General features: G+C 37.1%; 18 protein-coding genes, 1 long non-coding RNA gene, 1 other non-coding gene and 2 pseudogenes across 21 annotated transcripts; 12 read left to right on the top strand and 10 right to left on the bottom strand.

Moving 5' to 3' along the window:
* Positions 1–1,008: 1,008 nt before the first annotated feature.
* Positions 1,009–13,054, bottom strand: LOC146163802 (sodium-dependent glucose transporter 1A-like). Its single transcript, XM_083381826.1, has 9 exons — positions 12,788–13,054; positions 12,398–12,543; positions 10,679–10,821; positions 7,287–7,427; positions 6,647–6,845; positions 5,844–6,058; positions 4,052–4,235; positions 3,021–3,206; positions 1,009–2,203 (listed from the first exon to the last, which is right to left on the bottom strand). The coding sequence occupies exons 1-9, from the start codon at positions 12,956–12,958 to the stop codon at positions 2,131–2,133; spliced, it is 1,458 nt and encodes a 485-aa protein (XP_083237952.1). The 5' UTR covers positions 12,959–13,054; the 3' UTR covers positions 1,009–2,130.
* A 17,925-nt stretch (positions 13,055–30,979) lies between these two features.
* On the top strand, positions 30,980–51,951 carry LOC146163801 (ubiquitin carboxyl-terminal hydrolase 19-like). Of its 2 annotated transcripts, none has more exons than XM_083381438.1 (32): positions 30,980–31,104; positions 31,627–31,758; positions 31,928–32,058; positions 32,140–32,256; positions 32,889–33,090; positions 33,822–33,919; positions 34,109–34,212; positions 34,607–34,675; positions 34,891–35,000; positions 35,157–35,219; positions 36,243–36,359; positions 37,181–37,267; positions 37,550–37,683; positions 37,914–38,042; positions 39,556–39,696; positions 39,821–39,931; positions 40,224–40,310; positions 42,354–42,448; positions 42,594–42,767; positions 43,098–43,241; positions 43,815–43,876; positions 44,170–44,244; positions 44,412–44,512; positions 44,699–44,811; positions 45,684–45,836; positions 46,224–46,378; positions 47,520–47,620; positions 48,987–49,083; positions 49,216–49,305; positions 50,003–50,124; positions 50,364–50,466; positions 50,745–51,951. In XM_083381438.1, exons 1-32 carry the CDS (start codon positions 31,101–31,103, stop codon positions 50,840–50,842), a joined length of 3,519 nt encoding a protein of 1,172 aa, XP_083237564.1. In that variant the 5' UTR covers positions 30,980–31,100; the 3' UTR covers positions 50,843–51,951. The 2 variants fall into 2 exon arrangements, with proteins under 2 accessions (XP_083237564.1, XP_083237563.1); XM_083381437.1 differs by having other exon boundaries at positions 35,157–35,231.
* Positions 51,952–63,630: 11,679 nt separating this feature from the next.
* LOC146163800 (uncharacterized) lies at positions 63,631–68,589 on the bottom strand. Its single transcript, XM_083381296.1, has 3 exons — positions 67,593–68,589; positions 65,222–66,721; positions 63,631–64,998 (listed from the first exon to the last, which is right to left on the bottom strand). The coding sequence occupies exons 1-3, from the start codon at positions 68,383–68,385 to the stop codon at positions 64,634–64,636; spliced, it is 2,658 nt and encodes an 885-aa protein (XP_083237422.1). The 5' UTR covers positions 68,386–68,589; the 3' UTR covers positions 63,631–64,633.
* Positions 68,590–69,183: 594 nt separating this feature from the next.
* On the top strand, positions 69,184–71,779 carry LOC146163799 (protein FAM136A-like). Its single transcript, XM_083382578.1, has 3 exons — positions 69,184–69,605; positions 69,675–69,798; positions 71,408–71,779. The coding sequence occupies exons 1-3, from the start codon at positions 69,510–69,512 to the stop codon at positions 71,602–71,604; spliced, it is 417 nt and encodes a 138-aa protein (XP_083238704.1). The 5' UTR covers positions 69,184–69,509; the 3' UTR covers positions 71,605–71,779.
* Positions 71,780–73,998: 2,219 nt separating this feature from the next.
* Positions 73,999–118,083, bottom strand: LOC146163797 (protein RRP5 homolog). The gene is made up of 38 exons (XM_083380592.1): positions 117,923–118,083; positions 117,328–117,474; positions 116,574–116,732; positions 115,964–116,087; positions 115,332–115,460; positions 115,121–115,236; positions 107,878–107,949; positions 105,704–106,057; positions 105,498–105,572; positions 104,595–104,752; positions 103,575–103,693; positions 103,084–103,202; positions 102,381–102,529; positions 100,194–100,296; positions 99,193–99,321; positions 98,020–98,233; positions 97,248–97,423; positions 92,930–93,027; positions 92,652–92,758; positions 92,265–92,375; positions 91,963–92,084; positions 90,465–90,640; positions 89,802–89,943; positions 89,045–89,193; positions 88,342–88,549; positions 87,828–88,014; positions 87,231–87,435; positions 86,684–86,843; positions 86,237–86,376; positions 85,608–85,757; positions 85,391–85,484; positions 82,511–82,642; positions 81,868–82,020; positions 80,410–80,504; positions 79,692–79,860; positions 79,143–79,296; positions 78,106–78,271; positions 73,999–74,690 (listed from the first exon to the last, which is right to left on the bottom strand). The coding sequence occupies exons 1-38, from the start codon at positions 118,031–118,033 to the stop codon at positions 74,516–74,518; spliced, it is 5,547 nt and encodes a 1,848-aa protein (XP_083236718.1). The 5' UTR covers positions 118,034–118,083; the 3' UTR covers positions 73,999–74,515.
* LOC146163798 (uncharacterized) lies at positions 108,285–113,532 on the top strand. Its single transcript, XM_083382645.1, has 11 exons — positions 108,285–108,439; positions 109,179–109,310; positions 109,921–110,078; positions 110,627–110,884; positions 111,152–111,230; positions 111,576–111,750; positions 111,905–112,001; positions 112,068–112,215; positions 112,403–112,538; positions 112,954–113,123; positions 113,334–113,532. Exons 1-11 carry the CDS (start codon positions 108,285–108,287, stop codon positions 113,530–113,532), a joined length of 1,707 nt encoding a protein of 568 aa, XP_083238771.1.
* A 2,983-nt stretch (positions 118,084–121,066) lies between the features above and the next one.
* LOC146163796 (uncharacterized) lies at positions 121,067–129,591 on the top strand. Its single transcript, XM_083382097.1, has 16 exons — positions 121,067–121,314; positions 121,747–121,970; positions 122,087–122,208; positions 122,325–122,403; positions 122,634–122,691; positions 122,764–122,855; positions 123,125–123,253; positions 123,602–123,635; positions 123,789–123,844; positions 125,008–125,227; positions 125,786–125,926; positions 126,272–126,417; positions 126,738–126,855; positions 127,176–127,349; positions 128,580–128,728; positions 128,949–129,591. Exons 1-16 carry the CDS (start codon positions 121,104–121,106, stop codon positions 128,991–128,993), a joined length of 1,998 nt encoding a protein of 665 aa, XP_083238223.1. The 5' UTR covers positions 121,067–121,103; the 3' UTR covers positions 128,994–129,591.
* Positions 129,592–130,212: 621 nt separating this feature from the next.
* On the top strand, positions 130,213–132,250 carry LOC146163794 (thioredoxin domain-containing protein 12-like). Its single transcript, XM_083380591.1, has 5 exons — positions 130,213–130,309; positions 130,572–130,713; positions 130,796–130,911; positions 131,146–131,235; positions 132,180–132,250. Exons 1-5 carry the CDS (start codon positions 130,213–130,215, stop codon positions 132,248–132,250), a joined length of 516 nt encoding a protein of 171 aa, XP_083236717.1.
* Positions 132,054–132,125, top strand: Trnac-gca (transfer RNA cysteine (anticodon GCA)). The gene has a single exon. It is a non-coding gene; the product is annotated as a tRNA-Cys (tRNA).
* Positions 132,251–132,471: 221 nt separating the features above from the next.
* On the top strand, positions 132,472–135,469 carry LOC146163793 (EF-hand domain-containing family member B pseudogene; annotated as a pseudogene).
* A 345-nt stretch (positions 135,470–135,814) lies between these two features.
* LOC146163792 (uncharacterized) lies at positions 135,815–138,825 on the bottom strand. Its single transcript, XM_083382544.1, has 5 exons — positions 138,709–138,825; positions 138,332–138,475; positions 137,694–137,790; positions 137,057–137,241; positions 135,815–136,792 (listed from the first exon to the last, which is right to left on the bottom strand). The coding sequence occupies exons 2-5, from the start codon at positions 138,467–138,469 to the stop codon at positions 135,974–135,976; spliced, it is 1,239 nt and encodes a 412-aa protein (XP_083238670.1). The 5' UTR covers positions 138,470–138,475; positions 138,709–138,825; the 3' UTR covers positions 135,815–135,973.
* A 471-nt stretch (positions 138,826–139,296) lies between these two features.
* Positions 139,297–143,118, top strand: LOC146163791 (hydroxysteroid dehydrogenase-like protein 2). The gene is made up of 7 exons (XM_083381207.1): positions 139,297–139,398; positions 139,936–140,099; positions 140,472–140,685; positions 141,029–141,246; positions 141,389–141,583; positions 142,077–142,271; positions 142,670–143,118. Exons 1-7 carry the CDS (start codon positions 139,388–139,390, stop codon positions 142,906–142,908), a joined length of 1,236 nt encoding a protein of 411 aa, XP_083237333.1. The 5' UTR covers positions 139,297–139,387; the 3' UTR covers positions 142,909–143,118.
* A 1,121-nt stretch (positions 143,119–144,239) lies between these two features.
* LOC146163790 (large ribosomal subunit protein mL55-like) lies at positions 144,240–145,467 on the bottom strand. Its single transcript, XM_083382715.1, has 3 exons — positions 145,316–145,467; positions 144,851–144,968; positions 144,240–144,508 (listed from the first exon to the last, which is right to left on the bottom strand). Exons 1-3 carry the CDS (start codon positions 145,405–145,407, stop codon positions 144,365–144,367), a joined length of 354 nt encoding a protein of 117 aa, XP_083238841.1. The 5' UTR covers positions 145,408–145,467; the 3' UTR covers positions 144,240–144,364.
* A 2,580-nt stretch (positions 145,468–148,047) lies between these two features.
* LOC146163788 (uncharacterized) lies at positions 148,048–166,984 on the bottom strand. Its single transcript, XM_083381872.1, has 20 exons — positions 166,822–166,984; positions 166,606–166,727; positions 166,009–166,125; positions 165,592–165,720; positions 165,077–165,184; positions 164,817–164,914; positions 163,810–164,006; positions 163,230–163,407; positions 162,624–162,758; positions 162,171–162,302; positions 161,903–161,989; positions 160,905–161,084; positions 159,953–160,201; positions 159,050–159,223; positions 157,841–157,966; positions 157,613–157,714; positions 157,135–157,250; positions 156,035–156,304; positions 149,679–149,873; positions 148,048–148,248 (listed from the first exon to the last, which is right to left on the bottom strand). The coding sequence occupies exons 1-20, from the start codon at positions 166,935–166,937 to the stop codon at positions 148,131–148,133; spliced, it is 2,949 nt and encodes a 982-aa protein (XP_083237998.1). The 5' UTR covers positions 166,938–166,984; the 3' UTR covers positions 148,048–148,130.
* Positions 150,568–151,600, top strand: LOC146163789 (uncharacterized; annotated as a pseudogene).
* A 2,765-nt stretch (positions 166,985–169,749) lies between the features above and the next one.
* Positions 169,750–185,757, top strand: LOC146163787 (uncharacterized). The gene is made up of 17 exons (XM_083381792.1): positions 169,750–169,879; positions 170,285–170,376; positions 171,332–171,449; positions 175,653–175,751; positions 176,353–176,459; positions 176,582–176,665; positions 177,592–177,860; positions 178,105–178,132; positions 178,204–178,299; positions 178,905–179,095; positions 180,557–180,647; positions 180,823–180,927; positions 181,381–181,491; positions 182,386–182,483; positions 183,226–183,403; positions 184,099–184,178; positions 184,492–185,757. Exons 1-17 carry the CDS (start codon positions 169,816–169,818, stop codon positions 184,601–184,603), a joined length of 1,923 nt encoding a protein of 640 aa, XP_083237918.1. The 5' UTR covers positions 169,750–169,815; the 3' UTR covers positions 184,604–185,757.
* A 1,801-nt stretch (positions 185,758–187,558) lies between these two features.
* On the top strand, positions 187,559–191,965 carry LOC146163786 (vesicular integral-membrane protein VIP36-like). The gene is made up of 7 exons (XM_083381596.1): positions 187,559–187,730; positions 188,812–188,927; positions 189,301–189,492; positions 189,662–189,823; positions 190,567–190,681; positions 190,797–190,916; positions 191,117–191,965. The coding sequence occupies exons 1-7, from the start codon at positions 187,607–187,609 to the stop codon at positions 191,281–191,283; spliced, it is 996 nt and encodes a 331-aa protein (XP_083237722.1). The 5' UTR covers positions 187,559–187,606; the 3' UTR covers positions 191,284–191,965.
* Positions 191,966–194,063: 2,098 nt separating this feature from the next.
* On the bottom strand, positions 194,064–224,777 carry LOC146163785 (uncharacterized). The gene is made up of 15 exons (XM_083381317.1): positions 224,698–224,777; positions 224,319–224,445; positions 224,073–224,108; positions 223,651–223,832; positions 223,359–223,433; positions 223,216–223,285; positions 211,006–211,187; positions 209,069–209,131; positions 208,187–208,310; positions 205,330–205,422; positions 204,623–204,803; positions 201,158–201,373; positions 199,585–199,742; positions 198,415–198,694; positions 194,064–197,640 (listed from the first exon to the last, which is right to left on the bottom strand). Exons 1-15 carry the CDS (start codon positions 224,755–224,757, stop codon positions 197,070–197,072), a joined length of 2,418 nt encoding a protein of 805 aa, XP_083237443.1. The 5' UTR covers positions 224,758–224,777; the 3' UTR covers positions 194,064–197,069.
* A 190-nt stretch (positions 224,778–224,967) lies between these two features.
* LOC146163784 (uncharacterized) lies at positions 224,968–225,946 on the bottom strand. The gene is made up of 3 exons (XR_014494506.1): positions 225,419–225,946; positions 225,222–225,315; positions 224,968–225,140 (listed from the first exon to the last, which is right to left on the bottom strand). It is a non-coding gene; the product is annotated as an uncharacterized LOC146163784 (long non-coding RNA).
* A 20,250-nt stretch (positions 225,947–246,196) lies between these two features.
* On the bottom strand, positions 246,197–256,219 carry LOC146163783 (DNA-binding protein P3A2-like). The gene is given in 11 exon segments (XM_083382417.1): positions 246,197–246,879; positions 247,294–247,360; positions 247,937–248,032; positions 251,891–252,007; positions 252,447–252,600; positions 253,246–253,328; positions 253,535–253,693; positions 254,141–254,293; positions 254,774–254,900; positions 255,550–255,698; positions 256,079–256,219. Coding segments are annotated over 11 exon segments (1,452 nt in total). The 5' UTR covers positions 256,217–256,219; the 3' UTR covers positions 246,197–246,670.
* Positions 256,220–258,011: 1,792 nt separating this feature from the next.
* Positions 258,012–261,631, top strand: LOC146163782 (dynein regulatory complex protein 12-like). Its single transcript, XM_083382256.1, has 4 exons — positions 258,012–258,174; positions 259,077–259,264; positions 259,582–259,713; positions 260,196–261,631. The coding sequence occupies exons 1-4, from the start codon at positions 258,048–258,050 to the stop codon at positions 260,346–260,348; spliced, it is 600 nt and encodes a 199-aa protein (XP_083238382.1). The 5' UTR covers positions 258,012–258,047; the 3' UTR covers positions 260,349–261,631.
* A 2,422-nt stretch (positions 261,632–264,053) lies between these two features.
* On the bottom strand, positions 264,054–265,659 carry LOC146163781 (uncharacterized). Its single transcript, XM_083382094.1, has 3 exons — positions 265,574–265,659; positions 265,006–265,389; positions 264,054–264,786 (listed from the first exon to the last, which is right to left on the bottom strand). The coding sequence occupies exons 1-3, from the start codon at positions 265,585–265,587 to the stop codon at positions 264,102–264,104; spliced, it is 1,083 nt and encodes a 360-aa protein (XP_083238220.1). The 5' UTR covers positions 265,588–265,659; the 3' UTR covers positions 264,054–264,101.
* Between the last annotated feature and the right edge of the window lie 7,855 nt (positions 265,660–273,514).

Genomic DNA, 273,514 nt, shown 5'->3' with positions numbered 1-273,514 from the left:
GTGGTTTGCCCTGATTAAAGAAAATTGCGCTAACGTCAGGCCAAGTTGTTAGGTATACTAAACAATAACAAAAAATAACATCTTAAATACCACAACTGAGCCCAAATACGCCGTACATACCACGCCATGTTCGTCCGTGTGAACTCTACAAAGTGAAATTTAAGTCAAATTAATCTACAAATTTCAATATATCGAGCAATAAGAAAACTATTTTTTGTGCCCACCCAATACATCCCTATTTTCAATTAAAACCAATAAAATACAATATTTTTTCGCGCTTTCGCAAAAATGTTGCGCTTATTTGGTTAAAATTGTGAATATTTTAAATTTAAAGCGATGCCTAACGCATTAAGCTCGTAAAAAAGATACGCACACTGTCTAAATAACGGCACATTTATGGTTAATAGCAGAATTTGCATTTTGTAAAGTTTGTGGTTTTAGGGCGAAATAAATTTACTGACAAAAAAAACAATAGATACGTTTAGATATTTGCGCGAATTTATCGGGGGGCATGGCCTGAACCTCCTTCCTCTCAGCCCTGTTCACTGACCTATTTACTCACTGTTCAGCTTCAATACAAATAGGTGACCAACTAAACTTGACTTGTAAACTTATACGTGATTTATTGAAAAAAGGGAATACCGCCCGAGCCGCCCATGATGCAATAATTCAGTTTAACAAGATGGACCCAACTAAATACATATGATGCAATAATTCACCCTACGTTGGATTAAAACGAACTTCGATGGAAGGATACTTTTTGGAAGATTTAAATCGTCTCTGTTATTTATTGAAAATACCTTGTTTACAACACTGCTGAAAGATATGTTAACTGAAGGTGTCCAACTGTATAATATGGATCTATGCGCACTCTTGATTGCCAGTGCTGCTGTAAACAAAACCACTTTTGCTTTTCTAAAATATTATCGTTTTTTATAGCTGTCTGTTATAGTGTACAGTAGACGTTTCTTTCATTTAATGTAATAAACCAATATAGGGACTGGGGGTTGTTAAAAATAACGTTTAATATGTTCGATCACTGAAGTTCTGTATATAGTTTTGAATCAGCATGGCAAACGGTTGAGAAAACAATTCATGATTACAAAAATGATTATGGCGTCGCGGCGTGAAAACGTAATTCCACGTGAAAGGTCAACACGAAATGTCATAAAATAGTCTATATTAAGTGGTATTACAGAGCGCCCTAAAGTTGTTAGTGGTTTATTCCTGAGCCACTTAATTTGTTGTATGTACGCGAGTGAAGTAAATATTTTGTTGTTTGCTGTTAAGCACTATTTTCTTTATATTTTGCGCCTTTATATATAGTAAAAAATGAGCAACTATTGATACCTTATGCATATAACAGTGGTCGGAAACTTTATTTGTTGCGGCTCAAAATTATTTTTCAAGAGCTATTGAAGGACCACTCGGTACTGGGGCTACACAGAACGACATTCCCAAGCTAGATTATCGAGTGATAATATAACAGACAGTGTTTAAAAATTGTTTTAGTATTTGGAACTTGATTTCGAACTGTTTGAACTAATTACTCAAACAAAAACACAGAAACGAAAAATAAAAATCACACACGTCTGTAAACGAAGTAGAAATACTGCATGGTTTTGGCGTCTTTTTCGGAAACAAAAACAAGTTTACTATATACTTTCCATCAAAATGGTTCTATAATCTATACTTTAACAATATTTAAAGCGATAGCTAGGTAATGCACATTGCACAGCGGTACGTTGCAGTTATGGGGTACGTTTTTTGATATAATTTTGTTGAAAATGCAGCTGGACACTGCTACCTATTAATATCAAAGTTCCGATTGTTTGACCAAATTAATTTTACCTGAAATTTAAAAACATTTCTTAAAGAAAAAAAAAAGAAAAACATTTCGAGGTTTTGAGTGGAAACACTCGAAATGACTTTGGGAAGGCGTTACGTCACCAACAAAGTCAGAAAATAATAAAATGAGGATCCGCGGGTGAGCGATACGCCACACTGAGCGCTGTATCAAACGCCGGGTTTTGTTCAACTCTGCTCCGACCAAACTCACAGATTGTGTTTCGCGTCTTGGCGTCATATCCCGGTTGCAAGCGTCACTTATGGACTTTTTATGCGCTTAAATTACAGCAGTCCGTTTGAAAAGTCACCTTCTTGAACATTCCTCGCTTTACCATTGTTGTCGTCATTCGAAAATCTAAGAACGATAGGTTGCCAAAAATTATAAAATACGCCACAAAGTAAAAGAAGCTGTGTAGGCGATTCCTAATTATCGCAGGTAACAAATATCTTGTCATCAGGGGCAGATCCAGGATTTTTTTTAAATTTTTAAGGCAACGTCACGAGGTTACGTCCAGAAACATTTAATCTTTAAAATACAACAAATTTGCTTTCACGTGGTTTTAATTAGCTTTAAAAAAATAACACGTGACGCATTAAGCATATAAAAAAGATTCGCATATATCGCTCTAAATAACCACAGTTATAGTCTAATTTAACAGAACTTGCATTTTTAAAGATTATGCGCTCGCACGGCGCAATATGCCATAATGTGCATAGCGCTTTTCGGCTGAATATCTTTTTAAAACGTTCAAACGGAAATAATAAAATAAAACAGAATGTATTTATTAGTAAAAGTTGGCAAACATATACAGTTATGTTAGAAGTTGGCATGGCCTGGTGGCCATTCCCTGGGCCTCGGCTCGTAATATATAAACGCAGAACAACTTTTTTTTTAATTTATAATAAAACGCTTAGTGATTTCAGATACCACTTTAAACCATTCCTGTTGTGAATAATAGAATAGCTTTCATATTTAAATATAGGAAATATGGAAGTATTAGTATACTTATTCGATGAACTAATATTGACGTATGTGCCTGTCATTATATTGCAAGGAACTTTACGTGCCTTTTTAATCGAAATGGCATGTGTAGACGCAAGTACTGTTTGCCAAAACTTTTAGATATCGGCATGCGAATCAAACACTATGTCCGGGTGACTCATATGCTTACCGTTTTAAGCGCGTTCCTTTTGATGAAGCGATGTGCACCATGACTACGAATAGGAGGATGAGGACGGCCGCGTACGCCACTTCAAAGTAGAGGAATGTCATCGGAATTTGCTCAATCAAACTCCCCACTGGAAAGGGCAGCATCATTTCACCTAACGACGCTCCCACGATAAAAATGCTCGCGGCCCTATGTTAAAATATAAAGAAAGGCATAACAAAATTGTTGAAAAATGAATCATTTAGGTCGAAGGAACACCGAACCCATTGCAGAATCAATCTGTCGATCAAAGATGAGCCTGTGTAGCTCAGTTGCTAGAGCGACGATCCCGGTATGACCGGAGGTCGTGAGTTCGAACCTCACTGCAGTTTCGAACCTCGCTGTTTTTCTAGCCTTGCATCATTGATCGACAGATTTGATGAGTCTGCAATGGCTTTCGGTGTACTAAATAATACGTAAGCCGTAATCGTTGGTTAAAAGGCAGCTTCAGAAGGGCTAGATCACAGTTGTTAACAAACATACATGTGTATGTACATGTGTTCATTTAGGAAGTGTGTAAATTTAAAAATGTTGCGCATCTAAACAAAATAAACCCAATAAAGACTCTACTGCAAACCTAACTAGCGTAGTATAGCCAATTTTGTTTGTTATTTGGTGGTGCCGACGATTTAAACAGCACGTCGTCTTTAAATTGTTTAAAACAGTGGTTCTCAACCGCCGGTCCGCGTCAACTTTCCTGCCGGTCCGCCAAATAAATTACAATCTTAAATCTCAACTACAAAATGCAAGATGCTGAATGCTTGTCCATGAGATTTGGAACTTCGCCAGCTTCGTAATTTGCAATATTGTGAGGTAACATAGAGTTAATGATCTACTTTGGACTTTATCGTACAACACAATGCAAGGGTTGTGCCCAACTGTTTAAAATTAGGCCATTAATCTTTTAAGTCTTAAATTTTAGGACCAGTTGTATGTGAAAAACTTTAATATAATCAAATATAACACGTATGATATCAAAAATGCGCGATCCTTACTTTCCGTTCACGGTGATGTAGCGTTCGGCCCAGAGGAACATTGAACCATAAACGCTGGCCCCAGACAGACCAGCCAGGGACAGTACAACCCAGAAAAGCCTCGGGGCGACTTGTGCGTACAAGGGAAGACAGGCCATTGCTACAGTGGACAGCAGGAGGGCAAGCAAATCGACAAAAACAATCGCTGCAATGAAAAATGATTTGATTTTTGCTTGGTTAAATTCAGTTGACTTTGTCGAACAGCGATTTTGCTGGCAATCGCAACTTAAACTTTACTGTAAAAACTTAAATCGACGTGTCATGGATTGATCATAAACCACCAACCCTTTCTGTCAAACTAATGTTAGTAAAAGCGTAAATATTAAAACGCGCATCACGCATCGATTTGACATAAGTGGTTGGTTCCAGAGAAATGAACCAACTTATTTGATAATATATGCCATTTTTTCTGGAAACAAGAGAAATGGATTTTTAAGAAACTAATTTTCATTGACTGATGCGTTCATACGGTTTTGATGATAGGTTACGTTTAGGGTTTTTACGAAATGCACCATAGAATGTTAAAATATACTGGACAACTTTTGCACACATTCTTTAAAGAAGACTTCTTCTAACCAAATGAAACTGTGTAGTGTCAACTGTTTATTTGGTGAGACATCTACGTTTAATTGTGACCAATTTGATAAATGGTTTCTGGCACCCAAGACCAGACGAGTAATAAAAGTAGGCCTACAAAAAACGTTAGCAAAAGTATTTTTGTAATATGTGTCCCACTATTAAGGCCCGTTTACACTACAGCTGCGCTGGGCTAAGCAAAGCCTAATTTACATTTAATTTCGATGTAGCGAACGTTTTACGCTTTGCTAAACTCAAGCCCCATGCAGCTAAGCAAAACGTATCGTTCTGGAGCGATTTTCACGCTTTGCTCGACTGCCATCAAAGTGTGAAAGTGATTTTGCTTAGTATCTTGCGTAGCCATAGTACAAACGCAATTTCACGCCAAGCTCAGCTCAGCTGCAGTGTGAACAGTTTCACGCCCAGCTCAGCGCAGCTGTAGTGTAAACGAGCCTTTAACATGACTAGTGATTTTACCTAACAAAAAAAGAGTAAATATTTGTTTCATTTTTCGTGTAATCGCGATTCATTCATAACGCCCACGGCTAGGTTACCTCACTGGAAAAGAATGTGCGTTAAAAACGTTTTGCCATTTTTTGCCGCATAGCGGGATAGCAATTACTTGTTCACACATCAAGCACAGGAGTTTACTAAACCACTCATATCTTCGAGGAGCTTTTCGTCGTGTTTGTTTAATGAACCTTCCGAATAGGGTCAATGCATCTTAATTATGGCGTGCACTTTAATTATATCAACTGTTGTTGGGGCAAATACATCTATAACTTTTTCATATAACAGGTGGCTTGCAACGTAAAAAGTTAAGAATCACTGATAGATAGATATTTTTGCTACCAGAATGTACCAAAATCATTTTTGCGTAATTTGCTGCCGGAAAATATCAAAATCATTTTTGCGTAATTTGCTACCAGAAAATACCAAAATCATTTTTGCGTAATGCTAGTCGTTATAAATTGTACGGTTAATTATGCACATGTTAACATGAGAACGATATAGCGCGATTAAGCGTTTGTCCTCGCTGACAGAAAACACTTAAACATTTGATCAACCTAATTCGTTCAACCTATCGAAGTAAATCTGTAAATCTAGTTTTATACAGCCAAGAACGTTAAATTCCTAGATAAACAAAGCCCGACTAAAATAAACTCCTCGGTCTTACCGGTCGGCGAGAATTTCCTAGACAAGAAAATGGCGACAAATTGTCCGAAGGTGACGCTAAAGAAGAATAATGCGTTCAGTTTTGACGCCCCGTCTTTGGAGTATCTTAGCCCGTCGCTATCCATCTCACAAAACGAGAAGAGAAATGCAAGGAATGTGGCCTCCATGCCAGCGTAGAAGAAGAAGAACATAAACATGAAAATCAACATCCCTCTTCTAAAGAAAAACAGGTAAAAGCAATCTGTTAGAAACGAATTCTTCGCGATTGCAGAAAAACAGAAGCCTGTTAAACCAACCTACATAATTGAACCTACTTATCGGAAATATGAGGTATTGTTAGCGAACCTAAGCTGACAACTTTACATAGACTTGACAATTACAAACGCTACTAAATATTATTCTTAGTGTTAGTATAATACAAGTTTGCGGCACTTATATATTCAAATATGGCAAACGAAAACATGTCAGGAAACGGGGACGCGACTATTTTTGCACAATGTGCAGAAAATGTGCAAAAAATGTGCGCACATTTTAAAATGTCTTGAAAAATATGCCACTTTTTTCAGAATGTGTGAACATTTTAAATGCCTTCAAAAATGTTCACTTTTAAAGGCATTTTACACTTTTAAAGGCATGTTAAAATGTGCCCACATTTTTTGCACATTTTCGCGTGCACATTTTTGCGCACATTGCGCAAAACAACGCCACGACCCCTGTTGCATGTCAGTGCCCAATCTGGCAATCTCTATTCAGTATTGCCAAATTGCAAAGCGCCTGAATATATTACAATGTAATTATGTCCACCTAAAATGCTTTCCTTCCTGTGCGATCGTGTTCTTTTGTTGCGATTTGGCCTGTCCAGCACTGGGCAGACAACGCAAGGCGACGCCAAGAAGAGCCACCGAGGCGGTCAACGTCACTATGACGAAATAAATGACGCTGACGTAAGGGATGTCCGACCCTCCTATGGTGAGAATTGTAACGTCTCCGTCGAACTCTGGGCCTACAAGAAAATTAATTTCAAATAAGTCTTGCAATCGGCCATTTCACCGTCACCAAATGTTCTCTTAAAAACAAAATATAGTTCTGTTTCACAATATTATAATAACAGTCAACAACCTACAAATTAACTTAAGAACACTTCAGGGCCTGTTTTTAAATGACTTGACTTAGATTGGTTTTCATTCAGTAGTTTTACTATTAAAAAAATTAATAAAAAAAAAACATTTTATTTTAATGTCAATGAATTCTTGCTACCGGCCCCGGAATCGCTAAAATAGCAGATTTAAATCGATTCTAACCCATTGCTCACGTTTAAGTTAATGTCAACTGATAAATACCATGAGGGCCGCTTAAGTTGTGTGACCAGAAACCTAATTTTAGTATCTGACATAGGCTACATACATATTAGTTCCTGGTTGAGTTAATTACGCTTATTATCCACCTGACGCAAGATAGTTTTCGTTGAGGAATGGCATCGCCATGAACGGCATGACAGCGCAGCCGAAGCACACGCAGAACTGAAGGAATTGCAAGTGAGGCTCGACCTTCTTTCCCCAAAGCTGAAGACACCACACGTTTCCAACTATAACGATAACACATACGATAAACAACTATAGGCCTATAATGCATCAAAAAAAATATTTAAAGTGAAAACAAGGCAGTTTAAAACCTAACTATAGTCGACAGTCGTGTTAAAGTAATTTGTAATAGTGACGATAAGCAGGGGTAACACCAAGGAAGACACAACGACCCACAACATGCTTATTGCTTATGCCATTCAACAAAATTTCAAAAAACTAAGCATTTTGTCGTCTTCACGATAACAGATTGCAATGTATAAAATTACACTTGACTGAATTTATCTGGACGGTGATCAAACACGCTTGTTATGTAGTAAAATAACGGTTTGTATACTATGTATGCGTCTATATTAGGGAAAACTGTATTCCATTTTTGTGTTCTTTTATTTTCAAAGTCTTTTTGTTAGAATCTTCAAATTACGATGTTTCTAAAACCGTTAAGGATTTACCTAAATCAGCGGTCGGCAACATATGGTTCGCAACCCATATACAGATCTTTAGTTTGGTATTTAAATTTTTTTGCCCAAAGGTCCAATACGTGCGAATCATGTCATTCTGTAATAAAAGTTCTTCCAACTTAGCAAATTCCTTCCGATTAATATGTTCTACCTTTTGAATATGAACAAAGCTAGGCGGCGCTATTAAATCACATTTTGTTGCCAAATGTTTGAAACGATATTCGGGCGATCAATTACTTTGGCGATAACTTTCGCCTAATCATTAAGTGTCAATCAAGAGTTATTGAGCGAGCAGCTAACGTGCAAGGTCAAGAGCAGCGAAATTGTCAAGTATCAGTAACGCATTGCTGGCAGTAAGTATGGCGTTATTAAAACTTTTCCTGGTGTTGGAACTGTTTAGGTCAGGGTTTCTCAACAGTCGCCTCCCTGCGTATTACAAAACTTCTGCCGTTTATGTCGGGTAATGTGAACCGATATAATTTATTCGTTTATCGGGGAAAATATGGATTAACGCTGCATAATGCTTTAGCGAAACAATTAGCCTTCTGTGCTGCGTTAAATGAAGTCATATATACGGCGTTAGCGTTTGTTCGGCCGACCAATTACTTGGTGATAACCTTCGCTTTATCATAAAGTGTCCGTCAAATGCTGTTCGTCGAGTAACTAGCGTGTAATTCGAGGTACAGAGATTTCCTTTAAAGGGCGTTAAGCTGCAAAACAGACATTCAATCTTAAAACGCACAAAGTGCGCTACGGGGTTGCTCAAGGTCAACTTTAGGCCAATATTTAGCTGGTTTTGTACAACGTAATTATGAAGTAATAATAACGCATCAATGGCAGTAATTACGTTGTATTCTTTGCAACAGATTATTTAACTGCCTAATCATATCACATTTCTAATGAAGTGTAAGTAAAACACAACATTGTTTTCATTGCACTCATCAAAAAAATAGGTATTGGCAACAAGTGGGTGTTCTATCCAGACTTGTACGACTAGAATTATTTTAGGTTTTTAAAATTAGATTAGAATTAAAATTAGAACATTTCAGTTTTTCCAAATTAGAATAGAATTAGAATTAGATAATTTTGAGTTTTCTCAAATTATATTAGAATTAAAATCACCGAATTGTCAAAAAAAAACGAATTTGAACTAGAATTACATTTAATTATTCACAATCAATTTCATTTAAATTGCGAATTATCCAATAAGAATGTAAATGGTGAATAAGGGTGTGTTAAGTTTTATGCCTTTTAGCATATCATATTCTTTTTAGACGGTAAACATCACCTACAAGTCGCGTCCCATCATAAGAGTTTTATTTCAAATTCTTTGTTTTGACTAAGAGACTAAAAATGCCGTTGGACAAAGAAGCATTTTTGGTAAAATTTTAATTAGATTAGAACTAGAATTACAGCCCACAAGCAATTCAAAAATTAGATTAGAATTAGAATTAGCCGCATTTTGCTTTAATTTATTGAATTAGAAAACTAGAGCTAGTTGTCCAATTCTGGTTCCATCCTGTTTTAATGTTCTTGTGTAGTTTTTTCGTGTTGTTATCAGTTATGCACTCTAATTTAAACAACTTCTTTAAGTGGCAGTTATTCAGAAAGTTAATCTTTTGTAATTGAATTTGTCGATTACAACATACATAATTATGTTGGTAATTAGATTAATTATTATTTACTGTTTTTAACCTCCTAGAATCATTGCTAGGAGTATTCTGGGTAGCTTACCGCGGTAAACTACAAACCTTGATCGGCGTGAAAACGTCACGCGTTATAAAGCACAGACTCTCACTTTTACGACTGCAATGGAGCTGCCATTTAATAACAAAAATGATGATTCCAGTTTTTGTCTATTCGAGATTCGTAGTCACTCAGCAAGAAGGTCGTCATAATGTGCGTTTAATTCGCAACTATAACTATCTTTGCGAAGCTGGATTTTCTGATCTTGCGTGCATAAAACGAAATCCAGAAATCGTCTCGACGTATGTTAATGACATTCGCTTGGCTCAATATATAACTAAGCCAAATTAAAAAAGACTACTGAGTAGGCCTACAACAACAAGCTTTGCAATGACTACCAACTAAGTTAATTTAAAGTAAAATGACAGATCTGTTAAACTATTTGAAAGCAAGTGCATTTATTCGTTGGACTTCGTATGAAGGCTGTATTAGTTACTAACTTGGAGAGGTAAAACAACTGAAAACACGTAAATAGAATGCTAGGGATTTTGTTATAAGCAGAGTGGAACGGGGGTTGAGAGCCTATCAAAGGGGGCCAGGAAGCATAAAAGGTAGAGAATCACTGGTTTAGGTCGTATGGAAATACTTGTTTCAGCAGAATGTGCATATGTAGAAAAACGATTATTATTTTCCGGGATTACATTATGGTGTAATTTAACGTGGTGATTCACAAAAATCCGGTGCCAAAACAGCGGGGCCCCAAGAGCGTTATTTAAATTAGGGCGCACAAACGACGACACCAAAACGCGGCTAAAGCCAGATAGAAGTTCCGCAATCGTCCCATACTTTCCACTACAGTTTTATAGGCGCTGTTTTGTCCATTTATGCCTTATTACGAAAAGGTTTAGGTTCTCTTCAGATGATTTTTTTATCCTAATCCGTCGTACATATTACTGGGTATTTGGCTCTATTATATCGCTGGTCCTAATACTTTGGTATTATAGATCATTCTGCCTTAGATTGTTGAAAGGGTCTTATTGCGTGTTGCCGCAACCAACTTTTTTTTTAACCAACTTTTTTGTGACGTTTTTAAATTGTATTCAACTGACCGGTTTCCAAGGCTCCGAGTCCGACCGAGGTGAATGTGGAAGAAACGAAAAGTGCTGCCTTATTCAAGATCAGTGGAGTCAAGGTTTGGCCGACACAAACAACCAGCAAGGAAGAAAGCAAGATGTGGCCGATGTTCACCTTCCTGCAATGCATAAGGATAAAGTGTGACGTGATAGTTTAACAGTTTTCTTACCAAAGTCAACCTGCAAACATGCAAGACTTCGTACTTTTTTATGGAAAAGAGAACTCGAAATATTTCGTTTAACTTGCGTTACAAGCATTCAAAGAGGTGTGTACGGAACAATCTCCTTAAATGCAATAAAAAGTCAGTCCACGTTAGGCTTAATGACATATCGCTAAGTGCTGACTATAGGGTGTTCGATACCTGATATTTATGATATTGATACCCGATATTTTGGACAAAGTATCTTTCGATACCAAGTAGCGTCGTGATTATGCTAAAACAAGCCACAGTATTGGAACGTTCAGAGTTTTTCCAGGTAAATTAGGCCAAAAGTTTCTTAAGTGTTAAGTTATTTCCTACTATTGTTTGATAAGTATGCGTTTGAAAGTTTTCTACTACCACTTGGCATAGAGTATCGGCTCTGATCTGATATTATCGGAAATCCCTGGTGTTGACAAAAAAATAGTACATAACAGTTAAATTTTCGGCACATTATGTTTCCGACATTTTATTGTAAGACGTAGATTCTACGTCTTTCTACGTCGTAGAAATAACATTGTTTGATTTTCTGAATTAACGTTGGTCGTTGCCTCGTTGGTCTCGCCCGAAAACACCCCTGCAAAGCATCTCTTCATTCAGGAGTGTGCAACCTGCGGTTTTCGATACGTGGCCCGCGGCGGGCTCTAGTTTTAGGTACGCTAAACTGTGACAGTATATTAGGCTCCATTTAAATAAAAAGTCTTATATACACAATTGGTTTGTTAATTACCGCGCGGCCTAGGCGAGTTTCAAGTTACCCAGTCTGCCATTCTATAAATACAAACGTTTTATGGTGTAAGATGAAATACAGCTACCAATAAATAAGTTGAAGCAGTCTTAAAATTTTTATTTCTGGCCCAAACATACAACTCTATTTATTAAACATACTACTATGTTCGACTTTCTTATTTAAGCATAACATACAATAAGAATATATATTCGAAAAAGTTTTTTAACCTACATAACATAGACAATTATAAAGTCGCGCAACAAAGTAGAGTCCAATATTAACTTAAAAAAGAGACAGTGTTGACGGATAAGCAAACGGATGACTAGTAGTTATTTTTCACCGGTCACACACCAGCGCGGTTGTTTGGCGGAATTCCTGAACGTTCATTCCCACACAGGGGTGTTTGTTTTGGGACGGAGGGGAAGTTTGCCCCAATTCGGGGCCCTGTCACTCAAACTTCGGTATTTTAAGAAGCAAAGCGTACAGCTGTTACTCGTCATGTCGTTGCCTAAAAATTATGCCAGTTTGATTACAAGGGATTCAATGGTTCTTAACCTTTTTTACCCCATGACCCATTTAACGTTTAACCGATACACACAAGAAAAAAAACACCTGCAAATATATTTATAAAACAAGTCAATCCCCCAGCCGGCTGAGAAGCCCTGATTTAAACAGAACTCTTGCATGCCTGCGTTGTAACTGTGAAGCCAACTAAGACGCCTACTAAAATAACTGAATGTTTTTAAGAACAAAAATAAAATTTACCCCTCTAGGCCTCCGCACAGTGCCGACCCAACAAGATATCCTCCGCCTCTTAACATGACCAGCGCTGGGCCGAGACTTTTAATGGTATCGTTCATGTTTTCAGCCAAAGAAGGAAGTGTCAGTCCGAAAATCGTCAGATTAAGGCCCTGAAAATAAGACAAAAAATAACTTCTCAAAAACCTAATTCCACGATTGATTTTCGTAGACAGTTGTTCGTTTGTGACAGTTGTTCGATAGTTTTAGTGCTATTGGTGCCAAATTAAATAACGACTGTTTTGGATAATTTGCTTATGGTTAAAAAAATTGTACGTTTGTAAAATGTGGTCCTAACAGAAAAGAAATACTTTTCTATATTGTAAAGCAATACCGTTTCTGCGGCTTGGTTCTTACCATGGTGAAGTAGGCACTTGCTAACACCGCCATGGTAAAGCATCTTACTGAGCAGTGAAAACGGCCACCGCGGTGGACTTCTTCGATTTCCTGCACTTTGCAGAGGCCGGCTTCTTGATTTGCCACAGTTGGTGTCACCATGGTTTTTTCAGCTGGACTGTTGGATGTCATCACATTTTCACAGTGTTAGTGCAATTTATTTTCATACAAACTTAACGTGTATGTCATGCATCTACTTTGGCTCTAAAACAACAAAAATAAAAGAACTTAAATGACCTGAAAAACATAAGACCTTAATTAACAAGATTATCCGACAGTGTCAATTTTTACGCATAAGTATATGGAAAAATCGTATTTGGGATCAATTTTCCAACTGATTCTACAGTGTTTTCTATAATTTTTCAGTTACTCAAACGAAAAGGTCTATGCTGTAAAGTTGCGTGAGGGAAACATTTTGTGTGTTAAATAAACAGCTATAAATCAGTGAAGTGCTTTCCATTTGAGGACCTGTCTAATAAAAGCTTTTAATGGAGTGCTTTCCATTTGAGGACCTGTCTAATAAAAGCAATTAAGAATGAATAGTAATGTCGTCAGGCTTTATGTGAAGCTTAACATCAATATTTTGATGTGCTTCGCTTCCTGGAAAAACAAGTGCTGTTCCGTCAAGGTCAACAATGTCCACAGCAATGTGTGCAAGACCATATCAAAGTCAGTAACCTCTTAATATCCTTCCCGGTTTTGTACCTTTCCCACACTTCAGTACAATGCTTTTCAAGAGTAATCAACTGCTGCTGTACAAGCTAACCCAGCTCTTGAAAGTATTTCAGAAATGCGCGTTAATACTTGTCTCATGTTTGCAATTCCCTGGTTTGACCCAGCAGATACTACGCTCGAACTGCCGTAAGTAAAACAATACCTCCCCATAAGTGGCGCATCAGCTGTTCAGAGACAACACGAGCTCTTTTTTGCACGTTTTGTGTCGGCTGTAGAGAACTGGGCTTAGCGGGGTGATTGATGTCGCCATTGGGTCATTAGTTGCGGGACACACTTTCAAGGGGGTGGAAAAACGACCTTTCGAAGTCAGTCAATGAAATTTTAGCAACCAGGCAGAATGTTCGGATTATCGTATAGACACGCTTAATGAGTTTTCCGGGTACTCCTGGAAAGAAAAAGTAAAACAACCAAATTTCTACCCCATTGAACGGTGCAAATAAGCCGCGAAACTCGGCTTTGACATTTCTTTCAAGAATTTGCATAAAAGTTCACAGTGGTATATTTTAGTAAATATGCAGGCCTGGAAGCCAACTTTGTATGATCTACAAACACTAGTGATTACATGTAGGACTAATACCGTTCAAAGTCATTTTTATTTGCACCTTTCGACTGACAACATTGAAATAGCTGCAACTTACGTCTGACAACATTGAAATAGTTGCAACTTACGTCTGACAACACTTAAAACTAATTTGTCAGCGTCCGTTCCTATATTTAAGAAATTTGTTTGCTTTTTTTTTTAGAAAGTCGGGCATTACCTAAACGGCACAAAAATAAGGCGCATCGCGCTGAGTGACAGCAGCGAAGAATTCCTACCCTCATTTAAACTTGTTTCTGTGACCCGAATAACGGCCCAACTTTCTTGAAAGCAATGCTTTCATGGCAAAGTGTATTGAATTCGACTCACACGACACAAAACGCAGTGAAACGACCTCGAACTTTTGGCAAAGTTGTAATTTTTAATTACAACCTTTGACTTACACGTTTTCCGGTTTTACATAAAAGACCGAAAAAAAGGTTCACATAAGTTGCCGCCTGTCTATCGCCGACCAAGTTTACCGGGTTTAAAGTGTTCAAATATCCGATAAAATGCGCGTTTTAGAAAGCCTCGTGTCAGCTCGGCATTACCACCAACCACAGATTTAATCGCAGACATAAGAGGTATTCGTTTGCGCAACCCAAACGCTATTTTCGGTTTTCCTGACTTTGAGTCTCAGTTTATCGATAATGCGTTTTACTCATCTGCAGACTGCTTAATTAATGCTAAGGCCTATACTTGGTAACTGAGCACGGAATCTTACTTTATACGCACAATAACTATTATCGCACGTTATTTTTGTTACCAATATTCACCTCCACCCGGTATACTTACTTTCTGTTTTTTTAGTACACAAAAAATACGTTCCAAGATTGGTAGAATGTATATCGTTCGCCGCACAATGCTCCTGTGTTTGCTGTCACAGTTGACTGGAAATTCACTGGACACAAATATTAACCCGGCGTGCTAAAACTCGTCATGCGTAGCCGAAGCCAGGGCTGTGCAGTCTCGCCGGATATACGTTGTTGATTTCTGTGGCTATATCCTGCAAAATGAACCAATTGGTCCTACTTAAACAGTGGCCAGTTCACAGCCTTCTTCGAAGTGTTTTTGTTTCGGTTTGGCCTAAGATTATTTTTATGCGATAACCGAAATGTCGGGGAACCTGTGCGTTCAGCTACGTCGCCGTAAAATTATTTTATGCTACTTTAACAGTTAAGTGACCAGGGGCAGTAAGCAAGAAATTTTATCTGGCACAGAATCGCAACGTGATTAACCATAACTAAATTCGGATGAGAAATGTGCATTCCAGTAGGAGGCCGAAATTGCAGTTATTGAAAAAACTGATTAAATACTGTTAATCTTCTGGGTCGAATAGCTCATGAACTTAGCCGTGACCTCGGTAGGATTGAGAGCGGAACTAATTTGCAATTTTTGATTCGAGAATCTTGGACACACTGTTACTGTCCTTATCCATAGTTCAAAAACGGAACATGAGCTTAATTAGGGATGTCCTACATCGAAATACATCTGTGGAGATTACCGACAACCAACTACCGCCATGCCCAGTAATAAATTTGCGCAGAATAGTGAAAAGAAGTCGTCGTGGGTGGTTGGCCCATACTTTCTTGTTACATTTCTTTGCCAAGTTAAAGCGGCTTTTGCTAGAACGTGCGTCTTGCGCGCACTACACAGTCCTGCTGTTTCGAACTAGGCAGTCGGCATACAGCATTGTCACATATGTTTTGACGAGCATCGTTCATATTTATCGTGACTTTTATAGGGCGCTGTTTGGATAAAAAAACAATTAGCCTATGTGAATAACTGTTGTGTCTGAGTTATTTTATCTTATTTAAATTAAATATAACAACTTCTTGCAAATAGGTTTTTCGATTATTAGGAGGGACAACCTACTGTTGTGATTTAACTTCAATCAGATCACAGTACTTTCCGCGGTGGGTTAAACCGAACAACATTTATATCAAAAAGAGATGACCATTCATTAAACTTTAAATTTAATATTTGCTGAAACAACATTGGTTCACGATTTAGATGACTTTCTTAATAAATCTTAGTAGGGCGGTATTTTTATGAAAATTGTTTAGACTACTTGAGTGTCAAAAAACCTCTTAACGAATCAAGGATCTTCCAAGGTAGACATAAATTATTGTTAATCGAAAAGCCGAACAAAAACGTATAGCCTAACTTAACGGTATCTACTATACATTTTTCTATCACTAAATGTTCTTCAATTGGCAATAAACTTCGGTAAATAATACGACAACACACGCTAAAATTTAACTTTTTATGAAGCTACGACTTGCTATACAACCCAAGTTTTTTTTACCTTAAAATACGAACAATACAAGTCTTACAGCCCTAATTATTAGAGCTTACAGCCCTAATTATGTCCTAGCCCTCGACGGCATGAAGGTACATTTTGACGACAACAAATACCAGTACCAATAAAAGGATAAATAACTGTTTGTTTTTAAGGAATCAAATGGGATCTGGCGAATAAATCTACACTTGTTGTCAACCTAAGCTTGGTAGGGCGACTATGATAAAAACATTACACACAGTAAGTCTGGGCCCCTTAACGTCCGTCGTTATTTTAATGTTTTAATAAAATAATTTTATCGATTTCCAACAGGCGTGAATCTGACTGTTTTCTAACTCTCCGACATTTTTGTAATTACTGAGCCAAAAAGTGCCCGTCCCATAATTCGCCCAGGCAATAACTTCACACATATATTTAATTCTAAATCGACTGCAGCTGTGCCGCAGGGCAAGTCAATAACTGAAGCTCACACAATTCTATCACATGATTGGTTTCGATATGTGCTAATCAGTTTTATTGTCATTCAAAAAAATCTATTTTAATTTCCTCGCAAAATCACGGATCTTATTAAGTTTACAAATATAACCAAATAGTAAAGTGCGCCAATGTTCAACCAAAAAACGAACTATTTAACTCATACTGCTTTAATGTCGTGCTGCCCAACATCCGGTAATGAGCGATCATAAAGGCAACTGTAGTTATATAAGTTTGATAGACATTTTTGCATGCCGATGTAAGATTTGAACTTTACGCAAGGCATTGCATGAACCCCGAGGCACATCCATTTAAAAAAAATCCGTATAAATCTAATTTAACTAACGATGTTCGCAGTATCCGTTTATTTGAAATTTGAAAACGAGTACAAACGCAATTAAAAAGTTACTGTTGTTTCGTATAAAATTATCGAGTACAAATGTTAAGGTGTTTTTATTTCAGTAATTTTTATTCAGTAATTTTTGTTTAAGAGAAATGTAGCCTAAATATAGCAACATTTGTAATAACTTACAACCGGAAAACGGGAAATGTTAACAACATGTTAAGATGTATTGTAAACATTGATATCTACCAGATGTTAATTAACAGTTAAACTACTCGAATTGCTTCTCAAAATAGATTTCATTCTTCGTTGAAACACAGGTCGCTGTGACATTTTAAAATTTGTAAGCTGTCTTTGAAAATCCTTTATTACATAGCCCGCAAATTTAAGCCGCCAAAATACGCGAAATATGTAAGCTGCACTCCAAGACGTAATTTTCAGAAAGTGACAAAGCAGTTTAATGTTCGCAAAAATAGGAAACCAATCGGACCGCAAAAGCAAATCACTACTTCCGAGATAAGTTGATATGGCACGTGAGTGGTCCTTCCAGCGTTCTATGCCAGTAAACAAATAGGTTTTATAGGTTCGTAGGTTGCCTAACTGTCATACAAATCTTGTCGTGTCGTCAAGCAATATCGCAGTACAGCTATTAAAGCGGCTGGCAATAATCTTGTAGATGGAACAACTCAGCTGAATAAATATACCTTTCTTTAGAACATTATTCGTTGAGCCAGTCTGTCTTATCAGTAATAGTCACTTTGCAACTTCAGTGTATTCTACAATAAACACAATCTAAGCTATCGGGCCTATCGCTTTTATTGCAATTAGCTGTTTTTGCATGAAGTTTATCGAACATATAATGTACAATGAGCACTTTTAGTGTAACTGCGAGTTCTTCAAATTCCAAACAAAGCGAAACGCAGTGACAGCTGAATTTATGAATGTCACAATCGCTTTCGAGTAACCTGCTGCTTTGTGTCACATATTTGAGAAAAAGGCACATGTTTTGAAAAACAGTGGGTCTCTCGAAGGAATACTCGCACAAAGTATAAGAAAATTCATGGTCATTCGAACGATGGTAAACTTTTAAAAACTATACGCTCCAATGCGCCTAATTAAACAAGGAGTCCCTATCGATGAATGGAGGCGGTGTTGCGTGAAGAAAACGATGACATTGGGCGCATTCAGATGAGTGGAATTGATGTGAAGAACTAGGATTGCGGTTTGCGTAAAACGTTGTTTGTCGATCCTTCGACAAAAGGCAAACGTACAATGCGAAAAAAGGGTGTCAATCAATAGCTTTTACCAAACGTCAAAATGTGTTTCGTTAAAACTCGATGTCGGTTTGTATGCCATATGTAAAGACAGCTTGAAAAAAATATTTCCTAATCGTACCATGGCCGGAATGAGGTGCTCGTTGAAAAAAAACAAAGTTTTGAAAACCTAAACGCTTTGCGCGGATCGATAGCATCTTATAATGGCTTTTGTGCTAACAGCAACACCTCTCTAACCTAAAACTTCGAACTATGTAGCCTTCTGAACGCTACTTATTTATAGCGTCACATTTAGATGTAATTTCATGACAGTACGATTTCACATAACTCTTCGACGTCAGGTTATGACATAACTTTTTGACGTCATATCTCCCACTCTACATAACGTCAAGTCATAATTAGAGCAAGTCAATTTCAAGTCAAGTTCATGTTATAAAGTGGTCAGTGAAGACCACTGTCAGGTAACAAGTGATTGAAGCAAGCCATTACTACACTGCTAACAGAGTTAAAAACGTTTCGCAACACACCAACAAAAATATGTAAATCGACAATAGGTACATGCGAATATCCAAAGCACCCGAAAGCAAAGAAAGATGTTATATGATTGAATTCGTCAAATGTGCCGCGAATTAGTGTATTACATACTTTGATAATTTAATTTTTTGGTATACGGCCCTCTAAATTACCTTAAGCCGCTCTTAAATATTCTACTTGGGATAGAGGGCCGTAGAAGACATTAAGGGATACCGAATATATTCGATAAACTAAGCCTAAAGATTGCGCTTTGTACTTTTATTGCCAATTTTTTCTCGGGGATATCAGCCTACATTAATTATAATTTACACAATGCGAACCTAGGCGATAACAAAAAAATGACATAAATGCCAATAGTTGTACAATTGTGTTTCATATCTTTCGAGCGTGTGGATAACTTTCCTTTTCGCCTTAATATAAATATACCAAACTATTGATGTACAGTTTAGACGGAATAATCACTTGGTAGTTGAGTTCGTAAACAAAGTATTTCGAAATATGACTCTCGGCCTACGGCCTAGCCCTAGCCTAGGCGATTAAAAGTAATATCTAGGTTTAAAAAAGTTTTAAACAATAATTACAGTTAATAAAGTTTATCATTCCACATGATCAAAACGTCTGCTTTTGTGTACGTTCTATGGTAATTCTTCTAAATATTAAAATCTGTAGCTTTAAAAAATTACAAGTTACAAAATCGTGTGGAAAACCGCGGCACGCCTGGCATGATCTGGCGGTACACGCGCTGCGGAGCACTGGCTATATCGCAGATTAGTTATACCGCTTTAAATTATGGGTCAAAAGTAGTTAATATTACAAATCATGACAAAATCGTTAAGCTAACAAAAAATGAACAGATTTGTATCTTAAAATACATTTTGTGACAAGCAGGTCAATTGCAATTGCTTAAAAAATCGATTTTTTAAACATTTCAAAATGGCGGCAATAACCTGTTTTTGAGCTTACACTAATAGGCATCTTGCACTGCACTCAACACACTTAAGTTGACTGTGTTATACTATTTGATTATCGACTTTGAAAATACCTAATTCATAATTATACTTTTTTTTTGTCCTGCTGCTTCCATTGAACTGCTGTAAGTATTGAACGCAAATCGCGTTAAAATCGTATATATAGCAATAATATTCAAGGGTCAACCATATTTATTCTAACCCAATCACAATAAACAATTCCTAGAAATAGTTTTGCCATGCCCAGGTCGTTTTGCAAACAGGACATAAAAAGGAAAAAAACGAACTCGAAAACAATCAAGTTTGCGTAGGCGAGTAGGACGTTTACAAAGTTTAGTGACGTTGGCTAGAACTGTTTCAATAAAAAGCGCTGAAAGCGTGGTGATTGGGTAAGAGCGGCGCACAACACCCGCCATAATAGTGCCGTGCGCTTATGTTGTTTGAATAAACTTGATATTTGAATAGCGCTATAGGCCGGTACGACGAACTGCGTAAGAGGAGAAACGCGCACAGACAGGCCTTTGACCGTATAGTGCTTTGACCGTATAGTAGTAACCTGTAACGCGTTGCTGGCGGGGTTTGCTGAAGGACGAAAATACAAAGTAGCACGAACATCGGCTTTTCTCTGCCATTGCTGGATTTTAATTGCCTTTACATTGGTCTCACAGCTAAAAAAAAACGTGTCTTAACATGTCCTGTAAATAAGTCATTTTGAAGTTAGTTTTCCAGATAGTGTCCTATAACTACCACCGGTGCAGTCGGTGTATTGCAAAACAAAAAGGTCCCGCATTCGTAGATTGTGGGGGAAAGTGTTTACGATATAAAATATAAAGTAAACTAGTTATATGGGCCGAAAATTTATTTTCGGGACATATCTTGTTTTTGCCGTTATTATATGGGCCGAAAATTTATTTTCGGGACATATCTTGTTTTTGCCGTTATTCTTTTTTGGTTTCCTATGGTTTCCTATGGTTTCCTATGGTTTGTTTCAGACCGAGTTTTGTCCGAAGCTTTATAGAAAAAGTAGACATCGTAGAACCTTCAAATTTTCAGACATGGCGTAGAGTGGTATGTAGGTGCTTTGTAAAAGTTTATGAGGCTGCACTCCCAGGGGCCTTTGCTTGGGGGGTAAAAACCTGAAATATTGCGTTTTGGCACTTTGTAGCTAACGACAGCCATCTAGCAGCAGAAAAACTTTCATACAGAATTCGTTCATATTCGCTTGCTTTGTCCAGCTTGTGAAGTGACGAAGCGTCTGCTGGCATCCCTGCTGCGCCCTATTGTCCCGCGCTTGCAACATTTGTGTTGGAAGTGGCTTGCCTAGTAAAACTATGCACATGCGACTTGCCTTTCATAAAGAGGCCTCTCTAAGTAAAAAAACCTATTGCTCTTACAACACAAAATATTTTACCACCGCAAATTTAAATGCGAATCCTACAGGCAGTGTACACATCTCTGTTAGCACATGTTGTAATTGTTGCACCATTCAAACATATCAACACCAGGTCTAAGCAAATATAATTATACAAGGGCCGCAACAACAAAAAGCTTAAGTTTAACGCATTCTTAACGACGACGTTACAAAGCTACGTCATAACATGGCGTCATAAATAAATAAATCTTGCGTTTATTGGATTTAAATTGGCAAAACTTTCAATATAAAACGTGGCTTATTAGGCACATAAACGTGTTTGCATATTGCTCAAAACTACAGATTTAAACTCTGTTTCAACAGTGATTGCTCAGACCAAGGCATGGTAAAAATTTACACAGTAAAAGTTGGAAAAAGTATAGCAAACCATAGACGTTAAATCATTTAGAGAGAATGAAAATATTGACTTTTTAAACATGCTAGCTGACCAAAATGTAATAACATGGCCGTAAGCATTATCTACGTAAATTTTTATTGATCAAATGTATGTTTCGATCATTTGCCAAAATCTACGCCATATTTGAACCCCCTTCGCTTCAAAGCCATAAGTTATTATATTATTATACACAACTCATAATTGTGTGTAGATATGTTGGATTGGAGTAACATACAGAACAGGTGCAAATAGCAAATATTCTCCAAATACGATGTTTCCAATATTCTCCAAATCGTATTTCATCGTATTGTCGCGGTAATACACAAAGAGGTAAGGCCGTGAATAAAGTTTCACCCACCGTACAATTAACGGAGGGAAGCATTTCGAGTAGGGATGTTCAAGGCAGAATATCGGCGACACATTTATAATGCTTGCTTTAAATGCGGCGTCAGCATTTTTTGGGGCGACCAATTACTTCGCGATAAGCTTCGCGTAATAATTAAGTGTCAATAGGGTGTATTTACCGCCGCAAGTTTAAATGCGAAATCTTAAGGCAGTCTACGCCTCTCTGTTAGCACCTGTTGTGCATCTTGCTCCAACCAGCATACCAACATCAGACCTAAACTTATCTAGCAAAACTTTCGATTTAATAGTTTGCGTATTAGGCACGTAATAGTGTTTTTCATATTGTTTGAAACGACAGATTTAAAGCCTGTTTTAACAGTGATTGCTCGGACCAAGCTATGGTAAAAAATTACCTAGTGAAAGTTTGCAAAAGTATAGCAAACCATAGGCGTTAAACCATTTTTAGTCTTTAAGAGAATGATAATATTTGATTTTCAAACACGTAAGCTGGTCAAAATTTAATAAAATAGCCATATGCATTATCTAAGTAAATTCTATTTATCAAATATATGTTTCGATCATTCCCCAAATTCTACGCCATATTTGAACCCCCTTCGCTTCAAAGCCATAATTTATTATATTATTATACACAACTTATAATTGTGTGTAGATATGTTGGATTGGAGTAACATACAGAACAGGTGCAAATAGCAAATATTCTCCAAATACGATGTTTCCAATATTCTCCAAATCGTATTTCATCGTATTGTCGCGGTAATACACAAAGAGGTAAGGCCGTGAATAAAGTTTCACCCAGCGTACAATTAACGGAGGGAAGCATTGCGAGTAGAGATGTTCAAAGCAGAATATCGGCGACACATTTATAATGCTTGCTTTAAATGCAGCGTCAGCATTTTTTCGGGCGACCAATTACTTTGCGATAAGCTTCGCCTAATAATCAAGTGTCCGCTGCAAATTTAAATGCGAAATCTTAAGGCAGTGTACGCCTCTCTGTTAGCACCTGTTGTGCATGTTGCTCCAACCAACCTACCAACATCAGGCCTAAACAACTAGCAAAACTTTCGATTTAATAGTTTGCGTATTGAGAACATAATAGTGTGTTTCATATTGTTTAAAACTACAGATTTAAAGTCTGTTTTAACAGTGATTGCTCGGACCAAGCCATGGTAAAAATTTACCGAGTAAAAGTTTGCAAAAGTATAGCAAACCATAGGCGTTAAACCATTTTAAGTCTTTGGGAGAATGATAATATTTGTTTTTCAAACACGTAAGCTGGCCAAAATGAAATATAATGGCCATACACACTATCTACGTAAATTCTATTTATCAAATATATGTTTCGATCATTTCCCAAAATCTACGCCATATTTGAATCCCTTTCGCATCAAAGGCTTAAGTGGGGAATTTTTCGGCCCATATCTGTTTTTGCTTGCAGAAACAAGTTAAAGAAAATGAAAAACAAAATATATAATATAAAATACACAATACAAAATATTAAAAAATAAAAAGTATTAAATAAAAAAAAAAATGAAAATAAAAATAAAACATGAAAAATTAAAAATTAAAACAAAAATAAAAAAAAACTAAATAAAAAAACTAAATAATAAAAATAAAAACATTAAAAAATAAAAATATTGAAAAATAAAAATAAATAATTAAGTCAATCAAAAATATTAAAAAAAAAATTGAAAAAAAAAAAAAATTAAAAAAAAATAACACTAAACCTTGAAAGTATACCCCCTGACAAAATAAACAACAACCGCACCCCCGTCTAGTTCTTTTTTGGTTTCCTATGGTTTCCTATGGTTTCCTATGGTTTCCTATGGTTTGTTTCAGACCGACTTTTGTCCGAAGCTTTATAGAAAAAGTAGACATCGTAGAACCTTCAAATTTTCAGACATGGCGTAGAGTGGTATGTAGGTGCTTTGTAAAAGTTTATGAGGCTGCACTCCCAGGGGCCTTTGCTTGGGGGGTAAAAACCTGAAATATTGCGTTTTAGCACTTTGTAGCTAACGACAGCCCTCTAGCAGCAGAAAAACTTTCATACAGAATTCGTTCATATTCGCTTGCTTTGTCCAGCTCGCGTCGCGACGAGGCGGCTGCTGGCATCCCTGCTGCGCCCTATTGTCCCGCGCGAGCAACATTTGTGTTGGAAGTGGCTTGCCTAGTAAAACTATGCACATGCGACTTGCCTTTCATAAAGAGGCCTCTCTAAGTAAAAAAACCTATTGCTCTTACAACACAAAATATTTTACCACCGCAAATTTAAATGCGAATCCTACAGGCAGTGTACACATCTCTGTTAGCACATGTTGTAATTGTTGCACCATTCAAACATATCAACACCAGGTCTAAGCAGATATAATTATACAAGGGCCGCAACAACAAAAAGCTTAAGTTTAACGCATTCTTAACGACGACGTTACAAAGCTACGTCATAACATGGCGTCATAAATAAATAAATCTTACGTTTATTGGATTTAAATTGGCAAAACTTTCAATATAAAACGTGGCTTATTAGGCACATAAACGTGTTTGCATATTGCTCAAAACTACAGATTTAAACTCTGTTTCAACAGTGATTGCTCAGACCAAGGCATGGTAAAAATTTACACAGTAAAAGTTGGAAAAAGTATAGCAAACCATAGACGTTAAATCATTTAGAGAGAATGAAAATATTGACTTTTTAAACATGCTAGCTGACCAAAATGTGATAACATGGCCGTAAGCATTATCTACGTAAATTTTTATTGATCAAATGTATGTTTCGATCATTTGCCAAAATCTACGCCATATTTGAACCCCCTTCGCTTCAAAGCCATAAGTTATTATATTATTATACACAACTTATAATTGTGTGTAGATATGTTGGATTGGAGTAACATACAGAACAGGTGCAAATAGCAAATATTCTCCAAATACGATGTTTCCAATATTCTCCAAATCGTATTTCATCGTATTGTCGCGGTAATACACAAAGAGGTAAGGCCGTGAATAAAGTTTCACCCACCGTACAATTAACGGAGGGAAGCATTTCGAGTAAGGATGTTCAAGGCAGAATATCGGCGACACATTTATAATGCTTGCTTTAAATGCGGCGTCAGCATTTTTTGGGGCGACCAATTACTTCGCGATAAGCTTCGCCTAATAATTAAGTGTCAATAGGGTGTATTTCCGCCGCAAGTTTAAATGCGAAATCTTAAGGCAGTCTACGCCTCTCTGTTAGCACCTGTTGTGCATCTTGCTCCAACCAGCATACCAACATCAGGCCTAAACTTATCTAGCAAAACTTTCGATTTAATAGTTTGCGTATTAGGCACGTAATAGTGTTTTTCATATTGTTTGAAACGACAGATTTAAAGCCTGTTTTAACAGTGATTGCTCGGACCAAGCTATGGTAAAAAATTACCTAGTGAAAGTTTGCAAAAGTATAGCAAACCATAGGCGTTAAACCATTTTTAGTCTTTAAGAGAATGATAATATTTGATTTTCAAACACGTAAGCTGGTCAAAATTTAATAAAATAGCCATATGCATTATCTAAGTAAATTCTATTTATCAAATATATGTTTCGATCATTCCCCAAATTCTACGCCATATTTGAACCCCTTTCGCATCAAAGGCGCCGCAAATTTAAATGCGAAATCTGGTGGCAACTCTAATCCAACATATCAACACCAGGCCTACACAACTTAAAATTGTGTGTTGATATGTTGGATTGGAGTAACATACTATACAGGTGCAAATAGCAAATATTCTCCAAATACGATTTTTCCAATATTCTCCAAATCGTATTTCATCGTATTGTTGCGGTAATACACAAAAAGGTAAGGCCGTGAATAAAGTTTCACCCACCGTACAATTAACGGAGGGAAGCATTGCGAGTAGAGATGTTCAAAGCAGAATATCGGCGACTCATTTATAATGCTTGCTTTAAATGCGGCGTCAGCATTTTTTGGGGCGACCAATTACTTTGCGATAAGCTTCGCCTAATAATCAAGTGTCAATAGGGTGTATTTACCGCCGCAAATTTAAATGCGAAATCTTAAGGCAGTGTACGCCTCTCTGTTAGCAGCTGTTGTGCATGTTGCTCCAACCAACATACCAATATCAGGCCTAAACAACTAGCAAAACTTTCGATTTAATAGTTTGCGTATTAGGCACATAATAGTGTGTTTCATATTGTTTGAAACGACAGATTTAAAGTCTGTTTTAACAGTGATTGCTCGGACCAAGCCATGGTAAAAATTTACCGAGTAAAAGTTTGCAAAAGTATTGCAAACCATAGGCGTTAAACCATTTTAAGTCTTGAGGAGAATGATAATATTTGGTTTTCAAACACGTAAGCTCTGGCCAAAATGTAATAAAATGGCCATGTACATTATCTACGCAAATTCGATTTATCAAATATATGTTTCGATCATTCCCCAAATACTACGCCATATTTGAATCCCTTTCGCATCAAAGTGGGGAAGTTTTCGGCCCATATCTGTTTTTGCTTGCAGAAACAAGTTAAGGAAAATGAAAAACAAAATATGAAATATATAATATAAAATACACAATACAAAATACAAAATATTAAAAAATAAAAAGTGTAAAATAAAAAAAATATTAAATAAAAAAAAAAAAAAAAAAAATAAAAATAAAAAACACACACAAAAAAAAAAAAAATAAAAATTAAAAAATGAATATGAAAAATAAAATTGAAAAAAAATAAATAAATAAATAAAATCAATTTCAAAAAAAAATTAAAACTAAATAAAAATAAACACTAAGCCCTGACAATATACCCCCTGACAAAATATACAACAACCGCACCCCCGTCTAGTTATAATTGTTATTATAATCTTCACGTATAATATAATCTTTGTGTGCAGCATTTTTGCCCATTACGTGACTTTGTTAGTGGCGTTTCGCGCGATAGGATAAACTTTAATACAGTATCAATATGTGGCTTTATACTGACGTGTAATCGACTGACTCCAAATTGCTTTTGGTATAATACCTATTTCTAGACTTGCCACTTTGTAGAAATGCACATCGGGGACGCATATTGAAAACTGCAACTAAACGTAATGTAAAAAATGTAATGCAACTAATCAACTATAGACGGTGTTGCGGGTGTTTGATATTTTGTCAGGGGCTATTTTTTAGTGCTTTTTTTTCATTGGTAGTTTTTTTAAATAATTGCGTCAGTATTTTTTACACTTTGGTTTGTTGGTTTTTGGGGTACCAGTATGTAGTTTCCCTTAACCTGTTTCTGCAAGCAAAAACAAATGGGCCGAAAATTTGCCTTCTTCACCTACGACTTTACAGATGGATGCAATTGCAAAGGGTATTTAGCTAAAGATTATGCAAAAAATCGTTTGTATCAGTGTTACCAACCACGCCTCCTAAAACGCTCTTTTAATAGACAGATGCATTTGTACCCCAAAACTTTTCCTTTTGACTTGTTTCTGCTAGCAAAAACAGATATGGCCGAAAATTCCCAGTCTTTTAACATGACTTTACTGATACAAAGGGGAGCAGTATACTAACGGTAACAATTTAGGTAAAAACTTTAAGCCGTCTTTTAAAAATTATTCGATCTGCCAGCACCCGCCGGATTCTAAGTATTTAAATTGTTTAACCCATCACACACAAAGAAACTAATCCCAGCAACCACACCCCGTAGATTCCGTAGAAAAATATCTCATTTAATCTATGTTAAAAATCTTAACAGCCCTACCAACCAAAAATGAAAAGTAAAAAGTATAACTTATAAAACTAACTCAAGAGTTCTAATTTTTCTCAAAAATTTTCCAATTGAAAATTCCGGGACATATTGGTAAACCCGGCGGGAAGCCGGGACAAGGTCCGATCAAAATCGGGACCGTCCGGCTAAACCGGGACATATGGCAAGCCTGCCTATTTCATATCTAAGAGGTAAAGGCGCAAGAAAATTAGAAAATGGGGCGTGATAAAAAAAAGTAAAGAATCACTGTGGTCTATGCACTTATAATAGTATTTTTGTTTCTAAATACCAAGTCAGTTAAATATTTCTATGTTGTTCTTCTTATAAAAAAGTTTGAACAAAAAAATTCTGCCGAGTCTCCCAAATGTACCCTACCTTCGTTGCCATGACGTTTAAATATTGAAATATTGGCCATTTAAATTCTGCTAAAAATACATTTTTGATTGTAAAAATGTGCCGTGGCTCACAAACTTAGCATCCGACAGTAGATATTTCTGACAGACGTCGACCTTTTTTTTCCGAACTCTATCAGAAGATAAACTTTCAACAAAGTTCCATGTCCTAAGATAACAGCTTGTCACTGCAAATCACTAAAAGTTAAGGCCACTATAATTGAGAATGTTTGAAAACATCAGTAGGGGAGGTGCGGGACCCATGGAACGGATTTGTTTTTTCGATAATATCTTTCGAATTACAACTCAAAAACACTCGCGGTTATTTTCTTTGGAAAGCTTACAGCTATGGGTACCTGCATGAAAAAAATAATTGAAATCTGACATATCCTTCTAAGTTTTTTTTTAATATAAAAAACGTAACTTTTTGTTCCATCAGTCCCACACCACAGGACCCATGGAACACCCCATGGGACCTATGAAACAGAGCGAGACTGCATCTAAAAACACTGTGCTAAGTATTCCTGATGTGCATAACTACTCAGTTATTGGTGTAGACAGGACCGGATTACGGTTTTATGGACCTGGGGCTGCAGGGCATTCAGAGGCCTATTGGTTTTTATTATGTTTATTGTTCCAACCAGAATTGACATAAAATAGGATTTTTGTTCACTTATCAAACAGATTCATTTAACATGTGTTCTAGTTTCAGATAAAGCAAAGCTGTTAAAAACTTTATAGCTGTTTTTATGCCAAAAATCTTGAGTAGAGGAATGCAACCTATATTTGGTCCATAGGCTGAGCGGCCATGGCCCCCCCAAAAATTTATAAATATTTTACACTTAATAATTTGTTTTGTAGCATTTATGAGCAGTACCACAACATTTGATCAGAGGCATGCCACGCTGTAATTGTCATGCATTGTTACGTCACAAACGATGTAGTTAATATAACATTTACTATACATTAATGTACTTTTACTACTTTTAGATAGTTTTTCCTCTTTGACTATTTTTTGAGTATTGCGTTAACACTAAGTCAGTTGCTGCTCGAAACGGTCTGCTAGCATTGTTATTTGTGTTCGTTACGGCAGTTAATACAATGACAAAAGCTAAAAAAAAAATTCCAACTTTTTGGCCCCCCCCCCAAAAATTTTCGGCTGGCTACGCCACTGTCCGCAGCCCTGACCATCAGTGAACAACCCCTTATTAGATGTTCTTGTCTTAAAAGTTGGCATACTAATATCCTTAAAATATAAGAATATGATCACAAAGTGATCGAGAGACCAATGGAACAGACTGTTCCAAAGGTCCTCTAATCGCCATTTTTAATAAAAACACTCATGGCTAGCCAGTACTCTGAACCAAATTAAACAAACTAACTTTCAACATCTACCTAGATATCCTATCTCTTCACAAAAAAAGTATTCACTGCCTTACAATTACCTAAAGTCTATCAAAACACCTTACGAATATCCAGCCAAAAAGTAGCCTACATTTTTCACCTAGGAAAGTGAAAAATTGAAATAAATCAATCATTTCCAAAAGCACGCTGTAGAACTTTTTGGCCAAAGTTCTGTTTACAAAATCTCATTCCCGCAACCAAAATTTTATTTAGTTCCGCCAACAGGGAGCGCAATATGCCAGCGTTCCATGGGTCCCGCACTTCCCCTAGTTTGTTAAAATTATATTGTCGTTGCATTTTAATAATTTGTGCATTTAGGGTTGAATTAAACAGTCCAAAGCCAACATTGTTACGAAATCCCAGCTGACGAAGTTAATTACTGCCCTTTCAGGTCAAGCTGAGACAACTTACAACTCGTTGATTGTGTATATTTCAACAGGGAAGACATGACCACCGTACTATCTGAACTCCACTAAATCGAAACTAAACAAACTGTCGTAGCATTTCAAAGTGCATACTGTCAGGTCGCTTATAGATTTATTGTACATTCACTTAATTCAGCATAGTTCGCTTTCAATAAAATGGCTTACAGTGCAGTAAAAACACGTGTTGCCAGTAAGGAGTGCATCGTTGACTGTTTTGCAGTAGAAAGGATACGAGTAACATTGCAGTTAAAGCGAATGCGTTGAGGATTAAAACTGATCAGTTAACGAACAGGATGCAGGGATAAGGAAATACGCCAGAACGACTTTAGCAGGGCTTAAAAAAAACGAACACACAGTAAATCACAAATACAGACGCTGGGTCCTCTACAATTGCATAGGCAATTAAGTCAAAGGAATTACAAGCTCAGTATTTGGTATCAAAATATAAACTGGCCATTTAGGCCTTGTTCGGATAAATTTAGGACCAATTCCTGCAGATTTAGGCTTTATTTAGGCGCTTTCAATCTTATTCTGTTGGCCACTGGATATTACTGCGTATTTGGCTTTATTATGTCGTTGGTCCTATACTACGGTTTTATAGATTTTTCTGCTTAGGTATTGTTACTTTTTAGGTCTTATTGTGTGTTCCTTCCGAAATGCCGTGGCAGTTTTGCTCAGTTTCGATTTATCGGAGTCAGGAAAAATGTTCAAATCGGTAATAGAGATCAATAATAATAATCCACATAAACTTCATAGAGCAACGTAGACACAAAATGGCTAACATGCTGTATCACATGTGACTTCTATAGTGCCATCATAACAAAGTCTGACGAAGTGTTTTATGATTAGTTACCCGTTAATAATACTTTGAATTGTAAACAAATTTGTTCTTCTTTTCCAAAAATAAATGTGATTATTACATATAGATAAATCTTCGTAATGGGTAAGTAAGAATTATTTAGAATTTCAAAAACTTTGTCCCAGAAATATATGCTAAAACATTATGTAAAAAATAGTTAACGCTTGTTAAATTAATTAATTAAATACGATTTTTAAAGCAATTAGCTGGATTTTTTATTAAATATTAGTGCATTATGTTGTCCCAGTATGTATTCTGCCACAACCTAATATGTTTTTAATTTGTTTGCAAAAATAAATATTTAAAAAAGGAGTTTTTTCAAAAACTGGTTTGCATAAATCCGGATTGCACACCTAAAGAGTTGGGGCTGCAAACACAAAAATTTGGTATAAGGTATTGAAAAGTGCAGACTGACTGTAGCCGAGTAGTCCTATTTTTTTTTAAATCTCTCATTAACAGAATGGTGATTCCCGCATCAATAGCCAGACAAAAAGTTTTTGTTTTGATCTGCCACACTTCAAGCAGGCTATGTAGCTCATGAATGCATTCAATAATTTGTGAATGCCATAGATTCCATCTAATGTTAAAGCTTATAATTTCTTACAGCTTTATTTACCACAAGTTGGTCTCAAAAGGGTTCCAATGTTTATGTTGTGTTCAAACGTACCAACCCTTCATTCAATTTCAACCATGTCTCAGTACAACTAACCCACAGCACTTGCCAACTAACATTTCCAGGTACCGGTAGTTGTACGCTTCTCACATGTTTTTTGTTTAAAATAAATAAGTCCATATAATTTATAAAATAACTTTGTTTGCATCCGATGTGCTTCAGAAAAACCGAAAAGGTTTATCTCTTGTTGTAAATATCTATAGCTCTGTACATTACATGTTTATTTGTGTTTAGGTACTAAACCAAAAGGCTGGATATGTTTTGCCGAAATCAATCCAGATTCCTGCAACAAGCAACAAAGCGAAAACCAGCTTGTTTTAATTTTGAATAAAAAAGATCCAACAATTCACTGGACTGCCTTGAAGGTGTGTGTCACTATGCTAGTGATATTTTCATATATACATGCTTTTAGTCAACATATTTTATTGTTGTATATATGCATCTAGAAAGATGATGTCAAAAAACAACATATCACAGCAAATCGAAAGAAACAATATAAACACAATATTAACCACGATCCCTCACTAGAGAAGGATTTGAAAACAAATGGATTAAATGACAAGGTAGGAAAAATTCATGTAGCTTTGTTCTTCGTTTTTGGACATCAGATTGTGGGGGAACTAAACTGTCCAGTTAATTTTATTTAAACAAGATGTCTTTACTGTATCGTCCATCCTGTAGTTCAATTTCCATGAAAGATGAATAGTTAGATTTATTACCTATTTCACTATGTCATTTACTAAATTTCAAAAATCGCATTAAAATAATTTCTTTAAATACAAATTGAGCACAAATTGAAGAAATTGTTTTTCGTTTATCAGAGTTTAATAGTACACAAACAATTTTATTGACAATCTACCAATAGAGCAACAATTAGAAACTTATTTGGCTTGGCATAAACACTATAAGCTGCAGCATGCTGTGGTACTCCTTGGAAACCACTGGTATTATCTGACTAAGCTAATTTATTGCATGCAATTATGTAAGGGGATAAAGTAGCATGAAATTTGTTTGTGATCTTTTTTACATTTTCGTACCTGATGCACATTCTTTTTAGTATGTTTGGTTGACAATCCCTTGCTCGATTGAGAAAAATAATATCTCATTGAAATATTTTTTTAAATTTTTTTTTAAATCAACTGGGTAAAATTGTTCTACCAAGATAATCAACATTATGCATTTGTAATCCTTTTAGTCTTGTGGTGACGAAAATTCTCAGGAAGATCCAAGTGGTGACAGTCTGTCCCCCAAAGCAGTTGACAGTGTCACATCCTCAGGTGACAAGGTTGCCAGTGTGACAGTTTCAAGTGGCACGCTTGTTACTAATGGTATTCTTAAAGGTGGGAATCGGCCATTAAATGGCGTTGCTACATCTTCAAACAAACCTTCCAGTTCAGGTTTATTGAAATTGTTTGTGTTGTATGCCATAGTTCCTGAACACTTGATTTGTCCTTTTCTTAGATGCTAGGAATTGACATGCATGCTAGGAAATTGTTTGTGTTGTATGCCATAGTTCCTAAATACTTGATTTATCCCTTTCTTAGATGCTAGGAATTGACATGTAGGCATGTTCCAGAACTAAAGTATGGTTGTTTTGTACTAATTTTGGCAGGTTTTTACCTAAAAATTGTGATGTTTCTTTAAATCGTGGGTCCTCAAACTAGGACCCACAGTCTACCTGGGTTATTGGCAAGTTTTTAGTAACTGTGTATATATTTTTAAATGATTAAACGTAATAACAATTTATTTCATTCAGGTATATGGACACTGATTAAAGTTTTATACTAACTATTTTAAAGTTGCTTTATATTAAATTTTCCAAAAAGGTTGAGTAGATCGACATCATCTTGATTAAGACGTTTCGATACGAGCTTGTATCATCTTCAGTTAATGTATTTTAAAGTTATTTTCTAAATTTTTCCTGTTTTAAATATATATTAAAAGACAGCCCCCAACAAAAGGTGTGAACGAAAAGAAAGCAAAAAAAAGCAACATGGGTTGACCAAACTATAACTTTGAGAACCACTACCGTAAATGATATACCAAGTCCCCAATATGCATTGTATTTTTTTTTCACCACATAAACAATTATTAAAAAAATAAAGGATAAAATAGCTTTTTTTTCTAGCTCATGAAAGAATCAATCAGGAATACAGCCAAAACAACTGTGAAGAAGTGGACCCTTGCTACAATTTGACTACTATTAAACATGATTGGTATGAAACGGTATGTACTTCAATTCTTTTGAAGTAGATGTTTTAGTCCTGTTTTAATAAATGTATCATTACTGTTTTAACTTTTAATGGACTTTTTTATTTAAAAAAAAACTTGGTAAAGCATTAATTAGGAAAGGTATTTAGTTTGATATAAACTATGCACCAGTTTAATAAAAAAAAACTATTCCTCTACTTTCAGAATGGTACTCGTCTTGTTTTAACAATTTATGTTGCACAATTGGATCCTTGGAAGGTAACAGTTATATACAGAGATACGGGAATGGAAATCAAGTTCAAAACATGGTAAGAACACTATGGCTGACAGCAGGCCCAGCTTCTGTTTGTCCAGCATTACATTTTAAGAAATAAAATAATATATATATTTTCAAAACAAAGCTTAAACAAGATTGGCGATAAAATAGCAAGCATAATTATTAGATATGAATCAGTAGATTATCTAAGTTGTTGTGCGAACGTGGGTCAGTTGAGGTATGTCTCTGCATATGTACTTGTGCAAAATCTGGTATTTTGCTTGACATTACTTATTTATAAATATGCGAAGTGGCTTAATTTTGTGTTGTTTTGTTTCCCTTTGTATACATTAGATACTTTAAAACAGCTTTCTGTCACATAAAAAAAACAAAAAAACACTTTGGTGCTGCATCAAAACTGGTTTAAATTTTCACTTATTTTCTAGCCAGGAAAGCTTTAATCGAAAATATGGAACAACATCAGAAACAATGTTTCATTGGAATATTGATTTATTGTGAGTTGAATTCCATTTTTTTTTTTGAGATTTTAACTAAGCTACTTACCTTTTTGTGCAATGTTTTATGTTGAAATAGTATTTTTTGTAAATCTTTACAAAAATGTTTTGTAAATTTTGTATTAGAAGTGTGTTTTTATCAGCAGTTAAATGCAGGTGTTTTTGTTTGTGTTGACACAAAACATTTAACGAAATATCCCTTAAATTTTGTTTAGTGACGTCATAGTACCACAAAAGTGTTCACATCATACTACAGCGAAAACTTTGGTAATTAATATTACAAAGGTCAAACCTATTAAGTGGAAAACTCTGTTTCAGCAAAAAGGTAATTTTGTTATGCCTATATTTCACACTATATATGTACTGCCTATCCTTTACTTTCTTTAAATTTATGCTTATAGGAAACTTATTATGACTGTTCGTTTGGGCCTTAAACAATATTTTTTCTATATTCATTGTTTCCTTTATGATTTCTTACTAGAATGTGCAAATTCGTCTGCAAATAATGATTCCATATGGAAGAAAGTTTTGCCCTGCCCTCCAGGTAAAGTTTCAGGTATTATTGCTGTGGCAGTTTATCACAATAATTCATGTTACTAGGTTTTTATCAGGTCCTAATATACTACCACACCCATTTGTTTTCTAGCCCTGTGCCCTTTTTTACGAATGAATCGTGAGTACCACTAGAAGTCTAGCTCCAACATCTATGGGTTCTTATATAAAACAAAATTTTTAGAAAAATATTTGAATGACACAACCAAAATCAGCTTGACCATTTCTTGCCAATTTGTGTGTAATTGTGGTTACTTGTCATTCATACACCCAAACTAAAACATGAGACAATCCATGCTTTTTTAACCAATATTCTTAAAACGCTTTTATGTGTTTTTAAAATCGTAAATTTTTATTTAGCAGATTTAGTTTTAAATTATACTGAACGACATTTTAACTGTATTATGTCTTTATTGTCCGAGCAATATTCAGTATACGCGAACTTGCAGAATTAACCACCCAGGCCTAGTTTATCGCATAAGGCTCCACCCAAATTTCGTTTTTGCTTTATATAGTTGTTTATCTCTGATTTGGACAAATGAATATTTGCTGTCTTCGCATATGATTTGCAATTTTACCATTTTTCGATAATGTGCTCAGTCTTTGTTAATTTCTGCAATTATTTTTACCTAGTATTTCAACTGTTTTACACAACATTTTTCTAAAATAACCAGCGTCTTGTTTTGCATAAACCCCCTAAAAACTAATTTGTGTTCAACCTGTAGCCAGTAAAACATCAAAAACGTGTGGTTGACGACGCCAATACACTAATGCAGTACTTCAAACAACAATATGGTGTATAAATCAATGTATTTTTTTTAGGTCAAAAATTTGTCAATGAAAAAATATATTTTTAGGTCAAAATTTCAATTTTTTAGGTCAAAATTTCTCATTTTTTGGTAAAAAAATAATCGCCCTACTTGAGCATTCAATTTACCCGAGTTTATTGTGCTCAAGTGGTTCAACTAGAATAGAACATTGTTGCGATAATTAAAATATTCTATTTTCCTCATAGAAAAAGACGTAAATGTAAGCAGCGATGATGAGAATGACATCCCGAGCACTTCAACTAAGTGTCTCCGCAGTAGGTCACCTGTCATAGGGATTTCAACACACAGTGTGGGCTATACAGGTTTGATACTTATCTTCTCAGACCAGCACTACTTAACTGGAAGACTGCTGTTTGCATTTATAACTTTGAAGTGTTGAACTTAAACATACCTATGGTTTCTCACTAATGGAAAATCGCATTTTCTACGCCCACTCACTAAGTAATGATTAAAAATCCACATTTTTAAGCAAGTACATCAGTGCGTAGCAGGTTTTTGTGTGAAGTTATGACAAAAGAACTGGCCAACAATAGTAAACCCAAACTGCTTTACAATTTGATAGCTATCGCTAAATGTCTAATATAAAATTAAATCTGTCTTATATTTATTAAAATACAGTTGCAAGTTCAGAGTATTAGAATATTAATTTTACGTTTAAACTTTCCTAACTAACTTATGTCTGAAACAGATTGATTGTGTACAATATGATTCACCCAAAAAAACACAGATAAAACATTACTAATAGCACCAAAAACTTATGGTAAAACCCATTTCTTTAAATATCGATTTTCTTTAAATATCAAATATCATGTTATTTTGAAAAAAGAATGAGGTTAATGTTTTCTAATAGATATTTTCATGGTTAGCCAAAAATTTATCAAAACAATAGTTGAATCCTATTTTGCTGCCAGATTATTGAAAGGTGTATGGTTTGCTTGGTTACATGAAAAACATTGGGTTTAATTTTTTTGGTTTAATATTTTATAGAACTCATCATCCGTTAAAGCCAATTTATTGTGAAACATGAACAACGACTAACTAATATTATTTTACCGGATATTCCAGTACCAGTACTTTTCTAGTACCAGTACTTTTATATGTCACCAATCTATCTGATTTTCAGGTTTGAATAACATGGGCAACACGTGTTTTATGAACAGTGTTCTACAAGCACTTGCGAATACAAGGGAACTAAGGAAATATTTTCTCGGTAATTCTGACAGTTAATCTAGTTTAACATTTTCGAAAAACTGTTTTGTAACAAAGAGCTGCTACCTAATAAATGATTCTAGTTTGGATGTTACATACATTGGGCATTGGCAATGCAAAATTAATATTTAAGTAGATATGACTGTAAATGAAATAAATGTAAGATAAGCAAGTATTTGTTTTGCAATTTAACTGCAGTTTTTTTAACTTAATGACCTTTAGTACTAAAAATCCTAATTGACATTTCTGTTTCCTAATTATGGTGGATATTTTCTCTTAACAGAGGGTTTTTATGAAAAAGACATCAACACTGGTAATCCATTGGGAATGAAAGGAGAAATGGCTGAAGCATTTTATCATCTTTTAAAGGAACTTTGGTCTGGTACAAGGACCTCCTACTCTCCTAAACATTTTTTGGTAAAACGAATATGTGCTGTTTAAATAGGCAAAACAATCATATTATTTAAAATATCATTTTAAGGTTTTGTTTTTAACATAATTTTAAGTTCTTAAAGATAAATTTTGATTTGAATGTATTATTAGAAATGGCAATGTTTGTGTACAAAGACTTTCATATTTTCTTCTCTCTTATGATTTTTTTTTATATTTCATGTGCAATGAGTTTACAATGTCGGTATGTTTTACAGCAAACTGTTGGCCACAAAGAACCTAGGTTCACAGATTGTATGCAACACGATGCTCAAGAATTCATGGCATTTTTGTTGGATATTCTCCATGAGGATGTGAACAGAGTAAAGAATAAACCCTGCTTTGAGGTTATTTTAAAAGCTTGAGAAAATATTTATTATAGTTTTCTTGTAAAACTTTGATTTCCATCTATTATTGATTATGGTATTTTTAAAAATATTACACTTCAGTTTAAAATATGTCAAATGTCCTAAATTTACATTGTACAATTGTATGGTTACGTGAGGACTGAATGTAGATTAAGACATATGATTGTTATAACATTGGCTTTATAAGGGACAATCAAATTTAAAGGAAACCTAAGGCATTTGTTTGGTATAATGGTTATATGACTAATCAATATATTTGGTAAACAATTTGTGAGGGCCATTAATCCCAGAACTGTATAGTTGCACAGAAACCACGTAAAACATCAGATTAAGTACAAATTGTTCGTCTACTTATTATTAACATTATACTGAACATATTTTAGAGCAGTGGTTTTCATCTTTCTACAACGGCGCAGACAAACATATTTGAATCGTAAAATCACGTAAAAATGTCTCCCTAAGTGTAAAAATTAAACATTGCGTTAGTCGTGTTTTTGAAAAGGTGTGACGACACACAATACAACCGCTATTTGAAAAAACAAACAAACAAACATGAATTCGCGCAAAAACTAAGTGTGAGTCCCCTATTGCTAGCCTGTGTCGTCTATATAGCATATGTATAAAAAATTGTGGGGATAACTTTTTATCGTTCAAGTTAGCAAAACTGTAATTTAATAGGGCCGTTTTATACTTTCGATCAGGGCTGCGCAGTCGGAGTCAGACTCGGGACTCGATGGAGTCGGTTGGTTTTGCAGGAGGGCTGCGCAGTCGGAGTCAGACTCGGGACTCGATTGAGTCAGTTGGTTTTGCAGGAGGGCTGCGCAGTCGGATCAGACTCGGGACTAGATGGAGTCGGTTGGTTTTGCAGGAGTCGGACTCACTACGTGAAACTTCCCGAGTCCCGAGTCCGACGTTCGTATGCGCATTACCAAATTTCAAAACTAATAAGGCAGTAAACTGTAAATTGTAAAAAGGCAATAGCAAATGATGGCAATTTTTCTCCAACATTTATTTTGGGAGGGTGAATTGTATGACACCCCTATGAGTGAATTACTTAGTATTCAACTTATTTTAGTTTTGTAAGGGCGTAAAATACAGGCTGTAGAGTCGGATTTTTATCGGTCATGCTCATGCGAAATAATAATTAATCTTGAGTCGTTGAAGTTGAGCATAATTTGTCAGGGATCAACTAATAAAGACCTCCAATAGGTCTGAAAACAGCAACAACAACAAAAAACTTTTTTTTTCTGACTTGTCTAATTGGTGTTAAATCACACTCGCTGCAGTCATATTGGCGAGCGGACGAGTGAAAAATCCCAACCCTGAATGTAGAAACTTCCAAAATTCTTAATGGCTAACCAAACCTTTTCAATACCGGACTGGTAAGTCCTTATCGCACACGATTTTGGCAAATTTGACCTAACGTGTTAGTTTTGCTCAAAACTTGACTGTTTTTGGATAAGTCGAGAAATTGACCAGCGATGTATTGTAGGTAAATGATGATGACAGTCGTCCTGAGCCAGAGGTTGCTGCAGAGAGCTGGAGTTTGCACAAATCACGGAACGACTCGTTCATTGTCGATTTGTTACACGGAATGTTCAAGTCCAAGCTGGATTGTCCAACCTGTGGCAAGGTATCCTTACACAAATCTTGTAAAGCAAATAAAGAACACCATAAAACACGTTTCCTTTTGTAAACAGAGATTCTTGTGTTTTGTTTTGTTTTGTATTTTGATTTAATGAAATTTTTGTTGCCAGAGTTCAACCAAGTTTGATCCATTTTTGTTTCTTCCTGTCCCGTTGCCGAAAGAAAAACGTCGACTCCATGTTTATTTTCACTCTAAAGACATTGAAAAGCCTCCAGTCAAGGTAATTGTTTCAATTAATTTTAATTAACTGTGCTGCTGGCTGTAGCAGAATAAACTACATAGCATAACAGGCCTAACTTCCATTGGTAAAGTTCTTAGAAAATTACTGCCGATTTGAAAAAAGAATAAAAAGAAAATGGTTGTGTTTTTGGATTTTTTGCACGAGAAAATCTCTTCATAAAAATGCCTTAACAGTTTTTCTTGTAATGAATGGAGGCTGCCAAATAGGTTGTTTTATGTTTTAAGTTTTTCGTGTGGTACTTGAATAATAGGTATTTGTTTTACTTTTAAAGGTTCCTGTTGCAGTCTCAAAGGAAAACGGAAGGGTAATTGAAATCTTACAAATTGTTGCCGAGCAAATGGACACCTCAGCAGACAGAGTAAGTGTGTTATCTGCAAAATTTGCCGAGATTTTTAGGAAGAATGTAACGCAAGATGCAAAAAAATGGTGTTGCGAGCCAAAGACAAGCGGGTGAAAGCTCTGATATGGGATCATTTTTGTTAGTATGTGTAAAGGCCCGTTTACACTACAGCTGCACTGAGCGGAGCTGAGCTGCACTGGGCGTGGAATTGTTTTCACTACAGCTGCAGTGAGCTGCGCTGGGCGTAAAAATCGCGACAAAACGTAATGTTTTTCTATAGCTGCACTGGGCTTGAGTTTAGCAAAGCGTGGAAATCGCTCCAAAGCGTATTTTTAAGCTAGCTGCACGGGGCTTGAGTTTAGCAAAGCGTGAAACGCTCGCCACAATAGAATTTAAATGTAAATTACGCCCAGCGCAGCCCAGTGCAGCTGTAGTGTAAACGGGCCTTAATGTTGTTAGCAAAGTGTATCGCAGTTATCCGAGTATAGTGTTTAGTCGAGTCATTTCATAGATATAATACTTGCTTTTTGGTTGCATGTTAAATTTCCACCATACTTTTTTTGTCATCGGCCATAACACCCGGTTTGAGCAAACCCAATCTGACATGCTGCAACATAATATGCAGTAGGGAATAAAGACCTCGGCTTGATTGCTTAGATTAAAATTAATGCGTTTTGAATAAAATTGACACGTGCACGGAATTCGAATTAAAATTCCTTGAATTCAAATTAAAAAAGATTTATTTTTCTGTGACAGTTCAAATCATAGAGCTGCGGTAATACCATGAATAAACATTCTAAAAGAGTGCCTTTTTTATTAGTCGTTTAATTATTTGTTCCGAAAAAATAAGAATTGTTCTCTTATAACCGCATAAAGTAAGCAAATCATAATCTTATTTTTAAAATGAAAAGATATATCAATGGACAGAAAGCAATGTAGCCAGCAAGAAGTAAGCTATATTGACTTGATCTTGGCATATTGCTGGTAGGTTTTTTATCCATACTTTGATCGGTTATTATTATTCAGTGAGTTTTTATTATGTACAGCCCAAAATATCCTCAAGAAAAATGTAATTGATAATACAAATCAGGTGCTCAGTAAAACAACTACTTCCCACTCCACAAGACCGTTTTTGTGTGCATCTAAATATCGAATACGTAGTACGTTTTACAACGTTCGATGCGTTTGGCCAACTTCTCATTGGAATTCGCAAGAGTGTTTTGTAAGCTATTAAACGAAATGATTGACCGGCCTTCAGTCGTTGAAGTTAAACATAAATTGTTGCGGAATAATTAATTAGGACCTTTAGTAGGTCAGGAAAACTAGTTTTGGCTTGAGATCACTCCCCAGGTAACAGTCGGCCTAATCAAGATTTTTATGCAAGCAAGCTCAGGCTAGAAAAACTTTCCTGTGGTGAGGTTCGAACTGATGACCTCCGGTGACACCGGGACCGTCGCTCTACCAACTGAGCTACGCAGGCTCAAAAGGGAGCGAGTCGAGTAACAACCGTAATAGCACCATTTCCTGCTGCACCCTGTTCGTGCATACAACCGTATTTAAAGGAGATGAACAGCCCGTATCAGCAACTAAAACATTCGTATACACAATGTTTCCTGTGATCAAGCCTTTCTAAATTCATACTGACTGCAACGATAACGGCACACATAGAATACTACACATGGTGCCTCCAGTAAGGCTTACCGAAATCAGTCGGCCTGATCGGGTTTGTAGTGCAAGCAAGACTAGTCTAGAAAAAACAACTAGCCCGCGGCGATGTTCGAACTCACGACCTTCGGCCGAACCCGGACCGTCACTCTTATTGCAACTGGTATTACTTCGCCAGTGGTCCAAGTATTTTTTCATCATTCTAAGTTTAAGGCCTTCTGATATATTGACCTAAAAAATTTTGCCTAACTAATAAAACACAGATTTTCAAAACAAAGGTGTAAATTAGTATAATTTCGGATTTTTTAACCAGTTTAATTTTTGTACCTATCATCTGCTCGGCAAATAAGAGGTTGTTTTGTGTCATTTACATTAAAACTTTTTACTGTTATTTAGCTACAAATGTTTGAAGTTTTCAAGAACCGGATTCATCGCTTTTACATTCCAAGTTCTCCCCTTCGTGAAATTCAATCAAATGATATTATTTTTATGTGAGTAAGATTTTATTTAACTGTTCCCACGAATCAAAAAATATCTTGCAGTTTGTTGTACGTTAACGTGGATCATTGCAATCTATCTTTACTCAACAATTTCAGCTGTTAAACAAATTTAAAGATTCAACTCTGTTTGTTTAAGACAAGAGCAGTTTAAAAGTAAGGAAACGAATGGTGAACCGGTGTTCGAGATTGCTGTAATGCAGCGAAAGACGGTGCCAAGTCTAGCAATCAGCTGTTCGTACTGCAAAAGGTCGCCCACGGATAGGAAGCTAAAGCGATGCCTGAAGTGCTTGGCAGTTGGATATTGCGACCAGTAAGTTCAACAACCAACCTTACATCATTGCTACCAAATGCTTAAATGGGCTTTGCAAACAATTTAGTTATTTGTTCAACAAGGTTTACGCATATAACTGTAAAAGCCGGTTGTGCTTTTGTTTTTATGTAAATTACATGGTGTTTTTGTTAACTAGAAGAAAAATCCTCAAGACTTTTCGCAACTTAAAGTTGAACCAACCAATAGTGTCTTGATACATATGTTATTTACCTTTTTACTTTAAACATGCGCGTTTGGTGCTTAAAGCGTTGGATACCCTTTCTACTGTCAAATGAGTCAAACCTATTATGTTTTTCTATTGATTTGCAGAGATTGTCAGAAAGCCGACTGGCCTGACCACCGCAAATCTTGCTGCACAAGATCAGAGCTGGTTGGTTTACCGTTCATCTTGTCAATACCCAAGTCACAGGCGACCTACCAGAATCTTTTCCAACAACTCAAGACTCTTGCCAAGTTAGTTGTCTGGTTGCTTTAGTGTTTTAATCCCGTAAAGCTCCAAAACGCTTCCTAAACGATCACAAGTAGCTACAAATTTAGTTTGTTACATAGAAAAAGAAATCTAACATTAAATGGTTTGGTTTTTATTAAATGGTTTCGTAATTGATAGATGTATGATAATTTTGAATCAGAGCCCTAAGTTGTATCTTGGTTACTTTCAAAATACTTTAGGCTAGTGTCCGTTCCGCTGTGATATTAAACAGATATAGCTATTTGGGCTATGATTTGCGATCGAATGCAGCGTTTCTATCTGAAAGGTGAATTTCGCAGGAAATACAATTCCTAACATCGCGGAATCAAATTTTGTCCTGATTACATAAAAAAACGTACTTAAAACGTTTTGGTTAATTATATTTGCTTTTTTGTTGATAATAATGACGTCATGTGGTATTGTTTCGAATCGCCCAATTTTTGAATAAAATGGGTTATCGCTATCGAAATAATACACGTACCGGACACCCCTTAAAGTTCAGTTAGTATTCTTTAAAATATGTAGTTAAACATTTTCCTAATTTGCCTTGCTTTCAGGCGATCCGTCCAGCTAAGTTATTTCAACAACAGTGAATTGGAAGAGAATCTATCTGTTACTGGTAAGGGATATGTGTTTAACTAATTCGGTTTAGGCTATCTTTGGTAGCACTTAAGTATGGATTTAAAAATACAGCATAAGTGTGTTGCTTTCACCTATAGCTATAGCTACTTTTTTCGAGTTGCTGTTTGACCTTTATTATAATGTTGCTGTCCGTTATAACGCTGTCCGTTATAACATCCTGCAATCTTAAGTGGAACAACAAAGAAATATTATAGGAGGGTTGAAAAATGTAACATTTGTATACATTGTTTTTTACTTTCATTGGTTTCTTAAAAAAAAATTATATTGCAGATCAATGTATGTCCTTATCGGCTATTGACTGGAAAGGTCAAGACCTAACATCCGTTGAACCCTTAAAAAATCAAGGTAATTTGTTTATCATAATTACAAGTAAAAAGGTTTGTGCAACAAGATAAACTTAATAGGATATTAAAATAACTTTTTTGTCTTGCTCATTTTTACTTGCCCAATATTTTGTGACAACAACCTTGATCTTAGAATACTTGACAAATATATATATTTAACTTACTCAGGTGATGAAGCGTTGGATTTGACTGACTACAAGTTGGCCGCCCTTACATGGGACACTAACAACAGACAGACTTCATTCGTAAAAGTTGAAAATAAGGAAACGGTAAGGAACATATTTTTACAGCTTTGTCAGTTTCTATTTACCCTTCTAAAAGTGGAAATAATGAAGAAAGTGCAATTCATTCCTATTGCGCGTGATTTCATATTTATTCGTCAAGGCTTTCAAGTCAAAATGAAAAGACGCATTTTAATTATTTTGACTTTTTAAAAATTGTTACTTTAATTGTAGTATGTTGTGGATTCACCTGCTGAAAGTGACGCAATCACGTCGAAAGCCGCTGACCTGGAATCGTGTTTGCATCTTTTCACCGAACCTGAAGTTCTGTCAGCTCAGGAAGCATGGTAAAGTGATCTTGAACATTTTTACGAAAATGTTCACTTACTTCTGTGGAAGAACAAACTTAACCGAAGTAATTTTGGAAAAATGACTTAACTTGACTTAAGTCTTTCGTACAATTACTTGACGTTGACTTGTTTTGATGAAATGTTTTTTGGTAAAATTTGGTTAGTTTTACCCCCACAATCTTTTCAAATTGTTTTTAAAGTTGTAGAATTTATTTTGATGCAAACGACTTGACTTGGCCGTGTCTTGTTACAAAACTGACTTTTGTAAGTGTAGCAATTTTGAAATGACTTGTTTAGAGCACTGGTGTTATACCACATATTGAGTTTGCGACCGCTCATAGACATACACCGCTTAGACCAGGGGTGTCCAACTCAAACATGCCGGCGTGCCAATTTTTATCTTATAACTTCTTCCTGTGCTTAAGTTTAGCAACTATTTTTTTCTAATATTAAAAGCGCTTTTATACAAAAAATTAAAACAGTATAATGTTATAATATCAGAAGTAATTGTTTGATGTCGTAATTTCTGTGATTTTTTTTATTGTGAATAAACAATGACAATTTGCTGTATAACAAATTTAGCTTTTTGACAATTAGCTGTATTTTGGGGGGGATTGCGTGCCATTTTTTAAAAGGTCGCGTGCCACATTTGGCACGCGTGCCTCATGTTGGACACCCCTGGCTTAGACGCCCCATAAAATCATCTAGTTTTCATTTAATTGGTGCATTTGGAAGGCTTCGTTATTCCTTACACAATACACAACTGTGTCACGTCTCGTTAACACATGCCTACAATATTTAGTGCCAGGCAATGGCCACAAGTATTAGTACGTGATTTAAGATCCACAAAAATCCGTTTTATTACGCAGGTACTGTCCACGCTGCAAGGAACACCGGGAGGCGACGAAAAAAATGTCGATCTGGCAACTTCCCGACGTTCTCATTCTTCAGTTCAAGCGATTCTCGTTTAAAAACATGTTCTGGAGAGACAAGATCGATACCTTTATTGATTTTCCCATCGAGTAAGAGCTAATTTAATGTCGGCAATAGCTTTTTTGGTAATGTTTAAGACGTAGTTAAGGATACCTTGATACTGTGACGTTAAGAAAAGAATGTAGTATATATATATATATATATCCTGCTTTCTTTTTGGCAAACATTTGCTCTTAAAAAAAAGTGAACCCAAATAAAGGTGATTACACTTTCTTGTAAAGACAATTCCTATTAAGTTCTGCAATAAACACAAAATTGGCTTATTTTGTATTTAGAACTTTTTCAATTTAAACGATTGAGTTATTTATACCATTAGCGCGATTGCTTGATTTGCATTTCAGTCAAAAATAGGCTGCATATAGTTTTGCGTAAACCTATGTAGTATACGTCCTTGTCACCATACAATCGTGTTACAGCGGCTTGGACATGACCAAGTTTTGCCTGAACAACGACCAACAGCAGCTGTACGACCTTTACGCTGTCGTCAACCACCACGGCGGCATATTCGGCGGCCACTACACCGCCTTCGTGCGGCTTCCAGCGGAACTTGACTCAATCGAAAGCGAAGTCGGTAAGGGAAGCGTCTCTTTTCAAAGCTCGATGGCCGCCCTACACGATACCCTCCGCTAGGGATGTCCGATAATATCGAATCGACGCCGGTACCTGATGGTCGTTATATCTGTACTTGACGATAAACGTTATATCTGTACTTGACGATAAACGTTATATCTGTACTTGACGATAAACGTTATATCTGTACTTGACGATAAACGTTATATCTGTACTTGACGATAAACGTTATATCTGTACTTGACGATAAACGTTATATCTGTACTTGACGATAAACGTTATATCTGTACTTGACGATAAACGTTATATCTGTACTTGACGAGTATTGTGTCCAATCCGATTCCTAATTAATATATAAATTTTAGTCATGATTTGCGTTCCAATGTAACGATTTCTACCTTGAAATGTTAATTTAATTTCTAAACTTCTTTGGTAAAGCAAATTTTAGCCTATTAAAAAGTGCCTTTAACGTTTCAGTTATATTTATATTTGCTTATTATTCAGAGTAACAAAGTCTTTTGTCGTTGGATAATTGCAAAACTTTACGTTTAAATATCGGGTATCGGCATCGAAATAGAATGTTGTTGTGTACCGGATATTCCTACCTCCGCCGTCAATCTTAAAAAAATTGTGGCCGGCATCCAATAACATGGCTTTTCCAAGCTCGCTTTCTGATGTACGTAGAAACATAAAAGTAACAGCCAGAAGAAGTTAACTTAGCTGTACAAAAGGTAGGCCGTCATTTTACCATTTAAATCTAAGTACATTTCACACTAATTGTTGGATCTAATACGGGAAGTCCTGTATTCGTGACCTGGTGTCCTCTTAGTGCCAAAAACGTGACCGAAGTTCCGATTTATCACTATTACAGGTTCGACTTTGATAAATTTACCTGGGGTTATTTTGACACACATAACGAAAATTTATTTTTTTAAATGTGTAAAGTGTAAACGATTGGAAATTTTGTGAAATCTCTGTTACCATAACCAACTTTACACAAATTCATAAAGAATTTCAAATCAACCGTTAAAAATCAGCTTTAAATTTATATTGCCCAAACAGGTTTTGTACCAAATGCTTCAAGCAACAAGTACATGAATTGTTCAGGTTAACGCTTTAGTGGAGTCAAATACTTTGTTTAGGTTGGAGGTTGTTTGACGACAGCCACGTGCGGCAGCTCTCTTCGGTCAAGCAAGTGGTCAGCGACGCCGCTTACGTGTTGATGTACAAAAGGCGTGCACAGGTGGCTATGTTTTAACACTTCAAGCTCTTACTTTCTGTACTTTACTTTTAGAAATATGCCACATAACCATGGGCGCCCGCACGCCCCCCCCCCCCCCCCTGGAATTTCTAAATGCGATTATTAGTATTATTTATAAGTGTAATATGTATTACTTATGAAGGTTAAATATATTATACATTATCCATTGCCCCCAGTGGCGTATCCAGGGGGCGGGAGTTCTTACCCCCTTTTTGTAAGTGATATTATTGTTTTTTGTTCGTTTTTGTCATGGTCTAGCAAACTGTTCGAAGCGGCGTGCTTTTTAAGTAATTGGGTCACGCGTCTTAATCTAATACAAAACCAAAATGGAGTGCAAAACGCCGTTTTTCGTCTTTTGTTGGTCGACCGTAAACGCTGGAAGTTTTTCACTTTCGTTATTTGTTTAGGTTGACTGATTAGTGTGTATTCGACAATTGACAACGCTAAGTCAAACCTTCTTTCTTTTTTTCTCGCTGAAAAACGTCGAGTTGTACGCAGTATGTTCCTCGCTGTTCGGTCTCTGCGTTAATATCCGATGTTGTTGTAACATCGACATTTGTAGATTTTTAAAAGGATGTATAATGGTGACTGTCGTGTGCGTTTCAAAGTCTCCTTTTTTAAGTAATGATGGTTAACGGAAAATTATGCTCTTTAAGCATACTCTAAGACCACGTTCTAAGTGTGCAATGGACACAACTTATTTCCCCTCAACCGCAGCTTGTAATTTAGCTGACTTGGCACACAGCTCGGCGCAGATGTTGCGCTAATCGTGGCATAATAACACCCGGAAAAAACGATCTTCGTTTAGTATTGCAGGTGGTAAAAGACGTGCTTGTAATTTGACGCTCGTTCTGTTCATGGAACTTGAAAACTGCGCTGCTGATAGTTGAATTATGTGTGATTCTACCACAATTTTTCACACACATTTCACGTTCTTTTTTGTTTGTTTTTTTGCCTGAAGTTAACGATTGCACACCGTGATTTCGCAGCTGGCGCCTGACAGGATTGTCGACGACGCACGTGGTCGCTTTTGCTGGACATATTTGGCTGTTTCTGATTATTTTTTTTATCACGTCTTGCAATAACCATTCTATGACGTCATACTGTCACTGTTTTATGACGTAATTATTCATTAACGTCAGACGAAAAATAGGGGAATTCCCTAAGTTGAAAATTCAGGACCCCCCTTTTTGATTTTCTGGTTACGCCCCTGGTTGCCCCCCCCTGGAAAATTTTCTGCGGGCGCCCCTGCACATAACAAAAACTTTCGATCGTGTTTGCTGATCACAGCCCGTCGACTAAGGTTAACTCGCCGCTAACAACCGGACTGTTAATTTGTATGTTGTAGATCGGTGTATCACCTGCCACTCAATGTCCCTCGAAAAAAGTTGACGATTCTGACGGAGAAGCCATAGAAGCAAAACCAACAGGAAGCAATGCAAAAGGTCAAGAAGTAACACCATTACAGAATGAACCAGCTTGGCATCTCTGGATTGTTATTCACATTAAACTAATTTAACTGTGAAGATAAGATTACTAGGTATACCAAACTAAAATGCTGTTATAAACCTACGCAGAGCTTCCTTACATTTCACAAGAAGCGCCTACTTTACCAAATCCCAGCATCAGTATAGCTGAGCCACATGAAGAAATGGAAGTTGTGCCGGGTAACATAAAACGCGTATTACTGTTCTGTTTTTTCGAGTTTTTGCGATGAATTTGCTTTGCGTACACATTGCGTAGTTTGCTCATACTATAACAGTGGTTCTCAAACGTTTTAAAAAAATCAATTTTTTTTAATTGTTCACGATCCCTTAAAAAGATACCCAATAAACACAAAACAACCCGTTGTTTTAATGGTATCAATGGGACGGGTGCACTTGCTTCTTTGCTATATGCTTGGTTAATAACGGTTATGTTAACCTCTAACGAATCACTTTATTTGAGTAAAGCAATCACGAACAGTTTTTAAACCGTGGCCCTACAGCCCACAGTGCAGCTAGCTGTAAAAACGTAATTCTCATTAGCACAACGCTACACTGTGACGTTATAACAATGGACAATTCAACTTAAAGCGTGCAATAACGTGATGAACAACTAGCGATAATAATCAGCTTTGTTTCGTAAAGTAAGTTGCCTGAAAATTTTATTGCACAAAAAATTTTTTCTTCAGGAGCGTCGTGTTGATTTTTTGTTAGGTGCTTCGCGGTCCCAGAAAATTGTCTCGCGGAACCCAGTTTGAGAACCACTGTACTATACAAAGCGTTTATAACTATGAAAAATAACCAAAATGTTACTATCTTTTTGTAGTCTTTGTGTTGTTGTTTTTCGTTAGGTGGTTTTACGCTTTTTTTGTTTTATCAGCGGAAAGTCTAAAGTTCGACTTGGAACCTTACATGCTGGCTGCCAGCTTTTGTAGAAGAAACACAGACCCCAGTCCGGACGCCAAGGATGACGTCACCGGAGTTCCAATTGTTCGGTACAATGTAAGTATACCGTCCGGAGGCCCTTGGAAACGTTTAAAAACACTATTACATATGATTATTGGTTAATGTATTTGGCAAGAAGGCATATGGGATAACATTTTATATTGATTAACGATTATGTCTATCGAATTATTACACCGGTTCGCCGAAAAGTTTTCTTTCGGATTTCTATGAGTCGGAGTTTAGCGTTTATCTTGCTCAGTTACATAATAACAGTGGTTGTATGTTGCCACCAAAAGGAAATATTTGACGAACGTGGCAATGTCCTGGGCGAGCAACACACCGGCGATCCCGTAAGTTCCGAACAAAGCGCAGTGGCAGAGAGGCAAAGTTGTTTCGAAGGTAACATCTGAATCTTTAATCTTTATCCTTAATAAAGGCTTTCATTCTCAAAGGCCTTTTTTCTTTGATTATTATTTCGTAGTTTTCAAAGCGATTTTAACCTAATTTATTAGCTGTGTTTCTTAGATTCAATTTAACCTGTTTGTAATTCGAAAAAACTTAACATCAATTGGCATTTTTTCAATTGTCAGTTTTTTTTTTATTTTACACTGTGTGACGTTGTTTTTAGGTTCTTTTTGGGCATGGTAAGTAAATTGCTTATATTTTTTCTATTGTAGAAGACCAACCGATAAGGGCAGAAGAAAGAAGCGAGGTCTCAAATGTGGAAACCACGCCACTACCTACCTGTTATACGGACATGGACGCCATAGATTAGCTTCTATAATAAATTGTCAGTTTTATTTTGGCATAATTGAGGTATAGGACATCATAAGTTACACTAAAATATGTTCAACCTTGAAATTAAAAGTACTTTTTGTAGTATAAACTACTCTTGTTTTTTTATTAAGCCAAACGGAATATTTTCGAAAGCATGTTTAAGTGTACGACATATTTTCTACATTAAAATTAATAATACTTTATTTTTAAGTTTACCACGTCGCCGTAGTCAGTTTAAAACAAACAAATGTTTGTCATATTTACCGTACGACGCACTACACGGGCTAATAACTGAAACACATCCGGAACAAAAAAAACAAACCTTATGCCTGTTAAAAAACGGAATAAATAATAATCAATATAGAATATCCGGTACATCAGCTGAAATCAAGTAATTTTTTAGCCTAATTTTTTCTTTAGTTTTATTTACTGAAAGTAGACTGAAACAGCGTACTGTATTAAAAAACGTCTGTCTCTGCTTAAGCTCTGTCGTATATGTTGCCATTTGCCTTACGCCATTCTTTTACTGTACTCAAAGATAACCGCCGATATTTTTTTCATTTCGTCGTTGTCCATTGATTTCGTTAAAATCAGCTTACGCTTAATATCTTTGTGCTGTTTTTTGTTTAAATTATTTTGTCGCTTTATTCTGGCAGCCACCCGAATTTGCCTTTTTTAATGGTCTTGTTTCTTTGAATACATGTTTTGCTGTCGAGACATCAAGGTATTTTATGTTTTACAGCCCGCGGGTTGCATTACTTTTGTTTTCTTTTGTCCGTCTGTCCTGTCGAGAATTAACGGACTACGTTTGTTTATCCTAAATAAAATGGGTACTTAAATATAAAGCAGTACTCACTGAATAGCATTTCCGTACCTACTAAAATAGTCTACCTACAAAATGTGTTCTGTCATCGGATGCTTTTTTCTGCTGGCGTGGCCATATCTTTCACAGCAGATCATTTGTCACTGTGTGTTAGCTTGAGATCATTTTGCCTCAAGTGTTCGTTTGTATTTTAAAATACAGTGATGTGGTTTTCTACTGGTATTCTTTAAAATACACTGTACGGGTTCTGAAGCACAATAAAACGTCCTAAAAAGGATAAACTGTTTCGATTCACTCTGAGTAGTGTCTTCGGTTAGCACCATAAAACACATTAAAATGTTGAAAAAGACGTTAAAGCTGCTGAATGAGAAAAATTTACGATGCATTTCCTACAGTGGCAACCAGACTTGGACAACTAGATAATTCTAGTTTTCTAATTCAACGAATTAGAGCAGTGCTTCTCAACCTTTTTTCGCGGCGACCCAAATGTCATGCGCAAGTATGACGACTAAGCCTTGGCGACCCAATTTTTTTTTTTTTTTCTGTAAGCGAAATAAAAACTAGCTTCTTGTAAGCGAACAAAAAATAGGCGTTAGTATAAAGAATTTTGAATTTTAATAAATAATTATAGGACATTACTTGTATTGCTTCCTTAAGTTTTCTTAATTGAGAAATATTCCTCAGAACCAATCTCAATAAACATATGAACTACTGCCGTCGGTGACCCAACCAAATCAAAGAGCGACCCATAGGTTGAGAAGCACTGAATTTGAGCAAAAAGCGGCCAAATCTAATCTAATTGGTGAATTGTTTGTGAGCTCTTATTTTAATCTAATTCGGATTTTACCAAAAATCTTTTTTTTGGTACTTTTAGTCAAAACAAAAAAAATTATTTCAAACTCTGGTTGGAACGTAATTTTCACAGTCTGCAAAGCATATGCTATGATAAAAAGGCATCAAAATTAGCACACATATATTTACCATTCACATTCATAATAGAATACTTTTCGATGTACTGACATTGAGTGAGAATATTCAAATGTAATTCAAGTTCAAATTCGTTTTTTTACGAATTCGGTAATTCTAATCTAATTTAAGAAAACTCAAATTGATCTAATTCTAATCTAATTTGAAAAAAATGAAATGCTCTAATTTTAATTCTAATCACAAATCTAGTTTGTCCAAGTCTAGTATCTAGTTGTCCAAGTCAACCATTTTTAAAGCAGTTTATCACCATTTTTAGAAAACCTGTTTTACAACACGATTTTTAAAAATCGTTTAGTATGGTATCAGTTTAGAAAATATTTAAATTCAGTATCTTACCAAAATACCAATTATTAAACCTAAAAAATAACACTTAGAATATCATCTTAGCTTAGTTTACGAACCACATTAATCTTGTACCCATTCTTTTGAAGGCAAAGCAGCGGATAATATTTGATTGTTTTACGAAAAATAAACACCGTTAGGTGGAGACAAATATCAATGGTTTTAAAAATTACTATTTCCAATATTGACAAACAAAATCAAAGGGCTTTACCAATTCGTTTCCGCGCAAAATAAATATCTATTGTATTTTTGTGTGTGTGTGTTTGATTTAGCTGAGTGGTGGGCACTGGGCAACCATTTTCCTAGTCAAAAACAACCCAGAAAAGAATATGTCGGCCTTTAAATTTTAAATCTCAATTTGTTGTTAAAATTTGTAAACTGCTTCAAATATTTTATTATAAAAACTGTAACGACTATTAATTAAGGACGAACCTAGGTGTTTGCAGTTGAAAATGGGTCTAAATATCCTTAAGAATAAGGCAGTAAAGCGTTCGCGCGAGGCGTAAACCAAATGTTTGCATTTGGTTAAATTTTAGTCCACACGGTGTCAACTATGACCACAATAAAAGGAAGAATGAAAATAAATAAGAAAAACGCGATCAATGCCATTGGTAATCTAGTTGATGGTGTAATTTGAGGAGGGCCGTTAGACTCTTGATGTCATGTTCAAATTAAAAAGACACAATGTAGCCTATTCCTGAGAAGCTCAATAAAATGCATCCAAATTAATATATAGGCCTAGTTAGCGAATCTTCCATTGTTAACGGTTCGAATCCAGAGTAGGCATGACAGCTTTCTTTTCGAAACACACTGATGTGCCGTGGCACAGTAACAATACACTCTCATTTTCTTGGAAAAGCCAACTGGAGTATACGAAAGTGTAAACATTTTGTTAAAAGTTGACTTGTAGACAAACACTTGCTTCACCGTTTGAAAATCTCCCACTATATTGTTTAATTCATTCAGGACTCAATCAGTGTGTGTATTCTGTCGCGCGACAATTAACAACCTCGTCAAAAATTTATATGTTTTTAATTTTTTATCTTTTGATATAGTGAGAGTCATTTGTTAAACAAAAATGAATTGATTCTGGCATGTAATGATATAACAACAAATAAAGTATTCACTATTACTGAATTCCATTCGAAACAATCCAAATGTAGCTATACCAATACCGTGCTGACTATAGCGTTAAGCTGGCGAAATAACTGAAAATGTTGTTAGAATATGGATTAGTTATATGCACATAACGATGATTTTTTATTGTCAGAGAATTGAATTTTTTTTAGAATCTCGAAGGATTTTATCCTCACCAACAAAGTTCCTAAGACAGGCAAAATCGCTCGGCATTGTTTATTTGTGATAATTTCCAAGAAAAACACATGGAAGCACATTTGGCCGCATTTTGCATTCGGCAGAATTCCCTTTCTCACCATCCGCCACTCCAAAGTCAACACGCCAATTCGCAGCCGCAACAATCAAACCGGATAACTTGCATAATCCGGAGCGGCAGAATCACCGGCCCTGCCGCGCTTCGCTCTTGTGAAAACACAAAAGCGTCGACCGGCGCATTCGGAACCAATTCTCCCTGGCCCGGCAAAAACTCAAATCTTCCGGCCGGCCGAACAAAACGCCGCCCCATGTCAACACGATCGGCTGGCGCCGGAATCCAAGAGCCGACAAAGAAAACATCAAGTTTATTTTGACAACTTTCGTCGCCCGAGTTCGTGTGTGCGCTTTCGCTGCACAGGGGCGCCGGTCAAGGTTTTGTCGCTGTTTGATTACGATGACATCGGAAAAACTGCGGCGGTTTTGCATGGGTTTTCCTACGCTTTCGAAGGTATTGAATCTGGCGCCGCCATTGCGACGATTCCCACAACTCATCTTGACTCTTCAATTGCTATCTAAATCATTGCACGTTAAATAATAACTTTCTTTTTTTGGCAAATCCTAATTTACATTTTGTTAAGTTCCCGAAATAAATATTTGTGAGTTACAGAATTCCTAATAATACCCAACCAAATAAACTAGATATAAAAACGCGAGGTATAAAACACGGTTTTTAGTTGTCTAACTTAAATGGCGCCTTGACTATTTCATATTTGCAACCCAAATGACGCAAATTTATCGTATATTATGGAACCTTGCGTGAATACAGCTAGTTGAAGAGTAATTTCGTTGTCACGGAAAATAATTACATGCATAACACAACACGTCTATAAAACGTTAAATGACCAGGTACTTAAAAAAATGTATTGACACAAACTGAAAATGTGTGCTTCGTTAAAAAAGCTACTGTTTCCTGTGAATTGTATTTTCAGTTGACTTTCTATATATTAGCTTTGATCGACCTAGTTGCTTTGTTCCCAACCTTACAGCGTTTAAGGTTCAACTCTACCATCGCCCCTCGCGGGTCAAACCGGCGAACCAATTAGGCCCTCAGCGTCAACAGGTTCTGTTGGGATAATCGCCGGCAAGAGAAAGGCATCGTGTCTTTTCTGCCGGTTGCCTAATGCAAGCAATTTAGCCGGCAAAATGCCTGCGTTTGATTTTAAGTGTTTGTATGCAGAGTGGCCGGTAATTGTGCATACTTGGCCACTGTTTCCGTTACCTTGTTTATCAAGGCGATATACAAACAATTCTCCATCGGGCCCTTTCAGTGGGCCGCCGTAAACGCTTATCAAAATAAAAGCTGACCATATAAGTAGGTGTATATGTTTATATAATATTATTTTTAATTTATAGACATACATAAATACTTTTATCTATTTCTGACCAGGGTCAAAAGTTTTAGTCGCAGGTTACATAACCTGGTTATCCTATTTAATAGGACTTAACAAAGAAACTACCGCCGCACAAGGGCGATATAGAGTAATTGCAAGTCACAGCGTGTATTTGGCAGTGACGTTAAACTAATGCGTTTTGTATTGCTACCATTGCGAAGTTCTGCATTTTTGCCTATTCGTACAGCTTTTAGTATTTACATTAGGTTGGCTAAACAACTCATGTTGTTTACATATTTGATGTGTTTAAGCTTTGTTCTTCGTGAAACTGCATCTATAAGCTCTATTTATGTTCAACAACATGTTACTACGCATTTGGCCTGACGTGTTTACACTTCAGGTGTGGCTGAAAATCTATTTTTAGGCAATTGGTATCCCTCTTTGGAAGTTTTGCACACACATTATTAAATTAGTAAAAAGGAAATAAATTAGACATAAACAGTGCTACTTTAGATTCCATAAGGCGAAAGGATTAGTTTATTGCCGCTTCTGGTAGGATGTGTCAAGTTAGCAGGGACGCCATTCTCAGGATCATGCGATTTTTTTCCCTATGGCATTTAAAAATTAGAATAAAATATTATTTCATGTTTTCTTTCTATACAAGACCCTATAGATTCGTGTCATTACCCTTCATCTTGAAAAATACCTAATTGCTGAGTTGAGATAAGCGCTTGACAAAATTTCACTCCACACGTGATAAACGCTCATTCGCTACAACAGAATTCACGTGGACATCATCAAAGCGCAATATCGAAAGGTTCCTTGGATTATGATTTTGTCCATGCGTATGATTCATGTCGGAATTAATTCGAGCAAAACGCCGTAAAAAGGGGCGCGCGAAATTTCGGGTTGTTCACACACGGTGGCGCGGTGAAAGTCGCTTGACAAGCAAAAGAACCGCATAAAACCCTGAAGAGAATTGCCCGGCGACGTCGTAAACGCTCTCAGCGTGGCCGGCCTGTGTAGTTTCGCTGTGCGTTTCTCCTGAAAGCCTGAACGCCGGGCGGCGGTTGTACGCCGGGCTGCCGCAGCTGAAAAGAGGGAACGCCGGAATGCTGGCAAAATTTCGCCTTTTGAAAGTCTCTCAAACGAACTCAAGGGCATTCCTTCAACGTTAAAGCTTTGCTGCAGTCTGCGCGAGCCATGACTGAATTCACTGCAGTCGGCAAGCATTTCATACGTCGACCTGTTGGGGTTATGTCGAGGGCTGTCAATCACCGTCACGTGGAAAGGTTACACATGTGTGCCATTGTGCGCGATCCGTCGAAATTGGTTCAGCCTAAATGCGGCCATTACAACGCTTCGCTTTGGTCAATCTATTTTTGCAAAGCACAAAGGAATGAAGGAAACAGGGTTTTTCTTATTATAGTGCTTGTGAATTGTTGTGGTCTGAACCCAAAAAGGACCCAATTACTTTTGCTGCGACGCACAAAAATTTGGCAATCAATCGTTATAAAAGTATTTTTTAAATATTAGGAATTTGGTCGTAAACTTGGAAGAGACCTAATATTTGAATTACCTTGACTAATAAACGGAGATCAAAAGCTATAATCATTACTACATGACTAAAAGAAAAGTAAAATATGATAAAACCCGGTAGTTTATAAGATAGAACTTTTACCAAACTACAAACTTTTGACGAACATCAGGTATAAAATGTTTTATTTTATATTTTAAAAGCTCCGCGATTTGGATGAGGTTTGTAACGCAGTACTTTGCAGATAATACCGAATTTTAACCTGGCGAACTTTAATTATTTATTTTATAAATTACACGTGTAATCATTTTTCAGTTTAAACATTTCAGGATTTCCTAGTAACTTAGCCTAATCTTTCTTTTGCAATTCTTTTAAAATTTTCGATACGATACAAGACAATCCAAATACTGAAAGAAAAATAGGCATATAGCTGTTCTCTGATAACACTTGCTGATCATAAAAAAGTTTAACAACTCAGTAACAAACGAACTTAAAAATTGAAATGGTTTTAAATAAGAAGGTATAGGAACCGTACGACTCCGCGGCACTCCCACGCAAACGAAAAAGTAAAAACGCTTGGATTTAAAGGCTAAACGCTGTTAAGCGACAAGCATGAGCAAGGCGCGAAAATAACCTCCCGATCGACGCAAAACAAACAGCCACCAGGATTCGGGGCCTTGGCCGCTCAACGGACAGCGAACGCCGAAACGGCGAGAGACCGCATCAAGCGTCTCACTGCTATATTTAAGCCCGGGCGGGCGAACCGGTCCGTCTGTTCGACGTAGCGGCCTGGGGGCACACGTGCAGGAGATTTGCGTAACCGCGACGGCGGCGTCTTTATTCTGGCGCTGCATCGAAACCGCGCCTGAGTTTTAGGGCGACGAAGCGGTAACTCTGCGGCGTGCTGCTGCTGTTGTTGGCGCGATGGCCATCTTCCAGTGGCGCCATTGTTTTGTGCCAATTTGGGCGGCGGAGGCCGAATCGTCTGCACCCGGGTCCAGGCTACTGGCTTTCGTTGCTGCAACCCGCCTTCCGGCTGTATCGGTTTGGAAGAGCTTGGCCGACCGCGCGTAACCTTTTCTAATTCTCCTCCTGCGAACAATAAGTTTTCGATATCCAAATAGTGAAGACCATTAGTTGTAAAAACGTTAAACTCGGCGCACATTGGCGCTTGTTGCCAGATTTTTACCGACTTTCACAAAACAAGGTGATACAGTGTTTTTTCTTAAATCTTTAATAATACCTACTGTGGCAAGTGTGGCATATTTGATGTTCTGGGTCGTGAAAAATACGAAAAATGTTGCGAGAAAGGGCTTAACGTTACTTCGCATGCCGCTGCACACCAGAGTGCCACAAGAAATTCTCAAGTTTGCCGGAAAAGTTTTTCAATTTTGAAAAACAAACAATTATCGTTAGTTTGCATTTACAAATTACCACTTTTGTTTTCATATTGCTACAAAGCCAAGTGTCTGTCTTTAGTTTTATCCTTTCTATAGCGTATTATAGATGATAACAGCAAGTCTTTAAAACAACATAAGTTTGCGGGAGATTTATTTAATACAAAATGGAAAAGTAATTGTTGTTTTTTACCGAGATATATTAACCAAGCCCGCCGAAAACTTTACAATTTAATATAGCCAGAAAGCAAAATGGTCGAAATCGTGATCTTCAATTAAAAGTGAGATGCTCGTTATTATAAAAAAGCATATTCACAGCAAGTGGTTAGCTTCAATTGCTTCGCGATTTATTTATACTTGTGCGTCTTTATATATAGCTGCACATGTTCGCGATCAACCGCAGCGCACCGCGTCCGGAAACCGCCGTAATCGCGAATCCTTGAGAGACAAACGCGACGTCGCCGGCGGCGGAGTCACGCAGCGGCGGCGTAATTTGCGTGACCGCCATCGATCTATGCGTGAGGAGAACGTAACGCCAAACGAGGCCAAAGTGGCAGATTCGCATTTAGCCTTGGCCAAGTCGAACGGACGCAAGGCTCTGTTTTGCGCACGACGCCCAAGCGCAACTACCGGTTGGGCCGAATTTTTTTCAGGTCACCTGTAAGTGATTTCCTTTGTAATCATCGTGTCATGTGCCAAAGATCAGAAACTCCCGGTTAATCCACGTTACTAGCGGCTCCTGGCTGCCACGCGGCCAGTTGTAACAGTTGGGTTTATCGGCTCTCGATAAGAGGCAGAGGCGGTTTGGTTTTGGTTCCGCGAATGAAACTGTGTAACATGGTTATTAGCCAAAAAATAGCATGGCTTAAATTCTACCGGTGCTCACCACATGACATCTGCGGAAAGTAAATAACTGGAACGTATCACCGGTTTTACCATTTTTTTTTACCTGACTCGGAAGGAAAAATAACTTGGGTTAGAGTAAAATTAAACTTTATAAATTGTTTATTTGGATCTTACTTTTTATTGTCTTAGTCTAAAAGAAGCAAAAGTAAGATTTACATTAAGAAAAAAATATAAATGAAGTTTTGATTTTATAGCTTACCTTTCTTGTCCAATTAATTCTGGAAAAGCCCGCCATTAAAGAACCTTGTCCTAGACGACATGGCAGACAAGTCGTCACCGCCTTTACCAAAATACATTTTAATTGCCAGGCACTTATTGGAATATAATTAGAAGAGTTGATTATTTTGCATCTTTTGCAAAGACACGACAATTTGCTTTAAAATCGACAAAAAATTATTTTGTCTTTAAAGTATTCGTACAATACATTATGCGACCAAAAATCGACAGGATGGCCTATATAGGATGAATCCACTGCAGCAATCTAACATTCGCTCCACGAAACTGCCAACGCACTGATTGTTTTGTTTTGGTGACGCAAAATGGGGAAAACTACCAGCAAGTGGTCACTGCGTTTTGTCCGTTTGCACAAGTGCGCAAAAGCTAAACGGCACTGAAAGTCGCTTGACAGACACCAATCTGTAGAGGAGTCGCTCCACAACCAGCAATTTTGTTGAAGTGGGACACTTGTTCGAATGTCTGAAAGCGGCCGGTCGAATTTCGGGAAGTATTTCCAAATTAAGGCAGAGCGACGGCACATATCGTTTGGATACGATGGATGTTTGGTAAAATATTTCCATGTATTTTTGGCATAGTTACGCAAATATATTGTCGATTGTAATTTACTAAATCAAAAAACCAACATGCATGAAGCGCATATGACAAACAGTATTCGAAATATCAAATGGTCAAATGTCATATTTTTATCTGTCTTACATGGCTGTAAGTCAAAAGGCATTTGGAGAACCTATATTTATTAAACCCTCGTTGTGGACAAAGTGACGAAAGAATAAAAAAATTAATAAAATTTGCTATAACAAACTATGACCAATTGCCATACTCAAGCCCTGTCCAAACCACGAACTTCCCCGAATGACTGGTATCAAATTGTTGCGGTAGGAAAGCTTTGGCGTCAGCACACCAGCAATTATAATCCTACCCTGACTGAATGGCCCAAAGAAACACGAAATCTTTGTCATCGGATTCACAACAAGAATTCTGAAAACATAACTTTTTTGGTGTTTTTTTTTGTTTTTTGGTCATTTTTTGTAGTGTATATTCTTGTCACTATATGAGTTGGCTTTTTACACCAACTTTTTTCTCGATTTTAATTAAGATAATACTTCACTCGATGTATATTTAAAAGGTGTTGGTCAAGATTAGATATTTTAAACAATAGCGAAGCGTGATTCACCGAAATCTATAAAATCATGATTACAGATTTCATGATTTTCTTTTGCGAATATGTTGGCGAAACAAACAAATTTCCCGTAGCGGATTGGAAATAACATAGATATAAAAAGCATACGTTAGTTATTCAGGCATGTTAATCCCGAGAAAACAATGGAAGCCGTTAAGATTAAGTGAATCAACTGTTTACATTCAATCCAAGCGGCCTAACGATTCGACGACTTATTTATTATGTGTAAAAATCACACAAAGGCATCAGAACCAAGGCGGGCTACATGAAATAGGTAGGTTGCACGCTATGACATATTTTTCGTAAGATTCACGCGCCTGGTTTAGTCAGGTTCTTTTTTGTAGACGACCGACGAAAACAGGATCGGTGCCCCTGCAACAATTTTATCTACTCGCGTACCGGTTCGCCCACGTAATTGCGTGCAGTTTGCCAGTACGTTTTTCAGGTGTCGCCTGCATGAAACGGAAAGGGCTCGCGGCAAAACGGTTCGCGCAGTAATTTCCGTAATGTTTCGTACGCATTTGACACAGATCGAAATTGGGTTATTTTACTGTGAAAGTGTTGCAGTTACGTGTAGGGCCTACTCGTTCCGTAGAGAAAAGCAAAAAATATCCACAATGGCTTAAATAAGTTTTTAGTTATTGTATAGCGCTACTTGAACCCATAGGTAAACCTCCAATTTAAGTTTATGCTTGAATTTGCTGCAACCGAAAGCTTACTTGTCAAACAGAGCTTCCCCTAATCTGTGTTAATCTACCTCTTTCGATTTTAATAAAACTTTCAGGTACCCTGGGGTTTTACAATGATAAAACAAAGTATTAATCATTGTTAACTTCTGTAAAAGTATGGTGGAGTGTTGTTTTGAGAGGATTGTGTCTTGCATTAGTTTTAACCTTTTAATATCGAAAGTCGGAAAATGAATTTTCAAAAGGAATTTTCAAAGTTAATCACTTTGTGCAAATTGACCTTGAGCAATTGCAACTCTTAATAAAACCCGTCGCGACTTACAATTTGGAAAGATCTTCTTTACAAAAACGCTTTTCAAATGTTTCGGTTTACTTAAAAACAATTAGGCAAAAGTGGTTTCTGCACGTCGACCATGGACGCCGCTTTGAATCGTGACGTAATGATGTCAATCAAGCTGGTCATTACATATCTCGAGAGTGTTTAGTCGGAACAAGGATAATTGCAGTCTGCGGCCCAATTGGCAATAGCCTCTCGGTAGAGTCGAGAACAACACGCGACTGAAATCGTTCGACGGACAAAGTGTTTACAAACAAGCCTGTCACCGCGCCAAATATTATTCCGTAATTTCGTTATTAAAGACGTAGGTTACTTGACGCACTGCTAAACGATTACGACATCGTTTGGTATTACACCGACTGATGAATGTGAAAACGTGATATAAAGAGTGTTTCCAGAATGACTTTCTCAATATTAATCTTCAAACAAAATTGTACTTCGAACGTTTCGCTGTCCACATTTTCTCTGTGTCATTTTTAACAGTACGAAATATTACTGTTCTTTTAATTTCAAATGCGAATTAACAATGTTTTATATATGACAAATGTTTTAGTCATATAACGATAACCACTTTCCTACTTGGAGATTGAAACAGAAATTTATTGTTTTGCTAAATCGTAGCCTATGTTATATACATATTGATAAATAGTAAAATTTTGAAATAGGAACTTCTAATACTTTAACCCGTATAGCAATAGCGCGGTATCATCTACAGAAAGGAGCATAAACTTTTCGACTATAAGCACATTATTTTTGTGTTAATTCATTAAAGCCCTCTTAAACGGTTGCTTCGAAACCTTTTTCAGACAACGCGAAATGTCGACACATCTCAGTGGATTCAAACGAAATATTTTTTTGTGATTATTCAATCAGTTTTATATTTATTTGACTACATAATACATAGATCGCTTGTCTGCAACGTAGTACTTGTCCAAGGTGATTAATACTCCCAGTTGAGTTTGAAATAACATTTAAACGTCTGACTTCAGATATAAAATGGCGGCCATTTGATATTTCAAAGAGTATTACTGGGGAAGACCGCAGTGTTAAACAGGCAAACTTGTTTGTCCTAATGAGGGTTATAGAGATGATAAACAATTTATCGTAGTCAAATACGCCTTGTCCAGTCACTAGAAGTTGTTGTGGTGAACGGTCCTGTAGAGAGGGCGGTTTCCGTTACAAAAGAAAATCGTCACTTACATGTCGCTCAAAAGATTTGTCACTTTGCGTATATTCCGAAGAAACCCTACGGCCCAGTCGGTCCACCTACTCAACACTTTCCGGTGATGTAATGTTTTATTTTCGGGGGAAAGCCTGTTGTTGATTCTTTTGTCTAATTGCAAAGATGACATTTTAGCAGCACTGCTTCTTTTGGGAAAGTCCAACAGTCAAATGACTAAATCGTCTCAAGTCTACCTGAATTTTACCAAACGTCTGAACAACAGTTCCGGTGTCCTGCACAAACACCCACCCACTCCGTCTGACTGTTGTCTCGAAAAAAAAAACGTTGGAAACTACTGAACGTCGTTATCTAACGTATTTATAAACTTATTTTTCTATTGCAATTTCCCACGCCTTCGCATTAGATATATTGCAAGATATACCTGCAAAATGCAGCAACAAACTTACGTCTGTGTCTCTTTTTATTTTTGTTGACAAGTCAAAAAGCGACAAAAGCGACAAAAAACAACAATAACACCGATCAACGGCGCAGAGAAAACACAATTTCATGTAACCCAGACGGGCAATAATAGGAAGCAGCCTGCTAAATAATGACGAAAAACGAAATAGTCTAGATATCACAGCAAAGCTTGGAACAATAAAAAATACAATGCTCATACCATACACCTTCTCAGGGGCATAACAAGGTGTTGTTTCGCATTTGCTAATGCTGATCATTGAAAATAATGAATATAGTTGCAAACAAATGCTTCTTTGGAGCATTCACATAATATTGCATTGTGATGTAAAGGCAAAAGGAACACAAAACAGGAACATTGGTTCTGAACTTACGAATAAACATGTAGTTCAACAAAATTTGGTGCAAACATTTATTGGTAACTTATTGGAAGGAACTTTAGCGTCTTGCAAGGCATGTAAAAGCACGAATCAACGTCAAGTTTTACTTGCTTTTTTACACCTATAGAAATCTGCCACGTTGGAATTTTGAAGAACTTGTTGCGTAATAAAATAAGCTTACGATTACTGCTGACATTACACCTGAACGATATATCTTTCAAGCTCATGTAAAAAAGCAAACAAAACGCAATATATCTATGAAGCAAAAATGGACCACGAAAACCTTTAATAATAAAATGGGTAAGCTTCTTAGTTTGTGGCCAGTCGGTAGGTTTTTCGGCAAGAACTTGCCTGTAACACTCTGAAGGTTACCCACGTTATTATGCAATTGCCACGAATTGGCAGCTCTTAATAGGTTTAAAAGATAGAGATAAACACGGTAACAGAACGCTCCCGTCGCGGTAACGGCACGAAGTTTTTAGCTTAATAACAGTTACATCCACCGCCACCACAAAACCGTCTTTTGGTCTGAGAAATTTATGTTTAGCATCCGCCAAAACATCGCGGCTTACAGCGTCGGGTTCGTTCTGTTGTCAAGCGCCAGGCGAAATAAGCCTAATAGGGATAGCAATGCGACGAGAGGCCGCTGCTGTCGACTGGCAGGAACACTTGCTGTTGGCCGGAAATGTGCTCTGACATCGGGTACGGCGAGAGGGCGACCGCCGCCGGGGCGGAGACGGCGTTTTGTCCTGCCGAAACCCGGCTCCGTGCTTGCTTGCTGCCGCCGGCGGTCACCTTCTTGGTCTTGACCTTGTCGTGGATCTTCTTGTGGCGTTTGCACTCGTCGCTTCGCGCGAACCGCTTCGGGCAGATGGTGCAGTGGTAGGGCTTCTCGCCGGTGTGTGTGCGCATGTGCGTGCGCAGGTGGTCGCTGCGCGAGAAGCGCCGGTTGCACTCGGTGCAGAGGAAGGGCTTGTCGCCTAAAAACGAGAAAAAAAACCTTGTTTTTGACTTGACCAGTAAAACAGCACACAAAAATGTTTGTCTTTCATATTATCGAAAATTAATCAAAAAACTTTGAAAAAATGTATTCACTTATATTTAATACAATTTGGAATAATTGTCAATCACTAAAATGTAGTGCTTTTAAAATAACCAAAAAATAAAAATAAAATTTATTTTAATTAGGAATCTTTAAATTACCTGTGTGAATTCGTACGTGGCGGTTGAGTTCGTCGGTGCGCGAGAACTTCTTTTCGCAGCCGTGCATCGGGCAGGCGTAGGGCTTGTCGTACGGGGACTTGCCCGACTTGCCGCGGCCCTTGGGCGTCTTCTTTGGATGCTCGAGGACCGATCGTACGTGGAAGTCGGAAATCCGCGTGTCGGGGTAGGAAGGCACTGCGAAGCTGGCCGCGTGGCAGTTGCCCCTGTACGCGTGCGCCGGGTGCCCGAACTCGACATTGTCACTGAGGTTTATTTCGGGCGATAGGTAGGCGTAAGGCGGCGGCGGCGCCTTGACCCCGGCCGGCGAGCCTAGCTCCATCTCGAAGCCGACGGCACTAAAGGAGGACGACTGCAAAGGCTGGAAGACGCGCTTTTGGAGATCGTGCGATCCGTAAACGTCCGCGGGAAAAACGTCGCCGCAACCCGGCGTGCGCGAGGAAAATGGCCGGGAATCGAAGAGCGGTGGCGGCGGCACGTTACTGTGGCACTGGTAAAGGGGATCGACTTCTGAGCTCCTCTCGAAGCTGGTGCAAGGGTAAGGCACTTGGTCGCCGCTCGTGAGCACGATGTTCCCGTTGTAGATCTTTTCGTCTTGGGAATTGCTCGGCATTGTCGGGTTGAAGATATCGACGCGCTCGAAGGTGTTGCAGACCTCGTTGACTGGGTGAAACTTCGAGGCGAACTTATGGTATTCCAGTTCAGCCTGTGTGATTTGTCCGGCCCGATGCTGCTCGGTCAAGTCACAGGTCTGCAGCTGTTGGTCACTCAAAGGCTCGTAGACCTGCTGTTGTCCAGGCGAATAGGGCTCACGCTTAATTGCCGACGACTGGATGTTGACTTGGGGGCTGGACTGGATCACCGAAAACAATTCCTGGTGGTCTGAGCTGCTGGTCGGCGCGTACAAGGTGTCGAGCCCGTCGATCTTGCTCGGAATGCTGCCGGCAAAAGCGGCCGGCGCAATTTCGCTGCCGCTTGCCTCGCACTCGCCCCTAGCAGGAGAATCGGGCGCGGCAACGTGGCTTGACGCTTGGGAGAAAGTCACAAACGGCCGCGGCTCAGAGACCGGTGCGCCCGGGTATTGTGTGGTGGAATAAGCGCGCGATATTACCGAGGCGTGCCTTGCCACGGTTGGGGGACTTGTGGTGCGCGACGCTTCGCTGCTGGGCGGGGACGAGTACATCATTTGTAATCCACTACTACGGGAATAGATTTGCGGTTGCTGTTCCCGCGTTTGAAAGCTGGAATCAGGGCTTGGCGCTGAGCACATCGAAGACGCTGAAGGGGAAGGCTGGTATCCATTGACTGAGTAGGCTCCCTGCATGGCGCTGTCCAGTGCTGATTGGTTGGAGTGCATCAGGGCTGACATTGGTCCGTTTGTGTCGGCGGCCAGCATTTCTGAAGTTCCCAATACGCTGGGAGTGGACATAACGTGGCCAAAAGGCTCTTGTGGAGTCAAATACACAGATTGCATTGTTGTATCTAGAAACAAAATCAATTTGCTAGTTTAAAATATTTACTTACTAAACTATTTCCACTGTGCCACACTAACAAAATACTACACTGCTGACATAATAACGGTAATGCTGACTGGCATAACACAATATTTATTTACTTATGCGACGCTATTTTCTTTTTGGACTAAGTTCCCTGTTGACTGCATTTCGCGTTTGACCGAGTTTTCAGCCTTGTTTTGGCAGATAAATACCAGGCAGAAAAAAAGATTTAATTGAATAATTATTTTCCACTTGAAGGTATAGACAGCCAATACGCGTTGTGTTGAACCGAACGTCATAATTGCCATGTTTTACCCTTTAATGGCGGCCTTATACATCAATTCGTTGACGTATAAGGCAATAAGGCTAATCGGGGCAAACAAAAAATTACTGGAAAATAATATGCGACAGCGCCTCGACAAGCCTTAAGCCAATGGCGACGCTCGCTAATTCGAACTTATTACCGTTAATTGCTTTAAAATGGCGGCCTCAAGCAAGTTAAATCTCAAGTGGGCGGCTATTATCGCGACATTGTAGTTTGTAAACTAACTTTTTGCAAACAAATAATTTGAAGTTGCCTAGCATCCGTAAACTTATGATGTCAACGCGACTAGAATGTTTTTTCGAAGAAGATAGTGTAAGAATATTGCCGGGGGCTACGAGAAAAAATGTGCAAACAGTTTAACCGCGCTTTTAGAGCTTACGTTTTTCGTTAGTGGAAAAGTATGTGTTATGCGCAGAGGAAAGTCTACTATAGCTTAATAATGGTAATCACTAACTTTAACTAATACAACATAAATTTAGGGTTAATCAAATGATTCGATCCCATATGGTTTTAATTGGAAACACGTATTCACCTTGTCCTTCGGTGGAGAGCGACGGAGCCTGTGAGTAGGTGGACAGCTCGCTGCAAGACACCACCCTTGAGCGCGAACCAAAATGGCGTTGGTTCGAACCGAAACTGTCGCTGTCGTAGCTGGTCGAGTAGGACGAAATGTCACTTGTGCTGCCCACTGACAGCCTTGGGTCCCTTGTGAAGGGCGCACTGTTATCCAGTGTGCCTGTTGCAGGTTGAGTGTCGGTGAATAAATCGTCCAATGGCGAACTGTTGTCCCGGCTGTTGAGCCGCTGGCTTTCAGCAGTCGCTGTTGATTCAGCTTGCAGTAAGTTGCGACCGTCCTGAGCGCTGGCAAAACTGACAGTGCCAGCAGTAGTTGGTTTCAGAGTGGTGGTAGCAGCAGCAGATAAAAAATCTAAGCCACCCACGCTACTCTGTGAGGATGCAGCGGCGGTTCTGTCTTCCGTGTTTGTACTGCTTTGCGTATGTATATCTGATGACGCCGAAGTGTTACTAACTTCTGTCGTCGACGACGACGTTGCGTTTGGACAAACGTGGTTGGTGGCTGGCACAAGAAACTGATTGCTGTTGTTGTCGTTGTCCTGGTTTAAATTAAAGACGTCAAAATCGCTTTCGGGCCACAATAGGTCGTAGCCGTCTCCAATCATCAACTTATGATTTGTTTTCAGTGATAGGTTAATCTGTAACTCGCTGTCTTCTCCGATTGAACACGGCGAACTGGGTGCACCGTATTCCAAAAATTTCCAAGCTTGATTATCCACTGCCAACGATTCACCCATCTGAGCCAACATTCGGGTTGTTTCAGTGATATCGGTCGGCAAAGCGCAATAGATGTTCCAACTGAAAGAATCACCTGACTTTGAGTCATATAAATGTGTGATGACTCACTAAACTCTCTGAATTGCAATTGAAATCCAATCTTGACTTGTCGCGAAAAAGCGCTGCACTCAAGGTTGCATGCTACGATAGGAGTCTGCTGTACCTGACTTAGCCAAGCGCGTATTGAGAATGAATGCCTGTGCGCTTGCCCGCGACGGTTTTATCAGAGTCTACCAGCCATCGGGGTTACGCTGCCTGACGTCACGTCTCACGCACAATGTGGAATTTCGCGATTTTGTGCCGTTTAATCCTACAAAAACGCGTTGATTTTACTACCAATGTGTCGAAAACAATCTTTCTAATACATTCAGGGTAATAACTTTTCGAAAATTCCTAAAACCAAGGCGTAATTTCGAGTTATGTACTTCGGCGCTCGTGTTTCTCCTTTACGGGCTTTTTCTCCGTATTCCAAATATGGAAAACCTTCGCGCCGAATCGCCGTTTTCTCCCAGCGGCGTCGGCACCTTTCGCACACGATCGCTTTACCTTATACGGAAATCCGAACGGACTCTTGTTTGATTTTCTTTTTTACGTTCGGAAATTTTCGGAGACTTTCGGTACCTCGTGAACTTCAATAGAGGCAGGACAATCGGTGGATCCCCTACCAAGTGACAGTAGCTTTCCATAACCTTTCTCAAACGCACGTGTTTTATGAGTTGCGGCTTGCTGAATAGGCTTGCTTTCCGTATGCAGCACAGCAATTCGAAACGGAAAGCGGAAGTATAAGCTTTCTTACGTGATTAGCTCATTCCTGCAAATATATATTGGGGATTCACATGTTTAATGACGAATGCATAGGGTTTTTCAGCTTGCATATTCATTTAAATGATTTTTTATGTTGTCAATTTAATTAGTTATTTTGTCAAAGTATTATTAAGTTTATTAAAATAACTGTTCTTTTTTTAAATAAAATATATAATTAACGAACTAGACATGTACAATTATTCCAGAGGTGTTCAGAATTTCACCATTTTAACAAACCTTAGTTTTTATTACATTTTAAATTATTTCTATTAATTAATTACTGGGTTATAAAATGGAGCAAAAAGTCCAAGACTCCCTAAAGAAAATTGATGATGCTGCTAGTCAAATGCAAAGGGACTTGGAAAAGAATCATATAAGAGACCTACAGGTTCTTAAATGACTAGAACTATAAAAAAATGCATTTTTTAAATTTAACAAGATTATATATATTTTATAGCGAAAAGTTCTCTTGCAAAGTGCCAAATGCTGTGAAAGCAAAACTTACTCTGCTGAAGAGGTTCAGGAATGTATACGTAATAGCCAACAGCCTGTTTCTAAAGTACAATCAATGATAAAACAAGGTTAGTAAATTACTTTATATTTCTTGTATCTGTTCAGCCCAGTCTACATACTGTACAATATCACAATCAATTGTACAGTTGGGCATGTCATTTTATGTGGTAGAAAACTTCTAAACTATATTTTATTCTTCGCTAAAATATAAACGGCTGAACTATTTTTGAACATAGGGGTAGTAGGTTTAAAAACATATAGCTTTTGTTTTCGTAACAAATGATTTGGCGCTGGTCTAGAATCCTACCATAAGAAACATTATTTGGGTTAGGGTTAGCGTTTGGGTAAGGGTGGGTCAAGTGTTATTATTAAATGAAAAATATAATAATACTTATCCCACCCAAACGCTAACTCGCACAGTGTTATTGCCCAAAAGCAATGTTGTGTTTGTGATAGCATATTTCACAACAGATCCATATTGTAATTGTACCAAACTGTGCTTGCTTGGTGGAGTCTAAAAATCTCAGACACTGATCAAAATATGTGGGTGGTGTAAATACACAACAGTTCTATTCCTGTTACAATTTGCCTTCATAGCGCAGCATCATTTTGATGTGCTGCAGTGTAACCGTATGTTGCAATGTACAGAAGTCAGTTGATGCTTTGACTCACATGCTGGCAATGTTTTTACTAGGATGCAGGCAGGGCCCCAATTACCCGTGGCAGGTAATGTGGGTGTATTGCTGTGAATTGGCACCATTTACTTGGTGGCACATTTACTATTATTACATAAATTCAGCTATGCCACTTTAAGTTGTATACTTTTTTGCAATGAAAATGCCTGTATTTTTTGTTGTTATTATCAACAATAGCTGTAAAGTGGTTTGAACAAACCAAACAAATATTTACCTACTTGGCTTTTGCAAATGTCTGACACAATATAATGTATGGACCCATTCTTCTAATTGACAATGATGCGCAGTATTGTAATGACTTGTTTTGTGAATTGGCTTATTGTTTTTGGACAAATTACTTGACTTGAACTAATGTCATTGAGTCAAATGACTAGGGAACAATATAGTTGAAAAGTCAATTGTTCAAAATGGTCTATGATAATGATCATCAATTACTATATCAAGGTTATATATCCCTTAGCTCAACATTGTGATTATTTTTTATTTTTTGTACTTCAACTATGTAGGCTCTTATTCTACCCAAAAGTCTTCATACCAATGATAATTTGGTCCAGAAGGTGTGCACAACCGGTACAATGGTTCACCATAGAAAAATCCATGTGAATTCTTCGCTTTATAGAGTCTACACAGTTATCCCTGTTTTGTTTGACATGCTTCAAGTGTAACAACATGGTTTTACAGTGTACAGACAACAGCATTTTTGATTTGGCTTTTAAGGTTTGGGCAACCTATCTTTTGATGGTAGTTTTTCTTCTTTGTTGTAGGGCTTCAAACAAAAAAAAAAAACGATTTTAAACTAATGCTATGTCCGGGTAAAAACATCAACCTCACTAACGATATCCACCTGAAAATATGCATCCACTTTTTCTATTGGTAGATGTACTGTGTATGCTTTTTCACCCAGATAGTGACACCACAAAGCGTTTAAAAACCAATAAAATATAATTAGAACAACCTCAACTAAAATCTATTTGCAATACAGAGCTAGACGACTTCCAGAAGCGGCTGCAGCGCTGCATGTTGACCTGCCAGGACAGTGCCAAGGACATGATGGCCAGCGCCGGCCAAACTGAGGTTGAGTCCAAGTTCGGCGATTGCATGTGCCAGTGCGCCGATGACCACCTAAAGCTCGTGCCCCTCATGAAGATGAGACTCGAATCCGCGATGCCCAAAGTGTGACGTTTTTTGTGCGTAAGAGCATTGTTGTTGTTTTTTTAGTCCGCCAGCGTAACAACGTCTTCGTGTTATCTGGCCCCTCTTTTAAGACCTTGTGTAGGGAATTTCGCAGGTTACATTTTGTATACCAAGCTGTTGTGCTGCTATGTTTTTGTATGATTTGACAATAAACGATTCATATTAATTCGTTTTTTTTGTCAGAGACGCCTGTACCTTTTTTTCCAGACGTTATTTTATGTATCGAGTTCAGAAAAGATCAACTTCTTCAAGTTACTACACTCGTTTCTTAACCCGTCTTAGGGAATGCCAAATGTACATTGTATTGGTAATCCATTTTAGCAAACAACCTAGGTAGTAGGATTCGATAACAATTCTTAAAGTACAAGTTTAAAAAAGTAAAAATATTTTTCAAATCGGTTAAGACCATTACGATACTAATTAGAGATAGACCGATATATCGGGTTTACCGATAATATCGGCCGATATTTGGCTTCTACCGAAATATCGCCATCGGTAAACGTGGGCCGATACTTTGGCCAATATTTTAGTATGAAAATTTGATATAACGTTTCCTGTACAGTGTACAACAAATAACTTAACCATTTTTTGATAAAAAAAAATTGGTTTTAGCATCACACCAAGTTAATATGCAAAATAATAGTTCAATTATTAATGAAGGTATATAATCTAAAACGATATTTGAATTTTATTTTCCAATTAATTCAAGTTTAGAACATTTCCCAGGTATATAAAAAAAATCGGGTATCGGTCGATCTACAATACTAGTGAGTATCTGGCATCGGCCGTATATCGGACATATTGCCGGAAATTAGGCATTTTTAGCCTCAGTTATTTGGTCAATAAAAAGGTTCAGTGTCTACGAAATCAAAATGGAACAACACATTTATATATATATATATATATATTATAAAAGCAATCTAAACATGGTGTTTAAAGAAGAACTAATATAATAACAGTGTGGGCAAGAAAAAGTAGGACAACTCGTGGGTCAAATAATTTCTTTGCACAAACAGTAGGTGAAATGTAACGACAATAAACATAACGCCAGCGCAGTCGGAGAAAGAATGTGGTATCAAAAACAGACTCCGGTATAACTGTAGTCTTTTTAAGGAACAATTGTGGTTTCCTTAAAAGCCGAATCGGCCTACACAAAATTAGCAAGACATTGTTCGCCATACAAATGTAGTTGAAGCATTGTTTATACTAAAAGCGGTAAACTAACAGAGGCATCCCGCTCAACGATGTTTTCTTTTGGGACGACTTATTTCCTGTGTAGTCTTTCTCAACAGTTAACTTGGATTTACTGAATGCTGTGAAACAAAGGCAATCCTTAAATGTTGCTGCTAATCATTAGAATTATTATGAAAACTTTGACGACTTAAAATATGCACCTCAGTTCTCATTTTTGTACAAATCATGGAAGTGTTATGTAGCATTACACCAGTGCTTCTCAACCGGGGTACCGCGGCGCCCTGGTGTGCGATTTGTAATGCTCAAGGGTGCCGATAGGTATTTTGCGAATCTAATTTTTGCTCAATTGGTAAGATTCTTGATACAACTATTTCTAACGATCAGAGACCATTATATGAAATGACATTTTCCTACATGTTTAAAGTTGATTGCATTGTTCCAGTTCCATTTATAGTAAAAAATTCAGTAACATACTCTTAACGAAAACTTCAGTCGGGGTGCCGAACATCTATTTAATATTTTCGAGGGTGCCGTTAGCCATACAGAGTTGAGAATCAGTGCATTACCAGACAATAATGTGACCACAAAAAATATAGCACTGATAGATTTCCACGATTTGAGAATATATATTGGATAAAAGCCCCATTAGGCTACAAAAAAATCCTATACCTGCGTTATCCTTGAAAAATAACTTTTCGGTTCTACATTGGCAGGCCATTTAATTAGTGGCACTGTAATACCAAATAAAATGATGCATTTTAACCAACAGAAGCAATTTTTTACCTACATAAGAAGTCAGCATCTGACGATATTGCAGTTCCTTAACGCTAAACAAATTTATGTCGAACGGCATAGTTAGCATAATAAATTGCAAGTAATGTAATTAATTACATCAATTACAATTTCTATTGCTGCTAAAATATGGAAAACAGTTATGTCTCATCGCTTTCCAAATAAAATAAACAACGTGGAACATTATCGAAACCACAATTTTCTCAATATCAGTGTATTGAGCTAAAAGTTTAGCAAATTATAATTACCATTAGAATAGCACGAAATTAAACTGTTTTAATTACATTACAATTACATTGAAAACTGTACTTAATTACATCAATTTCAATTACAATTGATCCAACTCTGCTCTACATAAACTATTAAAACTGAAGACGCAACTGATTGGGCAGTTCGGATTTATTTCATGAAATACGGCGGGAACGACACTTTTCTTCGTTACTCGAGCAGCACCAAATAATTTTACCACGCTAGCCGACGAAAGCAGGGACGATGAATTTTACACCAACAGTTTTATAGTCGATGGCCTGTTTACACTGCTATCTAGCCTCCCAGGTTAAAAAAACACTAAATGCAATTAGTTTAGTCAACTAATGTAGCAGGTGAAACCAACACGATTAAAAGTAATGTATATACTGTATGCAATTCAAACTTTGTGTTTTAATTTTACAGTTTTTTCGAATTGAATCTAAACCGGGAGACAGCTGATTCGATTACGGTCTTTCGCGGTCTCCTGGGAATGTCAAATATTGCTAAACGTTTTGATTTCGACCATTTTTTGTTTTTGACGTTCCAAATAAAATCATATATCTATCTAACAAGAAGCGGACGCGTAACATGTCAAGGTGTAACTTCATCCCATATATCTTAGCCAGAGAGAAGTAACGGCAAAAGATAACGAGAGTCGTTGTTAGTCTTCCATCACGCGAGCGGTCTCCGAGTTGATGTAGTCGAGTGCCTTCTGCCGCACTTGGGCCACTGAACTGTCGCTGCCGTGACGCGTCTCGAACTCGACGTAACGCTTGAAGAAGGCGCGCATACTTTTGCTCGAGATCGGGAGGGAAATCACCCGGTCGAATACTCGCCTGCACATAAAAGCGAAAGTGTTTGTTGGGGTCAGAAAAAATAAAACTCGTGATGGTAATTAGAGCGGATAAAACGGTCTATTACGGTGAAAACAAATGTCTGTGCCACTTGAAAACAGGTGAAATTGCAAAAACTTGCACTTGTGTTCAGGGCTGCGGAATCGGTTAAAAATAACCCGAGTCCGACTCCGGCCAAAGAACTAAACCCGAGTCCGACTCCTCGAGTCCCGAGTCCGACTCCGCAGCCCTGCTTGTGTTTACTGTTGAAATATTGAAAAACGGTGTAACTATATGAAATCTCGTTAAAAAAAACACCAAAATCATAGATTTTTTAGCTTCTATAAAGGGACATTAACAGACAAGCACACTTCAGAAAAGCAGTAGACGCCGAGATTGAGTTTATTTTTAACTGCAAAAATACGCCCGCTCGGTATTAGCGTTTGAACAATAACCAACGGATAACTACAAAGAAAACTCGAATTGGATTTGCACCGAGCAAAATTTCGCCATCACAATAGGACTGTGTAGGTTAATTTTTAACTAACAGACGATGTTTCTCCATGCTAACTGGGTCGTTTTATTGCGTCAACAGTGACTAGGCAAGGGTCGGCTTTGACCTTTTGAAATTGCCTTGGAATACAAAGATAACTCAATACTATACGAGAAACCCGCAATCGTAAAAATGTTTTGAATCCAGCTAGCACATCAAAACATTCAAATCTATGGGGTCATAAGCAAATTCCGACACGACACACAATTGTTACACAACCACCCTTAAATTATTACTCTTGTTGTTTTGCTAGACTTTTAAGAAACCGGATAAATACGCGCAAAAACCTACGAAGTATATTGCCCAAAAATACTCGATTGTGAACCCATACAGGCTCTAGTTTTTTTTACATACCCGTGCTTAACTTATTAGAAATAATTTGGTGTCATTCCGATTGTAAATGACGATGTGAAGTAGTTGTGCGGCAGTTAGAAGGCAAAAATACATTTTAGTATTTTGGGGAATCTTCCAAGTGCAATAAAGAAAAGGTAGCTATTAACTTTGCAAACGGTGTTTATTTTTTACAGTTGAAAAATCTACATACAAAGCCGAAGTTGGTGAAAAAATATTTTCTTTTGACGACATATGTTGGGCAAGAAAAGAGCAGCAATATGCAATCAGCAAATGCCCTTCTCCATTGTTTTGAGGTGAGCTAAACGTGCGACCCAGGCCCTTGTACATTGGTAAACCCGGTCGTATACACACTTAACGTGGGCCACGGCAGTCGTGGCGTAACTTGCCTCGCAAGCAGACAAAAAACAAACACCGTACGATTTTATGTTTGCCCTACGCCTGATTGCATTGACCTTCGAGTCCGCCCTCCTTCAGCCATATTTTTTAATTCAGCGTTTTACTAACTGGGGGAGAAAGAAACCTGCGTTTCAGAGTTCGAGGAAATATGCTATGAGCGACAAAAAACAACAAGGCGCTTTTGTAACTTTGCGTATAGGAGAAACGTCAAGTTTCCGGAAATGCTTTCGCCAACGACTTGCAAAAAATATTTGCCAGCCGGTTGCGCGGCAGCCATAAAAGGCCCATGGTGTATATGCGGTCGTATTTTGTTGCAAGGGAAGAATGGCAAACAATGAACCTAAAAAAATCTTGTTAACAAAATCCCAAAATCCCACATTGTTGCGTTAAAAGTAGAATAAAGTTGCTTCCATGACTGAATGTTTTATTACTTCATGCCCCCCAGAGTTTTTTTTAATATTTTATTAAACTATCTGGTGTTAAATATTTCACTGGAACACAACTCCCCAAAAACGAGAAAATAAAAATTCACTAGAAATCAGGCGTTAATAATTTAAGTATTTGCGTTGGGAGATGTGGAAACAAATTAAGCCTTCTTACGAATTGTTCTGATGTGTAAACAGATCAGTAAGTAGGACACATGATTCTCCATTGTAAGACCATAGAGCGAAAATAGTGAAGAACGCAAAAATTAAATTCGAAGTATTAGGAATCAAATATCGAACAACCGTCAGCAATCCAAGGTCACTGAACTTCAAAGGCGCGCGACAACGGGTAAGTGGGGAAAAAATGGAGAAAGGTTAAACCTTGAATCTGACCATTTGTAACCTTATTGTACGTCACAAATCACACACACACACACACTATAGGGTCATGATTAAAATTTAAACGGTTGACATTGTACTTCTACAATTAGTGCGAGCTTCTTGCAATATTTACCTCGCCAAATTTATCAAAACGGTAATCCCCAAGGTTTTGTTATTATACAAACGATTTGATTTTGATTACTTAAAAGAACACGTTGACTGCCCCATCTATCAAAAATGTTTGAAAAAAAACAACAACATAAAACTATAATTTTTCAAAAAATAAAACCTTATTTGCTTTGATTGTAAAAGAGGACAAAAAGAGCAACTGCTAAAAAGCATGCCAATGTCACCGAGCATATTTCACTTCAAAGCAAATGGCAAGAAGAGAACGCTAACAACTTAGGCCGAAAAACTTTTGCCGTGAATTGGACGAGGTCGCCGTTAAACAAACGCACTCGCAGAGCCTGATCAACAATGGACGACGAGCGATGGAATCTACACACGCTCATCAAACAAGCGGTTCGCCGAATCACGGCTGCGTGAACGTATACCTATGGACGCGCTGACGTCAAAACGCGGACGTTACGCAATACGTAAGGGCAGCGGCACTCGGGGCGCGCGACGTCGCATTTTTTTTCGAATTCCAAAACGCTGACGTCATCGCGTGCGTGGCGCTTTTTGGTCGTTGTGTAATTTACCAGATTCACGGTGAATCATCGACGGCTTGCACGATATAGGTTTAGCCAGAATTTTTGGCGAAACTATTTCTCTTATACAGTCTCTATTGTTGGTTGACAGAAGCTGTGTTAAATGAGCGTGTCAGGTAGATCAATATCACCCACGTAGTTCGGGTTATCTTAGATTACAGGAATTTAGGATTACGCCTTGCTGTTTGGCTTATTACAAGAAAAAGTAAAAAAAAAAGCTTATCATTTTTATAATAGTTTCCATCACAATTACCTAACAGGATATTTACCATTACTAATTGTTATCTAAAAAAATGTGTCATCTTTGCAAACAAATGACGACATGACTTCGATAGAAAGCAAGTTCTACTTTAAGTGAGGTTTTGTTTGCGCTGTTATTATGGCTGACGATGCAATTTTATGACAAAATTTATTTCAATCTGAATGACTTATAGAACGACCGACCTTGAATCAGTTTAATGTTTCACTGTAGTCTCAAGATTACCTGCTTCAATAATTATTATATGTCTAGAAAAAAATTGAGAAATACCGCTAGACAGCATTCTAAAAACAACACAAGGCAACTATAGCCGAAGAGCGTGAATGTCGTAATCAGTTACCTGGCTTCGTCGATCAACTTGGCTTTGGTTAGGGCGTCGACGTACAACGACCACATGTCAGTTCGCTTCGGGTAGTTGCTCAGCGCGTTCTCGAAGATGGTACGTCCTCTCTCGGAATCGCCAAGTGAGAACTCCATTCGACCGAACTTGGAAATCATCTCGAGGTCTGTCGATAGGATTATAAAGGGCGTAAGATTCTTTCTCTTAAATATCATAAATATGCTTAACACGCTGTAAACATGTCATTTTTGAAATGCCTTAAGTCTCTCAGGGTCGCCCAGTGAGAACTCCATTCGACCGAACTTGAAAATCATATCGACACGAATAAAGGGTGTGTAAGGCTCCCTCTTAAACATCAAAATTATGCTTAACACGCTATAAAACTTAAATGGTCTTTATTAGAGTCATACGACGACAACATATACAACGAATTATTTAGTAGCTGTATGAGTAAACCTGGAAAGTTCGAAAAAATGGCAACAGAACACACCTTAAACCAGTTGGTATTGTTTGCATATACTTTGGACCTTTATGAAGCAGAATTTGGTTGTGTTGGTAATTTTATTATATTGTTGTTATTAAACTACGAGTTTTTTCAGTTGGCCTAGTTTTCGAAACTATACGTAATACGTATAGCAGATTGCGGCACTAGATGATCTCGAAATGCCTTCTGATTGTGTTTTAACGGATAAAATAAAAGGTACTGGACATATTTAGCTTAATAATTAGAATCCCAGTTACGTTCAAATATCAAGTAATGTTGTCCAAATCAAAACTTATTCTTATTGAAATGTAAATGGCAGTAATTCGTTGACAGTGACCATTACGCTTTTTTCTTGAGGCGCATTTTAATCACTCTGCTAAAAATCGCTTTTGGCTAAAATAGCATTTCGGTAAAGATTAAAATATAATAACAAAAATAAACAAATAAATTTATAACGCACAAAATATTAAAAAACTAAAACTAGAATTATCAGCGTTTATTTAAGTTTACACCAAAAAACCAAAAAAACAACATGACTAGATTTTTGGCTTACGGTTCTTCTTCTCGAGAGCTTGAAGGGACTTCTTGAAGGCCTCCTGGGCGTCCTCGTGTCTTCCCTCCTCCATCAGGTATCGGAGGTAGGAGCTCCACACTTCCTTGTTCCGTCGATACTTTCGAGTCATCTTCGCGAAGACCTCGTCCGCTTTCTGAAGTAAATTCGAATCATTGCATAAAAATTGAAATTGCGGTCGTTACCGAAAACAACGTTTAACATTCGGCTTTATGGAGTTAACAAATTGCTTCAAAATTATAAAAATATATTTTTGAAAATAGCAAAAAAATGGAATTAGACGGCAACATTTTTAAGATAAGCACAATTTTTGTTTAGAAAAAAAATCTATCCAACAAATAATAATAATAATCGGTTATTTACATTGTGGGACGAAATAGGCAGTCGGCTCGAGAAACAATGGTGCGTTTGTTACGCAAACTTCCAAAGAAAGGAAAAAAATGCACAAATATTTTCCGGAAAAATTTTGCCAAGCAAAACGACTTTAAAGCAGAAGTGTGGCGTTTGTTCCCTTATTGCAAGAACACTTGCCTCCAGTTTGCCCGACTTGACGTAGATGTCGCTGAGGTGCGTGAGAAGCTTGAGCTGGTCGTTGTGTTGCATAGCGCGCCCTAGTGTCTCCTCCAGCTGCGCGTCGGAGCCGTACAGGTTCTCGAGGTTGAGAAGCGACACCCAGATGTTCAGCTTCTCATTCTCTTCCCTGCGCGAGAAGCAACGAAATAAAAAAATGTTATAACCCCGTACAGGTAAGAACGAGCTATATTTCTTTCAGGTGAAGATTGAACAAAAAGTCGGAAACGTTTTAGGGGTTAAACAAAGAAAAAGTCTCCGGAAAGTGAGGTACTGCTTCGCAGCCTTTCGGAAAACAATAACGCACTAAATAAAGTTAATTTAAACGTTTTATTATTATATAGTCATAATTCTAATTAACAAAATCTGTGCCATGAATCATTTAAACCACTTTTGAGGAGGTACTTCAGCATTACGAGCGGCCGAAAAGTAAAATATATTACGTACGTCGATAAACTATTTAAACACAATGTGCCGTTATGTCAAAGTGTTAATGAAAAAAAAAATAGCGCTCACAAAGGTTTTTATCAAATCATTTCAATTGTAATGAGAATAAACACACTCGTTTAATCTGATACCATTTTGCAGATAATTTTGATGCTGACAGCGAAAAACCGCTAGCTCCTTCTGTAGCTTAAGCAGCACTTACTAAAAAAATCGTACTGCCTGTTTTACTCACCGGAACGAAATGGTCTTAAGCGCTTTTTCGCCGACCGCCCTCGCCTTGTCGATCTCAGTGGCGTGCAGGTGGAAGGCCATGAAGCGAACCCACATCTGCAAAGAGAGGGAAACAGTGTTGTAAACAAGTGTTTCGAAATGCCACTCAAGTTAATTCTAAAATAACTTAAGTCCTAGTTAAGTAATTTTCAATAAATAACCAGGCCTATTCCAAGTCATTTTTAGAGCAAGTCTGCTTTGAATCAAGTTTTAATAAAAGGTTAAAATATTAATATTGCTAAAGCCGTCCTATTATTGTAGGCAATATCTCAATTAAAAATAACAAAAACGCAACCCATAGTTAACAGACTGCTTTACGTGGAAATTTAGATGAGTTGCCCAATTCTAAAAACAATTGCATTATGAAAACACTTCCTTTCAACCAAGTAATTTGACACAAATTCAAGTCATTTGTACGAAAGACTTAAGTGCACTTAATTCAAGTCATTGACTAAAATCATTATCTAAGTCATTACAACACTGGGGGAAATACAGGAAAACTTTAAGTTCACGTAAAAGGGATTTTTCTCTTAAAAAAATTCCCATGTTACTGTTACTTTTAATTCAAAGGAGTTTGTTTTTTGTTTTGTGCTCATTTGGTTTGTGCTTTTGTCTTAGATTTATCCTTTACTATGCATTAGTACGACAATAATCAGAACTAGACTTTTTACAATTGTTGCTGGTAATTAACTTAGTTGCCTGCACAATAATACACATACTAATCTGTTTATAAGGTATATGCATTTCCCATAACATTCTTGTTTTATATTTAATTTGAAATGAGTATAAGGTAGTATTAGTTGCTGTATTTAACATACAACGATTTCTGCCTGTTTTATGTTTCGAATTTAGCGTTTTAATTTTACAGTTTTCTCGAACTGAATCTAAACCAGGAGACAGCTGATTAGATGAACCTTACGGTCTTTCGCTGTCTCCTGGGAATGCCAAATATTGCCAAACAATTTAATTTCGTCGATTTTTTAATATGTTCTAAATTAAATCATATCCTATCCTATGATTAAACTGGTTTAATGCCCACTGTTAACATTAACAGTGAGTTTGCTAATGCGCATTTCGATGTGCTTTATGACCTCTTTAAATGTGTAAGCATTCTATTATTTGCGGTCATACGGTCAAAGGTTACTGAGCACATGGTGCCTTGACATTGTAGTTGTCCTTTCGGCAGTTGGTGTTACCACCTTGTCGCGGTAGGAGTTCACATTGTTATAGTTATTTTGTAAGTGTTTGGCGATGATGTTTTTAACTTACACTGATGCTGTTTCTGTTTTAATAACCTTGTTTTGTATTCTATTTGAATAAGATATGAATCCACTTATGTAAGCCTTTGTGTGTTATTAATGAATTCCTGTACAATGATAAAGACTTCAGTATCGGATCGGATCCATTAGTTTTCACGCACCATCGAGTTCTGCGGGTTGGACACCATTATCCTTTCCCATTCAGCTGCGCTCTGAGGAGTCCTGTCGTCGTCCATTAGCTCCTCCTCCTTTCTCCTGATCTCACTCTCCTCTTTCTCCTGTGCCTCTTGGATTTGCTTCTTCGATGTTTTCGCCTGGAGAAGGACCGAAGCGTTATGACGTCGTACGTCGTTGGACGTTCGCATTATGTACAGTTGGCAATGTTAGGTTGAATTTATTGAACGAACTATATCGGCATGAAACGTTCGGATTCCCGTTGCCTTTATTAAAATTAATTTAATATTGTTGAAACGGCAATTTTTTTTGTAAAAAAGGGGTTTCCAGTATTGCGTAATTCTCTTTTACTCGAAAAAGAAAATTCACGTTATTTTATCTGGCGAAAAAAACATGTATTATCTTTAGAATTGGGTACATTAGGCACGAATATGTAATGTAGATTGATAATAAACTGCAAAGCCAAAAAGGTCGAGTACATCGAAATCATCTAGATTAGGACGTTTTGATACGAACTTGTATCATCTTCAGTTAACATTAATCTAAAAGTACACAAGCTCGAATCGATCCACTCGACCATTTTGGCTTTGCAATTCATTATCTTGAGAATCAATCTTTTGAACTTCATACCGGCTTGTTGTCTTCGATTCCGCTGTCACCTTCCTCATCGCTATCACGTGATACTTTGACGTCATCCTCCCAAACGAACCCCGGGTCCATGACGTCATCGTTGGTATATTCCACGGTTTTAGGTCCTTTAATCTGTACACGGAGTATCTTAACAATTAAAGAGCGAAATACAAATGTGAATAACGTAAAAATAGAATTGTGGGAAAAATTGGCTCAACAATCTACAGCAGTTATTCTTAAAGAGCGGTCTACACTTTAGGGTCCATAGAGAACTTTAAAACGATTCAAAATAAAACTTTTGTCTTAATTACTTCAAACCTAAAATATAGTGTTGTATTGATTGACAAAGTTTTGTTCTTGTTTGTCAAAACTGGGCCACAGTTCACTTAAAAATTGCGAAAAAAAAAACAAAGTTCACAAAAAAATAGGGATCTGTGCCATAGAGCAGTGGTTCCCAACGCATGGGTTAAGACCCAAAGTTGGGTCGCCTGATTATTTTTGGGGGTCGCTTGTTTTTCAGGCATATTGTATCTTTTCACAAGACTGGAAATCATAATCACAAAATATGAAAACTAAACAGCGAAACCGGCTGAAAGTTAAAGCTGACATGCGTGAAAATTTCAAAAACTAACTGAGAGCAAGCGAGCACAACTATCTCATTAGTGATTTAATAAACATATTATTTTCGGAAAAAGTAACTGCTTTTGTAGTGCAGTTTGTTTGCAACGTAATCTTGTATTTGCTTGGATAGCAAGATTATACAAAATTATTTTTTTTTCAAAATGGTTCGCCTTAAAAACGTGTTGGGAACCACTGCCATAGAGCATAGACAATAGACATATAATGTAGGAAATTACTCCATTGCCGTATTTCAACAGGATGGAAATACGTTTAGCGCGATATTTTAAGATCGATGTTTTGACGGACAGTGCTAAGAGCAGAAGCGCGACTTAAAGTACAAAGGAAAAAACACAGGAAAACAGCCGTGCGGAAATTACGGGCTACAGAGAGAAAGAGAGAGTGACGTCACACACAAAGGTTTCTAGGTTTCGGTTCGTTCGCAGGGCTCGATCCGTGAGAAAAATACTTTAGCGCAGGGCAAACCTGCCTGAACGACAGAAGGCTCGAGGGTGATTGGCAAAAGTGCCAAAACGCGGAAACACCCTTTCGGCGCGATTGTCTCGCCTGCGATTCCCCCTTTCCAGGCGACCAGAGTTGATTGGCACACTCGTCGCCAACTTCCATCGCCTGTCAGCCACCGGCGACGTCACAATGCGCCCGTCTGTGACGCGACAATGCCCTTGCATCGTTTGAAACTTCTCGAGAGCGTTCGCTCTTCTACTTTCGTCACGTACCAATCGCACCGCCTTTGTTTTTAGGTCGGGGAAAAATCGAAATCGGACTCTTTCGGGGCGGAAAAGAAAGGCGAGAGTTTGATTGTTTTCTCATTGGAGTTTTATTATTATTGTAATAATATAATCATTTGGAGCGGGCGGCAAATATGAGAGCTCGGTAAAATTGCAAGCCGTGCGAGAAACGTTCACGCATTTATGGGAACAATTTTTTTTCCCGTGGAAAAACAAACACTTTAAACCTTGGAAGGATTGGGTGTCGGTTTTATCCCACGTTATCACACAAGTTGGTCAATTTAGTTCAGATTTTTTTCTTTTTTTGTTGTATCAGCCCTCTTATAGTGCTTATACAAATTTACATGGGCTATTACGTGAGTTAGTTAAAATAGGTGTGTCGGTTAATAATCACCCTTACAACTTTTCTTATGAGTGTTTTGAATTTTGATCTTTAGTTTTGCGCAGTATCATTTGTAACCAGTGGGCGAATACGGTGCGCCAACAAAGTGATTGTTAGAGAAAAAATAAATAAATACAACCTGCAAAATGCTAGTTAAAAAGCAATACAAAACCCTACACATCTACGACAGAGTTGTAATGCATTTTTATGAAATAAATTCCAAGACTTTTCAAATGTATATATATTTCCATAAACCTAAAGTAGTAACACTTTTACGTATTCTGAATATAATTTGAAAACAAAACTGTATAAATGCGATGGTAAACAAAATAACATATGGTATAAAAAATTATTTTACTGCGGTACTTTTTAAAAACATAACTCAAGGTGCAAATAAAGTAAATTCTAACTTTAAAAACTTTTGGAAAAAAAGGACTTTTTAATAGGTAAATGTATTTAAAGGCATTCAAAGATTCATACACCCTGTGGCAAGCAAGTACGATTATTTAGACACCTGTATTGTTGTCAATGCTTTTTGGCTCAACGCGACACAATCGAAACCGTTCTGCATTAACTTTGTTTAAATTCATTGAATTGTAATCCAATCCTTGGCCAACTGCCAGGATATGCAGGAAGCAATCGCGGGCTATTTATACGCGAGCCCGTCGGGGTAAACGCAGCCGACTTATCATTGGGTGCCAATTTTAATCGTACAATCGCTCGTATTTTGCAGCGACGCTCTTAGAGTCGCTTCTTTTCGCGCGCGTAGGTGTACCGTATAGCGCAAAGGATACGGTAACGGGATATTGGGAGCACAGAAATATCTTCTGCCGGCAGTTTAGGGGCATTGTCTCCCGCCATTGCACGCTCGGATCTTTGGGAACAGGAAATCCAATATGGCGCCGTATGGAGCGAAAAGATAACTAAGCCGCCACCCCCCGTTCCAAAGGGATTCGGAGTTTGTTTTGATCCCAAAATAAACTTCAAAAGAAAACGTTTGTTTTGAGAGCTCTTCGGTTTTTAAATAACTGCAGTGGTTATTGTTGCGGTGGGCATTCCGGGGTTTGAATATAAAGCAGACGACTGCTGTTAGAAAAATAGTATGGGGCAAAACTATTCGATTTCACATACCTTGACTTTTTTGGTTTCTTTAACGGGATTTTTTATCATTTCCTCGACGATCACTTTCGATTCAATCTTTGGCTTTATCTCCGTCTTGCGTTTTCTAAAAATAAACCAGAAAACTCACAAAATGGTAAATGATCGCAAAAACCTTTAATAGAAATAAAAAATTAATCTTATAAAAAAAAAAGATTCAACTTGAATTTTTTTTTAAAATTGATCTTACTTAGACGCCGTTTCTCCGTGGTCGTTCTTTCCTGCAGTTCTCTTATTTGCTCCACGAAGAGGAAGTTTGAGTGACTCCGGAAGAGGATCCGGATGACCAGTGTCCTCCTCCAACAATGAAAGCTCAACCTTGCCGTCTTTGGGCGAAACACTGTTTGCGAAACAAAAAGTTGAATGATCGGTTACAAATGTGGTTCTCAACCTTTTATGGCTTACGGCACACCGACTGGAATTTTCGTGTTTTAGTACAATGTCACTATAAATGAAACTGGAACAACACAAACAACTTAAAACATGTAGGAAAATGTCACTTAATATAATGGTCTCTAATCGTGCACAAATTGTTGTATCAATAAGTTCACCAATGTGAGCCAAAAATTCTTAAAAATTCTCAAATAACCTATCGGCACCCTTGAGCATTAGAAATCGCACAACACAACACACTTTATCTTAAAGACCGTTACAGTTACAGCCGTATATGATTTTTCACAACAATATCGTATAAGATCCTTAACACACTCGCACGCACACACACACACACACACACACACACACACACATACACACACACACACACACATACACAGTTGAACTTCACTTTTCACGCACAATGAAGTTGGAAATGCATACCTGACTACGGAGCAGTGAACCAGTTTGCCGGCGGGAAAGTACTCGGCCATTTTGTCTTGTTTCGCCACGTAGTATTTGCTTGCTCGCTTGAAAGTCACTCGACCGTGACAAACGCGCGACAGAGTGACGAAAATTCCAGCCTAGATAAAACAAAGAAGTTACAACCTTTTGAGTAGCGCTTCTTAACCAGTGGGAGACTGTTTCAGGTTGGCCGAGCCTTTTTTCAATGAAATTATATTGACGCAAATTTCTGCATACCAACCACACTGTTGGTTTTGAGCTGGTTTCGCATACATTAAGTTAATTTTTTCGCCACGCCGTTTTGTCGGCAGTTCAATAAATTCTCGGTATAAGGCACACACGAGGAAAATTGTTAAAAAAACATGCAAATAATATAGTAAAATGTATCAAATCAACGAAAAACTTTAAAATTAAATCGTCTCTTGCCTGGGACGAAGACTTGATGTAACCACGAATCCGTTGTTTTGGCGATAAGTCGGTGGCGGTGACGTCAGGATCCACAACGTCAGTGGTGACGTCACCCACATTTGAGTGACGCGCGGAGAAAACGAGTTGATCGGAATTGTGGCAGTCGACAACAGCGCACCTGTCAGTTAAATCTTAAGATAGCTAAGTTCCATTGACATTGGGACAACCATAACGAATATTATTTGAAAACTATTTGAAAACTGGAAAGTTACAATAATTTAAGAAATGACAGGGACTTAAAAAGAGTGAATATTACGTCTTTTAATTGCTACCACCTAGTTTACGTGTTTAAATTATTTTGTGTTTGTTTTTTCAGAGATTGATGATGCCGGATTGGCGAAATAGATTTCTCTATAAATAAAACCTATAAATGACTGATTTTGACTCAGACAAGAAAGTCTAAAGTATATCGTTGCCATTTGTAGTCATTGTCGCCATTAACGTGTATTAGGGAGAGGAGATATCTTCTTTTTATATTCAGTTTGCATTGGGTATCACGTTTTACCTGACAACACTCCCGACTTTGAAATCTTCAAGTGGCTGTTCGTGAAATTCATCTCTGAGGTCCGTAATGAAGATCTTGCCGTGACTTTTGGGTTCGGTGTGAACCAGCAGCCCGTCGGGAACCACTTTGCGGACTTCCCCGTTGGTGACACAACCCTTGGCAAGAACCTGAACGTCTTCTTTAGTGCTGAGGTCAATCAACGCACCTAAAGCAGGGTTGATGTTGAATTAAAATTGACACTTGCCATTGTCCGGCGAGTGTCTGACAATCAGCAATTGACCGGACAAAACAACATTCGCCAAAATATCACGTTGTTATCACATTTTCGTCTTACCTAATTGCTTTTTTAATTATTAGACCTGCTTTCTATTTCGGTGGGTTTAAAATAATAGTACTTAAATGGGCGGCCGTGATTTGTTTTTAAATGTGAATCCACAAAAAAGTGGGTAGAATAAGATATTTAAACAAAAATAACATGCCAAAAAATAATAGCTTTAAATATTAGTTAACTATTTTGAAAAATAACCATCCAATTTTCACAAAATTTTCACTTTACTTAAACAAAATCTCTGCTTTGTGTAGAGCTCAAAATGTTACCTCTTCTGCTCAAAATTAGGTGTTTTCCATCGTTCCGCACCACTGCGCAATGGAACCCGCGGCCCGGTCGAAACCGGGTCTCGGCCTTTCGGGCCGTCAAAGGCTGCTGCGAGGCTAGTAGGCGGGGAAGAAAGGCGTTAACCCCTGGTTCCACCTCGACACGAACGCCGTTGCTTTTTTTGTCATACTAAAAATGAAAATAGTTCGCTTATGCTAAAGATTTTTTAAAACTTTATTTTTACTTCGTTGTGTAAGCTGAAGTATACAGTATACACATTTTTTTTAGTATTTTCCTAATGATAAGTTACGCGATAATGTAAAAAACGCCTGTTTTCCCTTCGTATTACAGGTATAGAGATGTCAGATGTTCATAAATTAAATTCCACGTTTTACCTAAAAAAAAAAGGCAAACTAACAAACGGAGGTCACCGCAACTAATCCCACAAAAAAACACAACATCGAATACGAAGTGCGATGAAAAATACACCCGAAATACACCGATTGGAACACTTACATGTTTGACGTAGGCGGTCACGTGCGTGCCGGGCGGGAAGCGCTCGGTCAACGAGAGGTCACCGAGCTGCGCAGTGGCCCGAGTGCGCATCATGCTCAGCTCCGGCACGCCCCTGGTGGCGGATCGGTTGGTGATTTCGAGGAACTGGTGAGTGCGGACGCTGCGGCAGCCGATCACGTGACATTTCACCGCTTGACCTACTCGCAACCTGTAAAAAAGAAAAACGCACTGAAGTTTTTAAAAACACCCAGTTTTAAGGGTGACGTATACAACGAAAGTGTTTGAAATATGTAAGTTTTATGTAATAAAAATATCAAAGCCCATACAAAAGTACGTATCATTTTGAACGTTTTTAAACTTTGATATTCTTATTACGTCTTACTACGACTCAAAGAATTATACTATAAAGTTTTATCTGTTTAGTAAGTCATTTCGCATGATCACCGCAAAAAAATGGTATGACGTTAACAACATGTATCTACTAACTGCGGAAAGCACAGTTACAAAAATGCAGAGATTAGATTAAGGGGTTTGTCCAAACTGTATACAGAGGAAAGGTATCAATGGTCAATTTAATAATGAAAATTTAGCCACAACGACCGATAGAAGTTAGCAGGACTTCTTAATGTAACAGAACACGGTTAAAATTCGCGCACGGCAAAGTTAAATAAATATGCTACTCGCTTAATAGTGCTCAGTTTACCTGGAAAGCGGCATGACGTCATCTGCCAAATCTTTCTCGACTTCGGAAGCGTGCAGCCTTCCCACTAGGGGGCGCCCGTCAGTCCTTGGCAGCGAATCAATCAAGACGAGCGCGCAAGTGGCTCGTATCGATTTAACAGTGCCCGACACCTGGAAACATCACATGCAAAATAAAACATAGATTCTTAAACGATGGGATAAAACATAGATTCTCAACAATAGGACGGGGTGGCCGTGTAATTCAATTTTGAGCGGTTTTAATTTTGTCAAGGGAAAATACTACTAGAACACGCTCGATCGTATACAATCTAATTTTTCGGTTTCGTACAACTATTTCTAACCTGGAGGGCGTTATTCGTTAATATGATGTACCGGTTGTCCCCCACCCAAAATAAATGCATTATTCCTTTGTGTTAATTTATTTGCCGCCAAATTTTTGTAAGGACGAAAATTCGCATACAAACCAGGCCAAACAAGTGTGGTGTTGGTCCCACCTAATTTGAATAGAACGTCAGACTACAATCAAGGAAAGGCTTTGGAAAAGCAATTGTTTACTAAATGGACATGCTTAACTAAATAAAACTTTAAATGGTTTAGGTTAGGAGCCGTATTATATATATTAAACAATTAATTGAATATAGTGCTTAATTCCATTAAAGACCGGTGTTCTGCTAAAGAAGTAAGATTGCAACTAAACACGAAAAAATATCAAGAACGGTATCAGAACACGGAATCGAAGGTGTGTTTGGGAGGGTTACCTCTTCGCCGATCCGAATGTTGCCGAAGTTTTGCGAAAAGTCGCCGAGCGACGCTTCGGACAGTTCCGAGTCCTGACGAACCCTCTTGTTACCAACTCCCACCTTCAGCTTCAGCTCGCCGTACAACAGGCCCGCGTCAGAACTGAAGAGAAAAATCACTTGTATGGTCGCTTAATGCCGTGTGTGTGTGTCTGAACATTATAGAACGTTCAATGTTGTGGGTATGTTAACATTATAGAGCGTTGAAACAATCGTGCAACATACTTGTTAAACCGTTTGTTATATTGTCGTTTCAAAAAGGGCACACAATCACTTGATATGTGAAATACTGAATATTTTACTTTTTACCTAAATTAAAAAATGATTACCTAAAGTAAAAAATGATTACCCAGATTACTTAAAAGTAAAAAATGCTATTAAAAATGCTGGATCACCTATAAAACTGGTATCAAGAATATAATATTGTGTTGCAGGTGGAATTTTAAACGCTTTGTTTTGTGGGTAGATCATTTATTTGTATACTTGTTTTGTCTCAGACGTAGATAATTACAACGACAGCTACGCCTACTTATAGGGAGGTGTCAGACACGCAAGAAGTTAAAAAGTATTTAAAGTTCCCAAGGAAAGATTTAGAGTTTTCTGTCGGACTAAAGTCCTTACCACGTCTTAATGCTGACTTGTACGACCTGGTTGACCTTGAATAACCTTTGCTCGGGCTCGCAACTATCGTTCCAGTGCATTCTAGTGCCCACAACCACGATTCGTCCGTCGCTTTTGCTGTAGCCAAATGCAACGTCATCGTTGACATGCATGACGTAACAGTGAACGGACGCCGGGGTCTGAAAAGTTGGTTTTATTTCTTTAAAGCTGGGGTTATTAAACTAGGGTCCATGGATCCCTTGGTGGTCCGTGAACTAGTTTTAGGGGGTCCGTGAACTCCTAATTGAAATATTAGTGTAGATTTAGGAAGTAATCAATATATCAAAGAAAACAGTATAATTAAAAATAAAACGGTTTTGCACTGAATGTGTATTAGGACTCCATTTTACTTTCACATTTTTGGACAGAAATCAGCAGATTTATGAAGTCTATTTGTATTGCGACCAGTGTTCCCTCTAAGGTGCGCAACTGCGCAGCCACACCAGGCAAATTGCGCAGTAAAATTTGCTTTTGCGCACTTACATCATTGTCAAATTAAAACTAAAATATCTTCACTTTTTGCCACAACAGTTTGAGCATTTCGCATTGGTCATTTTTCATTGATGTTTGTAGCGAAAGCAAATCAAATCCTCATTGACGATTGTGACGTAATAAATTACTTTATCTAATCGGCTGTGTGTGTTTTTTTATCTCAAGTAGAATTAAATGTCTACTCAGCAAATTAAAGACAAAATAGGTTTAGAACAGTGCCGAATACAGCAGTGGAGTGTTTCACAATAATTCGGGATCATGAAACCGAAGTGCATCTTTTAGGACGAAAATATTTAACACAATTGCAGTTTTTAAACGATTTCTGTGCAGATAAAGCTGTGGGGTCAATAATGGCCCTCACAAGTTGACAAAGTCATCTTGACAAATAAAAATGAGTAAATTGTTCGTAATTCTTGATTGTGCGATAAAGGCAGCAGCAGCACGCATCCTATTTTTGAAAATGAGACACTTTGTTAAATTAACCCAAATATTCGGATATTTTTTCGCGCTACCGCTTTGTTGCCATATCCTTGAACATTGTTAAGTTTATTGAAAATGTTTGTTTCATGAAATTACGCTTTGTGACGTCATCTTTAAATTTTTCACGCCTGGCCTCAATACAAAAAAACAACGATTTGGCGCGGATTCCAGCCAGCGCAGCCTGAAAATATTCTTGCGCACTACAAAAAATATTTGCGCAGTAGAAAATTTTCTTAGAGGGAACACTGATTGCGACGTATATTTATGACGTCATTTTTGACATTTTTTTGCCTACCGTGGTTCATGCGAGCCAAAAAATTTTTTTCGGGACCCGCGGTAAAAAAAGTTTAAGAACCCCTGCTTTAAAGGATACAAATTACCAAAGAAAATCATGAAAATTTTGAACGGTAAATGTGTTTTAAATCGAATTTTTATTGAGGGCTGTTTTACAACTATCGAATAAACATATATTCGTAAAACCTCAACTGACCTGTTCAGTTTTTTTATCCGACTTGTATCGTTTCAGCACGGACGATATGTTGGTCAGATAAACAGTATTTGAGGAGTTGTCCGAGTGCATTACAACAGCTTTTGCGCTGTCACAATGTTCGTCTGCAAAACACACACTTTGTGTGAAAATGAATTTTGCTGTAATATCAAGACAAGCCCTTTTTAGTCAGGGTTACACATATGATAAAGTATAAACGCCTATTGTTTATATTTACTCAAATATGTGATAAGTTGTTTGTGAATGAAGAACGAAAAAATCACACAGATTTGAAACCAATTTACCAGGTTTGTTAAGTAGAACGACTTTGGAGTCGTTTTGGGCACTCTCAAATGTACAGCTTCCATCTTCTTCAATCTTAATTTTAACGATTTGTCCGACGTTAAAGCCTTTATCTGTAAAAATGGCAAAACATTTTTTTTAACATGGCAATAGGAAGGATTTTTTATCAATATTCTTTCTGAATGACCGAGAAAATGAGGACAATACTAGTTCCCAAAAATTAATCTTGGTATAAATGATTTCTAGTTACGCTAACTGCTTTTCAATATTTAAATCTGTAGCTTATACTAAAAGTTAGGTTTTACACTAGTAATATTCTTTGCGAGTATTTCATTACATATGTTATCATCAAGGGTTAGTTTGGGTTACATACAGATAACTTAGGCAACCTGTTTTTAAATCAGATATCCAGTTGCTTTGGCGACAGTACATTTCAATTCGTGGCTGGCTTTGTCGCTCGAAAATGCATTCTGATGGGCGCAAAGATACCAGGAACCTGTTAAAAGAAAACACGCGTTTCACTTGGTTTCTTGTAAACAGGTAATTCCGATGAATCAACAATATTCAAATTTGCGTACACAACGAGTTTAACTTTATCTCTGGGTTTTACTAACACACGCTAAATGTGGCTAAACGATATTGGCCCAAATGACAAGGTGCAACGTACCTTCGCTTTTCCTGTTCAACACTTGTAACCATGGCAACGACGGACTGTCCAGCAAACAGCTGACCGCTGGTTGAAGCCAAGTATTGATCGCACATCGCCTGGAAGAAATTTGAACAACGGTTTTAAAATATAAAAAACATGTTCGCTAGGCTAGGTATGTGCATTGTCATTTATGAGGTCACTTATACTACCATGATCTCTCTAAACTACTTGTTTAATAAAAAAGCTCCTCTACTAATTGTGTTTGTTGTCCAAGGTTTCGACAATTTATGCAAGTGTCCTTGATTATTTATTTTTTATTACCATTACACCAGGTAGCAATAGTTTATTTTCCATTCATTTAAGTACAAATGCTAAAATTGCAGAGGGTTACGCAAAAGCGAATTTAAGTGATCCATAGTCCATACACGTTTCACATATTTTCGATTTAATACCGGACCTCAATAACGAAAGGACCAATCGTTAAAATCATTAACAGAATATTTCAATCTTCACTATTACGTATAGTACATCGAGAGCGGTGTAACCTCTGACACCCACAGTGATTCATAGGGTGCCCCGTATAGATTGACGTCACCAATAGTCTATCGCACGTGAAATGTCAGTCAAAAGAGGAGATGAATCACCAAACACTTCATAAGTAAGAATGTACAGCCGGTTTAGTGCGCAAGAACCAACGGCCATTGTACACTTAATTGCAGCGAAGGACAGGTGCATTTAATTTCTTCTTTAATTAAACACTTTGCCGTTGGTAATAAAAAAAGGGATAGTGAAGGCAAACTGACTGCTATATAATTTGAACAATGCTTTAAAAAAAATTACATTTTGAAAACTGACCTGCCAGTTAGACAGAGTTTACTTTTCTAAAGGATATAGCGATATAACTTTTGAGGTTTGGTACAGTTTTGCATGATATACGTCACTTCGTCTGTTTTTTAAACCTTATATTTTAAATAGCCTCGTATTCTTACGTTTCTCTAAGAAGGCTAAGTGAAAGCTCGCAAGACGGATCAAAACAATTCCCTGGAAAAGCAAATAGAAAATGGTTTAAAACAAGAATGAATGTAACCGATGTGATACGTAAATTTGTTTGTTCCCTATTTTTTTCAAAACATATATTTTAAAAAGCCTTGTAATCATTTCTCTAAGAAGGTTAAGTTAAAATCTCCCAAGAAAGAAAATCGGATCAAAACAACTTCCCCGGAAAAGCCAATTGAAAAATAGAAAAGTTTACAACAAGAATGAATGTAACCGATGCGAACGATGCTTGGTCCAGGGCACGCGACATTGATCAAGGCCCACGTATTGCCCTGTCGTTTCTGGGGGGTTTTCTGGCCGGTGGTATTCTCGCCACAATTCTGACCTTTTGGTTCTTTTCGCGAAAGGAGCGCAAAACGAACCAAGACTTAGGTGATACGACGACGAATCGCGAGCGCCGAGGCTCGTTTCCCGCTACGCCACGCGTCATAAGAGGCTCCAAACGAAATACCGTAAGTGCTTTTGTGTACAGTATTGTTTCTTAAAAGTTATTTTCGATAGTATAAGCGTATATGTACTAGATTTTGTGCCAACATTCACTATAGAAGTGCGTATTTTTCGCGACTTAGCAAAAGTTCTTTCTGTGGAGGCTGTGCACGCTGCAGTAAGTTGTCAAACACTTGTATTCACTAAAACGCTTCTTTTCTTGCCAATTAAACCCAAAATACCATTATATCGAGCAATATTCGAATTTCTTTTATGTTCCCAATGCGTCAGGTAAACTTTAAAATGAGGGTTTTGCCAATTTAAACCAAATGTAAGTGTGTACGTAAAAAACTCGTTCAAAAAAAGGAAATAAGGCCTTTTTTTAACTTTATCTTGATGCTAAGGATGACGCAAAACTTTGTGACATAAAATCGTTGTTAAACCAGGTTAAATCGTATTGCATTACTCAATTATATCTTACTACTAGATGAAACAACCTCCGTTGCCCAGGTTTATTTTTGCTTCATAGTTTAATATTATGTCGCCTTAAACTTGGAATGATAAAAATTCTTGAAATACTGTCGTTGTCCCGGCGATGTAAAGTATTTACCTCGTTGCACTGAACGCGCATTTTGCACGGTTAAACGAAATATAAGGCATGAAATTTTGGCCATATAATCACTATAACGTATTATGCTTTGCCATGTTCGTGTAAGTTTGCTCAAGCGACGTTGCAAAGCCAAAGATTAAAAAAATAAATGTGACAATTTAACATGTAAAGAAAAAGTAATGTTACGAATAGCTTAGCACCTTCGTTAGAGTTATAGATTTCCTATTAAGTGCCAATCGTTCTTTGGCAACAATATGACTTCGCTAACCGGGGTGACATTAGCAGTAATTTTGTAGGTCTGTCGATCGACACGTCTAGCATGGAGTGATGGTGGCTATTTTTGTAAACAAGGTTTGCTTTGGCGTTTGACGCTGTTTTGTCAAGCTTACAAACATTCAAGACTTTGCGAAGTTACGACTTTTAAACTAACTGTTTTTGTAAAAACTGAAAATATAGGTTTGGCGTTGTGTCATAAATAGATCGACTCTTTGACACTGTTTTTTGAAAACAGTGTGCAATGGGCAAGGGTGTAACTTTTAAGCAAGCGGTTCAAATAAAACAGTGTTACCATAAAACCAAAAAAGCAAAGTAGTGTAGTGGGTTAAAAACAGATTAAACAAATAGTCGCCAATAAGGATATAAGTAAGAATTGATGAAAATCGGTTTAATTTTGTTTTAGGTAACTTTCAATGACCGAGGGGGAACCGTGAAGCAGCAGCTACCCGCCAAAACTGCAAAGGTCAAAACGGCCAAAATCGTCACAATCAACAGTTTCGGAAGCACAACAACTGAACCGGAACTTAGCAGTCTAAGCAAAGCCTGGGAAAGCAGCCAAGTCGCATCCAACGGAGGTATTTACCAAAACGAAGTACAGCGTAAAAACTTAGGCCCGTATCTTTCCATGAAGAGTGCGAAACCGACCAGCGGCGAAGACGAGAGAAAAACGAAAACGCTACCGGTTTTCAGCCGAGCCAGGGCGTTCAGCGACGTTCCGCTGAGCTCGGTGATTTCTTCAGTTGAGGTCGACCTTGCTCCGCTTGGCAAGCAGGGACAAGTTAGTGAGGCATCGGCGGGTCTTTCGGATACTGGGAGTGAGAAAGGCAGCGGCGCCCAAGATGCGATGTACAGCGAGATCGAGGAAGGAATTAAGGGCGACGCGGCGAGCGGGGAAATTTACACAGAACGAGTCGGCAGTCCTTTACCGGCCGACGAATCGCTTATCGAAGAAGACACAAACCCTCCGTACATAATCCAGGAAGAAAGCAACGATAACAGCGTCGAACGAGTGTGCTCACAAGGAGACCTTTACGAAAGCTTGCTGGAACCCGACGAGGAAGTCTACACCGACCGGGTCAGCTGCGTGCTCGTGATCGAGAATTGAATGTAGCACTGGATTGAGAGTGCCAGGCCGAAACTCAAAAGTGATGTAAATGTCGTGGCGTGTATTATAGTGCAAGTGTTGTCAGCGGACTTACATCGGGAACATGTAATGAACTCTAGTATCCGTTAGTGCTTTGTCCATTTGTGTCGTAGGTTTTAGCAGTAGCTGGGATATCACCAAAGTGTCAAAACATTTGCGCCTAGTTTTAAATTAAAAATTATGGTTTTATCAGAATATTTGTACTCTACGAGCTTGCTAAGTCAAAAATCTGAAACTTTTTCCAACCTTAATATGCATCAACTTTGGTTATTCATAACTGCGGTAAAAAATTTCCAGGAGAAATTTGAGTTGGGTTGCAGTAATCGTTTGATTTAAAAATAAATAAATAAACTATAAGGGAAATTTGTCGCAATGGATAATTTCTATAATATATTTTTGTTCTATATTGGCTGCGATTAAAATCGGGATCACAAACAGTGCTTTTGATAAAGGTGTTTTAACTTAATTAAAACGGTCTCTTTTAATTTCTTTAAAGGTCATTCAAAATACAGCCAACTTCTGTTACTTCGTCAAAAGTTGAATTTAGATTTTTTTTTCTTTCTTTTAAATGTTAACAGCTCAACGATTCTATCTTAGTAAATAGGTTGATCATTGACGTAAAAAATTTTCACATGTAAGTTTTTTCACAAAAATAAAAATAAACGGAAGGTAACTAAATGGACGCGACTTAGACATTAGTCGGGTTAAAATATTAAAAAAAACATTATAACTAAATAAGAAAATTTGTTGTAATTAACATCTTAAAATAATTTGAGCGCAACAATAAAAAATATAAACTATTAAACACTTTCTTGTCATCTCACCGATTTTGGACACAGGCCGACAAGTCCGTTTGGCACCTCCACGAAAGCACCGTATTCTGCCACGTGACGCACAAATCCGGGTAAGATGACGTCACCCTGAAGGTCCCCAAAGGTCAACTTTGCGTCATCATCCTGCCTTTCTCTGGCAAATTCGACCAGCATTTGCTTCCTAGATACTGAAATGCATAAAGAAAAAAAACGGATAAATAGGGAAAAATATAACTTTATTTAGTGATTTAGTCGATTAGTATGTTGCCACCTCTATACTACAGCAGTTCTTGTCAACCTTTTTTGTAACAGTACACACTTAACAGTATCACACTATACGTTTACTTAGGAACTTGTACGCAATGCACTAAACCTATAGAAACATATACCCTGTTGTGAAGAACTATTAACCGTTATGAAGAACTAGTTAGAACCTCACAATAATGAATATCAAGAGAAATATTTGGTTGTGATGTAACAAATACAATATAGTATCTTACAAGCTACGTACGCTTAAATACATGTTGTGCCATATATTGTACCGTCCAGTCAGTCTGGTATTAAATGCGTTTATTTAGTTATGATACCTGATCACAGGCTTATTGTAATGCGGTATCTTGTATACCTCAGTACACCCCATCAATGTGGTACACCCTTTTACAATTCTGGTATACCCTGGGGTGTACAATACACCCGGTTAAAAAGCACTGGTCTGCAGTTAATACATTTGCCGAATTTAGTAGAGAAATATGTAAATTTTCAAATGAAGTTAAAAATGCGTTACCTGTGACTGGAGGCTTTAGAGAAGTGATAACACAGTCTTTAAGAACAGTCCCTTCGGCCAAACAGACTCCGGCAGCCTGAGCCACGGTGCTAAAGTCGGATAGGTGCATTGTAGGTAAGGTGGCATTAAGCGTTCTGCGCTGCGATTGGTCGGCGCTGACGACTTGGACGCTGAAACCGGTTTCTACCTGTTTTTTCACTTCCACATCGACAATCTGTGAAGTGACGAGAAATATTAACTTGGATATTATATAAGGAAAACATTATTGTGTATTTCAAAAAAAATATCCTCATTCCGGAATTTGATGAAAGTTTTTAGTATGCTGTCTGATTGGCAATGCCTGGAACTGTTTTTGTCTTCCCATATCTACAAATCTGGTAATAAAAAGAGGCACAGTGACGTAAAATACCAATGCTTATGCCATCATTGCCAAGATTGAGTCATGAGTGACACAGTGCGTCAATGCCGTTTCGACAAGAACCGGCTAGAATTTTTTCTCAACTTAAAAAAAACTGTTTTATGAAACATAGGAAGTCAGTCGGAGTGGATTTCCAGGCTCAAAACAGTTAACAAAACGATGCACACAAGGTGGAAGTGATTCGAGAACTGTTTGCCAGATGCGGCAGGTGGGCAGAGCTTTCACCCACATATAATAACTACCGCTAACTGAAGCGCGCTCACAAAGATTGACAGACTGCGTGGGAACTTTGTTGCTAAGAGCTGTCGGTCACACAGTTGTAGTTTGGATAAACTTTCGTTGGACACCCCTGCTCTATAACAAAAAAATTATCGGGTATGTTTAACTGTCAACCATGAGCACCCACAATAGTTGAAACATCAGTTTAGAGCAGTGGTTCTCAACCTTTTATGGCTTATGGCACCCCTCAATAATAATAAATAGATTTTCGGCACCCCGACTGGAATTTTCGTTGAGTATTTTACTGAAATGTCGCTATAAATGGAACTGGGGCAACACATTCAACTTAAAACATCTAGGAAAATGTCATTTTGACATAATGATCTCCAATACTACACAAATAAGTGTACCAAGAAGCTTACCAATTAAGCAAAAATTTAATTCTTAAATACCTATTGACAACCTTGAACATTATAAAAAGGACGCCACGGCACCCCGGTTGAGAAACACGGTTTTAAAGCATATACACAAATTACCTGGCCGACAGAAAAACCACGTCCTTGTAGATTGGCAGAATTTTCCTTGTGCTGCTTTGGTTTGAGGCAAAACGAGAGAAGCAATCGCTCGGCCTCGACTTCGCACGAGAGAACGCGGCATTTCATCACCTGGGAAAGAAAGTTTGTTGCATATTTTGAACTAACAACCCGAGTCACATGAATTTCACCAGGACTGCTTTTACCTGATCGTCCATTTTTTCAACAAAACATGTATAAAAGAGATTTTTAACTGGCGACATTCAACACCTTTGTTTTCTAATTCAATATCTATTCGCAATCTGTCTGGCCAGTGGCCAAAATGACTGCAAATCCCCAAATCAAATGCGATAATATTAGCCAAATGCCAGTGTTTAGTTCAGGGGTTCTTAAACTTTTTTACCACGGACTACATAAAGTTGCTGATTTTGGTCCAAACAAGTAAAATTGAGTTTAAATATACATTCAGTAAAAAAACGTTTTATTTTTAATTAAACTGTTTTCTTTGAAAAATTGATAACTTCTTAAGTATACACTAGTTATTTAATTAGGCCTTCATGGACCCCTAAAACTTGTTCACGGACCCCAAAGGGTCCATTGAACCCAGTTTAGGAACCCCTGGTTTAGCTAATCGATAAAAATATACAAACTAAAAATGATTCTACATTTTGACGTGGAGTACTAGATTACAAATATCAGTCTGGGTTTCTATATAAGTATCTAAAACAAAAACGCGGTAATCAAAAGAGCGGGAAATATAATATGTTTCTTCTTTGAAGAAGTAAAACGCGCATCATAACGACCAAGATTATTTTTTTCTTCTTGTGGCATTTTTAGCGTCACTGCTAAGTAGTAAATATTTAAAAAAATGGTATTTTTTTAAACATTTTAGCAGTAGCACCAAACATATTTAGGCACGTTTGATAAAAATATGTGCGTAGAAGTCCAGGAAAACAAAGTACATCTGGCATCCCTAACAAGTTACACACAAACAGTTCAATCACCTGACCAACGAAGAAAATCTTTTCGGGCGATTCAACATCTTCTGCTGAAAGTTCGTGACGCGGGACCAAACCAGTGACGTTGTTGTACATCTTTACAACGCACCTGGACAAAATACAGCGATTCTGAGTTAATAAAGCCGATTAAGTCGCACCTATCAGAAGGGTAGCAAATTTTCGCACAAAATAGCCGAAAAACATTGAAATGATCGTGACATAAGGGTTCTTATACTGGGGTCCATGTCTATTAGTATTGTGTCGTAAACTTGTGATGCCATCTCTAAAATTTTGTTGCCGATCCTGGTCCATACTAAGCTAAAATATTCTTTAGGGGTCCGCGGTAAAAAAGTTTAAGAACCCCTGTCCTGATAGGATCACGCATAGTAACCTTTACTATAGGTGGTTTTAAGCGGTTTGCCCAAAATCTTTTGCGTTTTGTCAGAAAAAATAGAGCGCTTTCGGAAGTACTGTGCCATCATAGTGATACTATGGTGTAAATAGCATGCTTCACGGCGTATAACAGCTGTAATGCGTCGCCATGCAAAATAAACGATCTCAGCCTGGAGGTGATTTAAATATAGACAGCTCTATTAACTACCCGGAGCCACATGGAAACCAATGAGAAGAATAACGTTTAACAAAGGCGGAGACGCCTTCCCACGGTATGGTAAACAGGAAGAAAGTTTTTCTTGGAATGGCGGATAAGCCACTGTAAACAATTTAAGGTGGAGCGGCGCTGGTGGGCAAGAACGAGCCGCTTGAGCGAAGTGGGCAGGGCGAGTTGCCAGTAAAACGTTGTGGGATGCGATTAAAAACAATTTTTACCGGTTTGGAGGAAGAGGATCGATTGGACGTGGAACATTGCGGCAATTTAAAAATGTCAGTAGTTGTTTAAAATATTGAGTGGTCTAAACCAGTGCTCCGCAACCGGTGTGCGACGTTCCAGGAGGTGTTTCACATGCGATTTTAGAGGTACATTTTAATCAGTCAAATTAAACTTATCATCGATGTGTAATGTTATGAACTTTTCATAATATTTAAACATTTTTTTTAAACCTATGTAACATTTTATCGCCGGAAATATTTTTTTTTCTTTTTTAACTGATTGAACTAAAAAGTATAAATTAACAACAATTGTTTTTAAATTTTCCCACAAAGTGAAAAGTTGAAACCCTACGCTCGATACCGAATAAAAATCATTGTAAATGCGTTATTGGAACTTTGTGATTGTATCAACTAACTTGGCTGCTCTTTTGAAAAATAAATTGGTCAGAAAAGTACAAAGCACCAATGTCAGGTTTCCTTTTGTGATTATGCTATTAAAAGTTCTTAATGGTCTCTAATCCGCTATTGCGAGGGGTTGGAATATTTACTTTACCCGACATAAGAAAATTTAGGAAGACTTCAAAACAGTAAACAGTTGGAAGATAAAGGAATACAATGCGTAATTTGTTGCCACCTTCGGCGCGTGCAATCATACATCGCTCCACCTACTGTGGTCTGCCTTGGATATTTGCTAAAGGGGTCTTCATTCGATCGAAATATATTTCGCAAGTGCGTCTAACTGTTTCCGTTCTGATGGTGTGCCGCAAGTGAAAAAAGTCTACGGAGCAATGGTTTAAACTATAAACTGGTTTACTGCGAGCTGTCAACGTTTTTTTATGTTTCGACTGTAAATTTGTTGACTGTAAACTGGCGCCTGCCACTCAGTGTCGATGTGGTGGCACTTGGCACAGGTCACCAGTGGTTTGGGTTCACTTTAGCGCGACTGGTTCAACGTTAAAAGCAACGAGAAATGCTAAAAACTTGATCAAGTCCGCAAATAAGTTTTGAATATGTATAAAAGTCGTCGATAAACAAATCTTGGTTTATGTTTTTAAAAAAGAGGGTATTTAAGCCCGTCCGACAAACATAAATACGTTTAATCAAGTTTGTTTGGGCGTTTTATACATACAAACATTCTCAACCAGAGAGTTGTTTGCAATGCTTAAGCTTATAGTTCATGTACATTGGTATAATTTCTTAAATGTGGCAATACCGTAAGTAAAAAGTTAGCAAGGCTGCCCAATTTAAGTAAAAAGCTACCAAGGCTACCGCAATCTAATTATTTTTAGGGCGCTGTAGGCTATAAAGTTTTACGTAACGTAACCATTCTATTACTAGCGACGTCTTGATATAAAGCGCGCTCACCCGACTGTCTTGACTGAGACTATAAACACGGGTACCACATCTCCTTCGCTCAACTGGTCGTAACCGGTTATAGGCGGTATTTTGGACTTGACCAGTGTTGGTTTGTGGGTCAGGTGCAGGTGGCGACGCACAGCGTCAACTGTAAGGACCTAAATATAGAAACAAAAAGGGGTTACCCAACGCTTGGCCACTCCTTAAATGAATTGCATCACGAAAAAGTAAAGCTAAAAATACTGTCACACTGCTACCTAGCGGTTAATCCTTGAATGGTGGTTTTTAAAGTGAGTATTGTTAAACAACAGTTATTTTTTAAACTTAGTTATTGGGCTTAGTTAGTTGTACATTTTTAATACAAGTTTTTTTGTCTAGGATTTTTTGACATTGTGTTTTACTTTGTCATTAAAAAAAAAATGGTGTGCCATGTCAATTTATTTTAAAAAGTTGGGAAACCGCCGTCCATAACAAATGGAAGATGTAGTGTCAAGATCAGTTACCAAAAAATAAACTACAAGAAAAAAAAATAGCTAACAGCTTTATCGAACGCTTAAAAGCTCTAAATTATATCCCAGAATGTTTTGAAAATTTTACGGTTTGTAAAAATTTGTCCATTGTTTACGACAATTTTTATGTTAGTTGTTATGCCCTATTGTGTCGTGTAATAGCGTTTGGCGGTATATCGCCAAGTTGACGCCAGAAGACTTACTCGACATGTGATGACGTCACCCTCGTTGAACTGTCGCTCAGGATGCTTGAGCAGAATGTCAGAGAGGTGAATTGACGACACGAAGCCCCGCAGGTTGCCGCTGGCCTTGAACGATTTACCTGGAGGTACGGCAAAATTTTGTGTTTACTTTAGAAGAAACTAATCAAAACTTTAAAATATGCTGTACATTGTACAGGATTTAAAAAAAACATTTTTTTTTATTTTAATCGGAAATTACTTTGTTTTTTAAGTTTTATTTATAATAATGTTTGTAGAGTAGTTTTAGCTCACACTATCAGGTATCGGAATAAAATACGACCTATCTAACAACAATAATTAGTACCGACAGATTCCAAACAGAGGTGTTCATGTAAATATTCAAACCCTACCAGTCTTACGGGGATAATATTCTCTCTGACTTGCGGTCATAATTCATATCCACACAATCGAACAGAGCTCACACACCTAAAAAACACGAATTAGCAAAATACCTTGTCCTGACCCCAGCTGAACTTGGAGGCCTTTAGGCTGAACGGCGAGCACTTTTGTTTGAACCATGGCTCCCGGTGTAATATCCTCGTAGCGAAAGAATTCGGCATCCATTATGCTCCTGTGTTCAATGAGTTCAATACATTTCATTTGTTTATATCAGGTGGATATAAAGGATATAAACGAAAAAAGTTCCGAAATAGTTTGTTGCATAACAAAAAAATGAGTTGCGTAGTTTCGGTGGATACTGTCAACCGACGCCTGCCACTTGGTGTCGTTGTTATGACATTCGTCACAAGCGCCGGTGGTTGGAATTCACTTTAGCGCGACTGGTTCGAAGTTAAAAGCAACGAGAAAATGCTGGTAACCTGATCAAAGTCCGCATAATTAGAGCAAATATTTCAAATACCCACGGTAAAGTTCTTCGCAGATAGCAGAATTTGTGGAAGCACAATTTAATATGTTTGATTAATAAACCTGCTTTTTAGAAAAACAATGATCCTGTAGCAGCGGAGAAACGACTTCGTATCAAAAAAGTTCAGAGATTAAGATTGCAATCCAAAAATGCCAATTTCAAAACAAGGTTGCTAATGTTAACAAAAAAGATACTAATTTAAAATTTTGCGAGCAACAACATCAAAATAGTTGGGCTTGGTATCGTGCAAGACTTGAAAGGGTGTCGGTGTTGCAATGAGATTCGACACATGTGAAATCGAATACAAACCTCATTGGATGAGGAATAATAAAGGTAAACATATGCAAGTAAATTAAGTTAGATAAATCAAATTTATGTACCGTAGCTCCCGATTTTTAAAACACTAATAGGTTAAATAATATTTCTGACATTTAATGTACTGTGGAAACCGCATTGCTGCCAGCGTTGCTTTACAATTCATTTTTAGGCTTTTCCAAAGCCACGACTGCCGTATTTGTACGCCAGCTGACAAACACTCGGAATCATCCGGATGTTCTTGGCAACAAGAATGGTGCGAAAGCCGGGACCAATACGAAGCAACACTCACTGCTTCATGCTCACTTCGAGCACTGCGTCCAGCATGACGTTGTCAATCACGCGCACCTTGAGCATCTTGTTGTCGAGCAGGGCGGACAGGTCGTCGGAAGTTGGCTCGTCCGACAGGTTGCGCATGTACATCACGCAATGCGGCCCGTTCTTCTCAACCTGACAAAAATCAAGAGGCAAAAACAGAACTTGAGATTTCTATGGGTACCATGACAATTTTTTACTGTTATACAGAAATTGCGATTTTTAAATAACCTCTTATTACTGAAGCTGACACTATGTGTCACATTTTAAATTGATAAATTTGCCCACCCAGAACGCAACATTAAGTTACTTTGAGTGATGTCAGTCAGGTAATAATTAGCTTAATGGCAAATATCTTGGACACATTGGATAGCACAAAATAATTAACACTTGGTTAGATTAGGCCAATAGTGTAACCCTGGACAAGCGGTCCTATATTACTGAAATTCTTATAGTTTCTGCAAAGGTGTGTGTATATTAGACAACGAATTTGTCAGCGGGCGCCTGCCACTTGGTGACGATGTTGTAGCACTTGGAACAGGCTCCCGCATATTTGTTATTTCGCGCGACTGGTTCGAAGTTAAAAGCAAAGGGAGAATGCTGATAACCTGATCAAAGTCCGCATTCCAATGTGGTAATAGTACTGCTTTTGTCGTATTGCATATTGCTTAAAAAATAATAACCTCATTGCGGTGGACCTAGACACTCAAAAGCCAAATGCTATTTAAAATAAACGCATAGTATAAAACTAGGCTTCCCAAAATCAAATCGATTTGGCTCGCAATTCCATTTTGGAAAGGCTTGGTATTAGAAACAGAAATTAATAATAACCTGGTGTTTAGCTCTTATTGCTTTTTATTTTTACTCGATTTGTACAAACCTGGCACAAAACGCACATCCCTTTGATGACACTGGCCACTTTGACCTTGCACTTGCGACCAATCGGGTACTTTTCCTGCAAAACATTACGCCCAGGGGTAAAAGTTTAAGAGCGGATTTATAAAAAAAAATACACACCAAAAATGCTTAGTTTATTATTATACCATTTTTTATCTTTGCAAAAAAGTATCTCACTATGTCACATACCAGTTGTGTCGCTATAGTTTCGTTCCTCAGGTCTTGGCGCCAAACTTTCGGATTCGTCGTCAAAACTACGTGCTTGCCAGCTGTGACGTAGAGCACGCAGGCTGTCACCGACTTTTCCGTGACGTCATCCTGAAAGCTGCGACGTTTCGGCTCCGCTCCGTTTTCGGTTGCATTTTCTCTTTCTTTCTTTTTGCGTCTTTTCTTCTTCGGCTGGTTATCGCCGGGTTGCGGTTCGGGGGATTCTTCGGGGCCGTCTTGGGGATTACCCTTGGGACTCGTTTCAGTTTTGGCATTTAGGATTGAAACGCTGCCTTGGAAGTTCAGAAAGTTGCCGATTGTACCTTCATTAATCGTCTGGAGAAGAAAAATGAAATATTAATCAACAACGGCAGAATCGTTAATATCGGTTCACGTACAATTAAAAAATGTATTTAACGACATACAGACCCTTTAGAGAGAAAAAGAACAAATAAAACTCAACGTTTAAATACCTGAGTGAAACCAGGATCAGACATTTTGTTAAAGGAATATATATTTCGCCTATACTGGTGGCATCGTCAGTTACTATAAGTCAGTACCTTTAGTTTAGAGAGAAGAAACTAACTATACGCATGGAAGCCATACTTCATCTAAAAAAAATATTTAAAAAGTCCTAACAAAAATTGACGATCCATAATGGGCGCTTAAATTGTTACACACCGAAAGTTTGGATGTTTTAATAGACAGATTACAGTTGACAAATGTAACCTTTAGATCAACAGTCGTGTAAATAAATGTTCAGAGAGACATGTTTATGTCAACTGGTACCTGCCACAGCGTATCGATTTGTGCAACTAAACACTGACACGGGCGGTTGCCGTTGGTTAATTTAGCGAGACGGGTTCGAAGTTTAAAGCAACGTTTAAATGCAATAAACCTGATCAAAGTCCGCAAAACGTTACAATATTATGGCCTGGTCACAACGTTTACATCATTAAGTAAAATAGTTTAATCGAATGGAAAAGCCGACGCTTCATGCGTTTAAGTCAGTGTTTCTCAGCCTTTTATGGCTAACGGAACCACTCAGAAATAAAAAAATAGATTGCGGCACCCCTATCAGATTTTTCCGCGGGCATTTCCCAAGAATGTCACCATAAACGGAACTGGAACAACAAACATCAACTCTACACAACGTGAGAAATTATAAATGGATTTATTTCACTCTAATCTTGCACAAAAAGTTGTAAAAGTTTAGCAAAAAATCAGATATCAAAGATTCCCAAATGTGTCGCGGCACCCTTGAGGATTAGAAATGTCACCCAAGGGTGCCGCGGCACTCCGGTTGAGAACCACTGGTTTAAGTTAGGGTAAGCGTCAGTAAATTAGGTGTGCGAAAACTAAAGCTTTCGGTTACCTTGGGGACGAGAACAAAATATGAAGAAGGGTGAAATGTTTTCTTCGGACAATCGGCTTTTGTCTATTTGTATTGTTTATTAATGATATTACCAAGAAGCACTCGAGCGACCGCGTGAGTGCCCTTAAGCATTGACCATATTCAAATCACAAAGGAAAAGTGGCAGATGACCAATTTACACAATAACGAAGCACGTCGGGCGTTTAACTTAGACATTCTTGATGGAGAAACATACATTTATTGTAGGGGGGTTTGGACAGTTTCAGAGCGGTGCTCGAGTCGCAGAAACAAATAACTCGCAAAGGACAAGGACGCCTTGTTAAGTGCGCTTGGCTCGCCAGCTCTAAGCTGTATGGCGTGGCTTTGTGTATTGGCGCAAAGGCAAGTAGTTGTAGACCGGTTTGACTTGTTACGATAAAAGGAATGGTAGATTGAGTTTGATTTATGAATAATGTCGGGAATTTTGAGGACGTGGTTCGTAAAACTCAGTGAAGACGTGGTTTATAAAAATCGGTGCCTTTAAATGAATGCTACATTTTCGACGTTACGAGTTTGGTTTAGTAAATGTAAACGCTTCCTGGTGTGTTTATAATCAAAGGAAAATTTACGTTTTTTGAAGAAGCCTTTAGTTAAGTATAGTTATTTGTATCAGTGCAGCTTTAGTAAAAGTGAACGTCAAAACAGTTGTAATCCGGTTTTACCATATGACTGACCGTTGGACTTTAAAAATACAAGTGAAAGCAAAAACGTAACACAAATCACATTTGCTTGGCATACATACCTTAGTAGGTGTGAAGCTGACCAGGGTACCAGGAAAAATCGAATCCAGCGTTATCCCGTGTTCCGTTTTCGCCTGTAAAACATATAAAAACACGAGCTATTTAATGTACAACTTTGCAAGCTTAGAAACTAGAACGAAAATAGACCTTGCATATTTTAGAACTGTGTATGGTGAGAACTAGTATACCCAAGTTGCCACAAAAAGTGTCGCTTGTCTTGTGTACCATATCCGATGTGGGATATAATTAGCCAGCGATACTCTATGATTAAAAGTGTAACCCAGCTTTATTTAAATAACACACTTGCAGAAAAGGCGAAAATGCCATAAACGTCTAACATCTGTAACATGCTTTCGAGTATGACGGCGCTCAGGTAAGAAAAATAGCACAGCGCTTCGGTTCTGTTGACATGGGAAGTGGAGCGAGCTCGCAAAAGAAGGAGCAGCCTTCGTCGGAGAAAGCGCTCAAACAGTTGCTCTTGCAACGCAAGGTCACCATCGACATCCTGGAGAAGCTGGCCAGGGGTTTGCCCAAAGTCAACAACCCGCTTTCCAAAACGCTCAAGTAAATGCCATAAGGGAAATTTTGTATAATGAGAAAGCCCTTCGCTAAAGCGTCTGGTGTTAATACAAGTGCTACAAGGTCAGGAAACATTGTAAAAACAAAAGTTTAAAGCAACGAATATAGCTGCACGGGAAAAAGCGATTTAAGCAAAAAGTAGCGAGGTCAAATAATATAGCCTTTACATGACATGACTGCGATATCATACAAGACATGGGCAAAGATTTCGATATTAATTGTTTTCCAGGCTATAAATTGCACATTTCTCAATCCAACCCAACAGTATACTTACTCCTTGTCAACCGCTAATAAAAACTGAAAGCAACGTTTTCCGCATGTGTAAAACACTGCATATAAGACTAGCAGCAACGACGCTGAAAATTCTGGTAATTAAAGCGTTCGTTTAACGAAGGCACAAGCAACGAATATAGCTGCTCCCAGTGCTCGGGTACAAAGTGATTTAAGCAAAAATCAGACGAGGCAAATAATAGCCTTTACATCACTGCGATATCAAACAAGACATTGGTTAACATTTTAAATTAAATGATTTCCAGCCACCAAATTGCCCCATTATGAACCAACTTGATAGCTACTAACAATATACTTGCTCCTAGCAAGTTTGCAACCGAAAATAAAAACAAAAAGCAACGTTTTCTGCGTCTTTAAAACACTGCATATAAGACTATCAGAAAACACGCCAAAAATCCTCGTAATTAAAGCGAAACATTTTTTGCCGGCTTAGACTGGAAAAGGGTCATCAGACCGAGCTTGAGTGGAAGTGCAACCTCGCGTACCTGGAGGAATGGAAGAACTGGAAACGGGATGACGCAACCATAGGAAACCTCATACAACTGCTCAAAGCGGCGGGACACAAGTAAGTGTAACGTGAAAAGCCAGGATTGCGCTAGATAAGTGATTTCCAACCTGTGGGGCGCCGTGCAGTATTTGATGAAGAAGAACTTTTAAAGAAATAAGCAAAATAAACTTAAAGTGAAGCATTAAAAAGAAGCAAATGCAACCGCCAGTAGTCTAACAATTGTGTTTATGTGGCTTTTGCTGCAGTGAACCACTCGTGTCCATGACGTCGCCATTACACTTTTCAATTAATGAATCAAGCGTAGCTTCAGTCAAACAATGTCCAGTAAAAATAAATGGATGCTCAAACCCTAACTTTAGCTTGTTGTGCATTTTCAGACATTTGTTTCCAAATTTTGATATGTTTTTTTATTGATTCTGGTTTATGTATCATACACCATAAAAAAGCACGTTTCGTTCTTTTTTTTCAAAACGACAATCTAATCGCTGACAGAAGTTAGTCACATTCTTCGCATCAAGCTGATTGCATTGTATGAAGCTATTCTTATAACCCACCACGTTTAACAAGTGTAACTTGAAAATTACTCAAAGATAATTGTACAATTTTTTGGCATGATTCCACTACTACAATTTTTTTGATTCCGATTTGACGAAAATCAAATTTGCAGACCGGATGTGTACGAGAGTTTGTTCAACATCAGTCGGGAGCCGAAGAACGCGTCAACTGCCACCGACAAGATCCAGGTGTCGCCTCCAGCCACACCACCCCCGCCCACCTCAAGATCGAACACTTCTAAGTCGAACAGGGAGAGAACGCAATCGAAAAGTAAGGGCTGAAAGGCAGACGGCCGCTATAGGGCGGTACAAAAACGAATACGATAACGCCAATCACACTACATCTTGTTCGAGTTCTGCATCAAACTAAATAAAAAGCGGTTCTCTAAAAAACTATGACCTCATTTCTTCAAAATGATTGGTAAGCATCTGCAAAATGACGCTTTCAATGACATAAAAATGTAAGAACAACTAAAAATATATATTTTAACCATTCACCAACGCTATAACGCTTTTATATTCGCGAGAACGCTTTTGTATTTGCGTCTTTTTGGCTCAATACTCCAACAAAGTAAAACTCGAAATCCAGAAGTTTTTGCTCTAATAGAACACTGATCTCTTGTTCCTGTGAATCGTTACAGTGCCACACTTTTACGAAAATAACGGCCGGATCACACACCTCATGGTTGGCCCACCTCCCTAAAACGAGTGGACAAGCGTCGCGCAGGACAGAAGGTCAGTGTACTTCGTTAAAAGTTCCATAATAACCTAGAAAGAAAACTGCGCCATAAAGTTTTAGCAACTTATTTTTTCTTGCAGTCCAAGGATCGCAGCAAGGGTTGGACGAAGAAACGAAAAAGCCAAGAGCAAAAGAAAAACTATCTAGGCCATCCTCAATCAAACCAAACCGTACACCAGCGCAAGTACCAGTTAAAATACCCGTCGATACAATCGTTCTACCTCACGACCACAAACCAATTGAAGAGGAATGGTCTCCATCTGTTATATGCGCAAAAGCAAGCACAAAACTGCAGCTCAACGAACACATGAATTTAGAGGATACGTTTAACGAAGCAGGTAACTACCAACAAGTCCAATATATCCCCCGCGCAGTTCTTATTCAAAGTAGCCGCGCATTTCGAGTAACAACGCCGTGATATGATTAAAGAGCAAAATTTCAGTTGCGTACACCGTTATTTAAGCCGGGCAATTCTAGCAGAACTTGATTACAAAGGGGCAATTTTAAGCCGCATAAACATCTTTCCGGCACAATAACCAAAGTTTCCAATATTTGGTCCATTAAATGTGTGTGGCAAGGTTTAACAAAAGTGCTTCTATTGGCAGGTGAAACGCTACAAGCATTGGGTTACAGTAGCAACGTTTATACGCCCAAGTTATCACCTCGCAATGCCAACCAAGAAAGGTACACGTTTTAGTTACATTTATTTGTATAGCAAACTTGTGAAATAACTCAGTACACAGATATGACAGCACGAATAGCTTTATGACCAGAAAAACAAACCTAAAAACAAATTAATTAAATTTGTATTTCAAAGATTACCTGAACCCCTATTAAAAAAATGCAAATCATAAGAAGTGTCACGCGTATATGCAAATTAAAACTATAAAAGCTTCTAATTCGTTTATGCATCAAGGCTATGCTCTAGCAATTCTAATCCTAAACCTAACAATGGCAAAAAAGTATCAAAATTATGGTAGCAAAATATATTCAAGTACTGATTGATCCACAACTGCATGTTACTGTTAGGTCAATTGAAGAACTAAAGAAACAAATGCGGTATGAAGCCATCCATCCCTGGACGGACTTCAGAGATTGGGGAGATGTATCTGTAAGTTGGACATTTGGAAATGATGAAGCGTTGGAGAGGGATGGCAAGTCAGTTGTGGGCGAATACATGCCTGGCATTGCTGTTGCACACGAGGTTTGACATTGTAGGCAATATATATATATTACTTGTCAGTCATTTTATTTCAAAAAAGATCCTTAAAACATAGATTAAGCAGTTTTACAATGCGGATGTTTAAATCATAGTAAGTATAGAAAACCTATAAAAATGATTCATTTAATTTTCACAGAAAATCGTTGTAACAGATACAAAGGAGAAAATGCTACATTTTTTTAATACATCAGGCCAACTTACTAAGTCAATCAGCACAGGAAACTTAACTCCAGGTAAAATGGAAAATACAATGAATGCTTAGAAGTTCACAAAAATGTTATTCTTAATTGACTTTTCAGGAGGAGTGTGCTACACTGGCCATGACACAATAGCAGTTAGCTGCGGGTCAATGGTGGGGCTGTGGAGTCCAGAGGGTGAGTATATGGGTGAATTTGGGCGTGGAATGTTCGGATGGTGCAGAGGAATCTGGACTGATCACACCAATAGGTAAATACTTAGTTACAAATATGCTATAAATGTTTCTGACTAATTAGCAATACAAATACATGGATAAGAAACAGTAGTCTCAAAGCCAAAGTAAAATAAATACACACAAATAAAACTATAAGGTCATTTATCAGGGTTAATAGTACATCTGGAAGATTTGCACAGCAGCATATTGCTTTTTTTATAGGTTCATAATATCAGACATGGAGTCAAACACAGTAACAGTGCACTCAATGGATGGGCATCTCATAACAACACTACAAGCAGTTGGAACAAACCAATTCAACAAACCCTATTATGTGACTGTTAACCATAGAAACCAGGTAAAAAGAACTTGGCTATAAAACATCAGCTATACCTAGCTAGATATTTTAACTCCGGGCTGGGCAGCCTTTTTCTAGTCGCAGGCTAAAAGCAAACTCAGAAAGGTCTCTACGGGCCATTAAATTTTAACTGTGTAGACTTTTCAACTTATTATACCAACTGCAACGACTGTTATTCAAGGATAAAACTAGGCGTTCTAACTACGTGTTACACTCAATGCAGGAAAGCGCAAAAAATGTCTTTAGACAGTTGAAATAGCCAAAAAATATAAAGAATGGCCTTGTGTCCCATTTGTAAAATAGGTTGCGGGCCGTATGACTTGCGTTGTGGGCCAGATCTGGCCCGTGGGCTGTAGGTTGCCGTATTTTTACTTAAACAAGTTTGTAACATGATGTACCTACACTTGTTTTACAGATTCTGGTTTGTGATAGCAGAAATCATTGCATAAAGGTATTTGACAAAAATGGACAATACTTAAGCAAGTTTGGTACATTTGGACATGCAAGTGGTCAACTGCGAGTACCACTTGGCATTACCACCGATTGTTGTGGAAATGTGCTTGTTTGTGATTATGGAAATCACAGGTGATTACTGAAACCACAAAAATGACTTTATGTCAATAGCTTAAAATCTGTGTGTGACAAATTGTAGATGAAACCTATTACTCTGCATAGACCATTGAATACCTAAGATTCATAGACTTTGCCTAAATTTCAAAGAATACAATAGTTCTAATTAAATGACTGGCTATGTATTTTTGTAATCTCTAAAATTATAAATCATGCTGCTTTCAGGGTAAGCATGTTTAGTTCTGGTGGGTGGTTTATGAAGAATTTTTTGACAAGATCAAACAACATTGGTCAACCCATTGCCATAACAACCTTTGGAAAAAGAAAGGCAGTCGTAAGCACAATGGGTCGCAACTATCTTAATGCGTTTGAGTATGCTAGGATGGGAGAAAGGGAATCACCCCTCATTGACTTTATGCAATGAGAGGGGGCTTGAAGTGTAAGAGTCCAACATACAAGTTTTACGACTGCAAAAAAATGATGTGCAATCATGTTTTACAAAAGGAATCCAGGCACTGTGAGGGTGACAGTCATAAAACAGCAAAAAATGATGAAAATGCAGCCTACAAAGGCATGAGTCGGAATGTAAGCAGGTGGGTGCATGGGATCAAGGGTCCACAGCCTATGATACAAACCGATGAGAGGTGCATAATTTCCAAGCTCATTGACTCAAAGTACTAATGTCTGTTGTGTATTATGTATTGTGTTGATTCCAACCTGCTTAACGGACTGTGAGTAATAATAAAAACACCAATACACAAAGTCTGATAAATACACCTGCTGAGTCTTGCCTTGAGTCTCACTTTTCCACAGAGGCCTAAAGATTTGTAATGTTTTGTTTCTATGCTAAAAATACAAAAAAAAAGCTTTTCCCAAATAAAAAAAAAGCCTTTCCCAATAGTATGTTTAAACTTGCTTTAGGTTAGGGCTTCTTAACTTTTAATCCATGGAACACTTGGTGTCTATGGTGACTTTTTTAATGGGTCAACAAGATTTTTTTATAAAGCTATATTTACTTATGCAGCAGTGACAAAGTTCATCTTTATTTACACAGTTTATATAAACAGTAACTACCCAATTCACTGGTAAATGAACAAATCAGCAGTCAGGAATAGTTCAAAGATAGACCGGTATATCGGTTTAATAATATCGGCCGATATGTGGCTTCTACCGATATACCGGTATCGGTAAATGTGGGCCGATACTTTGGCCAATATTTTAGTACAAAAATATCATATAGTTTTTACTGTACAACAAACAACTTACCCATTTTTTGATAAAAAAGTTGGGTTTTAGCATTACACCATGTTAATATACAAAATTATAGGTTAATAATTAATAAAAGTATATAAACTAAAACCTTGTTTGGATTTTATTTTCAATTTATTCAAGTTTTGAACATTTCGAGGGTATATTTGTGTTAAGTGTTTTTGGCTTCTAAGTAGGGCGATTATTTTTTGACTTGTCAAAAGAAGTCAAAATTTACAAGTTAGGTCAAAATTTTTCCAAATTTACACGTTAGGTCAAAATTTTTTCAAGTCAAAATCGAATAAAAATGCACATAAATCGCTTAAAAAATAGAAAAAAAACTAAAGTCAGCTTTTTGAAATTGGTCGTTCAGTTATTTTGAAATTTATCATTCATTTTAACCGTATTATATCTTTATTAGAGCAATATACGGTATAAAAAACGCGTGATTAACAACGCCTAGGTTATTTAAATCAACGTATTTTTAACAGGTCAAAATTTTGTCAAAATAAATTATTTTTAGGTCAAAATTTTAATTTTTCAGGTAAAAATTTCATATTTTTTAGGTCAAAAAATAATTGCCCTACTTATAAGTTATTATTGAAGAAATCGAAGAAATTTGAGAAATGTATGGAAATACAGAGTATGTTTTGCTATTTATCTTGAAATTACTTGTTTGATTAAAACCCAACTGGTCAAAAAGATAACAGTTGTAACTTCTAGAAACGATAAAGGGTGGACATTTTTATAATACTAGTACTTACCAGCATTCTGGACAACTTTTGAGGGTCATTCGATAAGGTAAGAATTGTGCCTCCACCACGCGCTGTTATAACGGTACATCGAATAACACTTCCAGGTTGAACTTTCGTATTTTTATCTAAAAACAGAAAAATATGCATTTTATGTTTGCATCTGGTTTATACCTTAAAAGTGTACTTAACTTAAAAAATTTTTTTTTGCTTAAACATTAACCTGCAAGATTGCGAGCCATGAACGCTTTTATGCCGCCTTTGCCAACATCTATAGTATAGCCATGATCTTCAATTGATTTAATGCAGCCACTCAACATCATTCCAGGTTTGATTGTTGAAAATATTAAATCTGTTAACAAACAATTAAGAAAATATTTCAGGTAGTGTCAAAGAATAAACAGCTATAAGCAGTGACTACAACTATTTTAAGCCGGATATCAGGTTTGAAACTTTAAACCCAAATTTTACAATTGGAAGTATTGTCCTGTTTGTGTATTGTTCTCTTTAATCTTACAAAAAGTTCAGTGAAAAGAACTGGGTCACCAAAGCTATATTTTTAGCTTAATATTTGGTTCGCCAAAAAAAGGTTACGAAATACTAATTTAATTGTTTGAAAATTCAGACATTTGTAAAAAAATTGCTTAACAAGCCCAATAACCTATTTGGTGCCAAAAGACTTGCAGTGTTATTTCTCCCTTTCACCTAGTTGCCTCTGGGTTTTGTGACACATTTTAAGAAAACATTTGCTTGAAGCCCAAGTTTGGAATTTTAAACCAAAGTTTTACTATTTTAACTTTTTAAGACTTGGGTTTACTTAAATTAGTAAAATGTACTATTAAGATTTAGGTTTACTTGAATTAGTAACACTTGGATCAATGGAAAGTTGTATGCTTTTCCTTTCAGGGTTGAAGTCACACACAGAACACACAAGCAGTTGACCAACATGAAACATGTCACACAGCGATTGTTCCTCAGTCTGGAAACAACAATGTTTTTACAAAATCCAGTTAATAGTGGCAAATTATAATCCAGTTAATAGTGGCAAATTATCGCAGTAATCTTTGTTTAAATTGTATACATTTTGGCAAATAAAGCAATGTCAATAAGCTTTAACAATAAACCAGAAGTGGCAACCCAGTCAGAAACCAGGAGTCCTGTTTTTTAGTTTGTTAATAGCAAAGAGTCATATGTCACACATATGGTCAGAACTCTGAAATGAATATCACCAACATTTTTCTCAGCTGGATTAATTGTAATTGTTTCATGCTAAAACAAAAGGGGATGCTAAATTGGGACGAATTGTTTTAGACAATTATGGATTTGTTAAATAAATGTGCCCTGCTGTGGCAGCTTCTAATGGTTTGGTCATCTTTGATTTAAACATTTTAGCAATACTGACAGAAAATTCAAGTTTCCGCAACAATAATCAGTAAATGTAAGCAGTTACAAAAAACATACTTACATTGCTTTTCTGCAATTGTGCCTGAAGCAACTCAGTGTATAAGGACGAAACTCTGTTGACCTTGACATAGCCGGTCTGACAATTCGGCAAACTAATGACAAGTTCAAGTTCATGAATAGCCTTTACACAGCCAAGGATCAGCATACCATCATGAAGTTTCTGAAAAGATACAAGTTTTGTGAAACAAAAGCAATATTGTGTCACATCACAAACTGAATTTTTTGGCATGTGTCAAGTAGCACATAATGGGAGCATAGGTGCCGAACTTTCGGAATTCCAGGGCAATTTTTCTATAAGCAGTGCAAAAATGAATAGTTGTTAGATAACAGCTTTTATGACTGAAACATATTATTTAGCATAGTGACTTACAGCGCCTTTAGGCTAAAAAGTTTGTAAATTGGCCAAACATAACATTAAATCGAAAAATCTTACATTTATGCAAATTTAAAAAGATATAGTTTTGGGGTTTATGGGCTCGTGCCTACGTTGTAGTTCACGAAAAGTTTCAATCTTTTAGTGTTCTAAAACTAAGCAATAGGAAATAATTTTGCACACTAATTGTGCACGTAGCTTGGTCAAGTTCCAGGGTGCTTTAATGCCCTATTATAACTTCAGAGCGTCTAAAAACACTCTGCACACCCATGTTCGGCGCCTATGAATGGGACAGAGGATATAACTTACCAACATCACTACACAGTTAATGATTACTATTTAATACATATAATCCTAATTGCTTTAACAAAATTATATTTACTTTATATTGTAGAAACTCCACAGTTTTGATCTTTAAGCTGTCCTCCTCTTCGATTTCCTTTTGTTCGACTTTCGACCACCCAGCTTCTTCAATCTCGTTCTTCCATCGCTTTCCTTTACTCTTCTTTTCTTCAACTACTTTTGGGGACTAGAATATAACATTTGACAAATTTATTTAATACAAAAATCTTGAAAATTGTAGATAACTTTCTTCATTGAGAAGCAAGATGAAATATGTTGCTAGAAAAAGTTAACATTGAATCGGGTTTTTTTTCAAGAGAATGGATAAAAACTAAAACCCTTAACAAAATTTATCCAAATTGGTGTTTATCATGACTTATGAAACAGGCCTTAATTAGTGATTTTTTTTTAAGAAAAGAGGATTTCTACTTATAGCCAACCATGGGTAAAATCTAAATTCATGCCTTTTATAAATTAAATTAGGTTTTGCTATGTAATATTTACATGTTAATATTTAAAAAAAAGTGTGTGCCTACTGCCTACCCACTTAACTAATAATGAAGCATGATTTAGGTGTTTGTTTTGCATAAAAAGAAGAGATAAGAATTTTTTTATTTTAGGTTATTTTAAATCACCTCTCTAAATAGGCTTTCTGGGCGATCGATTTGCAGTTTGCGCTTCTTCTCACTTGCAGAAACAGTCTGAGTTGGTTTGCGGCCTCTTGGAAAGCATTCTTCGTCACTCATATTGTCTTTGTAAATATTTCTATTACTTAACTATATCATTATTCACACTAAACCAAGAATGAAGTCCTGGATAAAAACAAAATAATATTACTCATTATTGTAGCAAAATAACCAGACAGACCTTATCAATTGTTTTTTGAACAATTTCTGCTAAACCTGTTAATATAAAAAACTTTAAATCATTAATACATATCAAACTCTGCCTATGATTTGCATGGGTGAACACTATGAAAAGCAATAGGGTATAAGCCAAGCATGTTTAAAACTGGAAATTGCTATGACCATTTTACTTTTATGAGTATATATTGCAGCGACACTTGCTTTAGACATTTGCTCATTGGCGTGTCCCTGACATAGAAAAAGACCAACAAGGCGTTGCATGTTCATTCCCCTCTCCCCTGTGCGGATTGTAATTTAGTTTACATATATTGAGAGACCAAAACTCGCCAAAAAACACACAAAAATTATGTTGCAAACAACTATGTGAAAAAGTCTGCACTTACAAACCACACAATATCCGAAAGCCATCAAATTAATTTTAGTGTCATGTCTGTAATAGCAGACTACAGGAAAATATTATTTTTTTAATCATGGAATATTCACAAGAAGGGTAACACCATGAGCATTAAACCAACATGATGCTCTTAGCATGCTACACTATTCATTATCAAAAATTGCTTTTTATTGTGTTGTTGCTGGCATTTTTTTTTCATTGCATCTTTTCCATTCAGTGTATTTGCACTAAGTGTTCGGTGTCAATCACCCTAAAGTAGGCAATTTGATAGGTTGCGGCAATGTTGGTTAACAATTATCAGAGGAGTAGTTTTTCATTAACATTTGTACCATTTGGCACGAATATTTGGCCGCCATAAAATAAAAATGCAGTCAGGAGGCCTAGAGCCATATGTTGTCTTATATAAAGGCTCGACTTTATAACAGAAGTAAAACCTATATTGATGTTCGTCACATGGTGTAAGTTGCATATAAAATTACACACAAACGGTATGTTAAATACAATTAGCCAGGCATCTAAGAGATTTAAGAGGTTGCAAAAAAACATGTGTGATTGTTTATAAACACATGAGCAGAGCGTAAGTATACGACTTTCAGGGGAAAATAAGTCATGAAATGATGTTTTAAACTGTAATATTGTTTGATATATTCACAAAAAATAAAAATTTTTAAATATCATACATTTAAAAACTTAGAAGGTCACAAACAGTATCTATAAACAGCTATATTTCATTTTCAATCAACGACATAGAAACATTTGGCTAACGATGCGCATGGGTAGTTGAATTAGCTATTGATGCGTGAGAAAAACACCAAGACGAAAAGAGCGGTTTGCAACTTTTGATTCAGCACGAAAAAACTTAACCCTAGGTATTATCAAGTCTTTTCGTTTTTAGCTCGTAATAACAAGTAAATCGCCATAAGACGGCTATTAACTAAACCTGTAGGGCGCCGGTCTAGAATCCTACCACAACGAAACACCATTTGGGTTAGGGTACAGGTTAGCGTTTGGGTTAAGGTGGTTCAAGTATTATTATTAAATTAGGAATATAATAATACTTGACCCACCCACACCCAAATACTAACCCGCATCCTAACTCAAATTTTGTGCGTTGATTTTAGAACTGTGGTAGGGTTCTAGACCAGCGCCACCTGTAGTTTTTACGGAGAAAGTATTTTTGTATTTCAATTTTACTGAGGTCCAGGTTTGAAAGAATGGCCTTTTGCACACTCTGTGACTTTAAGCTTCGCATTTCGTAAACATTGCCGTTATATATGGTTAGCCTCGCAAATATAATCTAGCAAACGCGAAAACTTAAGCCGTAGGCACAGTTTTTGGTAGTAATTGATCACCTGTCATCCATACAAGTTTAGAATTAACGTTATTTCAGTTGCGCGATTTTTATTTGCAACTTAATTACCTAAACATTTAAAAATTATGCAATTAAACATCAAAAATAAAAAGTTCTAAAATATGCCTACGTGTTTAAAGTTTTTTAAATGTTGTGTTATTATTTCTAATTCTATATTTTCTTGTTGTTATTGTATTTCTATTGACAGTAAAGCGGTTGGTGCTTTATTGCATATATCTGCGACATTGTTAAGTTAAGTCATACCACACCACAAACTAGCATTTATAAATGTACAATTGCAAAATAGAAAAAAGCCGATCTGCACGCTTCAATGAATGTGGATGCACATCGGTACATCGGTAGGTTCGCTACAGAAAAGACACAGAAAAGGATACAACATTCAGTTTTATAGTTTCCACAAGTGTATTGTTTATTCAATCACAATTGCCTTTACATAACACAACCTTGATTTAATATTTTTGGGTTGGTTGGTTTTCACTTTGGCATTACTTACGAACAACATTAAATCTAAATTTTGCTATAAATGTCTAGCGTTATAACCACTATATACACCAAATGGGGTTATGCCATCTTTATAAACATTTGTTTTGAGAGGCGATTTTCCAGTCTAAGAATATTACTACTTTATGGCAAAAAAATGACCTTGCTTAAAATGTTGAACCTAACCCGACTTAATATCATAAACATTACATTTTTGAATATATGCAAGTCAAATTTATTAAGTTTTAAAGTTTAACATTATTTGCAGCAGGTACCCCAATATATATATGAAAAAACAGTTTGTGCTTTTTGTGAATGTTTTCTTGTTATTGTAGTCTGTTTTAGGGGTAAAATTTGACTAAATCGTTATTATGTTTGTTTGTCAGAGATTGGGATTTTTTTCCTGTCAAGTTTTGAGGCAAGCAGTCAAGTTTTCTTGTACGCCTAACGTTTGGAATCCTACTAAAACTTCGCTTTTATAAAATTAGAGTGTGCATGTGATTATCTTTTTAGAAATGAATCGGGTGTGCACCTGCAACAAAATTCAGACTGGTCTCTGAATATGTTGCAACAGAAAAGCTGTCCTATAAAATAATGGTTCTAATCTCAATTAAACGCATTAACTTCCATGCACTATTTACTATTGTTTAGGCTGAAAACTAATAAATTTATCTGTTAGTCATTGCATATTTCTGTAAAGTACAATGAGGCCACCTAGTCTCCTGAACATGACTGCACAAATTCGTGCCAAGGAATTGCCTGATGAGTTTGTTGTGCGGAGCAAAAACCTTTTTTGCAAATGGTGCAACAAAGTTATGTATTCACTGCGCAAGGACAACATTATACAGCACCTTCACTCAAAAACCCATCAGGACAACAGAATGGAACAGGGGGCACCAATGTCGTTTGATCCAGGTATAGTGTTTCAAATGGCTGTGCCGTTTAATTGTACATACATAAGTGTACCCAGTCTGCATTTGTCACTTTCTCATGTATGAAGGTATTTTCTTGTGTGTGGCAGGTATGCAATCAGATTTAGTTTAACCAGGGCTGCGGATTCGGTTAAAAATAACCAGAGTCTGAATCCGGTCAAAAAAATAAACCAGGGTCCGACTCCAGTCAAATGTGCGATTTTGTCGAGTCCCGAGTCCAGCCCGGACTCTACAGCCTGTATTTCACCAATTTACGTAACTAAAATAACGTGGATATTATAGAGGTGTCGTATAATTCATTCACTCACAATACATGGTTGGAAACCAGCCTGCTTAAATGTTCTAAATTTGTGCTAACAATCAACATTAAGACTTCTTTAGGTTTACAATAAGCAATTTTGGTTTTGATTTGTAGATTCACCAAAAATACAGTATTTGAGAGACAAAAGAAAAATGGCTCGCCAGAAAAGGAGGGCATCAGCTAAATCAGGTAAAAGTCAAGTAAAGTCCAGTTCTGTGTCCGATGAAGAAGAAACTGATGATGGAAGATCAAATGATGACGACGATGATGAAGATGAGGAAGAAGAACTTAAGCAAATATTTGACAAATCAGATTCTGAAGATTCAGATTCCTTTGAGGTTACTTTTACAAATAAAAAAAATATTTTTTTATTAGAAAAGTAAGTTGCTTAAAATCCTTAGTGTTTTAAAAAACTACATTTGTAATGAATTTCGGTCATTTTATCTGTTTTAAGGGTTTTGATGAATCAGCAGTATTTGAAGTTTCAAAGAAGTTAAACAGACCTAGAAAACGACCAGGAAGATTAAATGAAGCTTCAAGTTCACCTCAATTAACCTCGCCACCAGCAAAAAGAAGGTAAATTTGTCTGAAATGATATCATTAGGACTATTATAGTAGTATTTTTTATCAAATTATTTATGTTGCGCTCAGGAGAAATAAAAACTTGTCTTTAATACATGCATTTTATACAGAAAGGGCCAATCATCCTCTGAGAGTGGCATGTCACCTGGTTCACCATTTTCCATTCGCTCACTTCCACTTAAAAAACAAGTAAAACAAAATATTGATCATCATTTTAATTGTAAAACTTTAGATTAGTTTGATTTGTCAAATGTTAGCTAGCATTAATATGCTATTTTCTATATAATATAATTTATAATGACATTTATGTATACCTAGTTACTCAGTTTGTTCTAACAAAGCTATGGTTTGCTCATGTGTGGGATAGACTTATGACAAGGACAAATCCTTATCTGAAATCAGTGCAATTTTTTCTTTAGATGAGTTACAGTGCAAGGGTGTCAAATGCTCTTTCCACTGCAAAGACTGCTAAGAAAGGTAAAACATAATTTCATTTTAAACTGGCCGTAGGAAATTAGTTATTCTTTTTAAGACTTATATTTTGCACAGGAACTTTAAAGATTAAGATAAGTCGCAAATCAAAGGAGAAACCAAAATCATTTCATGTGGAATCAAGTGAAACAGAATCTTCTGAGCAGCCTGTGAGTGTTTTTGCAAGTTGTAGGCATTGTTTTGTTCATTCATAAAAATAAGTAATGTTCTGTGGTGAATTTTGTCAAGCATAAAACAACATGAACAATTGAGTTTGTTTTGTATGATCAACAGAAACATGATGTAGACCGTTATAATGACACTGGCCTGACAAACAATGGTTTTGTTTCGAAGGTTGCAACATATGACAATTTTGTTTTCAACAATTCGAAAATACATATTTGAGGCTAAATTAATAAATATTTCTTGGAATATTTAGGAGGCCAAGCCCATGAAAACCCAAGCACCACATAAAGGTCTTAAAATGAAGTTTGTCATAAAAAAACTGGATGAAAGTGATTCGGAGGAGCCCAGTCTAAACTCTCCAAATGCAAGAATGAAAACAAAGGTTGGGTTGAGAACAGCGTGGTCCAACTACATTTAGTTGCAGGCCATCGGAAACAATTTTATTCTTAAAGCAGGCCAATTGTTGAAAAGGCGGATCTGGGGTTTTAGTTTGAAGGAAGGGGCATAGAAAGTCATAAATATGTCATCACAAATTATGTCATATGTTAGTAATAGTAAGAAACATTTTGTTCTTAAAAGAACGGGTGTGCATTATGCAACTCAGGCTAAATCAAGTGTCCAAAGCGTAGAGAAAATTGAATCTATTTGGTTTTAGTTGGTAAAGCATTAAAATCTTATTTTTAAAGCATAGGGTATTTAATAATTTTTCTTAAAAATATTTTGTTAACAGAAACCAAGGCAGAAAAAAACTTCATCAGGAAGAGGTATGGTAATAATACAAGGCCAAACAAACTTTGTTAAAATGTAACTAAATCTTGTTGTTGAATGTGACGAATTGAACTAATAAATGTGTGATCTATTTGTATTAATCATGGTTTATTTTAGTTTTATTTTAATCTGTTCAATTTGTTAAAAAGGCCGAGGACGTCCCCCAAAATCACACTATCAGAAAAGCCCACATTCAGTTAAATCGGTAAGTGTTTTTACCTTTGCTAAAGCATCACCGTACAGACAGGGGTAGCCAAGTCGGAAAAAAAAAAAAAAAAAAAAAAAACTACATATGTTAATAAAATTCTACCGCCATCACCAATTCAGTGATAATTTGTTTTAATTCAATGAATTCCTTTCATATTTAGGCCTGTATGTCATCCGAGGGGAGGGAGGTCTTTGAAGTTTGCACCCCTCAAATTTTTCATTATGAAATAAACAGTTCAATTACACATGATAGAATATCTCACCATAACAATAAAACACAAAGTTTAAAAACCAGAGTAAAACCAGGACCAGACACAGGCAGAACCTGCTGCCAATGGTTTTGGATTCCATAAAAACACGCCTACGCTTGCTTACCATACCTGCAAACTTTTTAAAAGTAGTTTCGGTCGCTTTACTTAACACTACTTGAAAACCCTGAGATAAATAAGTTATTAAGCTCTCTTGGAATATTTCAACCAACACAGACTGAATTAATGCGACACTGCCATCGCCCAAAAAAGGCGAGTGCGTGATTTTCCACAATTTTGATTTTGTCGCCATTAAAAGACGCAATAAAATTTTTGATCGATGAGTTGTGGATATTGGCGATGTAAGTACCGCATATAATATTCCACAAGTAAAATTACCGAATTTCTCTTTTAAGCCGCCGCAACAATAAAACTCAAAGTTTAAAAACCAGTAAAACCAGGATCAGACTAAAGCAGAAACTTCTGGTTGCTGCCAATGGTTTTGGATTCCATAAAGACACGCCCTTTTATACACTATAATAGAATATCTCACCAGTAAAATTACCGAATTTCTCTATTAAGCCGCCACAACTATAAAACTCAAAAGTTAAAAACCCGAGTAAAACCAAGATAAGACACAAGCATAAACCTGCTGGCTGCTGCAATGGTTTTGGATTCCATAAAAATATATACTCTTTTATACACTATAATAGAATAATCCTTCCAGAAAAATGACCGACATTTACTTTTAGGCCGCCACAACAATAAAACTCAAAGTTTAAAAAACAGTAAAACCAGGATCAGACACAAGCAGAAACCTGCTGCCAATGGTTTTGGATTCCATAAAGACACGCCCTTTTATACATTATAATATAATATTCTTCCAGTAAAATTACTGACTTTCCATGTTAAGCCTCCACCCCAACCCCCTTCTCCCTACGCTCCTCCTGTTGATGAGATAATCCCCGACGAAGAAGAGGTTGTTGAGGAGGAAGTTCAGCCACTGGATGGCGAGGTGATTGAGGAGGAGATTGTCGAGGTGGATGAGGGAGAGGTCGTCTCTTGGGAGGATGTCGCTGCGGATGAAGAGCCCGAAGTGCTGGAAGAGGAGGAACAATCTAATGTTGAAGAAGGTAAACTGCTGCCGTTTTGAAATAAACAGTTGTTGAGTTTTGTTACATATGCTGGATATTGCCTTTGCTGAAAACTGATTTTTTTTGTCGTATGGTTTTATGAAAACGTAGTTTCACATTTAGCCCTGCATATATACATGATGTAAACCGGGCAAAAGATAGTTTAAATGAAACGAGAAAATTTATATACCAAATAGGAAATTTTAGTATATTTATTTGGACTCTATAACAGTATAATTTTTCACTAGTGTATATATAATTTTAAATCAGGGGTGCACACACGCCAAATGTGGCACGCGACTGAATAAAAAGTGTCACGCAAGCCGCTTTGGTCAATTATGTATGGTTTGCTTGATTAAATAAAAAAAAATGTTTTTTATTTTATTTTGTTGGCTCGTCTGCATAATTGAGTTGGACACCCCTGCTTTAAAGGGTCGTTTCGTAAGATCTGTAATACTTTAAGAAGAAAAATGTAGCCACTGATGATTTATCAATACGCTTTCAACATTAAGTTTATATACAATAGGCGAGATAGAGCCAAATCCTTGTTTTGTGCAGAAATAACAGCCGAAGAAAATCTGGCGCGAAAGGCCAACCACGCCCGGAAGATGGCAAAGCACGTCAACTCTGCTCAGTTCAAAAAGAAGCGCCTCACAGCCCAGAAGAAAAAGCAGCTGGCGAAGCAGGAAGAAAAGGCAATACTTTTTTGTAATATATCACTTAACGAAGCCCTCAGTAACTGGCGTGAAAAGGAATTTTATTAAAATTAAGGAACCACAAATGATTTGAAAATGTATAGACTAATTTGAAAAATCGTTCTACGACTACACTTTGATACTTGAGCATTCTTCAGACTATGCCACTGTTTGCTACCAGTCATATAGTATATACTGAAAATAAGTTATTTTGGTATTTATTTGTGACAAATAAATAGAAGAACATATTTTTAGTATATGCCAGCTTTTTTTGTTTTCGGTGGCTCGTTTCCACGTATAACACTCCTACTAGGCTACTCTCGCTAATATCTCGTTATTATCGGCATTTAGAAACAGCGCCAGACGACGGGGTACAACTTGTGGTCGAGCAGAATGCGCAAGCAAGTTGCCACCCAATACCCGGGACTGCAGTTCGGCGATGTCAGCAAGAAGTTGGGCGATTTGTGGAAGAGAATACCGGAAAAAGAAAAACAGGTTCTTTAAGCTAGTAAATTCCGAATTTAGCTTCGTTTTTCGTAATAAGAATTGTACTACAACAAAAGATGCTATGAATTACGCTTTGTTGCGCGTAGAACTATAAAATTGAAAACTTGGACGCACAACGCTGCGAATGCATTTCCAGTTGACCCAAGTTATAATTCTTTGATTGCTTATTGTTCTTTAATTCATTTCTAAAACAGAAATGGTTTAATCGTTTAAATACTATGTCCACTGGAAAACCGTCGTAAGCCATTAAAATTAACTGCTCAGTTGTAAACAATCCTAAAGTAGCGTGACCTTGCCTTAAAATACAGATGTGGAAGTATCGGAGCGAAAAGATGGTGGTAAAAATGCAGAACGTGCAAACTCCAAACAAACGAAAGCAGGGAAGCAAAATGATCGAGACCGGGCCAAGAAAAAGGCAACCGAAAGGCAAGTAGAGCATTGATATTAAACAAAAAAATATCAAGTGATACTAAACAAAATTCAATCAAAACAATAATATGCAAAACAAATTCAATTTTAGGACTAGATTATGATGATTTCGAAGCACAATTGTTTTTGCGCTGATTTATGCCATTTTTGAGCAGTTTATCGTGGTACAGGATTTACTTGCTTAGCTGTTTTATTAGGTGTTAGCACATAGGGTTACCTGTCTTATTAAGAAGTAGAAGAAATGAACGCGAAACTTGATATTCACCGTCAGCAAACATGGCTTTGTTCACTTTCTATATTCTTCTTTAACTCTACAGCTTCGACGCCGCGACAGACGCAGTTGAGGAACGCCTCGTTGGCGCCCTATCCTCCTCACAAGAACCCAGAGCAGATTATGCGTCGCGAGCTGAAGAAGCTGCCCCCGCCCGCTACCGACCCCATCGACGCCGCCGCACATTTCCACCTGCTCGGGGAATCTCTGCTTAACATAGGTAGGCTTACCCTGGGCCTGTGAGCGATGGCCGTTGGTGTACGTGTCGTCATTTGACAGTGTAGAACAGGGATGTCCAACCTGCGGCCCGCGGGCCGCATTGCTCCTGATGTTTAAGTGCGGCCCACCACTTATTGTCACTTTCAGTAGCCTTTATTAAAAACAATTGTTTCGACTATTATCAAAACGTGTAAAACTCGCATTGTTAGATGTAGGCCTAATCTTATGTTTTTTTTCTGAGACTATAATCGAGTCAAATGACGCATTTCAACATCCATCGAACACTTTGTGCACACACCATTGCTAAGCAAGATGCGTGTTTTTCTAGATGTGTATTTTTTCGGACCGTTTTAAGGAAATGTATCAGCCCAAACATGTAAACACATAAATTTACGCGCTTTGCCATAATAAAAATAATAAATGAGGTCCAGATTACTTGCATATTTGCGCATGAGTTCACTCTGGAAGAGCGGGTGTTTATAAGATAAGTTATTTTTGACGTCACGATATGACGTAACTTATGACGTCACCCCTTTAATTTGAGAGGTTTTGCGGCCCATAGAAATTTTGAAAGTGGCAATGCGGCCCATTCTGCTAAAAGGTTGGACATCCCTGGTGTAGAAGAATCCACGACAAATGTTATATCAGTGGGCGGTATTGGGAAACATATGTCTTGGGAGCCACGTTTTTGTTCGTAAACTGTAATCATTAGAGATTACTGAAGTGATCGAAGGCATGCCAAACAGTACTCCATTTTTTTTACTATTGCTGTTAATTTTTATTACTTAACCATTCATGGGCTCTCAACATTTTTTCCCATTGCTCACGTTTAAAAAATGCAGAACGGTACAATATAGCTCCACAAAATCGTAATGAACACCACAACACGAACAATTAAAATATATTATGCTCGTGCCCCTTTAAATATCGCATGATCAAAGGGGAAGAATGTTCCCGATAGAGAAATCCTGCTTTATCCTAATTTATTGTTAATGCGACGTTGAGCGTGTTCACATATAAGGCATATTTTTTGTCAAGTTAAGACCAATGTTAGACGAAATGAAACGTATCAAGCGTACATTGTGTAACATATTGCATTGTTTGATCCTAGAGTCTTAATCACTGATCAAGCCAATGTAAGACAATTTAGTGATCGTCTCAATTCGCATTTAAACAAACCGTTGTCGTTCGGCTTTTCAACAATATAAGCAAGCTGTTGTGTATTTCCCAGGCAAGAAAGTGCGAGGTTCGGCCAGCCCTTCGTCGATGAGCGGCGTTTTGCCCACGCTACTTGACAGCTTGTTGTGTGCCATGGCGCCGCTCATGTCGCTCACTAACCAAATACCTCAGCTGGAAGGAGCCATTCCCGAAGCCACAATGGTAAGCCGAAAGAAAAAACAATTTCGTTATATTGTTTTTTTTCATTTTTTAACGATTAGACTTGATTGCGCTCGTACGAAAATTGTTTTTGATAAATATGTTTTACGGATCGAAAGAATAACAATTTCTGTTTGTCCATTAAGCACTTTTGTTTCAAAGGGCTACAATGACATTTATGATTGTTTTATCTAATTTGAGCTGTTCTGTTTATTTATTCTAGTCGGACACCCTTGCTAACATTGCCTACTACATCCCTGGTGTTTAAAACTGTTAAGGAAAAATGCGCAAATGGAAAAGAGTCCGAGCCGTGGAACTGATGTGGAAGCTCTTCTTGTTCCTCGCTGTATCATTACAGCGTTAAATTCAAAACGTGCCAGAGGTTAAAACTCGTATTAAAAGTCCTATATCTGGCTTATTCGCGAACTTTTAAAATACAGAAAACAGAATAGAGAAATTATCGATAATCATGGTAAATCTGAGTGTATTTTGCATGGATTTTAGTTTGAAATTATATTATACAGTCCTATTAGTTGTCGAGCATTCTTTTCAGAGCTGTTTTCTATGTACTAGAAACGCGAAACTATTTTGTCTTTTTCGCCAAGCTTCGTGTTGCATTTTTTCTTTGTTGCCTTGTGTTTGATGGCTCTATACGTAAACGTTGTTGTACGGGCTGCAAAAGTAGTGTAATATAAGACTTTCTTATATTTGGGATTTTACCTTAATTCACAGAACTAAATCTAATCATAATTTTTTAAAAATGGGTAATAAATGGATTCTTATCGTCGGTTTATGTTGTTACCAAAAATAGTACAGTTTTGTCGGTGTAAAAATTATGTTAAAAGTTGTCTGTTTACCAGGTTATTGCTGCCTAACAAACGTGTGTTTTATCACATACTTTTTTCAACTCGCCTTTTGTGCGCAAAACTATTTCCAGTCGCAGATTATTTTAATAAAGCCTTTTTACAGTGAGTCGTTGTGCGGACCAAGGTATTACTTATTATTGCATAGCAAAACAACCAATATCTATATAGGTATTCCGCTTTCAGGAGAAAAAATGTGTGCGAGAATTTCAATGGTTCCACAGACAGTGTCCGTTACGTAAAAAATTCTGCCGTAATAACTCTTACTATTCTTGGACTTGTAACAAATTGCACCAAAGCACATACAAGCGATTTCAATATATATAACGTCAACAAATTTGTAATTGGCGACATAAAAAGTCCCTCCGTAATCCTATCATAAGAACACTTTCAATTTTTTACGGTCGGTCATAGGTTCCAGTTTTTTTAAAGTGCTTTTAAAATCGATACTTTGGATTCAAGAGCTTTTCAACTGGTGCGTATGGAAAGTGATTTGGTTATTGCTACGTATCTCTTTTTGATTTGTAGTGCAAGTGAGTTGCACAACTGTGAGAAAGGCCAAGTGATATATTGCATTCTGTTGCAGTGCGGTCAACTGAGTTTTCATTGTGACGGATAATTATTATGAAGGGTAGCATGTTGTTCCTGCTTTTCGTTGTTTTACTGGAATTCCGGGCTTCGGCTTGTGTTCCGCCGCCACTCAGCAAAGATCTTCACAGAGGCAAGAAAACATGTTTCAAAATTTCGCCTGTATTTTATTTATTTTCGTTTGGGTTTTCCACTTATTAGAGTTAAGTGAACTATGCCTTTGATGTTAAACATGGTCTGTAGTAAACATTGACATGTTCAGTTTTGTATAGGCCTACTCATTAATAATAAAAAATTGCCATAATTACGCCTACGCATTTTGTGTCTGACGATTATACTGGCAAAATTGTTAATTTGTCAAAGTTTTTGTTTTAGTTTATTGCTTTATCTCATAGGTTTCGGCGAACACATTCAGTGGAAGACTTACCCTGAAGCCTGTCGAGATTCAGTTGCTACTGGGAAGCCCATGATGATTATTTTTCATCAAAGGTGGTGTAAGGCTTGTCGGGAGCTTATGCCAAAATTTAGGAGCAATAAGTAAGTAGGCTAAAACATACAAAAATATTTTAGATTGAAATTAAAATAATAACGAAATAGTAATCTCTGTGGCTTGATAAAGGTTCATCGCCAAAATGGCATCTCTGTTTGAAATGGTCAATCTAATGGACGAAGAAATACCGCACGATTCAAAATTCAAACTCGACGGAGAGTATTACCCGAAAATAGTCTTTATGGGTAAGGCATCTTTAAGTTACGTGTTTTTAACCTCACGCTATGTCGTATTTTTGTGACGTCATACTTAAATGACAAAAATGCTGGATTGGTGGCAGGAAGCGTTCCGATTTTTAGCCAAACAAATTTAGTAACCCTTTACATTTAAAAGTTAAGCTAACATTTATCAACATTAGGGAGGCTGTATTTATAGGCTAAGCACCGTTAAGGCATATTAAATGACCTATTTTTACTCAGATTCTGCTGGATTTGTTCATGCTGAAATATGTAATCCGGATTTAGCCCCAGATGCTCCCTTCCAGTATTATTACTACAACGATAATCTAGGTATGTTTACGTTACGGCCTATAGCGATATGTATTTTCTGAAATACACCTATGGTAGGTAACTATAGTTCATTGAAATGCGGTCAAAGAAGGAGATAAATGACCGACTTGCTGTAAAAAAAATGACAGCGGCATAATGGGAAATAAATTATGCCATTTTATAACATCATATTTAATCCAGGTAAATAAACTCTATGATTTGATAGCGTTTTGGTTTTGGTTATGTTTTTGTGTGTTGTGAATAACTTCTTTCCAGCCTAAAGTTTTACCAAAATAAACGCACTCTGTGTTTTTTGCGCTTAAAACTTTTACATGTTTTTTGAATAGCTATTCAGCTTTCGGATTGACAGCCCTAGCTTACAACATCACCTGCATGCTTAAATGTTCTTAAAAATACCGTCACGGCCCCAAAATTAAAAGTTTGCCCATTAAATCAAATGTGCCTTTTTGACGAATTTTTGTCAGTCCATTAGAATGTAATTTTTCTTATTTAAATGATATCGTTTGTTGTTTGGATTTTAAGTACATTTAGAAATCTGTGATATTTTCAAAAAATAAAACTAAATTGCTAATGGTTTTGTCGCGGATTAGTGCCACTATTTTGCATCTCTCCTATAAATTTCTCAGAGTCAGAGGGCCTTACTTGATTAATTTACTTCCACAAATAAGGTCCTGTTGAATGAGGAGTATTGATTGAACTCAGGCGTTACACATCAAAGGCAAGCGTTACATTTTACGCAAGCCAGTCTACCCAACAATAAGATACGTCATAACGCGTTTAACGTTCGTAACGTAACTTTTCGCTCTATTCACCGTGGCGGGGGTATAGCTCAGTGGTAGAGCATTCGACTGCAGATCGAGAGGTCCCCGGTTCAAATCCGGGTGCCCCCTCTTTTTATTAAACACTCTTATTGCCCTTACTTATTAATACTTTATTTTTTACAGTTGCACGATCGATGCTTAAAGCAGTCAGCATGTTTTATAACTTGGACAAAGAAAATGGAACCGAATTGTAAATACAAATGTTTTCAAGTCAAATTTAAACCATGTTTATTTTAAAGCATGTAATATTTTAAGACCATCTTTTATTGTTACGTGTTCAATCAATTTATTCGCTCACAATAGTTGCGTGGGTTACAATAACAAAAATATATTCGTTTACTTTATTACGGTGTTTCTATCAATTAAGGGCATATTTTGTTTTTGGTTTGCTGCTGAAATTACGTAAACAATAAACATGTTGGCTTCTACGAAAATCAAGACTCCGGAAAGAATAGCTGGTAAGCTTTTTAAACAGGGAGGTTCAGCTAAGGAGTGTCTTCGATACTACTCACAGGTAGAAAAGCAGAATGATGCCAAAGATTTTCAAAATGATATTGTTAATGAAATAACCCATGGAATGAGCACCCAGCCGTCTATAGCCGCAGCAGAGCTAGTAAACCCGTCACCAAAAACATTTTTTCAGCAGAAACTTTTGGACAAAAAAGAGCAACTGTACGCCAGCAAATGCACACCCTTAGGCCAGTGTCGCAAAATAAAATTAACTCAAAATAATAGATGTGATACTGTTCCTGATCAGACACAATGCTACGGGAATCCTACAGAGTTGGACGTAGAAGCTGGTGAAATAATAAACCCGAGAAAAACTAGAAAAGAGGTTTTAGAAGAAATAAAAGAAGGGCATAGCAATTATGTCGTCACACATCATGACTATGACGTTGGAGAAATGTACGACCGGAAGTACGACTGGGGAAAAAACAATCCCAGAACCATCCGTTTCGGAGTGGAAACTCCGCACTACAACGACGGCAGGACAATGGCAGAAACTTTGACTTGGATGCATAAAACACCAGTCGAAAGAACTACCTTAATCGTGTCGAAACGAGTTGATGATTTTCGCAATCGAACTCAGCCTCGGTTAGGTCAGGCACATGATCCAATCGCTGATACGAAGAACACTGAACCGGACCACACTTTTGGTATTCTCATTGCTCCAGACAAATATGGCGTCGGGGACCTTTTGCACATGCGTTCGCCTCGTAACTATTTGTTGGGCAAAGATAGAAAGAGGGGTGTTCTCTCAATTGTAAGGCAGCACTTGAAAAAAGCCAATTACCACAATTTCAGCGATTTAAAATCCGCATTTAAGCACTACGATCATGACAATAAGGGTTATCTCGAGGCCCAAAATATTCGTGATGCCTGCTGGAAATTCAATTTACCGATAGACAACCAGTTGTTATCCTCTCTGATGCACTACTGCACCGTGGACGAAGGTTCCGACCAAAATGTTGGAGATTGTAAACTGGATTACGTAAAGTTTGTAAACTTCTTGAACTGGAAAGACAAATTTGCAGACGACTCATCAACACTTGCTCCAGAAGACAACAAAGAAGAAATCCCGTTGCTACGTAAGCAGATTGACTCAGCACTTACCAATCACATGACAACGTCTTCCGCAATAAGTGCCACTGTTGGTAAGTAGCAAAAAAAGTATATTTGATATTTTAGTGTTAAGGTTAGTTCCAATTAGACGCGTTTGGCTATAAAAAACGTGGACGCTTAAAGCGTAAAAAAGCGCTTATAGTTGCGGAAAGGTAAAATATTTCAACTTTGACGTTTTCGGTTAGGTTTAGGAGTGAGGAAATGTACCGTAAACGCTGGCAACGCGTTATGTGGGAACTGGACAACGCTAGTGTTTTGCGCCAGAAGCAAAACGCGCCAAGTGTGAACCAACCTTAACAATTCAAAGTAACATTTTTACCATAACCGATCACACCTTGTGTTTCTCAACCTTTGCCCTGTGTTTCTCAACCATGGGTTGCGACTGTTGCGAGCCAAAATTGTGCAGCCGTTTGATTTGTTGGGTCGCCTTCTGCAGTACGGTAGTTCTATACTCGTTAGGTTTATTAGTATTTTATTTGTACGTAAAAAAAGAGGTAGACGAAGACTTGGTTCATATTATTTAAATTTGAGTTTAATATTGCTATTGCCTTATTTGTGTTAATCTTACAAAAAGTTTGTTATATCGAGAATTGGGTCGCCAAAGCTTCGGTGTTATACGATGTAGTATTTGGGTCGCTGCGAAAAAAAGATTGAGAAACAAGTGCGTCATTATAAATAAAGCATATATAGTTGAGCATGTTATTTAGGTAATTTTCCTTTTCCTTTGTTCTGTTGTTTTACAATTACATACATTAATTATCAAAATAGAAAGGCAACAGATTCGAAAATAAGTTAGCTATTGAAGCACTTCTAGTGCGCCACATCAAGATACCATCCATTTCCAACACGTCAAAAAATCATTTTTTTCCTCCTTAAATCCATATCGAGATTGGCGTAAACATGAGTAGTGCTAAACCCCGAGTTTTTTTTATTGCGCAACAGGCAACGCCATCCAGTCAGCCAAGGAGAAACGGACCTTTGGTGTTCCCACGGTGCGTTCGGACGTCCCGGCGCCGCGGGTCCGCCGGATCAGCGACCACACCAACTACGGGGACGAGTACGACGCCTACGGCCTGGTCAACCCTTCCACTTACACCAAGCGCGGGCTTTTCGAACGCGATTTCTTCGAGCCGCGGTCCCGGGACGAGATTCGGAAGATTTTCGACGGAATCGGTCGGTATGAGTAGCCTAGGCGTATGGCTCAGTGTTTTTTTTTCAATTTATCTAGTTGCACTGTGCAGCTGTCACAGAATGTTGGCTTAAAGTAGGTTTGGCAGCAGTCCGTTTAAAGCCGCTTAGTTTTACTTGTGTAGCTTTATTGCTCGAATAACCAACACGATGCGAATTAATTGTAGAAAAACTAAAATTCCCACCACGAAAACTAGAAACTCAAAATAAAATATAACTTTGTGACCCTATTTTTGTCCCCTAAGTGTTTAATGCTGATTCGATCGATTAAATAGCCGAAGACACCCGTGGACTTTTTAAGAAAAAAATTATTGGTATATTCAGCCTTGTTTAACCAGTTTTTGTTGTAATAGCCTATAAATATTGGACCTAATTTGGATCCTAATACCCAAAATGTACATATCAGCGGGCACAAATTCAAATACTTTTCCAAATATATACGACGTTTTGTAGGTGTAAAAATGACAGACGAGGGTTTTGAAAAAATCTGGAAATTGGCAGTTAAGTGGGACTCGTCGGATGAGGGTGACGACCTGGCGTCCGTGGAAGCATTTCGTGTGATGTTGGACAAGACCCAGGGGTTATCACTTTCACAACAGTAATGTACTGGTGTGCAATAAACTTTGATGCCATAGCAATAAACGTTTAACGTTTTCAAAACGTTGTCTCTGTATTTTTTGTTTGGCTCGTCCAATCAAATACAAGGAAAACACAACAATTGTCCGTTATTCAATCTATTTAAAGCATGTAAGACAAAAATACAATCTAATATAAAAAACACAGTAAGACGGGCGTTTCACAGTGCAACATAAAAGGCAGGTGGAAGCGTTGTAAATGCAGAACACTGCAAGAGTTTGCTTCGAACAAGAAAAGCTATGCAATTTAACGTGTATCATACTGTTAATTGCATAAAGTGATAAACAGCTGTAAGTTCAAAATTTTAAGCATTAAAATTGACACAACTTTATTTATTTATAAACAGCTTGCTATAGTTTCAAAGCATCGCATTTCTGGAATCTCAGTAACGGAAAGTGAGATGTCAGGTTCTGGTTGATGACTTAATCATTCGCCCTTAACTTTACGCTTTATTTCGACAAAGTTAAAGATCACGATATTGGGGTTTTCGGCAATTTTCGTGCAAACCGACCATGAGTAATTCCCTGTCTAATGTTTTGAGTTCTGATGGAACTACTTTTTGCTGGCGGTCGCGGCATAATCCTTGGTTTAGTTGGCGGGGCGGGTTTGATCGGTTTAATATGATTTAAAGGTACTTTGGAATCGCTACGGGGCCCTTTTGGCCGATATTCATCACGTATACAGTCGATTGAATCGGAGGTGGTATAGCCAAGTGAAGATGTCGTACGATCCGAGTTGATATCTGTTCTTGTGGTGACCTCTAAATTCTGCAAGGTAGATTGTATCGAGGCCAAGTCCCGAGTTGGAGGTCGTGACGAAACACCACTATCGGGACTCCCTGGAGCCGAGAACGACATACTTTTAGTCCAAGACGGCTCCACCCAGCACTCGATAGGAATAGCGTTTTCGTGTGATTGAAAATCAACGTTGTTTGATCGAGTTTGGCTCATTGGACGGTTATTGAAACCTCTCGATTGAGTTGGGCTGCTCGGAAGGGAATGCAAACCTGGCACTCGGCCCATTGTTGAGTTCGAACGTGTAGCATCGCCGCTTAACGGTTTGAGTTTAGGTTTGTTTGGCGACGGTGGCGTTGACTGCTTTAGTTTGTTCGGAAAATTTCCATGCAAAGACGAGTCTTTTGGAATAGCCAGCGGGTGGTCTACATCGGCTTTCGTTAAGGTTTTCGTTTCTAGTGCTTTTCGCACTTCTCGCAGTTTGGACAGCGGTGGTTCTGCTATTGGACTGGAAGGACGGTCCCTTGCCAAGTCGTGCTCATCTTCAATACATTTCTAAACATAGCAAAAAATGAACCATAAGAATACACTAGCTTAGATGATTGACGATCAAAAAAATGTATATTCACCAGTCACCACAAACAAACAACACTTTATGAAAGAAGCCTGATAGCGGTTTTACTAAGAGATTGCAATTAATATACATTGACCGATTCAAAAATACGATTCAAATGCTGTGTGCTATTATATAGAATAGTTTATTTACAATTTTTGGCTAAATCAAAAAACAAATCAAAGCATTTTTGGATAATTTCGCACCTGCATGAATGCTATGTCATATTCGAGTGCTTTGCATTCGTTCTGCAATGCATCCCTTATTAAATCCGCCACTTTATCGATGTCTTTGGCATTTATGCTCTTCTGGACTTGTTTCAGTTTTACTGGAGAAGTATTGTATGCAAACTCGTGATTGTTTCTTCTTAGTGGAGTGGATGGCCGACTCTCTTAGCAATAACAATACAACTAAGGTTAACAAAAATGAACCAAATGAAGTTTGTTGTCCATAGTGCTTGTATAGTTTGTAGTTTATTTCCTAATCCAAGATATTTATAACTCTAACCACCACTTCCAATGACTGACCAGGAGATTAAATAAAAAAACATCAAAATCACCAAGTACTGATGCAAAAGGTTGGATATGTTGTAATGCACTACATTATGACATTTAAAATTAATTTAATATGTTAAGTTGTTTGAATTCCTTGTGTACTACAATGAATATACATCTACAAACTGTGAAAAAAGTGAAAAACAATTTCATAATTTTGACTCTTACTGAGTACGGTAGTCTTGTTTTTGAGCAAGTTTAATATCAAAAGACATCTGTGATAAAGCTAATGCAATAAGAATTCACAAGCTATTTCATTAGGATAAAAATTTCTATACAATTGATTTACCAGTGCTTGTTTGCGAAATAAGTGCATATTGTATAACTTTCTCTTCCTGACCAGAAAAACTTCCCTTCCTTTGCATTCCATTTTTTTCTTGTATACCCTAAATATATTTAAAAACAAATGAGAGTAAAATCCTCTTCCCATTCATGGTTATGTGTTACACCATATTACTAAGCATTGTTACACTTTTTAATAATTTATTCTAAAAGTCTACCCATTTGAGTAACTAGCTTAAAGATGTTGTCATATTGAGCAAGTGCAAAGTGATATGAACATGTACGGCATATCTTGAAAGGTGATTGCCGACAAATAGTGTAGTGTTAGCTTGCTTAGTTTATTCCATCACAGAAGGTCGACTAGAGGGAAAGCAAGGGAGACCAGAGAAATTATTCTTGCCTTAGCGAGAGGCGATCTCTCGCGAAGACAGTAGATACACAAGCATGTAAGCAGAAGAAGGCGGTGGAATATGATGTCTGCCGTTGTAAACAAACCTACAGAGTCACTACCAGTACAAATATACCAACAGTGACTTAAGAACATTGTGTGACAATACAATTTTAAGTTTTAAAATTATTTTTAAATATGTTTATGATAGTAAAAAATATTCAAAATTTTCCAATTAAGTCAAAGGCTAAAATTACCTGGGCGAGCAATTTGATTTGCATTGTCAGCATTTCTCTAGCATTAGGTGGGTCAAACATTGTTATGTTATCAATTGATTTGGTGACAGTAGGTGGTTCGGTTTGCTCCCCAATCTCTTTCCATATTTCAAGAAGCATTTCCAACTAAAACATAAAATAACAACATCGTTCAATAAAAGGTACCAAATTATGTTGGGGGGTAAATCAAAATTTATTAAAGTATTTTCACAATAGATTATAAAGCTATTACAAAACAGCATAAATTAAATTTACGTAGAAAAAGGAATGGTTAAATTCCAAAAAAATTGAAGTTGGGTAATTTCAATAATAGCAAATACACCATCAATACATAACGGCAATTTTTAGAATTTACTAACCTCACTGCGTAAATCACGACAATATTCAATCGAAGATTCACCAAGATATGACCTAACGAGCTGTAATTCTTCGCGAGATACGATTGATTCAATTAAAGAAATTACAGAAAAAGGCGCTTTATAGGGTTCGAGCTTTTCGGCATTAAATTCCCTAGACATTTTGTTCTTTCCAATAATTATTTTTCTCGTCGCTATGTGTAGAAATGGACGCTTATTTTATTTTAGTCCGTAGCACCAGGATGACTATCAATAAATTAAACTTGCCACTGATCAGTGAAATCTTTTAGGTGAAATTTATTAAATGTTGAAAAAGTGGATTTTATCGTTGTGTTATGAAAACATTAAATGTATAACTATAAAAAAATTTCTAATCAATGTCTAAAATAACTTTAATGAATATGTATCGCAATACATTTAAAGAAAAAAATAGTTACTGCTCTGCAAATATTTTTAGTAAAATAGAAAAAAGACAAATATATACATTTATTTAATTAATATTTAAGTTCGATAAGCTGCATTTACGTTTTTTTTTACTTATACATTTCTATTTTTGTCTATATTTGAGCGTTATTATTTTGTAGGGAAACACTACTCATGTACCCTAATTGGACTTTGTACTGCCGGTTCTACCCCCAAAATATTATTGCTTAATCACGCACATCTGACCTTGGAAACAACTATGAATACTGGGTAATGCAAACTATTTTACGCTGTTTAGTTTATATTTCTATAAATTGTTGTTTAACACTTTACATGCATTGAAATAAAAGCGGTACATATGTGTAGTTTTAAATAATTGTTACTTAATCCTTTAACTAATGTCTAATTTCGGTGCTGGTCTAGAATCATACCACTTTTTTACAGTAACCAAACAAGTATTTTAAACAATTATGAAATATGGAAAACCAGGGTGCACATTCTTTTTTTTCTAGGGGTTCCGGTTAGAGATCGACCGATATGCATTTTTTGGACCGATACCGATACCCGATTTTTTACAATTTTTGAACCGACACCAGAAACCGATACCGATTTTTTAATATACCTGGAAAATGTGTTTAACTTAAATTAATTCAAAATACTAATTTATCCTCTGTTTCCATCTTTAAAACATTCTATGGCCAACACTGTTAAATAAAATAAGGTGCAATAACCCTTGTCGCTGCTCTTTTAAAGGGTCATTTTATCTATATACTTCTTTTTTCAACAAGGCTTCCTTTTTTGTTTTAGAAAGCTTGCCGGTTATACTCTGTTCATCACTGGAGCAAGTCGTGGAATTGGTAAAGCTATTGGCCTAAAGGCAGCAAAAGATGGGGCTAATGTTGTGATAGCTGCAAAAACAGCCCAAGCTCATCCGAAACTACCAGGAACTATATACACAGCAGCCAAAGAAAGTATGTTTGCAAGAAAATTGTAATTTAAGCCTTCTTGAAATTGATATGGTCTGCATTTCATGGCACTTCCCGTCAAGATCTTGGGTGTGCAGCGCCAAATTTTACAGTGTGCAATAACGTTTTTTGAACAACTATGGTTCGAAATCCTACCACATTTCAGCCATTTTCAAAATTTAGGTGTGTAATATATTAATTTTGGTGTTTTTAATTCTTATATCGGGTATGGGTCTTGCATATAGTTTCCATATTAAAAATTTATTATGTCCACTGTCTCAGGGATAATGTTTTGTTCACATTTCAATTTTACTCATTATTATCAATTGATGCACTTTATATAATGTGTGTAAAAATATTATCAAACTCTTTTTTCAGTTGAAGATGCTGGTGGCAAATGTCTTCCTTGTATTGTTGACGTCAGGGATGAAAGCACAGTTGAGGCTGCTGTTAATGAAGCTATCAAGACCTTCGGAGGAATTGACATTGTTGTAAACAACGCCAGCGCCATCAGTCTGACTGGAACCCTTGATACACCAATGAAGAAATATGACCTCATGAACCAAATTAATGCAAGGGGAACCTACCTTTGGTATGGTAAAAACCTATATATTTATATTGGCTTGCAAAATTGGTTAAAATTGTGGAGCTCTAATTTTTTTGTTTGTATGTAACAAGGGGTATGCAATATGCATTTGCAGTTTGCACCAGTTGTTAGCCAGGTCAATAAAGTACTTTTTTGTTTACACTTTAGAGATGACTGTGTAGACCAGTTAAAGAATTAAAAAAAAATATTGTTTATTTAAAAACATACTGATATGAAGTACTACAGCTAAGCTGTTACAAGAATAACTAGATAATTAGGCCGCTTCTTCTATGTAAAGGTTTTGTAACTGATCCTATATCTAAAAAAAAGTTAATCATACGTAACACAGCTCTAGAGTATGTCTGCCACATCTTCTTGAAGCAAAAGAAAAAGGAAAGCAGCCACATATTTTAAATATCAGTCCACCCCTATCCATGAAACCAATCTGGTTCAAAAACCACACAGCATACAGTATGGCAAAGTTTGGAATGTCTATGTGTGTTCTTGGGATGGCTGCAGAGTTTCAAGAAAAGGGAATTGCTGTTAATGCACTTTGGCCTAAAACAGGTATAATTGTACAAAGATTATTTGATTCAAAGAATATTTATTAACTTAAAATACAACAGTTGAGTATGTTTTAAATAAAGTACTAGAAGAAAAACTTTAATCAGTTCAAATGCACCGCTCAGTAACTGCTTTTCTATTTTAGCTATCTTGACCGCAGCCATGGAGATGCTAGGCGGTAAAGATGTTTCATCACAGTGCAGAAAGCCAGAGATTATGGCAGATGCTGCCTATGCCATCTTGACCAAGAACGCAGAATTCACAGGGAACTTTGCGATTGATGATGAGCTTTTAATAAAGGAAGGAATCACAGACATGGACCAATATGCTGTGGAACCAGGTACCAAAAAAGAAGAAATGGTTGACATTGTAGATATTGGTGATGATTGGTTCAAGCTTTGCAAAGCGTTTCCAAAGTAAATGTTTTCAGTCTCTGTTTATTTTTATGTTTTGTTACTTTTACTATCAGAACAGTTTTGGCTTTAATTTGATTCATTTATAATGATTTGTACCCGCCTTCAACACTTTGTAAAACTTGTTTGTATGGCTGCTTTTCCCCATTAACTTAGTGTTAAGTTTAATAAACCTGATTGAAGTCCTAATCTAGAACTATCAATTATGTTATGCTTATCATGAAAATTCCATCATTGTATTACTTTTTGCATCACTTTTTAATACAATAAATCCTAAGCTATCAAAGATACCAATATTCAAAATTTTATTTAGTTCACTTATACCTGTGCTATGTGATTTCGATTTTGCAATATGTACCAACACTGCAGTAATAAGTAATAAAATTGTAATCAAGAAAAAAATGTGTTTGTCATTTTCAGGAAAGTCACTGATACTTGATTTCTTTTTGGAGGATTCAACCGCAGACTTTGCGACTGAGCTTAACAAAGCAAAAGAGAATGCAGCGGCAAACAGTGGGTCTGGTGCAGTTGATCAGGTGTTTAAAAGCATTGAGGCATCATTGAGTACAGAGGTGGTAGCAGCAACAAATGGCATCTATAAATTTGTGCTATCAGGTATTATGTTCACTGACTACCGTCACATGCTAGGCTTGTATAAATTTAATTGGCTTAGTTTATTTTAGGACAAAATATTTTTAATTCTAAAAATATTATAGTGTTATACATTTCTAAGGAAAACAAGACTATGAACCACATGTAGAGCACTGTTTTTTAAATACCGGTCAACAAGTTTGAGTAAACATTCTCAGTATTTTCTAAACCAGGCCTTGTAGGTAACATCAACATTTTGACAATTTGCTTTTTACCTTATTTATATGACTGTAAGATTCTTTAGTGAGATTCACAGAGTGAAATTAGTGGTTCCATATTTCCAAAAAGTTGAATAAAATTGATAGTCGGTCTGCTATCTGTGGTTTCTGTTGCGTTATTTGTCCGACTCTTGTTCACAACAGGTGACACTCCACAATCCTGGATTGTGGACCTTAAAAATGGAAGTGGCAGTGTTGCTCAGGGTGACGGCGATTCTGATTGCATCATGACAATGAGCCCCGATGATTTTGTCGCCATGTTTCAAGGCAAGTTGAATGCAACGGCTGCCTTCATGGGAGGAAAACTGAAGATAGATGGCAACATGATGATGGCAATGAAGTTGGAGAAGCTGATGAATACCATGCAAAAGGCCAAGTTGTGATCTTAGTTGCAAATAATTTTTTTGTCTATGCACAATGCACAAAAGAGAGTGCTGCTTTTGTAGAGCAAGTAATTGTGGTGACATAATTTCACTTATGAAGAATTCTAAAGAAGTACCACCCCTTTTCCTAAATGTTTTATTTAAGTTCAAGTATGTTTGATTAACTGTTACGTTTGTTGTCTAATGATCAATAAAAATAAGTCTATTCTGGGTTTATTTGTGGTTCTGTATAGAACAGCAGTGTTGCAATGACTTGACTTTAGACGCTGTTTTCAAATGACTTGTCTTAAGTCCTTTGTGCAAATGGCTTGACTTTAATCATTTGGACAAATTACTTAGGTTAAAACAAATTGTTTTCATTAAGCAATTATTTAAAAAAAAATAGGTTATATTTGCACGTAAAACAATTTACATGCTATATGTTGTGTTTATGTTATTTTTACTTATTGCTTATAATCAGAGGAATTTGGCAGTTTTTTTTTGTGATTTGACTTGATCTTACTATGACTGGGACTTTACTTGGGCAGCCGATGACTGGAACTGGTTATTTATTTTGAAAAAACGCAAGTCATTTCAAAATGACTTTTATATATCACTGTAGAACAGTCTTAACAAATAAGTATTGTCTATGGCAAGGTTTGTAACGCAGCAGGTAAACACCTAGCATATAATATTTAAAATATTTATCCATTACACTATTTGTGGTTTTGATTACGACTTAGAGGCCTTCCTTGTGATGTTCAGTGACATATTTTTTGAAACCAGAGCCAGAGGCCACAAATTGAAAGCCTATGAAATAATAGACCACACCACTGTTCAAAGACTTTAGTTAACCATGATATTTATTTTTTGTTTTCGACTTTTAGCCAGTACTATCTACTTAAATTATTATAGCCACTCAGCTGGGAACTACCTTTTTTGTATGCTCAACAGCAGTGTTGTAATGCAATAAGTCAATCACTTGACTGAAGTCACTGTTTTCAAATGACTGGACTAACGTCTTTGGGACAAAATGACTTGACTTCAGTCTTTTGGACAAATGATTTTTTTAGAGATAAACTGTTTTCATTTAGCATTTTTTTTAAATGGGTAGTTTATCTTGATATTTCAACATAAAACAGTTTGCTACTATATGATGCATTTTTGTTATTTTTGATATAAATTTAATGATTGCTCATCATTTGATGAGTTTAACAAATTTATTAAGTTTAACTTTCAAATTTATATAACAAGGACTTGACTTAGAATTGGCTTGCTCTAATTATCACTTGACTTGTTCTTAGTCAACTAATTGCAAAATGACTTTTTTACAACAATGATCAACAGACAAGTATAGCTTTTATTGTGTAGCGGAATACAAATTGTTTTATTGTCTTGGAGCATGAGTTCGCCGGTATTTCCTGCCAAGGAATGGCATACCAAGAATATGAGAATTTCCAAGGGAATAAAATCACATTCACTTTGTCCAATATTTTGAATAATCTTGTACATCAAAATTTGTTTCTACGGCCATTTCTTCAACACCCTGCTTGCTTCCTTTCCGGCTTAACCAAACCTCGGTCTTTTGCGCCTGAGACATTTGTGTGACATCAACTGGAAACTAATAACAAATAATAAGAGAAAAGTTTGTGTGTTAAGTAGGAAATTTGTAAGCAAACAGTGATCAGTCAAATGTACATAAAATCTTTATTGATATTGTTTTGTGTACTGTGCTATTTTGATAGCAAAAGCTTGGTTCTTTGAAGCATTTAAACTGCAAAATTGTTTCACAGTGGATATATTTTGTCACAATAAAATACTGATTGGACAACAATGCAATACAATGTTAAATAAGATATCAAAAGGGAAACTTTATATTGTCTTTTAGCTACAAGGCCAAAAAAATCATAACTGAGAGCCACATGCTGCTTGTTATCACAGTTTGCACACCCATGGTATATACCTTTAAAACTTTTTTGGGTTCTCTGCACCTTATCGTTACAATCGAGCCATCACTTTGAACAACTTTAGTTTTGTACATCCTGGGATAGTTTATTCGACGCTGTACAGCAAATGTTAATCTGTCAGAGGAATTGCAAAACATTTAACATAAGAGTAAACATTTTGATTGGTAAGTATTGTGTTCCCAAAAGGTTTTCATTAGTCATTTGCATGATAAAGAGCAAAACATTTTAATTTAGATAAATGCAACATTTTGTATACGGTACACATGAAGTAACCCTACTCAAGATCTCTATAACTTGTATGTGCCTTGGCCGTAATCATAACCCCCATTAGGAGAGCTTTAGGTTAAGCTATTGGCATTCCAAAAATAATATTAAATATTGTATTACCACCAATATATAAAACATAAACAGAGGTGTAGTACATTTATATACTTCCTATATGAGGTTTAGTAATAACTTACTTTAATGAACTATTCCATCTTGTTGGATTAGTAACAGTTTGTCTTGCTGTTTTGGCACAAACTCTGGTAATGGCACTTAGCACACCAGACATTGTCAGCTAATATTCATACATATATATACTTAATACTTATAAGAGTACTTGCAAAATAAAAAAAAGACTAAAACTATTATTGGACTAGTTAATGTATTCAATTTTCATTTTTTTTTAATTTAAAATGTCAGACGTACTGTTTACTCAGTTATGTAAACTTTTGATGATTAAAGATTATTCCCCAAAAAAATTTTAAAACAAAATGTTATAATTCTACAAGCTAAATGTTTTTCATATAATAAATTGTGATATACTGCCTGCTGGCGGGTAACACTAATTTACGGAATGATGAATGGTCGGAATAGTCGGAACGCTCACTAATTCACGGAATGGTCGGAATTGTCGGAATGGAATGAATAGGGCCGAAACTAAATTGATGAATGGTCGGAACGGAATGAACTGTCGGAATAGAATAAACTGTCGGAATAGAATGTATGACGCTGTAGTAGCAGAATGAACTTTTGGAATGAAATGAACGTAGCTGTAGGAACAGAATGAACTGTCGGAATAGAATGAACTGACGGTATGGAATGAACGAAACTGTAGGAACAGAATGAACTGTCGGAATAGAATGAACTGTCGGAATGAGATGAACGAAGCTTTCCGACAGTTCATTCTGTTCCTACGGCTTCGTTCATTTCATTCCGAAAGTTCAACCCTAACCCTAACCCTAACCCTAACCCTAACCTAACCCCAACCCCAACCCCAACCCCAACCCTAACCCTAACAGCTTCGTTCATCTCATTCCGACAGTTCATTCTGTTCCTACAGCTTCGTTCATTTCATTCCAACAGTTCATTCTGTTCCTACAGCTTCGTTCATTTCATTCCGACAGTTAATTCCGTTCCGACCATTCATCAAATTAGTTTCGGCCCTATTCATTCCATTCCGACAATTCCGACCATTCCGTAAATTAGTGAGCGTTCCGACCATTCCGACCATTCATCATTCCGTAAATTAGTATTACCCCCTGCTGGCTTCTACATGTCAAGTGAAACTGTACTTTTGAAACGCAGTTTAGATTGTCTAAAATTCCCTAAATCACGAATGTGATTATACGTTTATCCAACGACATATAAAGAATTTTTCTATGTCGTTGGTTTATCAGAAAACAATCTTTGGCGCTGGTCTAGAATCCTACCACACTTATTTTAACACTAATGAAACGAGTTGTCAAAGTTGAAATTGCAAGGAAGGCATAAATATGTAAAAATAAATGTATGAAAGATGCAGTTTATCACGTCTTTGGGAATCTCGTGATTTTCCGTGGTCGGTGGTCCCCTCGTTCACCAGATTTAACACCTCCAGACTTTTTTTTCAATCTTGGGGCTAATTGAAAGGGTCTGTGTATGCAGACAATCCCAAGACCACATGGAAATTAAAAGGACAAAATAGCAAGAGTTATCCAAATAATTTAACCTGATGAACTTTAACGGATGTTTGACAATATGCAGAAACGCTCCAATTAGTGTCAGCAAATTAACGGCACACAGTTTCTACAGTTATTGTAACATGTGTATGATATTCAAACTAATTATTTCACAATTCATAAGAGTAGGCCTGTCTGTGATTTGCAATAAGTAATATGTTTCTGGGATAGTTTTTTCTTTACTAATTCTGTATGAGTTTACTGCAGTAATTCTTTTGGAACACCCTGTATAACCTAGGTAAAAATGACAAAAAATGAACACAAAATTATAAATCCTAAATGTTAAGCCTTTTTTAGATAACCCGTAATTCGGGTTTTTAAGTCTCATTACACAATAGTTACTGGTGGTCCTTAACATGCTACACAACTGATATTCATTTAGTTTGGAGTGTCGCGAGCGGCGGTCGTGGTTTCGATTCTCACTGCAGGCTTAAACTGTTATAGCTTTGCTGTGTTGCGCTGAAAAATCTTGATAGAACGACTAAATTTGGTTAGCTACACCAATTGTTGCACGATTATAGGGCAAATGTGCTTTTAATATGGGTAACTCGATAGTATTTTATAGCCTAACCCTATATGACGTGGATTTGATTACAACTCAGTCAAAATGTATAATAGCTAGAACTATACTCTACTTACATGAATAAGACAACTACTGACAACGTGGCAAAAAATGCCAAAAACATGCTAATATTGAAGTTTTATTGCTATGACGGTACGCTATTGCATAATACTACGCCAGGCAACGATGAAAAAGGTAAGCGACGTGAAAAAACGACCAGGATGGAATGAACTGTGATTGGAAAGGAGGCAGGCAGCTACCTTAGGAACGTAATGTAGTGGTGTAAAAAAGCGTGGATGTGTTTGCGATATAAAAGTAAAAGTTTTCAACATGAGGTCAGACCAACGATCTTTCAAGATCTTTCTTTAGTGATAGCAAATTTACGTTTACTGCATAGCTACCAGTTTTAAACAATTAAACTAAATGCAATGGATTTACAATAAAACAATATAAGTTTAAGGCGACTGTACAACTTATTTACAAGCGTAAAACAAAACAATTAAATTTTACAAAATAATAACAAGAGATAATTTTTTGCCAAATAAAAACTGCAATATTTTCTTCCTAAAAGTGCAGTTCGAATTAATATGAAAAGTATAGATGTAACAGTAAAGGTAAACATACTTCTAGATAACTGCTTTTAAAAAATAAAAAAAAGTAAAAAAACAAGTGCTTGGAAAAAATGAAATTCGATGAAAATGTACTTACAAACTTAAACTAAATTCTGCACGTTTAAAAGCCGTAGGTGCTCGGACCGAAATTTCGCCTCGGACTTAAATCGGACCCGCCGCCAACGGAAATCCCCTTATCCGAGAGCAACCGACGAAGCCTAACAATTTCTTGTCTGTACCTGCAAAAGTTAGAAAATAAATTAACGGTAAAATATTAAAAAAAAACAGATAAATGAAACGATAATGTTGTATATCAAACATAATGAAATTACCGATTAAAAGGAAAAACATACTTTTCAGAGCCGAAACTTTCCATGAAAATTTTGGGAATTAACGGGAATTTTAGGAAACTTCACGAATGATCTTCATACATCCGGTTGATTACGTTTTGTAATGTATTTTCAAAAGATTGGTGCTTCTTTACTGCCATAGGCCATGTATAATTTGCCAGCAACAAGTCTAAGAATTGCTATTTAAAAACATTCGCCCGCAAGATAAAAAAAAATTTTTTTTGGCCCGCTATGAAAAGAAATTGGGCCGCTGAATTAGATTAACCAATAAAGTTATCGCGTTTCTTCAAAGTAGTTTCATTACACTTTTTATTAGTAATATGGATGACGACGTGTGGACTCGAATTTTACACCAATCAACTGCTTTTTTCGCGGTTTGCGCGAACACTTTACTGCCTCATTAAATGTAATTAAACACGTTTATAAGTGCGAAAAAAACGATACCCGCCTGATTTACAGTTGTTCTAACATTTCAATACCACAATTCTTAGTTAACTTATTGTGCGGCCTCAGAGCGTTTGGTTTAGGCCCGCTAATAGAAAACGGTTGCCGAGCCTGTACTAGTTGCTTCCGGTTAGCATCTCCTCCTGCTCGTCGAGAAATGCTCAAGATAGGTTTTTAATATTTTCTCTGGTTGATGAAATATTTAACAAATGTTTTAAACATAATAAATGCCAAATTTGAAAATTCCCAATATTCCCATTATTCCCGGGTCCTTCAAAATTCCCGGAAACTTTCCACCCCTTTACAACCCTACGTATAACCATATTTAAGCTAAATGTATTATATTTTTTATAATTTCTACAGACTCGGAATTACACGGACAGTGAGTTCGTGAAGGTTGAAGCAGAACAGAAAAAGAACGTTCATAAAAAAGGGACCAAAATAAACCTTTAGTCACGGTTGCTCAACGTTTTTAAAGTTAACCTTAGTTTCCCTTGACAGGCAAATGCGGTCAATTTAATCTTACAAAATTAAAAACTCTACAATGGCAGGAAACGAGCGCCATTTTGATAGTGGCAGTTTGCCGTAAAGTTCCGATACGATCACAAGTAAACATGTACAGAAAAACGGTAGAAAGCTGGCAAACTAACAAGCCTGTAGTTATCTAACAATTATGTGCTAATAACCTGAGACTTCTACCAGGGCTGTCACAGCCAACGCCGTACCGGAAAAAAAATCGCCGCAAGCTGTAAAAGCTCGACAACCCTTGATGTAAACCTCGAAAACCAGGTCAATCTTAAATAAGGATAATATGGTATCCATGCCGATAACAAAGCGGCGACGGAAAAAGTGGCGCTGCGTCAAGTTCCACCAACCTTGTAAGATGCGTGTCGATGTACTCCTGCTGCTCTTTGGCTTGTTGCTCGGCAACCGTCGCACGCGTCATCAGTTCAGCGCGCTCCCGTTCGAGCTGTGACGCAACCTGCTTGTCGCGCATGCGCACCTGCATGTTGTCGAACGTGTTTTGGCGGGAACGCGGGTAGCTGTGTCCAAGCGGGCGCAGCGGAGCCCTGCAGAGAACAACGTTTTAACGTAATCGTGCACTTTCTTGGCAACATACTATGTTAGTTTATCTCCTTAACTTGTGGCTAAACTTTAAGAAGATCTATAAACATGAACGATGAATCGTGTATGAAGGACAACTCAAATGCACTTTAACAAACAACTGAAATGCACTTTAATATACCGATAAACGAGGAATGCGACTTTCGTTTTCACGGTTTTAGGGTCAGAAGACACCAAATAGCAGTATTTTGGTGTTTTTAATCAAAATAAATGTCGGTTTTATGCAGAATGTAGTGTGGCGACACCTGATGAGGTTTAGCTAACGTCATAGTTAATCTAATGTAACTGATACCTTAACCCAGGGTTTCCCAAACAATGGTCCGCGGACCATTGGTGGTCCGCGACGACTGCACAGGTGGTCCGCGGCGATATGACAAGAAGAAATTGGTTAACCGTCAATGGTTGACGAAGTGTTTGCAACCAGCACTACTATGAACCTTGTAAAAAAACAATTAGCACCTCTAGGCTTACTAACCGAAAACTTCCCATCAAATAACGTAGCAGTCACTTTATAGTTTATACTATGTAACAAACAAAGTCTTCGCCTTTACCGGCAACCAAACCCGATAACACAAACAAATTGGTCGATAAAAAACGACGCAGACTTGGACAACTAGATAATTCTAGTTTTCTAATTCAATGAATTTCATTCCAAGTCTGGCGCTCGTGGAGTGCGGAGCGAAAAATGGCAAGTATAGAGCAAGTTACGCTCAGGCAGTGAATAAAAATGCGGCCAGCTTTAAGAGGCCGAATTGCTTAGGTATGAGGACAGTTAATTTATTAAAAAGAGACGAAATTCTGAATCTTATAAAAAGTATCGATTATCCGCTGAAGAAATTAGTTGGGATTGCAGAAATGCGAGGCCAAAACGTCGACATAACTTGCAGCAATAGACAAAATGTTTTGGAACTTTACACAAAGCTATGCGCAGCAGAATCAGTAAAATTTGTTAAACTATACAAAAATGACAAGATTAACATCACAGTTGGCTGGGTGCCTATCCCTTTCCCAAGTGAACTCATAGCAGAGGAAATATCGGCAAAATATGGAAAAGGTGACACACAGGAAGGACAAGGTTGGGTTGCTAACCGGAATGAGAATCTTGACAATGAATTCAACGGACGTGGAAGAAAACCCTTTACCAAGTTATATTAGGATGGCGGACTGTGAATTTTACGTAACATATCATGGGCAAGTGTTCACTTGCAAGTATTGTGACGAAAAAGGTCACAAACAAGCAAACTATCCCAAACGTCAAAAAGATTTTCCTCGGCTGGTAAAAAGACAAGAAGAGCACAAGCAAGCCAAAGCACACGGAGAGACAAACGATAACGCAGTTGCCCCCCAATCTAGCGCTGGCGTCAACAACGCTGATAACAATCCACACTTTACAACAGCCGTAAGTAGCATTCTAAACGATGCTGATAAGAACTCCCCGGACTTCAACTCTGAAAACAACGCCAACATCAAGTCAAGCACACCGAAGCCTACCAACAACTGGTCAAGGAAAAGGCTGCAACGAAGCCCAGACGAGCTTCCTAACAGCAAATCTATTAGCCTATGTGCGACCAGAATTTCGCTGACATGCCCTGGCTGCCAAGCTGAAGCTGTGTTTTCCAGTCGAAAACTTTCGTTTGCTGGAGTTGCTCCAACAAGTATTCCGCTGCAATGAAGTGCTGCACGGACGAGTTATTTCTGGTCGAAGAGGGTAAAGAAACATGTCAATGTCCTTCATGCGAAGGGACATTGAGACGTATGCCGTGCTGCGATGAGCTCCAGCCAGAATACAAGACGAAGGAAGATGTGCTTGAGTGCATACAGTGCGAAAGGTACTCTGTTGTCTGTAATTGTTTTACTGTTAACTCGCTACCTAAGGTTACCATGTGTAAAGCGTGTAGTAATACCCATTGCAAGTATAAAATAGTCAACTGTAGTTGCGGGAAAAAGCATTCCTGTCTTATGGGTCCCAATAAAGCGTTTAGATGTGATTGTGGCATGGAGTACGAGTGGGACATTGATATTGGTGTCAACGCGTTTAAATACTATTTTTATGTCTTTAAATATTATTTCACACAACGTTCGAGGTTTAAACATTGCTATGAAAAGAAAATCGATTTTTAATTTTTTACGTCGTAAAAAGTGTCACGTTGCCCTTTTGCAGGAAACCCATGGTAGTGCTAAGCACGAAAAGTTATGGGGTATGGAATTGGGAGGGGAAGCGTTTTGGGCGCACGGCACCTCAAGCAGTAGAGGGGTGGCAATACTAATCGACAAAAACTTATCCTATTCCGTCTCAGGCACACGGGTAGACCAAGAAGGTCGATACTTAATGGTTGAAATTACAATAAATGCAACCCCAATAGTAATTGTTAATGTTTACGCGCCGAATAAGGACGATCCAGAATTTTTCATCAATTTATTCGCCGTACTTGACAGCTTTTCCGATGCCCCAATAATCATGGGAGGGGACTTTAATCTAGTTCTGGACAATGTCCTAGATCAAAATGGAAGTAAAAAACATCGTAACCGAAAAGCAAGAGAAAGTCTTTTGCAATATATGACACATTACAAACTAACAGATATTTTTCGCCATAAATTTCCAACCGTTAAAAAGTTCTCAAGGCTTCAGAAACTAACAGCGGCATCATCGCGTTTAGATTTCTTTTTAATTGACGGATCTCTCGTCGAAAACGTTAAAAATGTAGACATAGTCCCCGGTATAATGTCCGACCATAATATAGCAACTATAGGGGCTGACATTAACCCAGCACCACGCGGTAGAGGCTACTGGAAATTTAATACATCACTATTAAATGACCAGCGTTACAAGGATAAAATAAAAAAGGTAATCACTTATTATAAAGCAGAAAACCATATAGGCGAAACCGACCCACATGTAAGATGGGACGCCTTGAAAGCAGTTGTTCGGGGAGAAACTATTAGATATGCTGCCGAACTAAAACGAAGGCTAAATATTAAGCAAATCGATTAGGAAAAACTGATTGGCGAGACGCAAGACGCTATTTTAAAGAACTCTGAAACAGAATTAGGCCCCTTGCACGAAAAATTGTCCAAACTTAAATCGGAACTCGACCAACTAATGCTGCGCCTAACTAAAAGCGCCATAACGCGAAGTAGGGCTCGCTGGGCAGAGGAGGGCGAGAAAAATACAAAATACTTTTTAAATTTGGAAAAAAGACATTGCGAAAAAAAGGGTATTAACAGACTTTTTGTTGATGATAAAATAATAACTGACCAAAACAACATTTTGGACGGTCTAGTTGACTTTTACAAGCAGCTCTACAAACAAAACGGAGATCTATTGAACAAAACCTTAATCGCCTCAAAATTAAAAACACTAAATCTCCCAAAAATTAAGGCAGAACAATCAAAACTATTAGAAGCGGAAACAACAGAAGCGGAATTCTTCACTGCTCTCTGCAACATGGGTAAAAATAAATCCCCTGGGCTAGACGGTTTTCCAGCAGAGTTTTATATCACCTTTTGGGACAATATCAAATGCGTCTATAGGGCAGCTTGGCGACATACAGTAAATACAGGTAGGCTACCAGCTTCTCAGTCAGAAGCAGTGGTAACTCTACCAAAAGCTTATAAAGACCATCTTCAACCGGGAAATTTTAGACCGATAACGCTTTTGAATGTAGACTACAAAATTGCTTCAAAAGTAGTTAACACCAGGATCCGAGGGGTACTAAACGACATTATCTCGCCTGCGCAAAATGGTTTTATTCCAAAACGATACATAGGCACTAATATTCGTCTTTTGTTCGATATCATTGACTGCGTCGACTATTACGATATACCTGGCGCGATACTGTCTTTAGACATGTTCAAGGCCTTTGACACGGTAAACTGGGACTTCATATATACAGCCTTAGCTGCTTTCGGGTTCGGGGACAAGATTAGTAAATTGATCGAATGTTTTTACCAAAATCCTTCGTGCGTAATTGTTAACAACAACTTTTTATCAAAATCGTTTAACGTTGAACGTGGCGTACGCCAGGGAGACCCTCTCTCTCCAACTTTATTTGTCCTGTGCATTGAATGCCTTGCCGCTGCGTTAAAACAGGGTCGCCAAAACGGCATCACAATAAATGGCAAAGAATTTACCCTATTTGCTGACGACACTACAATATTTCTATCGGGTAGTGATCAGGATTTTACAGAAGTCTTTCGGATTATCGACGACTTCGGCGAAATGTCAGGCTGCAAGGTCAACATGTCCAAATCAAACGCCTTTTTTATCGGAACAAATCGTGAAAACTGTCACAAACCCATGGAACAAAGTGGTCTTCTATGGCCATCAGGCACTATTAAATACTTAGGCGTTGAAATTCCCACTAGCTCGAGTAACGACACCGATCTAATTGAAAAAAACGGGGGGCCGGAATGATCAATATAGATAATTACTTGTTAGCCTTACATACGAAATGGATCTCTAAACTACTTGACGAAAACGCGGAAGCTGATTGGAAACAAATCGAAGGCCCTTTTATCCAAGGTATCAGATTAGAAACGCTTCTTAATGGGAACATAGGAACAAACAATGCAATCACAAGGCGTATACTTCCTATGCGAACGTTACGTTGCGCAATAACGGCGTGCAAACAACTCTTGGAAATTATAGATCCAAAGTCAAACAGCCGTCCGCTTTGGCTAAACAAAAAAGTAAAATTCCGCTCAAATGTTTTTTTTTATGCCATCACTTATAGATTCCAATATAATTTTTCACCAGGATTTATTGAATAGAAACGGCGAGTATCTACAATATGACACATTAGTAAATAAATTTAACTTTACACCTAACAACACAGATTTTGTCCAATTCATAAAATTAATATCGAGTCTCCCAGAAGAATGGGATTCGGGTAGCGCAACAACGTCCCGATCGTATAGAACCCAAACATTAAAATTATTTATCCAGCAGTATAACTCCACCAAATCGGTTTACGAAAAAATACAAAAAACAATTCTCTTTCCTCCAAAAGCTCAATTAAAATGGCACTGGACCTTAAATTGCGGGAGTGCACGTCTGCCATGGGAGAAAATTTACCGCAACCTCTACAATTCAACAATCGAAAACAAACTAAGAAGCTTTCAGATCAAGTTTAACTTGGGCGCAATTGTTACAAATGACTCCCTTTATTCGTTCGGTAAAACCGAATCTAACCAATGTACTTTTTGCAAAAAAGGCCACGGAAAACCCTGTACCACTTGTTTTATTTGTGTCCTGTTACGTGTCTATACTGGGAAAACGTGAGTGCTTGGTAAAGTACTAAACTACGAATATCGTGTGTTTTTTCCCGCGAGCAATTACTCTTTGGAGTGCACAAAAACGAACCGTGCAAAACATTTGTGAATTGTGTCCTTTTATGCGCGCGATATGTTATTTATCAATGTAAATATGCCGACACTGTCCCGACTATGTTACGCTTTTTACTGTTGCTATCTTCTGTGCGAACTTCCGAGCGATATTCGGCTTTAAAAAGAGGAAGTATGACAAAACACAAAAGTAGATGGTCGTTAGTTGCTTGAGAGCTTCACTATTTTGATTTTCTTGTTCGTTTTTTTTCGCTATCTATTTTATTAAAAAAGAGTTAATAAAAAAAAAATAAAAAATAAAAAATCAAATAATTCAATGAATTAGAGCCAAATGCGGCTAATTCTTTCCAATCTAATTTAAAAATTTCTTGTTGGCTCTACTTATAATCTTATTTGGATTTTACTAAAAATGCTATATTGTCCAACGGCATTTTCAGTCTCTTAGCCAAAACAAGCAATTTGAATTGAAACGCTGGTTGGAAGTTACTTCTGCAATTTTCCCAGTCTAAAAAGCATATGCAATGCTAAAAGGGTAAAAAAATACCATACAGATATTTACAATTTACACGGTTATTATAATAATTCACGATTTAAATGAAATTGATTGCGAATAATTGAATGTAGCCTAATTGTAGTTTTAAAATCGTTTTTTTTTAAATTCGATTATTCTAATTCTCTTTTAACTTGGAAAAACTGAAATGCTCTAATTTCAATTCTAATCTAATTTTAAAAGCTAAAATAAATCTAGTTGAAGTCTGCTTACAGGGTCTTGTCTTTCTGCTTCTGTCGGGCCAGCTCGGCTTTAGTTCCGGCCAATTCAGCCTTGGTGCGGGCCAGGATTGATCGCAACTTGTTGAGCTCCAGCGTGTTCTCCGATATCAGCTCGTTCTCGCTCACCACAAGTTCTGAGGGGTCTGGTCCGGTGTCGACGGGCGGAAAGGCGCCGTTCGTTGGATCCTCGCGCTCCGGATCCGCGCCGCTCTTCTGGCTCGTCGACACCGCGTCGAGAAACTCGAGCTGGTCGCGCAGGATTCTGCGTTAAGATGACAACGCATGAGTAAACATAGCAAACGCCATGATATGGTACTGTAAATCCCCATGAAGTTGCTTGAACTAACATAAATGTAGCAAGCATTGGCGTATGGTTGTTTCTCGACTTGCTCCTCTCTGAGCCTGTGGTGTATATCTCAGTTGGTAGAGCGACGGTCCCGGCTTGGCCGGAGGTCGTGAGTTCGAACCTCACTGCAGGTTAGTTTTTTCTAGCCTGCCTTGCATGCATCATTGATCGACAGATTCGGTAAGTCTGGGATGGCGTTCGGTGTACTAATGATACGTAAGCCATAATCGTTGGTCAAAAAGCAGCTTTAAAAGGGCTAGATCACAGTTGTTAACACACATATTGTGTGCATGTTTCATTTAACACTAGCTTTCTATTTATAAATATCTGCAGTTAGAAATGGTAAGACGCTGCTAAAATTTTAAAAGTACTAGTTGGAGCAGACTTGCCCATCGTTTAATGTTAAAACTACCTATTGCAATTTTGTGTATATTAAAAGCCGTGCCTGACCGACCATTGTATACTAAACCAGTAAACTGTAGTTTTACCACAAAGTACTGGTTAATTTTTTTGAAGGTTAATTTTATTGTATTTTATTTTTTATTTTTTGTCATTTAAATGATTACATTTTATATAACGGATTTTTTAATGCAGAAAATTTTATGGGTTGTATCCCTAAACGTCAAGTATTACTGTATTACAACCTGTGATGACAACTATACAGTACACAGTAAAAATGCTAATAGGATGCATTTTTATTAAACCAAGTAAAAAACATACGACTAGTGGTTTCGTATTCTTCCAACCTGTAGTGGATGAGGAGTTTTTCGTGTCTTTGCGCGACCCGCTTAGACTGCTTCTTGTAGTTGCGAGCGGCGTTGCTCAGCTGCTCTTCACGTGACCTGAACGCCGACTTCATTTCCTGTAACATCACAAAAGGATGATATTTAAACAAAAACACAACCTGCGCTTAGAATAAGTACTGTTAACAAACTAGTGATGTTTACAATTGTCAAATTGCACCTATTTGTTTATTTAAAGTTAAAAATGATGCAATTGGCATCAGAGTGTTTGCTTGGCTATTAGTATCAGAACAAAATGTGAATTGACACATATTTTCGGTTACTACGTTTATCACTGTTTTAATTGATTCTATTCATGTTTAGGACCAACATCTGCGAACTTTCATCAAGAACTTGCAGCGGATCTCTGAATACTCCTCAACACGCACTTTATTTGAGAAATCGCAAAAAACTAAGTATTTAGTAAAAACTCAAAGGTCACCTTAAACATTCCATCGACGTAGTTGTGCATTGCATCGTTGGCGAGTTTCGAACTCTTTTGCTGTTTGTCCGTTGCATTCGGTGGGCCGTTGTCGACAAAATCCTTAAAAGATAAAAACATCAAACACATGTTGATTTCGAACATAATTCTTTAGTGACAAACGACCTTCTGTAGGTTGCGTTTTATCAGTTATCAATTATCAATTATTATCATACAGCCTTAACCCACAGCGATGTCCTGAATGTACTTCCAAAGTCGTCTCCTGTAATCCTCGTTGGCTTCTTTTACTTGCTGCTGGAGTTTTGAGTTTTCTTCGGCGACGAAATCGTGCTTCTCCTTCAAGGCCAACATCGACTGAAACATATAAAATCACACTGTTTAACATTTCACTTTAGTAGTTGTTGTTAGTCGGTTATTTTAACTAACGGTTTTTATCTGTGAATGTGTTTGAACTTTAAGACACCAAACAAACTTCAAACACTTGTGTGTGTTTTTCGAAAACCAATTTGTATAAACATATTGTGACCACCATAGAAATAATATGCATAAGTTTGACTAACTTGATACCCTTCAATAGGCCATCAACCAATAGGCCACTTCCTAGAAGCCTTCTTGACCCAAAATGACTAAGTCTAAGGTTCTCAACCTTTTATGAGTGGGCGGTAACCTTCAAAGCGTATATTTTTGTTTCACACAAGATAAATATGAATTTCTAAATATAATATTCGACTCGTGCTTAAATCCGGCATATCGAGTTTCACGCCAAAAATGTAATGATTTTATGGCCAGGACGACGATATGTACAGTAAGCAAGCACAGCACCTCATGCCATACTGCTGTGGGTTTTCACATGTCACTTATACATCTGGGATGTAACACCTATCGTGTAAACCACTCAGTGTGTTGAGCTACGTTGGGAATTTAAGCAGGACAGGGCAAAAGACGTTAAGAGCTATAAGGGAAAGCACCAGGGGAATATCAGGGGCCTTCTGGACCCGGTGGTTAAGGTACAAAGGACGGTTTTGCCCCCCCCCCTTAAGATGGAACCTTAAGAAGGGCTACCGTTTAGCGTCTTATAACTATTTGGGACTTTTTACTGTACCAGGGAGTGAAGTCGGATACGGGACTCGCGACTTGAGTAAGACTACACGAGTCCGACGTGCGCATGGGTATGCGCAGTACTAAATTTGACTGGACTAAGTCATGCCACTTTATACTTTGGAAAGAATTTAAATTAGTATAGTTACATTCCATTCCATTATATACTTTAACAAGCGATGTTTATCTTCAAAACTTAACAAATTATCCCTTGAAAGAAATCAAATCAAGATACTTTAAAACTAGATTGGACTGATGTAAAGCGATCGTATAAGCGATTGACAAATAAATCATTCACTACAGATGCATATTTGCAAAAAAGCATCAATAGTCTTATACCGTTGTCTGTTCTGCGGCTTTTTTGTTGGTAGCTTGTATGCCGAGGTAGGCGGCGGCCAGCTGTGCCTTGAGCTCCTGCAGCCTGCTTTCCAGCTTTTGCGTCTGCTCGTCATAAGTGCGTCGCATGCGACCGAGAACTTCGTTCTTGCCGCCACGCGGTGTTCCGTCCAACAGCTGAAACATAAAGGACGCGATTAACATAACATAGTGGACAGTAGAAATGATTTGCAGAACTGTTTTATGATTTGTGCCCCTTTTTGAATTTTGCGTTGTAAATACGCCAAGATGTTCTCTTCTCTAAAGGCGTTTAAGAAATACAAAGGCAAGTAGAAATATGAATACCTTATTGTGCTGAAAAATAACTATCCCTCAGTTAATTTAGGGATTGGGCCATTATTTATATCTATCGCTTATTATTAGGTGATCTCTATATTGTTTTGCTTGTGAGTATGATGGTTCACCTGCCGTGTAATTTTAATATCGTGCGAAAAAACAAACATGGTGGTCGATTGCCATTTTATATGATAAATCAAAGTAGCATCCCACTTTTTTTTTATGAAAGTATGGTCAACACGCTAATTTTTTTTAATTAATGTAAAAGTTTTTCCTCATATGCCTCAAGGTTGAATTACTGATTAGTTTAAATAGATCAACATAAGCTGTTAATAAACTACAACAAAGTCAGACGTACACATAGTTAGTAAATTTAAGTTAGTATGTTGCTATGTTTGGTAAAGCTCCCATTGATAACGTGTGAGCAATACTCTTGTAAATCTTAAACTAAGTCAGCAGAGATTGCCTGAAAAGGTGCATTAGAAATATCCACACAAAGTACTTTAAGCTATTTGCGTTTACGTACGATTGCATTTAAACCTTATTCAACCAAAGAACATCTGCACCCACCGACTTATCGAGCGCGTCTCTCTGCAGCTGCGCCCGCCGGGCTTTGAGCGCCTCAAGCGGATCTTCGTTGCTAGCAGCGCTGGCCTGCAAGTTGGCCTCTCTCAGGACGCCACGGGCGCGTTCCAGTTCCTGCGTGGCGTCGTCGTGGGCTTGGCGCCGACGTTCCACGTTGTCTCGCAGATCAAGTAGGGCAGCCTCGGTTTCGATCAAGCGCGCCAGCTCGGCTCGCATCTCGTCGTTTTTGCGGATCTGTTTCGTTTTTTGTTTTGTTTAAAGATAAATTTGGTTTTGGTTTGAAATTTGGTCACGCCTAGTCGTGTTAGAGTGTATTTTTGCGATAACCCTATGCGCATGATCATCAGTTAGATCTTTTCAACTCCTTGTGGCTTCTTTTTAATGGATGCCACCATTGGTTTGATACATTTTACTGGGAGACTTGTTTATATCTCGCAATGTTTATCTATTTTTAATCATTTGAAACACAATTCTATTGAGTTAGTGGCAGACCGTTAAGTTTTGCGTAATTGTAAAACGCGGAAGGAAACAGAATAAGCAATTTTCTTGACACCACAATCACCCGAAAAATAATCTAGCACCGTCGTCACAGCTATTTTAGAAACTAGGGATATAAGGTAAAATAGGTTCATAGCCGATACCCGATGCAAAGTATAGTACAATCAGTGTGATTCCATACCAATTGTGCACTTCAGACAAGGCTTGCGTCTCAGCGTTTCTTACCTTACATTTTATGTTATTAGAAAATAACAAATTAAAAATCATTACCATTACATTTGCACTTCAATTCTACCACATTACTTATCTGACCAAACTATAATCACGTAATTTCATATAAAATCGGACTGCCGTAGTTCCTGTCTAAACTACAGGGAGTCGGTATCGGATTAAAACACAAAGTATCAGACAAGTAATTCTCCATAACTAGGGTCCACACCTGATCGTTGAGCTGTTTTTCCTGGTCGAGCGCCTTCTTCTTGAGCGCCACGAATTCATCGGCGATATGTCTCCGGTTTTCCTCTAAGCTCTTTGTGTGCTCGGCGCTTAGGTCGTGGCTGCGCGCGAACTTGTTCTTCTCTAGCTCGAACTCGACCAGCTGGTTCTCCAGCGTCAGGATCTGACGGAGTTTGAGAGATTTTATCACTAAAAGCGGGTCGTGCGATGCGTTCGGGCCATAAGGGCAGGTTACTGGGACAACTGGTTCATAAGGTTGCCGCAGATTATTATGTAATAAATTTAACAATTTTAAATATATTTCGAAGAAAAATTATAGTTTTTTTTTAATCTCAAACAGGATCACTCAAAGTGTTTTAAAAACAATTCGAAAACAAAACAGCATAAATGGCAGTTTAGAAACTTGCTTAAGTGTGGCATTTTCTAAACACATAACTTTAGCTGCACATAAAATAAATTGAAAGATTATTTAAAGACATTTTGCAAAACTATAGGGTTGTTCAAAGATTGGAAAAAACATTGCAAAGACAATCAAAGACATATTGTGACAACACTGAAAAGCTAATATTTTTAGCTATACGGCAGAATTTTTAACAAAAACATAAAGTTTAGAGATGGAACAAATTGATGAATGGGAAAAACAAAGTTTATTTAAATAGCTGTTTATTAGACAAGCATACATCAGAACGGTTAGCCCTTTTCATAAAAGTGAATAACTTTGAAAGGATTACTTATATAACGTTTGCAACTTTATAAGCTTAAGGTTGTTCCATAGTTCTCCTATCCGTTTATCAGTGATAAACCACAGCCCAGATTGTTTAATTAATAATATCTATAAAAAGATTCCATTAAAGACAAAAAACGAATGTACCTTGTTTTTGGAGCATAATGGTTGGAGGTTGTAGTAAGACGTAATAAATACGTTTCGAAACGTTCAAAATGATACCTACTTCTGTATGGGCTTTGATATTCTTATTATACCTTGTTTTTGAGTTCAAAATTTTCCGACTCGTATTCCTCCGTTAATCGGTTGTTTTCCAACTGGAGCTCAACAAGTCCTTTAGACACCTGGAAACGTTAGAAAAAATAAATATATATAAGTAATCTGTTACGAATACGTTACTTGCCGTTTGAAGCCTACAAACATCAGGCATCTGTCAAATTAAATGTCATTCCGCATTTTTTCACACAAAAAACACGCAAAACAGGTTTTAATTGCAAAAAATTCAAAACTTAAGAAAAAACGTACCTTGAGCTTCTCTTCTTCGCTGGCCACTAATTTCGACGAGAGTTCTGACTTCGATTTAGCGATCTCTGTCATTTTGTCCTGGATCTGCTCTAAACGCTGAAAGAGGCGATCATTCCTCTCCCGCAGTTGGGTCTAAAAAGTAAAATTTTATTTACTTTAAACACACATGTAAAGATTTAGGTCTATTCTTGACATCCTTTCAAAAATTCAAGTTTCTGCAACATGTTTATTTATGTAAAAAAGCAAAAATTTTATTTACTTTAAACACTCATGTAAAGATTTAGGTCTATTCTTGATATCCTTTCAAAAATTCAAGTTTCTGCAATATGTTTATTTATGTAAAAAAGCAATAGTTGGAATAAGAGCACTAAGTTTATCAGATAAGATCTCTAAGTTTGTCATCAAGGATACATCGGGCACTATTTCGTTGCATTACTAAAGATGTAGCCTTACGTTGTCGCTCGTTATCTTCATTAGTTGATCCTGGAGGTCAGGACGGGACATAAGTCCAGCCCCGGCTCCCTGGTCGCTAATACCGCCAAGTTGCAGGGAGTTGTTGGTCTTGGTGCGGTACTGCGTCACCAGGTTCTGAAAGAAAAGCAATAAAAAACACTGTTGTTACAAATGAGATATTTTAATCCTCTTAGTTAGAATAATTAATCTGATTCAGAGGTGGATGTGATTTGAGTGATTCTCAACCGGGGTGCCGCGGCGTCCTAATGTGCCATTTCTAATGCTCGAGGATGCCGATAGGTATTTTTTGGAATCTGATTTTTGCTAATTTGTTAAGCTTCTTGATACAGCTATTTGTGTAGATCATTATATCAAATAACATTTTCCTATGTATTAAGTTGATTTGTTGTTCCACTTATAGTGACATTTCAGTAAAATCCTCAACGAAAATTCCAGTCGGGGTGCCGAAAATCTATTTATTATTTTTAAGGGGTGCCGTTGGCCATAAAAGGTTGAGACTAACTGAGTTAGACCTTTTTGGAGAATATGTCGTTGGCATTTTAATTCGATCGTTGTCGGAATCGGTTTACCCCCGTAACGCGTTACCTGCGCCAGGCAATCGTTGATGATGGGGTAGTTCTTGATTTGCGAAAACAGTCCACACCCGTTGAGTACAGCAGAAAGCACGTCAGGCCTGCTGTTGCTCGGCGAGAGGCAGCAGATGACTCGGGTCTTGCAGTTTCCACCCAGAATGTCCTCAAGCAAGGAAGTCAACTTGGAGTCGCTGGGCGAAAACAGCATGCTCGGTATTATAAAGTGAAGTGATTAAAAGGTAGCGCCCAATAAAGTAGAGTGCGTCTTTAAGTCTAAAATGCTTGCGTGTACGGTTGTTGGTAATAAAATAACGTATTTTTCCAAAATTACAAAAAGTTTTGTGGCACACTTGACAATCTCTCGAGGCACACTGTTGTGCCGCGACACACAGTTTGGTAATCACTGAATTAGACATTAGTCCAGCGAACACAAAAATATTATTTTGTCATATATATACCCTTTTAAAACAGTCATAAAGGACAATATGCCAACGATATCAATGTACGTAAGCAGGTAAACTTATGGAAGATCTATTTATTTTCTAGCGGGAGTCATCTGGCTGGCCAATTCGAGGCACAAAGACCCAACCTACCTGTAATTGACGACCCTCTCGGCATCTTGCTGTCTCGCCAGGTCCGAGGCCAGTTTGTTAAGCGCAACAATCGACTTGGACAGCATTGGGCCTTCGCGCACGCGAGTCCTTGATAGGTCCTCGGCCAGTTTTTCCGCCCCGGGGAGTCTTATCACTGTGAATGTGGACCGGTTCGGGAGCGGGTTTTCGTCGGTCATCTAAAGCGTTGCGACAGTTGAAGGTAACCCGCAAGACATGGACGCCTTACGCCAGCCTGTCCTACATTTTTTTGCGGGCCACAAATGCGTTATGGAAGACTAGAGACATCCAAAGTCCGATTTGTTATTTTAATGTGATAAAATTGCCTAACTAACGGAAGTAATTGCCGGTGGTTCGGAGATCGGTATTGATATGCTAATGTAGGCTGTTTGGTTAAAAATTTAACCAAAGTAAGATGGCGACTTATATAAAAAAATGGATGAGGCTAAACTATTTTCAATACTCATCCGCGAGCCACTTTATAGGTCTTCGCAGGCCTGAGGTTGGGCATTATGCACTCCCTTGGCTTACACATTGTAATCAGTTTACTATAAAATGACACGGTTTAGGAATGCCGTATGATAGTCGTTTAAAGAAAACTAAATTAAAAAACACGCTGATGGGGCTCATTGATGTTATAGACAATTATGTTTAACAAAGTGGAAATGAGATGTAATATGAAATACATTGCTGTGAAACATAAAATTTCAATTAATGTTCACACAGAATTATACTCAATTCATATTAATTTATATTTTACGTTATGCAAGGTTTTTAGGAATTCTAAATAAAAGGTTTTCAGGAATTCTAAACTAATAATGAATGAAGCTATATATGTTGCATATACTGAAATAAAACTTCTTATTTGTAGGTTGCGACATAAAGATTATAAACTTGTACTGTTAAAAATATTTTAAAGTTCAGCCTAGTTTTTATTGCAAAACTAAGTTGCGTTATTTGCCCCTACACTGGCCTTGCTGTATTTTTACCATGTATAATTCAAGCTGAAAGATGTAGTTTGCAAAGTGATTGGCTGGTCCAAAGTCTGTGGTTAACGTTGTTCTTGACAACCAGGCTTGCCAAAATCCTGTGGAAGGAAAATATATTCGGAAAATTTATTCATTGTCTAACGCAAATATATTTCATGCACCAAATTTTTTTTAACGGGAGTGGTAGTATTAGAAAACACTAAACAAGTTTCTTGAAGTTCTTTTATGTTAGTTACTAAATAACTGGGGAATATACGTACCAGCAACAGCTTCACTTGGATTTCTGCAAACTTCAAACTGAAGATTTTTTACATGCATCCCTTGGTCAGCTGAGTACTGGATTTCCATAGGCATTACCCCAGTTCGGCCTTTAAAAAACATATATCGTAAGATTTAGTTAAAATTGAAAATTTTGGATGCGGCTTCAGAGATGTATACCATTTATAATCAATTTAGTGTAACTAATGATTTTTGATGAAATATTATTAATACTTTTTAAATCTTTCAAGCAAATTCAATTCTATTGTTAGAAACAAAAAGCTCATCAGCAATTTATTATTGCCTTTGTTTTGCAGCTCATAAATATTAAAAAATGCCTCAATTCTAATTTTTTGAATTTTTTATATTTTATTTCAAAACGGCCAAGCTAAAAAGTGTTTACCTTTTCACATAATCAATTACATAAATACTGTTTAGTTAAAATACATAGCTCGACCATAATTTTACTATGTAATACATGTTATATCAAGTATATTTACTGCGAAAATATGTTCACCTGAAAGTGACCCTCTTGCGGCAAACAGATCCTTGATTATTTCGTTGTATATCTCATAATGGTACATTAGCAGCCGACCACGCTCCCTGGATGATAATTGAGTCCCTTCAGACGCTGCAAATGATGGTTCTGCAATGCAAATGCTTTGTAGTGTATCACAATTTATTATGAAATGAAAAGGATTGCATATAGACTAGGAAGCCTTTTTATCACAATTTTGATATCAACTTTACATTCCACAACTATAGTTACTGTAACTAATAACAATACTATTAACCATTTCTAATTCTCTAATTTTAAGCCTTTGGGAATTTTCGTTTAACAAATATACTCTTGTGTTTTATGTAAAGTTCATGTTGACCTTAATTGACGAAATTTTTTAATAACTTGTTATAATTTATTAAAACATCATATTACCAGGATGTTGAGCATTTTGCTCAAGAATGTTGGAAGTGGCATAAGTGATTGCTTGTTGGATGATCCCTGGCTGAGAATTTCCCTGTTCACCAACTGATGTAAAAGACTTTCCACTTCCTGGAAAATAAAAGATATACTTTAAAGATAAGATAAAGGTCATTATATGTGGTCAAATCAAGTGAATTACACAAAAAATTAGAAAGTAGCTCAAAACATAAAAAATTCAAGTTACTTAATTTCACCTTATTTCAATTTTGTAAACATTGTTACATAATTACACAATATCAAAGTAAAAAATTAACCATGTGATTTTTTTACCTTGAATTTAGAATGTTATACTTGATAAATTACACTTGTAAGGATATTACACCTTTTACTACTGCTAGCAGCTTGTCAAAAGAATATTATACTTTTTTGGAAAAAAGAATCACAGATTCTTATTCGCAGATTATTTTTTCGAGAAAAGATTTTGTGAGTCTTTAATGATCTAGAAACAATATTTTCTGTTTCTCATGCTGCCACCAGTCAAAACGAATTTCCCAACCCCTGCTTTAGACAATTTTTGCAAACTAAAACCAATTAAACATGTTGTCTTACCACTTTCACCATAAACAAGCATACATGTGTTAAATCCAGCAATGAAAAGGTCAAGTAAAGGCTGAACAGTTTTTGTGAACAGCTCCTGGTTTGTTGCATCTGGCTGGTACAAAATCTGAAAGCTGTAACACAAAAAAACACCACAGAGCATTTTATCGCAGAAGTGAAATAAAACCATTCATTACGGTATACTTTTATTCAAAAAATAAATAAAACCTGTGTGAAGTGCCCGCCTGTTGAACACTGACTCGTTTTCCATCAGATATGTTCAAATTCACTGGAGATTCTCCTGGCATGGGTGGGCGAATTCGCCCAACGATGTCGATATTCATTTTGGAAAAGTGTGGTTATACAGTAGATTTACAATAAGAACACCAGTTAGCGACTGCAAATATGTTAAAAAAAGGAATATGTAAACGTAGATCTACACAACTTTCGTTTTAATAATATTTGTTATTTTAAAACCGGAAACTCACTTGTATTGCAATTTTACGAAAAAAACGGTCTTCTTATAAAAATATAATAGAAATCTCCGAGGCAACAGAACTTGTTATCAAAATATCCCATGCGTTTGATAAAGATAATATCTTTTAGGAATATGTATTTTACTACTATACGAAAATAAAACAACGATGTTAAAAAGTACAATTTTTTTGCGAAATTTATTATACTTAAAAACGATAACCTATTATAATCTCTTGAAAATAAAAATACCAAAGATGTCAACAAAAGAGATTGGTATCAACTTTCAACTCTTTGCTTATGAACGGTGAACGTGTTTTTTCCCGTTTTTTTTTGCGTTGGATCACTAACTTTATAATGTTTCCTAACTTTAAAGCAGGTCTGCAGAGTCGGAGCTGGGCCAAAACAGCGGCGCCCAATTGTCGACAGCCAGATTGGAACCTTGGATTTTGCGCGGGGAAGACGATTTTGCAGCTTGAAATTGCGCGGCTGTAATAACATTTTCTCTCAAATTTGCCCGCCTATAATAACGTTGTTTGTAAAATTGACACGGCAGAAACTGGAGTACTATACTAAAAACCGTTAGCGTGACGTAAGTTTTTCGCGTATGAGCGATTTTTCGCAGCTGACCGCCTTTTACGTTGGTTTTACATGAAATGCGCGGCTATGATCGCGGATAAGCGGGAAGGCCTTAATTTCCAACCTGAGACTCGACAGCAAACGTCCAATGCCAGACAAGTGCGTACCCCATTCATCCCATACCCTTTCCCTACAATTTGGGCGTTATTGTGTTGATAAGTCTTGTTCCGATTAATTTTGGACTTATTTAGACATGTTTATGTCTTATCTAGACTATTTTAGATCTTACTTTGTCGTTGGTCTTAACACTATTTTATTATAGATTAGGGTGGTCCAACTTCTTTTCATCGCGGGACAAAAACAAGGTTTATTTTATCTTGCGGGTCAATGTTTTAAATTGCGATTCTTATTGCTGGCAAATTATACATAGGCCTAGTCTATGGCATGTATACTAAATTTATGAAATGTACACCTTTGTTCAGTTGCGGTATAGTTATGAAATAATTTCAACAACAAAAAATTAAAAACAAAAATTAAAGTGATATTGCCAGATTAAAGCAAAGCTGACTATCAGTTCGCGGGCCAACGTTGGCCTGCGGGCCTGCAGTTGGACCACGCTGTTATAGATTATCTGATTTAGATATTGTTTCCTTGTAGCTTATTGTGTTTTCTACCAGAAAGTACTGTGAATTCATTGAGCTAAGCTTAATAGGTGATAAAACATATATGGCCTACCTGTATTTTAGATAAATTATTTTTTCCTTTTGCTCGCGGCGCACCTGGTAGCCTTTCATGGCTCACCAGTGCGCAGCGGCGCACCAGTTGAGAAGCGCTGGACTAGAGCATGAGCCAGTGCTCCGCAACCTTTTTTCACTTGCTGCACACCAACAAAGCTATAATAATTGGGCGGCACACATACGAAATATATGTCGATCGACACTAGACAACAAAAGCAATATCCCGGCTGCCCAGACAACAATGTCCGATTTAGGCTTAAACGCGTCAAAGGTGCCGAAAATTTGACGTTATACATTCTTTGATCTTCTGATTTTACGGTCTGACTAAAATATCTTAAGACGGCCAAAGGGACTTAGGGAAAGGGAAGACCGAAATTGGAAAACATTAACGTTGGAATAAAACACAGTTCGGAATAAAATCAAAATAGGACTATTACCTATAGTCGTATAATAACCCCAACCTTTAGCCACCACTAACCCCAAACAAGGAAAACAGCCCAATGCTAAAACAATGGCGTTCAAGGCGCCGCAATCGCCAATCCAACTAAAATGCGTAACTTCAACACCAAAACATCCAATGTCAGATAACTCCTGATCATCACTTACCCTCTCTTTACTTGGTAGTATATTTGGGTGATTGGGCGACGTAGGCCTACATGCCACTCATATGCGTGAAATACAGAGCTTTGAAGCAGTGGTGAAAAGAAAATAATTTCCTTACAGGAACGCATGAAAATATTCAGAGATGACGTCACAAAGTTACGTGATAACAGGACGTCCGAAACAAGCAACCTTATGGGAAACCCAAGGTGATCGCTCGATGTATTGCATACATATGCAACTAAAAATGTAGTTTAAATACATTTTAGGAGACTGCGGTTTGAAGAAAAAAGGACATGGCCTGTGTAAAAATAGAACATTTTTACCGATATGAAGTAGGTACCTAAAATAAATTACTTTACAGGAACGCCATTCCGGCTTCCTTTTACCTTAATTGTTTTAGTGAACATTAGTATTTCAAGACTGAGTTAGCAGAATCGTGATTACAAACTTTGCTGATAAAAGTAAGAAATTTCACCAAACTACAAAACAAAAAAACACGTTTATTTTACTTCGCCTTGTAAATTGTAATATTCTGATGACTACACTTGAAACGATCCTATTAAAAGGAAAAAAAAACAACTAATCAAAAAACTTTTTAACGCTACTGCCAAAATAAAAAAATAAAAAGTTCTTTATCGATAAACCCTCCTAAATACATAATAAAAATATGTATTTTTCACCCCAATATTTATTTATGTATACAAATTTATTAAGTGGTTTTACAAGTGGTGTTTCCCCGAAGGTTATTATTTAAGATTTTTTATTTTCTGAACTCTCCGTTGTTTTTAAGTAGCATCAGACTGTGTTAAATGCAGGAACATTCGACGCAATGAGTGGTGCACCGGAGGAAATAACAAGGGAAAAGGCACTTGCTGTTTTAAAGGTTGAAGATGGTAAGTCGTCTGTTCCCAAACAAAAAAAAAGATCTCATTTCAAGGGACTTAGGCTCTTTTTGAAGTATTTTTCGGCAAGTCGTTTAAACAGTGAAAAAATTAGGCGCTCTTTCACTATTGTACGTAAAAATTAATAAAAAAAAAATTCTTCAAATGCCGCTTACCACAACGCATATTGTTTGGGTTAGGGTGCGGGTTAGCGTTTGGTTGAGGGTGGGTCAAGTTATTATATTAATAATACACATAATATTACTTGACCAACCCTCACCCAAACGCTAACCCGCACCCTAACCCAAACAATATGCGTTGTGGTAAGCGGTATTAATATATTTTTTTTTTGCATAACTTTTCATGTACAATAGTGAAAAAGCGCCAAAAATTACAATTGAATATGTTTTTTTAAAGGTGCTAAGTTTGAAGAACTGAAGCATGCATATCACAAACAGCTTTTGAAGTGGTCACCCAAGCGACATAATCATTCAGCTACATCCTATTTGGTAAGATCTTACAGACAATTGCACTCTACAAGTACAACTGTTATCTGAACCTTGTCTTGCTTTTATAACAAAAATCCAACTATGGCTGTAATGTTTGTGTTAACCATTTAGAGCATGGATGGCCAATCTCTTAGCAGAATCAGCCGCATTGCCACTTTAAAAATTTTGATGGGCCGCAAAACATTTTAAATAAGAGGTATCACAACATATATTACGTCATAAAACTACTTAACATATAAACACCCGCTCTTAGAAACTGAACTCGTGCGATGATACAACACCTTTGTGCTGATATATTTTCTTAAAACAGTCCACAAAAACACACATCTTGCTTAACAAGGATGGGTGTACAGGTGTTTGATGGATGTTGAAATGCGACATGACATTAGACTCGAATATAGTATAAAATATAAGATTAGGCCTACATCAAATACAGCGCGTTATGCACGTTTTGTTAATAGTCCTCACAAATGTTTTAAATAGGGCTGCTGAACAGGAGAATAAGTGGTGGGCCGCGGGTTGGACATCCCTGATTTAGAGTAATTCACCATTTCATACTGGATGTTTACTTTTCGTTGTTTTTCTTTTTTCAAGATTTTTTTGCTTCTTGAGTTAGTAGTTGAAAAGTATTAAGGGTCTCCCGCTATTCCTAACATAAATAGCTTTAACTAAGTGACCTTCCTTCTTTAACAAAGATAAATATTCCAAAATTTATTCAAAACAACAAACCAACTAACACATTATTTTGGGTTTTGGTCTTTGTTAAACTCAAGTTGTTATTGTTTTATCTTATTATTTGTCATTTATACATAATAGGGAAATATAATACTGACTATGTTACAGTTTAAATCAATTGTTTACTGTAAACCACTACCCTTGATATTTTTTCTGTTTGATTTAAGATAAAGTATCCCCGTTTTTATTTTGTAATGTATACATGCATATTGTTGTTCAGAAATGCTTTGATATTCGTGAAGCATTCCGGTTCCTTGGTGGTTATGAGAGTGATGATGATGATATTGATACAATGTGGGCAAACCAGATGACAACTCATCAAGATTCACTTTATAGAGGTTTGTATCTTGGTTAAGAACACCTAGTTCTAAAATTGTTGATATGTTTAAATTCCCATGTTACACCACTTACATGTTTTTGTTGTACTATTTATATGGTTTATCTTTTTAAAGTGTTGCAAACTTAGGTAGTTTTTTTAAACCAAACTGAATGAAATGACCTCAAGTGATATTACCACCAAACTATTTCAGTAATGGGCCATTCCGTGTCAATTCACACAGTCAAGAAATGCAACCTCTCCGATTTTCCTTAAATTTTACACACCTTTTCACTAACCTATATAATGAACACCTGCAAAATTTGAGCATAATTTGTTGAGAAATGCGAGAGTTATGAAGCTTTTAGTTTGGGGGGGTCTGCCAAGGGGGCGCAATTTTTCTAATTTGGACCATGTTTGACGCCCTATTACTGCTAAACTAAATAAGGTAACAACCCAATTTTTATACAGGTGATAGTACTTCTACCAAATATTAAAAAAACAACATAATTTACATTGTCACTCTAAAAGGTCAAAGGTCATAGACATCCAAAGTTAGCCTTTCCGAGCACTCGGCTAAAATTTTCCCTAATTTTAAAACCTTGCCAAGACCCCATTTTTGATTGGATTTGGCTAAAAATGGGTTGAAATGTTGTTTATAGAATTCTCTCTGAACTGCCAAAATTTCAGTGCAAAATATTTAAGCGGTTGGGAGATATTTATTGTGAAACATGGGTTAAAATGTAAAAAAGCAAAAAGTGGGGTCCTTTTAATATCCCGGTTACCCATGACCCCAGTGAAAATTTGCACTGAAATTTTGTTCACATATTTACTAAGATATGACAAGTCTACCATGCAAAATTAATTCATGGTTCTCAATGTTTTCTCATAGAAATTCTGTGTCAAATTTGGACAAAAACGCGAAAAATTACAAATAAAAAAAAATTAAAATGTATTTGTATTTGTGTTTTTAACATTTGTTACCTCACAAAACACAAGTGTTATACTTGCGACTGTAATGTACAACTTGATAACTGAGTATTTTTCTATTTTTTGGCCAGATTACTGTATAATTTACAAAAAGTCATGCATTTCTTGCCATGCACACTGCCCCATTTGTTGTGCTATGTAAAACCTGAAATGGCAATGAATTTATACCTAGTAGCAAACTATTACTCAATTTTATACAATTCAAAATTGTGAAATAATAACTTGATTGTGACATAGATGCTGACATAATTACATTTGGCAAGAGTTTCGCCAAATTAAGCCAATGGGGTTGCGGACCAAAAGTTTGAGAACAACTAAAATAGAGGTGGTAAATTTTTTAGTTTAAATACAATATATTGTTAAATGTTATAAACAGTTAGACGAACACACCAGTTTTTCATCTTTTATAATAAGTTTAAGCAATAGGCTCATATTAATAGAACAAAATTAACTGAGCATCTAAAAGCCTGGATGACTTTATTAAATCAGTGTGTGACCCCTTTCTTGCTTTGAAGACCCATTGCTTCATTAGCAATTCATAAAAAATGTACTCGAAACAAAATAAACAGAATTTAGTTGATGATGAAGTTGTAATATTACTTGATTTTTTTGAGTTGTCCAAGATGCCGTGTAGGGGTTCCATTTGTACATCAGTAAATGTGATGGGATTGGTGGAAATACTAAAAGATTTTTTTGCATGTGCAAGTCTTCAAGCAGCAACCAACAACCAAATTTTTACACCACAAGATCTTTTCCAATGGGCACAAGATCTCAGTTCTGGGATTTAATATATTTTGGCTTTTCCTCAACTATTAAAGACCTCAACACAAAATTTGAATTGGAAAAGATATGCATGGTGTAAAACAACAACAGGCAAAAGATCACATCATAGCTTCATTGCACAATCATGTCAGTCTTTAAAAATGCGTTGACTGTCAGATGATAATTTATTTGCCCTTGTGGATGTGAAACGAGGTCAATTACAACTGCCGAAAAAAATACAAATGTAGGCCAATATATGGCTTGCAGATTTGATTCTGATTGGTACAATTTGGTTGTTGGTTGCTGCTTGAATGCTTACACATGCAGCTAATCTTTCGGTGGTTCCACCAATTCTATTACATGAACTTTTGCCATGAGAATTAGCAAAGAAATGCCACTCAGTTTCAGTTCCAAAATCCATTGAATGATTGCAAAAATACTTTTTTGTGGGTTTTGTATGTAAAGCAGCACCATCATTGAAAAAGATCTTTTTTTTTGGAGAACCAAGTGATTTGATAATAATTGGAATTATTTGGTCAATGAATGCATGCACTGTGCTTGTTAAATGTTCCAAATAATCTGATATTGCAAGCGCAAGCTTTTTGACGTTAAAGCTCCATATTTTTTGTAGTATATTACAAAAGGGCAAAGGATTGTTGAGTGATTTCTATTGAACCGCTCCACGACATCTTGGACAATAAATGAGTAGTTCTCAGCAAAATCGAGTAATATTACGACTTCATCAACAGCTAAATTACGTTTAATTTGTTTCAAGTAACTTGATTGTGATTAACTAATGAAGTGATGAGTCTTCGAAGAAAAAGGTGTCACACAATGATTCAATAAAGTCATCTAGGCTTTTCAGATGCTCAGTTAAGTTTGTTCGATCACTATGAGGCTATTGCTTGAACCTTATTATGAAAGGTATAACTCTGATGTCTTCATCTAACTGTTTATAACATTAAACAATATATTGTATTTAAACTAAAAATTTGATAACCTCTATTTAGGGGTTCTCAAACTTTTTGTGCCGCACCCCCATTAGCTTAATTTTTCAAAACTCTTGCCCCTCCGTTTTTGGCAATGTAATTATGTCAGCATTGCCATTACAGAAAATAAGGTTTTACATAGCACAACAAATGTGGCAGCGTGCCTGGCGAGAAATGCAATTTTTTTTTTAAATTATACAGTAATATGGCAAAAAATAGAAAAATATTCCAGTTATTAAGTTGTACACTTGTACATTACAGTTATCAAGTATAACACTTGTGTTTTATGAGGTAACAATTGTTAAAAACAAAATTACAAATACATTTTAATTTTTTTCATTTGTAATTTTTCGCGTTTTTGTCCAAATTTGACACAGAATTTCTATCAAATAACATTGAGAACCAATTAATTTTGCATGGTAGACTTCATATCTTAGTAAATATGTGGACAAAATTTCAGTGCAAATTTTCACTGGGGTTATGGGTAACCGGGATATTAAAAGGACCCCACTTTTTGCTTTTTTACATTTTAACCCATGTTTCACAATAAATATCTCCCAACCCCTTTAATATTTTGCACTGAAATTTTGGCAGTTCAGAGAGAATTCTATAAACAACATTTCAACCCATTTTTAGCCAATTGCAATCAAAAATGGGGTCTTGGCGAGGTTTCAAAATTAGGGAAAATTTTAGCCGAATGCTCAGAATGGCCAACTTTGGATGTCTATGACCTTTGAACTTTTAGAGTGACAATGTAAACTATGTTGTTTTTTTAATATTTGGTAGAAGTACTATCATCTGTAAAAAAATTGGGTTGTTACCTTATTTAATTTAGCAGTAATAGGGCGTCAAACATGGTCCAAAATAGAAAAATTGCACCCCCTCGGCAGACCCCCCCCCCAAACTAAAAGCTTCATAACTCTGGCGTTTGTCGACAAATTACGCTCAAATTTTGCAGGTGTTCATTATATAGGATAGTGAAAAGGTGTGTAAAATTTAAGGGAAATCGGAGAGGTTGAATTTCTTGACTGTGTGAATTGACACGGAATGGCCCTAATGTCAAAAAGGCAAATGCTTGTATTTTAATGGGATTTAAATATGAGCACATACAACCTTGATTAGTCAAATGGAGTAAAACCTTGTGTAAAAATTTTTGCATAAGTTTGATAATATTTGTTTAAAAGTTGTGATTTAGCATCTAACATACAAGTATACTATTAAAGATTTTTGTAGATGTATGGTATATTAGAATCATGTTTTCATAAGAATGTAACAAAACAGAACTAAAATATTGTTCTGTTATAGTTTTCCTCTAGCGAATAGATGCTTATTTTTTAACCTTAATTTCATGAAATCTGTTGTAAATTTAGTTGCATTTAATTTATTTCAGTTGTTTGATTCCTGGCTAAGTTTAATTGAACTAACTTTTAGCCTGTGTTTCTTTAAATCTCCTTGTGACAATGTTAATGTTCAACTATTTTTAGTGAGGGCTGGAAATGGTTACTTATATTTTACGACAAATGATGACCAAAAAAGTGGAACGGAGTTAAATTCAAAACATCGACCAAGGCAAAAGAGTCCAGGTAACAGCCTAGATTTTTGATACAGCCATCAATGTGTTTTAAAAATCTTGTTTGGCAAGATAATGACTTTTTTTTTCTTTAGTTATATATATTTTCAAATGACAATTTGAAAAAATTATATTATATATATACCAGGGTTTGGCAACCTACAGCCCCACCTATCACATTCATCAGTCCCATGATCTTTTAGCAAATTGTGCATGTGGCCAAGCCCTATATGTTGTTATTATTTTAAGTCTATATACTTAAGTGCAAAAAATAATAAAAGTTTCACAATATTTTTTACCTGAGTGTTATTATGCCATGATTAACGCAACATCTACCAGGCAGCTCTGTCCCCCCCCCCCCATCTTAAATTCAAACTGTGTTTTGAGGAAAAACGAGTTTGATCATTTGAACACCAATCACATGGTATTAGAATATGCTTGTAGAGGTTAATTTTTATGGTTATGATCGAGAAAAAGAGAAGAAGGTTTGATTTAGCCTTGTTTCAGCACTGAGCACAATATATATAATTATAGTTATGGGTATAAACATATTATAAACCAATTGACAATGTTTTAGTTTCGTTCAGATTGATAACAATATTTTCAACTTTAAGGACGAATTGTTGAACTTGATGACAATGAAGATATACCTGATGATTCAATTAAACAACATGATGATTCAATTAAAACACCTGATGATTCAATTAAACAACAAACAGCTGTAAGTCATGCCATAAATGTTTTTACTTTTCTTTTTTGTCTAGTCCCAAAGCTCTATGTGACACCATTAGACTGTTTGCTAAATGATTTAAGTATTTGTCAACTTTGTTAAATTTAAAACAGAAAGCAGAAAAATTGGCTAATGAGCTTATTAATGAAGAAGACAAAGCTAAAAAGAAAGCTGAAAAGAGAAGAAGAAAAAAACAGGTGGGTTTTCTAGGTCTTTTTTATTGTTTTATGGATGTTTGGTTTCAAATGCTGCACATGATCAAATACTTTACTTAGTTCTAACAATAGCCAATAGTAATTTTCTTAGGTGCTGTTTAGCCTGCTTGTACTTCAATCAAATTTCTAAACTGTTGTAGAGCATTTATTTCTAAACTTAGATTTATTTTAATGATAAAGCTGTTGAATTTAAGCTACATTAAAGCCCAATATATTAATGTAAAATAATAAAACTAATTGTGTTCGATTTTCCCTGGCAATTGTCCTCTGTAAGATATATATTTGTAAATATGCTTTTGATCAGTATTGCTTATGTGTGTCCTTTACTTGATATTTTATTCTGATACTGATACCTGATTTATTGAGCATAACACATCAATCAAAACCAAATGACATCATTACTCAGTTTAAATAAGAAAAACTTTTCAAATTGAAAGTTTTAATCTAACAATTTTGGGGTAGTTCAAGTGTAATTATTCTTTTTTTTTTACTGAAATTTGCTTTTGCATTAGGAATCCTATTCATCTTTTTAAATCTATAACTTCATCAAAAAAATACCTTTTGGTGTAGGGAACTCATGCTGTATCACGAAACTGAAAACAAATTAGTTTGGTATGGAATCAGCACCTTAGACACCTGGGTATAGAACGAGTACCAATATTCTGATACTATGACTTGAGATATGTATTGGCTCTGCTCCGATATTATCATACATCTTTATTAAAACTATGGTTTAGGAACCATTAATGTGATTTTGGCAAACAAAATAAAGTACAACTTCTAATTAAAAAGTTATAAACAGCCTTTTTTACCACAGTAACATATTGTGTACATCTTTTTCACTTTTGTTTTTTGACTTATCTTTAAAGCCAATATGTACTTTACTATTTTGTGTTTAATTTGTGTAGAAACAAAAAATGAAAAAAGTGTTGCAATCCAAAGAAGCAGTAAACGGACACATAAGTTCTAAAGAAGATTCAGGTGATGAAGAATATCACAGCTTTGAAGACAATGTAACCATAAAAACTTATGACGAGCAAAATCACATAGAAAAAACGACAAATGCACAAAGACAAAATGGGACGAAAGAGCCTCCTTCCACAAGTTCATCAAACGAAAGTAGAACACAAATTAAAGAAAAAGAAAAAAGGAAAAACAGCAATCCTTTAAATTCTAAGTAAGTATAGGTGATGTCTTCTTTTACCATAAAGGTTTGTTTCATAAATCAATCAATACTATAAATACTATAGAACTGAAATATAAAAAATGGGTCATTTTTTTGTTATATTATAAAGCTTTTCTCCAAAATATATTATGTAATATTTTTTTTCATTTTTGGTAATAAAAATTTTCCATACCTTCTATACTTTGTATGTTGTCAAAATTTTTTATAATAATAATATGTAAGTTTTTTTTTTCAGGTCAAATCTGGTTGACACAACTGCAGATGTGGGTATCCTCTTCGATTAGTAAACCAAATATTTTTGTTTTTTTATGGGCATTTTTATATATATGTTTAGGAACCAGGGTGGGACAAAGACAGTGCGTTTTTTGCGAAAGTTGCATCTAACACAAGGATGAAGACAAAAACAGGCTCTAAACTGCAAAAGGAACAGGCATGTAAAATATAACGTTTAGAACTTATCAAACAACTTTTTTGATATTACATGTTATCAACCTGGTCATTTTGCACTGGTGCCGACTCCCTTAGTCCTTTAATATCTGACATGTGCGCACTTCGCAGTGCTATTTTTGATAATTCAGTTTTTAGAAACTCCGAAATCCTAATAAATATCTGGGGTCGCTAACATGCTTGTAAGGTAAGCTCGACTTGGCTTTTTGACGATACAATTACTTTTAGGCGTTCTTTAATAAGTCCTCTCGTTTTACTTACGCAACCTTATGGCCACCAGTAGCTCTAAAAAAATTTGGTAACTTTTTATTCACATGTAACTAAAATATAACATATAAAAAAAATATTTCATTCCTATTGTCTTGTGAAACAATAGCCAGTAATCATTTGTTTTTAATTAATATAATCTGGTAGATTTACTCACATTCTGCTGGTTTAAGTTTAAAGCTACCTTTGTTTAAATGGTGCAAAAAAGTATTATTACTTTAATAAATTTTTGCCGGAAGAACAATGGCACCACGAAACAATGCCTGGCAGCAACAGCAGCAGCATATTCATCTTTGTTTAAATTTTAATTTGTCGATTTAGGTTGACGTGTCTGTTTCTCGAAACCTTATAAAATCACGAGAATTTGCCATAGAAGGAAACAAACTAGCGGCCAGGGAAGAATACCTGGAAGCCATTAAAGCGTACACAAAAGCCATAAACTTACATAATCACGACTGCAAGTATTTTGGCAATCGCTCGTTATGTTTTGAAAGACTCGAAATATACGACAGGTAAGTTGAAGTTTGATTTACAATTAGAAAAAAAAAACTGTATTTTTTATAGATGTTTGGTTTCAAATATTGTATTTGATCAAATTTTTACTTAGTTCTAACAATTGCCTATAATTTTGTTAGGTGGTGTTTATCTTGTAGTGTGATCAAACTTTTCTTAGTTTTATTTAAATGATATTTTGATTTACAATTGGAAAAAACAAAACTATATTTTTTATGGATATTTGGGTTTTAAAACGATACCTTGTATGTTGTTTAAAATGATTTGCATTATAAAACTGGCAGCAGTGATTAGAGATGTTCGTATGGGAGCCGATACCCTATGGCAGGGTGGTCCAAACCCGCGACATCATTATTCGTGGCACGTGAACAGTGTTCCCTCCAAGAAAATTTTCTACTGCGCAAGTATTTTTTGTAGTGCGCAACAATATTTGTTGTGGTGCGCAAGATTATTTTAAGGCTGCGTTGGCAGGGGTCCGCGGCAGATCAATGTTTTTGTATTGGGGCGAGGCGTGAAAATTAAAAAAATGGCATCACAAAACGTGACGTCATGAAACAACTCTTTTTAATAAACTTCTATGTGCAACTGCAAATCGTGTAAAATCGTAGAGTTGATCTACCTGGATAAAAAACATACACAGCATGGATGATACAATAAACCGATTAGACAAAGTAAGTTATTACGTCACAATCGTCAATGCGTATTTGATTCGTTTTCGTGGATTTTTAGCTACAAACATCAACGAAAAAATGACCAATGCGAAATACTTAAACAGTTGTGGCAAAAACGTGAAGATATTTTAGTTTTTCAATTTGAGAATGTAAGTGCGCAAAAGCCACTTTTACTGCGCAATTTGTCTGGTGTAGCTGCGCAATTGCGCAGTTGCGCACCTTAGAGGGAACACTGCCCGTGAACCACTATTGTAATGCCCAATGCGTACTGTTGAAGGTTTAATATTTAATCAAACAAATATAAGTGATCAACGAACAACGAGCATGATCAAATTATTTTATTATAATTACATTTTTCGGGTTACACTATTAAATAAACCTTTTTGCTGTCGTTTATCAAGTTCGGTTCCAGGGGGCGACAAGACGCCTAATTTCTGCACTCTATTGTACCGGTTTGAGGAAAGGCGCGGTGCGTCTTTTTAATACGAACATAACAGAGAAAGTACGACTTAATACTTAAATTACTATTTTTGCCACTTCAAAATAAATAAACGAAAAATATATCGGCCTTCTGAACAATATTTTTCGAGTTTTCTCTGTGACTGTTGGCTATAATGTCCTGATTCTTTCCAAGATGCAATTTCAGCCAAATTGATCTATAGATCTTTATATATTTTACTTGTATGAACATAGCAATGACCGTATTTAGTATCGGATTGAATCAGTTTTGTCCAAAATATCGACTATCGGTATTGGAATGAATGATAACTGTTGGTCTAATTTTTTAAGAGCTTTGGATGATGCTAATACTGCGATATTACTTTCTCCTGAATGGCCGAAAGGTTATTTTCGACAAGGCAAAGCGTTTGTAGGAATGAAGGTAATAGGCAATTATGTTCATCGGTCTTTAATCCATATATCTTAGAAGCCTTGGCTGGTATCTAACTGTTCATTATGCACAGCATGTTTGTCCTATTATTATAGTCAGTATAAATTTAAATGCAGTTTTTGTGCGCAGCGATGTGACACAATAAAATACGGTTTTATTTTTTTAGGATTTGCAACAGGCGGAAAAATCATACGAGCAAGTTTTACGACTGGAAAGCACAAACAAAGACGCGGCGAAAGAACTTCACAAAATACAAATTGACCAACTAATAGTAAAAGAGCCACATATGTTTTTTAGGGTTTTTATAAACGTTTCCCGGACCAGGTACCCGCTGTCATGAAATTGCCCGTTATGCATTACATTTATGTAGGTATTTTTAAGTAAAACAAAAAGTTTAGGGTTCACTCTGGTCTACGTGCTTTAAGTTCTGCTGTTAAGCAATAGATTAACTTCAGTCAAGGGAAAGTAAACTTTATAAAAAACAAAATGTAAGTTTAATGTTTTTCCCGTTTCCATGAATTGCCCGTTATACATTGTGTTTTATGTGGTTTTTTAATAATGTAGAAATTTTAGGGTTCACTATAGTTTACTTGCATTAAGTTCGGCTGTTTGGAAATGGATTTACTAGAGTTACTGTTTTCCTAATTCTCTGTGTCGAATTATACTGACTTTTCTTACCTTTGGCTCATTATGCGTTTTATTCACACCTCATCCACTTTGGCAGGCGATGGGATTTGCTCGAAATATCTGTGAACTTGCGTTACGAAGAAAGGGGACTGTACAACTGGCGCTCGACGAACTTTTGTCTGGTGCTCTTTCGGACACCGTGTTGGAAGTAAGTGTACAACTAATTCTAAGTTATATTTTTTTTTGTAATAAGGAAAACGTTTGTAAGGCATCAAGGTAGTCGAAAAAACCTTAAGGTAACAAGATCGAATTGTTTGTTGAAACGCTGTCCTTTATTACATATTTAAGCAAACCAAAGACATCGTTGCAAAACGTACATCTAGTGTTTTGTTTTGGGGCGTTCTAAGTTTTAAGAAGCGACCAAAGGAAAACAACACAACAAGCTGTATTTAAAGCGCGGCTGCGCGTTGAACTGCCTGAAAAAAGCCCAGCAAGCGAATATACTCTTGGATGACAAGAGGGTGGTAGCGTTAGTTTACCGTTTGAATAATAGGATATGATAACTTCCAAAACGTTATACCATGTCGTCGATTGTTTTTTCTGGCATTGTGTAAACTTAAAAATCGCTTTATCTTGCTAAGACGTATCGAATTTATTGCGACAGTCAACAAGCGTGCTTTCTCGCACTGGATACATGTTACACTTATTTGTTGAATTTTGCGCAGACACTGGTACAGTTTTGTTAAAAGTTAAAAGGCTTCCTCATTCCATAAATGTTTCGATTATAAAGCTGTTCTGCCAAAAGCCTTCATACCTACAGTTTCATGTGGATATGTTGGTAAGACTTGTTTGGAATTTGCAAATTTATAACCGATGCCTTATTGATTACGTTCTTTTATAAATGTTTCGCAAATGAATAATAAATGTTTCGCAAAAATGCATTTTTTCGTAACATACAATTAATTAACTACATCAAATAACTCCAGGATAGCTTTTAAAAACGTTAAAGTTTACTAAAAAGAGAACGCAGTTAACATAAAATAGTGTCATTGTAGTTAACATAAAATAGTGTCATATGAAAGGTTGATTTTTTTGCTATTAGGACGTTTATGTTTCCGACGAAGACGAAGATGCTTTATTTGAAGAAGAGTTGAGAAAGGCGGAGGCAGGTGATCAACAAAGCGAAGTTTGTAGCGAAGTGTAAGTATTTTTCATTAAAATTGTATAAGCTTATTTGAAACCTCATTTTGCAGGACAAATAATTAAACTAATCAAAGTTTAATTTCATTGTCCCGACTGCTGTTTTTGTAAAACTTTAACTTTTTAAAAAGCTAGTTTTTTGACTGTTTAACTCGACAGTTCCCAAAGTATAGGCAAAAAAAGGTAAAAAAAAAATAGGTCGCGTAGGCACGATTCAAATCTGCCCAAAATCAAAATGTTGAAAGTTCATCTACGATTTTTTTTATTTCTATTAAAGTCTATCTCATCATAGAATGAAATATTGCATTAAACGCATATCTTTTGTTTAGTCTTATTGTACTCAATTATTTTATTACAATAGTTTTGACGGTATTTAAGTCACTTTCTTGAATAAATCATATATGAGTTCAAAATAAGTTTAGTTCATTACGAAACAATATTGGAGCTGAATAGTCTGGTAAATAGGTCAGCGGAGTAAAACACCATTAAATCATTTTAAACTGTTAAACTAAGGATTGGAAATTCACATATTTCATACTAGTTTTCTGTGTCGTGGGCCACGACCTGTTAACAAATCTCAAAATTTAAGTCGCCATGAAAGAAGTTTGGAAACCACTGGTTATCTTGCATTTATAGAAAAGAGCGCATATCGGGTAGCATTTCACTTAGTTAACGTCTGGCCAAAATGTATCTGTTTTTGTTTTTACGTTTTTACTCACTACTTTTTATATTTTTAACACAGGGAATACAATTCACTGTGGGTGGGCAATATAACGCCCGACATCACTGAGAAAGAAATGATGGAGTACTTCGGCCAGTTCGGCGAAATAAACAACATCAACACCATGTATCAGAAGAGATGCGCCTTCATCAACTACCGCTATTCGGATGCCGCCAAACACGCGCTGTTGGCGGGAGATGTAAGTAGCTTTCCTGAATGACTCGCCCTTCCTGATTATACGGAGAGAATGTAGAATCGTTTGCACGATTTCAAGTCCGAGCATATGTCAGCTGTGCATGGGATGTTGGTGGCTGACTATCCGAATGGATCTACAGGGCTGATAAATGGCTGCTTGGCCTATATTTGTAAGGAAGTGTAATGCAATGCCAGGCTTTAAAAAGGGTAGGCTACATTATTCCAGGACGAAACGTCACACTCGCGCGTTGTTATTTTACTAATTTTAACTCCTATGGATTTTAAACGTAGATTCCGTATTTGGGTGGAAAACATATTTTTGGATTAAAATTTGGAACGCTGTTCTGTTAAATGATAATATCCGTTATTTTGCCAAACAATTACTAAATCCAGAATATATTAATAAAATAAAATAAGACACAATTTATTTCAATTTTTCGCACATTGACATACGACCAGGAATAAATCAAAACAAGCAACATGCAAGCCCATTACCTCACTTTTTGTTATAGTATATTTCTAAAACGAAAATCAAAATATGGTTGTATTAAAGTTTTATACTTGGCTACAAACATGCTCTGTCAATCAAGGGTAATTCCGCGGATATATTACATTGTTTTTATCGCACGTTGCGTGTTTTAATTGAAACTCCGTGCTTATAATTTGTATAAACGGCATACACCTGTTTTATTTTTTTAGACGATAGACGTCAAAAACACTACGTTAGTAATACGATATCCTGATCGAGCGTTTCAGAAGACCAAGCCCATCACTGCTACGTAAGTTCCGTACTATTTTGTATTTATTTTTAACCAACCGCTAACGTTAATACGTAAACTGACACGGTAACGAACTCTTACTAAATGTGGTAAAAAATTACACTTGCTTTAGTTTTTATTTTCAGTCTATAAAATTGTAAAAGTTTGATTCGTGCGTACATAATGACAAAAAGATATAACTTTACCTCCGGTGTGCTTAATAAATAAAACGTTTAAGTGATACTGAAAACAGTTGTGTGCATTTTTGTGTTTTATTTAACGATTCGGTTTGATACCCATCTTTCATTAATGTTGTTTACCATCACTGTTTCAGCATCAACAATGGCGAATGTTTTTACTGGAGGAGAAAAGGATGTCAGTTTGGAGACAAGTGTAGATTCGCGCATTACCCTTCCAGCAAGGGGGCAGACCTGAACAAAATTTAGCAATACTGGATATAAGCAGCGCCCTTCAATTTAATGCAAAGACTTTCCATTGCTTTAAGTAACCGATAGTCGTCAAATTAACCTTGCACTTCAAATACAAGATAACTTTTTCGGTTACGTTTTGCTTTTTTCTAAAAATATTTCGCTGTATAGTCTGGGTCTTGGGATGAATTTTAGTCGAGCTTTTGTTTGGTGATGTTTTACAAGGTTTGCTTCTATACCTATGGCCAAATATCGTTTCTTAATACATCGCGACCTTGTTTTTTATCGTAACATACCGACAAACACTGTACCGCTGACAATCTGTACGATATTAGTCGAGAAGCTTTTTTACCATTTTTATTGGTACTAAGTTTCTTTAAATTTCTCAATTTTGTGTGTAAAATAAAATGTACATTGGTGCCAGATAATTATATCATTTGACAGTCAACTTCACAAAATGTTTTATCAAATATTATTATTGTTTTGCTTTTTCGTGTTTAAAAATCATCAAAATACATGCAACATTTGTTTTTACTTGCGGCTTAGCTTGCTTATGTATTTGTACTGTTCCCGCAATGTTCTTTATATCCTATTAACTCGTAAAATCATTTACGTGACATTCGCTACTTATTCGCCAATCAACAGTTATAATAAGCTGTAAAAGCCTTTATGTATTTTGTAAGTATGACCACCACTTTGTTTTTATTCCGATATTTATTCTCTAAAATTGTTGGCAAAAACTACAAAATAAGCAAATTGCTGATGAGCAATAATTCGGTTTTGTTGGCTATTACTTGCTTTTTCTTTTTTCGTTTAAAATTGAGTTTTTAATGTGCGTTTGTCGACACGATAAGGGTAAAATGCCATCAAAGTATCGGGTGATTTGTTAATATCTTGCTTTCCTATACAGCGTACCCATATCAAATCCTATTTTGGTCGAAAACAGTTAAATGTTATTGTTCCAGTGTGCCTCTGTATTTGCATTTGTTTCTGAGATTTTACATTACAAGGGAAGTTAAATAAATGTTTCTCCAGGAACTATAAGCAACGCCAAAACACTGATTTAATTTTAGTTTTCTGCTTACTATTTCTAGTTTATGTACATTCCGCCAGACGTAACATGAGCTCTTACAAAGGGTACTACCATCTCAAGGAAGCCGTTAAAAAAGAGATGTCTGTCAAACTGGTTGCTGAGCAACAGACATTGTAGTAGTTTTGCTACCACGTTAGTACTACGTGTCCAACATTTTCGCCTGGGGCGCGGATACAGTCGCAACTCATCTTGAATACACTTCCTCAATAACTGATTGTGCTCTGTGGCTATCGATAACAAACTACCCGAGAGTTAAGAATTATTTACCAAAACAAAATCTAAGGTTAAAAGCTAGATTAAATTGTAGCATTATTTGCAAAAAATGTTGTTTTATGCCTGAGTAGTTTCGTTGTCGTGGCGTGACGCATGACTTGTCCGACTAGTTTGTTTCCTCACAAATTTTGGATATTTTTGGTAACTTCCAGATAATTAGGATGTTTAAATGCAAAGCTATTAGTTCATGAATGAGCTGTATTCGTTTTTTTCTAATTAGAGATCATTTGACTGGATATGAAAATATTGATTGCAGAGCTCGGCGCTGGTCTAGAATCCTACCAAAGCGTTGAAACAATTATTGTAACGACACAAATTATTTTGGTTAGGGTGTCGGTTTGTGTGAGGGTGTGTAAAGTATTATTATTTAATAATATTGCTTAACCTACCCAGACGCTAACCCGCACCCTAACCTAAATAATGTCCATTGTGGTAGAATCCAGACCGGCGCCCAGATTTCTTTTAACAGAAGAAGCAGCAATCTTTTTACTTGTAATGCAGCATTTAGCTTGTGATACCTACGTCGCCATCGGAAAATCTTACATATTATGTATATTATACACTTTTAGTAATGAATAGGGAAACAAATTTATTAATTTAAGCATACAGCAGGAATTTTGGCGCTCGTCTAGAATCCTACCACAACGAACATTATTTGGGTTAGGGTGCCGGTTAGCGTTTGGGTTTGGGTGAGTCCAGTAATAGTGTTAAACAATATTACTTGACCTACCCACACCCAAACACTAACCGACACCCTAACCCACATATTATGCATTGCTTAATATTTATTTCAACGTTGTGGTAGGATTCTAGACCAGCGCCGGAATTTTATATAATAGTCTAAGTTACCATATACCGGAATCAATTGCATTCTATTTGCAAGTAAGCACTACTTTTTAGTCCTTGCATTTTTTCAGGCCTGATAAATATCAATAAGGAGGTCGCTGAACCAATCATTATTTGGATTCATAACCAATAAGTTGACCAATAATAACAATTGCAATTGACTGCATAGATTGAGTAGAAAACCAAATTGTCGAAAGGGTAAAAACTTTTAGGCCCGATTGCATTCCATTGCCTTCCCGCCAGAGATCTTTGGCGTGGATTGCTTGCCCAAAATCAGGCTAGTGACGTCATTTGGCGTGAAGAATCGCTGGTCCATCGCATTTGCCAAAACTAAATTGTCGTTTTGGCGTATATATTGTCCTATTTTGGCGTAGGATTTCAGCCGAAAAAAAAAAATGGGCGTGAATCTTTGGCAGCCACAAATTATGGAATGCAGTCGGGCTTTTAAGCATCTAAAGCAGACAACAAATAAATTAGCGTTGAAGTCTAATGATTTACCCAATAAACACTTCATACTGATCAGTAGTATTCTTTGTACTCTTTTCTAATTGTCTTTGAACAATTGAAAAGTATTCAAAAGTGTTCTTTCTCAAAACTGGTGTTCTTTGTATTTTATAACAGTACTCAACTGACCTTCTTTTTTTATTATGATCTATCTGATTTTATAAGATTGTGCATGGTGAAATTAATACCCACCATGTAATTAACCTTGGCTATTATGGTATTGTTTCGAGCTCTAAAATTGCTTATCTTTTAGGATTTTTTAGTATGGTGTTAGAATTTTCTTGATACAACTTGTAAATTTAGTCATGTTGACTGACAGTCCTCTATTTATTGTTGTTCTAATTATTGGATCATTACATGTCCAAGCTATAGATGACCCAGAAAATGGATATGCCAAAAGAGAATACAGCTTAACAAAACCTTTTTCAGGTATGTATATATATATATATTTATTGTTTTAATACAAACAAAAAACAAAAACTGCTCACAATTTTAAAGTGAGTAGCACCAATTTGGTAAATGTAAAACACCACTGGTATTATGTTGATGCCTCAGTGGTGCCAATATTTTGGTATTTTTGTGGTTTGATTATTGTTGATATTTCATGAATAAACTTATAAATAAATAAAACATGTAAGCGTTACCAGTAGGAGTGTTCAAAAGAGAATCCAAGAAATTCTAAAATGATAGGTTTCAAATCTAGAATAACAAATTGAGAATATCGCATCTTAGTGCATTTTTATTAATTATTTCTATTTGACTTATAATTTGTTTGTTTTTTGGGAGGGTGACTAATCATAATATACCTTATAGTGACAGCAATTAATTGCAAAGCATTTTGCTGCCATATGGAAATTGTAATAAAAAGTAATTATTTGGATGTTTAGCATTCTAAACAACTACCACTTGAAGCGTTAACTGTAATGTATAACCAAAAAAACTGACAAAAACATGAAAAAATATCAGGTTGCTGTCAAAACTTTGACCATATAGTGGGTACAGTCCATTGCAAAAGAAATATTCAGCCATTTTGGCCATTTAGAAAACACTTTTGTGTGTCAGGTCTACTTTACTATAAACAACTTTTGTGCTACAAAGAATGCATGGTTACTACTTCCAGCAATTCATAACCAATACTTTACAATTACGGGGGTAAGCTCGCCGAATATTGGCGATGGAATCTTACTTGAACCATGCAACTTGATCTAATGAAATGGCGAACTCTGCACCTTACACGCTAGTCTCTCGCCCATTACAGTTGAAAAAAATGCTGACGATCCACTACATGGATATATTTATAGGGACCCCTATAAATGTGTTACCACCGCTAAAGGTTTTATCCATACTTGCAACTCTTGTATAGTACAATTAGGTGCAACCGTGCGCAGTACAACAAATGAATTAAATTGGTTTCAATTACCAATATAAATGACAAAATTGGACAAGAATTTGAGTCTAAGGATTTGATATTCTACTAACATCACTAGTGATAACAGCATACTTTTTACAGGAAATGGAATGACTATACCCTACTGGGATTTCCGGGATAACGCAATGATGACCAACAACTACATTCGACTAACAACCAACCACCAGGGTCAACATGGTTCACTCTGGAGCAAAGTGGTGAGAATAGCCTTCATCTTATTGTTTCCCAATCTTTTTAGGCATAGGCCCTTATCATAAAATACCAAGCTCACTTTAATTTTGTAAAATTATTTGTTTGAGCTAGAGCTTTTATAATTGTTTTAGTATGCCATGCTAACTACTCAGTAAACAGAAATTGCATGTCAAACTCCATTTTTTAAATTAATAAAAAATTAAGTGTCTTTGACTAATTGCCTCCGTAAACTTAGTATTTTTTCTTACTTTGCCCATGAATCCATTCATTCAGTTCTAGATATAGAGGCAATGGTTGTTTCTATGCATATGATTTGTTATATTAGAGTTTGTTTAAGTTAAATGTAGCCATTTAAATTTAAATCTTTTGATTTTATAGCCGTGTTATATGAGAGATTGGGAAATTCAAATTCAGTTCAAAGTACATGGTGGAGGTCGAACACTTGGTGCTGACGGTATGGCGTTTTGGTACACACGCGAAAGACTCACCCCAGGGTCAGTTTTTGGTAGCCAGGATGAGTTCAATGGACTTGGTGTATTTCTGGACACTTACAAAAATGGACAACAAGCTGTAAGCATACAATTTTGTTTAATAATTAACTTTTGTAATTCACATTCGCTATCTTCAAAAAATTTTCATTTTTTAATAATTTAGTTGTTCATTTAATAATTTGGTTTATAAATATTTTTTGTGTCAAAAATAAGCAACTAAACCTAATATCAATCCCTTTTCGTTTTAGGTAACATTTCCACAAATTTCAGCTATGGTTGGAAATGGTTCAATAAAATATGACCACATGACTGATGGAAAGACGCACGCTTTTGGTTCGTGCCTTGCATCTTTCCGTAACAAGGATTATGACACATATATGGCAGTGCGATATGTAAAACAACGACTTACTGTAAGTTATGTATTGTAAATTGATTTAGGCAATCCACATTACACATACTTCGCTACAATTGTCACTCAACACTAAAGATAGACCGATATCCATTTTTTGGACCGATACCGATACCCGATTTTTTACAATTTTTCAACCGATATCCGATACCGATACCGATTTTTTTATATACCTGGGAAATGTTCAAAACTTGAATAAATTGAAAATGAAATCCTAATAATGTTTTAGTTTATACACCTTTATAAATTATTAAACTATTTTTTTGCATATTAACTTGGCGTGATGCTAAAACCAAAATGTTTTTCATAAAAAAATTGATAAGTTGTTTGTTGTACAGAAAAAATTATATCATATTTTTGTACTAAAATATCGGCAAAAGTATCGGCCTACATTTACCGATACCGATATATCGGTCTATCTCTACTCAACACCCTCCTCTCCAAAAACATAATACAAACTGCTAATGTCATCATACATTTTTTTAGATTTATCTATATTTCTAAAAAAATCTGACATAAGACTAAATAACAAAATCTCTGAATTTAACCCATGCACTAAACTTGTGAACTTCAGTTCTTAAATTTTCTCCCTTATGGTACCTAAATAAATGGGTTTGTAAATTTTACTCATAAAACAACCTGTGTAACGCTTTCATAAAACCTTATAAAACTATTGACTTTAATTAATTGTATAGGATACAAATTTGACCATTCTTTCGATTTCGCATTCGATTTCGCACGTAGATTCGCATTAATGTGGACAACCAAGAGAGGTGGCGAGATTGTCTTGACGTACAAGGAGTTATGTTACCCACTGGATATTTCTTTGGACTGTCTGCTGCCACTGGTGACCTTGCCGGTGTGTAAATATATTTTCTATCAAATGATTGTTTTTTTGTACAATTTATTGTTATTAGTTTTAAAAAGGCGGTATTTATCTTTTTGGTTCCTTAAATCAAAATTTGTTTCTTTAGACAACCACGATATTATGAGCGTCAAAGTCTTTCAGCTTGACATTCAACGAAGTCCTGAGGAAGAGGCTGAAGACTGGGCGACCATTTTGCCAGGCATCAAGTTTCCAAAATCACCTATTGGTAGGGAATTTCATAAACCCTTGGTGGTATTACTGTGCCATTAAAATATTGTTTATTTAGTTTTAATAGTAGAAAAATTAATTTTTCTTTGAATGTTACTTATTTCATCACCAGTGTCGAAAATTTCAGGCGTTAAAAGGATTGTTGTGTGAACTTTTTAACTTTTCCCTTATCTTTAAATATGTTTTTCACCCTTCCAGATAATGTGGACGACGATGGCAAGGGAGATTACCGGAACTCGTCGATTTCCGGTTCCAAGATGTTCCTTATTATCGTTTGCGGCCTCTTGGGCGCCGCAATTTGCGTCGTGGTCGGATTCGTCGTCTTCCAAAAACGCCAGGAACAGAACAGAAAACGATTCTACTAAAAAAACTCGTCTAATGGTCTTAAGCCTGACCAGGCGACCGGGCCAAAAGACAAAAAAACACGCAATTGGAATTCGCGCTAAACCAATCTCAATATTATTTTTTTACCTTTCTTTACCCGCAACATTGCAGTACTATTGTAGAATTGGCATTTGTTTAAGTCGTTTTGTTTTTTGTTAGGCTCGCGATGAATTTCTAGCTTGTTTTCGGCCAGATTATCATTTTTTCGCCACACTACACACCCGTCGCTAAGATTTGTTATTTGTTTTTTAAACCGTGATTTCAATTTTTTAATCAAAACAAGGCGCAAAATTCTATGAAGGAAATTCCAATTGCCTCCTATGCAAACCCAAAAGGTGGCCAAAATAAAAGTCCGTATTGGTTGAAACTTAAAACGCTGTTTGATCAACAGAGTCAAATCTGGTTTGATAAATTATAAAGCAAGTTTTTGTTTACGGTAACGTAGTGCTTACTCTGGTCTATATCAGGCCGTGTATTTTGCTGCGTCAATTACACACTTCCGCTTCCGCCACAATCAGTGCGCATCATTCGAACTAATTTAAAATCGGAAGCCTAAATCCCTTAACTGGCTACAGCGCGTCTAATTCATAGTGTTTTGCGTATCTTAACAAAGAGGAAAAATGCCATTCGCCTACCGGCCTATTGGATTTTTATCTTGGTTCCGACGTTTGGCTTAATCTTGGGCAAGCCAAATGGTTGATTATAAACTTTTAAACGAATCTGAGTTATTGTCAAAAGTGGTAAGATGAACCACTCACTTCCATTTATGTCTTGCCATAAGACTTCGCCTTACATCCAAACGATCCAATAAAATTCCTGTTTTCTCTAACGGGGCCATATGAATGTGTGTGTTTTCAGTTACCGGCGGCACCACGACAATTTTAACTGAGCTTGAAATGAACATTATTCAAGTTTAATGTTTTCAACATATATGTGCTTTGTGAGTAAGACCAAAAAAAATACATAATTTATCGAATTTCTGATATAGTCGAATATTTTATCACAAATATATAATGTTGCATTAAATTGCCTGAAAATTACATAACACCTGTATATTTTTTATATTAGGTTTCAATTGTAAAATTCTTCTTCAGGCAATTTGAACGTTTCGATAACCTACAGTATTCAGGATATCTTCATCAGGGACGTCGAAACTTTGGTACATTTAATAATAAAAAAAATATTTGCCGGAAGAACAATTTTACAATTTGACAGTAGTATCTTCATATATTAGAGGTTTGTTACCTCGTACACTAATTAGCTATTCGCAATATTAAGCTGTTATTACCAAAATGAAAAAAATCTACAGCTCTTTTAAACCCTAACACAGTGTTTCTTAAAGTGGTGAATGGTTCACCCCAGGGTGAATAATTTTTTTACAAAAGGGGTGAATAAGGGTGAACGAAAGTTCAGGAGCATCCTATAGTCACTAGTAAACAACTTTCTGAAGTAAATCGACTAAAACCTGTTGTTTTTTGGTGTTTTTTTGCTTATTGTACTAGTTAAGTTGGTTTGCACTGAGTGTATGAGTTAGGCCTACCATATGTCGTCTCTTTTAGAAGGGTTTGTCCCCTTTTCTTGAGAAAACTGAATGGTCCTCCGATGACGCTCAAAAATGCCCAAATGTCCTGTTTTTTTCGCATTTCGAGTTAGTTGCTTATACTTTTAACAAGACTTTTAGGCGAGAGGTTGTATTTATTTCCAAAAAATACTTAAGCCATAAAAGATGCTGAATTGCTGGTTTAAAAAGGGTTTCAAGCAATTCGTAGGGGGGGAGGCGAGCTCTAAGTTAATATTTAAATTTTATGCTATGATTCTAATGGTATCGTTTTCGTTTTGGTTGTGCACCACTCATACAGCGCTGTACAAACTCTCTTTGTGTCAACTATAACATCAAAACTGCCAAAAAAATCTTCTGTTATCTAATTTTGTTTACTTTGTTGAGCACAAAGTCTCCTTGAGTACCATTCCATGTTTTCAAATCATCGAAGGTATAACGGCCTATTTAATTATAATTTTTTAACTTATAGCTAAACGATAAAAGTCATCCACAGTTCGAACTATTTTTTATCCATATTTTATATAATTGGATAACAGGCTAGCAACAGGATGACGAAAATGTTTTGCGAGAAGCCTCCTGGTTTTACAGTTTAGCGCCAATTCATCCAATTAAATCCAATTTTTTCCCGCGTCGCGCGACTGACAACAAACTATACTATTTGTTTAAGTTGTCCCAGTGATATTTAATTAAAAATTCTTTTTTTTGTAGGGGTGCAAGTCATAGGAAAATTATAAAGGGTGCCGTTGCTGAAAAAAGTTGAGGATATGGCACGTATTTCTCAAGCGTAACAATTCTATTTTCGTTTTACTTGTAGGCAAAAAAATGTCCTCTTTTGGGTGCTAAAAATATGGTAGCCCTAGTATAAGTACAACAATTTGGTGACTTTGTTTTGTGCTTTTTTAGCTTTATATTGCTGGACTCGATAAATTGTAGATTTACAATGGTAAAACTTAGCTTGAGTTGATTTTAACAAAAATCGAAACAACCGAAGTAATTTAGTGCTGTTATAGACGTGGTAGTTTTATCATATCATGAGACAAGGGTGAATGAAATCTAGAAATAGATGCTAGGGGTGAACGAAACTAAAAAAGTTTAAGAAGCACTGCCCTAACATTTATAATGTGTTAAACTTTTCCAAATTAAAAAAACTGTACCTGATAATGTTAAAATCTCCTACGTAAACATGTAAAAATGTAAACAGTATCTCATGTAATCTCGGTGAAAAGCAACACGAAGGGTTAGCGCAGGAAATGCGACGACAAAGCAAGTCGAACGAAATATAATAAAACGCAAGTATTTATACGGAAAGTGTCGATTCGTTCGTTTGACCAAACAAATGCGATATACTGTACAAAGATATTGCTGTTAGAAATCATGTCGCCGAGTTAGTCCGACGTTGCTGAAGTGAGCGCGAAATAACCAACAGCGTATAGTTTATATGGTGTTTATAGCTTCTACTGTACTAAGAGGCAAAAAACAACAGGAAAACTGTAAACCAAAAGTATGTGTATAAGTAGTTGTTGAAGGTAATACGTTGTACTGCATAACAATGGTACACTGTACTGGGAAAAGAAGGGTGGACAGAGAAACAAGAACGTAAGAACATAAGATATTTGTGTCTTTGCGGTATAGTCTTGCACGAACAGGCTGGAAAATGTATCGAAAGCAAACAATGGCGAATCAAATAAACATCGAAATTATTTTGAATTTGTTATCACTTGAGAATAATGTGCTGTGTGGAACTTGTTCGATAGGGTCATATGGCCTTCTGTACCGGCAAGAGTAACGCAAACTTTAAAAAAGGGTCGAGTTTTAATTCTCGGACGGAGAAAGGGGATTGCGCATGTGTCACATAACAGTTTTGTTCAATTGTTAGACGCGTGGTTTACGATTTTTATAAACGTAAAGAGAATGGTTGGTTGGCAGTCGTGGAGGGTATGGCTTTCATTGTGTTAACAGTGATCTTGGAAATTAGTGTAGCTTTGTCCACAATATGTAAATGCCGGAGATGTAGCGAAATACACGTACTGGTGCGCTGTGTGTACTAGATTAGATAGTATCATTTCGCAAATGAATAATTGTAACTGCGATAAAAGGAGCGAAGCACTTCTATTTGAAATAAATTTGCTCGTAAAAGGTGAATGTAAATCACTACAAAGGAAATAAAAGCATGCATGTACTTTGTACAATGTTGTTGATTTTGTTGCCGCGAAATTTATGTCGGCTATTCTGTTAACCAAGGCAGAGCTTCCCAAACTGGGGGTGGTAAACCTAAAGGTTCAAGCACAATTTTTCACGGCTCGTTGGTCAAACATCTACTTCACACAACGGTTACATACTGTATATAGAAGTTGTACATTCCTCGAATTTTAACATGAAAAAGTCGAAACTTATGACCAATAAACCCAGGTACGAATCACTTAAATGCTCGGAAAAGGAGACAAAGACAAATGTTCTTTGCTAACAGCTGCCGTAGGTCAAACACGTAAAAGTTTGGGTGGCCCTGCACAAGGTATTTCAACAAAAACATCGGCAAATTTTATAGCAATAAATCACAACTGTTGTCTGAAAAGTAATCAACATATTACGTGTCTAAAATATTAGGAGGACGTACCTATGTTGATTTTGTATTGCAGGAAAACGCGTATGGAATATTATAGATACAATTGAAAGAAACGGTATGTCGATTATTCGTATGAATAAATAACGTGATCGCTATTAGTTATAAAAGAAATGGCAAGTATATCAACACTAGCAGGAATATTTGGGTTATAATAAATAAACTTAAAAAAAGTGTTTTGCAATCGGTAAATTAATCATTACTCAAAATGTTAAAAATTGGGCAGTAAATACTAAGGGAGGTTGAACAGTAAGGCGAGATTTGTAAATATTTTTGCTGAAAAATAATGATTGTTAGTTAAAGAAGCACAAAAAACAAAAAAATATTTGCAAAATGGTGATAAAATCTTATCCAAATACAATCAATGGTGTCCGAACATGAAAAAGGCAGAATCTCTAAAATACTAACAGACATATTTAGTACTCGTAACATTAGCAGTAAAATACTTCGAGCCCAAACCGCGTTTTAAAATTCACAGTAAGGTTATACCGTTAAGGCAGTTTGAACAAATGAATAAAATATGTTAAGGGCAAGTTTACGAGTTAATGCGCCGGAACGCTAACTCTGACACCCAACACTACTACAACTTACATTGCTTTACCCCACAAATCTCAATAAAGCGAACAAACAACATCACAAAAACGAGAAGCATTGCAAAGGAGGCTTGCAAGAGCTGGAAATACTAAATACAAGTTTTTTTCACATACAAGGCAACAAGAACATTATGGTTAGAAGTAGAAACTTGGACGATAGTATGAAAACGTGCTAACCTCTCATGACAGTCACTTTTATCAAAAATTACGGTGCAAGTAATTTTTTTTTCACGTTTTAAGTAAAGATTTGTATACAAGGGAAAAAAGCTATTCACAAAACATAAATACCAGGTATTTGGGTACAGCTGGAACCATTTTGAACCCTATGTCCTGTTGCATTCCACCTCACTAATTTATGTACATTTATATGGTGTGTAGAGACTTGCAGACTACTAACGTTTAAGTCCATTTACAAGGGCAACAGCTGGCAAGGCACACCTGTAACCGCAACCGACACCTAAAAGATAGTGTTGGTTTAACACAAAAACACAAAATTCGCCGCCAATATTCTACTATAGCAGATGTTGGACACTGTACAGGTTGGTAGATTGTGACGGGTTTACTATTTACGAATAAAGAATGCGTTGTGTTTTTTGTAGGCATTAAACTAACTACTAGCATAAAAAAATTTTGCAAATGCAGCAGTAATCCAAAGTAAATTCGTCTTTCTCGCGGTGGAACTTAAATATTGTTAAAGGCAGTATTGTTTTACAGAAAAAGCCTTCGCCATACAAAAGGCAATGACGGTTAGTTCGCAAAAACAGGATTGTCTTTGCTCAACTTGATTTACACGGAAGACTATTTATCACCGACCACACAAACGTTTGACAAGAATTTACAGGAACTTTTAGTTTAAAAGAGGGGTGATTACTCCCAGGAACTCAAATCGCGACGCTGACACGCGTAGAACCTTCACCGACAGCGCAAACAAGCCAGGAAAATGTTAGGAAAGACACCTGCGTAGCTAACAGTAATCGAGAGGAGCAGCGTTCTTTACACGGAAGAGTAGCGTTCGTAGGCCGAGTAGTTTGCCAGGTCTGGATCACTGGGCGTCGGGCGGGAGCCGGTGTGCGCCGAAGACGAGAAGTCGCTTACGAGTCCCGAAGAGGAGGATGTTGCGACGGCGGGAAGAGCGTGGATGTCGAGCTGGACGAGATCGCGGCCACCGGTCGGCAGCAGGGAGCGCGCCTGGAGAAAACGCATCACTTCCTCGTCATCCGAGTCCTTCCCGGCTGCTCCCTGATCGTGAAATCTCCCGGAGAGATCGGGGTTCGTAGTGGCCGAGTCGCCGTAGCCATCGTCGGTGAACGACGCCGAAATACGCTTGCCGTGGAAAGGGCAGAACCCATCAGCGTCAGCCTTTGGGATGCGGTTCTCAAACACTCCTCCGGCTTCCACTGCGTCCTTGATGTTGAGAAGTCGGAGCTGCTCCTCAGGGTCGTCGACAAGAGGTGGAGGCGGGTGGATTGGATCCCCAACATGGCGACGACAGAGGCAGCTGACCTTAGCCGGAGGACGGAGCGCCAGCGAGTTGGCGACGAGGACTGGGCCGACGTCGCTGTCTCTGCGCAAAAGTATAGGGTTGCATTTTAAGGCCTGGAAGGCGCAGATTTAAAGTTTTGCAGTTAAAGATACATTAATTGTTAATGTACACAGAAAACCCATCGCACCGAATCTGTCGATCAGTGATGCAACAAGGCAGGCTAGAAAAACAAGTAGCCTGCAGTGAGGTTCGAACTCAAACCGGGACGACGCTCTACCAACTGGGGTATACAGGCTCAGAGAGGAGCAAGTCGAAACGCCAATACTTGCTACATTCTGTTAGTACAAGCAACTTCACATTGAAGGGGATCTACAGTACCATATCATTATGCAATGAAAGAAGCACATACACATGTGTGGTAACAACTGAACTGCTAGATCACAGTTCATAACACACATATGTGTGTGCATCTTTCATTGTTAATAGGAAGTTGCTAATTAGGGTGGAAGATGCCAGCTTTCATAAGAAAGATACGGTCTCGAAAAAAATAGCCTTCTTTAAACACTACAGCAGACAATTAGCAGGTAGCGATGAATTTTTTAAAGTCCGTTAAACTTTACTTTGCAATCATTCTAAATTCTTCGTAGTGGCGACCAAAACCAAACCTTAAAAAAAGATTACTTATATATTTTTGTTAAAATTAATTGCAATGGATATTTAAAATTAATCGTAATGGAAATAAAACACGAAAGTAATAGCCAACAGTATATTGAAACGCTGGGGTTGTTTGCAATAACAATATACCCCAAAGGCCAGGTGTTACTGCATATAGCAGCAACGCGTCCAAATCTTTACCTGGAGGATCTGAGAAAATCCGACGAGCGTCGAGAGTTTGATTCTTCCACAGCCGAGCTTCCGGATCCCTCATACGAGGAGAAGCTGATGGAAGAGGTGGAGGAGTTATTCGTCTTCTTTTTTTTACCGGGCGAGCTCACCGCCGTCACGCTCGACTTGTTGAGCTCGACAAATTTGTCGATGGACGACGAGAGGGCGCCGCCTTGTGGCGTGTTGACGTAATCCTTGCGGTTGATGAATTCGACCGAGTTGCGGCCGATCAGGTTGACCTTGGAGCGCTCTGTAAAACGGTATGGTTAAATAAAAAACGTTACTAAAATGAAGACGCTTCTCTCGTTAAACAACCGCTGCCTAAATAGGGAAATTCAAACTTAAGTCCGTAACGCTTAGATCACATATATTTCTTCCAACACTGCATGAAACTAAGGCCAACCATCACAACGGCACAAGCCTCACACAATAGGGCCTTAGAAACTTCCATGTCATTATGTCTTTCAATAGCTAATTTTCTTAGCTCGTTTTTGTATATACATTAATTAGTTCGAGATCAGTGTACAAAACCTCCACCATATACTCCGCTAATAAAAAAAACGCTGGCATGTTTTATTTAGCTATGTTCCGCGGGCTTTAAAAACTAATGTTTTTGGCTATTTGTCCCAGGGTCTGGGCCGGGACCAGCCTGGTCTAAACGAACATTTGATATACTTTATCCGGAAATGGTAAAAAGTTCTGAAAATGGTCGGATAAAAAACAAAACGGTTTTAATAAGATTTTAACCTGGGTAAAAGTGGTACAACATTCTATGTGATAAATAAGCAAAAGGGGTTAAAATTGGCGTATGTTATCCCAGCTATCTCTATTGTCTTTATTTAATCTAAAACAAGGAATTTTCTTGATCGAAATATAGAACTGAAAATATTTTTATATTTAAATTGCCAGATATACTAATTGGATTGCCAACTGTTTGAGACATACCACCTGGGTTGACAAAGACGGTGCTGTCTTTGTAATAAGGTCTGTTGCACGTCGTTCTAATCAAACTTATCGACGTGCCTTACTGTATTTTAAACTACAAAATGCAATAAAACCATATGTAATGTAATACGAGCAACAGCGATATTTTCAACCGAACTTCGCGAGACAGTTGTGACAAATTAGTGAATCGCTCACCTTGTATGTGGAAGTAGAGGTCCTCGATGTGGTCCATGAGTCGAAAGACCCGGGTGCAGTTTGCCAGCCACTTGCACGCGGTGGATGAGGCCACGTCCGAATAGGGCAGGAGGGCGGTGACAAACTTGCGGCGATTCTTGATGTGCGGCTCCAAGTACCTGTGATGGTTGGGATCGGGTTGAGAAGATGTTTTTATAAATCTGCATACAACACGAGTAAGGACGCGAAAGGCTATAGGCCAGGGATTGGCAATTATTTTTGTAGTCGGGCCGCATGAGAAACGAAAATGTAATTCCTTTTAAAAGCATCTTTAAAAAGCAATAGGTGAGGACGTCTTAACTTTCAAAACCTAAAGCAGCTGTTCAGCTTTACCTTTTTTGTTGCGCAACATATTGATCGAAATTAAACAAAGTTTGTAATTTCAACAGTTAAAATATTAGTTTTTGACACAATGCCTTGACCTCAATTTCATTTATTTTAAAGAGAAACGTTTACGACACAATTCAACGAGTTAAATATCAACATCTTGAGATTTGTACTCAAAGCCCGAAACGCTTAGACTTTTTACGGTGACAAACGAAAGCAAATGCGAAAAAGTTTATTTTTACACAAAAACACGGTACAACGTAACATGGGTTTTCGAAAAAAATATAAGCGTTAGTAGGCTGCTTAGTCAAAAAAAAAAAAGATAAGAAAAAGGGAAACAGCCCAAGCATGTTTCTCTAGTTTTAAGTGTGCCATTTTGGATTTTTCGACGTAATTACGAAATCCGTAAACCAAACCATTACGGCCAAAGTTTTTTGCGGAATTTAAATAAAAAGATGGCATACCTAAAGGGCTGTAATGTGGCGCGACAGGATAGTGGTCGTTTTAAAGAAAACCTTCCTAATTGCTCTCAGTTTCGCGTTGCAAAGCCGACCGGCGAGAAAGAGCGTCTGATAAAAACGACTACAAGCGATGGCAGCTAGGCCGCGAAACTGTCCTGGAGGCAGAAACGTGCGCTGATATAGAGACGGCCTTCGTGAATGGCGCGCCATTGGCCTGAAACCTGTGCACGTTTAAGAGATGAAGCCTTGAGGGCCTTAACCTAGGTGAACCGAGGCGACCGCGTGTCGAAAATTCGTGCGCTGCTGTTTGAGCGAGCGAAATGTTATGATTTAATCGGTTTCAAAACACACTGGCGGTTCGCGTCATTTTCTCCTTTAGTCGATTGGTGCTGCGAGTCGCGCAATACGAGGAATACAGTTTGGGTTGAAAAGGTTAGCATCGCGCCCGCTCAAAAGTCGTGTTTGTCTCGAAAGGTTTTCATATATGCGATAAAAATCAAGATTTAAACAAATCTAAATCACAAGCGTTCCACCAAAAACAAAACGAAGCCCAATAAAGGCCTGAGTAATGTTTAATAATAAAAAAAACTTTTTTCTGCACTGGTTACCAGCCTATTACAAAACAATTGACTAGGACAGAACTCACTAAACAACCCGAAAACAGCTTTTAATGACTTCCAAAAAGGCATGAGGAGGAAAATAAAAACTTAAGGGGTGACGCGAGGGCACGAGATGACGTCACTCACCTAAAGAGGTAGTTGAAGTCGCCGACCAGCGGCCGACAGAGGCCGTCCTCAGGTTCGAGATCGCAGTCGAAGTGCGGGCAAATGAAGACGACGAATTCTGCCTTTTCGTACGAGTCGTGGATCCACTTGGAGAGCGCCACAGAAACCTGGGTCTCCTCGAACATGTCCAAGATCACTTCGAGGCCGCACACCGAACACAGGAAGGACGCCAGGTGCCTGTAGATGGAATAAACACTTGATAAAAAACAGTTTTTCTCGATATCTGCAGACCGAATAATCACTTTAAAAAAAAAATAGTTTTTCTCGATTTGTGGAACAAAGTGGTGGCGCGTTTTCGGCAACGGTTACGTATTTTTGATTTTTGGCATGAGAGATTAAATTACATATTCGCTTTTTCGTCGGGTTTGATGTTATAAATAGCGCTTCGGTCAACTTTTTGGATATGCCTTTGCAGGGGCGGATTAAGGCGGGGGCTGCAGCCCCAGGCCCACCGAAAAAATAGGCCCATACGCAACAACTTATTAAGACCAATCGACGTTATCTCTGTAAAAAATGTTAAGTTATAATCTAGAGCAGCGTGGTCCAATTATATTTTGTCGCTGGCCAACAGAAGCAATTCGTTTTATATGGCGGGCCAAAGATGTAATGGCGTATCCGAATTTTAGTTGGCAGGGGACATATGACGTCAAAATTACGTCATGATTCATAATATCTTTAGAAACGTGCGGTTTTTGAAACGATTGATGTGCAATTGAGCAACCGAAGCAAATTCACCGCGCGAAGCACGAAAAAAATTGTTTTTTTTTCATTTTCCGTTCGCCAAAACGTTTATCATAGAAGTTTACTTGAACACACACAAAAAGATTAGCACTATATTATCTGCACACCTGAAAGGCTAAACCGTATACACGTAAAAAGTTCGCACGAAACGCGGAATACGGTACATCAATTGCGTTTATCTCGTCTAAAAAGTCGAATAGGTGTTACTTATGATACAATATTGCGAAGGTGTAAGAAAGGTGCAGTAACCAGATCATTTGACAGACATTTCAGTTTGTACCGAGTCGAAGGCCATACAGAGTTCGGTGTGGACACATAGAAAATGTAAAAATAGTACAGGCCTTCATGCATTGGCATGGCATAATTCCAAACATACTAAGTTATCGTAAAACATACGCGTGAAGCGAAATAAAATTTGCGTTTATATATTTCAAAACACTTTGTGTGGCCGGCGACTCGACTGAATAAAAAATATTTTTTGATTTCATTACTGGCCCATTGAAATCAGATCACGGGCCAATAAAGAGAGTCCGCGGGCCACTTTTGGCCCGCGCGGGCCTGTAGTTGAACCATGATGATCTAGAGGTAGGCCTACCACCGTTGGTGTCAGATCGTGTTATAGGTTGACGTAAAATATCTATTAAGCAAAAAACTATAAAAAGGCAGAAGAAAAACTAAAAATGTTGCAAAATCGAAAAAGGTGACTGAGATTTTAATGGAAAATAGCCGAAAAACTGAAAAAAGATGATTTATTTTTCTGCAGTGCTAAAAGAAGTACGATTAACTTTGAAAGTAGCAAAGAAGCTCAATGTTTAGCTCTATTAACGAAAATGAATTAACGTATCTGTTGTACTAAGAATGTATAGTTGGATAATGATTGCTAATTGTTCAAACGGTTGCCCATTTTCAGTCCTTAAAGAGTAAAGAATCAAATGTGCTTCTGGCCAAAATAGTTTGCATGCGTCAGCTCTACTCTGCATAAAAAAACTAGATTTTTGGCAAAAAAACAGCGACGAAGCTATCAACAGCTTTGCTTTATCTAAAGCTAGAATACATGGTAATTGAATCTGTTTGATAAGTGAATAAAACAATGCTATTTCATGTTATTTCTGGTTGGACAGAATGAAAATGACCAACAGGCCCCTGGCTTCCATACAGCCCCAGGTCCATGAAAACCTTAATCCGGCCCTGTGCCTTTATGGTCGGCGCGTGTTCGGCAACGCTTTTTTTCGTTTTTTGCATAGGAGATGGGACTTTACAAACCTGTATTTTTTTCAGCGGGTTTAAAACCAGCGTTTCGGACAACTTTGGATTTTGGATCTGACTTTATTTATGATTAGCATATAGCTGGCGTGCAACTTGGGATTTCCTCGCAAAAGAGCTCCAACTACGATTTGAAAAGGTCTCTAGCTAATAAAGTGTGTGACATTTCGAAGAACAAGTTCAAATGGCACAAGAAAGAATTAAACGATCTAACATTTTGGCTTAGGCACGCAAGGGGCAGTTTTTTAAAGACCTCAAAAATAGGATTACTTGACGCGTTTTTAAAATTCGAAAACAAAACGAGCATCGAATTTCATGGTCAACACAATAAAAAAAAATAATTGTCCACTTCGTTGAAAAATAAATACTTGTTAAGATCGACTTAAATGCTTCACTTGAAAGAGTAAACAACAAACAAATCACCGACATGAACTCAATTCGACTTTAAGTTGACCCGAAAACTTAACATTAGTAGTACAAATTAGTATTCTTTTTGTTATTCGCCTGGTGAGGTATTATACATAGCACCCAACAACCACTTGGTTAGAGCGTTAGAAAGGTTAACCACATTCGACATAAACCTGATAAAGTTAACAAACAAAACTCGTTAAAAGCATTTTTCGTCGGAGCGTTGGTCCACGTTATATCGATAATGGTTTTCTGTGGTTTAGCATAGAAATCTAAAAATTTCGGGTCAATGCATCCGTCGATGCTAGGTCGTTCACCGCTATGAATCGTTTGGGCAAGGAAACTTAGCTGTGACATTCAACTAATACATTGCCGGTACGCAGATCTCGTCATTTCTTCAGTAAAGACAGAAGTGGCCAACCTGTGTTGGCCTTGCGGCTTTTTTGTTCATATTGTATATTATTTATGCGTTTTTTAGCATACACTGAACAGTACACTTCGCCTTGGCCCTAGGTCGAATTTAAACGAAATTAACAATAAATCTAGCTGAACAAGGGTATGTTTCTAAGTGGGGAAGACACGCGGAATGAAATTTATTTCTGCCCATGTGGGTGGTGAGGTTTGCGGTTAATATAGATTCTAGAAGGTTTTAGTAAAACTTCGACCTCAGGTAACGACTAGTCGGTTATACCTAGAATAGACAAACGCCCCCTTTTTTACTTAATAGGGCCCTGTTCGTTGTCATGTAAGTAAGCACGAAAAACACCTGCAAGTCGTTTCGACTCAAGTTTTAAATTAAGTTCTTTGGTTTCGACTAAGAGACTAAAAATGCCGTTGGACAAAGTAGAATTTTTGGTAAAATCCGAATTGCATTATAACTTAAAGCATACAGGCAATTCACAATTTAAAATTAGTCGCATTTCTTCTCTAATAATTAAACAAAAAACTATAATTATCTAGATTTCCGAGTCTGTTCGCAGCGGCCATGCAAACTGACAAGCTTAGGTAACTCACCTGACGACATTGGCGTGCTTCTCTCCCAGTTCGACCGACCGGGTGTCGGCCTGCCACACCAGCAGCACTTTGCGGGACTTGAGGCCGCCCTCGCCGGCCGATTTCAGCTCGCTGGATGTCTGCGAGTCGAGCCACTTTGCGACGCCGTCCGGAACGTAGTAGCGGACTCCGGCGCACAGCCCTGTACATGGGGACAAGTGTCGTTAGTTGAGTATATTTTACATTAGGAAAAAGTAGGACGCGGAACGCTAAGTTTGATGCTCGGTCGGTAGAAAGCAAAATATGTCATAGATGAAAGATTAGCGTTTTTACCGAGGAGCACTGTTATAAAGTGTTGTCGGTACACGAGCGAATGAAGGTAAATTAAAGACGGCGTTGTGCGCTAAAAACATTACTATACTTTTATTGAAACATATAGATATAAGCACAATCTCGTGTAGCAGTTAATATGCTTCATGAATCAAAATAGGCTTTATGGGAGAACAGTTGAGTAAAATGACATTACCTTAATGCTTTTACACACTGCAGCGCATAACATTTCAATATCAAGTCGATTTTCAAATCAAATAACGGCTAATTATATACTCTGATGCACCATTACATGTGCAACATTCGTTTTCATCAAAATGTCCTGTTAGTATGAATAGGGCTTAACAGTCAACAAAAAGTATTCAGATTTCTGAAGTTGTTTTAAAAGAAGACGTTACCTTTCTTCCAAGAGTAGAGAAATACAATGGCAACGAGAACCAGAAGCGCAAGCACCACGATGACGGCAATGATGGGAATGAAACTGGAGTTGGCTGCAACAACAATCAGGTGATTATATTTCGGGCATATAGGTAAAAGTAAGCAGTAGTGTACAGTTTAAGCAGTAATTCGTTTCATATGCTGATTAAGAAATATCTATATCCAAGTTTGCTACTTGACACTTATCGTGGGATTAAAAGTAACGAGCGGCCTAAATAACAAACTTGATAAATCTGTGCATACCTCAGCACTTTTCATTAAGTTGTCGATTGCAGATTAAAGCATTTGCACAAGTTAAGTTGAAACAAATTTGGCCGCAAGCCGCCTAACATTTTTTGTCAATGTTTTATTTTTTTATGGTAAACTTTAATGCAGTGTATACTTATTCAGCAGTTCGAGTCACATTATTCAAATCAGCACACAATTACTTTATAAAGAGGCTCCTAAAATAAAAGCTGACGAACTACACAAAACTTTTTTTGATATCTGTGATTCCTTCAGCGTTAGCCTGGTAATGTAATTATGTAGATCAGCATTTCTCGTACAAGTATTTGTAACGACTAACGACACAATTATAAAGAGTATGGAAATTAGTTGCAGACGAAATTAAGATTGAATACAATTTAAATTAAATGTAAAATCCAACGTTTTACCATGTTATTAATTATTTGAAATATTTTGCGCACAGAGAAAAAACTAATGAATCGTCCGCAACGTACGAATGGCGTCGCGGACGCCATAATCAGATTTAGGTTAAAGGCCCCATTCTAGAAAATAGGCGACACATAAAAATTCATTAACAAAGTATTTCTTATATTATCAACACAAATAGTACACATTATTGCAACATTAATGCAAAAAAACAGCACGGCAGTTTGAACTTCGTTACGATGAGGTGTGCCTTATTTAGTGCTCTGGGTGATAGTCTAAAGCAGGGATGTCCAACATTTTATTATAGTGGGCCGCATTGACACTTGAAATAATTTAATGGGCCGCAGAACCTATAACGTTTCAAGATTAAGTATTGCTCTTTAGAGTATAACGAACCTTTAGAGTTATATATATATATTTTTACCAATACTATACGATTAGTGCGCCCCTAAAAGCTGACTGGTACATTTAAATTAGGCTAATATTGAACGTTTAAAATACTACTTGGAAGTCAAAATGACTAGCGGGCCGCACCAAAATTTCAGACGGGCCGCAATGTGGCCCGAGGGCCGCAGGTTGGACATCCCTGGTCTAAAGCAAGTATTGGTCACGGAGGAAAAAATGCAAACAAAAAACGCCATGCAGCTCGCGTGCGTGTTTTTGGACCAAACTTAAAGGTTTTAAGTTTGTCGAACCCAGATTTGTGACATTTACAGCAAGAACAAGATATCAAATTAATTTTAAGAAGGACATGTGTGACAGATTGAGTCCATGGGCCTCTCCCTCCCCTACCACACCACCAACCATTTAACCCCCTCCAGTTAAAGGACAAAACTTTGCTTAAACGAATTAAGGTCCCTAACTATGTCAATTGTTCCCTTCATTTTAGCGCGGGAACGCTATCCGAGGTTTGAAATCCTATGAGCACCGCAACACGTGGTTCGCCACTTCCAGTAGACAGGGAGAAAAGACAAAGACCGGGGTATCGCTTTAGCGGCGATATTACTTCTCCGGGATTCCGCAACAATGCGTGGAAACCGGTCAGACAAGCCGGCACGGGACTTGCCGCGGCCAACACTTTCCGGCCATTGTATGCCGCGGCGCAGGATGCAGTTTCGAGAGGCTACAAGACTCCTTCATCAATAATCATTGCCTTATTAGTTAGACGAGAGTTATCCCAAAGCCTGGCCGGCTCCAATTTTCGTGCGATAAGCTCGCGAAAAAGCATTGCTAAAAAAGACGGATGCGTCTAACGCAGCTATCCAAAAGGTCGACAAAAATGTGTAAGGGTGGCCAAAATTTTGGCTGAAGTTGGAAGCGCTTTAAGGGCTGGCCATGTAAATTAGCCATTTGAGCTCCTAAGACGAACGGCGCAATATTTAAACTGACGCGTCCGTTGCGGACTATATGCAAGATTTTGGATGCAAACTTTGCGCAAGGTAAAATGCTGATCGTTACTTCCGTTCGCGAGACCCGATTTTGAAGCACTATTTTACATCCAAGAACTTTGAAACATCAAGAGAAAGGGAGAGTTTACTGATTTCGCTCGCTGGCCTAGCGATTTTGCGTATTTTAAGTCCTAATACGCACAAAAATACCAATTATGAATGTATTGTCCACAGTCGACACTATTTTTTTGGTTTTACTAAATTGTAAAATCATTTAGCATATTTTAATTCTTGGCGTTTGGATATGTTTAGATGAGCGATTTTATATAAAGTTTGATTTTGTCGTGCTGGGGCTAGTTTTTAAAGGTTAAATAGCAATAAGTCGATACTTTTTTGGCAAACAAAAACCTTTGGTCAGTGGTAAAGACTTTTTTCAAATACATTATTACAAAAAATTGCGAGAATCATTCGTTCAATCCTGTTAAGATCAATGTGAGGAAAATACAGCCGGTTCTAGTGACATTGTTCAGTGAGTTTACATCAATGCTTCTCCACAATGGCATTATTAAGTTCGAATGTAATTATTATTTCGTGTTGCTTCTACAATAAACTAATTTTTTGTATAACATTGCCCATAATACCTAATTTCAATAAATATAAACATAAAATATTGCAGTTACCGACCTTAATCCTGCTGATTTAAAAACAGGTAATAAACTAAAAAATAAATAAATACGACCGATGCTTTCAGCGGTCGCGCCCTGATCCCTGTTCTTACCGTATCTCTGCCACATAGTCAGGATTCGAATTTCGCTCCTTGCACTCCAGTTTGGTTTCTGGTAAGAGCCCGGTCCTATCCTGTGGTACTTGGGCTGACGAACCTCCACGTGAAATTCGCGCACCTGCGAAAAAACGAGGCTGGTTTAGGAGAAAGATTTAAGGCGCAATTGTTACCGAGCTGGAAAGAATACTAAACTGCCGTTTAAACGTTTTACAACAGGGCCGTTAATTTTATGGTAAACTTATTAGATGAAGTTCCTTTTACCATAATGGGAATACAGAAAACTACAAATGCAGAGAACTATATTCCAAATCTGCTACTCAGAACTGTGGAATTGCCAAAATATACACATCTATGTGTAAAAATAGCCCAAGGCAAAATACTCACACCAGTTATACAATGAAAAAGATATTACTATACGAGAACCCAGAACATTAAATGTATTGGATGCAAGTTTTTATTAAACATAGAAACAGCTCAAATGCCTCTCTAAACAAACCTATAGAAATTTTCTGCCACGGTTATATCACAAATTATCTGTTGGAGTGTGTAGTGTATATGTGTTTAAAAAGTATGGACACACAATGAAAAAAAATTTGAAGCGTTTTGTGAGTTTAGTAGTACTGATTTTTGCTTTGTGCCATTGTGCTACTTAATTCTCGCCCAAAACGCAAGATTTTATTTAGTTTTACGATTTCCTAGCATTTCTGGTTACTGGATTACAGTATATACTATATATATTATATATATAACTCCTAGACACCAAAAATTCTAGCTTCCAAATTTCATGTGGCAAATAAGAAAAGCATCGATTTCAGCCAAATTTGACTTTCAATGTGCCGTTGCATGATGCTACACCCTCAGAAAATAAAAACAAACCTGTACACTCCAAAGGCCAGGCTTCAATTTATAGTATTTGGTGGAGATGGTGCCGTTGTCTGCCTGCAAGAAATGAGTCGAAATTACGGTTCATTGTTTTGTTTTTTCAATGTAAATTAAAGCCTATCTAAATTTATTTATCAGTGTCACTACTTAAAAAAACAATTTGGTTTGAATCACGTTTTTAGAACCGACAAGCATTTTAAATGGCTTTATTTTTTTTAAAAAGAACCGGACTGTCAACATTACACGTGAAGAGGAGTGTCTGGTCCAATAATCGAGGAACGTGGTAACGCGAAACGCGTCATGAGAGCTGACACTGTCAGTATACTAGACAACACCAAACAAAGTTATCGGACGCTAAAATCAGAAAACATTCGCCTGAAAGAATAGATGCAAAGTAAGACCGTTATCAGCTGACTCTTGTATCTTCCTTCCCGCTGTTTTAAATGTAAGCTTATTCAAACATAAAATTATGTGCACACCAGGCAAACTTGATATAGTGGAGGTGCATTGATAAACCTCACCTTTACGTATCTATGGGAGCGTTAGGTCCAAAGTAGCTTTTACAAGAGATAGAATCGTTAGTTTTCCTAAATTTAGTTTAGTTTTCCAAATTTGACTTCAACAAAGCCTTGTTAGTCACCAAATTTAAGTTTTCTGCCGCAGTTAGGTTTTACGAAAAAAAACTTTTAACCAATGCTCTCCAGTGAAATAAAAAAAAACAGATACACAAAAACGAAAGGAGCTTGCCTTGGGATAATTTAATTTTCCGTATTGGTACCAAGTAAAGTATACTAAAACCGCTAATTTCAGAGTTAATCATCTTCGCACAAAATATTATTCACTTTAGTTTATTGGTTTAAAGTTTCATTGAAATACCGTTTCCGCAAATAGTTTATTAAATAACTTTTTATTGCTGCTGCGTGTATATTGAAAAACACAGTTGGGAAAGTTGATCGAATTGAAAAAATTGCGCGAGTTATATTTAAGCAAACTTGTCCTATTTTTCCTCTTGTGAGTGGTTGTCCGGTAACGATCTGTATGATCGTTACACAAATGGCGTCTACAGATCCCATGCAGACAACACGTAAGTCGCGGTAGAACAAAAGGTTGATAGTAGGACAAACCCGGCGCGCATGAAGCGCTTAACCAATAACACCAAAACCAAATGCAGAAAGTGAACATTTAGGTTCAGCATGGCGTCGTTGCCACCCTCGGCTCAACCATGTTGCTCGCGCAAACTCGGAATGTCGCGTGGTCGCATCAGCGAAGCGGCGACGACTTTTTCGCGTCTAGCCGAGCGCGATAATTGGGGGGCACAGCGGCGACGCACACGCCCCCGGCTACGCGTTTAAAACAGCATATTGCTTTTAGCGTTTATTTACTGGGCAGGTTTGGCGCGCGACAGAAACGAGAGCCATTGTGATTCGGTCGGTGCTGAAATTTTACATGAATAAAGGAAGCAAGCCCGAATATTTTTGCAAACCAACGTCATACGAAGGGGTAACCAACACGATCAAAATGGTAATAAATTTTTTTGTGATTTTTTTACCGAACAAGTCGATCGAGAGTCTCTAAAAATATTTCAGTCGATCGCAATCAAACATCAGTTGGTTATACCTGTTATACACGAACAAGGTGATTTACAATGCAGGTTTGACATATATCAAGAGTTTTTAATCGATACACTGACAACTTAAAATATTTACTTGCGCATAAACCAGAACCCGTCTAAGCTTGTTATGTCTCGTCGGCCTTGAGAGTATTCATTTAAAATTAAACTCTTCTCCGGATATCATGTTTTTTTGGCACAAAGCCCATGCGCCCTTTTTATTTATATAAATAAATTTACGCTTTATCGGTCTGGCCTAAGCGGCGGGTTCCCCTTTATCAGGACAAAAATCACGAGGTCCATATTAAGTGCAACAACTCACGTCGTCGACCGCGGTAAAATTCCGGATGCTGACGGGCTCGATTTTGCTGTCGTCTCCCTCCGGGTGAAAGTTGAGTCGCACCGAGTACCTCTCGATGCCGTAATCGGCGCCGGCAACTCGGAAACTCGCCCGCACGGCACCCGATGCTTCCAGCTCTTTCATGCGCGGCTCGGCCTCCCAGGCTAAGAGCAAATAAATTCGAGTTTAATACACGAATGACAAAAAAGGCGCTATTGGCATATGCGTCAAGCGGACACGATTACTTGGTGTAACGTTACCGAGATCTGTGTCCTTGTTTTTAGCGAGTTGATTTCGTCGGCAGTGTAATATTTTTCGTGTTGGGTATAATGGTCAATCGGGTAATTATGTCAGACGGCCATTTTGTGGCAAATCCACAGTCTTTTCTTTGTTAATAGAAAAATAACCGAAGTGTTAATTTGGTGAAACATTATACACAGAGAGGACTGTTTTGTTCGATATACCCATTTTTGTTTCATAAAAAAACGACAGATGGTTAAAGTGAATATTTCTATTAAAATTTGTGGGTACACGACGTCACAACACTGCACGAAGGGATGGCAGTAAATTCAAAACTGCACCGACTCTAAATTTCGCAATCCTCATAAACACGAGCTTTGGGGCATGAAGGGAACATTAACGATGTCTTGTAGACATGAATCTTGCACAAACGACGAGGCACCCAACTACAGTATGTAATATAGTTTACAACAAGTAGTAAATAGTATTTATCTCGTCATTTTCAAGATAAATGACCCAATGTCAATACGCCCGTGAAGGGATCAACAAATTACATCATTGTCAAGAGTAGACGTGGAACGAATATCTAAGCCCATACAGAAGTAGGTAGTACATGTTGTCAAGAATGATTTGCTGATATCTGTACGACAGATCACAAAAAGCGACCGTCTGAAAAGCCTAGCACAACTGCAAAAGTAATCAACTAATGCCATTTTGTTATAAAATGATTTAGTCCTTATTTCAAGACCTGTTTTTTTATAGGCAAGTACGTCAATAATTGCATTAATTATTCACAGGATAGCGCGATACGCAAATTGACAACGAACGATGATTATAATTACCTCAAAATCATATTTCAATTAATACTAGGCCAAATTCACGCAGGCGCTCATAACTGCTTCCTAATTATTTATCGTCTACTTCCACTAACCGCCCGAAACAACATATCAGCATTCTAGCAATACTGTGGCTGAATAATGTAAATCGACTAACTTAAACGAGGTAAATCACACTTGAATAAGGTAAATCGATAAAACACTGCAATACAGCGTTGCAAACCAGGGTAACCTGCACTATATGGTGGGTAGAACACTCAAGCTCATGGGCATATACAGGAAGTTACACTCCTCCAAACCATCAAGTATTGTTAAGCGTTGTCAACACTTTTAAATATGATTAAAAAATCGCATTTCGATGTTTTGTGTTAATCTGCTGCTAAAAAACAGGAAAGGACACCAAAATTATAAAAAATATGCGGGGCTACTAACATAAGCAAATTGATTTTATTCGGAACAACATTTCGCTTATGGCTTTTGACCGTATGGCAACCTGTTTTAAGTTGTTAAGATTCATACAATCGGAACGAACTTATATTCATTTATCTTGGTTCACAAATAATGTTTCAAAGTGGTGCCAGTCATCTGCACGAAAGCTTAGTAAAGAACAAGAAAAACATCGACGAGTACATCGACCTAGCGAACTCCAACACTTGTCTAAACTTAAAAAGCCATAACTTTTAACCAAGTACGTACCCGAAAGCCCATTAAAGGCTGCAGTGATTATGGCGCGAGCAAGGGATCAGAAATCAATAATTCCGAAAAGAGCGGGTACGGTGCTACGAAAAGGACGCTTCGCGCAGGTCCACGTGGTGTTAATTTTGTGATGATGTTTACGTGGAGCAACATATGAGATATGCTTAGTTAGGCACAAGATGACTGAACTTTACTTTAAGTGTCTTTCGCACATGTTGTGTTTTTCAAATTCTAAATTGGAATTTCTGAAAAAGAATTCAATCTAGTTCAATTGCATCTTTCTAGTGCTATTTTTTCATAAGTCTAATGCAAGATCATTAAATACAGACTTATGTTTTGTGATGTCGAGACTATGGCAACCAGTTTATACATTTCAAGCAACTCCAAAGAAAAATAGCAACACACAGTTCCGATTGTTGGTAATCTTGACAAATGAACTATACAGTATAAACAACACATTACCAGTGACCCAATTATGCCAAAATCATTATTAGAAGCATAACGAAAAACGCTTTTTACTTTCCATTTTTATATTATATAGGATTTAAGAGCAATGTATTTTTTTTAAGTGATTTGACCCGATTTAAAACGCTTCGCGACTCATGCCGTAGCCCCTGATTACGCATCGCTGTTTACTCGGTAAAGGCAAAACCGCAAGCGGGCTGCGGCCGTGAAAAAACAGCAAGGAACTAGACGGGGGTGCGGTTGTTGTATATTTTGTCAGGGGATATATTTTCAGGGCTTAGTGTTTATTTTCAATTTTTACTTTATTTTAATTTTTTTTTTTTTAATTTTTTTTTTAATATTTCGTATTGTGTACTGTATATTATATATTTTGTTTTTCATTTTCCTTAACTTGTTTCTGCAAGCAAAAACAGATATGGGCCGAAAACTTCCCCACTTAAAATATGCCTTTGATGCGAAAGGGGTTCAAATATGGCGTAGAATTTGGGGAATGATCGAAACATATATTTGATAAATAGAATTTACTTAGATAATGCATATGGCTATTTTATTAAATTTTGACCAGCTTACGTGTTTGAAAATCAAATATTATCATTCTCTTAAAGACTAAAAATGGTTTAACGCCTATGGTTTGCTATACTTTTGCAAACTTTCACTAGGTAATTTTTTACCATAGCTTGGTCCGAGCAATCACTGTTAAAACAGGCTTTAAATCTGTCGTTTCAAACAATATGAAAAACACTATTACGTGCCTAATACGCAAACTATTAAATCGAAAGTTTTGCTAGATAAGTTTAGGCCTGATGTTGGTATGCTGGTTGGAGCAAGATGCACAACAGGTGCTAACAGAGAGGCGTAGACTGCCTTAAGATTTCGCATTTAAACTTGCGGCGGTAAATACACCCTATTGACACTTAATTATTAGGCGAAGCTTATCGCGAAGTAATTGGTCGCCCCAAAAAATGCTGACGCCGCATTTAAAGCAAGCATTATAAATGTGTCGCCGATATTCTGCCTTGAACATCCCTACTCGAAATGCTTCCCTCCGTTAATTGTACGGTGGGTGAAACTTTATTCACGGCCTTACCTCTCTGTGTATTACCGCGACAATACGATGAAATACGATTTGGAGAATATTGGAAACATCGTATTTGGAGAATATTTGCTATTTGCACCTGTTCTGTATGTTACTCCAATCCAGCATATCTACACACAATTATAAGTTGTGTATAATAATATAATAACTTATGGCTTTGAAGCGAAGGGGGTTCAAATATGGCGTAGATTTTGGCAAATGATCGAAACATACATTTGATCAATAAAAATTTACGTAGATAATGCTTACGGCCATGTTATTACATTTTGGTCAGCTAGCATGTTTAAAAAGTCAATATTTTCATTCTCTCTAAATGATTTAACGTCTATGGTTTGCTATACTTTTTCCAACTTTTACTGTGTAAATTTTTACCATGCCTTGGTCTGAGCAATCACTGTTGAAACAGAGTTTAAATCTGTAGTTTTGAGCAATATGCAAACACGTTTATGTGCCTAATAAGCCACGTTTTATATTGAAAGTTTTGCCAATTTAAATCCAATAAACGCAAGATTTATTTATTTATGACGCCATGTTATGACGTAGCTTTGTAACGTCGTCGTTAAGAATGCGTTAAACTTAAGCTTTTTGTTGTTGCGGCCCTTGTATAATTATATTTGCTTAGACCTGGTGTTGATATGTTTGAATGGTGCAACAATTACAACATGTGCTAACAGAGATGTGTACACTGCCTGTAGGATTCGCATTTAAATTTGCGGTGGTAAAATATTTTGTGTTGTAAGAGCAATAGGTTTTTTTACTTAGAGAGGCCTCTTTATGAAAGGCAAGTCGCATGTGCATAGTTTTACTAGGCAAGCCACTTCCAACACAAATGTTGCACGCGCGGGACAATAGGGCGCAGCAGGGATGCCAGCAGCCGCCTCGTCGCGACGCGAGCTGGACAAAGCAAGCGAATGTGAACGAATTCTGTATGAAAGTTTTTCTGCTGCTAGATGGCTGTCGTTAGCTACAAAGTGCTAAAACGCAATATTTCAGGTTTTTACCCCCCAAGCAAAGGCCCCTGGGAGTGCAGCCTCATAAACTTTTACAAAGCACCTACATACCACTCTACGCCATGTCTGAAAATTTGAAGGTTCTACGATGTCTACTTTTTCTATAAAGCTTCGGACAAAAGTCGGTCTGAAACAAACCATAGGAAACCATAGGAAACCATAGGAAACCAAAAAAGAATAACGGCAAAAACAAGATATGTCCCGAAAATAAATTTTCGGCCCATATAATTAGGGCGACAAACAAGTATTACATCAGGTTGCCGACAAAACCGTGGCTCGAAAGCTGTGGGCGTTATTAAACACCCGCCGCCCGTTCTGCTGAATAATTCACGTGCAGGTCAGGGTGAATGTCACGGGCCGCCCGCAATATAGTCAGCAGACCTTCGATTAAACACAGGTAAGCCAAATGAGGTAGTGCAAAAAAGGGGGAACAACCCGTCAGCAGCCACCAGATGGACACTAAGTGGTCCACAGATCAAATAACTCGTGGAAAATGCAGTTTCAAATATACTGTATTTTTTGCCTAAAACGACCAAGTTTAATCTACCCAATACACCTGTGTTTGTTAACTGATTTTAGAAAATACAGCTAGATGCTAGCGCAAAATGTTCTGCACTTTTCGTTCGTTAGCGAATCTGAGAAAGCGCAAAGCACTATCGGAATACTTTTGATAAAATAAATAAAGGTTGCGAATTTGGAATGTGGCACGACGAAGTTGAAAACGCGATCAGGACAAACAGCGTGCGGCGGTTTGTGAAACAATCAAACAAAAAGCGGTGCGGATTTGATGGAAGCATAGCCCGGGGCAAACGTTGACAGCATTCTTCTTACCAGCAGTCTCTAGTGGTCGGCTTGTACATATTTTAGATTACATAAGCACCGCACTTACGTGTTGTCGACCAGACATGTTTGGTCGCAGGCGGCCTCCGTTCAAAACTTTTGGCAAAAGCCCAGAACGTTCGCAATCGGAAATTTTCAATAAATCATCACCGGACGATACCAAAAGCGATTCGTGGTCACGAGCCAAAATCGTTATTCCATTTTTGGACATTTTTGTTCGAGCTTTGGAATGCTTTCAACGACAGACGAACTATACTATTGGAGATTTACAAAAAGTTACATCACATTTGAACACTCTTTGAACCATATATATATATATATATATATGTTTTGCAGCTTGCGGGACACTAGGTAAAGAAAAAACATCTCGGAACACTACCATCACGCAACAGTGCAATACGTTTAAAACTTTGAAATAATGAAAGCGATCGATGATTTGTTGTCACATGCCAAAATCGTTTCTTTTGGAAAAATTTTGTTCATTTTTGGACAATTTTTGTTCGAGCTTTGGAATGCTTTCAACGCAAAGCATCGGTCATGAACGAACTACTTTGGAGAGATACAAGTTACAACACCATTGGAGATTGTTTGAACCATATATTTACATGTTTTGCAGCTTGCGGGCACTAGGTCAACACTATCACTACGTAACAGTGCAATACATTTAAAACTTTGAAATGTTTACTCTACGTCAAGGCAATCAGTAATCAAAAGTATTAACACTCATTCAATGCAGTGCTCAATCAGCGGCATACCTACTTACGGGCTCACGACAATATACACAAGGGCAAATGTACAAGGAAGGGCAAAAAAACGTAGTATGATTTAAAGCGACAAAGCCGCAAAAAATGACGTGAACTACTCAAGGTCCTGGAAAGTCTGGCATCTCAAAATGCTTTCAAAGCACCAGCCAAAAAAAAAATATGCAATGCTAATTGTGGTGATTAGTGATTACATTAAGAATGAAAATGTTAACAATTTTACTATGGTACCCGAGTGCCCATTTCCACTTTGGTTTAAATGTTGAAATCTATGTGTTTACGTTGGAAGCGATAAATCGCCTTGTAGTTGGTAGCAATACCTATTTCGAAATAGGACATTTTATTGTACGTAATATAAAAGCAAGTTCATTTAATTACATCTGGGTTAGTGCACAGTGTTAAAATACAAGTTCGTTGTATTCTGACAATTCAAGGATCTGGGCCGAAAAGAGGGCGACGCAGGATGTGGCGTTATTGAAATAAAGGAAACAGGTAGAAACACGGGCAAAACGAACGGCAAGTCAAACCCAATTTAAAGAAGTTGATTTTACTGACGAGCGCTAGCGCTAGCGCTAACGCAGAGCATTCAAAACATCCAGCGACATGAAAGCGCAAAGTTACGGGGAAAAGTAACCCCTACAACGCGCTTAGACGCTTAAATTCTGGCATTTCAGGGAAAAACAGGCGCGGAGATTCAACGTCAACGCCAATATTTGACTGACCTGACAGCTCAGTTAAGGCCGTCTCGTAAAACTGCCATTTGATTCCCGAAAAATTTCGAGCAAAAAGCCACGAATTGAGACCAGGAAGTTCAATACGAAAGCTTGCAGTAGTAACAGCTTGGTATTATCGCAGAGTCGTCGCATTTTAAGCACTGTTTCGTGCAAAGCCGCCGATACTAAAATAACAATGAATAATTATTATTTATTATAACTTAACGACCGCCCGGATACCGCATCAAACCATCAAGTATAGAAGCCACAGCGACGCTAACTGTTGAGAAATGTATGTTTGAAGCCCTGGGTCCTTATTTAGCAATGCTCCTTTTTATAGCTAGTACAGTACAGTTACTAAACACCAATTACATCAGCAAGCGCAAAATACATTAGTCCGGGAGCGCGTGATGGGGTAACTAAGGACATTTCGTATCTCAAAACGTAGTAGTATGTAAGGCGCAAGATTCTCACTTTTAATGCAATCGTGTTATATTTTTCTAGACGTTCGCAAGATATTTCAATATTTCGTTGTTTGGTAAATTGTTTTTTTCGGTGGTACGGGCACTCAAATAAAATCTGTTCGACAACGATCTTTGGGCAGTGTGGTACCATGACAACTGGAAATTTTACAGTTTTTTTAAATTACATTATGTCGTGCACAAATATGCAACGGAAAATTTAGATTAATCCTTCAAAGGAAAATGGCGGTAGCATTGGTGAAAAATAACATATTACTGCAACGCCGTTCCGGCTTACTTTCATCACTTGTAAAGAACAAATATACGTAATTCTTGAATTAAACTTACTTGGCGACTTTCCTAATTAGATCACAGTGTTATAACTACAAGTAGTTAAACAACCGATCATAGATTTTTGTCGAAAGAGTCAGTAATAAAATAAAACTTTCGTAACATTTATGCAACAAATCTACTAACAAATACTTAACAATTAGATGTGTTGTGTCGCATTGACTATTTTAGTACGTATTGCATGTGTATACATTGTCCTTTTTCTCATTAATTTGTTTTTCATTCGTTTGGTATATCTCATTGTGGGTCGCACAATAAAACTTGCATTAAAAGTGAGTCGCGAACAAAAGGGTTGGGAAGCACTGATCTACAGAGTATATCAGTAAATGTTGAAACGGTGCCCCAATGTGCGTTTTGTCCTATCGACCCCCGGCACGAACTTGGAAGTTCATCGAATCGTAAAGTCTTGCGCGTCGAAGCGAGGCGGCAAACGTGAGCGGAAAAGTATAAGCGGCGAGAAAGTCGTGCTCGAAAGTCGTGAGCGAGCTTCACCCCAGCACCCTGAGTGACGGCACGTTGGAAAACCGCTAAGGGCGATGGACCTGCTCGGAAGTGTTTGGCCGCAGTTGTTTGCAGTTTGGAGCCTCGCACGTGCGGGTTTTGCTCGGGTGTGGCACGAACCTGCGTGCAGGGGCCGTAGGCGATATTATAAATACCGGGAATTCGCAGTGAAGCCACATCTTGCCTTTTCAGATTGAACCGGGTGCAAGTGAAAATTGAAGTAATTTTTTTTATTTTTCAAGACATTTTGATAACAACTTAAAATTATTGCTCTTTTCAGTTTAGATCGGGTTTGAAAACATATAATTTCTTACATTTTAATGCGATTTTACGTATAATTTATAAGTTGATTTCAGTTTAGACTGGTTTAAAGAAAGCATGACATATTTTCACAAAAAACTTGCCAATGACTTTAACTCTGTCTAAAGAGCTTAGAATTAATTGTATTTATGTAAATCACATGGTAAAGCAACGCCACTCGGTGACGCTTTAATTGGGTTGTTCGACATGCTGGTATCGACAATTAAAATTTAACTTACATTTTAAATAAGTCAGGCAATATCGAAAGTAAATGGCAGGGGCAACATTCCGCAAAACAACTCGCATGCAAATAGCTTTTCCCGATATGTGCAAGAACAAATAGCTGTTTGTGACGTCATTAAAACGCGTACATAAAAATTGCTTGAAGCAGACTCAGGCCTTATTTGGGTCAAACAAACAAATCGTTTATTATTTATACATTTATACACAGTAAATCTTCTTCAGGTGGCAGAATGGAACATTCGAAGACCTATTTGGTGTCGTAGATTTGACCTTGTTGTGTTTGAAGTGAATTACAATCTTGTTTACCCTTAAAATTTTAGCAAGTGCAAAACAAGTTACAATGTTTTAGAAAAGAAAAAATACTATGCGTATTTGCATTTATGAACGAAATTACGTTCATGCAAAAAGAATCCGTACCCCATAACAAAAAACTAAAACAACGCAAACCTTGTTCGTATTTAGTAAAAACTGCATGAATTTTTCCATCGTCGGTATCAATTTGCGTTTAGTGATAAAACAGTACTATGCCATATTCTGCGTCAACGGCACTTTTACCACCTATTACTTTAGCTAGTTAAATTCCGAAACTCCATTTGAATACTATCTGTTCTGTGCCAACCGGATATGCTAAGGCACAGCACGAACTCGAAATTGCGGAGTGCTTACGTCATAATTTACACCGAAAAACGTGGATATCGTACGTTTTCGAATTGGGCCTTGTCACGGAATCAAAGTCAGAAAAGCGTGATCTCACCTTCCACCCATTTTTCGGGGTTATGTGAAAAGAAGTGTGCAGCAGCACCATGCAACTTTTTGCGTCCTCGATGCGACAAAAGAGCTACAAGCTAATTTTCGGTTTCATTAAACAAAACTAAAACTCTTCGAAGGTGAAAAGTTACACCGCAAAACACATTATTTTGGATCCTTGAAGCTGGACGTAAAAACCGCATAATATATCAATTTTCGGCCTCAACTTAACAAGACGCGAAAAGTAAAGCAAACTTAACATGACATAAATTTTGTTTTATTTCACAATGAGCACGGCGGACTATAGACTCGAAAAAAAATTAATTTAAACTTTCTTGAAAATGTATAAGTTTAAAAAATTCAAAAAAGGAAAATTTCTATATCGCAGAAGAACAAAACATGTTTCGTTATGGTCGTCACTACCTAGCTATTCAAATCCACGAGTCGACGACACGTACAGGCCGCGACTTGTGATGCCGATATTATCGAATCGGAGCCGATACCTGAGTCATAGTATCGGTAGTCGCTCGATACCAAATTAACATAAGGATTTTAACCACGATTTACAATCCAAGGCGGTGATTCAAATAAGAAAGATAAATTTACCAAAAAACATCAGGTTAACAACAATAGGTAACTAAACTTCTTAAAGCTAAAGCAAAATTACCTAATAACACGATAAAAATAGTTTTAAAGTTACAATTTCATCTATTTTACTTGTTTAAGTAGTAATGACGTTTTGTAACGGATCGGATCGCGATACTTTTGTCCAAAATGTCGGGTATCGGCAACGCAATAAACTGTCAAGTATCGGACGTTTAACACGGGCCACCGCACCTTTCACAGCAGAACAATTCGTGCCCTGCCAAGCATTTGCGACTTGCGGCCTTGTACAAACAAGTGCCAGTTTATCCGGATCCTTGACGCTTTATTTTTCATATTGCCGAATAGTAAAAGCGTCGACTAGGAACCGAAAACCAGCTGTACTTTAGCTTTTGAAAAGCGGCCAGGAACTTGCTCTTTTGGCGATGTACTATACACACCTCAACAACAATCAATCAAATAAATCTCAGACATGTTCTATAATCAGTGCGAACGCCCAATTAAATTGATGATTCACATATAACAATTTTTAAGTTTTATAGATTTACATAGGAAAAATAAATCTTTTTTACATCAAGGGAAATGAGAAGGTCATTTGACGCCCTCGCAGTAAGTGTGTAAAGGTTGCATTAACCAGCACTTACAAGCAGTAATAATGTATGTGATACAACAAGTAACAACATGTTCAAATATGTCACATTATACCTGGTAAATTTACGTCCCTACTAATACTTCTCCTACGTTGGTTTTCTTTAAATTAGTAATCACCGTGCATCTGAATTTCGTGTAGTGATTAGGAAAAAAACAAAATAACAATTTAAAACAATAAACCAGGTCTTTTTTTTTTATTCGGTCTCCAGTTTAAGTCGATTGAAGCGTTTTCTTAAAGAATCGCGGTGCGTAGATTTTCCCTTGTATGGCAGTTTTCCAGCAAATAGAGTATGCTGCACAGGTTGCCAAAATACAATAACAAGCTTCATGCATCAATCTGCACTACTCTTTGCAAAGAAAATTTGACATTTCGGTAAATATTCGTCCAAATGTTTTTGGTATTGAGGCAAGGGTGTTATTGCTCGTTATATGAAGCCAAGGTCAAAAAAACAACTCTCCACAGGGCTGTCTTTGCATCGACAGTAAAGAAACGTAATTTGAGGCCGAAACTTTGTCGCGGGTTTCCTTAATTGAAGGAGGTATTAGCCCGCTGGCGAGGGCTTAAACTACTGCATGGAAAACGCTCTCGGCGCATGTCTAATTTGAAATGTTTTTTTTTTTGGAACTAAACAATTATCACGCAAAAACACTTTAAAATAAAGGCAAATGCAAAATTGTCGATAAAAAGTAAGAAAACTACATCAAATTTAGAATACATGATTATTTTTTTCTATGCCGGCACGTACATCAATTTACTTTTTTGTTATGTCAATACATAATTAACGAGACGATATGCACCCAGTATTCGCATTATTTAATTTTATCACTAGTTAAAAGTTTTCCAACAAACTAGTACATTTACTTTATATACCCTTAATCAGACGTTTTTAGCAACATTAATACTAATATGTTGCAAATTTATACGGTATGAGTTTAAGGCATATCTGAATTTATTCGAAAACAATAAAGTTAGATCGTACAAACTGTTATTATACAACTAATCAAATGTTGGCATATAATTTCGTCTTAGAGAGAAGTCTAGGACAACAAAAAGCTAATATAAAAAAAAGTTCGCTTGGAAAAGTACAAAACTTTGCAAGTTTCATACCCATTCATAAAAATGCTTGAGTATTTTAACCTCAACATTTACTTACTGCAGCAATTGTTGGGCAATTACGTAAACACATACACACAATATTAGTTTCGCACGCATTGTGACGTAACAGGGTAGGTATTGCTGTTCAAATCACGATTTGGCGAGCCTTTGTGTCGCACAACAGCAAATACAAAAAAAAACACTTTACCGTAAGTCTACGAAACATACACACAGGGCACGATTAGTGGCACACCCGCCTCGAATGTATAACTTTGAAGCACTTCATCATCAAATCACTTAATTTACACTCATCGGGTGCTAAATTACTTGTATATTGAGCGGCGCGATGGCAACATTAGTAATCTTCTATAAAACCATTGCAACTAAAACAAAAGCCAACAAAACAGATCAAAATATTCAGCATCTTTTTTAGCATTAATAGAGTAATACTAAAGTTAAAAAGACGCATTTCTGCAGATTGACCAACAAAATATTGCCTGTTTATAGGAGCAATTGCCATACACAGGTTTATCTGTAAACATTACGTTTTATGTTTCAGTTAATCTTTAGAATTTTACTCACCTGTAATGTTAATTCTTTGCTTGGCAAATCGCTGTAAGTTGGGCGCCTGCTTTAACATGTACAGATAGACCTGGTAGAGTACAACATACCCATTTACAACAAGAAAGAAACTATTGTTTTGATGACTAGAATGTTAAACTTACCCCTGCAGTCATATATGATCCAACGGCTCCCGGGTAAATATGGTGGAATGTGGCTGTAACAGCTTTTCCTGAATCCTAAAAGTTTAAACATGAAAGTTTACAGAAATAAACTGAGGGTATCTTTAATAGAATTCGAATGCCGAAACTCGTATCATAAGAGACAATTTTAATATTTTTTTACCGGATGAGCTTGGCATAAAACACCTATATTTGGTTTTACAAACAGGGAAAACTAAGTCAATGCAATATGTATAAATTAAATTTGGTACGCAAATAAAAAAAATCATTTTACAAGATTCTTTCTTGGCAAGTTGTAAAACTGCAGTGGGGCCCCGAATTTCTTGTTTGGAAGTTTTATGCCGACCGACATATGGTACTCCTTCACAGGAAAACAATCCAGCACTGGTTCGACACTAATTGTCACAGTGTAGCCCGATATGGTGATATTAGGTGGTGCTATTCTCATGCTGGATACTGTAAAGTAAGTAAATATACAATTAAACAAACTTAAAATCATATGATATACCAATATTGTCTTAAAAGTTTTATATAATGATCCAGTTGACTAATTGAAACATTTTGTCGCAGGCCAGTTTATGTTATATATATATATATATATATATATATAATTAAAAAAGGGCACAAATGCACATTATTTAAATTATGTATTTCTAAAAACAGTTGGTTTTACTCAATCAAATACCAAACACTTACAGCAGTCGCACACATTCGGAGTTGCAGTTGAACATGCTAAACAACAAAAAATATTTGTTTGGATAATTTCATATAACATGACTATATCAACCAAAACTATTTAAACAATGATTCTATTTTATATTCAAAATAATGGACAACATTAAATAAACACTTATATCTACAAAAAATACAATATTTCTGCTAAATAACCCAATGCAAAGTTACATGTTATTGCAAACAACCATTCAATTGAAGTATACATACCTTTTGAGTTGTAATGATATCTTGCTAATCTGTCAGTATCGCCAACTTTATAAGGAAACGAAGTGATCTCTCCTTGATAAGTAGTGAGGTAGGCAAGCTTTTTCGGGTACAGTGCAGTAAAAGTAATCTGCAATAAATATCACAATTTGTTTTTTACATTTTCAACAACTAAAAACTATTTTTTGCATTGATATATTACAGACAGATTTTAAACGTCATGCTGCTTGGGTTTAAAAATATATATAAAATTGTCCTTATCAAGATGAACCTTATGTTGCTATTATTAGTTGGTAATATAACTATTTATTACTAGTTTGTAATACAACTATCTGATTGTGACAATGCATTTTAAAAATAAACATATTGACCACAATCATACCTCTTCTGTTCTTGCTAAAAACCGGGTTAATTCTAGTCTCCAGCAGAGTGGATACAGCATGTTAGCACCAGCACGCGTGTTGATCTACATATTAAAAGAATATTACATGTTTGATCTAAACATGGATAACAAAATTTAGCAAAATAAATGTTTTTTAGTCATCTGCATAGCCCCTGTCTCACATATTAGCAAAAAGTTTTTAAAAACTACCACAAGGCTGTCATAGTATTGGGGCTCAATTGGTGTTTACATGTAGTTAATTACCTGGTATCCCTTAACTGCATCCCTTCCATATGGGCAAGGTTTCCAGATAAACAACAGATAACCAACTTTTGGTTTTCCTGGTTTAAGTTGAAAATCAAATTCATGTACTTTAATGTCAATTGGTTTGCAGGTTATAGTTTGGTTTCCACTTTCAACAAACTCATCCAAGCAAGTTTTGTCTGTAAAATGCACAGAATCTCACCTTGGAATATAGAGTTCAGAAAAAAAGAATTAAAAATTGAATAAAGTTTAACACTTACTACTTTGAAACAAGATCCAATTTTCAGTAACACATTTCTTCATGCAATCAAAATATGGGTTCATGCTGTCATGATTCTGATGTGTTGTTGCAAACTAAAAATAGCATTTAATTTAAAAACATTGCTTCAATCAACAATATCAAATAACAAAAACGACTTTCGGACAAAAAAACAATCATCTATTGCTACAAACTAACCTTGAATGCACATTTTCTAGAGCAGTTGTAGTTTGGAACTTCACTTGGGTCCACTGATTTTAAGCCTGCACTGTCAACTGAAGTGAAAATTGCACATGCGACAAATGCAGCAAATAAAATACACTTCATGTTAAAAGGCATTACTGAATAAGAAGCAGCAATCTTTTTGAGTCTAAATTTTCATTGTATGAATTGGCAGGTTGACTGCAGATTTTCTCAAGAGTTGCTAGCTTAAAGGTTCAACTTATTACTTATCTTGCCTACAAGCTTTCGTTAGATTGTTTTTGGCAAATTTTTAACGTTGGACACGACAAGACATCTGTGACGAAATCCCGTCATCAACAATAATCTTCTGCTGCCTTGTTCACCGTTTGCAACTTTATTGCAGATTGCAGCGTTAACGTGTAAACTGCAACAGCACGATTAAAAACTAACGTGTGTTTTGATAAGTTATGAAGCAAAACTTGTTGCTGATTGCAAGGTCTGGGCTCTGGAGCACTTTCTTCACAGCTGACTTGCTCAAACAGACGCTAAGCAAACAGTGAGTGTGACTACGATATTAACAACCTAAAGAGCAGCATGAAGTTGTTCAACCGTCACCTCAGTAAAGAGCAGTGTTGCATGACTTCTGCGAGCACCCGCAAAATACATTTTTGAGTAGTTTATCTATATCAGGGGTTCTTAAACTGCAAGGAATTTTAAAGATGACGAGGAATTTTAAAGATCACGTCATAAATTGAATGCAAATAAACTTCAAAAAAAACTGCTGTTTCCGGTCAAAAAATGTGAAAGCGCAATGGGGTCTAAATATACATTCAGTGCAAAATAGTTTTATTTTTTACACCAATATTTTAATTACGGCTTCATGGAGGCCCTAAAACAAGTTCACGTACACCCAGGATGTCCACGAACCCCAGTTTTAGAACCCCTGATCTATATATTGGGTTCTGATAATGCTGCAAGCAAGTTAATTTTGAAATGAATTAAATCCCAATCAAGTCATTCACACTTCGGTAAAATCGCCCAATCATGTGAAATAACTAAACGAAAAAATAATAAAAACTAAGCATAAAACAAGCAAAAATATCAGTGTGCAAAAATTTATCCAATTTTATAGAAAATAATTATTTTAATAAAACAACTAATATCAACTTAAGTTATAAGTCTCAATGACACAAGTTCAAGTACAATTATTTGTCGGAAAGACTTAATTGAAGTGGTATGCTTTCCGTATTTGCTAAAACTAATACCCAAGTTAACAATTTTTAGGCTAATAAAAAATAAGATGTATAATATATTGAAAACATAAAAAATAAGACTGTTATTTAATGGTTTATAAATCTAAGATATATATATGATAATTTTTAATGAGATGAATTTATGAATAAAAATGCAATATTTATTTAGAAGATTGGTTCGAGTAACTTATTTTTATATATGATGGGAAATAGTAATAGGTGGAAGATTGAAATATTTGCAAACCTTTCATTAAAAATTGATGGCTTAATCCAGATAAGTTCATTTTACTAGACCAGTGCTGTATTCCCGTGACCGTGCTATATTGCCGCGATGTATAGCCTAATTGTTTTTTAAATTGGTCATTTTCCAGACTGTTTACGGCAGTTGTTGAGTCAAGTCACTTGAAGAGCAAGTCAATTTTAATCCATGTCATTGGCATAAAAGTAAACTTTTAAACTATTGAAATTGGTAAACTCGTCCGATTATGAGCAAACATTTAACTAAAAGATTAACAAAACCGCAATATAGCCTACAGCACTAAAAGTGTTTCATGTGCAAAACTTAAGAGAAATTTTAATGAAAAACGCTTTCAGTCGATTCATTTTGGTCAAAAGACTTACGTCAAGTCAAGTCAATTGAAAAGAGTTATTTAAGTGCACTTAAGTTAAGTCAATGACTTAAATCATTACAACACTGATAATTTCCAATGTGTCGATTGACAGTGTGTTTTATTGTTTAGAGGTGTCGGCGTATTTTTTTAACTCTGCGGAAGTGTCGCTATTCAAAAGAAGGTTGCGTAGGCTACTGTTTGACATAAATCCATATTTCGTGTATTTCAAGGTGATCTACAAAGCTCGTTTAGGTAATTGTTTATATCACATTTTCAAATCACGAAGCACCACCATTGTATTGCTCGTGTTCAACCCCTCTTTTCGTGGCACAATTACAATCAAGCACTTTGTGGCACAACCCCAATGTGTTTCATTGGCGCAGGTGCGACATCAAGTGTTTTATTCAAATCACTTATAGCTTATTTTAGAATGTAGAATGACCTCCAGTTTGACTATAGCCTAACTGTTTTTTAACTTTAAAGTATAAAATTAGCGTTCGTGATAACAACTTTACCGAAATTTTGCAAAATTAGGTTGTTACTAATTTGCGTGTTTTGCATCAATCGAGAGTGGAACCAAATTCAATTGTCAAAGCCATTTTTGTACGCTCGACTATTCTAGTAATACATAGGCCTATACTTTTCTTACAGTTTAAACTGATGTATAGGTCAATGTAGAAGGGTAATGTAAGAAATTAACTAATGCCAAAAATAACAAGTATATTTTGTTCTTTAGTATCGTATTACTCATTTTTTATGAAACAATTTCACAAAACAGACTGTTTAATTAACACTAAAATTTATGATTTTTACTGCACATAAAAATAAATTGCAGGTTAAGAGAGCGAGCGTACATTAAGACGCTCGGACACCATAGTTGCTCCCAACCTGGAGGTTGTGACTCTCAAGGGGGTAGCGGGGGTTTGCTAAGGGGGTCGCCGTGTGTTATTTGGAAAACAGAAAATTTGACAAGACAAATCAAAATTAAGTTAAACGCATAATACTAGGAGCAGAGCACCCGCAAGTCTAACAATTGTGTTAATTGCATTTGATTCAGTGATTAACATTACGCTTTGTTTCTATTAATAGCCGAAGAACATTTTCTGTTAAATTGTCTCACAGAAATTGGAGTTCCTTTTAATATCGGTTCGCATAGCGAAACTTTTAATCCAAAATGTTGCGCATCGGTATTGGAATAAGCATCGGACATCCATATTACTGACGTCCATAGTGTTTTGCAAAACTCAACAGTTTCTAACTTTCCGTTCACATTTTCAGAGTAGACTTGCTTTGGGCTGGACTGGATCATCTTAAATCGTTTTAGTCAGTTTTGCTTATTGTGAACACTTCGATTTTTTAAGACCTCTCACAATATATGGTCACCCTGAGATGCACTGTTCAAAATATATTACATCTTAAAGATTTTCGCGAGACTTTATTACACTTATATTAAAACTTTAATGTCGATTTTTACAATCAAAGCTGTTTGTACATATGGCCATATATTACGCAACAGGAGATTAAGCTTCCCGGAGAGGCGGTGCATTTAACTGACGGCTACGACTTCCGTTAAAAGATGGTATTTCTGGTTTAAATCTATAAACTAATATGACACTGGATTAAAATGATGAATTTCGCAATTACTCTTTTTTATTAGTTGATCACCAAAAATGGCAAGAATTTCTAAAATAGGGAAATTGAATTAGATTTGAAATATTCACTTGGGCGAATTTTGACACCCTCCCCTAACATATTACCATTCAAATCACGTTTTTTTAACTATAAGTGCCAGCTGGTACTTTAAAAAATGCAAAACTTTTCAAAGTAGATTAAAAAATACCGGCCATTTGTCAACTGTCACGACTGCGAAGCTAATGTACGAACGTATGGGTAAAATGCTTTCCAAATTAGTTGGAGTTCTAAGCAGGAATTCATAAATTAATTTGGGCGTAAATTCCAGAAAGTTAATCGGAAGCCAAACGTAACGCAATTTTCCAAACATTAAACTTCATCGACATATGTTGCTTTGCCGCATGTTAATATAGTTTGTTTTCTAAATATCATCTTCAAAAACAAGAAATAGTGTTTTGTCGCCACGACCCAATAAGGATAAATCATTTTACAGATGGCGCTTTAACGGAAAATAGTAATAGCTAAGCGTGTTAGCAACATAGCCCCAAATCGAAGTTGTTAGGAATAAAAATCGAATTTTCGGTGCGTGTGGCAGTTCGGCGTAATGGCAAGTCAGGCCATCGTCGAAATGACTTAACGGAACTGATGACGGGTTACAGTAGACACAGGCCGCATAGCTCTGTATGGCGTTGTACAATGAGGCTACATTGTCGGCGTACTGAAGCGCCGATGATCCTCTAGCTTCTGGTACATTGTGCTGGAAGTTTAGAATGCAAATACAAGTATTGTGTAATGTCCAGATCGCGCATTGCCACGACGACGAAAATCAGCGGTTGGTGGCCCGAACAGGGCAAAGTTTAGGCAATTCCGTTAGAGGTTATTCTAACGGTGGAGTGTTTTTCATAAATGACTTATACAAGAATCTATGTTATGTCATTCAAACGCTGAAGTGCTACCTTAAAAAACGCTTATTCCGCTTTTAGTACAGTGCAATGCCAGAATTCGCAGAGTCGTGCAAAACCAAGAATGCTATCATTGTGGTTTTTACCAAGGTTCAGGTTTGGTGTAACCTAAACAAAGCAGTTTACCTTAATAATCACCTTTCTAGTTATACATTATGCTTTCTAGAAGCTTACGGACGAAATGCCATTCTTTCTAAAAGAGAGTTAGCAACCATAATGGTAATGTAGCAATGTATTATTATATTATACGGAGAACATTTTAGCCAAGGTGTACGAGTGTACGAGTGTACGTGCTTCTGTAGGATGCGCAGAGACACGGAAATAGCGCTACAAGCAAATCTGTGCTGATGTGTCATCACCAGTCCTTCCTACTCAATATGGCATGATGTAGTTGGCTAAAGTCAGAGCGGTCCCTATCACATGGAATACAAACATCAATAGTTATTACAAAGTTAAGTGTTAATGCTCGCGTTTCAGGTAGTGCTTTGTTACAAAACATGTTCGTTTATTTGTAATATAAATTCTTAATTCTGTCTGTGTTCTCGATGTAGGTTAACTGTTTTTGAACTGTTTTTATTGCTTGTCTTTATCTGTGAGGACGTTTATGCATGAAGTTAACCGAGGTGAGATTCAAATTGATTCATACATTTTGTAATTTTTTCTATTTGTGATTTATTTTTACACTAACCCGCCAACAGCGTTTTAGTTGGGATGTATCCCGGGGCCATGGCTGAGGGCGAGGGGGTTTGATGGATAAGGAAGAAATAAAAATTTTTTTAGCTTTTCTGCCACGGTTAGCTAAACTTTCCTTAAATATTTTGCATTTGTTTGCAGCCAAGGGGAAGGTGTTTGATAAAATACCCTTTAAGTTTTATAATTTGTACATATTGTAAATCTAAATCAACATACAAAGAGGTTCCGTAGAGTACACATTCCTCTGTTTTTGAGGTCTGGCCCACAAAGTAAAATGAACTTATCTCTAGAGTTCTTCAGATTTGAAGCAAAAACTTGCTAAAGCTTATAGTTTTACAACCAACAAGTCACGTGATACATTGTTAATATAACATTATATAATATATATGAAGGCCCGCTAAACTAAAAACACTGACAGCGTTAAACGTGATTACAATGCACCAGTGCTGTAATGACTTAAGTCAATAACTTGACTTGAGTGCACTTAAGTCACTGTTTTTAAAATACTGTACTTAATTAAGTTATTTGGGCGAAATGACATGGGTTGAAATGGTATGTTTCATTAAGCATATCTTTTAAAAAATTAAGCTATTTATCCTAATTTTTACGCATAAAACAATTTATGTTCTTCATGTAGCGTTTTTCTTATTTTTTAGTTTAGTTATTGCTCATAATAGGACGAGCTCACCAATTTTAATAGGTTAACGTTTTATTTTTATGACAAGGCCTTGACATAAAGTTATGACTTTGACTGGGAATTGACTTGTTATTTATTTGAAAAAACGTGGCCGGGACTCATTTTTTTAAATGAGTTGTTTACAACACTTCAATGCACAGCCATGTACATTTCCGTGGCACATTAACCTTTTCCTAAAATCTGTTTTACAAGTTACTAAATAAACCCACGTTAGCCGCTGCGTGGCAGCCAGGTACGGTTCCGGGCGGATTTGTTATTTGATTCACACAGGAGGTTTGCGTGTGGTCGTTCGCCGCATCATCATAGCCGCTGTTTCCCGGCGCGTTATATCAGCGGAAAAGGATGCGAATTAAGCCACTAAAGTCGCCGCGTTTCAGGCGATGTTTTGCACGCTGAATTGTAACTTGTATTGAAGTAACGCTAGAAATCGCGTCAAATATGTATAGATAAATGCAAGTTGTGTTTGATGGCTCGTAAAGTAACGCTTTTGTCAACCGCCATGTCCAAAAAATGAGAGGGCCGGCTAAGCAAGCCCTTTTTTGAGCTGTTTTTGTTATACAAGCACAAAACTCGATTATACTTTCCAAAGTGAACTGTAAATACACGTTTACACGCCTGTTTATCAATTTTACAGATGTGACATCGATTATTTGTTTTATGGCCACATTATGTGCATTGTGCACGTTAGTTAACCTAATCGGTTGAAATCAAAATGGCCACCACATACATTTTAACCTTTGCTAAGGCGAAACGAAGGGTGGTTTTAATGTGATTGTTATAAATTTGAACTCAAACCGAATTTCCAACGGTTCCTGGGAAGCGCTTGATTTCACGACATACACAGACGCTGAGAAACCCTTTCCCGGTCGCATTATTGTGTCACTGTTGTGCCCTATATTTACAGTCGTATCAGCGCCGTTACAACCTGTCCCCACGCTACAGTTAACTCTGTAATTAGGGCTTTAGTCTGGGCGCTCTGCATTGCTGGCATAATATCCCACCCATTCATGCCGAGGCGTCCTTCGGATTTACCGGCGCAATATTGATACGTTACCCGTTGGATACGCTCTTTTTTTCACAGCCCGGCAACAGTTTAAATTGTCGTTACTAGAGCGCTGTTCGTTCAATGCTCGAATTTGCGTTAGTTCAGTTTTAAATATATTTGATATTAAGTAAAATATCTGTGCAGCTTTTTATATTGTTTTTAAATTAAAGAAATAGATAAAAATATTACGCAAGTTATAATAAGCACTAAATATAACTGAAGGACGTTTACATACGCTATTTTATACATAGTGCAGTACATACTGCTTTTGGTATACGTTTAAATATATGGCAGCCTGACTATTTTCATCCTCCACTATAAAGGATACAACTCGTCGGTATGTGGGTTTTATTATAGTTGGGCTTAGACCAGTGGTTTTCATAGTGGGAACAATATGGGTCCGTGAAGCATTTCTTATAAAGGAAGCACAGTTTTTAGTCTTAAATTCAACACAAAATAGAGAAATCTAAAAACGTGAAACAAGTGAACCCATCTTAAAAACTTTTCTGTCTATTAGTTACTAATTTAATAAGTTTGTGTTATCATTTTATGTATAGTGAAATTTTGAGTTTTTTATGATATATCTATTGCAAAGGACCACGATTCAACTAAAAAATAGCAAGCGGTACGCCACGTGAAATTTATCATAAGTTTTGAAGTCACTAGCGCAGACTTTTTTCGGGTTTTTATTTTTTTATTTTTGTCGGGCAAACGGCAAAAGATATACCCTCGACAAAAGCAATATAACTTTTTTGGCACTAGATTTTGCTACATAACCGGTCAAAACTATAAGACAGGCGCAACGTAGCGTTTTAGAGTGGCCCAATCATCAATAATTCACCGAACAGTTAATGTACCACAATCGTACGGATAATTAAAAAAATATGACAGTCATTTCCGCACTAAAATCTACCCTGTAATTGTTGAGTAGCATTAGACTAGTTAAAAAACTGTTTGTTGTTACCAATGGATGCCTTTATGTATTGTTTTGACCCGGTAAGCTTCCGGTGTGCTACGAGTCGATTTGTAATCGCCACATAAGTTGCAAAACTCTACGGTTCACATTTAGTGGACTATGAACACATTTAGTGGACTAAACAAACATCGTTGATATAAACAAAGGGTTAGACGCAATGAGCCCGAAAACCTCAACCGGGGGATAATTCAATGGAAACCTTTGCAGATTACTGTAAGCCCTAACTCGTAATACACTATACGTTGTGATTGTTTTGGAGAAAACCTTTTCGTTTCAGGTCAGAGGGTTGAAGTGAACCTTCGCGTGAAAAGAGGATGCTTCCGCTTTACTTAGGACATGGAGGTCAAACGAAGTGAGTATATACATTGTTTTATACAACTGTGAAAACTCACCAAATATTCAGTGTTGTGCTCAAATGACTTTTTATAATTTATAAACGAATCGCGCCACCATGTGGCCAGACAAGAAATGTTTCCCTAATAAATACGTTATGGTTTTTAGGATGTGTTGCCGTAAATAGTTCACATTATAGGGTTCTATTCTTTTGCACTTTGTTATATTACTTAATAGTTTTGTTGCTTTGTTTTAGAAAAAACGTCGAACTGTCGAAAAGTGACATAAAAATCCTTTACAATAGTGATTTTTTTGCTCACTAGAGGGTTACATGAAGGCCTTCTACTTGATTTGAGGGTGCTATGGGAAACAACTGGGCGGGGAATAAACGTATAACTTGATAAATTGCTATGTGTCTTTTGTTCTTCAGTTTTCTATTGTCGGTATAGGCGACCACAAAAGCCACTAATTGTATATCATTATGATCGCATATAGGAAGCCATATGTTTTCACAACACTGCCGTTACGTCACATTGCGCTCCGCCAACGCCCCACATATAGCGACGTTTGGAATGGCGACCAGAAAAGATGGCAGGCTACCAGATTATTTTGCGTGCCTGAATTTCCGGGTCCGCAGCGTCATAGGTGGTAGAGTTTAAATGCAAACAAAACAAGTGTCGAATTCCCGTTCTTGTCTGAACATATGGTTTTACAGGCTTCGTGTTACAAAGAATGTACGAATATTATTTTACATGTGCGCTCCTAAATGACCGAAAATATATCAATTATCCGCAGCACATGTGCTGGTTCTCTGGATTTCTCCTGCTATGTATTATCAGTTTTGTTCTGGAAAGAAACATGCCAGTGCCGCCTAGCGACCTGCCGGTTTCGCAGAGCTTATGATCGCCGTGTTTTGATGGTAGGAAATTACCAGGTAAACCGACATCAAAATGGCTTCTCAGCGATTGCTGATTGCGCCGGTCTAACAAACTGGACGCCATAACTGCGTTTCGTTTTGCAAACAACCAAACTAAACTGATTTTTTTAAACTGAAAGAGTTTCCTTTGCAGGCAATTTGTTGAAATATTTCGGAAATTGATTTTTTGGCACTCTTCTGGAAACGAAACCAACATTTGTATAACAACACAAATCATTGTACTTTTGATGCTTATGCGTTTTAATGAAAGACAAAGTAAACTTTTACATAAAGCACAAAGCGGCAGTTGTAATGACTTAACTTGACTAGTCTTTTGGGAAAATGACTTGACTTGGACTTTCGTCATTGAGTTTTCATGTAACATTTTATTAAAAAAATCGAACTATTTATCCCAATTTTTGCACGTAAAACTTTTATATTGCTACATGTTGTCTTATTGTTATTTTTTAATGGAGTTGTTGCTCATAGTCGAACGAGTTTAACAATTTTAATGGTTTATTACTTTATTTTTATAACTAGTGATTTAGAATTGACTTATGAAGTTCGCTCTAACAATGACTTGACTGGGACTTGACTTGGAAAACTGATGACTTGAACTGCGAATAACTTGTTTACTTCACTGCAAAGTGGAGAAACAAAATGTCGTTTTAAAAGCTTAGAATGACTTTAACAACCATTTGTTTATAAGCCGAATCAAAACCGTATTTTATATATCATTAAAACGGTAAGATTTTAAACAAAAGCTTTCCAGTATCGTTCTTGACTTTTGCTCGTTCGATTTTGGTAGGGAGCGTTATTCATTTTTTGATCGTTTGGGGTGTACTTAAGTCAATATGATTGGTTCTAACCGAATTGCCATTTATAAAATGCTCTCAAATTTGCATTTATACCCACTGTGTCATATATTGGCAGGAGATAAATCTATCATCAGTTCATATGTCGTTAATCTATCTTTTATCGTTTTCGTTAAACAAACACAATTGAAAATAGAAATTAATTTCGTTGTCAGTATATACGGTCCAAGCTATATAAATATTAAAAGCAAATTATCCCGAAACAATTATTCATTTCACTCTGGGGGCATTTGCAGTTCAATTTTTTTAACCAATGCATTGTGATGTCGGTATAGCGACTACATCAGCGTATAACAGCAACAGTTTAGGCAGGTCGATTGTTGCTAGGATTAGTGCTGCCGCACAGGCCGGCATTTAAGGTAACGGCAAATGACAGTCGACGGCAGGAAATGATGTATATTCATTTCCTTCGCAATTCGAATCGCTAGATACGCCGGCTTGCATTGTCATTGTGTTCAGCCGACATTAGCGGTGCCTGCGTTTTTAATTAACGGGCCAGCCTTAGCTAGGCTGTGCCTCTTGTCGAAACCCACGGCCGGCAGAGGGGCAACGTTTTCCCGTAGGAGGTTGGTGGACCCTGGATCCAAGGCACATCGTTAACGGACGCTCGAAGAGGTTAGTGTTAATTAGAAACGGAATGTTTGCTTTTTGGTTTAGCCAAAGTCCAATTTATAAAACTATTCAGTGTAACCCCACTTGTACAATGAATGGTATACAGAAAGGTGATGCGCTTTTTCAAGATCTTGACCTTCTAGAAGTCCTCAAAATAAACCGATGTGTTTTAAACTTTCTTACATTTGCAGTAGACAATTTCGTTATTAAAGTTTTATAACAGCAAGTGGTATTTTTGTAATAAACAACATATTTGGCGATTTTAAATTGACAAACCAACAAAACAGCGAAATAAAATCAAAAAATATGTTACTATATCAGGTACAGGAATGTGCGAAAATGTATAGATAGATTTTTCTCGCGTGACCATTTTATCACATAAAACCTATTTTATTTAAACATGCTGTATTGATAAAAGTAAAAACTGTAAACAAGGGTGATAGTGTTATTCTTAACATTTGAACGTTTATAAACGCGTGCTTTATCGCGCATACTTAGACTTGTCGGAATAGGCAATATGGGCGTATACTTTTCTAACATAAGGAAATTATTCGTCACGTGATTCGAATTTGTCCAATCGGGCGCCTTTTAGCCGATTGACGTAGTTGCTTGACGACTTGCGCAATTCCGTTATATTTTCGTATAATCGTTACCGTTTTGTTGTTGCTTTTCTGCGGTACTGTTATTATTATTGTTACATAATATAACAAATAGATTATAGTTTTTGTTGTGAGCGCGCGCCCCCGCCTGTTGGCTTATTGACTTAATCAATGCGTCAAACGTTGATTGTTAAAGCTCTTTTGACCTAATAGTTAACAGAATATTTTTTATGATAATTTGACTTCTATAATAATCCGCCGTCTATAGTGCCTAATGTTTAAACTATGTTAGGGGTGACAAAATACTAAATCTCACAACGCCCAAAAACTTGTTTGAAAAAACGACAAAAATGTATTGCCTAAAAATAATGGCAATTCATAAAAAATAAATAAGTTGAAACATTTATCAATACCATGCCGTTGGGCAACGTCCTATCTCAACTACGCCTTGTAGTCAGAAAAATCGTCCGAAAAACAAAACAGAAAAAAATTCTTTCAATAATAGTTTGCTTCGGAAAATCCGCATAAAACATTTAAAGGCAAATTCGATTATTGTTTTTGCACCAAAAAAATCGCCATCACAGCCAATCTTGCTGTCAAAGTCTTTTTGCTGATTTAAAAAGTAAATCGCGTCGACCGTACCCGTGCGACCGTTGCACCTTCCGACCGGCTTTACTCTTCCAAAATGGCGGTTCGGATCGGAAATCTCTCGGCGCGAGCGTCCTTCTATGACGACATAATAGCCGATGCAGCGCGGAAGCGCGTGGTCGGCGGCCGGGGGCGACACGCGACACGAAAAGCCCGTAGCAACAGCGCAACTGAGCCGACCTGGATGCTTTTCTTGGCAAAAGCAATATTATTGCAAGCTGATACGTGTCGAGACACTCTATAATCGAGTCGTACTAATGACTGCAAGCGATCGTCGCATTAACGAACGACTAATGGAGGAACTCTTACCGATTATGAGTTTCGTAATTATCTCGCTCGGCGGCAATAACCAATCGTCCGACCCTTTTAATTGATGGATAATAATGCCTATTAATTATCTATCGACGTTTATTTTTAAAGGTTACTGATTGGGTCGCGTAAAATTGTTAGCGCGTGCCGTATTTGTGTCCCAACCCCCTAAAGCGCAGCAAAACTATAGCTATACAGTACGCTAGATACTAAGGTAACACGCCAACACCCATTCCACCCGCGCCTTCCAAATATTAGTTTTGTGTGGTAGCTGTGACGTCATGTCCGTGTGGGGGCAGTGCATTGCGAGGACAACTTATCAACAAGCCACGGATGTTTTAAAATATCACGAAATACATTGAATCAAACTTTAAGCAGTTAACAAATGTGAAACAGCAAACCCGCAATTTATTTACGGTGCTTATAGGAAAACCACTTATTTAAAGTAGAAAATGTCGATATGATGATCACTGGGCCATAGCGCGTTTGTCGTGAGTTATGAGCGTATGTCACACATACGCCATTAATGAAGGCTATAAATATACCCAAGTAAACCGCAGACGTTCACCTTTGCGACGATTAGTGTATAAGCCGGCGATTAATAATAACGCCAACAAACTATCGCGGGGAATTCTACTGTCCTAAGTACTGAGGCTGATGCAAAAGATAACCAGAACAGCAAAGGAAGCCTTTTTGCGTCAGTAACTTAGAGATAAGCTTGTGATGCGTGGAACCATTTCTGTGTAAAGAATAAGTTAAATCACGTCGGTCTTAAATTATGACAATTTTTCGATTAATATTTGTTTGAAAATAATACTTTGGCGAACTTACACCACCGAAATGACTGTTCCAAAGCAAGTCGTGGAAACTTAAAAAGGCAAGTGTTTGAAAAATGCCTCAAAGGGCCCCGATCTTATGTGAAAGTTGGCGCACCAATTGTCAGCGCGGGAGTGAGCCCTTCTATAATGGTCGGATGCATCGTGCGAGTAAAACCGAAACTGATGGAAAGCCTATAGAATTCCACACATCATCCAGCTATCTTTATATAAATTTGTAAAGCCGCGTTGCATAGCGTACTATAACTGGTTTTAGCGATTGGAAATTAAATTAAAAAAAAGCAATGTGGTCTGTAAGCTTGTGGCCTTTACCTTTACGTCAAAGATTTTCTGTAAGAGTATCTACACGACTTTTTTGGCTTTGCTCTTCATTATCAAGCTACCTCAAAAATTGCTGTGGTAGTAAAGCGTTTTCGCTTTGGCGTTATGTGTAAAGCCGGTGAATCAATTTACATTGTAGCACTTTCCAATGTTGTCGTCGGAGTCCCGCACTAAAGTGAAACAAGTACCAATGAAACTCAACAGGTAACGTTGCGCAGCGCCAGGCTTCCGCAATTTCAAAGGTGGAAATTGTCAAGATAAGGAGCGTTGTCAGTAAACCATCAGTCACCAATGCAAGGCCGTATCTGCGACGTGGTCACTGGTAAAAGGTGTGTATCGGGCTATTTACAAACGATCAATAAATTGATTTGACGAAAATCAATCGCACAAATTTCTCACTGTGACCAAAGCGTCGTTTTCGATTCGCGATCTAATGAAACTATTTGAAAGATTTTTCTGCAATTGAAATCGCACAACTTGAAAGCAAATCGGCCGAGACGCCGACTGGCAGTGTGAAGCAGGTCACAGGTCAGTACTGTTGCAATGGCGGAGGCCACGCGACGCAGTAGGGCGGTCATGTGATTTCGTTCGCCGGCGATCTTTCAGCAGCAGAGTTATGCGGCGCAGCAGTCGCGCAACTTTGAACTATATATATTTAACAAGGGCACGGCGGCCTATGGCACTGAATTGAATTTCACTGACTGCGAAGGCTTGATCTTGCGACGGCCGGAGAGACGACAGGAGTTCAATCGGTGCCACTCGTCGACGATTGCCGCAACAACACAGCATCGCGCCGCATTAGGTATATATAGGATGCGTTGGAGCAGCCACGACTGTCACGAGGACTAAACGGATTAGCGCCAGTGCTAATCGCCTGTGTATTGCCGCCCGGCGAAAGTCCCCCGCGCCGGCAACATCTAAGGTGAAAGCCTTTCGGTATAGCTTGATACTATACGCGATTGCTGCGTAATATGCCTTTAGATATATACGCGCGTTAATCGGCTCGTATTTATGCAGGCCAGACTTACACAATTACCAGCGGGTACAAAAACCTTTAACTATTTTCTATGGAGTTTGCGAAAACTCTTCTGATTATATGGTAAACACGAATACTCCGCGGCAGTTTGGTCAATTATTGGACGACTGAGATCGCGGTATTGGAAGATGGGCACGTGCCTATCAACTGCGGTGTCTTGGGGGCTAAGGGGGATTAGATGGCGCGGTAATGCAGCACTAACAAGATCGCATTCGTCGTTAATAAGTCCTCGCTGGACGCTTCGGCTAATGAGCAGTCTTGTGTCGAACAAGAACATGCGAAAAGCCGGCGCCCGAATGCATAATGCATCGCGTTGTGCCGGGAAAAAAGGCACTCGCGACCCCTTTAAAGGCCGGCCTGCTGTGGTTTGGGGATAAGGCAACATCTGCAAAGGTGAAGCAAGCAGCGGCGACAGAAGTGCAATGCGGTGACGCATTCGGGATGTGAAAGAATTCACAAACCTGGATTTGCATTCTGGCGTCACTTCAGGCATGACTGACAGAACGCTATCGGTAGCTTTTAATAGCCGTGTACTAGTTTAGATAGACTCAGATTGGTTTACTTTACAGGGTTGGTACCTAGCCGGGCATAGAATCGAACGATTTGAGCGTGTTAATATTAGTTCATTTTACCGTTTTAAAAATAGTTTTTGCCATACAATACGGTTGCCAGAACACCGATATTAAATATTTTCAAGCTTGCGGAGTTGAAATAAAAAGCAGTCAGAAACCGTCTTGGAGCCTTTGCAAGTGCCATCTTCCCATCTATTGTTTCATCCTTCTTGGGCACAATCAAGGGTTAGAACGGGGTCTCACTGCTTTTAAAAAGCGTTGTCAGTAGGCTAAAAAAATTTAAGAACAAAGCTAAAAGACAAAGGCGTCTATAGAAATCTCAGTTTCCTTTATATCGCCGCTATATTTATAGCTAGTTTCCGCCGCTGTGATCGGTCTATACGTTTTAGATTGTAGGCTTTCGCGAATAATGTAGCGCAATTGCGTGGCTGCTGCTGAGCGTGAGTGAATAAGTCCAGGAAGTGATATGTAAACAGACTTCATCGTTTACACAGTGGCCATTAAGCGAAACAGCTTGCAGTAACAAAAAAGTCGATTGCGAAATTTATTTGGTGTGGCAAGTAAACCGGCTTCTGCTTCGTCCTGTACAAAATAAGACGCAGGAAACTTGTTTTCAGAAGCTGTAGCAAAAAAACGCCGAACACTGGACTACAGTTGCCATATTTTACATTTATTCTAAATATACAGTAACGTCTCGTTGTCTGTTTAGGTCCTGCTTTAATTAACACAAAGTCGTTCATGATACAGTAAGCATTTTTTAATGGTAATCTAACTAGAATAGACGGAGTTGGCGTAACTTCAATCACTACAGGTTAGAATAAAAACTTCGCCAATACTTACGAGCCCCGCCGTTTTGCTTCGTTTATTTTGGCACTTGTACAAACGTTGATGCTTGCATATATCTTGGTTCAATGTTGCACCGGTGCCGAGAAAAACGCACGCAAATTTTCAACCGAACGGGGAATACCAAAGTTTATGAATAGACAAAACAGCAGGTAGCCCATTGCAGCTATTACGCAATTATAGCGCATTTTTTTAAATGGTGCAAAAAAATCGATTGATCGTCGAACAATAAGCTTCCTTGAATCCAGCGACAATGGCATAAAAAGTTTCTGGGTAAGTTCCACCTGAAAAAAAACCTGAAATAAACTACTAACGGTAATATATATTTTGTGGACCCCAACGATTTTACCAATTCCACTAATCGTTAGCTAACAGCTAATTGGCGTTTTATCATGGTCTAGAAATTAGAAATATTTTCATAAATCGAGACATTTCTTATTCCATGTGCAAATTCAGGGTTTGTAACTACAGTGGGACGCGGTACTTGGCAAATTATAGAACTCACGTTGAATTTATCCAGTAAATATTCAGTGATTCCATGTTTGTCAAACACTGTCACCCCGCGCACGCAACAAACCCCTAACATAGCCCTAAAATTGTTAAAATATCAAATTTTACATTTTAACATGGCGTTGATCTGAAGTTGTCGTTAATCTTCTATTTAGCCCAGGATTATTATAAATTTAAAATAAATAAAAAAAAGTTTATTAATTATTCAAAATAGCTTTCAATTAGTGATGACGTCACAAAGTTACGTCATGTGTTGACGTCATAAGACAATAAATCTTGAAAACATTTTTGTTTTCAATCGACGCAAAATTGTAGGCTGAATGTAGTCTAATCGACAAAAAAAACGTATGTGGTATAATTGGAAAAACTCCCGTGTGTGACGCTTTAAGACCCTAAAAGAGATTTGCATATTATCAGACATAACTGGATTTATAGTTAAATTGAGCAAATGGTGTACTTTATAGGGTGTGTGAGTTCACATGGGGTAACACAGCATTGAATACATAGCGCCTTTGGGCTGAATAGATTAGCGAAAAAGTAGCAAAAGCGGACAAAAGTTTTGTACTTACATTGTAAAACTGGGTAAAATTTAAAGCGCAAGACCTGATTCCCCCCCAATATGTAAAAAAATGTAGTGGTTGTTAAGTTTACGAGGCGTGAAAAAATAATCTCATATACCCAGTGGTGGGATTCAAATTTTTCGTCAGCCGGTTCTATCACCAAAAGTCATTTCAGCCGGTTCTGTTACAAAAAGTCATATTTTGCGGTAAATAATTAAAGTAGTTGCAAGAACAGGATGCAACCCAAGGTTTCAGCAAATGTTGCGAACTAAGAACCGGTGAATCCCATCACTGCTAACAGCCACACTAATTAAAAGCAGCATTCTTCTCATCGTGACTTATACTTATGACGCAACGATTAAATTTTTAGACAAATTATTACAAAAGGAAAATTACTTCAATTATAAAAATTAATACAATGTAGGACAGTAACGTGTGACCTTGACCATTGCGCATTTTGAAAAAAAAACAAAAAACACGTAGGCTACTTGAATCTCAAATATCAATGTATGGAATAAGATGCAAAATCCATTGAAAGTAACCAGTAATGCAAACCGGTTCGCTGATCTCATAAAATTCCGCGAGACGGTTCTATAGAACCGGTGCGAACCGGCTGAATCCCACCACTGCATATACCTAAAAGTAAAGTTTGAAAACACTTTACGATTTTCAGAAGCCAATAAATTTGTTTGGATAAAAGTAAAAACCATATAGATACACGCTATAGTTGTGTCAACACCTCAACGCAAATTTGACCTGTATGAAATACATTAAAAACCCATCGATGACCGTTTTAATTAGCTAGAGTTTGTTTGAAGTTTTATATATATATTTTTAAGTTGGTTGGAAGAGCTTGTTCATTTTGCTCGGTGGCTACATGGAAAGCTTTCTTGTGCGCTCCGGACAGGTCTCTCTTGGCTTCGGTGCGATTAACAGCATGCGAGCCACAACAATCGGCAACATCAGGGTCAGTCTAATTGCCGAGGAGGCACTCCGGGGTGGAAACGGAACGGCAGATGATGCGACGGCATAACGAAGCGACCCACGCCGATCAGGCATCGATTGCAGCTTCTGCTGCGCCATTCAGGCTGAATGGCTGCTGTCGCGAGCGCACACCGAAAGCGAATGTTCGCCAGGGGCAATGAAATATTGATGAGGGCGACCAACAGCTGTGTTACGGGACTGCGCGTCGGCCCAACGCTGAAACTACAACACGGCGCTGCTGCTGTGCCTTGAGGTAGCGGCCTCCCCCGGCATCTCGTCACGTGATCGACCATTGATTGAAAATGACTCGAAATAAGGGCGGCGCATATGCTGCTATCGTGCGTGGCATCGATACAGCAGCGCCAGCAGGCCCGAGACACAGCAGTCATGGTTTACTTTCGCCATTTTTATGTATTCGTTCCGTTTTAAATGACGATTTTAAAGTTTCCGATCTTTATTTTCGTTTCTACTTAAAATACCCGGAATTCATAGAATACCTGTTAAGCAACCATATCTACATCTAATCCATATACCATTAGGTTCATCGACACGAAACCCAATGCTCAATGATATCTGGCGTCGCTGTTTGAGGACAAGACCGCTTAAACTAGTTTAGGGTTATAGAAAAGTTTGTAGTAAAGTTGTGTGGGCTTTCGAATTATGTAATAGGTTTAAATTTTATACTTGCGGTTTAGTCCCATGCAGATTTGGTTTTAATTTGGCTTTATTCTGTATCAGTGTTTTTTTATGTTGGGGATATTTTAAATTCAGTCATATTGCCGAAGTGCCAAAAACAAAGTAGTAAATTGTTTTCCGACTGGTTTTGAGCCTACTGTGTCAGGTTGTGTAACAGATCAATCCTGTGCTGTGGCCGAAGCGACGTAACGCGGAAACAGCTTTAAAATAGCCACTTTTAAAGATCAATACCTGCTTACCCATAACGATGACACTGTATTGTAATGGTTGTTGCATTGCTTGTAAGATATTTGCTTTCGCCTCATGTCAAAATAAATTTCACACCGGGTCTGCGTTCTCTTTATTTGCTCAGTTCGACTTTAATGTAACTTGTTGTTGGGTTTTACGCCCTAGTTTTGCATTATACGGCCAATGCAGGAATTCTGTTTTCCCTGTAATGGTTTCTCCCGCGACGAAGAAGAAATTGCGTAATTATTGATTCCGAGCGTATAGTTACAACGCGAGAAAACAAAAGTGCGGAAACTAACGTGCTATTATACAATGAATAATTCAGTTTCCTCATGGCATGGTTTCACGAAATCGAACCCCACACATTTTGCATTTGGTTACCTAACTAAGAAGGCAATAACCTACAGTTTACACCACTGATTCTCAATCTTAATGGCTTACGACAGTGGTCTCCAACTTGTGGGTCGCGACCCCGAGAGGGGTGGCCTAAATTTTTTCTGGGGTCGCCATAACTCAATATATTTCTGCTTTTTTAGTACAATTTATGTATTTTGTTTTATTTACGATGACGTCACACTAAAAACGTGAGTGAGTGCGTAGGTGAGACAAGCTTTGTTTCTTCTGCATAAAATCGCTGTCTTTAGCTCTTAAGAGCTGCCAAATCAATGTGATGAAATCAACGTACTCAATACGGTCTGGTTATGTTATTAAAATACTCTGTTCAACCAAATGGCTTTGTAAAGCCTGATTCAGCGCAAATGGGCATAATATTAAAAACGAAACATGGTAACCGTTAGGAAGTAAAGGGTGATATGCGGTTATGCTTATGCAAAGTAGAGACGCGTTTGCAAAAACTAATGGATACTGTGCAGGTGAATCGTCGCACTGAATGTAATTTACTGGTGAAACAAATTTAAATTTTTGTGATCGTTCGTTTGTTACATTCAAATTTATATGTTAACTAAAACTTCCCAATCATTTTGATGCACATGTATCGCCACAGTTCTCTGGAATTGTGTATAATTTACACATATTCCTTGAAAATCTTTTTATTCGTATCTGACACTCTATGGGGTCGCAATGCAAATTTGGATTTCATTTTATCCAAATTGGGGTCGCCTGTTAAAAAGGTTGAAGACCACTGGCTTACATGTCACTTTAAATGGAACTGGAACAACACAATCAACTTAAAACATGTAGGAAAATGTCATTTGATATAATGGTATCTAATCGTACACAAATAGTTGTATCGAGAAGCTTATCAATTGAGCAAAAATCGGATTCTGTTAAATTCTCAAATGCCTAGAGGCACCCTTGAGCATTAGAAATAGCACATCAGGGCGCCGCGGCACCCGGTAGAGAACCACTTGTTCACACTTTCGCAGCAGGTGCCCCACTCACAAGTTTTAAAATGGGCAGCAAAATTAAATAAAAGAAGCTGTGCAAAACTGAAGCGTTTTTGTAACCAAAATGAAAAAAAAATGTTAAAATATTTTACAGCCATAAAATTGAGTTGCGCAATCACGTAACTTTATGCTAGAAAATTTATAAAAAGCCTTAATTGAACAAACGTTAGCATGCTAAGTTAGGTAAACGACAATGATATTTATTTAAAATAATGCTCCAAACCCAATATTAATAAGCCAGACAAAAAAAAACTTTGCATGTTTTTTTCTAAATACAAAGTGGCATTTGTTGGGAGATGTTTTTTATAAACAAAAAAGTGAAAGGTCCCTCTCTGCAGTCAAGCTTGCGATACGAAAGACAAAACAGTAGAATTCAATTGTGTTTTTGTTGCTTGTTTTATTTCGAAACTGAATCATATCCTGGCGTCATGATTACCTGCAACACAGTCGCTCTTTGTTTGTTGACGTTACGCCGAAGCGAAAACATTACAACAAATGAAAACGCATACCTTGAATTGGATTTCAAAACAGTCTAACGTTTCATAAGGGCTCCTGAACAGTCCACAGTTGCCTCGCAAAAATAAAAAAGCAAATACGGCGATTAAAGCGTAAAGCATAAAAAAAAAAGAAAAAAGGGGAATTGAACAAAGCGCAAACAACACCGAAATCACCTGGTTCCACAAATTTCCGGAGAAAATTATCTTTTTTTATAAATCGGGCAATCGCAAAAGTTCGGTTTTGCCGGAAATTATTGTGAAAGTCTGTTCGTCTTACTTTCTGCTCGCACTTGAACTTTGCGGAAATAACTGAAAAAACGTTTAAACTAATTAGGCAAGCTGCACAAACTAGACTCAAAGAAGATAACTTCATTCGTTACTAACGTTTGACGTAAATAAAATAACAAAAAGCATGAGAAAAAACAAACAAATATATCGCTTAAATACGAAAAGTAAACCCAAGCTAGAGAACCCAAATCAAGCCACTGAATAGTTCGAAACTTTAGTTGCCAAGCGGAATTATCGTCATCACATACGTTCCTAGTGATGAGAAAACAATCATTCAAAAAAATGGATAAAAAAACGGTTAAAAAGCAGCCGCAAACACGTAATCATCATCATGATGACGTGTCGACCGGCTCAAAGTGCAGGTCGGGCGTCTTGTCGCTGGCACTTTTCTGCAGCACCATCTTCTGTCCTTTGAGTGTAATGGAGGGCTGCAGCACGATGCGTCCGTCGGCCGAAATCGAGACGGTAGTGGGCGCTCCGGTGCTGTGAATCGAGCTGGCGATTTTCTCGTAAACCGACACCGGGATTTGAACCATCGCTGACGGGGCGAGCGGAGTCGCGAAACAATGCAAAAACGGTTTAGTCGCGTATTTAAAGAAAAATAACAATAACGTTTTAAGTGTTAAGGCAGGGATTGTTTAGAAAGCAGACTTTAAGTTCGAAATGGTGATATTCTGATTTCAATAGGTCAATGCCTGGCGACAGGCACTTTTTTATTTGCCGAACATTGTTGAGTAGAAGACACACCTAGTTGTGGCAAATTTAATTAAATGAGTTTGGTAAAAAGAGGCATTTTGCAAAACTAATATTTTTATTGACAGTAAAGGGTTTATTTAGACATTTTTCAACCAATCATAATAAAAATCTGGAATTATACAAGCAGTTTATACTTTTTTAGGCTTCTTTAAATTGTATAATTAGATTATATAAATATTGTTTAATAGTCGTTTACCTGATGTGTCATCATCACTGCCAAGTGTTACGTTGTCTGTGGTCGTTAGTGTCGTATTGGAGATAACCTAGTAACAATATACGACCAAGTTATAGTTTCAATTTTAGTTTAAAGGGGCATTTTGAAATTACAATGACAGTTGCTCTAAAACAGGGGTCGGCAATCTTTTTTTACACTGCGGACCGGTTTAAAACTGAAATTTTGTCGCGGACCGGCCTTTGAAAAACAAATGTTCTGTAAAGGAAATTTATAACAACTTTTTTCAATGTCCCAATTAAAATGCATGCGTTTTTTCGAATTTTTTTTGTCTGAAAATCAACATTGTTTGCATGATTTAATTCTATTGCACTTTGGGTGAGCACGCTTGAACATCAAAAAAACATTATATATGGCCCGTTTTCGATATATTGTACGTACGAGGAGTTAGATTTTACAATAAAAAAATCGGGTTTTGATCAAAATGTCATCTGGAAACCCTGCTACGGACCGGTAATGAACTCCTCGCGGACCGGCGATTGCCGACCACTGCTCTAAAAGTCTTATCTGGTAAAAAGTAAAGGCAGAACAGAATAAATTATCTTATATGGAGAGCATTTGAAAAGGTCAGCTGAATTTAAATTTTCAGTATTGAGTAAAAAGTTACCTGATCTTGACTACGGGGCATCCCCTCACTCGTTACCACAGCGTACGCGTCCTGAATTGTCTCTTGCGCCGCTAGTGGCCAGCCGGAGTTGTCAATCTGATACAAGGAACACAACAAGATAAACAGAATAAAGGAAATATTACATAGTAGAAACTAATGCATATCCGAGTAGTTATTTAACATCTTTGATGTACATCACTTCATTACTTCAAAGTTTAAAAGAGTTTGGTTAAACCTATTTGCCCGGTACGTCCACCAACGTAACCCCCATCGGGCGGACAACCCTACCCAAGGAAGACACACCAGGAGTAACCAGCCAACGACGCATCTATCATCCCTTCGAAGAAGAGAAGGATGAGGACAAACCAGAGGACAGCCTCCAGCACAACAACAGCCTCCAGCACAACAACAGCCTCCAGCGCAACAACAGCAACGGCAGACGCAACGGCAACCGACAACAGGAAGCCAGGGGACGACCCAAACAAGCAGCGGCAACACCCCGCCCGAGCACCAGCAAAAGAGGCCAAAAGCTGAAGACAGGCTATACCTGCCGAAGACAGGCTATACCTGCCACCGTCCGAAAGGCCTTCATTCTAGAGGCCAGGGGGTGCTTTCCTCGACTGCACCCATTGCTCAACTAGCGTGAAATACCCGGAGATAAACGAACCGACCAGCTGCAAGAAATGCAACAGGCTTTACCGCCTGTGTGAAGGATGCGACAAAGTGCATGTAAGGCATCCTCAACGCCATAAGTCTTGCCCCATGTGATGTGCAAGATACCCATAACAGGCTACCTCTCGCAAACCATTCCGGGTTAACAGAGGTGGTCTGGAGTGGGGATCGGGCCAGAGGGGTTGGTAATTTACACATCATTGTTGATTTCAATTTTTTATTTGCATTTTGTCTTATGTTGTTTTCGCCTCGCCCGTATTTCGCCTCTTTTTTCTCCTATTCGTTTTCATTTCTTTATGATGCGAATAAAAAACATCAATCAGTTTAAAAGAGTTGGGTTAAACCTATTTGCGAAAACAATATCATTATGGTTAGTCAACAAATCAACAATACTGAATTGGTAAAAATACTGTACAAAGTAGGACTATTATTTAGTACCGCTATTCTAAAATATATATTCTATATAATTATATTATATTACCCTACGAGCCTGGAATGGGAAAATCGAATTTGTCAATCAATTGAGGTTTTTGATGCAAGCAATGCCAAGGCAAGCTAGAAAATCCTGTCTCAAAATCACTTTCCCAAATTGTCAAGCCGCTAAACAACCATGACACAGTTGCTTTCTATATCCTGTTATTGAAAACAACTTCACATTAAAGGGTCATAGTCAGGGCCGGATTAAGACCATGAGAGGCCCTAGGCTATTCCATGTGTGAGGCCCCTCCCTATTTTTGAGTTTAGAATTTCTCTCACATGTCATTGCTTAATGTTAAAAATATGACTTCATTAAACTCTTCGTATCATTTTCCACATTAGGAAAGGCAGTGTTTATTTTTTTTCCTTGCCTCCATGAGACAAATAAATAGATTGCACTTCTGTACCGGTAAGCCCTTGGTTTTGTGTCTGTCTCACGTACAATTGAAATTGTAGAAGTTCATTACAAAGTTTCGGGTCAACATCTTACGGATACGCTTCCTTTAAAAGTTCTACGCCTCGTACAATTTCTACCATAATTGCTTTCAGATTAGCAAGAAAGAGGAACATTTGTGCAATGTCACTGTACACATTAGCTCTTCTTCTTAAATTGGCTTCAAGTGCGTCGAGCATAGGGACAAAGGAATTTATTTTAAACATTTCCTTTGCAGAAAGTTCACTTAAAGCCTTAGGTGCATTTATTTGTCTCTTAGTGACAGCTCTGTAGTTAATATTCGACAAGGTTGCTTTTGCTTCCTGATCAAACTCGTCAAATCCATCCCTAATTTCGCTTAGAAAGTCACAAGTGAACTGTACAATTCGGCACAAGTACTTAATAACGATTCAGATTTCTGAAGAACTTTGCTAACCATATGAAAACGACCTAGCACTGCGCCCCCCTTATAAAGATGCAAACGACGCAATAATGACTGTTTACAACAGGTTGATAAAAAAAATATATTCAAAAAAATGTAAAAAATATTGAGGATGGAAAGTCGGGTCCATGTGGAAAATGTGCTTTGTCTGGCAATTATGTAAAATATAAAATTTCAATGGTTTACACTTCCCAAATTCTGAACACCCCACAAGGATTTATCAGACTCAGACGCAATCATACGTGCGCTAACTACGGCATTTATGTCGCGACATGCGAATTATATAAAAACTAGTATGTCGGCCGAACAAAAAATAAATTTTCGACCAGATGGACTGCACATAGAAATCACTGGAAAAAGTTTGACATTTCAGGTAATAACGACCAAGCTGCCCTCCTACGACATTACGCCAAACATCACAGTAATGTACTGAAAAAAAAACCTCCAATACACTAGTGTTACAATGTAACATTTGTTGCACAACCCGAAATGGCCCAGCTGGATTTTCACGAGGATATTTGGTTAAATAAAATAGGAGCTACCATCACTATTCAGCATATTATAACACCCACTATTAAATAATCCTTAACCTCCCGTTTTTTTCTCTTGTACTTGACCTACTTTTTGCGCGACCTCATAATTTCTTTGCGATTTCTTGGCGGTGTTTTGCTTCAGGCATTGCGATTCCCTTTTATTATAGCTGTTTTTCTTTTGCAATTTAAACTTCACTATTGGTTTACACCTGGACTGTACTGCATTGCAATTCTGTTATTGTTTTTTTAGACTTGTTAAAAGTTTTATATTCACGTATAACTTCTGTGTTTTCGTTGTGTTTACAGAAATTAGCAGAACTGATGATGCGTTTTTGCGTAACTATATAGTATTCTGCTTTTGTTAAATAAAGTTGTTTTAGATCGTTTTTTGCAACCTTCGTGGTTTTGTTCGGATCATTGTTTACAACATGGGTCGGCAACCTTTTTCTAGTCGCGGGCCAAAACCAAACTCAAAAAGGTCTCTGCGGGCCGCACAAAATGTTAACTAAGAATTGTGTTTTTAAAATGTTAGAATAACTGTGAATTAGGCGGGCCTTGGATATTTTTTGTACTTAAAGACGTGTTTAATTACATTTAAAGAGACAGTAAAGTGTTGCACAAAGCGCAACAAAAAGCGTTTGTTTAGTTTAAAGAGTTCACACGTCGTCATCCATACTACTAATGAAAAATGTAATAAAACTACTTTGAGAGAACGCGATGTCATTTAAAGTTAGTCTAGCTGTGTGTTTGTTAACCGTTTTAAGTAAAGGCGCACCTGGCGAGCGAAGCGAGCGCGATTTATTTTGGTATACTGGTATTTCTTTTAAATTTATTTCGAAAATAAAAAATATAAAATGCTAAAAAATATATGTCTAATATTTTTAATACGTTCTCCGATTTTTCGCGTCGTACTTGGCAGCCTTTCACGGCGCAAAGCGCTGATCTAGTTGAAAACGCAGCATCAATAGTACGGTACCGCATCAAAACAATCAAGCCTGGCCTCGCTTGCATGAATATCCTTAATTGACCGATTAATTCGGTAATTTAGTATATTGAGGCTCCCGGTGTACACTATGATACATATGTCGTTATCGTTGATCAAAATATACGGGTTGTTGTTGTATACGTATGTTTCATTGACTCTCTCTATACCATATATAATATATATATAAAGATTAAACTAAGTAAAAAACTTAGTTAACCGAAAATCGGTTTGTTTGGATGTTATAATATGATAAATATCATTCGCTATAATAAAAGCATCATCAGTATCTTAATTCCAATGAATAAATGTATGTATATTGTGCTTTTTCAAGTTTCTTGGTATCCAATGAGCTATACACATCACTAATATTTAACCTTTTTTGCTTGTTTGCTGAATATACGCTAGCACCCACCTCGTCCATAGCCATATCCATAGGCTGGTCGTCGACGCCGTGATTGGTCGAAAGGGTCGCGACCGCGGTTCCTGATTGGTCCTGAGTGATGGTGGCGATCGTTTGACCGGAGTCCAGCTAAAACAAGGCGTCATAATAATCAAAATTTGAGGTCGGAAAAATCAATTGGTGTTGAACTCGACATGAGTCAAATCATGAAAAAGAGTTTTCTACCCTGTGGTAAAGACCAACAATTCGATTTTGAACCAAACTAGTTTAGACAAAACATAATGATTATCTTGCACCGTTTACCAAATAAACTATTGATTAATTATGATCGAAAGATGACCAGCGGAAACCCTTTTCGAAAATACTAAGTTTATCTTCGGTATTGTAGATTCAAATAAGTCAAAAAGCTCTCATTAACTTGCGTAGTGTTTTAAGTGAGATAGAATTTTTTAGGTATATGTCTGAAACCACGCTTTGCTTTTAACACGATTTGCTAAAAAACGCGGGGTTAAATTGTGTCTTAAAGAGGTGTGGATCCAAAGAAGGGTCGCCATATACCGAACTGTACCTGGACAAGGGACACCGATCCATCAGCGTTGTGCACGGTTTGTACGAGGGTAGGAGGGGTGACTGACATCGACGGGTTGTACAGACGAGAGTACTTATCCCTGGAAGAAATCAAACCACAAAAACACTTCTGACGCTCGTTATGTTGTTACAAGCTTGAAAATCGAATGTCATTAAATCAAATGCAAGACACAAATTGCGCGAAGACGCAGTAATACGAAAAGTTCAAAGCTGAAAGTGCTAAAAAAATCGACTACATTTCTTGCTTTTGAACAACGATGTCTTTTAGAGCGTTATTACTGCTTGTTAGTATAGATTGCGGTGTTGTAATGACCTATGTAAACGACTCGACTTAAGTGCACTTAAGTCACATTTTTCAAATGAATTGGGACTTGACATTGAGTGAAATTACTTGGATTGAAATTACGTGTTTTTGTTTAACATTTTGTTATAGAATTAGTTTATTTATCTCAATTGTTGCATTTAAAACGATGAGATTGCTACAGATTCTTATATTTTATTACTTGATAGCTCTAAATCGGAGGAGTTTGCCAATTTTAAAGGTTTATCGTTTTATTTTGATATTAGTGATTTGACTTGGAGATGACTGCCCCTAATATGACTTGACTGGTAACTGCTAATTGTTGATTTAGACTTGGACTTGACTTTCTTTTTTCTTTTTTTGAAAATAATTGATTTTAAGTTATTTCAATGACTTGACTGGAACTTTAAACGACTTGTTTACAACACTGATATATGGTAATAATCACCTCATTACGTTTCTGGCAACACTCTCACACTGCATTCCGACCAGAAGGTCTTCCCTGGAATGAAACTTGTAGCAGTTTTTGACGATTTGTCGCAACGCTTGCGTCCAAGGAACCTTATGCCCAAAAGCAAAAACAGATTATCAGTTTTGTAGCAAAACAATTTTCAAAACAATCGTAAGCTTGAAAAAAAAAATACGTTTATAGTTTGCCTTCTATAATTGCAGCAACAATGTATGACGGTTTGCATAAGATTATCATTATTATATCTTCAAGAAAGCGCGACATCCTGGGTAAAAATAGTCTGTTGAGGTTTGCCAACCTTCATCTTAATTTCGTCAGTGCGGTCGTCCCTCCTCACATTTGCCCAAGGCACGTCGAGTGGCCACCAAACTGGCCGCGTTGTGTCCTTGCCCCATCCGGGCTTGCCACGGCCAGTGGAGTACTTCAGCATTTCGGGAATGAACATTCGAAGTTGGGCCTGTTGGGGGAAAAAGCGGCTGTCAGTGAATGGCATCCAACTTGTAGAACGTCGACTGCCGTCGTGCTTGTTTTGTTAGATCCAATGGGAAAGCTCAGACTAACTTTTTTTTGTATTTTAAGATACCAACTATACTATGCTAACATATTAATAGTATTTTCAATGCATTTTGGATCTGTCAAAACAAGGAAAACTACGACGGGACACTACGGTTTTAATATGTTATTAATCCAGTAAACGGTTTATAGTAACTACATGGCAATAATAACAAGGATAAGCCTTTTTTTATAATTCGAGTTAAAAAAAAAATTTAAGTTAAGTTCTTTGATATTGCCCACTTGAAAACAACAACAAAAACGTTTACTGTTCTGAAAAAGGTCGTTTGGTTAATAGTGTTTGAAAAAAAAACGCAGTTAACAAATTTGTTTGTTAAAAGCAAACACGCACCTGGTTCATTTTATCAAGTGTTGTAGGGATGCCATCGACAGCAAGAGCAGGCAAGTCAAACTGGTGGTCACTACTGCTGTCCAAATTCTGTGGAAGTTTGTCCTGCAGCTCACTCTCAAGATCACGGAAAATGGCTCCTTGACAGTTCTTAACCTGTTTTTATGCCAAACCATGGTTTTAGTTACTTTCTCTCAACCTATTTGAATAACTATTTAAAGATCAGTGGTTCTAAACATATCTGAGCATGCTTTACACTTGATTGTTAATTAAGATTCAAACTCATCTTAATTAGTCACATAAATATAAAACACAATACAAAAGGTACAATAAGACAACATATGAAAAGCTATGGCAGGACAATCGCTGTCTGATCTTAAACTTTTTCAAGCATATCATGAAGTTGAACATTTATTTCATTTGGGATTATTTTTTTAATTTTATAGGCAAATATTTTGCCAAATAATCTGTTTTAATATGTATACAATAAGATTTCCGAAAAAAATTGTGCTGATGGTTAGTTAAAAATCAGTTGGATATTTCTCCGGCATAAACGGTTTGATATCAATTTAAACAGGACTGTGTCTTACATGTAATATCAATGTAGTTTATTTATTTCTAAAATATATAACTAACAACTTGGTCCAGTGGTGATGATCCAAACACTCTAAAACTGGGATTTTCTTTGCCGGGAGAAACACATAAAACAACAGCTTGTTGACCACATCGCGTGCACAGCTCATGAATTGTTTGTTTCAGTTTTCTGAAACAAAAAATGTTTGAACGAATAAAAATGACTAAATTTTTTGGCAATACAAAGAAGGGGATTAAATAAGACAATTAGTATTACTACTGTACAACTTTTAATTTTACTCAATTTGCTTCAAAATTCCTAAAAGAGTAAATAATCAGTGTTGTACACTAGTTATTTTCAAAAAAAAGTTATTTCAAAAATGACTTTATTGCCAGTCAAGTCATTAGCAAAACAACTTAAACCTGATTCAGGTCATTCATTTACAACACTGCTTTCAAAAGTCAACTTGTAGTTCTGCACTGGGATTAGGCAATATCAATTTTTGGACCAATACAGATTCCTGATTTTTCAGGTTAAATCACAAACCTATACTATATTTTTATACTAACTTAAATTCAAAAAGTAAATTTCACATTCAGATTATTTATCTCTTTAAATATACAATTGTTATTTTGCTTATTAGTTGGCATGACACTAAATACTATTAAGAAAATTCTATTTTAAATAAATGAGCCAATATATTTTCGATATATCACGATAATGCCAAATTACACTTAGTCTAACTGTATTTGTTTCATTATTAAGTAATCATCCTTATCTTTACAGCAATTTTATCAGCAAAATAATAATATTTTTTTTAAAACAAAAATTCACCAACCTAATAAGCCTGGTGTGCTGTCTCTTCCGTATGGCAGGATTTAGTTCAAACCTGTATGGTTGATGTTTTTTCTTTGATGTGACAAGAGCGGCGGCTGCAGCCAGCCCAGGCATTGTTCCGGTATTAAGCAGAGAACTACTAATATGATCCTGTAATTTAAACCATTGAAAAATCATAATGTAAAGTGTTGAAGAGTGTATCATGTATTACAAAATATTAACAAATTAACTAACTTAAAATTTGGGCTCAATACACATGGCTTTTTATACAATTATAACACACACAATGTGCAGTATATAGGTCAACCATTGAAGTTTACCCACTTTATCTGTTATTTATAACATGTCCCATGCAACATTTTTTTAGACCTAACATCTATCAACCTAATATGTTAGTATCTATTAACTTCATATGGAATTAATAAACATCTAAAAATGCATAAAATAACTAAAGAAAAATAGGCAAAACTGTCACTAAATTTAATTGCGGCAAGTTTTTGTCAGATTTATACTATTTGCGCATATAATACCTGCAATCGTGCATGGAGCATTCCAGATCCTCCAAACTCTTCATTCTCATCGTCATCATCATCGCTAATCATCCCAAGGCCAGGAGGAAGTTCTGCAACATTGATTATATCCAGGCGCTCCAGATTGGCATCCATCATCCTGGGCACTAATAAATACACAAAACAGAACTTTATTATGGTGAACCAATATTTTGCCATGGGTGGTATCATCTGTTAAACAACATAGTCCTTTGTTTGTGTTTTGTTGCCGGAATATTAATGCATTACAACAAAAAAATCAATTGTGTTATACAAACTTATGAAACAGTTTTGTACTTTCTTAACGGGATGTCACTTCTTCAAACATTATGTCTGCATTTAAAGTCTTAAATAGATGTTTAGTGAAACTGCTAGCTAGTATGGCAGATTCTGATAAGATTTTGCTGATGCAAGACCGGAAATAGGGGTGAATATGAGCCTGATTGCAATCCACTACCATCTTTTCTAAAATCTTTAGCATGGAATACTGTCCCAAAAGTACACTAGTGACTTTATTTGGCATAAAGTATCGTGGGCATAGTGAATTTACAAAGAAAAATAGGCCTGTTCTGCATAAATAGCGCAGAATTGTGGGGTAGAATTTTTGCAAAAAAAATTATTGGTATGAAACTTTGGTCGCCACAAATTATGGAATGCAATCTGGACCATGAGCACCAAAGGTCAAAACATTTACTGCTCCAGTTTAACATATAGAAAAATTAGGGTACAATTTTTAATATGCAGCAGGGATGCTCTGTTAAAAAAACGCAGGCGCACCTGTCATAGATAGATTTTAGATTTGCATATTTGTAGTAGTCTCGTATGATATTGTATGCCAAGAGACCGTCTTTTTATCAGTGAGCACAAAATGAAGATATGAACAAGACATAGCAAAATGGAGAACAACATAAAATTAGTTAAAAAACACTTAGTAGAAAAGTTATGCATGTTGTTTAATATGTGATACTAGGCTAATGAAATTATAAAGAAGACTGCAGTGGTTTTGTCGTATGTGTTCATTGAAGTGATTGTAATAAAACTATAATACTAATGTTACTAAATATTTGTTTCAGTTGCTGTAACCTTGTACCTCATATTAGGTTGTTTTTGGAGAAATCGTATGTTTTTTGTAAGAGCTCCTGAAATGCGAGCAAAGCAATAAGTTACACAGTAAAATCCTGATCGAGATTTTGTGTTTGGCGCTGTTTTTGTTTTTACGTACTCGTCAGGCGCAGAAGCAATTTTGCTTACTGAGCATGTGCCCAGCGCCTGCGCAGTAATACCGTTGTTAAGATACGTCAAAAATGCTATTCTGTTACCAAGCTACGTTCTCCGCCTACAACGTGTAGAGTTTTCACCTTAAATATCTTGGTAATTCTAACAAACTTACCGTTTTTTTTTTCACGGATTGTTGAAGTTCTATTGGTACTGTGGACAAACGCTCAAACAGTCTGAGGTCTTTGACATGACGCAATGTAAATGAGTTTAAAGAAAGGCGCAGTTAGCTCGTGCGTAACAATCCATTGTTGTTGGCTTGACTCTTGCGAACATAACCTTGTGTATGGTTAATTATTAAAAGTCATTGGGTTTCTTGGTAATTTACAAATAGGTCAATTTTTTTAAACGACCGATGTAAAAAAGTAACAATATCGGACAGAACTTAGCGTAATTACGATAATTCTAAACGAAATAAAATACAGCCACTCTAGAAGGTAAACTACTTTAATTTAGACATTTTATGAGCTTGTCTCTGAAAAGTTGTTTGTGAAGGACCTGAGTATTCTTTTAATTGGTATGTGATTTAAAAAGTTATTTAATTTACAATATTTTGGTGGGTCACTTGTTAGTTTAGTAAGGGCTAAATTGTATAAGTGACAAATCACAGTGAGTTTTGATTTTACAGATGCCTGGGAGAGATAGTGTATAAGGGAATTAGGGAAAATATTTTAAAATGCCCCCCAAGAAAAAGAAGGGAAAGGGGAAAAAAAAGGGGAAAAAGGGAAAGAAAGATGAAGCCAAAGAAGAAGACAAATTCAAGAAAACCACAAGGGAAATTGAAATCCTGAAAGATCATTTAGGTACATCCCAGATTGGAAATTTGTTTTTTGCGCAGGGGAGACGATTATGCAGCCTAAAATTGCGTGGCTGTAAAAACATTTTCGCCCAAATTTAGGCGGCTGTAATACCATTATTTGTGAAATTGGCACGGAGCCTACTATGCCGAAAACCATTAGCTTGATGTAATTTTTGCGCGTTTGAGCGATTTTTCGCGGATAACCTCATTTTACATTGATTTTACATGAAATGCGCGGCTTTAAGGATAAATAACCCGCGCAGGTGTTACTTTCCAACCTGGGGTACATCTCTGTAACTATCCTTTAACATGTGATGATACCAAAAAAAGTAGTTGCACATGCGACACACAAGTACGCAAGAAACAAATATATGTATTTTTTTGACATTGTGAAAAATCATTTAGGTACATATCTGTAACTGATCTTTAACATGTGGTGATCCCGAAAAAACTAGTTGTAGTGGGGACACACAAGAAACCAAATAGTTTTTTTTTAAATGTTTACTTATGACGGCACAAACTTACGGTTATCATTCAATGTAGTGCACAAATATGCAATTGAAATCTTACTTTAAATACTTTCAAGAAAATAATAGCCTAGTAAAAAGAGACATAGTCTAGCAAAAATAAACAGTTCAATCAACCTGCTGAAATTTTTTAACCAGAATGCCCTTGCAACAGCAATTATTTGCTTGGAATGCTTTGTGGACTGTTTAACACTGCTATCATGTAATATAACTGCAACATGGCAGTTTTAAAAGAATAAATTTGTTTTTTTAACATTTCACGGGGTGTATAAACTCCTACTGAAGTGTTCTTATACCCAACAATTTTTTACCATTAAAACAATGTTTTGCCCTTCTTTCTAATAAAATTTTTTTACAAAATCATCCTTATGTATAATAGCTCATCGTAACGAGATAGCCAGACGATCTCAGGCAACTGCCGAAGATGCAAGAAAGCAGCTTTATACAGCCGAGGACCGCATGTCAGTGGAGCGACAGGAGCAGAAGGACGTTAGTGCAGACCTCACGCGGCAGTATAAAACCATGCAAACTGAGATGGGCATCAGACTGCATCAGCTTGAAGCAGAGGTAACAAAATATTTTTCAGAATATCCTATTAAGATCATTGTTTGTATTTTTATGAATATAGTATTCTGTTGTTTACCAACAGTTAATGTATTTGTTAGTCTTATTAATTCCATGATTGCTGTAAGTGTAAATAGTTAAGGTACTTGTGCAATACCTGAAAAAAATGTGTTGTCCTTTTAAGTAAGTCATAATTGCTATATATATATACCATACTTTATTAAAATCTAGTTAACCCATTATTAATATATATTATAATTGTCTTTAAACCTATTATATGCAATGTTTTTTATGTTTAAGCCCTGCACATTTTCCTGCAGGTTAGTCATTTAAGACAGCAGCTAACCACTGCCAGACAAGACTTGGAAAGGACAAAAAAGGAAAAAGACAAAATGGAAACTGAAAAAAATGAAAGGATTGCCAGCCTTGAGACACGAATTGACGGCATGGAGGTTTGTAAAAAATAGCTGTATTGGGTTATTTTAAAGCCTTAAGCCGTATATATTTTTTCCTCTTTCCTTTCAGATTTTTAAATACTGTCAATTTTGGTAAAGGATGTGTTTGGTGATGTGTCATTACAGTTCTATCAATTTATTCTAATAAACTGCCAATGTTGTTGTTTCATCAAAGGAGATATTACCTAAACTATAAAAAACTTTTTGTTAATCCTACTTCCAAAAACAGAACACAAGTTTGTTTTGTAGAAGCAAATATTGTTTTTATGTGTAAGGTGCTAACATTATCAGTTGCATGCTATTCCCTGCCAATTGAAGCATGCAAAGCATTTTTTTTAAATTGAATTAAAATCTAAAATTAAAAATTATACTATTAAAAAAGACTTGTTTTTTAAAAGTTTATTTTCTAGATAGTAACCGAATTCTAACAAAATGTTAAAGTATTCTTTCAATTTTCAATTTTGTTTTCATTTATATAGGGAGCATATGAGCGTGTCCTCACTGAATCTCTTGATTCACTGGTTGACAAAATCGAAGCACAGAAAACCAAGTGGGAAGCCGAGAGCATTAGCATTCAGGAAAACTGTAAAAAGACGTTGCTTGAATTCGGTTTAAATCACCTTGATATTTAGATTGCTAATATATTTACCAATTCTTTGCATATGTTCAAGAAACTTGATTTCCTGCAGTTGAACAAGTGCAGAAAGGCTATTTAGTATCTTATGTTAAATTTAGGGAAAGAAAATAATATGTTATTCTTTTGCGTACCTTTTGTATAAATTTAACACAAGACTACATCTGTAAAAGTGTACAAAAGCTTATTTTTATTTGGGTATAGCTGAGCATTTTTATCTAAAATTTGGATTTTTATTTTTTTATAGCCAATTTGATGGCTTTTATTATTGTACGAGTTTGTTTAAAAAACTTCAATCGAAAGCTAGTCTCGAATGTTTCAGTGCTGATCGTACAGTAGTGTCCATTTTTATTTTGTCTTAACAGTAATGTAAAAACTAACAAATCTGCATCAGGAATGTACCGCAACGCTACCTAATTGCTTCTTAACCAATCCAACCGCCAACCCAAAGTGTCTGTGTTTTTGTTTGCCTAAACGGTTTTCGAGTTTTACCTCCGGTCTGTGAGCTGTGCTTTCACTTCACTGTGCTGTGGCCAGAAGTGTGCTTGACCTTATTTCGGGGACTCTTTGCACAATCCTAATGTGTTCCGTCACCCATTTAAGCAGCTGCTTCTCGGCCAAAATGCGACAATGTTCTATCGTGTTTACTTCAACTGTGTCATTTAAAATGACTAACTACCAATTCAATTTTTACATTTGGCGAATATTTTTCGGTCTTAGTTGCTCGTACTATAAACCGTTTCACCCCACGAATTAGCTGCTGCTTAAGTGGGAAACTTCTTTACTTCAAAACATTTGTTGTTTTACCTACAGTGTAATATTTTATCAATCCTGCTGTGATTCGTGCCAACGAACTTTTTACCTTTTTGCCCTGCACAGCGTACAACATAGTAAATTAAGAAAAATACTGTGAAATTGTTGTTTGTTTACCAACCGAATTCGTAACAACTATAGCTTATTTATTTTTTGTCATGTGAAGATACTTAATTGCTCATATCATTTTATTCATTAACTGGCACAAGGCAATGTTTGCTGATTATATGCTGTTTCCTTCGGTAGTTTTCTTACGTATTTAATACCTATAATCTTTAAAGTGTAGAGCCCAACATAACAATTGTTTTATGGGAGCTTTTACAGAAATAAATTGTTATACGTCTTCGTCTAAAATATTGTAAAATTATTTTACGTCATCGTCTAAAAAAATAATCTGTTGGTGCCGTGTTAACGTAATTACTTATGTTATAACCAGCTTTATTTGCATCGGAATACAATCTCGAACTAGAACAAAATAAGTTTTTTACTTGGGCACATTGGTTAAAACAACGTTTTGTATAGTGGTAACTTCCGGATGGCGGCCCATACCTTTGAGCTATTTCGTAATATTTGGAAACATTTCGTCACAGTTTATTTGCCTAACCTCGCTCGGCGAAAGTTTAACTAAAATATACCACCTAAATCTCATGACCCCACAGTAGGTTAACTTTTTCGGGACGTGGTAGTTCGCTGTTAATCTCTGTAATTGGCGTACACCGCACACGTTAATTGATGTTTACCGGATAGCTTTGTTTATACCTAATTAGGATCAAAGTAATAATAACACATGTAATTGTTTGCGATGTGCTTGATAAAGAACTATATTTATCTTCACGCTCACTGCAATCTGCATACCTAATGCACGTCAGTATGGGATATTTTACACGGGCCTGGTCGTGTCAAATATAATGGCACAAGGCAGGTCGCCACAATTGGTATCAGACTGTTTACCACGGCGTCTCAAATATCACCGCACGTTCCTCTATTTATTCTGAATCATCGAAATCCAATAATGTTTGACCATCGAAAATTGTTAGCTTGAGTAGTTGTGAGCTGGTGATCCAAGTATATAATAGCTGTTCCACATCGGGCACTTCGGTGCTCATATCTTCCAATTTCTCAGCTGCTATTTTAGTAGGTTACAGTCCGTCTAAATTTTTGGCAACTCAAACCGGTTGAACACGACCCGGAAACCTTTCGACGCAAAACAAACTTAAATGTGTTCGATACGATTAAAATTGCGCAATGGCGCACGTACTTAATCGCTGGATTTCGCAAAATATAAATCTAAATATGACCAACAAAGTTACTTTACATTTTCGGAACCCCTTGTATCGTTGTTGCAGTATTTGTAGACCCTGGACAAGGTTGTACAATTATCCCAATATAACAAACACATTCACCGCTACGCAATTTCAACGTTAAAACACAAATCCAGATGAAATCGGAAAAAAAATTTACAAAGCCTGGTACTAGCCTGACTTAGTGCTGTACGTGACAATTCTGGTTTCGAATGTTTATTTATTTCCATTACTTGTTACAAATTAAACATCCTACAATTTCCAAAAAAAAAATGGACTAAGCTTGCCAGCATCACTAAACAATTTAAACATTTACTGGTTTATTATTGAATAATCGGTTAAAAATGATAGACACTGATATTCAAGTATGTGAATAATTAAAAAAAACACCTGTCGCTGGCCATAAGCAAAGATGTTGAGGTCTCGGGAATGGGTTTACACCCTTCACTAGGCAATATGCGCCTTCGCACTGATAAAGGTATCTTTGTCACAATGTCACATCAGTGTGCGCTTTAGCACTGTGAAAAAAATCACATTCTTGCTGGTGCATTGGCCAAATTTGAACGAGTATGTGGTTAATACTTCGCATTCCGGAACATCTGTTTCTTTTTTTTCTACCCTAAACTTTTGAGGTCGACTTAGCGCCTTTTGTTACAACCACAAGTGGCGCCAGTGGGTCTCGGGCGGGCAAAAATCGACTATTAGACCGTCACGTAATTAAGTCAGTTGACCAAATTAATTGTGCGCAGTCGCCCTTATGGTGGGTTCAGACTTTGGTCTATGATTATCAAATAACACAAAGCTTTAAAATCATCAGTTGATTTTCTGTGTTTAACTTTGTGTAACAGAAATTGCTAGTTTTGCTGCGCTGCGACTCATTTCCTTATTTTGTTGTTCTTGTACCCACTCCCTCCAAAATGTGTTTCTATTTGATGTATTTTAAATATATTTTGGAACTAATAACTTTGTTGATGTGAAAATACTTCAGGGATCTCGCGTTATTTTGCAAATTAACGAGAGAAATTCATTAAAAAAAACCATGACAGCATGTTGTGGGTCTGTTCTAAATGCCTATTGGTACAAACCCAACCAGAACGAGGATGTAATTCTTGTTTTTCCTAACAATTTGGCACACCAAAAATATGCAAATGCTTGGCGAGTGGCCCATGATAAAGGAGCTATTCAAATACGACCACGGATTGTGAACTCGTACGCTTCGAGATTCGCGGAATAAGTTCACCTTTTTATCGTATACAGTTACCCATTGTTATCCCAAATTTTTCGGTTCGCCGAGATTTTCAGCCTTGATTAAAGCATATCACTGTTTCGTTGGTTTATTGGGACCGAATTTGCGCACGAAAATGGTTTAAATTACACTTTTAGCATTGGTTTTGAGGTTCATCTTTCAGCCACATAGCAGTTAAGTTTTCACGATTGCATCTATCCACCATCAATGTAAGACTTTCCCACGCTCCTTAAGCGAAAGTTTATTAACAGAAAAAGGGAACGAAAACAAGTAAAAGCAGCGACAATTAATAGCATAAATAAATAAGTGAAAATCAGGCAAAATAGAATAAACAACACTGGGTCCCTGAAAAGGCAAACGTTCTGGAGCTTAAAAGCTCGCGCCAAGTTTGTTACATCAGAGAGGAAATTGGTGTTTCCAGCTCCGCCTGAAAAACAACACTCGATTTGTTCGCGTTGCAGTTCAACATGCGTTCCTCGCACGCCGACACCTGGCCCGTTTGAAACGGATCCAGGAGCAAAACGTGCGTGTAAAAAACGACTTTGCCGTCCTCGCAGAACGGCTCACGCGCCACCGGATGGAAGCCGTTAGAGGCGTGAAAGCGCGCGGCCCGGTCGCTGTGGCTAATCGCTACCACCAGGGGCGCTTTGGGCTGGCTCGCGGGTTCGAGTTTTGTTGCGGGGATCTTACTCTTCGTGGGACCGAAGGGCGGCGTCATTCGGTGATGCAGCAGCGCGTAATACTGCAGGTGTTTGGCCGACAGACTGCGGATAAACTTCTTCACGACTCCTGAAGGATCGCCGCCGTCGTCGACCGTGTTCAAATTGCCCTCGGAAAGATTGCGCAAAAGAGTCGGTTTTTCGCCGTGATTTGTTGCCGTTGCTCGTTGTTGCCGCGCCATTTTCTTTTGCGTCATCCAGCTTTGCGCCATGATCTTGATGGCGGTCGCGTAGACCGCGCTGCCGACACCTTTGGAGGCGAACTCGGGCGAAATGCTGCAGAACAAGCCGTTCCACATAGGGACGCGAGCCATTCCAAGATTTTGGCAGATGTGCGCGTTCTCCCAAGTTTCGTATCTGCAGAAAGACGATAAACGTTTTTTTAAGATATGACAAATTGACGCCTTTAAAAAAACTTATAAAATAATATATGACAAGGAACACTATGTGAATTATCTAGTCCTTAGCTTTTATTGTAATGTACGCTATAAGCCTTTGCTTTGCAGAAGAATTACAATCATACACATATAGCCTTAACGTAAAAAAATAAAATCAAGCAGAGGTCCTAATATTTACCGTTTAACTCTCTCCAGTCCTTCCTTGGAAATATCGGCGAGTCCGTGTTTCTCGTAAGCTTTCCAGTAGGGCTCGTCACTTCCGATCGCCCAACCGCACCCGTCGCTAGAGGGCTTTAGAAATAAAACGCCGCCGACAACTTTTGTTTTGCGCGATTCGTTGTTGTTTGGGTCGTCGGGCACTTTGACGGCCAGAAGAATCCCCTGATCAGTTCCCACTGTGACGTCATAGTTTGCGTCGAGGTAGGCGCGCAGGAAGGCGTCGCGCTTATTGTCGTCGGGCACCATGTACTTGTACAAGGGATAGCAGCGGAAAGATTGCACGAAACATTCTCTGACTTCGGTCCAAACTTCGTGGGAATTTGTAAGTTCGATGGTGGGGCCACTGCGGAAACAACAAATTTAAATCACACATCAAACTAATTGAAAGCAATAAGGAAAAACCACGATAAAAATAGCTTTAGCAAAACGGTTTTACGCTGTAAAATGTGTGACCAAACAGTATTAAACGCTACCTAGGTTCAAAACACCACAAATCAAAGATTGACAAAGTCATTTAATATTAATACCTTGTTGGGTCCATGACTGTTGACCAAGCAAGGTAACTTGTGAGCAGCAGTGTGAGCAAATATTTAAAGGTGGTTAAACAATCACAAAGAAGGTCTGTAAAAACAAAATAATAGATTTGGAGTTGCAAAATAAAAGAGTAGGGTTTTCCGAACAATACACATAAACTGCTAACAGCAAACTGTGTAAGTCTGATTTTCAAAAACTTGCCACTCAAAGTGTCATACCACGACAACCTGCGTTAAAGATGAATTATTTGAACTGCGAAATTCATTTAATCCAAGGCAAAGGTACAAACGATCGCCCATTAAAGTTGTTCTGTATGCCAAGTGCTTTATAAACACTCGTGTATCGCAAGAGAGTACAGAATAAAAAAAGAAAGCTTTTCCCTTTTTTCCTTGGTCTCTCTCGCATTCACGCAACGCTGTATGATCGAAACGATGTTGCGTGCGGGTTGTTCTCCATAAACGAAACGCCCGTATTTTCGCAGTCAACAAAGTTCAGATTCCCACGTAGCAGCGGCGGGGGGCTGAACTTTGTCCTGGGCGCGCGTCCTTGGTTTTGCACTCAGATCTTATCGGAATTTACTGTTTTGCCAACTATGTCTTGAACAATAGCAAGGGACACTGCTGAAATTTCAGTCGACGATAAACATAGTACAATAGGAAGTGCGCATTTGCTGCATACTTTAGATCAAGGGCGTTTATAATGTAAATATCACACATCACTTACATCTTATATAACAGTAAATCCGACCTTTGGTTGGAAGAAGGTTGGACAAATTAGCACAAACAAACAATATATATAAAAAAAAATATCACATAGTTTGGGCTACTAAATCTGGCTATTTTACGTGACAAGATTTTGTTTAACTACGAAATGCTATTGATTTTACCTTTTCTGAGAACAGTAAAAAGAACAATACAACCACCATTGACCATTTAACGATATTAAATCGTACCTTTGAAACAAATGACCATTTTCTCAGTTTGCCTTTTTGCTCCAATAAATATATTTTGTTATGTAACACTGCGTAACACATTTTTTTTACCAAAATTTAGGGTCGAGTGAGTTCCTAAGAAATTGCAAAGGTTAAAAGGTTTGAATAACTACTATTCACAATGAGTTAGCGTAAACCAAGGCCTCTACCGTATTAAAAAATCTCTGAATTAAATATTTCGTTTGCAAAACAATAAGTCATAAAAGGGAAAAAACAACGCTTCTTACTTTTTAACGGGTCGAAACAGGCAAATCCTATTTTTGCAGCTATTTTAAACATATGCGTAACATAGTTCACGAAGGTGGCATTCTTTAGGCCGCCATACGTTTTTCGGTCAGTGCGATTCACACAAATTGCGTCAAATTTATTAATCTTCCCGGTTTTGATATTTTGAGCTTGAGTTATTATCCGCGGTTTTACGTGCAGAAATGCCGCGAAGAAGCGCTTTTGCGGAGGTCACTAAATGCCTAAAAGCTAAATCCGTTTTACCACGTGGGTTCGCGCTTTGTTAGTACGCCGCGTGTCACCTATGGCCCACGTCACCAAGGGTCGTATTGTTTCGTCATCGCACACTTTGGCGTGAACGCGTCGCGGCGGCCACCTTATTCGAACAGGAGCTGAACTTTGCAGGATGCCGCTTCCTGGAAGGTCCACACCAAGTGACGTAGCCCGCTGTATTTTGGCCCGAAAAACAACACGCTCTATGGCTTTGTGCGTGTATAATCGGATATACTGGTCGTTGCCGCACTACACAGAACAACAGCAGGACCCCGCGTGAACCGCCGGTCTCAGGAATTTATAGACGCCAATTCTTGTAACCTTTATTTGATTAGACAGTAAATTGCCCGAAAAGGTCATCGGTCTGAAAAATTGGCATTCTTTTAGTTCCTTCATTGTGTTTGACGCTTAATTATATACGTCATTTGTATGTACATAAAATTACACTATACACATTGCAAACATATCCAATGACACTAGAGTTGCTTTGCTGTTTTTCACCAAATCGAATACTGGAACTTATTGTTTTGGTATTTAGGTTTAAAAAAAAAAATTCTTTGTGTTTCCAAAATGTTAAAAATAAATTAAAAACTATTGCGGTTTACACTATTGTATTAGAATCGTCTGCAACCAGGTCTTTACGTTTGGCCTTTGTTGGCCTTCCGGTTTTAGATTAAAAATATATGCAAACCTTCCTGTTGAATGTTTTTAGGCAAATGTGTTCAGAATGTAAATGACCCCGGTTAAGTTATGTAACACCACTTTAAATATTATTTCTGGACAAATGGACTCCTCGAAATAATCAGGACAAAAATAAGTTATTCTAAAACTGTCCGATTCTTTGAATTGCATTAACACACCTTTTATATTTTATGTTAACAACTGAATATAAAACGCTTAGTATTTTATTTTTGGACTATGATAGGCTATGCCTATATTACGTTAGCGATGGATTTGAATATTGTTATAAATGACTATTTTTAACGCTGCTAATCAACAGCTTTTAGATGTTTAGAAACCGTTTTACAGTGTATAGTGCCTTTAAAATTACTTATATAAATTCATCAATCTAAGAATCGACTTGCCAATGTGCATTTGCCTAAACACTTTTGCTTCTTTGAAACATCGCATAACACATCCGCCCTTTATTTCGGTGTAAGGAATGGCAATTCGTCGTACAACGAGCGGTGCGTGATAATTGAATGTGACGTAATTTTTTTCAACGAAAAAATGTTACTAACTTCGGTGACATTTGTCCGTTTATATCCCGAAAAGTATAATACTGCAAATTCTAATCTTTCACTCATCTGAAATAGCTAAACCTATTTTCACAATTTGAGCAATAGCTTTTCAGATTTCGACTATCGCTGAGTCATCGATTAAAGAACTAATTCAAATTCATAAAGAATAGCCTAAGATGGTTTGCAAGGCTATAAGCCCAGGATGACCTTATATATAGAAACAAAAAGAGGAAATAAAATTTACATTTAAAATTTGTTACGGAACAAATCAGTACATCAATACTTTTAAATGTCTTGTTTCAACGCAATTTCTTTATGCTTAGCACAAAAATGTAGCTTAAATTGTACCATTCTAACTCAACTTCTGACAAACTAACAAAACTTATGAATATTTAAATGTTTATATGTTTACTTTAAGTAAAACAGAGCTAATTGTGCACTTATAAAGCATTTCTGCAATATACAAATAAAGGAAAAGCTTGTTGGTTGTGTTGCGCTTGGATGCGACGGTGGTTTAAGTTGTAAGTATCAGCACTTATCCCGCTAATGGGGAGCGTGTGGTAATATTTAAAGGTATAGGGTTAAAAAATATTTGACACAATGTTATAACAATATTGTTAAATATACAATATCGTTTGGAAGCAGCGTGAGGTTTTTTAGGGCAAAGTGGGAGATTAAGTGTTTTTAACGGGGATGTGGTCGGTGGTTTTGTACCGGGAAAACAAAAAAAACAACATAAAATTACCAAAATATTACTTAAATTCCCCCTCTGGAAAAGTACCTCTTCCTATATGCCGAATTTAAGGCAAAATCGGGATTGTGTTTGGTACTCTTCAGTTTTTATCTTATGTAGGTTTACGTAGCCTAAAAAAATCCAAGTATAAAATATACTTTTTCAATATATTTCCCGATTTGTGAACCCATTCTGCATATTATCCCTTGATAATAAACCCACTGATACCATGACACAATTACCTATGAAAACTTCCGCTGAAAACTATACAACGACCGCAACCCCGTCAACCGTTTTTATTTGCCCTGAACAAAGCTGAGTAAAATGTACACAGACCACCTAAGAGAGCTTTGAAGCCACCAATGCTAAAAAGCGCCTATCATGGTCCACTTCTAGTGGTAGCCTACTCAACAAAGGCAAGGGCAAAGTCGATGCCTTTACTCCAGCTTCAACAAACTAACAAATGTTACCCACAGAAGGTGAATGGGAAGGTAGAATGGGTCCGCCCACTTTTTGATGCGGCTCCAAAGCCGCTTCTCTGAATGTTTGTTATTGTCGGTAAAGAGGTACAATACATCAAAGTAGGGCAATCGAGGTCAACAAAACTCATTTCAATAGAGACCCGCCTCCTCAGAGAAAGTGCCAGAGACAGACTTCCTCGCCACACCCCACGATGGGCAGCGACAACAACCACTGTTAACATGGCTTTGTGCATCAAACAAGTGAGCTCTGTGCTCAAATGTGTTTTTAGCATAGAAGCCTGGTTACCTCTCAGTAAATCTTTAATTTTCGATGATTTTGCCAATCTTCTTGTTTATTTTACAGCAGTGGTTGTCATTATAAAATTGCAGATTTTTCTAAATGTGCCGTCCTATTAGTTAACATTCATTTTTTTTGTGATATGTTTTATATGCGGAATACCTTTGCACTATTGCGATAATGCAAAATGACTTTATATCATAGAGTTACGATCAAAAACAACAAAAAAAGAAAACCTTTAAAATTAATTAATCCTAAGCTGTATTAATTGGTGCACATTCCTGTTATTGATAAGAAAAATGATTTGATGTCTTGTGTACAATGAATAGGTTATATATTTATTTTAATCTCATTGACCTTGTTTGATAGAGCTCTCCATTGTTTTAACTTTAAATGATGCAAAAGGGGTCACCATGGGATTAATTTTGAGGAAAACAGTCTTTCCTGAACGACGAACACTATCAAAAGTTGTCTGAGATTCACTTAACTTATTACCGTTAACGTGTAACCCTTAAACGATTTATTAAAAATAGCCCTTATGCAATGAACATATAACGTATCTTTCGCGTTGGTTTTCATATAATTTCACTTAGTAAATGTTGCGATATGTTAAGAGTATAGTGTTAAGGATAAATATAATACCTAATTTAATATTTCGGTGGTGCTAAATAAATCTTGTGGTAAGATTTGCGAAATCTGCGAGCCCCTAATTTGAATTAGGTTTTAGATTTCAAATAAAACTTTTAATAGAATATTCACAGGCCGTTTAGAACTGGATGCTCATCTAATCATAGTGATTATCCTCTAGTCTACTTAACAAACGCACATCAGTTTTTGCACTTCGGTCATTGCACTGCAAAAGCATGTTTTACAATTTGGGAATCTTGATCCTAAAGGATAGACGAGCAAACAACATTTTTTCTAGCAGTCTAAAGTAACCGAAGTTTTGTCGGAACGCTGCAGCATTCGGTTAATTGATATATTTATATATAATCTACACGCTTTTAGTCCACCGGCTATTTTTTGTCAGCACGCGATATCACGCAGGCTACACCGAAATAAAATTGGGTCAAATGGCGTTAGCCTTCAGCGCTTAATGTACAGGCCGACATATATTTAGGATATATGGACCCTTTCGATTAGGACTCGTCACGTTCCCATATACGCATAGTCTTACACGCACCCAAATCACGCGACCTCATAAGGCGTGTTAGGCCGAGGAAGCTTAAAAATAGCAGCATATTTGTTGCTGCCCTTTGTATTTGCCGGTGCAATCGAGTTGCTCAAAACGCGGTGACGAATTGCCATCCAGGTAGAGTTCGACCATATTTTTAGGAAAACTGTCCACCGCCAACCCCTGAATATGTTGTATTTATAACGATAAGAAAGAGTTGAAACTAAGTAAAGAAAAGCCTGTTGAACAACAGCTTTGCTTAGTCCTTAAACATTCAGTCGTTGTACAACTTTCCTTGAACAGCACACATCTACTTCAAAGTACAAGCCATTTTGACGTAAGCTCAACGACTGTTCATGATAAACAAATTACCAAGTTTATAACCTGGACCAGCGTGGTCCAACTTTTTTTTCATCGCGGGCCAAAAACAATTTTTGGTTTATCTTGCGGGCCAATGTTTTTAAATAGCGATTCTTAGGCTTATTGCTGGCAAATTATACATAGCCTATGGCAGTGGTTTTAAAACTTTTTTCAGTGGCACCTTCTTTGGTAATTTTCCAATGCCTTTTGCTCCCCTACAAAAAGCAATTCGGAATTTTCAATTAAATATCACTTAGACCATTTGAAAATAGTAAAGCGTGGTGTTGGTCGCGCGAAGCGCGAAATTTTTTTTAGTTTAATTGTTTGAATTGGCGGTAAACTGTAAATTCAGGAGGCTTTTGGCATTGGCCACACAAAAAATTGCTCGTGCTCGACACATTGATACAGTACGTTATCTTGTTTCAAAAGATTACCAGGTTAAGAGTTATGAAATCACAAAGGGCTATTTACGAAGTTTTTTTGTTAATTACAATAACAAAAATTGAAGTGATATTGCTAGATTGAAGCAAAGCTGACTATCAGTTCGCGGGCCAAAAAAGCGGAGCTCGCGGTCCAACTTTGGCCCGCGGGCCTGCAGTTGGACCACACTGACCTGGACTGTACCTAGATTTCTTGTATAGTCTTCAAATATCATTAAAAAACATGCTGGAATTTATAACAAAGGAATCATTTCACACTTTGCATTAGGACTAGATAAAAATGAATTACTCTTTGTTTTAAAATTACTTACAGTGCTCTTTTTTATTTGCAATTATAATAGTTTTGTTATTTTTTTTGTTTAATAGGAAAGGTGGATTTTAAATTTAAGGGATGTGATTAAAGCTAATGGAAGGGTACAAAATTGAGATACATATTTTTTTAACAAATCACCGTCAATCAACGAAGGAAATCTTAATGCACTTAGCATGAAAAAAGCCTTTTCAATGTAGCTCAAATGTCTTAAACATATCTGTCCTAGCACCTCCGTTTCCATTTCTATTATCATTTGCCGGTGTAATCAAGTGGCCCGAAAGACGTTTTTGAATTGTCACCCAGGTATGGTCGAACTATATATTTAGGACAACTGTCCACCATGAAACCCTGAATGTGTTATATTTATAACGCCAAGGAAGAGTTGAAGTAAGGTAAATTCTGCTCCAAGGATTAAAAATAGTTACAAATTAAAGGTTGGTGACATCAAATTAGAACTAGTGTTTTCTCTTTAAACATCAATGTAAAAATATGACAGAACGTATATAACAAAAAAATATACTACAGTAATACACCTTGGATTAATAGAAATTATTTGTTGCTTTTTATTTGTGTAAAGTTCAAATTTTAATCTGCTATCTTATTCATTTTTATTCGTGTTGCTCTGCGCTAGTTTCGTTAACCTTGGGACAAATTTAAGAAAATAAATGTGTGTAAAAAATGAATTTGTTGAACAAATAAGTGGCAAAATGAAGGAAATCATATGGAAAACCATGGAAACAAAGCCACTCAAATGTTCTAGTTACCTCAAACATTGGAGTTACCATAATTTGCGTTTAGCTTGTAAATTATTGTATTTTAGTAATTTGTACAGGGCCCAAAAGTTTGGATTTGCGGTTTCTTTAATGCGTCCAACGAAAGAGTCCTAGTAACAAAAGCTGCCCAAAATAAAAGCATCGACTGCTAATTTATAGTTCAGTTTCTTCGAAGCGCCCTAATAAAAAATAAATAAAGCCAGAACGAAAGTTTTTTTTTGTGCACCAATGCAAAACTTTTAAATAATATTTCTTAGGAAGGATTTTCTAAAAGAATAATGACTAAAACCAATTTCAGTGTGACGAAAAAACATTTCAGGCGTCTCAAGTTTAGAAAACACTCCATAAATAATTTTTGTTTTGAAAATAACTTAGCGCAACTTCGTGACATGATAAAGATGTTGTCCGGTTTTCTGTTTGACTTTCGCTTAACCGTAATATGTCATTTGCGTGCAATTAGCATTCTAGTACACCACGTGCAAATATCCTGCGAACACAACTTTTTAAACAACAAGGTTTTGTTAGTTTAATATAATTACTTAACTGTTTATTGTTTCCGACGAAGTCTAAGAGCTATTCCAGGTTTAATCCAAAGATTTGTGTCTGCTTCTGCTGTAAATCCAAAGTTGCACGTGCTTTGGTTTGGCATTCG

This window comes from Ascidiella aspersa, chromosome 2 (assembly GCF_963924565.1).
Source record: "Ascidiella aspersa chromosome 2, kaAscAspe10.2, whole genome shotgun sequence".
Taxonomy (NCBI): domain Eukaryota; kingdom Metazoa; phylum Chordata; class Ascidiacea; order Phlebobranchia; family Ascidiidae; genus Ascidiella; species Ascidiella aspersa.
The sequence above is the reverse complement of the archived record's forward strand: the minus strand, read 5'-3'. Positions and strand labels throughout refer to the sequence as shown.

What these genes read in the sequence shown, in the direction of transcription:
- LOC146163802 (XM_083381826.1), bottom strand. Translation starts at nt 12,958, where the DNA reads ATGACATCCAACAGTCCAGCTGAAAAAACCATGGTGACACCAACTGTG. An exon ending in TAGGAAATTCTCGCCGACCG is followed by an intron (nt 4,236 to 5,843) that starts GTAAGACCGAGG and finishes TTTTCATTGCAG; the next exon opens with CGATTGTTTTTGTCGATTTG. An exon ending in TACATCACCGTGAACGGAAA is followed by an intron (nt 3,207 to 4,051) that starts GTAAGGATCGCG and finishes ATTTTAACATAG; the next exon opens with GGCCGCGAGCATTTTTATCG.
- LOC146163801 (XM_083381437.1), top strand. An exon ending in GAAATCAAGTTCAAAACATG is followed by an intron (nt 34,213 to 34,606) that starts GTAAGAACACTA and finishes CTTATTTTCTAG; the next exon opens with CCAGGAAAGCTTTAATCGAA. An exon ending in AGAGAATCTATCTGTTACTG is followed by an intron (nt 43,877 to 44,169) that starts GTAAGGGATATG and finishes ATTATATTGCAG; the next exon opens with ATCAATGTATGTCCTTATCG.
- LOC146163800 (XM_083381296.1), bottom strand. Translation starts at nt 68,385, where the DNA reads ATGTTGGCTCAGATGGGTGAATCGTTGGCAGTGGATAATCAAGCTTGG. An exon ending in GCTCTCCACCGAAGGACAAG is followed by an intron (nt 66,722 to 67,592) that starts GTGAATACGTGT and finishes TTTTGTTTCTAG; the next exon opens with ATACAACAATGCAATCTGTG. An exon ending in CCACGTACGAATTCACACAG is followed by an intron (nt 64,999 to 65,221) that starts GTAATTTAAAGA and finishes TCTCGTTTTTAG; the next exon opens with GCGACAAGCCCTTCCTCTGC.
- LOC146163799 (XM_083382578.1), top strand. Translation starts at nt 69,510, where the DNA reads ATGGAGCAAAAAGTCCAAGACTCCCTAAAGAAAATTGATGATGCTGCT. An exon ending in ATCATATAAGAGACCTACAG is followed by an intron (nt 69,606 to 69,674) that starts GTTCTTAAATGA and finishes TATATTTTATAG; the next exon opens with CGAAAAGTTCTCTTGCAAAG. An exon ending in ACAATCAATGATAAAACAAG is followed by an intron (nt 69,799 to 71,407) that starts GTTAGTAAATTA and finishes TTTGCAATACAG; the next exon opens with AGCTAGACGACTTCCAGAAG.
- LOC146163798 (XM_083382645.1), top strand. Translation starts at nt 108,285, where the DNA reads ATGGGAAGTGGAGCGAGCTCGCAAAAGAAGGAGCAGCCTTCGTCGGAG. An exon ending in GGATACGTTTAACGAAGCAG is followed by an intron (nt 110,885 to 111,151) that starts GTAACTACCAAC and finishes TTCTATTGGCAG; the next exon opens with GTGAAACGCTACAAGCATTG. An exon ending in CACAGGAAACTTAACTCCAG is followed by an intron (nt 112,002 to 112,067) that starts GTAAAATGGAAA and finishes TTGACTTTTCAG; the next exon opens with GAGGAGTGTGCTACACTGGC.
- LOC146163797 (XM_083380592.1), bottom strand. Translation starts at nt 118,033, where the DNA reads ATGAGTGACGAAGAATGCTTTCCAAGAGGCCGCAAACCAACTCAGACT. An exon ending in TCAGCTTCACACCTACTAAG is followed by an intron (nt 106,058 to 107,877) that starts GTATGTATGCCA and finishes TTTCTTCTCCAG; the next exon opens with ACGATTAATGAAGGTACAAT. An exon ending in ACATTCGGATCGGCGAAGAG is followed by an intron (nt 89,194 to 89,801) that starts GTAACCCTCCCA and finishes TGATGTTTCCAG; the next exon opens with GTGTCGGGCACTGTTAAATC.
- LOC146163796 (XM_083382097.1), top strand. Translation starts at nt 121,104, where the DNA reads ATGAGGCCACCTAGTCTCCTGAACATGACTGCACAAATTCGTGCCAAG. An exon ending in AAAAACTTCATCAGGAAGAG is followed by an intron (nt 123,636 to 123,788) that starts GTATGGTAATAA and finishes TTTGTTAAAAAG; the next exon opens with GCCGAGGACGTCCCCCAAAA. An exon ending in TACCGGAAAAAGAAAAACAG is followed by an intron (nt 126,418 to 126,737) that starts GTTCTTTAAGCT and finishes CTTAAAATACAG; the next exon opens with ATGTGGAAGTATCGGAGCGA.
- LOC146163794 (XM_083380591.1), top strand. Translation starts at nt 130,213, where the DNA reads ATGAAGGGTAGCATGTTGTTCCTGCTTTTCGTTGTTTTACTGGAATTC. An exon ending in CAGCAAAGATCTTCACAGAG is followed by an intron (nt 130,310 to 130,571) that starts GCAAGAAAACAT and finishes TTTATCTCATAG; the next exon opens with GTTTCGGCGAACACATTCAG. An exon ending in TTACTACAACGATAATCTAG is followed by an intron (nt 131,236 to 132,179) that starts GTATGTTTACGT and finishes TATTTTTTACAG; the next exon opens with TTGCACGATCGATGCTTAAA.
- LOC146163792 (XM_083382544.1), bottom strand. Translation starts at nt 138,469, where the DNA reads ATGCTTCTTGAAATATGGAAAGAGATTGGGGAGCAAACCGAACCACCT. An exon ending in TATTTCGCAAACAAGCACTG is followed by an intron (nt 137,242 to 137,693) that starts GTAAATCAATTG and finishes GTTATTGCTAAG; the next exon opens with AGAGTCGGCCATCCACTCCA. An exon ending in ATGACATAGCATTCATGCAG is followed by an intron (nt 136,793 to 137,056) that starts GTGCGAAATTAT and finishes TGCTATGTTTAG; the next exon opens with AAATGTATTGAAGATGAGCA.
- LOC146163791 (XM_083381207.1), top strand. An exon ending in TGCACTTTGGCCTAAAACAG is followed by an intron (nt 141,247 to 141,388) that starts GTATAATTGTAC and finishes TTTCTATTTTAG; the next exon opens with CTATCTTGACCGCAGCCATG. An exon ending in CTATAAATTTGTGCTATCAG is followed by an intron (nt 142,272 to 142,669) that starts GTATTATGTTCA and finishes TGTTCACAACAG; the next exon opens with GTGACACTCCACAATCCTGG.
- LOC146163790 (XM_083382715.1), bottom strand. Translation starts at nt 145,407, where the DNA reads ATGTCTGGTGTGCTAAGTGCCATTACCAGAGTTTGTGCCAAAACAGCA. An exon ending in AGATGGAATAGTTCATTAAA is followed by an intron (nt 144,969 to 145,315) that starts GTAAGTTATTAC and finishes TTCCTCTGACAG; the next exon opens with ATTAACATTTGCTGTACAGC. An exon ending in AACCCAAAAAAGTTTTAAAG is followed by an intron (nt 144,509 to 144,850) that starts GTATATACCATG and finishes ATTTGTTATTAG; the next exon opens with TTTCCAGTTGATGTCACACA.
- LOC146163788 (XM_083381872.1), bottom strand. Translation starts at nt 166,937, where the DNA reads ATGAATATCGACATCGTTGGGCGAATTCGCCCACCCATGCCAGGAGAA. An exon ending in TCAACGATTGCCTGGCGCAG is followed by an intron (nt 162,759 to 163,229) that starts GTAACGCGTTAC and finishes CTTTTCTTTCAG; the next exon opens with AACCTGGTGACGCAGTACCG. An exon ending in AAGCCGCAGAACAGACAACG is followed by an intron (nt 157,967 to 159,049) that starts GTATAAGACTAT and finishes TATATGTTTCAG; the next exon opens with TCGATGTTGGCCTTGAAGGA.
- LOC146163787 (XM_083381792.1), top strand. Translation starts at nt 169,816, where the DNA reads ATGAGTGGTGCACCGGAGGAAATAACAAGGGAAAAGGCACTTGCTGTT. An exon ending in AGCAATCCTTTAAATTCTAA is followed by an intron (nt 177,861 to 178,104) that starts GTAAGTATAGGT and finishes TTTTTTTTTCAG; the next exon opens with GTCAAATCTGGTTGACACAA. An exon ending in AAGCGTTTGTAGGAATGAAG is followed by an intron (nt 180,648 to 180,822) that starts GTAATAGGCAAT and finishes TTATTTTTTTAG; the next exon opens with GATTTGCAACAGGCGGAAAA.
- LOC146163786 (XM_083381596.1), top strand. Translation starts at nt 187,607, where the DNA reads ATGTTGACTGACAGTCCTCTATTTATTGTTGTTCTAATTATTGGATCA. An exon ending in ATGTAAAACAACGACTTACT is followed by an intron (nt 189,824 to 190,566) that starts GTAAGTTATGTA and finishes TTTCGCACGTAG; the next exon opens with ATTCGCATTAATGTGGACAA. An exon ending in TGCCACTGGTGACCTTGCCG is followed by an intron (nt 190,682 to 190,796) that starts GTGTGTAAATAT and finishes TTGTTTCTTTAG; the next exon opens with ACAACCACGATATTATGAGC.
- LOC146163785 (XM_083381317.1), bottom strand. Translation starts at nt 224,757, where the DNA reads ATGCTGTATCCACTCTGCTGGAGACTAGAATTAACCCGGTTTTTAGCA. An exon ending in TTTTAGCAAGAACAGAAGAG is followed by an intron (nt 224,446 to 224,697) that starts GTATGATTGTGG and finishes TATTTATTGCAG; the next exon opens with ATTACTTTTACTGCACTGTA. An exon ending in GATCATATATGACTGCAGGG is followed by an intron (nt 223,286 to 223,358) that starts GTAAGTTTAACA and finishes GTACTCTACCAG; the next exon opens with GTCTATCTGTACATGTTAAA.
- LOC146163782 (XM_083382256.1), top strand. Translation starts at nt 258,048, where the DNA reads ATGCCCCCCAAGAAAAAGAAGGGAAAGGGGAAAAAAAAGGGGAAAAAG. An exon ending in AATCCTGAAAGATCATTTAG is followed by an intron (nt 258,175 to 259,076) that starts GTACATCCCAGA and finishes TATGTATAATAG; the next exon opens with CTCATCGTAACGAGATAGCC. An exon ending in CACGAATTGACGGCATGGAG is followed by an intron (nt 259,714 to 260,195) that starts GTTTGTAAAAAA and finishes TCATTTATATAG; the next exon opens with GGAGCATATGAGCGTGTCCT.
- LOC146163781 (XM_083382094.1), bottom strand. An exon ending in GGACTGGAGAGAGTTAAACG is followed by an intron (nt 264,787 to 265,005) that starts GTAAATATTAGG and finishes GTCTTTCTGCAG; the next exon opens with ATACGAAACTTGGGAGAACG.